The following is a 214,315-nucleotide window of genomic DNA, read 5'->3' on the forward strand; positions in this document are numbered from 1 at the left end:
TCTTGTCTAAAATATTTTGGTAATGAAATATTTGTTTCGTTTTCTGTAATATTAAACTTAGGTATAGTAATATTTTTTCTCTTCATTTTGTAAATTAAATTTAGGCATTGGAATATTAATATCGAAATCTTGTTTGTGATATTTAGGCAATAAAATATCGTTAATTTCTTCATTTATATTAAATTTCGGAATCCTAATGTATTGATCTTTTTGTATAAAATTTAATTTTTGGGAATCGGTAAATTTTTTGATCTCTTCTATTATTTCTATTTTTTGGTACTTGAATATTTTCTTCATATCTTTCAACATTAAATTCTGGGATTGTAATATCATTTTCTTCTGTTGTTTTATTAAAATGTGGTATTATAACATCTTCTGGAAATATTTTAAAGTTTGGGATTCTAATGTTTATATCTTGTGAATTTAAATTGGGATTAGGTCTGTTATTAGGATTATCATTATCACCTGTAATAATTCCTAATGTTGGGAATTTATTGTTTTTGGATAAAAGAAATAGAAAACCATCAAGAAAACAACATTTTCTGAGCATATCACTATAATAAACATCTGAGTTTGCGTGATCCGTGAGATGTAAACCATATTCATCAGAATTATTTAATTGTATTTTATTACAGAATGGACACTTAATATTAAAAATTATTCCTGGTTCCTCACTTTCTTCAATTTCATTATTATTAATGTTAAGTAAATTAACTATGTCTATATCTCTGAATCTCATATATGGCGCTAATTCAATTCTTCTCCCTTTATGAAACTTGTTTAAATGTATAAGTAATTCTTCAACGCTTTCGTTTTGCCAAGTACAAAAAGGAAACCATGGACAAAATAATAATTCTTTTTTCATATTATTTCGTATTGCTATCGGTAAGTTGTAGTATGTGAATCTTATTTCATTCCTCATTAAATTTATTTCATCTCCTGTTAGTGTTCTTGGTCTAAGCATTATATCTTCTACTTCTGTATCTGTACAAGTTTCTTCATCATCTGCATAGTATTCTTGCTCATTAACTATCTTCATATGGTATCTAGTGATACTTGGTACTAATTGTGGATGTGTTTGGTAACTTGGTGTTTGATCTGATCGAAATCTGATTTCGAGATTTTGTTCTTCATTTGGTCCCATATTCTCTCTGAAAGGTTCTGGACTGTTGTATGTCGATTCTGTGTTGCTTGCGGTGTACTTCGTTGAACTTTCTTCTGCATCTAATCGAAATCTGATTTCGGAATTTCGTTCGTCATATGGGCTCAAACTTTCTCTGAATGGTTCTGGGCTAGTGTATATTGATTCTGTGTTGCTTGCGGTGACACACACACACACAGCGCTATTGAAGCTTCGCGTGATACGCTCGCTTCAAGCCGCGCTACATAAAAGAAAGCATTAACGACGAGAGGATGATTGAAAATTAGGATTAACGGTCGAGTTTAAAATAAGCATGTGCGAAAAAATCTAACTATAACCTGTAACGTAACGTTACCGGTTACTTTGACATTTTGGAAAAAAGAAGAAGAATAAAGAACATGAGATGCAAAAACCAAGGTTACGTTACGTTACAGGTTATAAATTAAGTCTAGTTTTAAAGTAGTAATTTGATTTTTTAATGCAACTAAAAAGATGTCAGAAGTTACAATCGACATAAACGACAAATTCTGTTTAATGGACATTAGAAAAAAATAAAAACTATGATTCAAACGGAGACGAAGCAATAAATGATTTAAAGAAATGTTTTTTTAGTATGTGATTCAACACCTGAAGTATTCATGTTTAAAGATTATGACGCAGTGAATGATTATGTTAAAGTAAGTTATACATCAGAAAACGTTGCGAAAACAAAAAGCTAAAGAAAAGAATTATTGGGAGAAGGACCGAAGGAAATACAACAAAAAACGTTTCCGCTTGGGATTTATATTTAGAAAATACAGAAATATTTACGGTAAAAGCATTAAAATTTTATTCCGAAGACCCTCAAATTTTTTCTTACTTTAGAGGTTATGATTATAAAAAGCTTGATAAAGTAAAAACAGAAATTATACAACCATTTTTAGATCACGTCAGAGAAGTAATAGCAAATGGTAATGAAGAAATTTATAGATATATTCTAATTTGGATCGCAAGCATTCTTCAAAAACCAAATTTCAAAACTGGAGTTGCTTTAGTTATATTAGGAAATCAAGGAACAGGAAAAAATACATTCTTTACAGATGTAATATGCAAATTAATGGCGAGATACGCAAATGAAAATGTTACGAATATAGAATCAGTAGTCGGTAAATTTAATGCAACATTAGAAAACAAAAAATTACTGGTTTTAAATGAATTACAAAGTATTGATACTAATAAATTTTTAAATTCTGATGCGTTAAAATCTATTATAACAGATAAAACAATAAATATAAATCAAAAGAATGAACCGATGAGAGAAACAGAAAATGTTGCGAATTTTATAATGGTATCGAATAATGATGTTCCAATAAAGATTGAAAGTTATGATAGAAGATATGTTGTAACAAAAACAAGTGATAAGCATTTACAAGATTTTGATTATTTCTCAAAACTTGCTGATTCATTCACGCCTGAATTTTATGAAAATTTATTTACATTCTTTATGTTAATGGATGTGTCGAAAGTAAATTTAAGAAGAATTCCGAACAGTGAAGCAAAAGAAAATATAAAAGAAGCTTCAATGTCAAGTTATGAAATATTCGCTAGAGACAATTACGAAAAAAATCAAAAACATAACAGGTCCTGATTTATTTAATTTATATTGTGATTTTGTTGAAAAAAATAAATTCAATAGTTGCAGTTCAAGGACTTTTATTGCAAATATGAAAAAAATTCACTGGAAATGCTTCTGCAAAAAGGATTGATGGAAAAGTATTTAAAGTATATAATTTATTGCCAGAAGTTTATGATAGGTTTGAAAAATATCACAAAAAATTAGAAGAACAAATAGTTGATGATGAAGTTGATGATGATGCTTTATGAATATGTTTATTTTTATCAAAAAAGTACCATTAAAATTTCAAGGGTTAAAAAATAACCAAAAAGTGAACCCTTTACGAAACGGAGTAAATGAGCATTTTTTGAATGATTTAACGCAAAAGTTGAATGACAAAAATCAGAATATCTCGTTATATGATAGTTATTTTTATATTATTTACATATCAAACGAATCGCAAAATTATGTACTATTCAATGCTTATAATTTCATGTTTTAAAATTGATGACATCATAAATTTATTTTTAGATTTTTGTAATTAACACTTAAAAAATTGATGTTTCATTCGTGTGTGTGAGTGATTTGTCGATTTTAGCAATCAACGCTGATAAATTCATGTTTTAAAATAATGATATATCATTAATTCCTTTGTCGAATGTTGTAACAAACGCTGATAAATTGAACGAACGTAAACTTGTTTTAATAAATGTTTTATCATTAATCCTTTGTCGAATATAAGCAAGCAAACGCATAAATCTACATCTGATGTTAATGTTTTTCATTGAATCCTTCGTCGAATGTTGCAATAGAGCTGAAAAATTGAACGAACGTAAACTTGTTTTAAAATAATGATATATCATAAATTCCTTTGTCGATATAAGCATAAACGCCTTAAATCAACATAGTCATTAATGTTTTATCATTAATCCTTCGTCGAATGTTGTAACAAATGCTGATAAATTGAACGAACGTAAACTTGTTTTGAAAATAATAATATATCATAACTTCTTTTTTCTATATGAGCATAAACGCCTTAATTTAACATAGTCATTAATGTTTTTCATTGAATCCTTCGTCGAATGTTGCAATAGAGCTGAAAAATTGAACGAACGTAAACTTGTTTTAAAATAATGATATATCATAAATTCCTTTGTGAATGTTGTAACAAACGATGATAAATTGAACAAACGTAAACTTGTTTTAAAATAATGATATATCATTAATCCTCTGTCGAATGTTGTAATAAACGCTGAAAAATTGAACGAACGTAAACTTGTTTCGTTCATCTGAATCGTAAGTGATTTGTGGATTTTGAGCGTTTGATGCTTAAAAATTGTTGTTTGAAAATAATGTTTTATCATTAATCCTTTGTCGAACTTTGCAAAAACACTGATAAATTCAACGAACGTAAACTTGTTTTAAAATAATGTTTTATCATTAATCCTTTGTCGAACTTTGCAAAAACACTGATAAATTCATGTTTTAGTTCACGTGAGTCGTTAATGGTTGTGTCGATTTTAGATTTTTTTTTTAAATAATGAGGTAGCAAAGTAACCGGTAATTTTTATATTAACAGTATAGTGTCGGAGCCTTCCGACATCCGACATGAATTTTGATTTGTGACTTGTTACTGTTACCAGCACATTTTACAGAATTCTGTTTATAAGAATAAATTAACAGAAGAAACAACAGACAAAAACAACTAGATGAAAGAATAACAGAAGAAACAAGAATATAATACTTATAAATGTACTGTTAAATGAAGGTATCAAATGCTGTTAATTTTGTTACCGCTATTGTTACCATCACCTTTAACAGTAATTATAAGAAAACAATGACTCATTCAAATCAAAAACAGCAAAGAAAACTCCGATTCACACATAATCGACTTTGAAAATTGTTACCATCACCTTTAACAGTAATTATAAGAAAACAATGACTCATTCAAATCAAAAACAGCAAAGAAAACTCCGATTCACACATAATTGACTTTGAAAATTGTTACCATCACCTTTAACAGTAATTATAGAAAACAATGACTCATTATTTAGAATCATTAACTTTTATCATTAAATTCAAAAAATAATTACAATATAATTTATCTCTTAACATCAAACTCTCCATTAAATTCTTCATTAAATTCTTCGTCGATTTTCTTTCTATAAAATACACGTGTATTTCTTCCAAATATTTTATACTGCATTTTATAAATTTCTTTTTTTTTTTTTTTTCTTTCAAATGATTTCTTACTTAGTTTAAAACGATCGTATTTTGAGTACTGAACGTATAACCGGTTCATTTCTGATACTGTTATATATTCTATTTCTTCGTCATGATATATTGCATTCTTCCAACATTCTTGAATATCATCAAGGAAATCTTCAAGTGGCGATTCTTTAATGCCTCTAAGTTGATTTTGAACAATCGACGAGTCGTAACGGTCAAATAAATTTCTTTTCACAAAATCATTTAGATCTAAAGACATTAAATAATTATATAAAGATAATGGAAAATTAATGTTGTCAATAACATCTTTATCCTTAACAAATTCTGATTCAAAAATGCTTCTTTCTTTAAATCTAATTATACAAAATCTTGACAGCAAGGCTTGATCTCCTGAATTCAACATACCGTATAAATCCGCGTGATTTGTGTTTAATACGTCGATGGCAAAATCATTTTCTTGGCGTGTATCACGATTCATCGATCGCACCGTTTGTGAATTATTAGTCAATCGTTTGATGATATTATTAGTTGTTTTATTTGAATAATTATCAGTTGAAAACTCATCATAAGAACGATAAAGCTTTTTGGCAAAACCACCGTTGTGCTTCTCACTTAGTTGTAGTTCATTTATTCCGACTAAGGCAAAATTACCATAAAGTTTTTTGAATGAATTGTCGATATATGTTTTTCCAGAATTTCCGGTTGAAGAATATTTAATAAAGAATACTGGAGCTTTTTTACGAAACTTTAAAGTAAAAGCTGCTATTTTAAGTAGATGATGAAAAGCTTTTATTGCTTCATCATCAAAAAGTTGATCTTCAATCAATCTAATCCATTTACTAATAAGATCAGGTTTATCTTCTATTGAGGTATAACTCATTGTGATTGAGGGAGCTCTAAAGAGAGAGAAAATTTTGTCATCATCTCCAATAACTTCAAACCTCACAAAACTTTTGAATCTATCTCTATTCTTAACGTTTCGTAATTCTTTAAACAAAGATATAGTTTTTGTGTCTGAAATCTTTTTATGCCTTTTACGCATCAGTTCTTTTTCTTCGTTTGTTGTTGGCAGTGTGATGTCAAAATTGAAATAATTCTGAAGTGATTTTGAATCTAAAATTTGAAAATCAATTTTTCCATCATTGAAAACTTTCATTATATAATCTCCCCAATCAGTGAACGCCAAACATTTTATAAGGTTATTTATATAGTCATCAACTGTTGAGAAACGAATCATCTCTTTCAAATAATCAGAAAAACAGTATTTAGAATTTAAAAACTCATCTTTAGAAACATTATTTTTTTTAATTAACGGCAATATAAATTTATTATAATAATCATTATTATGAATTTTTAATATCTTTAATAACACGCCATGATGTTTAGATTTTTTATTTCTATTTCTTGCTATTTGTTCAAAGAATTTATTTTTAGCATTAACTGTTAAATCAGCTGTTTCATAAATTTTCATAAACGCATCGTTTATTAAATCGCGATTGATTGTTTCACTTTCAAAAGAATTAAAACCGCAAATTACAGGAAGCAGAGAAATTTCTTGATCTACTGATTTATTGCAGTCGTTGTGGATTTCAAGATTTTTTAAAACCATTAACTAAAGCATTAAATAATTTTAATTCATTCTCTGGATTTCTTTCTTCTGTTTCTTCTTCAAATAATTCTTCATTAAAATTCAATTCTTCATTAAAAACAGTAACTTTTTCGTTTTGTTTCTCAATCAAACTTTCAAAATCAATTCCAATCTCATCAAAAAGTATATTTTTTAAATCGTTGAAAGTCATTAATTCATCATTATTGCAATCGTTTATTAATATATACTCACCAATAACTCCATCGTGATTCTTTGCTTTACTTCCCGGTAATACTACTATCGATCGTTTCTCTCTATCTATCGGAACGAATAAATCAACATCGAACAATTCACAACTGAAGCATTTAATAAATCTATTCTTATTTAAAGACATCGATTGATCCCAAAAACTATAAATATGAATTCCTCCTGACGCAGTTTTTACAATTTTACACTTATTAAAAGCTTTAGAATTAAAAGATTTCAAAACTTCTTCTTGTTCACATTTAACGTCTATATCAACAATTGCGTACGGCGATAAATTAGCAAGTAAAGCTTCTCCGGTTCTTTTTCCGATCTTTACGCCATCGTGTTTTTCATAATTACGCAAAGTTATTTTATCACCAATGAATGTATCGTTATTCATATTCTTTTTAATGCTGCTAAAAAAAGTAATTACAACATTAAAACTAAGCTTAATTACAAAACATATTTTTAATATTTTTACGACTAATAAATGGAAACCATTAATGATATTAATAACACAGAAGATAACAAAAAACATAGATTAACAAAAAATCAAAAAAGATTGTATATTGATTTTCTAATGCGAGATGATATAAAAGAAATTTTAAAAACAATTCCAAAACGTTCACAATTGAATTTTTTAAGAGAAGCTTTTGAAAAAGAAACTGGAATTAAAATATCTCGTCATATAGCTTATTTAATAAAACCCGATAACATACCAACAGTTATTTATGGAGGTCAAACTTATATTGTGTGTTAAATATTATTTTTTGTCAACGCTCAAAAACACATCTTGCATTAACGTTATCATCAGCTTTATCATCATCAGCTTTATCATTCAACGAAAGCATTAATTAAAGAACTCTCGACACATCATTTTTGTTCTTATCATTCAACGAAAGCATTAATTAAAGAACTCTCGACACATCATTTTTGTTCTTATCATTCAACGAAAAGCATTAATTAAAGAACTCTCGACACATCATTTTTGTTCTTATCATTCAACGAAAAGCATTAATTAAAGAACTCTCGACACATCATTTTTGTTCTTATCATTCAACGAAAAGCATTAATTAAAGAACTCTCGACACATCATTTTTTGTTCTTATCATTCAACGAAAAGCATTAATTAAAGAACTCTCGACACATCATTTTTGTTCTTATCATTCAACGAAAAGCATTAATTAAAGAACTCTCGACACATCATTTTTGTTCTTATCATTCAACGAAAAGCATTAATTAAAGAACTCTCGACACATCATTTTTGTTCTTATCATTCAACGAAAAGCATTAATTAAAGAACTCTCGACACATCATTTTTTGTTCTTATCATTCAACGAAAAAGCATTAATTAAAGAACTCTCGACACATCATTTTTGTTCTTATCATTCAACGAAAGCATTAATTAAAGAACTCTCGACACATCATTTTTGTTCTTATCATTCAACGAAAAGCATTAATTAAAGAACTCTCGACACATCATTTTTTGTTCTTATCATTCAACGAAAAGCATTAATTAAAGAACTCTCGACACATCATTTTTGTTCTTATCATTCAACGAAAGCATTAATTAAAGAACTCTCGACACATCATTTTTGTTCTTATCATTCAACGAAAAGCATTAATTAAAGAACTCTCGACACATCATTTATTGTTCTTATCATACACCGAAAAGCATTATTTAAAGAACTCTCGACACATCATTTTTGTTCTTATCATTCAACGAAAAGCATTAATTAAAGAACTCTCGACACATCATTTTTGTTCTTATCATTCAACGAAAGCATTAATTAAAGAACTCTCGACACATCATTTTTGTTCTTATCATTCAACGAAAGCATTAATTAAAGAACTCTCGACACATCATTTTTTGTTCTTATCATTCAACGAAAAGCATTAATTAAAGAACTCTCGACACATCATTTTTGTTCTTATCATTCAACGAAAAGCATTAATTAAAGAACTCTCGACACATCATTTTTGTTCTTATCATTCAACGAAAAGCATTAATTAAAGAACTCTCGACACATCATTTTTGTTCTTATCATTCAACGAAAAGCATTAATTAAAGAACTCTCGACACATCATTTTTTTTTCTTATCATTCAACGAAAAGCATTAATTAAAGAACTCTCGACACATCATTTTTGTTCTTATCATTCAACGAAAGCATTAATTAAAGAACTCTCGACACATCATTTTTTTTTCTTTTCATTCAACGAAAAGCATTAATTAAAGAACTCTCGACACATCATTTTTGTTCTTATCATTCAACGAAAGCATTAATTAAAGAACTCTCGACACATCATTTTTGTTCTTATCATTCAACGAAAGCATTAATTAAAGAACTCTCGACACATCATTTTTGTTCTTATCATTCAACGAAAGCATTAATTAAAGAACTCTCGACACATCATTTTTGTTCTTATCATTCAACGAAAAGCATTAATTAAAGAACTCTCGACACATCATTTTTGTTCTTATCATTCAACGAAAGCATTAATTAAAGAACTCTCGACACATCATTTATGTTCTTATCATTCAACGAAAGCATTAATTAAAGAACTCTCGACACATCATTTTTTGTTCTTATCATTCAACGAAAGCATTAATTAAAGAACTCTCGACACATCATTTTTGTTCTTATCATTCAACGAAAAGCATTAATTAAAGAACTCTCGACACATCATTTTTGTTCTTATCATTCAACGAAAAGCATTAATTAAAGAACTCTCGACACATCATTTTTGTTCTTATCATTCAACGAAAGCATTAATTAAAGAACTCTCGACACATCATTTTTGTTCTTATCATTCAACGAAAGCATTAATTAAAGAACTCTCGACACATCATTTATGTTCTTATCATTCAACGAAAAGCATTAATTAAAGAACTCTCGACACATCATTTTTGTTCTTATCATTCAGCTTTATCATTCAGCTTTACATCAACGCTAAAGTCATTAATTTTAAATTATCAATTTTATAATTTTATTTTTTATATAAATGGAGTTATTAATTCCAGAAGAATTTTTAAGATATAATATATCATTTTGTTTTGAAGATGAAGAATTCACTAACGCAAACACTATTATAGAAAATATATTTAGAATTTACGGCAAACAAAATTTTATAGAGTTTTACTTCGACTTTGACGAATCACAAACGTTTGACAATATAGTATATCGCATTAGAATAAAGAACATAAAATTTGGTGATTCAAGCATAACGTTTGAAATTCCCGTTTATATTTACGTTACTAACACAAAGCATAGAACGCTGACAAAGAACAATAACAAAGTCGTTTATTTTACAAAAAACTATGAGACGTTCAGGAATGAAGATGGAGTCGTCATTAAATATTATTATTATTATTTTAGTTGAAAAATCACTAATTAAAAATCAATAATGAATACGTTGATTTTAGCATCAAACGTATAAAAATACTTCTTCCGTTCGTGTTATATCAATAATGATTATGTTGATTTAAAACAAGTGGATTTAAGTGCGAACGACTTAAAAATACTTCTTCATTCATGTTATATCAATATGATTATGTTGATTTAAAACAAGTGGATTTAAGCGCGAACGACTTAAAAATACTTCTTATGTTTACTTATATGTTAATCCTATGTCGATTTTAGCATCAAACGCTTAAAAAATACTTCTTCTGTTTACTTATATGTTAATCCTCTGTCGATTTTTAGCATCAAACGCTTAAAAAATACTTCTTCCGTTCGTGTTATATCAATAATGATTTCGTCGATTATAGAATTACTGTTAAAACATAAGGCGGTACGATTTGACCACCATCAATTTTTTAAAATTCTTTTGGTAACAAAGTAACGAGTCCCAAGTCCCATTTATGTTTATATATAAGTGGCGGAGAGCTCCGACTCCCGACATGAATTTTAATTTGTAACTTGGGACCGGGACCGATACATTTAACAGTATAATTAAGAAAAACATTGAACAAATCATAATAAATCGTTAATCCTTTGTCGAAACTAATAATTACCTCTTAAAAATACTTCTTCATTTACTGATGAATAACTAATGATACGTCGATTATAAAATTACTGTTAAAACATAAGATGACAGGATCCTGTCGCCATGAATTTTTTAAATTTTATGACACTGTGCAATTTTGCACACCCTTGATTTTAAAGTTAATTTTAAATCATTAATGTAAATTTTTACTGATTATAAAATGAGTAAGTTAACAGTTGACCGCAAAAATAAAATACGAAAGAATCAAGTGATAGATTTTATCGTTTGGTATGATACATTGAAAGATAGTTTAAAAAATATGAGCCGTTCAAAAATTCAAGAGCTTTATTTAAATGACTCTGGCGTCGCTGTCTCAAATAATTTTGTGGCACAAATATTTAAAAACGACTATTTGATAAAAGGGAACAAGGTTTATAGGTTATATGAGCTTGATTAATGACGGCGTTAATGAAAACAAAGACGGAGAGAATGAAGAAGAAGACAAAGAAATACATTAACGAAAAGGATTATTTTGAAACGTGTCAAAACAAGAATTTTTTAGTGTGAATGACAAAATTAATTGAAAAAATAAAACGACAAAATTAATTATAAAATATAAATTAAAAGTCATTCATGAGAAGAGAACGTAATTTATTTTTCTCTTCATTCTCTACAGCAACACAAACTAACGCTCGAAATAAAGCATCCGCCACGTCATCTTTCTTCTCAACCGACTCGAAAGAACTTATACACTCCTTTTTTGTATTTTTCCAAAAAATTACTTATCAATCGCACACTTAGTTTTTTATGATTCTTTATTCTTTGTATTATAACTGATTTTTTAATTTTGAAAATTTACTTTATTTGGATCAAATAATATTATATCTTCAGGTTGAACTGTAATTTAGAGATATAGAAATAATGCTATACATTAAACAGCTCGCGATAATGTTTCTGTATTTACTACTGTCGTTTAATAATTCTTTTATTACTTTTCTTCAAATGAAAAGCATATTTTTCAGCAATAATTTCAAATATATTTTTAATTGTAATGCTCTATCAATCGAAACTTGAAATTTTGACTTCAGTTTTTGTTAAATCAAACAATTTAATATCAACGGATAGCTCATTAAAACCTTTGATGTAATCGGAAAATGATTGCAACATAGCGAGATATTTTAATTCCTAATATCAATTGAAACAATAACTTTTTGTTTTTGCATTTTAATTAAATTAAAAATTATGAAAATGAAAACATAAATAAGAGCTTTTTCAACACAATCATTTAACGACAACGTGAATTTGAAACAAGTATTTTTAAGTGTGAATGACTTAAAATTTGATATTCAGTAATTATAAAAACATAAACATAATCATTATTGATTTCATTAACGACAAAACATTCGTATAATAACGTGATATATATATATTAATCCTATATTTTGATGTAAAAAGTACCTTTTAATTTTCAAAGGTGAAATGCCACCTGAAAAAATCACCTTCTACGAATCCGAGTAAATTAGCGTTTTTCGGATGATCTGACGTGAATATTAAGTGTTTACGTGAGCTGCTGATGATTCATTAACGGCAATGTAAATTTAAAACAAGTTTACTTTCGTTGTTGAAATAAGCATAAATGACTTAAAATTTGATATTCAGTAATTATAAAACAATAATGATTTCATAAATACAATCACATTAACGGCAAACGTGAATTTGAAACAAGTATTTTTAAGTGTGAATGACTTAAAATTTGATATTCAATAATTACAAAAACAATAATGAAAATCATTAACGGCAAACGTGAATTTGAAACAACAATTTTTAAGTAAAATAACAAGAAAATACAAGGACGTTTATGAGTTGTTATTAATTCTATGTTTGCTTTTATATATTATTCCAAATCTACTTAACAACTAACTAACTAACTAACTAACCTAACAAAAAAAAATTCGAGAAAGACTTTTCAGAAATGACAGCTCCTAAGGGTCTGCAAAATTGCAGTACCTTCTATGAACTGAAAAATGCTTAGAAACAGGCTCAAACCTCAGAACAATCAAGAGAAACTTAATGATGTGTCGAAAGTTCTTATTTCTTGTTCTTCAATTAATGATGTGTCGAAAGTTCTTATTAACTGAGGTTTTGATCTTTAAAAAGTACCTTTAAAATTTTGAGGGTTAAAAAAATAAAAAAGTGAACCCTTTTTTTGAACCTCTTACGAATCCGAGTAAATTAGCGTTTTTCGGATGATATGACGTGAATATTAAGAGTTAGCTGGATCTATTGACGAAATCATTAACGGCAAAAGTTGATTTGAAACAAGTTGAAATAAGCATAAATGACTTAAAATTTGTTGTTCAATAATTACAAAAAATAATAATGAAATCACAAACGGCAAAAGCATTGATTAAAATTGAAAATAAAACATCAATATATCATTTCTGAAGACATATTAATTTTGAATAGTTTATTTCAGAAAGTGTCAAGGTCGCGAGTTCAAAATACAAACAGTAGCATTTTTTATAATTTGACGCCAAGGAATATTCAAAATCATTTTGTTTAAAAATATTATTACCATTTTTGTTTTTCGTTTTTGATAACAAATATTTTTGTCATAATTTGAGATCTTTATGAAAAATCAACCGATAAGAATTTATTTGAGATCTTTATGAAAAATCAACCGATAAGAATTTATTTGAGATCTTTATGAAAAATCAACCGATAAGAATTTATTTGAGATCTTTATGAAAAATCAACCGATAAGAATTTATTTGAGATCTTTATGAAAAATCAACCGATAAGAATTTATTTGAGATCTTTATGAAAAATCACCCGATAAGAATTTATTTGAGATCTTTATGAAAAATCAACCGATAAGAATTTATTTGAGATCTTTATGATAAATCAATCGATAAGAATTTATTTGAAAGCTTTACGAAAAATTGACGACAAAGAATTTATTTGAAAGCTTTATGAAAAATCAAACAATGAATTTATTTGAAACGTCAAATTATAAAAAATGCTACTGTTTGTATTTTGAACTCGCGACCTTGACACTTTCTGAAATAAACTATTCAAAATTAATATGTCTTCAGAAATGATATATTGATGTTTTATTTTCAATTTTAATCAATGCTTTTGCCGTTTGTGATTTCATTATTATTTTTGTAATTATTGAACAACAAATTTTAAGTCATTTATGCTTATTTCAACTTGTTTCAAATCAACTTTTGCCGTTAATGATTTCGTCAATAGATCCAGCTAACTCTTAATATTCACGTCATATCATCCGAAAAACGCTAATTTACTCGGATTCGTAAGAGGTTCAGAAAAAGGGTTCACTTTTTTATTTTTTTAACCCTCAAAATTTTAAAGGTACTTTTCGAAGATCAAAACCTCAGTTAATAAGAACTTTCGACACATCATTAATTGAATAACAAGAAATAAGAACTTTCGACACATCATTAAGTTTCTCTTGATTGTTCTGAGGTTTGAGCCTGTTTCTAAGCATTTTTCAGTTCATATAAGGTACTGCAATTTTGCACATCGTCAGAAGCTGCAATTTCTGAAAAGCCTTTCTCGAATTTTTTTTGTTAGGTTAGTTAGTTAGTTAGTTAGTTGTTAAGTAGATTTGGAATAATATATAAAAGCAAACATAGAATTAATAACAACTCATAAACGTCCTTGTATTTTCTTGTTATTTTACTTAAAAATTGTTGTTTCAAATTCACGTTTGCCGTTAATGATTTTCATTATTGTTTTTGTAATTATTGAATATCAAATTTTAAGTCATTCACACTTAAAAATACTTGTTTCAAATTCACGTTTGCCGTTAATGTGATTGTATTTATGAAATCATTATTGTTTTATAATTACTGAATATCAAATTTTTAAGTCATTTATGCTTATTTCAACAACGAAAGTAAACTTGTTTTAAATTTACATTGCCGTTAATGAATCATTAACAGCTCACGTAAACACTCAATATTCACGTCAGATCATCCGAAAAACGCTAATTTACTCGGATTCGTAGAAGGTGAATTTTTTCAGGTGGCATTTCACCTTTGAAAATTAAAAGGTACTTTTTACATCAAAATATAGGATTAATATATATATATCACGTTATTATACGAATGTTTTGTCGTTAATGAAATCAATAATGATTATGTTTATGTTTTTATAATTACTGACTTTGAATTTTTAAGTCATTTATGCTCAAATCCACATGTTTCAAATTCACGTTGTCGTTAAGTGATTGTGTTGAAAAGCTCTTATTTATGTTTTCATTTATAATTTTTAATTTAATTAAAATGCAAAAACAAAAAGTTATTGTTTCAATTGATATTGGAATTAAAAATCTCGCTGTTGCAATCATTTCCGATTACATCAAAGGTTTTAATGAGCTATCCGTTGATATTAAATTGTTTGATTTAACAAAAACGAAGTCAAAATTTCAAGTTTCGATTGATAGAGCATTACAATTAAAAAATATATTTGAAATTATTGCTGAAAAATATGCTTTTCATAAAATAATAATTGAACGACAAGTAAAACAAAACATTATCGCGAGCTGTTTAATGTATAGCATTATTTCTATATCTCTAAATTACGTTCAACCTGAAGATATAATATTATTTGATCCAAAAAGTAAATTTTCAAAATTAAAAATCAGTTATAATACAAAGAATAAAGAACATAAAAAACTAAGTGTGCGATTGATAAGTAATTTTTTGAAAAATACAAAAAATGAGTGTATAAGTTCTTTCGAATCGTTTGATAAGAAAGATGACGTGGCAGATGCTTTATTTCAAGCGTTAGTTTTTGTTGCTGTAGAGAATGAAGAGAAAAATAAATTACGTTCTCTTCTCATGAATGACTTTTAATTTATATTTTATAATTAATTTTGTCGTTTTATTTTTTCAATTAATTTTGTCATTCACACTAAAAAATTCTTGTTTTGACACGTTTCAAAATAATCCTTTTCGTTAATGTATTTCTTTGTCTTCTTCTTCATTCTCTCCGTCTTTGTTTTCATTAACGCCGTCATTAATCAAAGCCATATAACCTATAAACCTTGTTCCCTTTTATCAAATAGTCGTTTTTTAAATATTTGTGCCACAAAATTATTTGAGACAGCGACGCCAGAGTCATTTAAATAAAGCTCTTGAATTTTTGAACGGCTCATATTTTTTAAACTATCTTTCAATGTATCATACCAAACGATAAAATCTATCACTTGATTCTTTCGTATTTTATTTTTTCGGTCAACTGTTAACTTACTCATTTTATAATCAGTAAAAATTTACATTAATGATTTAAAATTAACTTTAAAATCAAGGGTGTGCAAAATTGCACAGTGTCATAAAATTTAAAAAATTCATGGCGACAGGATCCTGTCATCTTATGTTTTAACAGTAATTTTATAATCGACGTATCATTAGTTATTCATCAGTAAATGAAGAAGTATTTTTAAGAGGTAATTATTAGTTTCGACAAAGGATTAACGATTTATTATGATTTGTTCAATGTTTTTCTTAATTATACTGTTAAATGTATCGGTCCCGGTCCCAAGTTACAAATTAAAATTCATGTCGGGAGTCGGAGCTCTCCGCCACTTATATATAAACATAAATGGGACTTGGGACTCGTTACTTTGTTACCAAAAGAATTTTAAAAAATTGATGGTGGTCAAATCGTACCGCCTTATGTTTAACAGTAATTCTATAATCGACGAAATCATTATTGATATAACACGAACGGAAGAAGTATTTTTTAAGCGTTTGATGCTAAAATCGACATAGGATTAACATATAAGTAAACAGAAGAAGTATTTTTTAAGCGTTTGATGCTAAAATCGACATAGGATTAACATATAAGTAAACATAAGAAGTATTTTTAAGTCGTTCGCGCTTAAATCCACTTGTTTTAAATCAACATAATCATATTGATATAACATGAATGAAGAAGTATTTTTAAGTCGTTCGCACTTAAATCCACTTGTTTTAAATCAACATAATCATTATTGATATAACACGAACGGAAGAAGTATTTTTATACGTTTGATGCTAAAATCAACGTATTCATTATTGATTTTTAATTAGTGATTTTTCAACTAAAATAATAATAATAATATTTAATGACGACTCCATCTTCATTCCTGAACGTCTCATAGTTTTTTGTAAAATAAACGACTTTGTTATTGTTCTTTGTCAGCGTTCTATGCTTTGTGTTAGTAACGTAAATATAAACGGGAATTTCAAACGTTATGCTTGAATCACCAAATTTTATGTTCTTTATTCTAATGCGATACACTATATTGTCAAACGTTTGTGATTCGTCAAAGTCGAAGTAAAACTCTATAAAATTTTGTTTGCCGTAAATTCTAAATATATTTTCTATAATAGTGTTTGCGTTAGTGAATTCTTCATCTTCAAAACAAAATGATATATTATATCTTAAAAATTCTTCTGGAATTAATAACTCCATTTATATAAAAATAAAATTATAAATTGATAATTTAAAATTAATGACTTTGGCGTTGATGTAAAGCTGAATGATAAAGCTGAATGATAAGAACAAAAATGATGTGTCGAGAGTTCTTTAATTAATGCTTTTCGTTGAATGATAAGAACAAAAATGATGTGTCGAGAGTTCTTTAATTAATGCTTTCGTTGAATGATAAGAACAAAAAATGATGTGTCGAGAGTTCTTTAATTAATGCTTTCGTTGAATGATAAGAACAAAAATGATGTGTCGAGAGTTCTTTAATTAATGCTTTTCGTTGAATGATAAGAACAAAAATGATGTGTCGAGAGTTCTTTAATTAATGCTTTCGTTGAATGATAAAGCTGATGATGATAAAGCTGATGATAACGTTAATGCAAGATGTGTTTTTGAGCGTTGACAAAAATAATATTTAACACACAATATAAGTTTGACCTCCATAAATAACTGTTGGTATGTTATCAGGTTTTATTAAATAAGCTATATGACGAGATATTTTAATTCCAGTTTCTTTTTCAAAAGCTTCTCTTAAAAAATTCAATTGTGAACGTTTTGGAATTGTTTTTAAAATTTCTTTTATATCATCTCGCATTAGAAAATCAATATACAATCTTTTTTGGTTTTTTGTTAATCTATGTTTTTTGTTATCTTCTGTGTTATTAATATCATTAATGGTTTCCATTTATTAGTCGTAAAAATATTAAAAATATGTTTTGTAATTAAGCTTAGTTTTAATGTTGTAATTACTTTTTTTAGCAGCATTAAAAAGAATATGAATAACGATACATTCATTGGTGATAAAATAACTTTGCGTAATTATGAAAAACACGATGGCGTAAAGATCGGGAAAAAGAACCGGAGAAGCTTTACTTGCTAATTTATCGCCGTACGCGATTGTTGATATAGACGTTAAATGTGAACAAGAAGAAGTTTTGAAATCTTTTAATTCTAAAGCTTTTAATAAGTGTAAAATTGTAAAAACTGCGTCAGGAGGAATTCATATTTATAGTTTTTGGGATCAATCGATGTCTTTAAATAAGAATAGATTTATTAAATGCTTCAGTTGTGAATTGTTCGATGTTGATTTATTCGTTCCGATAGATAGAGAGAAACGATCGATAGTAGTATTACCGGGAAGTAAAGCAAAGAATCACGATGGAGTTATTGGTGAGTATATATTAATAAACGATTGCAATAATGATGAATTAATGACTTTTGATGATTTAAAAAATATACTTTTTGATGAGATTGGAATTGATTTTGAAAGTTTGATTGAGAAACAAAACGAAAAAGTTACTGTTTTTAATGAAGAATTGAATTTTAATGAAGAATTAAATTTTAATGAAGAATTATTTGAAGAAGAAACAGAAGAAAGAAATCCAGAGAATGAATTAAAATTATTTAATGCTTTAGTTAATGGTTTTAAAAATCTTGAAATCCACAACGACTGCAATAAATCAGTAGATCAAGAAATTTCTCTGCTTCCTGTAATTTGCGGTTTTAATTCTTTTGAAAGTGAAACAATCAATCGCGATTTAATAAACGATGCGTTTATGAAAATTTATGAAACAGCTGATTTAACAGTTAATGCTAAAAATAAATTCTTTGAACAAATAACAAGAAATAGAAGTAAGAGATTTAAACATCATGGCGTGTTATTAAAGATATTAAAAATTCATAATAATGATTATTATAATAAATTTATATTGCCGTTAATTAAAAAAAATAATGTTTCTAAAGATGAGTTTTTAAATTCTAAATACTGTTTTTCTGATTATTTGAAAGAAATGATTAGTTTTTCAACAGTTGACGACTATATAAATAACCTTATAAAATGTTTGGCGTTCACTGATTTGGGAGATTATATAATGAAAGTTTTCAATGATGGAAAAATTGATTTTCAAATTTTAGATTCAAAATCACTTCAGAATTATTTCAATTTTGACATCACACTGCCAACAACAAACGAAGAAAAAGAACTGATGCGTAAAAGGCATAAAAAGATTTCAGACACAAAAACTATATCTTTGTTTAAAGAATTACGAAACGTTAAGAATAGAGATAGATTCAAAAGTTTTGTGAGGTTTGAAGTTATTGGAGATGATGACAAAATTTTCTCTCTCTTTAGAGCTCCCTCAATCACAATGAGTTATACCTCAATAGAAGATAAACCTGATCTTATTAGTAAATGGATTCAATTAATTGAAGATCAACTTTTTGATGATGAAGCAATAAAAGCTTTTCATCATCTACTTAAAATAGCAGCTTTTACTTTAAAGTTTCGTAAAAAAGCTCCAGTATTCTTTATTAAATATTCTTCAACCGGAAATTCTGGAAAAACATATATCGACAATTCATTCAAAAAACTTTATCGAGATTTTGCCTTAGTCGGAATAAATGAACTACAACTAAGTGAGAAGCACAACGGTGGTTTTGCCAAAAAGCTTTATCGTTCTTATGATGAGTTTTCAACTGATAATTATTCAAATAAAACAACTAATAATATCATCAAACGATTGACTAATAATTCACAAACGGTGCGATCGATGAATCGTGATACACGCCAAGAAAATGATTTTGCCATCGACGTATTAAACACAAATCACGCGGATTTATACGGTATGTTGAATTCAGGAGATCAAGCCTTGCTGTCAAGATTTTGTATAATTAGATTTAAAGAAAGAAGCATTTTTGAATCTGAATTTGTTAAGGATAAAGATGTTATTGACGATATTAATTTTCCATTATCTTTATATAATTATTTAATGTCTTTAGATCTAAATGATTTTGTGAAAAGAAATTTATTTGACCGATATGATTCATCAATTGTTCAAAATCAATTGAGAGCCATTAAAGAATCTCCGCTTGAAGATTTCCTTGATGATATTCAAGAATGTTGGAAGAATGCAATATATCATGACGAAGAAATAGAATATATAACAGTATCAGAAATGAACCGGTTATACGTTCAATACTCAAAATACGATCGCTTTAAACTAAGTAAGAAATCATTTGAAAGAGAGCTGATGGAAAAAGAAATTTATAAGGAACAAATAAAAATATTCGGTAAAGTCACTCGTGTATTTTATAGAAAGAGAATTGATGAAGAATTTGATGAAGAATTTGATGAAGAATTTGATGTTAAGAGATAAATTATATTGTAATTATTTTTTGAATTTATGATATCATTTATTTTTTGCAGTCGACGAATAAGTTTATGATATATTTTTATGGTTCAAGTTATGATATCAATTTTTTCTTAATTATACTGTTAAAAGTGATGGTCCCAAAAATTAAAGCTAATGGTACTAATCAATATAACATCACTTTTAGGATTATTATCCGTTTGTTTTTTCCGTTAATCATTCAGTTAATTGTATTTTCCTGTTAATTGTATCGGTCCCAGTCCCAAGTCACAAATCAAAATTAATGTCGGGAGTCGGAGCTCTCCGCCACTTATATATAAACATAAATGGGACTTGGGACTTGGGACTCATTAATTTAAAAAAAAATCTAAAATCACACAACCATTAACGACTCACATTATTTTAAAACAAGTTTACGTTCGTTCAATTTATCAGCGTTTATTGCAACATTCGACAAAGGATTAATGATAAAACATTAACATTAGATGTAGATTTATGCGTTTGCTTGCTTATTTCGACAAAGGATTAATGATAAAACATTTATTAAAACAAGTTTACGTTCGTTCAATTTATCAGCGTTTGTTACAACATTCACAAAGGAATTAATGATATATCATTATTTTAAAACAAGTTTACGTTCGTTGAATTTATCAGCGTTGATTGCTAAAATCGACAAATCACTCACACACACGAATGAAACATCAATTTTTAAGTGTTAATTACAAAAATCTAAAAATAAATTTATGATGTCATCAATTTTAAAACATGAAATTATAAGCATTGAGGTCTTAAGACCGAAGAATATTTTAGAAGTAAACCTAACAACCTAACCTAACTTAACTTAACCTAACAAAAAAAATTCGAGAAAGCCTTTTATGAAATTCAGCATTTTGCATAGTATGTGATTTTCTTCTTGTTTCTAACGGTTGACCTTTTATTAAAATGTTCTTTAACGACTTTCAATAATGAAAAGCTTCTTGTTGTTAAATCTGTTCCGAAGTAATTATTATACATATCACACAATTCACCAATCTCTAATTCTCCGTCAGGAACTGAAGCAAGAAATGAATCAAAACTTAATTCAATACTCTGAACTTTTGTTTTTTACTTCTTGTTTCTCTTCTGTATTAATTCCTAAATTCTCCATTAACGTTTGAATATAATCGGAAAATCTACTTTCTAATACTTCCGGTAAGTCTCTAATTAAAATTTGATTTATATCTCTTACGATTGACTGAGCATAAACTTTTATTGCAGTTGAATTTTCAAATGTTATTGAACTTTTAGCTATTGAACCGATGGAGTTTTTTCATAAAATTATAAATGGTCATAAAATGATCAGAAATGAAATTTTTTCAAATGATTTCTTTAAATATTGTTCAATTGTTAAATACTCTTCTGTTTCATTAAATTGTATTTTTGCGATTAGAAATTGTAATCTATTAATTAAAGTTTGATTGTGTTCGGTAAACGCTTTAATTACTTTTTGTGATGACTTAGTATCAAATACGTTTCTTATAGTTTTTTCATATTTATTTCGACTTATTTCATCAAAAGCATTTTTATACATATCGTAATACTCGTCCAACAATTCCGTATAATTCTTATTGACACATTCATGAACAAATTCATTAAGATTTCTTATCACATCTTTGTTTGAATGTGGTATAGATAAATATTCAATCAATCTCTTTCTCTCTTCTTCCTGTTCTTTCTGCAAACATTTTTCTTTCCATTCGCCAAGCTTGAATTTTTGATCATTTATCCAACAATCGCATAAAACAATTTCATCTTGAAGTTCTTGTTCCATTTCTTTGTAAATGTGATTCTCACGATAATATTTATTTATTAATCTATCTTCAATTATTTCGGGAAGGTTCTTTTGCATATTCTTTAAATTTTCAATATCTTCTAAATCATCTTTATCTAATTCATATTTTCCGATAATAGCGTCATATTGTTTTAATTTCTTTTCGATTTTATGATCTAAAGTATCATATGAATCATCAAAATTTTCATTAACGTAAGTTTCAATAACTTCTGGTTCAAAAAGTTTTAATTTCTCTTCGCAGTGCTTCTTGCAATTTTCAAGATGTTCAATATTCCAATTTAACGAAGTGAAATAGTTTGATTGTGGTTTGAAAACCTCAATCGGACAATCATTAATAGTACATTTCATTAAACTTTTGCCGTAAACGTAAACGTAATTTTCAAGAGTTGCTGTTGCAGTAAGTGGAACTAACTTATCACACATTTATATACAAATAAAAAAATTAAATTTAAAAAAAACTAACTTTATTTTTTCTGAGCAAACAAGCGTTTTCTGAACTACAACATCAAGAAACAGCACTAAATACAACATTCAACATAAAAATAAGCCTTTTCCGTCAATTAATCATCATCAGCAGCAGTAAACATGTAAAATTCACGTCATATCATCAAGTTAGAATTCAACCTCAAAAATATATGGACTTTTACGAAAAGGCTTTCTCGAATTTTTAATGGTAGGTTAAGTTAAGTTAGGTTAGGTTGTTAAGTAGCAGTAGAAATATTTTAACAACAACACACAACTTTCCACATAGGATTAACATCAAAACACAACTTTCGACATAGAATTAACAGCAACTTTTCCGTGAACTTATAGTTAGCAGCAGTAAACATGTAAAATTCACGTCAAGTCATCAAGTTAGAATTCAACCTCAAAAATATATGGACTTTTACGAAAAGGCTTTCTCGAATTTTTAATGATAGGTTAAGTTAAGTTAGGTTAGGTTGTTAAGTAGCATATAAAACTTTAAGCTCCAAACACTAAAATCTACATAGGATTAACAACAAAACACTAAAATCCACATAGTATTAACAACAACTCAGCCGGATTCATGCATCACACATTTAAAAAATAAATGTCATCATGAATTTAAATATATTTAATTACTTTCAATCAAAACCAACCGATTTATGAAAATCAATCGCGTTTACACCGTTCATCCTTTAGTTTATGTAGCGCGAGTGGGAGCGAGTGCGTAGCACGAAGCTCACATAGCGCTGTGTGTGTGTGTGGTTTATCAGGTATTTTATGTGAAATAAGTATATTATTAACTTCATTGTTGGTTGATTCATATAGAAATGCATGATACCATCTACCGAAATTACTCTCTAATTGAGTTAAATGAATCTCTAGATAATGAATATTATTAGTAATTGGTGGCTTTTTATTATCAATAATTGGTATTGATACTTTGATATTTCTTTGTTTGAAGAATTCAATCAATTCTTTATGTACAAAATAGAAATCTTGAAAATTTTTATGTTTGATAATCATGCCAATTGGCTTAATTATAAAATTGTTAAAATTGCCAAGTTTGTCATCTTTTGGTTCAAAAAATAAAGCAACCGCTGTAGCATCTGGATCTTTTTCTTTGATAAAATCGGCTAGCTTTGTAACAGAATAGTAGTCTGAATTCATAAAGAGTGAAGTGATTAAGTGACATTTTTATGATTGTGTATTTTGGCCATTCGTTCATTGAAATAAGTTTGCCATGCGACCAAACAATAACCGTCGCTTTTTGACTACTAACCTCCGACCAAATAATAACCGGGGACAATTTGTGCTGGTTATACGAGGTTTTTGATAGGTTTATGCGAAAAGTGGTGCTAAAAGTGCTATCGTCCCTATGAAAAAGTTTCGCGTTCTCTCAAAATTGAATGCTCATTCAAATTTTCTATCGAATTGTATGGCTCACAAAAATCATTTTGATTTTTGTTGCGAGCGGAGCGAGCACACTCGGGGGATTGGAGGGGTCTTCGACCTCCGGAGGGGTCCGAAGGGCACCTCCGGAGGTCGAAGACCCCGGAAATCCCCCAGTGAAAAAGTGAAAACTAAAGGTCGGGAATGATCACGAAAACCCTGGAGGCCGACCGCATTATATACCTACCTTAGTTGCACTGCTCATTTAATTGAATGAAAAACGATCATTCTCCTTTTTTAAACGGTCATTATATATAAAGTGTTGTTTCATTTTTTACAATTGAATTGTTTTTGATCGTCTATATTCAATTTTATATCGCCTATCAATTCAAAAAGTCATAAAACTTCGTTACTAAACATAAAAAGTAGCACGGTGACCAAATGGCACAAAGAAAACTTTCAAATGAGTTCAAAAAGGTTCAAGCATCCACGGAGGGCATTTCAGCAGAACTCGTTGGTGGAGATCTTTTTCATTGGAAAGCACACATAAAAGGGCCAGAAGGTTCTCCTTATGAAGGTGGTGATTTCATTATTGATATGAAATTCCCATTTGATTATCCCCTCAAGCCACCACAGTGCAATTTTGACACTAAAGTTTACCACCCAAATGTTGGCTCGCATGGTGAAATTTGTCTTGACATTTTATCTAAAAGTTGGACCCCAATAGAAAATGCAACAAAGGTTCTTCTGTCTTTGTACTACTTGCTTTCAACTCCAGATCCTGATGATTCATTATCAGCTGAAATAGCTGCTCAATATAAAGATGATCGTGCTGCCTTTACTCAAAAAGCAAAGGAATGGACTGAGATTTATGCTAAACCACAGTAAAATCAAAAAATGCGAAATTTCCATGAGTCATTACAAATTCCGTCAAAAGATTTATAATAAATCTTCATCTATTTATAACCCCATCTCTTTTTGCTGCTTATTAATTTTCTTTATACATCATTTAAATTATTTATAAAAAAGTTTTGAGAAATAATTTAAAGTATTCAAAATTATAAGAATTCTTTAATAAATACGATGCTACACCCTAAACAAACTTTAAAATTTTAAATTTGAACACATTTTAGAAATCAATAATTGATTTCTTCGGATTCTGTTTTTAAACGGAATAACACACAAAACCCAACCAAACGTGATACCAATAAATTACCAGATATATCTTTTCGGTATTTTAATGTTAAATTTCTAAATAATAATAATTTATGTTTTATTAACAATTGGTATGGCTGGCTTTACCTTGCTCTGTATGTTTTGGAAGTAAGGGTCAAATTTTCCAGAAGCAGCATCTGTTGCTAACTTATGTAAAAATTCCCCAAATTTTTCTATAGTTTCAGAAGACATAAGAGAAAAAACAATGCTCAGTGAATCGTCATTGATTTCTATCACTTCGGGCTGGAGAGAAGAAAGAAATGAAAGTGCCCGAAGAATTAATGATGGAGATGTAATTAATTTCATGTAATTTGCTATCTCCTCGTCAATTTTAGGTACTTTATTTAACGCATATGCCACTGGAGAGCGATCTGTATTGTCATTCTGAATTTGAAATGATGGAATGTTTTTCGATATGTATTGATTTAAATTGTACTCTAATAACTCAAATTTTATAATGGTAGGACAAAGTAATGGAGAAAGTTCCCAAAGTAACTGATTTAATTCATCCATTAATTGACGAGCTGCTACAACACGAAGTGGATGCCCTGATTTTTTAGAAACACTACTGGAAAGCAAATCATGCATATCGGAAATCCAATGACTTGCTGATGTATAAAGTCCCCTATGAAGTTTTTCTTCAATAATGGAAAGAGATAATGGTTCATTTAAAGAAACTGTAAATTCATTTATGTCCCAAAATATTTTTGCAATAGGCCTTGAAACTATTTTCTGCAATATAAGGTCGCAGAGTTGAAGTTGGTTTTGGTTCATTAGACATAACGGTCATTATTGTAAACAAAGATAGTCAAACTTGGCACAAAGGGTGATTAAATTGGCAAACTAAAAGTGACGTGGTTTGTGTACGTTTATTTTTTGATAAAACTATAGAAAATTGAATTGAATTTCTTTTCAATTGTTTTTTTCAATGGTTTTTTTTCTTTGATATAACAAAAGGTACGAAAAGATAAAAGGGGATTAACCCAAAGGATTGTAAGTTATGCTTTATTTACAAATGATTTCATATAACCCAAACAATATTTATATAAATGAAAATTACAAATTAATTAGCGTTTTTTATTATGAGCAAAAATCGACAACAAAATGAGCAGGCTGTATCAATTTGATCTATTTTCATTGGAAAGATGGACCGCTTCTGCATTTTCAGGAGAAAAATTATTTGAAGCAGTCAACAAAGAATGAATAGAGGTTTGAATCTATGATAAGATCACAAGATGTTTCATATTTATGTTATAATATTATGTAGACAAAATTGAACCATATAAACTGTTTTGAATGAAAAACAGGTGGTGCAAATTTTGCTCCAGGCTCTTGCATTTAGCGCCAGATGACGTGTTGGTTTAAAAACACCATCTTCCCAATCCGTTGTTCAAAAATTAAGTTGTTCGACTTCATTATATGATATCTGTTTCTTGCATATGTTTACGAGAGGGCCTTGGTAGACATTGTTCACTGTTCCCTAAAAACTGGGTAAGTTGTGTTTTTTAAATCTCTCTTTATACGCATCGGATAATTGAATGGAAACTTCTTGACAAAAAGTGTTGTGTAGGAAAATTCTCAAAATCATTCAATTTATGAGTAAACTATTCAAGCTAAAATTTTCACTCTATCGTACTAGCGACCGTTAGAGGCGGAAGAACGACCCTCGTTGAAGCAGCAAATGCAGATTAAATTTAATTTGGCAATTCAGAGCTGAATCTCATAAATACAATGATGAATATTTTTTATCTATTATAGATGATAATTTTATATAATACAATACAATTTTTAATAAATCAGAATTCTCTCTAGAAAGTTTGTAACAAAATATATAATACAAAGTAAAATTTATGAATTCCTTGAAAAAGTGCAATTCAAAATATTTTAGCAAAAGTTAAAAGCATACAGTGATACAAAAAATGTGAAAATTTAGTGAAAAGAACTGAAGATCCTTGTGGACCACCCCAAAACCGTTAACAATCGGAATACACATGAAACTATTATACAAAGGTGTAAAATAGAATTCAACAATATCTTACACACAAAAAGTTGAAGGGTTCATTAATCAATTTGTTTCACATGAGACAAAACGAGTATACAACTCTACAACAAATTTTTTTATGCGAGCGCCGAAGGCGCGAGCGGTTGTGATCGTATTTCACTGAAAAAGCCCCGGGTTTTCAGTGAAATACGATCACAACCGCAGGGATGGGTTGGAATGTGATTGAATAGTTTACATCGAAATTGAATGATTTTTGAGAATTTCCGTACATAACACTTCTTGACAAAAAGTTTAAACCCCAAAACACTTCTTGTTGATGACAGTTGTTATCTTTGGTATTTATGATATTATTGAAGGTCAAGTGTTCCCATGGTATCAAATATTAGAAGTAATCCCTTTTCTACATTTCATTATCGTCGCTATTTTAATTACTACCAAATCTGGGTCAAATATTTTCTTGAATTATATCATTGCAATGATATTTTTAATCGTACTTGGAGTCGTTGTTTCGATTCTAGTTCTTTTGTTTTTGGAAAAAAAAAAAAATTCGAACGTTTGCACTAGTTCAGCTTTTAATTGGAACACTGATGAAATTTTTTCAAATTGCAGTTTCATCAGCTTTAGTTTCTAACACGAAAAGAAAAGATATTTGTTCCTTTATTTCTCACTGTGAATATGTTGAAAATATATCACGAGGTGCAGGAATTGATTCACTTGTTATCTCATGTCTTTTCTTCTTGGTTGGCTTTTGTTTATTGATGAGACGGATTTATATTAATTATATTAAATCCCCATACCAAAAAACCTGAAATAATAAAACAATATTATAATTTTTTAAAATTTCTATGCATTAATAATTTATGTAAAAATAAAAATAAATATTAAATCAATCAAACAAATGATTAGGCATTAAAATTGATGGATTAGAAGAATTAATACAAATGTCAAAAGAGAATACAATTTTAAATATTAATGAAGATCAACTTTAATTTATTGAAGAATCTGATTCATATATTGAAACTAATCCAATACTTTCAATGAAGAAAATCATTGAAGGATTATGGAACTTTTATTCAGCAAATGAAAATATTTATGAACGTTGTTATCAAATTCTACAAAAAACATATGAAAAATTAGGAAGAATTCCTTTAAATGATTTTATACCAACAACTTATATATATTCAAAACGAAGTCAACTTAATACAATGATATTTGAGCCTTTTTTTGATTGTGATTGTTTTATGATAAAGATCTTAATAATCATTTTTTCATTGATTTATCAACTTATAAATTCTTTAAATCAACTTATGCTAAAATCACTGATGGTTTAATGAGTATAAATGATCTTAAACATGAAATATTAACAAACGAAACAAGTGTAATTCATCCTGCATTTAGAAGCACATTCTTTTTACAAGAAGAACAATGACAAATTTTATCTGATAACAAAAGCATTTATACAATAAATGAAGGAATTAACACAAACTCAAATGAAATATGACGGAAGAAAACATTTATTTATTAAGAAAACAAATCGAATTCTCAAAATTTAGAGGATTTTATAATTATGAAAGTTTCAGTACGGAAAGTACATGTGCAATGATGCACCAATAATTAATGATAGTTATTCACAAGCAGTTCAAAATTTCCAAAATAAATTTAATAAATTTTAAAAAAGAAGATCACCAATTGATAAAGCGAATGAAGTTAAATTCGAAAGTCTTAAATTTCAATTTGATCAAATTTTACCATTAAAATGTATATTAACAAATGTTATTAAATGTAAAGAAGTAGAATGGGTTAACTTATTAAAATTTGGTTCAATTTATATACAATTTATATCACAATGTGACACATTTATTCGAAATATATATACATCAAAAATATTAAACAAAATATTATGATATTATTAAAAGTTTCTTTATACAACAACAAATTGCAATTTTATTAGAAACAGTTAAAGAATTTCATGTAAAATATTCATCAAAAGTCGTTTCTAACGAAGATGCTAAATTCATTATTAATCTTCGAGATTATCAAGGAGCTAATAGAGAATTATTGTACAAAAAATTTATTACACTGCATTATCATATGTTCGAACAATTCATAATAATTTAGGAAAAGAAACACAAAAAATGTTTTATGAAAAGCTTAAAGATGATACTGTTGTAGAAATGTATGGAAAGAAATATGTTAGTAAGCGCATAAATGTTTTATGAAAAGCTTAAAGATGATACTGTTGTAGAAATGTATGGAAAGAAATATGTTAGTAAGCGCATAAATGATTCCGTAAAGTTTAATGCTCGTACGTAGTCAAATATGGTAAGGTACATGATTTGGAAACACATTTCTTCCCTTACATAGCATTAAAACAAAATCTTCGATCCAATGCATTACCAATATTTCAAAGATAAAAATTGTACAAGTAATTGTACAAAGAATTTTACAAGGTATTACACTTATACAATCACTGATTGCAATAAAACATCTGGTTGTGTAAATGGAGGAATCGATTTCTAGGGCAGTCGTGGAGACTTATAATTGTTTAGATGCTTATGAAGCTCAGAATGATGCTGTATCTGAAAGAAAAAGGCTGAAAAGACAAATGAAAAGATTGGAAGAAGAGAGAGAAAGAGAGAAACTTCGTCAAATGCTTTAAGTTCAGGTAAAAAATTTTTTTTCTAATGAAACGATATCACTTAACATTACTTGCAGCACTTTTCGATCAGTTTTTTCTCTGATGATTGGGTAGAACTATGTTCAAAAAGTGAAACCGATACACTTTTTTCTCTCAGTAAAATCTTTAGAAAAAGATTTTGAAATGGTATAATTGTTGATGCTTTCATTTCTGGTATCATTACTTAAATCTCCTGTTGAAATCAAATGTAGTTTTTTTAAACTAACATTAATATTTTTATTTGCTTTTTTTTAGTTTCCATTCGATATAAAAAATTGACCGCCCCAGGATAAAGCCGTTTATTTTTTTTCGGTTTTACTTGAGCGTGTCATGCGTTCTCTTTCTATATCGACAATAAATGATAACCACAATTTACTCATACAGCATTCGGTATGTTACATTATTTTATTATTACAATAAGATTTTATACTACTGAATTGAGATCATAAACAATGCGATCTCATCCATTATCAAAAGTTAAAATACATTTTAAATTTTTTTTTTAACATTTAAATAATCCTAAAACCCAAATTCTTTCCCGAGCGGATCTAATGGCTTCACGTTCATCGGCAATGCCAACTTTGCCCCTTTGCATATTACCCTCCAGTTTTCCACTTCCACCATAATTTCTTCCAATGTCTTCATTCGCTCACTGATGTTTTCTTTCTCCTTTTTACTTATTCTTAGTAACTCGTCGACTTTTTCGTTATCCAACTGTATCATCGACATCACTTTACTTATTTTATCCCATAATTCGATCAAATTTTCGACAGTTTCATTAGAATCAAAAGAACTTTGTGTTATAATTGTGTAATCATTCTTTAGGAAATACGATTGCCGTAAGTTATATGCTTTACCATATTCATTTCTTGCGTTTATAAAGTCATTTACTTTCTGTTTTGTTAATTTAATTGTATCATTTAATAAGTCCTTTTCGATAATATCAGCAATTGTTAACGCTGTTAAAGGAATATCATTAGCTGAATATTGAAGAAATTGTTTTGTTACTTCTGACGTCGGCGGAATGTTTGTGACTTTTTGTACAAAATGATTATATGCCCATGGAAAGTTCTTTTCGCCATTACATATTTCTTCAATTGCATTTTCGACATATTCGCCTTTATATTTCATTGTTTTGAATATTCGTTTTAACCCAAATACATTTGTATAACTTATTAAATTTATTTCATTTGTTTGCTCATAAATAGTTGAAACTTGTCCATCGATAATTCGTTTCATGTTTGGATTAATACCATTTTCAATAAGTAATTCAATATCATTTGTAAAATCAAATGTTAATATTGTAATGTTTGGATGTTCAAATAATTGTTTTGATAAGTTAAAATATGTTGAATCAAATTCATTTGTTTGTTTTGTATAATAAAATGCAATTACTCCTTCTTTATTTCCGATTGATGGAATTGGTTTAAGATTTTTACCAAATAAATCATAATCTTCATCAAAAACTTCTCCAAATTGGATACAAACTGATTCTGTATCATATGATATTGTAATATGTTTACCTTCATTTAATTTATTAAGAAGTGTATTAACATAATCTTTGAAATATTGAACATCTTCTTCGTCATCTGGCCATAATATTCGATTATTAGCATTTGTTATTGAAGATTTAACTTCTTTAAGATTAAATCCAACGTTTGGGTCTTCGCTTGGCATTTTTTCAATAAACATTTCAAAATCTTCTTTAGGTTTCTTAAATGTTATAATTAATTTATTACTATCATCTCTTTGTTGGATTGATATCATTAATGATAGATCTTTACTAAATGATTCTCCAACTTTTTGTTCTATATATTTGAACAAAGAATTCCATTTATCATTTAATGATAATGTAAATCGATCACCAACGATAATTAATCCTCTTTTAGCACGTGTAATTGCTACATTTAATCTTCGCATATCAGATAAAAAGCCAATTTCTCCATCTGAATTAGAACGGACACAACTAATTATTATATAATCTCGTTCACTTCCTTGGAAACTATCAACAGTTGAAATCTTTATTTGATTTTTATAATAATAAACTTCGAATTTCTTTTGTAAACATTGTACTTGTAATGAATAAAATGCAATTATTCCAATTTCTGTTGGTTGAACTTTATCTTTTTTAATCATACGATTAACAATTGATTGTATTAAATTCGCTTCTGTTTCATTTTTATATGATAAAGTTTTTGAATTTCTTGATTCTTCACCTTGAATATTATAAAATGTAATTGGCATTTTAATGTTAGTAATATTACTTCGACGATCTTGTGCAGTAATTCCATTATGAATTTGTCCATAATAAAATTCTTGATTTGGAAACTTACTTATTAATGGATGCATTCGGAATTGGACATCTAACATTGTATAATCCATATTGCGATGAATTAATCGTGTGAATAAACTTGATACATAACGTTTCCGATGTTGAAGTGAAGGTGATAAAACTGGTTCAAGTTGTTTTTGATCACCAACTAAAATAATTTTATTTGGATAATGTACAAATGGAATTATTGCGGACATTTCAATTGCTTGTGTAGCTTCATCTATGATGACAGTATCGAATAATAAATCTTTTATCGATGAATTCATTGATGATTCTAATGTAGTTACTACAACATCAGATTCATATGCAATATTAATTCCAATTTCATCACTTAAATTATTTATAATCTGATTAAATGGTAAATGATAATCCCATGCATTCAGGATTAATTCTTGAAGTTTCTTTCCTTTTTTACTATTCCGCGTTAAACATTGATAAAAAAGTGTTTGTTTTAATATATTATTTGCTCTTTCAAAACTTAATCGATTATTAATTTTATATTTGTCTGATGATACCCAAACAATTTTCTTATTAAGTGCTTTAACAGGTGGAATTAAGAAATCTAAAAGATTCATTAAAGATACATTTGTTTGACTACATACTAAAATTCGCTTTTTATTTTGTGTTTGTTTTCGTAAAAAATTTACGACGATTGAAGCAATTGTTGCTGTTTTACCACATCCAGGAGGCCCTTGAATTAAAGTGATTGTATTTGATAATGCTTTTTTAATAGCTTCTTCTTGTGTATATGTAGGATCAAACTTTAAACGTGAAGGATTATCAATTCCTGTTAAATCTTTATAATCAGAGAAATCAAAACTTGCATCAATATCTTCATATACATCATTTTCGTTTGGGTTTTTATAAATAATAAAATCACGAAGTCTACTTTGCGTATTTAATACCAATTGAGATAACGCTATTATTCTTCGTCTATATATTACTGAGTTTGGTTCAAAATCAATTGTATAAGTTATTCGATCTTTCTTTTCATAATCTGGTGGCGAATTTTTTGTTGATAATTTAAGTGATACTGTTACTATGTTTTTTTCAATATTTATAATTTTACCTTTCATCATGTTGAATTTCCTTTCAGCATTATCCCATGTGATTTTAACAACATCATTTAAAAAAAGATAATTAGTAGCCGAAAATGAATTAACATCAATGTCTGAATTAGGTAAAAAGCCAACTGATGTAGGAAACTTAGTTTGCCAGTTGATATATAATTGGTCATTCTTAGTGTATGCATTTCCTTTATCGAATTCAAGTTGAAGTTTCAATTGAAGTCGCTTCTTGTTCTCTATGGCATCATTCCATTCTGCATATATAATGCCGAGGACTTCATCATAATATTTCTGATATTTGCCTAGATTTCTAAGGGGTTGATAATCCTTAAGACTTTTACATTTGGATCTTTTATCATAGGAAAATTCTTTAAATAAATATTTGGGTTCATCAGGAATTTCTTCGATTTCCTGAAAAAATGTTCCAACGTATTGGATCTCTTCTTTCGGAATTCGGAATTTTTCTTCAAGTAATTGTTGAACATCTTTAGGTTTCTTGGTATAATTAAAGATGACATCTTTCTCAGAAACTTTAATCTCGTTTTTGGGTATTTTCAAATGAAAATGAGTTTTCGTTTTGACGTTGCCAACATTTTGAACGTATAAAAGTAAGTTATGTATTGTAACCTTAACTGATTTACCAATTCCAATGGCTTCAACAGTGATTTGATTACTTTTCTTTTCGATATCTGACGATAAAATGCTTTCGTTGGGAATGTTATATTCGTTTTTAAGAATTTGAACGATTTTTTCTTCAAATTTCCCTCTAATCATAAAGTCATCATCATTAAATGTTGCTTTGGTGGCAAGTCCATTTGAGATTTTAATGGCAAAATTGTTTCTTGTTTCTTTATTTGTGAAAAATGATGAGATATTGTGAACAACTGTAAAATCGTTTTTTCCTTTTTTGATTACTTCGATTTTAATGGGTTGTTTTGGTACATCTTTTTTATTTTTTTGTGAATTAGTTTGGAAAAATTCAACATAACAAAGAGGAACATCAGTTACTGGATCTATTTCTATCTCACGTAATTCAAGTTTTGTTGACTGCATTTTTGGATAAATAATAAAAATGAATTAAAGAATGCCATTATCAAAGTGTCTTAAATGTATTCTGGGCAGCCCAATTTTCAATTTTGGTCAATTTACGGTTGATTTTTGTATGATAAAATCGGGAAAAGTGACAAACCGTAAATTACTCCGAAAAAGTTCGAAAATTGAAATAAAAAATAACCGTAAATTGAAACCGCTCAATTTACGGTTCGATAAATTGAAATCGGTTAATTCAATTCTCAACATTGCCCAAGCCTGATTCAAAAAAAAGTGCTGTATTAAATTATTTATTTAAACACCAAATATAATTTCATAACATAAAATAAATGAAATAAATATTATATAACACAAATATATATCTTTACAACCGAAATCAATACCTTTTTCTTTTATAAGTAACTTAAATATTTCTAAATATCAATATTCTGATGCTACTGAAATTGCTGTTACAAATAAAATGATAAAATTCCAAATGTTATTCAAAAAATTCAAATATTTTCATTAAAATTCAAAAATAATAAACAAAAATTTTTACCATTAATATCAAAACCTTTATGTCCAAGAATGAATTTAACTAGTTCAATATTACATGTTTCTACTACATATGGTAAAATATTAGTTGGTATACAAATTTCTTCAAGAAAATATCTAACAAGTAAAAGATTATTATTTTTTGTTGCTGTGATAATCATAGAATCATTAATTTTCATTCCTTTTTTTATTAAATATAACAAAATTTCATAGTTATTATATAAAATACAATCAACACCTAAATTTGATATAATCAATTTCATTAGTTTTATTTTCATAAAGATATTTAAAAATATCATTTCGATGAAATTTTATTGCTATTCCATATAATGGTGATAATGAGTGATTTTGTTCACATAAATGCATTTTTTCAAGATTTCCACCTGCAATCGAATATATGCTTGTTTGTAAGTCTAATTTAGCGCTATTTATCAATAAATATTTAAAACATTTAATTGAACCAAAAAATGCTGCATAATCAATAAGCAGAACATTACTCCAATTCACAAATGAATAACTTTCATAAAGTGTTGAGTTAACTTCTTGATTAAAATCAAAATTCGAATTGCTTTTAAAAGTTCAGATGGATTAATTCCTTCTTTAATTAATTGTTTATGAAGTTTCCAATCATCTTGCGAAAGGATATCGATGTTCTCAAAAAAATCTTCATATTTTATAAAAAAGTCTTCAAATTAATTTTATCATTAAGTGTTTCTTTTGTAAGATAATGTGCAAAATACTATGAGTTCTCATTTTTTAATATTTCTGATGTGATTATATTTATTCAAACATCTTCTCTAAAAGATAATGCGATTCTTCTTTATAACAATCTTTGCGAAGAAGTTGTACAAAAGTTAGAATTATTTCGGTGTCGTTTTTATGAATTTCTTTTTCTTTGGTTTGAAAATTTTCTTTAGAATTTCAAAATAAACATTAGGTTCTTTTCTTTGTGAATAAGAAGATGAATATATTAATTTACATATAATATTATCAAATGAAATAGGGAAACAAGTAATGAGAAAACAAATTGTTCAACAAATGGTTTTTGAATATTTTCTTCACTTAATTCAAAGCAACGTTTGTAAATTATCAATGTTTACATTATTCTTTGTACAAATTGAATTATTATTAACCTGCGCCGAAACAACTGTCAGAAAACCGGACCAAATAAGCATTCAAAAATATTTATGTTAAATCATTTATGCTCCTCATCCTAAACATCCAAAGCTTCAGTATCAAACATAAAACTTTATATATAACTATGAATACAAGACAAACCTTACCATTTAAATGTTCTTAAATTTAATTTTGTTCGATTCGACCAAATATTTGAAATTGATTTAAAAAATTTTTTACCATTCACAAACTTCTTTAGATCCTAGGCAAATGGATTAAATAATTATCTTTAAAAATAATTAATAGAAAAATGGTTTATGAATAAAAAAATATATTTGATAATCATACAAAAGCTTGGCTCCGAGTCCGCCTTTTCTTTCGTGTTGAGGCCGGAGTATCGCGAGTGTAATTTGGTGGAAGTGTGGGAGTTCCCATTCCATCTTCAATTGAAAATGCATAAGCACTACCTGGAGATAGCATTTCCTTAAGAGTGGGTTCTTTATAGCATACATTTTTAGTGGATTTTCTTCTGGTTCTCCTTGAAGCAATGCTATCGAATGCTTGTGTTTCTTGAATTGATGGTGTTGTAGGAGTGCCCATAATGTCAGCAATGTCTGGAGAATCAAATGGGGCAGGAGTGTCTTGAGCTTGCTTTCGTGTCTTGGAAACTTTTTTAATTTTTGGTGGCGGAACATATTCTTCCTCTTTTTGGAATAATTCCTTTCGATAATTAATAAGAATTGTCCAAATGTTCTCAATTATTTCATTAGCAATTTCCTCATTTTGGATATTCGCTTGGATATTTCGAATTTCTTCAATTTTTTGTTGAAGTAAAGCTGCCTTCTTTCTAGTATTATCAAGTTTCTTCTTTAATTCAGCCATTTGTAAAGATGATTCAGCTCTAACCCTATAATGTTGATTTTGAAGTTTCATTATCTGTTCTTTGAGATGGGCAATTTGTTGATCCTGTTTTTCAATAATTGCTTCCTTTTGCTCATTCGGAGATCTGTTTTCGTCGTTGCGCATTGTTCGCTTCATTTGATTATTAAAGATCTTTATGCATCAGAACTACATCAAAATGAAAAAGTGCGCGTTCAAAAAGTTATGACGTTTTAGTAGTACGATAGGATCGAATGAATGAAAAACCATCGTATTTATATTCAAAAACTTTTAATACTTCAAATATATATATTTCCATTAATTCCTTTGATATTTTGATTTCATTAATACAAACATAAATTTATTGGTTCAGTTAATTATCTCCTAAAAATAATATATTATAAATGCTTAAATTTTATTATAAATTCGAATTATTAATTGGCAATGTGGTTTTTGTATCATTATAACAAAGATAGTCAATTCAATGAGCTGATCAGATATTAACGTCCCTCCGATAACGATTTTTTTCATCGTTCAAACTACAGTTTCTTTGAATTTCTGAAAATGAAGCGAAACAAGAACATAAAACACAGACAAAACGAAATCAGAGAAGCAGAAAGGAAAAGGAAAGAACGATTAGAAGAGAAGAATGCAAAAAAATTGAAACCAGATTTATTTCATTTAAACCTTTATTTTACTCGAAATTATCCATCACATTTTACTTTTAAACTTATTGATTATCTCTTTTTAACATTGGTTACATTTATATCGTTTGTTACTCATTTAATCAAAAATGGTTCTCCAAGTTCTGTTGTTTTTGATGAGGTTTATTTTGGTAATTTTACCCAATACTATCATAAAGGCATTTATTATTTCGATATACATCCCCCACTTGGCAAAGAGTTACTATATCTTGGCTCATTAATTAGTGGTTACCAACCCAACCAAACATATTCTTATATTGGCGCACCTCTTGACAAGTCGCAAATAGCTCGCCTCCGTTTATGGCCATGTTTAACCGGATCTTTAATTGCCCCTGTCATATATCTTACACTTCGTATCCTAGATGTTAATCCACAGTGGTCTCTAACTGTTGGTCTCTTTCTGAGCACGGACAATGCGTTAATAGTTGAAACCCGTTTGGTTTTAATTGATGCATATCTCTCATTTTTTGCTTCACTAACATTATTATTCTGTTCCATTATCACTCGCAAGCCGAAGCATATCAAGTACATCTCCATTCTTGCAGGTATTTTTGCTGGCTCATGTGTTAGCATTAAATTCACTGGATGTGGCATCGCTGTAACACTCGTAGTTGTATACTTAATGACATATCCATTGATAGAAGCCATGTTATATTCGTTCATTAGTGCCATTTCGGGATTTTCCATATTTTTCCTATCGTTCATCATACACTTCATGATGCTTCCGCATCCAGGACCTGGCTGTAGGTATCATACGCCTGACTTCTGCCAAAAACTAAGTAAGCATAAGCATGACAACTACATTGTTTCGACAATTAATTTGATATCGATTATGCTTCGTAGTAATTTCGCAATTAGCGCTACACATAGTTATTCATCTAAGTGGTGGCAATGGCCTTTCATGCTTGGGAAAGGTACATATCTATGGGTGGAAGACATGTCACAACTTTGGTGCGTGGGATCGCCTGTAGTATGGCTCTCCGGAGTCGTCGGAATTATTGCGTTTTTGTGTTTCTTGTGTTTGAGATGGGATTTGAGTAGGAAATTGTTGTGGCTATTGTTTGGTTATTTGATTTCTTATTTGCCTTTCGCTTGTATAAAAAGAGTAATGTATAACTATCACTATTTCATTCCGTTGATTGTGTCGTTGATTATGGGCGCTGTGGCATTGAGCCATTTCTTCCCAAATGCTTTCGTAACACCTGCTTTGTTGTGTTTGGCCGCATTGGTGGCTTATATGGTGTGGTTCCCGATTACATATGGAACACCAATTTCGAATAAATTATTCAGTAAGATTATGTTCCATAAATGGATTTATGAATAAATAAAAAAAACACATTTTATTAGTCTATTTCTTTAATTTTGATGTTTTTATTTAAATGTGAATTCGTTTTTCATTTGGTTCTTCTTAAAGAATAATTCTTTCATGAAATATGATGGTGGAATACTGTCTGATTGTTATGAATTTCTTGTTCCAATATTTTTCTGTTTTCCGATATTTTGGTTTCCGTCTAAACGGCCAACAACGATAAAAGCATACAGGGGTTTTTCGGGGTTGCAAGGCCTCATAGAAAATATTGAATGCATTCAATACCATACAAAAATGAAATCTTGATGTGCTTTTATCATCGTAGGTGTAGCCGCAGTACTTGGGGGAAAAACATTAAGGGGGTTGAGGCAGAAGGCCTTCGGGCTTTTCTCTAAATTGCGAATAAGGTACTCACATCCTGGAATAAATATCTAGGATTTCTCACCCCCAAAATTATCGATTTTTTTTAAAGGTTTATTCTCACAATACTCTTCACTTTTTGAATATAGAGCCTCAGGAAAAGTTGCAACATTTTCATTCAATATTTTCTACGAGATCTCGTAGATTTTGAACTTTACTTAAATTTTTTAAAGTTAATAGAAACAAAAGAAGGATCCATTGAGAGCAAATATAATATATTTTATGTTTTTACACAATTTCTTCTCAGCTTAAATTCACAAGAATCATGTTATATTCTTAATCAATTAATACAACAAAAATTAATTAGCACAAATGTAGCAAATGAAACAAAATCGATATTTTTTGTTCAATATCTTTCTCAAGATGAAATAAAAAAATAAAAATAAATGGTAAAAAGTATAAATATGATCATATAGAATATAAATTTTTAAGGTTTGTAAAACAAAATTATCACAAACTTTCAAAGAATAATTGGGAACTTCATAAGCAATATGTTAAAGAAGGAGTTAATAAAAACGAAGTAGCCGAAATAATTCGGAATGATGAAATAGAAAAACTTCAAGAAATGTCATCACAAAATGATTTTGATATGAATAAAAAAATTGAACCATCACTTTATGAAAGATGTTCATTTATTAATCAAGAAAATGTTACATTAATTGATTATGCAGCATTTTTTTCTTCTATTAAATGTTTTAAATTTTTACTTATGAATGGAGCAAATGTAATAAACACAGGTAAATATGCAATTGCAGGTGGAAATGAAGAAATCATTCATTTATGTGAACAAAATCATTCTTCATTTAAAGATGCATATGAAACAGCAATTGAGTTTCATCGAAATGATATATTTAAATATTTGTATGACAACAAAATTGGAAAGATTAATGATAAAACAGAATTAGGAAAAATTTGTGTTTCATTTCAAAATTATGAAATTTTTTCATTTTTAATAGGAGAAGGTATGGAAATTAATGAAGATATTATTAACAAATCAGCAAAAATTGGAAATTTATTTCTTGTTAAACATTTTATTGAAGAAAATCAACTTCCAAAAAATATTTTACTTTATTCAACAGAATCAGGAAATATTGAACTTGTTAAATATATCTTAAATCAAGATGGAATTATTGTCAATTCAAGATATATTTGTTTGTTTTATTTGATATTAATTTTAAGTTTTTGACATTTCAAAATAATATTTGGATATTATCCAAATCATTTAGAACAGCACTTATTATTGCAGCTGAAAAAGGTCATATTGAAATATTTAAATTACTTCTTGAACAAAGAAAAATTGCTGTTAATGCAAAAGATAAAATTTATTTTAATAATTTTATATTTCAAAATAATATTTGGAAATTATTTAAATTATTTAGTACAGCACTTATGTTAGCATCTAAAAATGGTTATATAGAAATATTTAAATTACTTCTTGAACAAGAAGGAATTGACATTAATGCTAAAGATATTTATTTGTTTTATTTGAAATTTATTTTAATAATTTTATATTTCAAAATAATATTTGGAAATTATTTATATTATTTAATACAGCACTTATATATGCAGCTGCATATTATCATATAGAAATAATCAAGTTACTTCTTAATCAAGAAGGAATTGATGTGAATATCAAAAATAATTCTGTTATTTTTTCTTATTTGATGATATTTAAAATTATTTGAAACAGTACTTGTGTATGCTGCTAGAATTGACAATGTAGAAATATTTAAATCAATTCTTGAGCGAAAACGAATTGATGTTAATGCAAAAGATATTTGTTTGTATTGTTTTTTATATATTTTTGTTATTTGAAATTTTAAAATAATATTTTGGAATAATTTAGATCATTTAAAACAGAACTTATTAATGCTGCTCGTAGTAATAACACAGAAATAATTAAATTGTTACTTAAGCAAAAAGGAATTGATGTATACGCTAACATAATTTTATTTATTTATTTTTAATTTATTATAAAAATTTTGGGATATATCAAAACAATATTTGGAAATTATTCAAACTATTTAGAACTGCACTTATGTATGCATCCAAAAATGGTAACAAAGAAATAGTCAAATTACTTCTTGAACAAGAAGGAATTGATGTGAATGCTCTAACTTTTTATTTGTTTCTTATGACGCGTATCTTAATTATTTTTATGTACATAATATTATATTTCAAAATTATTCAAATTTTTTGAATCAGCACTTACATATGCAATCAGATATGATCATACAGAAATAGTTAAATTACTACTTGAACAAAAAAATATTTATATCGATTCAACAAATACATGTATATTTTGTATCATGTTTATTATAATAATTTCTAATTTCAAAATAATATTTGGAAATTTTTGTGAGTATTTGAATCACCTTTTTCCATTGCAAAAGCAAACAATAATATGGAAATAGTTAAATTACTTCTTGAACATAAAGGGATCAATGATAATGTTAATGTTGAAAATATTTTTTTAATTAATATAATATTTTAAAATAATATTTAAGAAGCATAAAAAGAAAAAAGATAAATGCGTCCATTTTTAAACAAAAAATAAAACATAATATTAAATGAGAATTAAAAAAAACAAATTGTGCAAACATTTTATAATTAAAAAACTGTAGTCAAGTATTATAATGCTCTTTTGATTTATAGTTCAGTTTAATGATTGTTATGCAAATAAAAAATTTAAAAAGTATATTAAAAAGTGCATTAAACTAACTATGATTTTGTTGATAAAAAGTGACATAATAAACAGCTCTTTATCGCCCGTTTATTAAGCAATAACAACTTGATGCAGCAAACTGAGCAAAAGCCTCCGATAAAAACAGATAAAACCTCAACAATTTCACTTTCCCTCAACCAAAGACCTCTTCCTACAACATCGGTTCCACTTTCATTTCGGCCAATCAAAGATAATTATGGTGTTGATTATTTTCCAAGCCATGCATTTGATGCAAATAACCTGAAACCAATTTCTCCTTTAATTGCTTCCCAAGTTCATAGAATTGATCTTCCTTATTCCAAAGCCTTTGCACATTCAAGTTATCATTTACCTATTTCTCAAAAACCACTTGCATTTTCCAAGCTCCTTAAAAAGAATGCTATTCTTGAGTACTTTAAAAGGATAGCCGATGAGAATAATGCAACATTTTCAGTTGATGCCATCAAAGTTATCACTCAAAATGTATCTGTTTTACTTTGTAAAATTGTTTTAGCTGCTGGTCAATCATCACGTCAACGTACCAATTATTATGTCCCACCAGTAAGCGAAAGACAAATCACACTTTCACCGAAAATTTCGCAATACTTCCTTTCCCTTGAATTGTGCTATTCTAACACGCTCAGGAAGCACGCTTTCGTCCCAAACACTGATGCGGATGAAGACGACCGTTACGAACCGTTGTTTTTATCGATCGACTTAAAGAAGAACCAACCGTTTCTACCTAGCGAGAATTCGAACGAAGCTCTTGAGACAAGGCACCAAATATATAAAATAACAAACCAATTAAAGCAGATAGGAACAATGAATAAGAACTTTGCCCATGAAAATGAAGGATATACATATCTAAAAGAAGTTGAAAATGTAAGCAGTAAGTTTAAGAGCCAACCTCAGCCAAAGGTAGGACAGTTTAGTGCACACGCTGCAGAGGTTTTCGGTGGAAAAGCTGAAGAAGATCAAAAATTGAATAACAGAAGAATCGAGCCAAGAGATGTGTTTTATTCTCTTAACTTCTTTCCAAAGTGCATAAGGGCAATGGAACAAAAGTTGCGACAATCTTATTTTGCAGAAGATGAAATTGTAAATAAACAATAAACGACTTTTATTTGAAATTTTTACGCAATTACCGCAGTGGTATTACTGCTCATTGAGTCAGCTCCATGTTTGAAATAGATAATTAGGATACAACCAAAAGATCAGTCGTAATTTTGGATTTAGCAAAAACTAATGGTTAACCATTCGGTGAAAAATTCAGAGATTTTATTTATTTAGCTTTATTAAATGCAATTCCGATCCGATCTGTTTGTTAAATACAGAAAATTTAAGGTTCATAACTGATCTCTTTTTTGTTCTTTCTTCTAACAACAAGGACAATAATAACAACAACAACTGCAATTACGACAATAGCAACAGGAACTGCTATCGCCACTGCTGTGTTGGTGTTATCTTTGGAGTCGTCTCCTCCATTTGATTACATTTCTTTGTTTTTGGCAATCGCTTCTTGTAATATCTGATTAAACTCTTGTTCTGATTGGGCATTGTTTAACTTATCAATGTACTCTTGCTGCAAATCGCCCAAATTTTCCAACTTTCCGATGTCTTGTTTAACTGTTTCTTTTTTATTTGATTTTATTTCTTCATTTTGTGATTGCGCTTTTGCAACAATTTCATTTAATTCTGCAATTGAGTTTGCATTTGAAATTTGTGCTGTATAATTCAATTTGTTTTCTTCTTCCAAAAACAAATTATTAATTTTGTTCTTTGCTGATTCCTTTTGCGCTTTTTCATTTTCATTTGCTGCAGATTCTGCACTTGAAATAATTTCACTTAATTCTGCTTGCGATTTTGCATTTGATATTTGTTTAATGTAATTTGCTTTATTTTCTTCTTCTAAAAACTTTAATTCGTTAATTTTATTATTTGCTGTTGCTTTTTGTGCTTTTTCATTTTCATTTGCTGCAGCTTTTGCATCAGCAACAATTTTGTCTGTATCTTCTTTTGATTCTGCATTTGAAATTTGTTTAATGTAATTTGCTTTATTTTCTTCATCTAAAAACTTTAACTCATTAATTATTCTTAATGCATCATCTTTAAAGATCCTTCATAATCTGAAAATGCCTTATTTCCAATTGATTGTACTGATCCCAATTTATCTTTGCATTTTTCATATGTCAGTTACTTTACATTATAAAATGCATAAGCACCAATAGATGTAACACCTTCTTCAAATTTAAGATTTGTAATGTCATTAAAGAAGTTCTTCCATGGAACAAGTGTTTCGTTTTCGAAATCGCGCATTTGTCCATTTCCTTTAATCGTAAGAAGCCCATTTTTCACTGTCCACCTAAGATTTGATCCAATTAATCCAGAGTCTGTTGCTTCCATTTGATATAATATTGGTTTATCTATAGGTTCCATATAAACATGTTTCTTATACTGATAATCATAATCGGTAATTGGGAATCCCCATTCTAATTCACTATAAATATATTTATATTCCTTCCTATGATAAGAAGCATTGATTCCCCTTAAGAACAATCCTTCTAGAGAACTTGTGCTGTCGAATGCATACCATTCTTCGCCAAGATGAACCCAATTCCATGCGTGTTTACTTGACGTCACTCCAACTACAGAAAAGCCTTCAATACCTGCGCGATTGAAGAAGAGTGTCGATATAGCTGAGTAGCCTTGGCATACAGTTTTATGTAAGAACAGTGCCGTATACCTGAATTTCCATTTTGAGGTATACCGGCATATTCAACATTATCACTAATCCACCACCAAATAACAACTAGTTTTTCGTAATCCGTGTGTAGATCATTGTTAGCACCATACCCGGTAAAATTACCTGTTGCTTGCTTACTTCTTGACGAGAAATACGTTCATGTTCTACACTGGTCATGAGAGAAGATGTATAGTCCATGATAATTGTGTAGTAACCTTTATATTGATTATAATTATGATTAGGTTGGAGCCACTGACTTTTAAGTGTCAAACCATTATTAGATATTTTTAAATATCTATAATATGACAAGTCAACTTGTATCATATATTCGAGTGAATCATTATATGCTTGCGTGAAATATCCTTTCCAGTAATCTCCAGCATCACCAAAATTTACATCTTCAGGAAGGCCTGTCATTTTATAATGTTCTTCAGGAGTCATAGTGAGAGTTATTTTTACACTCATCCTCCATGTCACAAGTTTTTTAGGAGAAATTCTATAATTTCATCATATCGGTCATGCGTGTAGTTTAGAATGGTGAGATCATCGACTTCTTCGGGCCTAAGATGTCGATTGACCATAAATCTTCAATAGTATAATTAAGATTTATAACAGCATGAGCATGCGTTGGAAAAATTATAGATGCGGATAATATTATCATCAGAATCTTCGTAATTAGAGTCATTAATGACAAATACTTTTATTAGAAAATATAAAAATGATAAAATTTGAACGATATTTATTGAATTGTTGTAAAAACGTTTGATGAGGTTTTTGTAAGGGTTTTTGTTAGGTCAAAATTATTAAAATAAATATCTGCCTCTATAAGTGCTGTATTAAATAATATAAATAATTTCCAAATATTATTTTGAAATATTAAATTATTATAATAAATTTTAAATATAACAAATAAATACTTTTAGCATTAACATCAATTCCTTCTTGTTCAAAAAGTAATTTAACTATTTCTGTACGACTATAACCAGATGCTAAAATAAGTGCCGTATTAAACAATTTAAATAATTTCCAAATATTATTTTGAAATATAAAATTATTAATATAAATTTTTTATATAACAAATAAATATCTTTAGCATTAATATCAATTCCTTTTTGTTCAAGAAGTAATTTAACCATTCCGATGTGATTTTTTTCTGTTTCAAAATATAATATCGATTTAAATAATGAAAATAATTACCTAATACATATTTAAAATATCAGTTAATGTTTGTATGTTACTTATATAATATCCAAAGTTTTTAAATGGAATTTTGTTTGTAATTACATATGTTAATAAATGTTGTTGATTGTTTTGATCTAATTTTTCGATTTTGTTTTCATAAATATATTTAAAGATATCATTTCGATGAAATTTAATTGCTATTTCATAAACATCGTCAAATGTTGAATGATTTTGTTCACATAAATAAATAATTTCAAGATTTCCACCTGCAATTGCATACTTACATGTGTTTTCGACTTATGCATTAATCATTAATAAATATTTAAAACATTGAATTGCTCCAAAAAATGCTGCAAAATCAATTAATGTGACATTTTCTTTGTTAATAAATGAATATCTTTCATAAAGTGATGGTTTAATGATTTGATTAAAATCGAAATCTTCTTGTGTTGATATTTCTTGAAGTTTCTCATTTTTCATAATTATTTTTAAATTCTTTATTTAATGGATCTTTAGAATCGTTTTTCTTGTTTTCCTCTTCAGTTTTATAATGTGCAAAATAATTGGTATTAAAGTTTTTGGTAATATTTATATTAATTAATTCTTTCTCAATCAGTTTTTCAATGATATAATATGTCTCTTGTGTATTAAATTCTGATATATAATTAGTAAAAATTTCAATAATTTTTGGATTGTTGTGAATAATTTCTTCTTCTTGTGTTTGAATTTCTTGTAAATAATTGAAATATGTTCGGATTGATTCTCTTTGAGATGAAAATGCAGAATAAACTAAAACAATTATACAATAATTAAATGTACAAGGAAAATCTTTATCAAATAAATTCATTGTTTTTGCAACAGAAATTTCAAAGTTTTTTTCTGTAAGATTAAATATGATCTGTTCTAAAGAAATCAACTTTTGCATATACATAGATTGGCTTTTGATTGATGCATTATTTGCTTCATTTTCTGATTCAAGTGTTTGTGCGCTTTCAGTCATTAAAATGTAACTTTTTTTGATTTCAAATGAACGATATGTATCGTACTCCTGAAAGATCTTTTTGGAGCAGTTTACATTTTTCATATTCTGATTTTGGTTTTATTTTTCTTCAAAACAAAATCAAATCCAAAGATTTCAACAAAATTTCAGAGAACACATTTAGTCAAAAAACAAAAACATACAAATATATAAAATCTTTCAAGATAAAAATTCATCAAATTTCACAAAAACATCTGGAATAATGACAAGCAAAGATAATTTAATTCTCACCGTAGTAACTATTGGAACACTACTTATAGCTTTAATTATTTTTAGTGAGTTTGTTATAATGTATTGTCGAAGAATAAATTGAGAAAGAAAGAGATAAAAACGTAAAGTCAGATAAGTACTCATGAGTTTGGTTTTTAAAAAGTGATCCTATTAATTCTTTGAGGTAATTGCATTTCATAGATTATTTACATATAAAATAAATTTCTATACATAATATATCCTCTAATATAAATAAAATTTGTTACAAAGCTTTATCAGAGATCATTTAAATAACATATTAAATATTTTTAGCTTTAACACCAATTCCTTCTTTTTCAAGAAGCAATTTAATTATTTCTGTTATGACCATATTGAGATGCTAGCATAAGTGCTGTTTCAAATAATTTTCAAATATTATTTTGAAATCCAAAATTATTAAAATAAACGCAAAAATAAAACAAATAAATATTTTTAGTATTAATATCAATTTCTTTTTGTTTAAGTAAAAAGTTAAATATTTCAGTATTTAAAAATTTATTAGTTAAAAATAATACTACAAACTCATTGGAATTTTTAATTTTTTCAATTTTATTTTCATAAAGATAATGAAAGATATCATTTCGATGAAATTTAATTGCTGTAGCAGCTTTTAAAAGACGAATGATTTTGTTCGCATAAATGAATGATTTCTTCATTTCCACCAGCAGCTGCATATTTACCTGTGTTATTTACATTTGAATTATTCATAAGTAAATATTTAAAACATTTAACTGAAGAAAAAAATGCTGCATAATCAATTAATGTAACATTTTCTTGATTAATAAAAGAACATCTTTCATAGAGTGATGGTTCAATAGTTTGGCTAAAGTCAAAGTTTGTTTGTGATGACATTTATTGAAGTTTATCGATTTAGATCCAATTATTTTTGAAATTTCATTTGGATTATGTCCTTCTTTAACATATTGCTTATGAAGTTCCCAATCATTCTTTGATAATTCTTCATAACTTTTATTATGATATTTATAATATTTGTAGTGATTTCTTAAAATGCTTGTTGGTTTGTTTGGAAAATGATGTGAAAAATAAAAATTGTTTTTATTTTCAACTTGTTTTTGATAAAACGATCAAATGTCATTCATTTAAAATTGTTATGAATGGCACCTTACCCACAGTGAACACGAATTAGGCGCGCCTACAAAAAAAGTTCTGTTTGACCTCATCCAACCACTCTCTAGTTGGCACCATTTTATCTTCATTATGATTATTCAATGAAAAAGCAAAACAAATATTCTGTGTTAAAACACATTGCTTTCAATGCTACTTATTCACAAACTAACCAAAAACCATAAAAAAATTTTTTTTATTTTTCTTCACATATTTCGAAACTTAATCACCAACATTATTAACTATCATTCACACAATTTGATCCTGCATACGTGTTCATCAAGCTGGTAAAAAGGAATAAATTCCGTTGTCGGTGCATTTTCAAATATATTGTCACAGAAAAATGTTTTATATATTTTTTATCTTTTTTAGTTTTGTATGTATTGGATTGTGTTCTTTTTCGAATAAAAATCTCATTTTCGCATGTTACATAATCGTTGCGCTATGTGATGAAGGCACAGGAACTTTCATGCGTGCGCTTCGTAATGCTTACCCTGCGGCCATTCTTGGGGTTGATGATGTTATGCTGATGTGATAATACTGTTTAAGGTTTCAAATGTGTTCATTTCCTTGGTTACTTTATTGACATTGATTTTGTTGTTGTTGAAGGAAAAAGAAACAAAAAAAGTTTTAAATATAAATTTATTCTTTATAGTTTTACTCGAACAATTTATATAAATTTTAGTCCAACGATTCATTATTGTGATTCTATTTACAAAAATTAATGTCACTAAATATTTAGAAAAAAGAATTAGTATACAATTATTTAAATTAATTTGCCGATGAATCCATCATTGCTTGTAAAAAATGATGCGACTTTATGGTTTTTCGATATCATTTTAATATGCTTGCATTCAGTAAGTTTGAAATAATTTTGATAATCGTATCATTTTTTTTTTTGATTTCTTAAAAATATATATTTAAATGTGACATAGTTTCTAAAGGTTCTTGTATGTTTCCAGCTATTAAAAAATAAACTAATTCCTACATTTTTTTTAAGATTTTGCCATGAAATTGGACGTTAAATGAGGACAAATAACCGTTTTAACGGTTATGGCCTTCCTTTTGTTCAATGTCTGAAGCTCCAAAACAGCAGCAAGGCGAACAACGCCGTGGCGGAATGCGCGGTCGTCAACAGCGTGAACGATCACCACGAAATGCACAAAACAGAGGTGGAAAAGATAAATGGCAACCAAAGACAAAATTAGGACGTTTAGTTGCTAGTGGTCGTATTACTTCTATCGAACAAATTTATCTTCATGCTATGCCAATTAAAGAACCAGAAATTATTGATGCACTCTTAGGTGATAACTTAAAGGATGAAGTCATGAAGATCATGCCAGTTCAGAAACAAACACGTGCAGGTCAACGTACACGCTTTAAGGCTGTTGTTGCAGTAGGTGACTATGATGGACATGTTGGTCTTGGTATCAAAACATCTGCAGAAGTTGCAAATGCCATCAAAGGTGCTTTAATCTATGCCAAGCTTTCTATCCTTCCAGTTCGTCGTGGATATTGGGGTAACAAGATCGGTCAACCTCACACTGTTCCAAATACAGTTACAGGAAAATGTGGATCAGTTCGTGTTAGGCTTATTCCAGCTCCACGTGGTTCAGGCATTGTTGCAGGTTCTGTCGCAAAGAAACTTTTAGCTATGGCTGGTTTCGAAGATCTCTTCACATCATCAATTGGTAACACAAAGACATCAGCTAACTTCCTCGTTGCAACATATAAAGCAATTGAGGCAACTTACTCATTCTTAACCCCAGATCAATGGGAGCAGAAGGAACCAGAAGCTCATCCATTTGTTCAATACAGTGACATCCTTGCAAAGGACAATGAATTCAAAGTTACAAAAGTTAACATCAACTTGGAGTAAACCAAAGCATTTTTTATCAAATTGATTTTTTTTAATTTCAAGCTCGTCAATGTAAACCATATAAAAAGTGGATATTGTGTGATACATCCAAAGCAAGAAACAAGAGCTATTTTTATATAAAAAAATTTTTACAATAATTTCTCATAAGTTGTGCAGGAAAACATTAATTCCCCCAAAAAAAAATGGAAACAATGGATTAATTAAGAGAAAAGTAACTTTTATTAATAAAGAAATTAATCACTTTTTTTTAATTTTTGATAGAGATGATTAAATGAAAGATTTTTGTTGAAAAAAGTTACATTAGTTTTTTCTTTATGATAAATCATAAGGCCAAGTTGATATACCAATTTAATGTATCCATTAACGAAATACATTACAATACAGCTTGAAACCAAATGTAATTTAATAATTAAAAACAAACATTACAAATCACATAAAAACGATGCAATTGCAATTGCAAACACTCTCATCTTATCTATACATGTTCTAGCCTCGACTTCGAGTACATTTTTTGCAGTTTTCCTTACATACGCATACAACATATGGTTTTCATCCTCAAGCCGCGAGTTTTTAATGCTAGAAAGCGCTTCATCTGTTCCAAGGTCGACAAACCATTCCTCTGTTTGAGGGTTGTATTGTGGCTTTGCACTCATCAGCTTTGGTGGTAAAGAATCGGATCCAAAGAAATATACTGTAATTGATCGTGGCTCTTCTTCCGTAATATCTTTACGCAATAAGATAGAAAGAAGCTCCTCGCCAAACTTGGTTGACTTACGGAGAGAAAAGTCAGACATTTGATTAGTAAAAAGAAGTGCGCCATCAAGAGTTTCAGATTTGAAATGGACCTTCTCACCTGAAGAAATTGGAATATAGTCAGTAGATTTTGAAGATTTATATTTGGCTGAATATAGGGCATGACCGTTTTGAACAAGTTGGAAAAAAATTCGTGTTCCACGAATATTTGTATTCTTCTTTTTAATGCATTGACAGGTTTCCATAACAGGCATAGGCTCAACAAAAGAGCTACTGGATGAATCATCTGAGTCATCGTCTTGTGCGGAATTAAGTCGTTTCATAAAAATTGTCATTGGAAGCCTGGGAATTTGGCGACGTGAATAACTGGTACTTCGAGACTGAAGATGTGTTATATCTCGAAAAGATTTTAATTTAGAACGATCGACTGGTTTTTGCTTGTTTTTGTTGTCAGGTTCCATTGTTGATAAACGTTTAACAACAAACGTACAATGCAAATGAGAAAGAACAAATCATTTTATTCCTGTAACGAATCTCCAATTTAAAAGTGTTTTGTAAGTGCCTTTTGATTTTTAATTAGTTCACAATCAAATTTCTTCAATGATTTAAAAATATCTTTTGAAATGTTTAGTCAAAATTTACTCCAAGTGAAACATTTTGATTCATGACATTTACAATATAACAGGAAAGTTTATTTTACATGTTAATAGTTACGATAATTGTTCCTTCACTTCAGATACAACACTATCCCACCACGACCGCTTATATTCATGCGCTAAAACTTCTGCGTTTCGCCCAAGATCGTCTTTCAAGTCAATTTTTGCACCTTTCGAAAGCAATATTTTGCAAACATCTTTCTGTCCATATGCTATTGCAAAATGTAATGGGGTCCATTTAAACATTGCTGGGTGATCAATGTGAGCACAGTTTTCAATTAGAAGGAGTACTGTTGATTCGTGTCCACAAACACATGCGATATGTAAAGCAGTTTGCTTGTTGTTATCAGCTGCATCTACTGATAGATTTTTACCTATCAAATAGTAAATAACATCGTCCCAACCACCAAAAGCTGCCCAATGAAGAAGAGTATATCCATTTCTGGAAATGCAATTAAGATCACCACCATTGTCTGCTAAAAATTGCAGACATTCTAAAGATCCATAAGCAGCAGCTGCACTTAAAAGATTTCGAATATCACACTTTCGATCTGGAATTGACGAATTTGGATCAACTTCTCGAGGAACAATTTCCATTAGATACTCAATGTCACCGGTTTTTACAAGATTCCAAGCTTTTATTATGGAATTTCCATCCTGCATATGCTTTGCTACTTGCAGATAATTAACGGTCTCCGTTATCGACCGTTAAGATATACGTTTTAAATAAAAATGGATGATTTTTCTTTTCGTCGTTTACGCGAGCAGGATCGATTAGTTTTTACACAAGAATCAGACCGTAGAAGAGCACATCAAAATATAACTCGAAATATACATTCTATTAAAACCAGGGCATCACCAAAAACAATCAAAAAATCATCAAATTTAATTTCATATAATCCAAGTTTACAACCATCAAGTACAATTAGAGCGTCTCCTCAAAAAACAGAATATTATGAATATGAAACATTAAGAATGCAAAAATTATCAATCCAAAATGAAATTGCAAGTTTACTATCAGAATTACATCCTCTTCGAGAAGCATATAAAAAACTTGATGAAGAACAAAAAAAGCAAAATGAAGTAGATAGATATTTTGTAACAAAAAATCGAGGTGAATCAAAAGAAATAATTTTATCACTAAATCAACGAGAATTAGAAGAATCAATATCCCAACTTCAACAAGAAAGTGATAAGTTGTCAGATCAAATTTCCAAACTTAAACGGGATTTTTCTCCAAAAGGCATATCAGATCTTGAGACTGAAATTCATGAAGCTAAAACAGAAATTCATAATATTTCTGAGGAATGTTATGAAATGGAGCAACAAATACAAGCGAATCAAAATTACATTGATTCATTTGAAAAAACGTCAAATTACAAAAAATTCAATGAAAATGAGAAAACGATAGGGAAATTGAATGCTGAAATCAAGAAAGCAATTCAAAAAAACAATGAATTAAGTGAAGAGCTTTCTAAAGCAACAGAAAAGAAGAAGCCTTTAGATGTTGATTCTTCACCTGAAATACAGAAACTTAAAGAAAAACTTAAACGCGAAACAGAAAAATATAAAGTGTCTGAGGATGATTTGAACACACAAAAGAGGAAATACGTAAGTGAAATATCAAAAATTAATAATGAAAGAGATAAAATGCTTGAAAAAGAAAGAGAAGAAAATGAACGAAAGAAAAGAGAACAAAAATATCGAACACAAAGATCATTTTCAAAAAGTGGAAAAAACAAAGCAAAAAGTTCTAATAAAAAGCAAAAAGAAGAAAGTGAATTACAAAAGACAAATTCATCATCAAATGAAATTGAATTTAATTCTTCTAAATATTCACAAAAAGAAAGTGAAATTCAAATTGAAAATTCATTTTCATCAATAAATACTAAAGAAAATGAGTCAACAATTGTTACTCCAAGTATTGATTCAATTGTAGAGGATATTTCAAGTTCTTCCAAAGAAGAAATTAAATCAGAAACACAAAATGATGAAAGTATAAGTGCAAAATCATATTCTGAATCATCAATTGATAAAGAAAAGCTTTCATCACCAAAGATTGAAACAAAGGAATCATCAGAAAGAAGTGATAAAAATGATAATTTTGATGAGTTAACTTTCCCAAGTTCAAGTTTATTAAAGGAAGAAACAAAATCGGAAATACCAAATGAGGAAACGAAAAGTGAGAAATCAAGTTCAGATTCGTCGAGTAAAAAAGAACAAAATACAAAACTTTCATCACCAAAGATTGAAACAAAGGAATCATCAGAAAGAAGTGATAAAAATGATAATTTTGATGAGTTAACTTTCCCAAGTTCAAGTTTATTAAAGGAAGAAACAAAATCGGAAATACCAAATGAGGAAACGAAAAGTGGAAAATCAAGTTCAGATTTGTCAAGTAAAAAAGAAGAACAAAATGCAAAACTTTCATCACCAAAGATTGAAACTAAAGAAAACAAGTCATCAAGCTCAAGTGATAAAAATGATAATTTTGATGAATTAGGCTTCCCAAGCATAAATTCAACAGAAGAAGAAACAAAATCAGAAAAGCAAGATGATCAAATAAAGAATGAAAAATCAAGTTCAGATTCATCTATTAACAAAGAAGAAACAAAATTAGAAGTACCAAATATAGAACAAAAGAGTGAAAAGTCTGAAGAAAGTAAATCGAACTCAGATTCATCGAACAAAAAGGAAACGATTTCATTACCAAAGATTGAGACTAAAGAAGAAGAAAAAATTGAAAGAAAAGAAAACAAGTCAACAAGTTCAAGTGATAAAAATGATAATTTTGATGAATTGAGTTTTCCAAGTATGAACTCAATAGAAGAAGAAAAATCAGAAAAACAAAATGAAAAAACCGATAGCACAAAATCAAGTTCAGATTCATCAAGCAAAAAAGAAAACAATGCAATTATTTCACCACCAAATATAGAAGCAAAAGAAAACAAATCGTCAGATTCAAGTTCTAATGATAGAAATAAGTCAATTTCAAGCTCATCAAAAGAAAAAGAAATTAAAGAAGAAACGCAAAATGAAAAATCTGATGGAAATAAATCAAGTGAAAAAGATGAAAATAAGGCCATTCTTTCGCTACCAAATATTGAAACGAAAGAAAATGATGCTAAATCTAAATCATCAGAATCAAGTGTTAAAGACATTAGCGTTGACAAATCAAATTCAAGTTCAAGCTCATCAGAAGAAGAAAAAGAAATTAAAGAAGAAACGCAAAATGAAAAATCTGATGGAAATAAATCAAGAGAAAAAGATGAAAATAAGGCCATTCTTTCGCTACCAAATATTGAAACGAAAGAAAATGATGCTAAATCCAAATCATCAGAATCAAGCGATAAAGACATTAGCGCTGATAAATCAAATTCAAGTTCAAGTATATCAGAAGAAAAGGAAATTAAAGAAGAAGCTCAAATTGAAGAAAAGATTAATGATATATCTGATAAAAATAAATCAGATACAGATTCGTCAAGGAAAGAAGGTGAACAAAAGTCAATACTTTCATTACCAAAAATTGAAACTAAGGAAAATTCCAATAAATCAAAATCATCAGATTCAAGTGATAAAAATGATAATTCGGATGGAATCAGTTTTCCAAGTTCATCAAATGAAGAAAATAAATCAGAAGCACAAAATGAAGAAAAGAATTATAAAATATCAGATAAAAATTCGGATTCATCAGGTAAAATCGTTACAAATATTGAAACTAAAGAAATCAAATCGTCAGATTCAAGTTCTAATGATAGAAATAAGTCAAGTTCAAGTTCATCAAAAGAAAAAGAAATTAAAGAAGAAACGCAAAATGAAATATCTGATGGAAATAAGGCCATTCTTTCGCTACCAAATATTGAAACGAAAGAAAATGATGCTAAATCTAAATCATCAGAATCAAGTGTTAAAGACATTAGCGTTGATAAATCAAACTCAAGTTTAAGATCAGCAGAAGAAGAAAAAGAAATTAAAGAAAAATCACAAAATGAAATATCTGATGGAAGTAAATCAAGTGAAAAAGATCAGCAAAAAGCCATTCTTTCGCCACTAAATATCGAAATAAAAGAAAATGATGCTAAATCCAAATCATCAGAATCAAGTGTTGAAGATATTGGTATTGATAAATCAAGCTCAAGCTCATCAGAAGAAAAAGAAATTAAAGAAAAAGCACAAAATGAAATATCTAATGAAAACGTATCAAATTCAGATTCTTCAAGCGCCAAAAAAGATCAAAAGTCAATACTTTCTTTACCAAATATTGAAACAAAGGGAAATGATAATGAAATTAAATCAGAATCAAATGTTGAAGATATTAGTGTTGACAAATCAAGCACAAGTTCATCAGATGAAAAAGAAATTAAACAAGAAGCCCAAAATGATGGAAACGTTGAAACAAATGAAAGTAAATCATCAGAATCAAGTGACAAAGAAATTATTATTGATGAATCAAGTTCTAACTCTTCAAGAAAAGAAAAAAACAAAATATCTGATGGAAATAAATCAAGTGAAAATGGTGACAAAGAAATTAGTATTGATGAATCAAGTTCTAACTCATCAGATAAAGAAAAAGCACAAAATGAAATATCTAATGAAAACAAATCAAATTCAGATTCAGATAAATCAAATAAAAATGAAAATCTTTTATCAATTGAGAAAACAAACATCGAAACAAAAGATGAAGATGAAAAAGTCAAATCAAGTTCGAGTTTTGGCGATAAAGAAGAAGAAAAGATTGAAGTGGTTAAATTGTCAAGTTCAAGCACAAGTGACAAAGAAGATATTAATCATATTCCACAAATATCACTAAATATTGAAGCAAAAGAAGAAAAAATTGATAAATCAAATTCATCAAGTTCGAGTTCTATTAGTGATAAAGAAGAAAAAATTGAAGATGTTAAAATTTCTAGTTCATCAAATGATAAAGAAGAAAATCATTTATCATCTAATATTGATGTAAAAGAAGAAGAAAAAATAGAAGAAGTTAAATCGTCAAGTTCAAGTGATAACGAAAAAATAAAAAGTTCTGATTCAATAACTGATAAAAACCAAAATCAATTACAACATGAGAAACTAAATGTTTCCAATAAAAGTTCAAATTCATCAAGTGATAATGAAGATAAACACTCATCACAAAATATAGAAACAAAAGAAGAAATTAATTCATCAAGTTCAAGCGATAAAAATGAAATACCTAAACTGCAAATAAAACCAAACATTGAAATTAAAGAAGAAGAAAAAGTTAAATCATCAGAATCGAGTTCCAGCGATAAAGAAGAAAAATTTGAAGAAATTAAAATCTCTTCATCAAGTGATAAAGATGATAAACATTTAACATCAAATACCGAAGCAAAAGAAGAAGTCAAATCAAAATCTAGTTTTAGTAGTAAAAAAGATAAAAGTTTTAGTTCATCAAGTGAAAAAGAAGGGAAACATTTAACATCAAATACTGAAGCAAAAGATGATGATGTCAAAGAAGGCAAATCATCAATTTCGAGTGATAAAGAAGAAAAGTTCGAAGAAATCAAAATTTCTAGTTCATCAAGTGAAAAAGAAGATAAACATTTAGCATCAAATACTGAAGCAAAAGATGACAAATCAAAAACGAGTTCTGATAAAGTAAATAAGAGTTCAAATTCAACGAGTGAAAAAGATGATAAACATTTCGCATCAAATACCGAAGCAAAAGAAGAGAAAAAAATCGAAGAAGTTAAATCATCAGAATCGAGTTCCAGCGATAAAGAAGAAAAATTTGAAGAAATTAAAATCTCTTCATCAAGTGATAAAGAAGACAAACATTTAACATCAAACACCGAAGCAAAAGAAGAAGTCAAATCAAAATCTAGTTTTAGTAGTAAAAAAGATAAAACATCGAGTTCATCAAGCGATAAAGAAGACAAACATTTAGCATCAAACACCGAAACAAAAGAAGATGATAATGTCAAAGAGGATAAATCATCAATTTCGAGTGACAAAGAAGAAAAGTTCGAAGAAATCAAAATTTCTAATTCATCAAGTGACAAAGATACAAATCGCACATCACAAACATCAACAAATACCGAAGCAAAATTAGAAAATGTTTTTGTTGCTAATTCGTCAAGTAGTAAAAAAGAAAAACATTTATCACAAAGTAATGAAACAAAAGACGAAAGCGTTAATAAATCCAAATCATTAAGTGATAAAGGAGAGCCACAACATTTAGTTGCAACACCTACCATACAAACAAAAGAAAAAAACAAATCTGATGCATTTAGTAACATAAGTAATGAAAGGAATTCAATAAGTGAAGACGAATTTGAAGAGATTCAAATTTCGAGTTCCAGCTCAGAATCACTGAGTAAGAAATCTGTTCAAAGTACAACCAACTCTTCGAAAGAAAATAAGATTCAAGAAGTTAATAATTTAAGCTCGAGCGCTTCTTCTGATTCGGAAGATAAAGTTATATATGTGAGTAATAATGCAAAATCAGCTTCAAAAAATGAAACGGAAAATTTAAAGCAAAAAAATGATGTTTCAAATGAAAGCTCTGACATTGTTGACATTGACGTTTCCAATAGTTTAAGCTCAGGAATGGAAAACTTTCCATCATCTAGTGAAATGGCGGATTATTCAGATCAATAAATATGTAATTTTTTTTTTTTTCATTTCTGATCAAGTTTTTAATTTATTCATCTCGATTTACATCTTGTTGACCTTGATTCTAATCAAAATGGAATGGGATTAATACATTAGGCATGTATGTCAAACAACCCCGAAATTATCCGTATTGTGCTCACCAAAACATAAATGTTAATAGATTCGATAAAGATGGAAAGTTAGGACCCACAAATTTAGTATATTGTCCAGATGAAAAAGTGGTTATACAAATCATGGAAATGTTAGTTGAGAAGGGCTAAGGATCAAAAGCAAACGATCGTTGAATACGTACAATCCAGAAGCGATAAGAAGATGAAGTATTCGCGAAGCACGTTAAGATGACTAAGTAAGGCTTCAAATACACAAACGTTTTTCATTCAAATTTTACGGGTGGTCCATTAAAAGTGATGTGACTTATTAAGGAAATTTTAAAAAACTTTCGGCCAGTGATGTGGCATAAATATATATAAAAATTTTTGCCGCGTTGGTGAAATTAGGTGACAGTGCATGTGCATTAGAATTAGACGACTAAGGTCACTTCATACAGTTATTTATGCTTGATCATTTCATACAAATTATTCCTTACATTTATATATATAGATATAAGAACGGTAACCTTTACCAAAAATTCTCTTATTCGCCTTGAAGATTCATAATTCCAATTACTTTAGTTCATAGTTGACAAAATTAGATTCATAGCAGCAAATGTTCTTTCTTTTGGTATCATATAATTATTTTGCTTCATGATGTACTTAATCGGGAAATTCCAAATACGATTTTTTTTCATTGATAATTAAGCGTTTCTTATGAAAATTTTAACTTGAAATGATCTAATTTCACTAAATCCTTATTACAACTTTTCTATATCAGTTATAAGCAAACTTTCTTTCATGTCACATTCTTTAGCCTTTATCCTTCGTAAAGCTCAAAAAAACATAAAAATGTGAAGTGATTTCACATTTAAATTATTGAACTAATTCAAATTTCAGCCCAGAATTTTAGAAACTTCTGACCATTTTACGGTTTTTTGATGACTTATTAAGAAAAAGTTATAAATCTTTTGATCAAAAGTCATGTGACCAACGAAAGATATTTTAAATAATTTCTCCTATATTATTCAGTAACGAGCAGGAAAATTGAAATTTTTAACAAAACAATATGCGATATTTAACATATATTATAATATTGATTCAATATGAAGTAATATGAATTAATAATTTCCGAAATTATTTTAAGATTTATATTTCATTTTTGGATTTCTTGTCTTTTAATTTATATTGATATATCATATTTCCAAGATCAGATGATCAACTATATAATATTAATGATAACATAATTTAAAATGTTTTCTTTAATAATTGGATAATTGCAATCATACTAATGAACGAGTTGACGCTTGATTTCGAATAACCTCATCTTAGATCGACATTTTTTGCAAAAATAACGAAGTCAGAATCTTCTTTTATTGAGTTATCTGAAATAATTGATTAGCCGACGCCTTGGGTTTTGACAGTGCGTCAAAAGATTTGGACCAGATTTTTTTGACATGTCAAATTTAATGCTATAATGAAAGGAAATATTCTGTGTATCAGTATTTTGCTCTGCAATTTGCCAAAAAATGGTACTGTCAAAATATAAATTTTTAAATGCGATCTTTGACAAAATAAAAATATGATCTCACTTTCTGCATACATGGGAAGAAGATTTCAAAATTATGTAAAACCATCCACTCTTACATTCCAAGTTAATGATAAAACCTATGTGATGAAAATAAAACATGAAAGTTTCACAAAAGAAGCTTACGAAGTCTTGGAAGAGATATCAAGGATAATTGAAACAGATCAACCATACAACGTCAGGAGAGCTAAGGTGATAAGAAAAAGAAGACAAAATAAGAAAAGTGAGATATCATTAATTAATGAGCCTGTCAACAACAATATAAACATATTTGATATGTTATCCGAGCCTGAATATGCAAAAACTCCAAGTATGAATGATGCTCTTTCATTTGATGAAAAAGATGACACCCAGAATCATTATGACGAAAATGATGCAGATTATGTTGATTGGTCAGAGTTCCCGGATTTTGCGTTTGATTTTGAAGAACCATCACCATGGCCAGATTTTTGAATTTTATAATTATAATTATAACTAAGTTTTGTTTTAAAATGAATAAAAAGAATGTATTGTAATCAGCTCCTATTTAATAGCCATTCGTACAAGTGTAAGATTGTTGAAATTAATTTTTATGTTACAAATGAAATTCAAATTGATAGATATTTCGAACATTTTAGAAACAAATAGCAAAAGCAATTGGTTCACATTTTTCACAAGAAACAAGAATAATACAATTATGCTTAAAAAAACAATTTACATCATGATTAGGGAACATAATTGAATTTATTTTAACACATTTCAATTCAATGCATGTAAACAATCCACTTTTAAACGTTAAATTTTACAACAATGGGAGGCATTCAGAGTCAAATAAAATCTGGGAGTCAAGATATACAAACATTACAATGCCTTAGGCAAAACATTTTTTCTTTAAATCATGATAATATCATACAATCAGTTGATTTTTCTTTTATATATTTTGATCAAGATCATCCATATTCATTTAACATCATAATATGTCGGCTTGTATATTCATATTTTATAACAATGAAACACAAAAATGCATGTTTCGAATATTTAAAAATACTTGAATCAAAAGAAATGGAAAATGAATCCAAAGATAATTCAAATAAAAAATTAATTGATATATTTACACAATTTCTTCTAGAGATTTCTACACAAGAATCTAACTATCTTATCCAAAAAATGGTAGAAAAAAATTGGTCAAACCAAAAATTTGCAAACTCAAATCAATATCATATTTTGCGCATTATATGTCGAATAAAGAAATTAATAAAATTAAATATGATGAGTTTTATGATGCCTTCTTTAAAAACATTAAGGAGCTTTCAAAGAATAATTGGGAACTTCATAAGCAATTAATTAAAGAAGGACATAATCCAAATAAAATAGCAAAAATTTCGAAATGATGAAATAGAAAAACTTCAAGAAATAACATCACAAACAAACTTTGACTTTAACCAAATGATTGAACCATCACTTTATGAAAGATGTTCTTTTATTAATCAAGAAAATGTTACATTATTTGATTATGCAGCATTTTTTTCTTCAGTTAAATGTTTTAAATATTTACTTATGAATAATTCAAATGTAAATAACACAGGTAAATATGCAGTTGCTGGTGGAAATGAAGAAATCATTCATTTATGTGAACAAAATCATTCATCATTTGAAGGTGCATATGAAACAGCAAATATGTTTCATCGAAATGATATCTTTAAATATATTTGTGATAACAAATTAGAGGGAATTAATAAATTGGAATTAGGAAAGAAATGTATATTATATGACAATTATGAACTTTATACATTTTTCAAAAATAAGAAAATAAAAATCAGAAGTTCACTTATAAACACATCAATTGAAACTGGTAATTTATATATTGCACAATATTTACTCAAAATAAAACCAATTCAAATAGATTTTTATAAAATTTCAACGATTTGTGGAAACAAAGAACTTTTTGATTTTCTTCTTAATAACAAATATATTAATATCACACCTCAAAATGTTAATTAATTTTGTTTATGTTTTTTTAATTTAATTGAATATATTAAAATAATATTTGAAACTTCTCTTATTAAAGCATCTGAAAAAGGTGGTAAAGCACTTGTAAATTTTCTTCTTGAACAAAAATCTATTAATATAAATGCTAAAGATAATTTCTATTGAAATAATTTAAAATTTTAAAAGAATATTTGGAATTTATTTATATGATTTCGATCTGCGCTCTTATTGGCACTTCAAAAGGAACATTTTGATGTAGCAGAATTACTTCTTGCGCAAAAAAGAATTGATATAAATGATAGAGATAATTTTTTTAAGTTTTACATTATATTTGTTTGAATTAATTTGGATTTCATAATAACTTTTGGTGATATTTTAAAATATTTCAAACCGCATTAATTTTTGCATCTCAAAATGGTTATACAAGAATAGTTAAAATTCTTTTGAATCTAGAAAAAGTAAAAATTAATACTAAAGATATCTAATTATTTTATATAAAAATTTGTTTAATAATTTTATATTTTAAAATAATATTTGAAAATTATTCAAAAAATATAATACTGCTTTAATGTTAGCCACTAAATATGGACACACTGTAATAGTTAAATTGCTTCTTGATTAAGTCAATTCTAGAAATGTTTAATTGTTTTATTATGTATATGATTGAATAATTTATAATTTAAAAATAATATTCAATATTATTTTGTAACATTTAAAACAGCATTTTTCATTGCTTGTGAGGAAGGTTACACAGAAATTGTAAAAATGTTTCTTGAACATAAAGGAGTTGATATCAATAAAAATGATATTATATTATTGAATTTGTAATTTATTTTAATATTTTTATGTTTTAAAACAATATTTGAAAATTGCTCAAATTATATTGGGTTCCTCTTATGGTTGCATCTCAATGTGGTCATACAGAAGTTGTCAGATTATTGCTTGAACAAAAAGAAATTGATATTAATGCAGAAGATATTTATTCAATTTATTTAATATTTATTTTAATCAAATTATTTTTCAATTTAATATTTGGTAAATATTTTGATTATTTGAAAATTCACTTATGCTTGCAGCTGAAAATGGCCATTTAGAAGTAGTTCAATTACTTATAGATAATGGAATTTGGATTAATGCTGATACTGTTTTGTTTTTCTTATTTTGTTTTTATTTTAATAATTTTATGTTTTAAAATAATATTTGGAATTTACATCAAACATTTTATACAGCTCTTATGCTTGCAGCTCAAAATGGTCGTTTAGAAATAGTTAAACTACTTCTTAAGCAAAATAGAATTGATATTAATGCACAAAATATTTTTCAGTTTTATTTTGTGTTTAATTTAATAATTTGACATTTTAAAATTATATTTGGTGATTATGTATATCATTTTATACAGCACTTATGCTTGCAGAACAAAATGGACATACGGAAATTGCAAAATTACTACGAAAGAAAAAAGATAATAATTTTGAAGAATAAGATCTTATTTTCAATATTTGGTGTTACTTTTAATGAATTGATGTTTTAAAACAAAATTTGGTACTTCATTACTTTATTTAATATAGCGCTTATGATAACAACATGAAAAGGTTACAATAAATTGTCAAATTATTTCATGATATAAAGGGGTAAATATTGACCCTATCCTGAATTCTAGTGAATAAAATCAATTTTAAAAATATTGTTTTATTATATAAGATGTGTGTACTAATAAACTTTATCTAAAGTTAACTCATTTTTGGTAAAGAGAAAAAATTGTTTGAAATTTTGACAGTACCCTAAAAATAAAAGTAAAATCCCGTTTATTGATTGAAATTGGAGTGAATCAAGCTTTTTCTAACCCATATAGTAAGCATTTGTAATTATAAAAAGAAAGACCTATTAGTTAAAATTATTTTGATAAAATTTCATAACAAACATGAAAATATTATTTACATATGTATCCACTAAATTAAAGATATTATTATACACTTTCTATTAAATTATGAGAACTATTCAACTTCATAACCAAGAAAACACATGAAATTAATGAAAGATTATGCAAATATCTCTTATCAAAAGATAGTATTTAGTATTAATTTAAATCATAACGAATAAATATATTATGAATGATTACTTTCTAATTTTAATTGTCTATTTTCATGTTATCTTAAAAACAAAAACTAATTATATAAAAATATATAATTTAATGAAACAAATTTGATGTAGTTTAGCAAATCATTCAACTGATTGCAAAATATATTTTTGATGTTTCTTCATCTTCTGGTAGTTTTGGAGGTGGTGTTCGTGGCTTAGAAGGCTCTTTTTTCATTTTATCAAAGCAATAATGCATTGCCAAAGGGAGAAATGGTGATGCTACAGTTATTAATTTTTTAACAGTTACTGAGCTTGATGATGTGCTTGCTGCTAAATAGTCATTTAGAGCAACAAAAGCACTTTCTAATTTTGTATTTGTGTCACATAATTGTTCGATTAAACTTTTATCACGATTTTCATTAAACCCATCACTCAAAGCAATGAATCTATTTGCTGTTGAATGCAAAGAAGATGCTGCTTCAAGTAATAATTGACTTTCATTCATTTTTTCTTCTTTCATATTAATCAAACGATTTCCATGTTCTATTGCTTGGGAAAAGATGTCTTTTGTAGCATCGAGTGATTTTTTGAAAGAGGATGTAATTAAATCGTCATCGCTTTCCCCAATCATCCCTAAGCTCAACAAGGGCACCCCAAAAACATAACGTTCTCCTTGTGATCAAAAGGTATTTAAAAATTGACCGACTTTGTCTCACTCAACAGTAGTGAAAAAAGTTCACAAAATAATGAAATATTAATGCTTTTTGATTGTAGTTCTAATGGAGGACTTGATAATATATCAAAATTAGTTATTAAATTATTCTTTTATTTAAACAAGAATTGTTTAAATTTACATAAAGTTGCGAAATTATTTTCACAAGGGAAAAGTAAATATCAAACGATTCTTCGCAAATTATATACAGTTGTGATGAAACCATATTTAATCAAGCGGACTTGTGAATTAATATGTACATATTAATTCTAATATTGCTAATTTAAATTTTTGGGAATAGACATTGTGTTTTTGTTCAAATTCAAAATTACATATTTTTAATCTCTTTTAATTCCCTTCAAATCAAAACATTATCCAAAAGGAATTTTTTATTATAAATGCAAATATTACACTGAAAGTCATTTGCTCAGTTAATTAAAAAACAATTTAATTATTAATAATCGCTTACACTCAAAACTGATATGGGTTATCGTAGTGCGCCTCTTCTACCTCGACTGCTTGTTGTGGCATATACTCATTTGCTGGCACGTATTGCGGCTGTTGTTGGTACGTGTAATTTTGTGCTGGTTCCGTATAATTATTTTGTTGGATGTAAAGGTCTTTCTTCTTCTTCTTTGACGAAGCCTTTTGCGATCTATTTCCGTATCTTCTTCTTCTTCTTCTCGCCAACACCATGCACACGATGATTGTAATGAATACGATAAACACTGCCGCAACCACAATCACTATGATAAGTGCCAAAGGTATTGCGAGTTCCTTTGACACACTGCATTCCGAGTCCTTCTTCACAGACATTCCGCAGAATTCGTCGTCATCATAATCATCCGAAACATATACCTTCTTAGTGTCAATGCTATAGAACGCCTTAGATTCATATTCTGGTGATTCTTCGCCATAATAATAAATGCATTCCAGCTTATTGCAATAAGCAAATGCTTGATCTTTAATCCAGCTAACTCCTTTACCGATTCGAACTGTGACTAAATTGGTGCATAATTGGAATGCATATGCGCCAATGGTTTGAACAGTGTCAGGGATGGTAAACTCGCTAAGATCGCACCTATTAAATGTGGACTCTGGAATAATTGTGATCGAGGTATCATATTCAACTTCTTCAAGACTATAACATTGTTCAAAGACATGTGTGCCTAACTCAGTGACTGTGGATGGTATTGTTATCTTTGTTAAGCTTTCGCAACAATAAAATGCTTTGTATTCAATGATTTGGAGGTTTTCACTGAACGTAATGTCGTCGAGTTTATAACAACTATCAAATGCATGCTCTTGAATCCTGATAACTGTTTTGGGTATTTCGATGTTCTCTAAGTTCTTGCAATTGTCAAAACAAAACGATGGAATGGATTCAAGATTTTGACTGAGCGTGACTGACTGTAAATTATCACAATCTTGAAAGAGATTTCGACCAAATGTCTTGAGGGAATTTGGAAATGTAATGGTCTTTAATGAGGAACATTTTAAAAAAACTGATGGTCCAAGTTCTTCAACAGAATCTGGAAGGGATATTTTTTCTATGTTTGTTTGAGTAAATGCACCGTATAATATCCCTTTAATACTATCACCTAATTGAACATTCTTTAAATTTTTACATTCAGAAAATGCATATTCATCAATATAAAGAACTGAATCCCCAATTTTTACTTCTTCAAGAGATGGCCATTCAGTAAAAGCCTTCTTTGAGATGTTTTTAACACCTTTTCCGATAGTCAAATATTTGGTCGTTAATTTATAGGAAGAGTAATCATTAGCTTCAATAACTTCATCATCTTCGATGGTAAGTTCTTCGGAACATACAATGTTATTAATTAAAAATAAGAAAAGAAACATGTTTTTTGCACCGGTGCTAAGATTTTGATTATATTGAAAACGTTTTCAAAAATTGAAATCAAATTCTAGCGTTTTTTTAACGATGGGTACAGCACCGGAAATTGTTCAATTGTGTGGTTAGCGGCTATGATGGATACAAATATCAAATTTTGAATCGCCGATTTTTTGCTGATACAACTTTTTCCGAAGATTTCGTCAAAAAATGAGCGGAAGCTTTTCAAAGGAATTTTGGAGAATGATCATCACCTGTTGTTATAGTTTTTCATAAACAAAATCAACAATGATTATTTGTGTTCTATAACTATTTTATTGGTCGATTATTAAATAATCTTCAACTTTGATATATTTATATTTGGAATTAAAATATTTTATTTTGACCATAATTATTATTTGAATTCATTTAGTGGTTTTTTGCATTTGTTTATTGAACCACGAAATGAAAATATGTATGAAATAAACATATTTTGAAGTGAAGTTTTCGTTGGAAAAAGAAACGATAGGACGAGATTTCTGGAATTGATAAGTTTACAAACAACGAAAATGGTCGGCTCTGCAAATATTTCACATTCAACATATATTTTTAAATAAAAATATATTCACATGATAGGAAGATTCAATGGTGTGCGTTTTATATAATTTATGTAACAAAAGAATGAACTTTCAGATATTTACCAATTTGTAAAACAAGTTCAAATTAAAATTTTATTTGGTTATTTAATAACTTAATCTTTTTCGATGATTCCGAAAAACATATCTAAATTATCCCAATCATAGATACGATAATCACAAGTATCACACTGGTTGTGTTCTGCATCAAAAGCAATGTATTTCCATGTTGGCGGTAAAATCCCTCGTGCTTTTTTTGGAGAATCATCAACAAGAAAATCTCCTCTTACCATTGTTTTATCATGTGCAAAAATCACCCTGTTCATCCACTTCTCACCAAACCACTTTCCAATCCATTGAACTCTGTCACGAAGTGTATCTGAGTGATCTGTTACTAGTGACGTACAAAAGAAAACATTATGACCACGGGCTTCCATTTCATGAAGCGCTTTCACTGCACCTCTTAATGGCGTCATGCCTTCTGTAAAGTGTGGTTCTTGAAGTAAAGCAAGTCCTTTTTGTCTATCAATATTCATTATATCAATATGACTTTTTGGAGGATTTGAAGGATCAATAAGTTCAGGGTATCGCTTTTGAAACTCAGAAATAAAATATTCTTGAAAGTTATTGAGAGTTCCATCAATATCAAGGAGAATGACCTTTTTCTTCATTTTTTTATCGGTTCACATGAATATAAAGTTCAGAAATTCACGCGGACGTTTAAGCTGACGTAGCGGCGTGTAATTTCACTTCTCAAAAAAAAAGTTCATTTTTTCGGTTTTTTACAATTATGATGAGGTTAAAAACGTTTATATTCATTTGTTTTGGAATTCAATTGTTGAAAAAATAATTGATATAAATTATTTTTTTACTTATAGAAGTAGGTTTTAAAACCACCAATCTTGGTGTTTATTTTTCGAAGTCAACAGCAAATGGATCAACTTCACCTTTACTATCATATAAAGGATTAAAATAATTTTGAGTTACTTGCTCTCTTCTTTGTTTTGATTGGAATTCAATTTGTTGGTCTAAAACATCATCTGCTTTCTTGAAATATCTATAAAGCACAAAACCACCAATAATTGATCCAATTATTGCTATACATCCACAAGCAATTAACATATATTGAGTGGTTGGAGATAAATTTGAAATGAGTTCCCGATTATCGATAATGCCAATTTCTTGCGTTCGTAGTGGTGACATTGATGGAGTTGGGAGTGGCTGTATATAGCAATGTTCTGTTTTTCCAAGGTTTCCTGCATTATCTTTTGCAGCAATATGAAAATATTTCTGTTCTTCGAAATTTTCTATTTTATGTGATGTTTCTTTCGTAAAAATTTCGATCTTTTCGTTTCCAATAATATTGGTGTTTTTATGTCCATCAATACAATAATAAAATCCATTTATTCCTGTTTTTACTTCGCCTATTTCAGTATCTGATTCCCCAATTGGATCTTTTTCATTATTGTTATTAAATGCTTGAACTTTATACCGATATTTAGTGCCTATATCAACACCTTCCCAAGTTAAATGATAAATATTACTTTTACAGTGTAAATTCACGATTGGTGCATCATCATCATTTGATGAGTGATCAGTAAAACTTGTTTTTTCCGTCTTTTTCTTTAGATAATATATTAAATTTGCAATAATTTTTTGTTCTTCATCTGTTGATTCACCATTTGAATGTCCTGTTTGTATTGTTGCTGTATTATTATATACTGAAAGATAAAATCGTTGTCTATCCCAATCTTCATTTACAGATGGTCCTAAAACAAGCCATACATCACCTATTGAATATTGATAATAAGCATGAGTTGTAGGTATATTTAGAATTTTACCAACGTCTCCAATATACCAAGGATAACTTGTAAGAATTCCACTCTTTCTTATTGTTGCAAAACCTATCCTTGTTGCATCAAGATCTCTATTCGTATCTTTTGGATAAACTTCTATACCAAAATGCGATTTTGATAGTGCAAGTAATGATTCTGGTTTTGAAAAGAGTTCCATAAATACTTTACTTAGGATATCATGTCCAATAATTACACCACCTCCTTTTTCAATAAAAGGTTTAACATAATTTTCCACTGAATCAGTTGAAATTGAAACGCACCCATTAGAATCCCATGAACCAAACATTACAACATCATAATCATCAATTATTGAAGGATCTGAACCAAATTCAGTCACAGAAACATATGTAACACTTATTAGTTGTTTCCCAGTTTCAGGATCTTTTCCAAAAGCCTTGAAATTTCTTTTGGGAACGCCGAAACATTTCATTGTTCCTCCTTCCATCCAAACTTTTAAAGATGCTGATTTAGATAATACAATTTTTTTAGTGTCTGAACCAAACTGAAAAATACATAAGGAAGGATAATAAAAATGACATCCTCTATAAAATGGACCATTTGATGTAATGTGAGGGTAAATATTTAATACTTTTACTGTATCTCCTTTTGTATATGTGCTTATTTGTTCCCAGTCTTGATCATTCTTTTGTTGAAATACCTTATAAAAAACATTTGTTGCAGAAACTTGAGACCAATTGAGAAATGCGCCACCTTTCCCATTAGATGCATTTGGATCTATTTGGATGGATAACTTAATTTTTTCTATGTCATATATCAAAAGATATATCAGCATATTGTACCAGAAAAAATATATTTTTTTAACGAAATGATTTTATCACAAAGTTATAACATAAAAACACAATTCACACTTTAGTTTTTTGGATATTTTTTATAAATGGATGTGTTTTTTATGTAATGTTCAAAAATAAAACTTAATTTAAATAAATTATCAAAGGTAATAACATTTTAGATACATTATTAAAATATTGTTTAATGTGCTCATTCATTCCATTAATAATCTTTTGAAATCATAATTAAATTTTAAACTTTCTATCGATAAATTGTTTTAAAGTCATTAAAATTTGATAATATATGATGCATTTGATACTTAACTTTAATTTCATATTAACGATGCTTGTGTAAAAATTGAAGGTTCCAAAAAATGATAATTTTTATATTATCATCCATTTTTGATATTTTCTAAAGTTTTTTCACATTTTGAATTGTTTGTATATGTATCATTTTATTTTCTTCATTATCTTCTTTCATGAATCATATATTTCTTTTTTCTATTCTAATGTGTGCAAGAAAAATAAATTATGTTTATTCATTAGAAGGGAAAGATAATGAAGCTTTTCAACCTGATGATGAGCATGAAATTACTACAAACTCAACATTAATCATTTCTCAATCTGTAATCAATGAGGGAATGTATCAACAAAGCACTTACACTAAAGTTATACTAACAGAAGGTGTTACTCATATTATGCATAGAGCATTTTATTGTTGGAATAAAATCACTAAATTGGATATGTCTTTGTCACAAGTTCTTTTCATAGGAACTGAGGCTTTTCGTCATTGTATTAATCTTAAAGAATTTATTGGTAACGACATTTTAACTGAAATTGGTCAAAATGCGTTTGATTCATGTTACAATTTAGAAACAATTCAAGGACTTAATCATTTAAAAATTTTAGAACAATATTCTTTTTCAAAAGCAAAAATAAGAGAGATCAACCTAGGTAATTTTATAATCAAAGTTGGATATACAGCGTTTTATAAATGTTATTTTCTGATGAAGATATTTGCTTCAAGTACACATATTTATAACATTGAAAATGATGGAATTCTTCATTATAAGGGATTTAGAGGAATATATATATTTCCACCAGGAAGAATTGGAGATTTTACTTCACACAAAAAAGATATTACAATTATGGCATATTCATTTTATAAATGTACTGGAATCACTCAATTATGTTTACCAAAAATTCGGTTTATTTATCATAATGCATTTTTTGGATGTACAAATTTAGAATCAGTTCATTTTGGACCTAATCTTAATGAAATCCAAAACAATGCTTTCATTGGTATAAGTAACTTAAATGTGTTTTATACAGGAGTTCGAAGTCCAAAAATTGGAGCTAATGCTTTTGATATTAATACAAAGGTATTCACATATAAAAATTATAAAAAAGAATTATTTGGATTTTTCCCTGTTCTTAAAGTTAAAAAAGTTAATTTTATGAAAAAGATACTCCACCATAAAAATTTAAAATTTTGTCACTGTGGACTGAAGTATATAACAGCTGAAGAAGGTAGACACAGAAAATATTTGTTTCACGTTTCACAAGCAAAGGAAAATGAAAAAGAGCCACTACTATTTGATGAATGACATGTGAGTCTATGTCATAGACCATATAACTAATTTACTAAATTATATATATAAAACATTTTGCTATGTTTTCCATTCTTGTGTTTCATGTATAAAATAAACCATAACCTCCATAATAAACGTTCTCATAATTATTACTTGCCAATTTACCTAAAGAAGAGATGAACACCTTTAATTCAACGCAACAAAATTCAACACAACAAAACATTAATACACAAAAAGAACAAAATTCAAGTAATAATTTTGATATTCCAAGTAAGCCACATTTTGTTTCACATGTAACAGCACCTATTTATCCTGTTTATATACCAGATAATACACAACCAACTAAGTCTATATATGTTCCTGGGAGAAATTCTATACCTAAAAATAATTCTCCAACACAACAAAACACTAACAATAAAAGACAAGCAAATAAATACGAAAAAAATCTTCAAATATTGCAATGCATTGAACAAATTATTTTTGAATTAAATGAAGATAATATCAAAAAATCAGCTGACTCTACTTTAATTTATATTAATGAAGAATATTTGTTATCATACAACTTAATTATTTGTAGATTAATATATTCTTTTTTTGTTTGTAAAGGTCTTGATGATATATGTATAAAGTATTTAAAAGAACTTGAAATTAATGAAATGGAATATAAATCAAATGATAAAATAATTAATCTTTTTGTTCAAATGTTAATATGTGATTCCAATCAAGAATCAAATTATCTTCTTTATAAAATGGTTGAAGAAAATATCATTGATCCATTGATATTAAAAAATCAGTGCACATTATATTTTGCGCATTATATAGAAGACTTAAACTTAATAATTGCACATGATCCGTTCAGAAAGAAATTTATTGATAATTATGAAGAACTATCAAAGAATAATTGGGAACTTCATAAGCAATTAATTAAAGAGGGATATAATCCAAATGAAATTGCACAAATAATTCGAAATGATGAAATAGAAAAACTTCAAGAAATAACATCACAAACAAATTTTGACTTTAACCAAATGATTGAACCATCACTCTATGAAAGATGTTCTTTTATTAATCAAGAAAATGTTACATTAATTGATTATGCAGCATTTTTTTCTTCAGTTAAATGTTTTAAATATTTACTTATGAATGGCGCAAGTTTAGAAAATACAGGTAAATATGCAATTGCAGGTGGAAATGAAGAAATCATTCATTTATGTGAACAAAATCATTCATCATTTGAAGGTGCATATGAAACAGCAATTATGTTTCATCGAAATGATATCTTTCATTATATATATGAAAATAATTTAGAAAAAATCGAAAGTTTGCATCCAAAGTTTTGATGTATGCTCATGTATTATGGTATCGATCAATTAGGAAACTATTGTATTTTCTATGATAATTATGAAATTTTCTCTTTTTTGCGTGATAAATTCCAAAGAAGTCTTTTTTATACTTCTTTAAATGTTGGTAATTTGTTAATTTCACAATTTTTTATTGAACAACATAATTACAAATTAAATTTTTTGGGTTTAAGGGGAGTATCATATAGTCATTGGAATAAAGAAATTTTTAAGTTCCTTGTTAAAAATGAATATTTTGATCTGAACTTTAAAACTGTTTATAATTTTTTTTATACTATTTACTTAAATATTTTGATATTTTTAAAATATTTCTGGAAATCATTTAAATTATTTTATACCGCACTTATGGATGCATCTATGAAAGGTAGTACTGAAGTTGTTAAATTTCTTCTTGAACTAGAAGGAATTGAAATTAATCATAAAAATATTTTTTTATTTTGTTTAATATTTGGTATAATAATTTCGAAATTCAAAATAATTTTTGGAAATTATTCAAATTATTTGAAACAGCACTTGGAATTGCAGCTTCTAAGGGATTCGTAGAAATTGTTAAATTACTTATTGAACAAAAAAGTATTGATATTAATGCAAAAAATATTTATTTGTTTAATTTAATATTTGTAGAAATAATTTTGGATAATTTTATAATACTTGGAAATTATTTAAATTATTTCAAACAGAAGTTATGATTGCATCGATAAACGATAACAAAGAAGTAGTGAAATTACTTCTTGAACATAAAGAAATAGATATTAATGCTAAAGATATATATGTATTTTATTTAATGTTTATATTATTAACTTAAAATTAATAAATAATATTTGGAAATTATTTTAAATATTTAAATCAGCACTTATTTTAGCAAATGAAAACAATCATTATGATATAGTTAATCAAATTATTGAACAAAAAGGAACTGAAATTAATTATGATATTTATTCATATTATTTGATTTTTATTTTTGCAATTTGATATTTCAAAATGATTTTCGGAAATTATTTTATAAACTTGAAACACAACTTATTTTTGCATCTTATAGAAATCGCACAGAAGAAAAAGCGAACTTTAAATTGGGAAACTGTTTTACTTCATAAAGTTTTAACGTACAAAATTTATATTCAATTGGAAGCCGTTAAGTGCTCGACCAGAATGGAAAATGTTTTTGCGATTTTAAGGGAAAATTCGAATCTTGAAGATTTGTACGATGTTGGCCCATGGGCAGAAGAAACATGCTATTTCGAACCAGAGATAACAACTCGATTACATCATGAAATACTTGACATAGCAAAATGGCTCGAGCCAACAGAATTTGAAGAACGAGTTAGGCTTCTAGTAATCACTCGCTTCACAAAGCTCATACAGGATTATTTTCCAGAATGCGTTTGTATTCCTCAAGGTTCTTCTTCAAATGGTACATATCTTCCTGTGAGTGATATCGACCTTATCGTATTAAACGTCCTCTCGAATATTCCGATAAGCACAATTTTGAGAACTCTTACAAAAATCTTCTTAAAATCAAGAATGATCTCAAATTTCTTAGTCCTTGATCATGCAACCGTTCCTATCGTTAAGTTAACTGAGCGACCGTTTGGATTCAAAATCGATATTTGCATTTCGAACATAAATGGTGCACTAAATGTTCCTAGAGTCAGATCAATATTAAAGTCAAACCCATTATTCAAACCAATGCTTATGTTTATCAAATTGTTTATTTATGCTAATAAAATAGACGATCCATCAACAGGTGGGTTTGGATCAAACCAACTTATCAACTTAGTTTTATTTGCATTTCAATCTTGTCCAGATGCTTCAAATTTAGGGGAGCTTCTAATTTATTTGTTTGATATATTAGCTAATAAAATCAATTATTTCTTAACAGGCATATCAACAATTGATGGTGGCAAGTTGTTCTCCAAAGAAAAGACAAATATGGTGACTGAGCGTTCACCTGAAGCTTTTTTATTTGAAGATCCTCAATTTCATGACAGATTTTTCGGATGTCGAACATCACATTCCATAACCCTCAGAACAATTTGCAAGAAGGCATTACACTCTTTTGCTGTTTATGATTATTCCAAAAGATCTGCCATTTCATCAATTCTTCCTGATATTTCAGAGTTAATCGACAGAAGAAAAGAGATGGAAAAGTATGGGCGGATGTTAAAACTCTCACCAGCAGATTTTGGGAGGGTAATGGAGACAACATCAGGAATGATAGGAATCAAAAAGAAACCAAAAACCTTCAAAATACAAGAGCCAAAGTTCATTCAAGAACAAAAGAAGAAGTCAAAAACACAGATAAGGAAGGAGAAAGCTGCTGCAAAAAAGATGAATAAACAACAGAAGCGCATAATGAAGAAACAGAATGAAATAGAAAAGAAAAATGCTAAACGGAGATCAAAGTCACCGCCTCGGTTTTACAGAAAATAATTATTGTTTAGTAAATAAAATTAGATCGATAAAAAAAATTTTTTTTTCAAATTTATCAAAAAAAGGGGCAAATCGGGAATTGAACCCGAGACCTCACGCACCCGAAGCGCGAATCATACCACTAGACCATTTACCCACTTGAAGAAAAAGAAATTATTACATCTTGTAATTATTTTCCTGAATAAAAACATTTCATCCAAAAACACTTATAGAAAATGTTTAAATAACAAATAATAATTTATTAATTATATACATGTTTATTATATATTCTCTATTTCGATTGTATAATATTCTATATTCTTTTCTGTTAAAGAATTCGAAATCATGTCCAATGTTTTTCCATAATCATTTTTATCTGTTATTTTCAACTTCAAAGAAACTACATCAGTTTCTTCATCAAGTTTCCATATGTTTAAAGAATTATCTAAATTTTCATCGGATTCATTTATTAAAAAATCCAAAGAAATATCATTTGAAGTCTTCAAATTTAATATTGAAACAACTTCTTTCATTTCCTTCAAAGTCATTACTAAAATTAGCAACGAAGAAAACAATGAAAGATAAGGGTCCAAAAACTTTATATTATGGTAAACAATCAGATAATTATTAAGCACAATGGAACCAGCTGAAATTAGATCGGAAATAATTGTAATTAAACCTCCGCTTAATTCACATTTTTCGACTTTTTTATCATTTTTTTCAGATCCGCCAACGAACACTAAACCAAAAGTATTAACCAACAAACTTATTAAAGCCAAATTTATTATATCAGAAGGGACATTTTCACTTTCGTCATTTTCTTCTGATATTAATGATTCTATTGCTGTTCCAATAAGATTAATAGAAACCAAAATTAACAAAATCGAAAGGCCGAGCGTACATATGACTGTTGCTCTTTTAAATCCATATGAAAATTGTTTTGTTGGAGATTTATGTGTTATGATATCAGCAATGACTAAGAAATACATAGAAATGGAATTAAATGTAGACATAACGCCATCACTAATAACACTGATAATTTTGTATTTGAAGCCAGATTTGATCATAAAAACATTTACTATGATACAAATGGTCGAATATATAACAGAAATAACATTGTCTTTACTAAGTGTATAGTCACGAAACAAAGAAATCGAAAACCTTGGCACAGAGAGAATGATTGAGATGCCGAAAATTATTAAATTGATTTTCTGATTTTTTGTTAATTGAAGAAGACCTGTAAAAAATATAATAGTAAAATTAAATGGATGTGAAAAATCAATTTTGGGAAGAAAGAACTGAATCGCAATAATGGAAATAAAGGAAAATCCAATCATTAAAATTTGATATTTATTTAATTCGCCAAATATGAAGAAAAAAGTGGTTTCTGCAATAGCGCAAATTAATGAAAATGGAGAGTTGGCACGGATACTCGAAATTAAATCAAAATGAAGATAGCAAATAAAAAATTGTTCATAAATTGTGAAACCCGAGAGTGACAGAGAAGTAACTAGAAGTGAAACAGCAGGGAGAAGAAAAATATTTAAAAGAAATGATTTTGGTTGTATCAGAAATAAAAAAATAATTGAAAAAATTAAAGATAAATAAATTGGGCCGCCAATGTCTCTAAGTGAATTCCATGAATAAATGAGAAGGGAGAAAAGTATTTTCCGATTTTTAGCAAATCCATGGGGAAAAAAACGGATTCTTTCGCTCCCCATAGGTCTAAACGTGCACGTAAGATTATCGTTCTTTCTTCGGGTTGATTTAAAAAATTAAAAAAAAAAAAAGCATTTATACACTTTCCATAATTGTTGAGCTTCACTAAATTGCATTGAGTGGTTTTTAAAATTCTAAGGTTTTAGAACAAAAGACATCTTTTATTTGCCTCAATCAGAAGGGGAAATCGATAAAATAAACTTATCAAATTTCAATGGCAGTTAAGGAACCGTGGCTGCTTTGTGAGGTAAAAGTCAAGATCGTTTTGAATGCAAAACCGATAATTTCAATAAAACCGTGTTCCCCAAAAATGGGTTGTTCTTCGTCTAAAGAAGCTTCGAAACCTCAAAATATGCCATTAGCCCCAGCATCTAATACATCCGCTCCTCCCAAAGCACCAGCAGCCGCACCCACAGCTGCACCATCTGCTGCTCCAACTGCCCCATCTGCAGCTCCTGCTCCTGCCCCAGCTCCTGCACCTGCGCCGGCGCCAACACCTACACCTACCCAAGCACCTCCACCAGCTCAAGCAACCCCACCAGCTCCTGCAGCACAAGCGCCCAGAGCAATTCTTGATAATGAAACAGAAGCCTTTGGACTTCTCCTTTGCGGTGCTGGTGAATCAGGTAAAACCACATTTACTCGTCAGTTGAAGATCAAGTTCCTTGGTGGTATCAACCAAGATGATCGTTCTAGCTTTGTTTCAACAATAAGAGGAAATCTTGTTGAAGCAATGCAAACCTTACTTGTTTGGGTTGAACGTAACGATCGCGAAATCAACGAAGACTTAGAACAAGATGCCCAATCCATAATGTCATTAAATGCCTTCAACTGTGAGTTCACACCAGAATTAGCCGAATCATTGAAGCAGCTTTGGGAAGATCCAGCCATCCAAGAAGCATTTGAGCACAAAGACGAAACAATTATTCCAGATCACATGGATTACTTCTTCGAGAAAATCGATGAACTTCAAGATGATGACTACATCCCAAGTGATGATGATGTTCTTCGTGCTCGTATCCGTTCAATTGGTATCGATCAAGTTACATTTGATATCAATGGAGCTATCATCCGTATCTATGATGTCGGTGGTCAAAAGAACGAACGTTCTAAGTGGGAGAAAGTTATGGACGAAGTTGCTGGCTGTATCTTTGTTGTTTCATTTGCCGAATATGATAAACCAATGTTTGAAGATCCATCAATGCTTCGTATCAATGATGCCCTTGATATTTTCGATGAAATCACACACAAAGAAAAGTTCATTGATGCACCAATTTTCCTTATCTGCAATAAGTTTGATGTGTTCACAGAAAAGGTCAAGAACACCGACTCGTTCATCAAAGTATTCCCAGAATATGTTGGTGATCCACATAACCCAGACGATTGTGCAAAATTCCTTGTAAGCAAATTCATTGAAAAGGCTGGTGGTGATGTCAGCAGAATTAAGGAATACCGCCAAAGTGCATTAGATAGCAATCAAGTTGCAGAAAACGCAAGCGCCATCTGCAAATTCATCAGCGACGAATTCTACGAGTAAAGTCCTCAAAACCTTTGAATTATTAACCGTTAATTTTTTTGAGTGAACACTGAAAATATTTTCTTCCATCAACGATTATTTTCCATTCAAAAAGTTTATAACCGTAGAATATTTGAATAACAAATCACGGTTTTGAACAAAATATTTTACTACTTTTTCTCAAAATTCAGCAGAAGAAATCTAAATATTTCAAATTAAGAAAATATATTTTCTCAAGTCTTGATGATCTTTTGGTATGTAAAAATGTACTTTTTCTCAAAATCGATAATATTTATTTTAGAAAAAACCTAATAGCATATTTATCAATGTTATTGTGTATATTAATTTGTATAAATATTGAAAAAATGATGAAATAATTTTTTGATCAAATTTCCAAATATTCAATTTATATAAATATAAGTCATATATTCGAATAATCCGAATCTAGTTAAATAATTTTTATGATAAATAAAAGATTACAAATTTTCTGAAGGGGCACCCCCAAGAGCGGCTATCTGCTTATTACGCCAAGTCAGAACAAAATTTTGGCTAACGCTATGAACACTTCAAAAAGCGATAATGAAAAATCTGAGATTGATGATAAATATTTAGAAATACTTATTTCACTTGAACGTGTTATATTTAATTTAAATCCAACAAATCTCGAATTCTCAATTGAACAAACAATGAAAATATTTGATATAAATTATCCGAATACATTTAATTTTATTATAATCAAGATGGTTTATGATTCATTTTGTACACGTAAAACTATAAAAGATATTGATTTGTTTATAATGTATTTGTTATCAATTCAGAAAAAAGAAAAAGAGATACTCAAAAATAAAGCAACAAAATTCCCATATTTTATTATTTTATTAAATCATCATGGAATTCAAGATGCAAAATTTTTTATTGAGAAGTTGATTGATAAAAAAATTTTAGGTACGAAAATCATAAAAAAATTTCCTTCTAAACTTTTTGCACATTACCAAACAGAAAAAGAGAACAAGTTTGATGATTTTCATGATTTATTCAGTCGATATTTTCTTCAAAATTATGAAAAACTCTCAAAAAATAATTTCGAACTTCATAAAAAATTAATTAAAGAAGGAACTAATCCAAATGAAATTTCAAGAATAATACGGAATGATGAAATAGAAAAACTTCAAGAAATAGTATCAAGACCAGGTTTTAATATATCATCAGTGATATTTCCATCTCTTTATGAAAAATGTTATTTTATTAATGGTTATAATTCTACATTAATTGATTATGCAGCATTTTTTTCTTCAGTTAAATGTTTTAAATTTTTACTTATGAATGGTGCAAGTTTAGAAAATACAGGTAAATATGCAGTTGCTGGTGGAAATGAAGAAATCATTCATTTATGTGAACAAAATCATTCATCATTTGAAGGTGCATATGAAGCAGCAATTAAATTCCATCGAAATGATATTTTTTATTATATTTATGATAAAAAATCACAAGAAGATATGGTTCAAATAATAGCAAATGAATATAATATACCTAGTGATGAATCAGATGAATCAGATGAATTTAATCTAGAAAATCAATTCAGAAATACCACACTTTATGATAATTATAATTATTATAGTGATGAAGAAGAGGATTACAGTCCCCATGAACTTATTCTAACTACTAATGATGTTCAAACAAAATTTCTCAATTACTTACAAAAAAAGTGTATACTATATAGTAATTATGAAATTTTATCATATTTACAAAAAGAAGAAAAGAAATGTGATTATGATTTAATCAAAATGGCAGTAAAATTTGGAAATTTATTGATTGTTAAATATTACCTTCAAATTAATCCAATAATTCCAAGCGATATTTTGATTCATTCATCAAAATCAGGAAACATTGAACTTGTTCAATATGCTTTGGAACAAGAAGAAATTTATATTAATACTAAAGATTATATATATTTTAATATATTAATATTTTAAAATAATATTTGGAAATTATTTAAATTACTTAAAACAGCACTTATGAAAGCATCTAAAAATGGTCATACAGAAATTGTTAAATTACTTCTTGAAAAAGAAGGAATTGATATTAATACTAAAGATATTGATTTGTTGAATTTAATATTAATATTTGAAATTTAAAATTTCTAAATAACATTTGGAAATTATTTAAATTATTTAAAATAGCACTTATTATAGCATCTGAATTTAATAATAAAAAAATAGTTAAAATACTTCTTGAAAGAAAAGAAAACGATGTTAATACCAAAGACATCCAAATGTTTTATTTTATATTTATTTTAATAATTTTATATTTCAAAACAATAATTGGAAATTTTTAAAATTATTTCATACTGCACTTATGATAGCATCTTTTAATGGTCATACAGAAATAGTTAAATTACTTCTTGAACAAGAAGGAATTGATATTAATGCGAAAGATATTTATTTGTTTTATTTAATATTTATTTCAATAATTTTGGGTTTCAAAATAATATTTGGAAATTATTTAAATTGTTTAATACGGCACTTATTTTAGCATCTCAAAATGATCATATAGAAATAATTAAATTACTTCTTGAACAAGAAGGAATTGATATTAATGCTAAAGATATTTATTTGTTTTATTTAATATTTATTATAATAATTTAATATTTCAAAATAATGTTTGGAAATTATTTTTTACATTTGATACAGCACTTGTTCTCACAACTCAAAAAGATAACATGGTAATATTCAAAATGCTTCTTGCACAAAAAGGAATTGATATTAATATTAAAAATGATATTTATTTTAATCGTATAAAATTTTATAAAAATATTTGGAAATTAATTAAAATATTTATTACAGTATTTATGATTGCTTCTGAAAAAAGTTATATAGAAATAGTTAAACTATTACTTGAACAAGAAAATATAGATATAAATGCTAAAGATAATATTCGTTTTAATAATTTAATATTTCAAAATGATTTCTGAGAATTATTAAATTTATTTGAAACAGCGTTTATGAAGGCATCTGAACATGGTAACATCGAAATAGTTAAATTACTTCTTGAACAAAAAGGAATTGTAACTAATAATCAAAATATTTATTAGTTTTATTTAAGATTTATTTTAATGATTTGATATTCCAAAATAATATTTGGAAATTAATTAAATTATTTAACACAGCACTTATTTTGGCAGCTCAAAATGGTCATACAGAAATATTCAAATTACTTTATGAACAAAAAGTATTTGATCTAAATACTAAAAATATTTCTTTAATTTTTATGCCTTTTGTAATTATAATTTTATGTATTAAAATATTATATGGAATTCATTTATAATATTTCAAACAGTTTTTATACAGGCATGTAGATATGGTCATATAGATATAGTTAAATTTCTACTCGAACATAAAGAAATTGATATTGATGAAAAAGATATCAATTTGTTTTATTTAATATTCATTTTAATATTTTGATATTTAAAAATATAATTTGGAATTTATATAAATTAATTGTTTCAGCACTCCTTTATGCAAAATTAAAATGTTATACTGAAATTGCAAATTTAATCGAGGAAAAAAAGAAGGAATTAATGTAATCATTAAAGGTGATTAATATAAAAATTTAATAAATAAACCAACATTTGAACATTATAAATGGATTCAAAAACTTTCTTCTTTCACTTTATTCTAATGAATCACATTACATATTATATAAGATGTGGTTATGTTCAATATGACATATTTGCAAATTTTTCCTGATAATCGGATATATTATTATCAGGATGATCAAGTCGTTAAACAACTTATTTGAAGAAGAAAAGATGTAAATGAATTTCAAATGAATTATCGAAAAGAATGAAAGAAATTAGAAAAAGTCATTAGTTACTGTATTTTACAATCTTTTTTCCTTTCGTTATTTTGATGATTTTCATTTGTTGGGCGTTGTTGTTCTGGAACTGAACCAAATTTAATTATGCCGCCATTAGCTTCATTGTACCATGTGATCATTTTCCACATAAGATCTTTTATACCTTCTCCAGTTGCACAATTTGTTTCAGTGAAATAAGCGCCAATGCTGATTGCCATTTTTTTCTCCTTCTTCGTATGAGACTTGACGATTTGGAATTGCATGAAGTGCATTTCCAATTAAAACTTTGATACAATCACCTGTTAAAATCTTCAATAAAGGGATATTCCCGCGAGACAATATTGTATCTATATGATGAAATGTTTCTTCATTTTCATAGTTATACATGATCATAAGAATTCTGGCTTTTTTGGCATAATTATTTATAAGATTGGAGTATATCTCATTTCCGGAAGTGTCCCATAAAAGACCTTTTAGCGGAACTGGACCTTTGCTACCTATCACATAGATTTCTTGAAGGTTTATAGGCAAGAAACAGACTGCAACTGTTAGATCAAAAGAAATTTACAAGGCATATGATTTGCAGCAATTCTTACAAATTTATTATAATAATGTTATTTATTCAAAAAATAAATAAATAAATAAATAAATAAATAAATAAATAAATAAATAAATAAATAAATAAATAAATAAATAAATAAATAAATAAATAAATAAATAAATAAATAAATAAATAAATAAATAAATAAATAAATAAATAAATAAATAAATAAATAAATAAATAAATAAATAAATAAATAAATAAATAAATAAATAAATAAATAAATAAATAAATAAATAAATAAATAAATAAATAAATAAATAAATAAATAAATAAATAAATAAATAAATAAATAAATGAATAAATAAATAAATAAATAAATAAATAAATAAATAAATAAATAAATAAATAAATAAATAAATAAATAAATAAATAAATAAATAAATAAATAAATAAATAAATAAATAAATAAATAAATAAATAAATAAATAAATAAATAAATAAATAAATAAATAAATAAATAAATAAATAAATAAATAAATAAATAAATAAATAAATAAATAAATAAATAAATAAATAAATAAATAAATAAATAAATAAATAAATAAATAAATAAATAAATAAATAAATAAATAAATAAATAAATAAATAAATAAATAAATAAATAAATAAATAAATAAATAAATAAATAAATAAATAAATAAATAAATAAATAAATAAATAAATAAAATTATTAGATACTGTAAAATAACACTTGTAGAGGTTCTATATGGTACATTAAAGAGTATTTGAATAAACTTATACTATAGCAAATATTTTTTTCCAAAAAATAATCGTAGTTTCATTTGTTAATGATTTACTTTGTTAAATTACATAGAAAATGAGATGATGTTAAAATTTAAAATTCATTTATTACCATATAAAATTAATAATTTTTATAATTAATACAACTTATGTCAGAAAACTTTTTTATTTGATTTTAGAAAAGAATTATAAGATCAAATTCTCACGAATTTTTTATCATTCTAGTGGACACATTAAAAATATTGACTGTATTTGATATAATTTACTTAACCTGAGGTATAACATGCATTTTATTAGAAATGCTTAACCCCCACGAATTTGAACAAAAGATTTTTACAGGCACATCCAGAATGGTGATCTGCGTACTTTACATGAAATTTGAATATTATCGGAATTGGTCTGTAGTTGTGCAATTGACCCATTAATAATTTCCAAATATTATTTTGAAATATTAAATTATTAAAATAGATTTTAAATAAAGTAAAAAAATATCTTTAGTATTAATATCAATTCCTTCTTGTTCAAGAAGTAATTTAACTATTTCTGTATGACCATTTGAAGATGCTTTGATAAGTGCTGTTTGAAATAATTTAAATAATTTCCAAATATTATTTTGAAATATAAAATTATTAAAATAAATATCATATAATATGTATAAGTACCTTTAGTATTAATGTCAATTCCTTCTTGTTTTAAAACGTATTCAACAAGTTCAATATTTCCTGATCCAGATGGAAATAACAATGTGTCATGCGGAATTGCATGCTCTTTAAGAAAATATTCAACTAAAAAAATATTTCCAATAATTGCTGCTTCATTAATAAAATCATCATTGGTTTTCATTCCTTCTTTAACTAAAAATGAAAATATTTCAAAATTATGATATAAAATACAATGTTTTCCTAATTCTTCTAAATTATTAATTTCCTTTAATTTATTTTCATAAATATAATGAAAGATATCATTTCGATGAAACATAATTGCTATTTCATATGCACCTTCAAATGATGAATGATTTTGTTCACATAAATGAATGATTTCTTCATTTCCACCTGCAATTGCATATTTACCTGTATTTTCTAAACTTGTACCATTCATAAGTAAATATTTAAAACATTTAACTGAAGAAAAAAATGCTGCATAATTAATTAATGTAACATTTTCTTCATTAACTAAAGAACATCTTTCATAAAGTGATGGTTCAATCATTTGGTTAAAGTCAAAATTTGTTTGTGATGTTATTTCTTGAAGTTTTTCTATTTCATCATTTCGAATGATTTGTGCAATTTCATTTGGATTATGTCCTTCTCTGATTAATTTCTTATGTAATTCCCAATCATTCTTTGAAAGTTCTTCATAATTTGGTATAAATGTTCAAATGAATGGAATGAAGGTTTCCTTAAACTGATTGATTCGTTATCTTTAGACATATAATGCGCAAAATAAACGGAGTGCAAAACACTCTGATTGTTTTTTACAATGTTTGGTTCAAGAAAATTATGTTCAATCATGGCTTCAAGAAGAAAATTTGATTCATGTGATGCTTATTATAAAGAAATCGCCCAAATATATCAAATATATTCGATTTAATTTTATTATTCTCTTCAAATGTTCTTATTTCTTTTATAATATTTAAAAATAAATCTACTTTATTATTTTTAATCACAAAGGAATAATATATCATTTGAATAATAATTAAATCATAAGATAAAGGATGGATTTCATCAAATTTGTTGACTATTAAATATAGAGATTTCGCGAAATTCTCTTCATTCAAACTAAAAATTGATTGATTTATTGATAGAAATGTTTCCCAGTTGCAAAGTTCATTTGGCCTCATGTGGAAAATATCAATAACGGATATATCAATTCAAATTTGAATCAAAATTTGAGAGTATAAACAAATGAAAAAGTTGAATTTTTCAAGCAAAAATAAAAATGCCATATTTACCATAAAATAAAAAAATAAAAGCAGGCCTATTATAATCGCCAATTAAAAGTACATTTCAAATTATTTAAACATTTTATGAAATATCAAAATAATAAATTTTGCATTAATATCAATTCCTTCTTGTTCAAGAAGTAATTTAACTATTTCTGTATGACCATTTGAAGATGCTTTGATAAGTGCTGTTTGAAATAATTTAAATAATTTCCAAATATTATTTTGAAATATTAAATTCTTAAAATAAATATCATATAATATGTATAAGTACCTTTAGTATTAATGTCAATTCCTTCTTGTTTTCAAACGTATTCAACAAGTTCAATATTTCCTCTCCTCAGATGAAAATACCAATGTGTCTATAATAAATATTTAATTCTATCCATTTTCATTAAGATATTTAATTGCAAATATTCAATAATATCAATTATAATTCTAATCTTTCATCAAGCTGATTTTTTATTCCCAATTTGCAAGTGTGTGTTTGGAGAAACAATAACGGCCACCACGTAAAGTTATGAAAAAATGGTACGATAGAACATCACAGAAAAGTATTTGAAACTGCTAATCTAATTTCTTTGATGATAAACAATCCAACTCATCTTCAAATAGTAGACACTGAATTCTTGCAAAATGAAATTGAAAGACAACAATCTTTTTTGTTATATAAAACAATATTTTCATTAAATGAAACGAATATAAAAACTTCAGTCAAAACGACGATTTCTTTAATTGATTCAGAATATACATTTTCTTTTAATAAAATGATTTGTAGATTAATATATTCTGCTTTTTTATCAAGAATGAATCAAGAAGAAATATATTTTCAATATTTAAATCTTCTTCAAGATCAAATAAAACAAATAAAACGAAATGACAAAGGAATTTTTGAAATATTATCAGAAATACTTCTAAATATACATTCGAATGAATCTTATTATCTTCTTGAAAAGATGATTCAACAAAAATACATTAAAACAAAAATGATTCAAGAACAAGATTTTCCTATTTATAAAGAAGTTTCAAATAATGATAATGAAATTCATAAGCAATTAATTTTAGAAGGAGTTAATCCGAATGAAATCTCAAAAATTATTCGAAATGATGAAATAGAAAAACTTCAAGAAATAACATCACAAAATAATTTTAATTTTAATCAAATGATTAAACCATCAGTTTATGAAAGATTTTCATTTATTAACAAAGAAAATATTCCATTAATTAATTATGCAGCATTTTTTGGCTCAATTGAATGTTTTAAATATTTATTATTGAATGGTGCAAACTTAAAAAAACACAGGAAAATATGCAATTGCAGGTGGAAATCTTGAAATCATTCATTTATGTGAACAAAATCATTCATCATTTGAAGATGCATATGAAACATCAATTGAGTTTCATCGAAATGATATTTTTAAATATCTTTATGATAATAACATTTTAAGTCAATATAATTTAAATGAAATGAGTTATAAAAGTATTTTCTATAATAATTATGAAATTTTACTATTTCTTGAAAGAGAAGGGATCAAAATAAACAATCGAATAATTCGAAAGTTAATCATGAATGATAATATAATTTTGATTAAGTTATATCTTAAAAGAAAAAACAAATTCAATTTCATGAAATTATATCAATATCAAAAACTTGAAATCATGAACTTAATTCTATCACAAGAAGGAATTGATATTAATTCACAAGATATTTCTTATATTATTTTAAAATTTCATTGAATAATATAAAATTTCAAAATAAACATTGGGGATTAAGTTTAATATTTAATACATCACTTATGCAAATAATTAAAGATAATTAAAGGAATATTTAACTTTCTTGTTGAACAAAATAAAATTGATTTTAATATTCAAAACATGAATTTCTTTTATATAATTTTTCTTTTAATGTAATAATATTTCTTCATAATAATTGGAAATTCTTATAAATATTTGAAACAGCATTAATGATAGCGTCACAAAAAGGAAATATTCAATTTTTGAAAAAAATTCTTGAATATAAAACAATTGATATTAATATTAAAAAATATGAAATTCTTTTATTTAAAATTTGTTTGAATAAAAATGATGTTTCAAAACAATATTTGGAAATTAATATAAAAAATTTGAGACAGCATTTATGATCGGATGTAAATATAATCAATATAATATTGTTAAAGAACTTCTTGAACAAGATAAAATTGATATTAATTCTAAGAATATTTATTTGTTATAAATAACATTTATTTAAATAAAACATTTTTTCATTTTTATATTTGGAAATTATATGAATTATTTACGACAGCATTAATGATTGCATGTGACTATAATCATTATAATATTGTTAAACTACTTCTTGATCAAAAACAAATAGATATTAATGCCAAAGATGTTTCTTTATTATAATAAAATGATATTTCAAAATAATATTTGAAAGTTAAGCAAATTATTTGAAACAGCACTTATTTATGCAGTATTTAAAGGAAATACAGAAATTGTTAAAATTCTTCTTGAACAAAAAGGAATTGATATCAATAATAAAAATGATATTTTTTTATTATTTAATATTTATTTCAATAAATTTATAATATAAAATTTTATTTGGAGATTAACTAAATCATTTGAAACAGCATTAATGATTTCATGTAAGTATAATCATTATGATATAGTGAAAATGCTTATTGAGCAAAAAGAAATTGATATTAATGCTAAAGATATTTATTAATTATATATAAAATTTAAATATACTAAATGATATTTCAAAATAATATTTGGAAATAATTAAATTTATTTGAAACAGCACTTATTTATGCAGTACTTAAAGGGAATATAGAAATTGTTAAAATTCTTCTTCAGCAAAAAGGAATTGATATCAATTGTAAAAATAATAATTTGTATTATTTAATATTTGTTTTAATCATATTATTTTTAAAAATAATTTTGGAATTTAATTAAAATATATAAAACAGTACTTTTTATAGCATCATGGAAATGTTTTGATAAAATATTTAAATTACTTCTTGAACAAAAAAATATTGATATCAATTCACAAAATATTTCAACATTATCATTAAAATATCATTTAATAATTACGAATTTCAAAATGAATTCTGGTGATTCTAATAAATATTTAATACACCACTTATGGTTGCATGTAAAAATGGTCATTTATCGATTGTACAAATTCTTCTTAAACAAAAAGTAATTGATATCAATGCAAAAAATATTTCTTTTTTGATCACAAAACATGTTTTAAATATTTAATACTTAAAATTAATATTTGGGAATTATAAAAAATATTTGTAACAGCGCTTATGATTGCATGTAATAATAGTAAAATATCAATAGTACGGTTACTTCTTGCGCAAAAAGAAATTGATATCAATGCAAAAAATATATAATTTTTATACTTAAAATATGTTTCATTGATTTGATAATTCAAAATAATATTTGAAATTTTATCAAATTAATTATGACTGTTCTTATGTTAACATCTCAAAATGGTCTTGCTGAAATAGTAAAAATTCTTCTTGAACATGAATCAATTGATATAAATGCTAAAAATATACAATTATACTATTGATAATTTATTTGAAAAATTTTATTTTTCTCAACAATTTTTGGAAATTATCTCAATTACTTAATACAGCACTAATTTTATCAGCACAAAATGGTAATAAAGATATAATCAAAATGCTTCTCGACAAAAAAGTAATTGATTTGAATGTCAAAAATGTATTTTTTCGTTATTTAAATTTTCTTTCTATAATTTTATCTTTCTAAATAATATTTGGTAATTATTCTAATCATTTTTCACCTCATTAATGTATGCATCTACAAGAGGTTATACAGAAATAGTTAAATTACTTCTTGAGAAAAAAGGAATTGATATAAATGCTAAAAATATTCAAATGTTTTATATGTAATTTGATTCAATAGCTTTATATTACAAAATAATATTAGGAAATAAATCATATTATTTAAAACTTCACTAATGTATGCCTCTGCAAAAAATCATCAAGATATAGTGAAATTACTCATTGAACAAGAAGTTATTATTACCAATGAATAAAATCGAGGATTTGGACTACTGAATTTTTTTTATGTGCAATTCTTTTTGGGGTGTTTCTTTAAAAAAATATATTGGAGTAAAGATTACAAAACATCACCGGAAGCTGTTTGAATCGTTTACTATATCAATTTTTTTATCGAAAAAATCAAGAAAAGCATTGCAATTGGCGAGATAGAGACAAAAGCGCATTAAGGCAGAAAGACAAGCACGTATTTATAGACAACTTTATGAAGCTAAAAGTGTCAAATTCGTTCAAATATATAGAGAAATGGAGATATTGATTCATAAAATGAAGAATAGGATGAAATCATTAATTGAGAAATTTTGGAGTTCACCCAAATACAAGAAGATATGATAAAAAAAAATATCAATTAGCATCTAATATTAATTCGATCTCGCCACAAGCTTTACATTATAAGAGATCTTTTATTCCATTACCTTCTTATACATCAATACATAATCATTTAGCAAATTAATCAATGAACGTTTTAAGTCTTTGGTTGATATTAATCAAATAGATGAATTAATAAATGATTATAAAGATAATCAAATTAATATTTTTCGTTCAGCTCCAATGGATTTTATTTTAAGTATTGACGCAATAGAATTTTCGCCCGATGTGACTATAACCAAAGATAATGGAATTATTGGTTTAAAAAAAGAAGCTTTACAAAATATTGAAAATCCTTATCAAATTTTCTGCGAAAATGCACAACAATGGATAAATTTTTTAATGATAAATTGGAATCAAATAGAAAATTATGTCTTTGTTTATTACATTCAACCTATAAATCCAGGTTATTAGTGCTCAATAAATTTTTCTCCTTCACCCCAGGGGAAAGCAACAAATATTCAATGTGAAACACTATAAACATTACTGAACAAATTAAAAAATGAAGATATTCAAAAAGTGGTATCGGTGAATGTTTTTTGGGGTGTCCTGTTGTATGGATCGTTCAAAAAGTTGGGCAGGCGAGGTTTTTGTATTAGCTCATATAATAAATTGTATAAGTCTATTCAAAAGTGAATTCTTAATGATTTTTCTATAGACTAACCGTTTTCCCAAATGGGCGAAGAGCCACCAATAATAAATGTAGCTCTCGTTGGAAATTCTGGGGTTGGAAAAACTGCTGTTGGCACGCGTTTTGTTAAAGGAGCGTTTGATTTTCGGGCTATAAAACCAAATGCTGGTTGTGATTATATGATGAAAGAAATTGTTTTTAACGGGCTAAACGTTATCATGAAAATCTGTGACACCGCTGGGCAAGAGGCTTATAGATCTCTTGCACCAATATATTATCAAAAAGCTGACATTATTATAATTGTTTTTGCCCTCGGAGACCATAACCCAAAAATACAAAACAGCCGTGAATCGTTTGATTCTGTTAGAGAGTGGTTTGAACAAGTCAATGGATATAATTGTGATGCGTTAATAGCGTTATGCGGAAGCATGCATGATCTTCAAAAGCGTGAAATATCATACGATGAAGCAGAAGAGAAAGCTCGTGGACTTTCTGAAAATGGTGTCGACTATTTTGAAACAAGTTCAGTAACAGGTGATGGAATTGATGGAATGTTTTATTCTCTTGCAGAAAAATTTTTCGCCACAAGGACTGTAAACAGTAAGTCAAATACTGTAACATTGGAAAAACAAAATGTCGATTCAAATCAAAAAAAGAAAATTTTTGATTGTTGCGATTAATGTAATTGTTAATTAAAGATTTTTGTAACTCTTTTCTTTTTATTTGATAGTACAACACTTTTAAAGATTTTCAGTTGATTCGTATCAAAAAATTGGAAATTATCAGATCGAAAACATATAACGGGGAAAAATTAATCTTAATGTATCTTTAAATTGCGATGTGCCATGTTATTTATTTACACATGCATATAATAATTTGGGTAAAATCCGAATAAAATTGAGTTTGCGGCCGTTTACTATGAATTTCGACATTTTAAAATCTAAAATCAAAATGGCATGGACGTGTCACGGACAATCTAACAAAGATATGGTTAAGAAACTTAAGGACAACAGACTCATAAAGAACAGTCTTGCAATAAGCGTGATGGAAGAAGTCGATCGAAAAGAATTCGTTCTTGAAGAATCAATGGCATATGTCGATAGCCCATTAAGTATTGGATACGACGTTACAATAAGTGCCCCTCATATGCACGCAATGATGCTTGATTTAATTGCTCCATATGCTGGCCCTGGAAAAGTTGCTCTTGATATTGGATCTGGTTCTGGATATATTGTCGCATGCATGGGAAAAATGTTTGATATGGTCTATGGAATTGATCACATTGAGCCATTAGTTCGGAGATCCATAGAAGCTGTACAAAAATTTTTGCCAAAATCGAAATTCGAAATTGTTTGTGGTGACGGCAGACTTGGATATGAAAAGGGAGCTCCCTATGATGTTATTCACATTGGTGCCGCTGCAAAAATATCTGATGTTATGACAGTATTGAAACAACTCAAAAAAACAGGAATGCTTATTGCACCCGTTGATGAAGGTGCAAATCAAGCACTTGTTAAGTTCACGTACAACGAAGAAGGAAAACTTAATTCTGAGTTTATTTGCGGCGTTATTTTTGTTCCCTTGACCGATTGAAAAAATTGAATGCATTTTTCGGTTATATCGACAATTTAAATAGTTTACTACGAACCCAGATAACCTTGTTAAATCAATAAAAAAATTATTTCACATACTATTGGTTGAAAAATCCACAATGATTTCTTTTTTAGAAGTTTTTGGGAGCTATTTGGTTTTATAATTTCAATCATTGAATTCCATTTTATTACAATTTTAGGTGAATATATGCTTTTAAAAGAAAAGTGATCCTTTAAAGACAGATTAAAAATAAATTAATTACTTTGTGGCTTTTTTAATAAAAAGAATATTCTTTATATTACAAAATGGCATCTAGGATAATCAAATTTAAAAGAATAACATGATGATTTAAAAAAATAAAAATTAACTTTCCTACAGATAATAGTATCACTCAGGATACTATTATCACTCAAGATGTGATTGCGGTGTAGAAATGTTTTATTGGAAATGATTTATTTTGCATATTTTGTGAAATCACGATAGATCTTCATTGAGAGAGTAATGATCGGTATGCATTGAAAAAAATTAACTGACGACACTTTTTAAATTCATTTTAGTTCCATGGAAAAAAAGGTAAGTCAAAACATTAGCAATGAATGGGAAACATTAATGTCAATCAAAAAAATTATTTTTAGTTTGAATAAAGAAAACGTATCTCAATCAGCAAGATCACTAATTAACAAAATTAATGATAATTATCCATTATCATTTAATATAATACTATGTCATATGTCATACTCTTTGCTTGCCAATAGTACGGAAGATCCTGAAATATATATGAATTTTTTAAATGAGATTGAATCATTATATATGGAACGTTTTATTTTCGAAGATAAAAACAAAATAGAATCAATTTTTGATATATTTGGGCAACTTCTTCTTCGAAAGAATAATATTTGGAAATCATGTTATCTTCTTGAGCAAATGATTGAACATGGTTTTCTTGATCAAAAAATTATCCAAAATCTAATGATACCAAATTTTGTTCATTATATGTCACGAAAAAATCTTGAAAAAACACTTTGTCTGAAGAGTTCATCAAGTGTCTTAGAAATTATTAATAATATTGAAGAACTATCAAAGAATGATTGGGAACTCCATAAAAAATACTTAAGAGAAGGTGTTAATCCGAATGAATTAGCAAAAATAATTCGAAATGATGAAATAGAAAAACTTCAAGAAATATCATCACAAACAAATTTTAATTTTAAGCAGCGTATTGATTCATCAATTTATGAAAGATGCGAATATATAAGCGATGATAACCTTCCATTAATTGATTATGCAGCATTTTTTGGATCTGTTAAATGTTTTAAATATTTGCTTATAAATAATGCAAATGTGGGTAACACAGCCAAATGTGCAATTGCTGGTGGAAACTTAGAGATAATTCATTTATACAAACAAAATCATAATTCATTTATAGGTTCATATAACACAGCAATTAAATTTCATCGAAATGATATCTTTAAATATATATTTGAAAATAAATTTGAGGAAAATTATAACTTAGAAAAATTAGGGAAGAAATGCGTTTTACATGATAACTATGAAATTTTATCATATTTACAAGAAAATGGAATGAAAATTAATGATGATATTTTCAATGAAGCTGCAAAAATTGGAAATTTATATCTTGTTAAACATTTTCTTAAATTTAATCAAATCCCAACAAATATTTTAGCTTATGCAACATTATCATATAATATTGAACTTGTTAAAAATATTTTAGAATATAAAGAAATTGATATTAATGCTAAAAATGTTTTTTTGTTTTGTTTGATTTTTGTTATAATAGTTTTATATTTTAATATAATATTTGGTAATTAATTAAATTGTTTTTTACTGCAATTATTTGGGCATCATGGAAAGGTTATATTAAAATTGTAAATATGCTTCTTCAACAAGAAGGAATTGATGTAAATGCTCAAAATGTTATAATCTTTTGTTTGATTTTTGTTATAATAGTTTTATATTTCAATATAATATTTGGAAATGATTAAATTTGTTTGAAACAGCTCTTATTTGCGCAACTATCATGGGATATACAGAAATAGTTAAATTGCTTCTTGAAAAAGAAGGAATTGATATCAATCATAAAGTTATTGATGCATTTTATTTAAAATTAATTTCAATAATTTTATATTTCAAAATAATATTTGGAAATTATACAAAATATTTTATACAGCACTTATATTTGCATCTCAAGAAGGTCATACAGAAATAGTTAGATTGCTTCTTGAACAAAAAGGAATTGATGTAAATGCTCAGATATGTAATATTGTATTCAATAATTTGATGTTTCAAAGTATTATTTGGAATTTCCTTCAAATATTTGAAACAGCGCTTATGATAGCATCTGAAAATGGTAATATAGAAATAGTTAAATTACTTCTTGAAAAAGAAGGAATTAATATTGATATCAAAGATGTTTGTTTGTTTTGTTTAAAATTAATTTTAATAATTTTTTATTTCAAAATATTATTTGGAAATTATTTGAGTTATTTAAAACAGCACTTGATTATGCAATTGATAAAAATTATGTAGAAATACCTATAATGCTTTCAGAACATAAAAGAATTGACAATAAACCCAAAGAATTAAAATTTGACCCATTTGCAATTGTATCATCAAACACAAATGAAAATAATAATGATGTGTTTGACCCATTTGCAATTGTATCATCAATTACGAATTGATACTTCAATTTAGAATTTTAAATTGTACTTCTTATTTTCTCAATATGAATTTTCTTGTATTATTTGATACAAAAATATATATGTTTCATGTAATATTTTTATATAATTGCGTCTTTTGATCAAATGATTTCAAGTATTTTTAATAATTAGTAAACTTTATTCTTTACATGCAAAGAAACATTGTAACTCATGGAGTACATTCGAAAAAACTATGTACTATGTCGTTATTATATGATGGTAAACATGTTTAATAAACCTTTATGACAAAGATTTTTATAAAAATTTTTGATTTGTAAGTTTATATCATGCAAAGAAGAAATTAAGACTTTCAAAAGAGATTCTTACTCAAATTTATGATTTACTTACATTTCTTTTTATTTGTAAAATTAAATTTCTTATTCGCTTTAGAATGGAAATGATGTTTCAACGAATATTCTGAAGATTATTCCAAAACTGAGTTCCACTTTTTTCAATTTAAATTGAACCAAAATGTGATGTGAAAAAATCAAGCATTAAATTGTTTCGAAAGAACTACCTAATAAAGGGCAAAGAAACTATGGAGGAGGCGGCTCACGAACAGATACTTTTGGTGGTGGAACTAGCGGTGGTGGAGGTGCTTCAAGGAGTTTTTAATACATTATAAAGTAAAAAATTTTCTTTATAAATCCATTTCTTTCAATATACAAACAATTAAATGGTTCCGTTGCTCAAAATTTTAATTTTAAATTTACAATTATAATTTCTGAATGATTTGGAACTCTTTCTATGTTAACTTTCTTTCGCTTCAAAGCATTTTAAAATTTGTAGTTTGTGTAGTTTTATAGTAAGAACAATGATATTTGAAGATAAGAAACTATTTAAATGTTTTTTACAAATTATCAATCATTTGCTTAGGATCTAAAGAAGTCCATGTGTGAATGCAAGATGAATATCCGCAGGCTACGATTGCATGTTTTGATACCGCCACTGATTTGATTCCACTTTTCTTTGAATTCGAAGGGAGAACATTTACGAACTGTTTCTTGCATAGTATTGTGCTTTTCTCGACAATACTAATTGAGTTATCTATTCCACCCATCACCAAGAAAGTTCCTGAAGGGTCGAACTTTACAGACGTCACTTTTCCCTCGTGTAAAGGAAAGTGCGCAACTGTATAACCTCTTCTTGTATCAAAAAGTAGGCCAGAACCGTCATCGAAACCGCAGGCAATGTAGGAACCGTTAACCGCCAAGTTTGATGTTCCTCTGATTTTGCTCTTGAGTTGAAATGTCGCAATCGGATGATTTCCGCAGAGCAAGTCGTAGATGTTTAGCGCGGACTCATCATAATCAATGACGACGAGTTGCGCATCATTGTTTAACCATTGAACAGATGAGTTCTTTGGTACTTGTAATGAATTCGCGTGTTGAAAATCACTTATCAAAACAAGTCCCTCAGAATTAACACAACAGATTTTGTCCCCGGTTCCATTGAAAAAGAGGGATTTCAATGGGCGGTTGGTGTATTTGGCAACCGATAGACAGTGACCGGGGTTGTTGAAGTCCCAAAGGTGCAAACTTCCCGTGACATCGCCTGTGACAAATAAGTCTTGCGTGGGATGCGATGTTATACACTTGGCATCAACTTCTTTCGAGCTCATACGAACTTTCTTCCAATTACAAGAAAAACTTTTATATGATGCGCGTAAAATCTGTGTTAACTTAATCTGTCTAACTTCTCGAGTAGGATTAAAGGGTGACTCAAACTCGTCATAAGCTTTTTCAGCAGCAGAAGAGTCACTTTCTGGATTTGTAATAATTCTATCCCATTCATCAATAGTTTCGGTAACAGTTTCTTCAAGGGTAGAACTATGTTGGAAGATCAAAGATGTGAAAACTCCTTTTGATGCATAAGCTATTTGTTGGTTGTTGTTATTATTAATACAAATATCTCTAACATCTGAAGAAAATGTCCGTATATCATACGTTGAAGTATAATTAAATTCATCATCAACAATGAATGGTGAAAAGTTTGAGTTTGTAGTAGAAATTAAGAATTTTTCATTTTCTTTTGTTTGAGCCATTCGTTGAATTGTGGATTCAATGGATTTGAATGGCTCCGCAACTTTTTCTGAAGAAAACGAAAATTTTGAAATTTTTCCGTACATTAATTGGTGTGTGTGATGAAGAAAAGCAGTGAGAATTGACTTTTGCTTTGGTTCGAGCTTTGTAGACAATTCTCTTGTTATTTGATCGTAAATAATGAAGTTACAAAGTTTTTTATCGTTTTTTGTCAGACGAATTTCTTCATCATTAATTATATTTGTTAAAATATCATTTTTTTCATTTGGAATTTCGATTCTTTGGAGTTCATTTATAATATATTCGATTTCTAAGTTGGAATTAATTGGTAATTTTATATTAGCTAATGCATATTTAATGAATAAGTAAATGCAATTAATTATTCCTTGTTCATTCATTTCGGTATTTTTCGATAACTTTTCGATAATTAAATTTAATACTTTAATTGTATCACTTGTATAATGTTGATTAATTAATTGTGATATTAATAAAACAATAATTTCTTCTGTCGTCAAAACAAAGTCAAATTCCATTGATTCAAATAAATCGGATTTGAATGCATCCGAAAAATTGGATTCAAAAAGTTTAACGTGCTGTTGAATCATTGGCACATTTTCGTCAACCTTTGAAACCTCCACTTTTCCAGACTCATCGTCATCACTTTCATCATCAGAATCGTCATCATAATCATCGAAGTCATCCCAATTATTTTGGCCAAATGAAAAATCGAATTCATTTTTCTGAATTTCCTTTTCACTTTTATGTTCTTCTTCCTCATTTTCATTTTCTTCTTCATCTTCTTTATCAACAATTTCTTCTTCATTTTCATTACTTATTAAATGCGGCTCCAAAAGTCGAATAATGAAATTTGGAACATTTTGTATGTTTAAAAGAAGCGATTTATCACATTCATTCAATTTCTCTAATATTAAATAACGATGCATTTCAATTGACATTTCGTCGCAATTCAAATTCATTTCTTTTAATGTATTTATTGCATCGTTTTTCTTGTCATTCCAAATGTTATAATAAACCATATCAGAGATGTTATCCTTCCACGAATCTTCATCAATAAGTCGCGAAATTAATATCATTAACATCGGAGTATTCTTTAATACGACTGACGCTTGATGCTTCATGTTTATTATGAGGAAAAACATCGAAGAAAGTGAATAACGATGTTGCTGTTGTGCGATGTATGCGTTCTTCTCGATTTTGTTTGTTTTTAATGTTTCTCTTGACTTAATGAAATTGGATAATCGAATATTACCAAACTTTTTTGCTAATTGGATCGCAATATTAAATTTATTTATTGTAATACATAATAATATAAATGTATCAAATTCGTCTTCATTTGGTATTGACGTTGTAACAAGTCTTGTGATTGTATATATAATTGTTTCTTTATCTTTGGCCCATAATGGAAAATAGATTTCACATAATTCATTCACTGTTTTAATGTTTAAATAATCAATTAATAATTTTTGATCTCGTGATAAATATGCCCATAATGAAAAGATTGGTATATAATTCAATACTTTTGGATTAATTTTGGTGATAATATATGAAAATAAAAATTTCATTCCATTATCATCAATATTCTGCCACTTTTCTGGTAAATGCTTTAAAAAGTTGTTTACGATCAAATTTTTTGAGTTCGTCTGAAAATTGAATTGCTCTGCTTGAATTTCAGTTACAAATGAATTTAACGAAGGAATTTTATTATAAATGAATTCTTGGATGATCGAAAACATACATAATGAAATAGCTGTATAAAGTATATAGTTTGAGTCATTTGGAATCGGTTTCTTAAAAGTCGATTGAGGTATAAATATTCGATAAATGCAATTATTTGTTGCACATATTAAACTTTTATTTATATATTCCATCGAAATGTTTTTTAATGTAATAATTTGATTATTTAATACGAATGAGTTTTGTGTTATATAATAAAATGAAATATTTGTATTATAACTAACAGCAATTAATATTTGAGGATTAGGTAAAAATGTTATTAATTCATTTCGGATATTTGATGAAGCAAATTTTCGATATTTATTTTGTTGATATAAAAACGAAGTGATAACATCCGATGAAGACAACAAAAACAAATCTGTTGAATGAATTGTTATATTATTTATATCATAATTTAATTCTTCTGTTTGTATTACATTAAAACTTTTTTGATAAAATATTACAATTGATTTGCCTTTATTCGCAAAGACAAACATTACTTCATCATCAAATATTTTATACTTCATTTTAGTTGGCACAAATTCTATTTTATGTTTTGACATAATTTTATTATTTTTGACATATGATATATCATCATTTTCAATATTAAAATATCCATTTTCAAATAGAATTTTATCTTCATTTTCTTCAACCCTCCCATTATTACTCCAATTTATGATTTTATTATCACTCATTTTCGTCAATAAATTTTGATTCTGATTTGTCAAAATCTGGGTGACATGTGATGTGAAAAATGGAATTTTAAATGGAATCGAAACAGAAATGTTTCCTTCGAGAATCTCGATTTTGTAAAATGTTAATGATTCCTCAGAGAAGTATGTCGCTGTTATTGTTTTGCAGATTGATTTTTGTGAATATGAATAATCTAAATCACAACATGAGCCAATTGATGACGAACTTAAATGTAATGTAATCGACGCAATTTTGTCCATTCGTGGCTGCTGGATCTCTGAGAGTATTAACGTGTTGTTTGTTTCACTCTTAGTCCCAACAAAGATCATATATTTGGGCTTTTCAATCTGTGGTAATATGCAATGCTTTTGTGATGAGGCCGGATGAAACTCATAGATTTGTGACCATTTCTGTTTAGGAATACATATGTTAACATATGATATGGGGTTGTCACAATAAAACCATGAAGAACACCGTAAATGAAGAGAATCAGTGGCTTCGACCCAAACTCTAACCGTCCCATCGGCGTTGGCGGTTACGCACGTTAAGGATTCCGATAGTCCCCATTTAAAGTCAACGACATTCGAGTTTTGGGGAATTGTAAAACGCTTTTTTTTATTAAAGGGCGAAAACCAGATTAATGGTGGTGGGCCATTTTTTGTAAATGATGCAATTGCTCGACTACATGGAGAAACAGCAAGCTCGGAATGAATATGCGTGTCTGTCATTAAAAAAGGTGTTGCTGAATCATTTAGATAATCTTCAATTTGAACATAATATAAGGAATATTCATGGGTATAAAATATTTCATTGGGAGTCGCTGCAATTGATGTAGGAAAACAACATAAGTGTCCTGTATGTATTGGTTCAGCTTCAAGAGATTTTTGAGAATATGTATAAATTACTCCATTTGAATTACAACAGAATAAATATTTGCCCCCTGAAAATGCTATGGATGTAATGCACGCCGTTTGGTCTGGTGTTTGTATCATTTTGTAGTCAAAATTTGATCTATCAAAAATAAAAATCAAATGATTACACGCAAAAGCAAAATAATTTGGTTGTTCTTTTATGTGTACTGTGCTTGCATATATCCTTGGGGAATTCGGAGATAAGCCAATAATATGGGAAAAGTTGATTTGGCAACTCATCAAATTTCCCTTTGTATTCAAACACTTTTAACCGATTTACTTTGAACTAACGATAGAAATTTTAACGATCGAATCTTTCAAAAAGTTTATTTTACGATGAAATATTCTTGATTAAATATGAAAGAATTTTTCTTTTCACTTATCTAATAAATATAACAATAAATTTTCCTTTGTTTTTTATACTAAGATAAAGGTGTTCTTTTTTTGTAATTCACCATTTAGAAAGATAAAATTACTTTGTTTTCGTTATGCAATTTAATAAAAATATTTTTTTAAATATAATTCATAATTTATAAAATATTAAAATAAAAAATTAATTTATATAAACATTACCTAACTAACTTCAATACCTTGTGTTAAATAAATTTAATATTAATTTCTTTTTTTAGTAAGTAGGTTAACGATTCCTCCATAACCTTTAAATAAAGCCTTCATAAGTGCTGTTTGAAATATTTCAAATAATTCCCAAATATTATTTTTAAATCCAAATTTAAAAAGAGAAGCATTAAATAATATAAATAAACATCTTTAATATTAACATCTATTCCGCATTTCTCAAGAAGCAATTTAACAATTTCCGTGTGACCTTTTTCAGATGCCATCATGAGGACTGATTTAAATAATTTCCAAACATAATTGTGAGATATAAAGTTTTTAAATTATTCCCAAATAAAATTTTTAAATATTTTTCGCATTAACATCAATTCCTTCTTGTTCAAGAAGTAATTTTACTATTTCTGTATTATCATTTTCATATGCCGTTATAAGCGCTGTTTGAAATATTTTAATTAATCAATAAATATCATAATAAAATACGAAATTGTAAAAATAAAGACCATATAAAATATACAAATATCTTTAGCATTAATATTAATATCTTCTTGTTCAAGAAGTAAGTTGACTATTTTTTTATATCCTTTAAACTATTCATTGATAAGTGCAGTTACAAATATTTTATACAATTTCTAAATATTGTTTTAAAATATAAAGTTATAAAAATAAAAATTAAACAAATGAAATAAATATTCTGAATATTAATGTCAATAACTTTCTTATCTAAGATATATTTTACTAATTCAATATTTCCTGATTTTGCGGAAAAAACTTAAATATCTTTTGGAATTTGACAAAACTGAAGTAAGTATTTAATAAGAAATAAATTACCAGTTTTTGCTGACACATTAATAATACTATTATTAATTTTCATTTCTTCTTATTTTAAAAATGCAAAAATCTCATAGTTATTATATGAAATACATTTTTTTTTCCTAATTCTTCTAAGTTATTATTTTTCTCAATTTTCTTTTCAAAAAGATATTTAAAGATATCATTTTGGTGAAATTTAATTGCTGTTTCATATGAACCTTCAAATGATGCATGATTTTGTTCACATAAATGAATGATTTCTTCATTTCCGCCTGCAATTGCATATTTACCTGCATTTTCTACTTTTGCGCCATTCATAAGTAAATATTTAAAACATTTAACTGATGAAAAAAATGCTGCATAATCATTTAATGTAACATTTTCTTCATTAATATACTCACATCTTTCATAAATTGATGGTTCAATTGTTTGATTAAAATCAAAATTTGTTTGTGATGATATTTCTTGAAGTTTTTCTATTTCATCATTTCGAATTATTTTTACTAATTCATTTGGATTATGTACTTCTTTAATGTATTGGATTATGTAGTTCCCGATAATTCTTTGAAAGTTTATTTAAATTTTTTTAAAAAATAATCTTTACCAAATTGACAAACATTCGACATTTTTTTGATTTCTCATTTTTTTTTATATTGAGCGAAATAATATCAATTTATGCTTTTGGCAATAAATGAATCAATTTTCCAATTATATAATATGAATTAGGATGATTTTTAAATATGTATTTAATAAAAAACTTAATGATTTTTGTATTATTTTTTCATTTCTCCTACTGTTTGAATTGATTCTAAATAATTAATATATATTTTTTAAAAATGACATACAATGTATTGATTAATTTTTAAATCCTATAAATTTCTAGAAATTTCATTAGATTTAATCAACAAAATTTGATTTCCTTCTGGAATTAAGCTGATTTTTGAAATTAAGTAATTTTTTTAAAAAAGAAAAAGTCGACAAATTAATAATATATTTGTTTACATAAACTTATTAAAAGAACCAAATCCGAAACTTATAGCAAATATTTGGATATTTTAATTCTAGTATTTGAACATATAACAAATTTTTATTTCAAATTTTTGAAATTAATCAGTTTTGTTCTTCTATTTCCTGATTAATTTCTTCGTCCATTGTTTCCACCTTTCTCAAAAGAGAAGCGCAGCATGGACAAAACCAACTACTCTCAGGAAGCGCCCGCAATCCAACGCATTCAATATGAAACCATTGGAATGGACATGATGGATTATCACAACTAACCATATCTCCAACTTGCTGACCGCGGCAAATACAGAAGTGATCATCTGGAGTTGTATTTGCAGGAATTGGAAATGGAGTTTCGCCAATAAGTGAACCGTCCTTAAGTTTATGGGTTTCAATAAGGGACGATTCTGTAAGCCGTATTTCCTTCATGATTTCTTCTTCTGCATTGTTTAATATCTCAACAAGTGATCGAGCTGCTTCAACACGTTGTGCTGCAAAATCTAAAATAATTTGTGACTCAGCATCTAGATCTCCTGTGGATATAAATCCTTTGGTACGTTCCAAGTGTGTGGTAGGTGGTTTGATAATTGATGGATCCGATAAAGTTTTTGTGATTAACTTTTTGGCAGCTTCGCTTTTGGACTCCATTCTTGAAATGGCGCTGTACCGACGCTCAATAAGCGTATGAAGTCTTTCAAGTCCTGTTTGTTAGAATAAAAAAAAACGTCTTAGAAGCATTCGAGCAAATTGACTAACTTTGTTATAATTGGAAACAAACGGGCTTCAATGGTGGCCATCTGTATTTTGTAATTTTAAAAAAAAATTCTAAAATATTTTTTTTATGAAGTATTTCGATATATTATGATTTGCTATATTATTTTTTTGAATTCATTTTAATATTTTCATTATTTTATTAATTAATTATATTTTTTTTTTCAGATTCCCCATGCATGTATTTTCTCAAATTTCGAATATGTTTCTACGTTGGAGCGTATAATAAACGATTTCTTTATTTTGTTTGATGAGATCAATTATTTTTTATGACATGATAAGCTTCGACCTGAATTAATAGCCAAACAAGCTTGTTAGTTAATCAGGTATTTTATCAGGAAAATTCATTTATTTTAAAATTCTTGGTCGATGTTTCATTTAAAGATTTACCTTTACGATTATTAGAATATTTTAATGATGCAACCACACACAACCCAAAATCATCATTATATTGTTCATCTTTAATACCTACATTTATAAATTATAATATACATTTTTGTTCGAAACAATTTTTTTTAAAGTTTTGACATTTTTTTTAACATTCATCATCGAATAATCAATTACATTCAACTATAAAAAATATTGGTGTTAATGAATAAACCTTATCTTGTTTAATAAAAATTATAGCAAGAGGAAGTTGAACTATTCATTCATCTTCCATGTTTTTTATACATGTTCATTCATTAATTTTATTAATATTAAGTGTAATTGAAAGTGAAGAAAACACATAAAAATATTTAAATTGATTCTGCATTTTGTGTAATTATTCGATTTATAATTGTATTCAATGTAATGAAAGTTATTTTGATGTATTATTACTGAAAATTTCACAATATATTTCTTCACCACCAATAATATCAAATATGAAATCAATGATTATCCACAAAAAAATAATGAAAAATTCTGAAGAGAAATATGAAATTTGTTAACAAGACAGAAATTTCCGGCCGATGGATAGATTTTCGTGTCCGGTATTTATCAATAATTAATAAATTTACTTCCTGAAAAGAACGGGTTTTATTCTAATTTTCTTATGAATTTTATATATTTTATTCATAATTAAATAACATATGATATATTTTATTATATATATCTTTTTTTACACTATAATCAATTCTAAATAGAGATATTTATATTTATATTTTCATTTTTTTGTATTAAAAATGATCGGTACAATTAGATTTCAGTTTCTAAATCAAATAAACTACTCAAAAATATATACATCTGGTTAAGCTTTATTTATATGATGGGAGTCCCAGTCTGGGACCCAAAGTAATCACGAATTAACGTTAGATTGGAAGATCATAAAAAACAAGTCAATTTACTTAGAGCCTTTTGTGTGAAATGATTTTATATTTAGTTCAATAAAGCATAATTTTTTATCAACTATGATAAATAAATAATTAAATATTTTAATATATATAAATATATGCATATATATTATATTTTCATAAAAATATTTTTATTTTATGTCAAGTTTATAACTGCAAATTGAATACAAGGGGGGTAAAGTGACCCTTCAACGTATAATTTTAGTGAAAAAGTCAACCCTGTCTCAGAAATCAGTAAAAAATTTCCTGATTGGCTACAGGTCTCATTTTTTTAGATATCAAATAAATATACATATTTGTAGAAATGCCATAAAAAACTAATTTTCTAGAAGACAGAATTTTGATATCTATTATCATTATCGAAATAGTCGCAAAATAATTTTCTGACTTTTCAATTTTAACTAGAAAGTCAATAATTCTCTTATAAAAATTTGATTTTTAATATGCAAAATAATATATAATGAAATATATAAAACACCTATTATCATTTGCGTAAACCAATTTTATATGAAGATATATTTATTTGATTTTTGAGTGTCAAATCTTTAAATATAAGTTTTTGTCTTTTAAAGATATAAGAATATTATCTACTGTTATTATTAATTTTTGATATATATTTTTTAATAATTAAAATAATGAGAACTACGAGATAATTTTATTTGGTGTCAAACGACCATTTAGAGAATAGGACCCGTTCTTCCTGAAATTCCATTAGTTTATTCTTTATGTATTTTATATTATATTTAATAAAAATGAATTTGATTTAGTAATTAATGAAAATTTAAGTAAAATAATCGTAAATGATTCATTTTAATCATGCGGAGCTTTTTATTTGAATATTTATGATCCAAGAATTTCATTACAATCAGTAATAACAAATATAATTTATATTAAAAAACATAAATCATTAATGATAATAACAAAGATAGGTAATGTGAAAATTTTTCCTGAAACAATAATTTCGAAAAAATCATAATGAAAAGTTATAGAGTTTGTTTTTATTTTTAAATGCTATTTTTAATATTCAAAATTTTGTAAATATTAGTTCACTATTACGATTTTATTTTTCTAATTTCTTTCATTTTAATATAGGGTGTCCAACCCTAAGTGTAGCATCTCCATATGTGAGCATATTTAATTATTAATAAATATATATAAATAATATATGAATATAACATTTTATTTTTTATAAATATGAAGTTTCATAAAAAATTAGATATAATGAGATATTTGAACTTTTTTGATAGTAAATTGGAAAAAATATACGTTTAAAATTATCAAAAAGTTCAAAATGGAACTCGACCAGAAATCAATTGCGATTTTCTTACACTCACAAGGGAAAAATAAAAAATCAATATATACAGAAATGAAGTTGACTCTTCAAGATCAATGTATTTCATATTCAACAATTACAAAATATAATAGAAATTGCAAAACATCAAAAACCGTTAACAAGGAAACTCCAAATGCAAATTTCGATGAACACAGAATCATTAATGAAAAAATTTTGTATGTACTTGATGAAGAGCCATTTGCATCTGTTCGTTATATAGCTAACACTACGGGGATTCCAAAAAGTACGGTATATTATCATTTAACAAATATGCTCTTTTATGTAAGCTTGCATTTAAAGTGGGTTCCCCACAGTATCTCAGAAAAACAAAAAATTCAAAGGGTAACAATCTCAAAGACACTTATTAAGATTCTGAATTCAGCCATACATAACAATTATATATATTTCGTTACAGGAGACGAGTCTTGGTTTGAATATTCATATTATCCTTCTCAACAATAAATACCCATCGGAAGTCAGCCTCAAACACGTCCAAATAAGGTTTTAACAGATAAAAAAATTATGCTGACGGCTTTTTGGAATCCAAGCGGAATAAAGGTTATTAACTTTCTTCCAAAAGGCGAAACATTTAATTCGAAGTATTATGCAAATAATATTATTAAGGAACTTTCAAAATTAAATGGGGAATATTTAGATAATGAAGGAAGAAGATTAACCGTCCATGCCGATAATGCACATCCTCACATATCGAAGCACACAACTAATATAATAATGAATATTAAAGGTCTTAAAAGAGCACCTCATCCTCCTTATTCACCAGATATAGCACCATCAGATTTCTTCCTATTTGGCTATATCAAAAATAAAATGGAAAATCAATCATACGAATCAAGAAAGGAGGTAAAAAAATGTATAACTGATATTTTACAACAAATACCAACCGATATGTTAAAACGGGTTTTTGAAAATGGGAAAGGAGATTGGAACAATTAATACATACCAAAGGAGAGTATATCAAGTAAACATTCTAATCATTATTTTAGTTCATTTAAATTTTATTTGTATAATGAGATGCTACACTTGGGGTTGGACACCCTATATATATCGGAAGTGCAAAAAGTCCTGACCCCACCCCCCCCCCTTTTCTCGACATCCTCTCGATCAAGAAAAATGATGTATGAACTCTATGTGCGTTTTATTATTTTTCAAAATTTTGTTCACTTGTTGAAATATGAGTGATTGATTTTTTTCTCTCACTCAAAATTGCCACTTTTTTGATTTTCAAATGGAATTATATAAAATTCGAAATTCTCGCTTTTTGAAGTAATTGTGTAGAAAAATCTTATCACATTTTTGTGAGCATAGAAAATCGAAAGTACTTACGTTTTTGCAATTGAATTTCAAATAATTCTGAGAGTTTTTGGTTGCAAATGAATACATAAATTTAATTATTCATGATTGAATTCTTTTTATCCAATTTTGATCAATGCGAAACGACAATTATCACATTCTAATTTTTCTAATTTAATTTTATATGATACAAAACGGCACTTATTTCATTCAATTTTATTGATTTAATTTTACTTGGCGTAAAGCGTCACTTATCGAAAAAAATTTGAAAGCATAAACTATACAATAATTCAATGGAAACGACCGTTATGCTCTGGAAATACAATTTATCACAAATATTTTGTATTATGGGACTAAAAATAATAAGGTGTATATAATAGATTTCTATCAAACTTCAAGAGTAAATAATACTATGAATAATAATTAATTTTTTGTTGTTATGAATTTTTCATCATTTTTTTCACAAAAATTATCATCAAATTATATGAAAATCATACAATGAAATATGATATAAAATATTCTATTTATCAAATTTTGATTCATATAATAATAATATTAATCAAATTTAATGTGTTAATAATAATATATGAAAACAAAGTGAATTTAGGAAATGTTTATTTCAATATTTAAATATTACCTCTTTTATCCTTGAGAATCTTTTAATTTTATTATGTCGTCACATTTATGATGTTGAATTTTGTCTGCAAATAATCGAATAATTTCTGCATTTTTCTTTTCTGATGCTATCATAAGCGCTGTTTTATATGTTTATAAGTAATTCCAAATGTTTATATGAAATTTCATATTATTTCAAAATATTTTAAATAAAACAAAAAAATATCTTTAGCATTAATATCAATTCCTTATTGTTCAAGAAGTAATTTAACTATTTCTGTATGACCATTTTTAGATGCCCAAATAAGTGCTGTATTAAATAATTTAAATAATTTCCAAATATTATTTTGAAATCCAAAATTATGAAAATAAATATAAAATAAAACAAAAAAATCTCAAATAAAACAAATAAATATCTTTAGCATTAATATCAATTCCTTCATGTTCAAGAATTAATTTAACTATTTCTGTACAATCATTTTTTGAAGCATTTGTTAGTGCTAAAAATATTTAAAAAAAAATTTAAAAACGATGGAATATTATAATAAAAATCTAATGAAATAAGCAAACAATCTTGCTAAAATCAATGTATCTATTGTTAATTAAATAGTTATAAAGTTCTACATTTCCAGAAAACCCCGAAATTTTCAAAAAATCAATAGGAATATTATGATTACTTTCGAGAAAATATTGAGTAATATATAAATTCCCTGTTATGATTGAAGCAATGAGAATATTTTCATTTATTTTCATTCCTTCTTTAAGTAAAAATGATAAAAGTTCATAATTATCATGTAAAACACATTTTGCTCCTAATTCTTCTAAATTCTTAATTTCTTTTAACTTATTATCATAAAAATATTTAAAGATATCATTTCGATGAAATTCTATTGCTGCTTCACATGCATTATCAAATGTTGAATGATTTTGTTCACATAAATGAATGATTTCTTCATTCCCACCTGCAATTGCATATTTACCTGTGTTTATTACATTTGCTCCATTCATAAGTAAATATTTAAAACATTTAACTGAAGAAAAAAATGCTGCATAATCAATTAATGTAACATTTGGTTTGTTAATAAACGAATATCTTTCATAAAGTGATGGCTCAATTGTTTGATTAAAATTAAAATTTGTTTGTGATGATATTTCTTGAAGTTTTTCGACTTCATCATTACGAATTATTGTTGCGATTTCATTCTGATTTATTCCTTCTTTAACATATGTCTGATGAAGGTCCCAATTATTCGCTTTAAGTTTTTCAAGGTTATTGGAGAAATATTCAGAAAATTGATAACAATGGTTTAAAACGAAATGTGCTTTAAAATGTGAAAAAAATAAATTTTTCATATTTTTAGTGATCGATGAGTTAATTAAACCTATTTCAATCAACTTTTCGATAAGATAATTAGATTCTTGTGAGTTATTTTTCCGAGGGAATTGAGAAAAGATGTCAATTATTTTAACTTGATTTTTATTTACATCTCGTTCAATTAAATTCAAAAACTCAATAATTATATAGTTTGTATCAAGATATTTCAAGAATGGATTTATACAGAAACTATTTTATCGATTACAAATTATTAATCAGGTTAAATAAGTACACCATTAAGGTATCAAAAAAATTATCACATCATTCATTTTTTTCGATGAATTCATAAATTCAAGAAAATCAAGATTTTATAAAATCTATGGAATAAATAACAAATCACGATTCTATGATAAAATATCAATATTTTTATTATTTTAACAAATCAAAAATCATTTAATTTGGCTGTTGACAATGATGTAAATAAATAACGTATCTTTTCGAGGAAAAAGTAAAATTTTGATTATATTTACTGTCATTCAAATTCGCTTCTATCGTCACTTATCGTTGCTTCTATCGTTTGATATAAACCATGCAAAAGTCGATTATTGTCACTTTTTGGAATGAGAGGACAGATTTATTTCGTGATAATTATGATATTATTCTTAGATATATATTAATCATAGATGTAATAATGTATATATATTATATATTAATGATATCAAGATCGTAAGATGATCGCTATATACGATGGGTGGAAATCGCAAGTCGAGTTTAATATTTAGTATTAAATGTATTAGAGTACTTAATAATATCGTTGCAAATTATCGAATGCAAGTTATACGTCCCTTATGGATGTCTGAAGAGCAATAGCAAATAGTTAACACTAGAAAAATGGGTGCAAGCCATGATTATATAATTTCACAATATCAGCTGAGCAACAGATAAGCCCTATGCAGATGTTTAACATAATCAGCTCTTGGACTCCCTTGGTGCCGAAATTATGCAGGAGGAAGTGACTCATATTAATGCTTTGAAGAACAAAGCATTTTAATTCAAGATATTATGGATGGAATCGCAAATTTAAATTGTTTGTCGAACTCAAGAGGCTTTTCTAAGATCACACCTATTTTAGTATCCCGAACAAGTTGTTTCAGATTTAATATGAGAATCTGAAGAAGATTTCTCTGAAGATTGGATCAACAGTAAATATTTTGAAAACATTGAAACATTAAACGAAGCCCAATTAATGTATAATAGAGTAGTACATCCAATTGTGGCACTTTCACCTCTAGAAGTAAGTCTTGCTATTTTGGGGCAAAGAAGTTGAATTCTTACGCCTTTGGCTCGGTATTTTTCATAAAATATTCTCTTTCGAAAATCTTTGATAATTTCGATATATGAGATTTTATTTTATCGAAATTCGAAATAACATATTTGAAATTTCTACTTTTTCATATGCCTAATGAAATTAGTTATCATATAATCGAATGAGTCTTTGGCTATATAACAGCTAGTAATTTCCTCCAAAGAATATGGTATCAATTAATTTAGAGAAAAACAAAAACTTCTTTTCTGTGTAATATAATGCTTCTTTTTTTTGACTTTAATCTCACTTTTACAAGTTATAAATAATATTATAGAATTTTTAGATTATTTAGATAGCTTAATTCGCGATGTGTGTGTGTGTGTGTGTGTGTGTGTGTGTGTGTGTGTGTGTGTGTGTGTGTGTGCGCGTGGTAAAATGCTTAAATTTGATTAAACTAACAAAATCATTTTAGTATTTAATGAACAGTCATTTCTATCCATAAAATATATTGAATCAAAAATAGAAGTGGATCAATTACACAACCGCAGACCAAACCTCTATATTCTCTCAATCGATTTTTAAAGGGTTCTAAAGCTTGATCAAAAACGATACGTCACCTAATTGAATGGATACCGTTTATAATTAATTATTCCATGGAATCTGGGTTTAAGATGAGTCAATCTATGATTCAGAGGCGCCTAGAAGTGATACAGCTCATCTCACAGGGAAAAAATAACTCTGAGATCGAGAGAGAAACAGGTCATTGCAGAAAACTTGTTCGAATGGTTCGCAATGATTTATTGAATAATTCTGTTTTTCACCAAAATTCTTATATTGGAAGACCTTCCATCATTAACTCGGAATTAACAAATAAGGTCAACAATATGACTATTAATAACAGGAGAATGGGAACCCGAACAATAGCTGATCTGTTATCAGAAGAAAATAAAATTAGTTATGGCACAGTGTACAAAGTAAGAAATAGCCTTGGGTGTAATTATTCGCCTCCAAAGGAAACATTCTTGCTTACCAATGATCAAAAACAAAAGCGAATCAGTTTTTCTCAATATCACATTCAACAAAATACAAACTGGAAAAATGTTTTATTTGTTGATGAATCCTGTTATTACTTAGACAACAACCATCGCTGGTTGTGGAGAAGAAGAGGCGAAATCTGTTCGGATGTTTTTCGGAAAAAAACTAAGTTCACCCCAAAGGTTATGATCTTTGGTGGAATAAGTTAAAATTATAAAACACCACTTATTGCAATCAGAGGGAACATTGATTCTGAAGTATACATTCACGAATGCATCGTACGTTCTGACTTGATACGAGGAATCAATAACGTTTATGGTGAAGGATGCTGGACCCTACTCCAAGATGGAGCAAGTTCACACACAAGCAAAAAAACTATGGAATATTTGAAAAGTCGATGCAATGTTCTTGAGAACTGGCCAGCAAATTCTCCTGACTTGAATGTCATAGAGAACTTGTACTCAATACATAAGAAAAGAGTGGAAGAGTTACAGCCCCAATCTATTGATGAATTGATTAATGTAATATTCGAGGTTTGGAATTCAATTGATGAAAACTTGATTAAGAACCTTGTCGATTCGATGCCAAATAGGCTGAACGAAATAATTAAGCGCCAAGGAGAGCCCAACGGATACTAAGAGTCTGCAATTCATATATTCATATATGTGACATGATCGTAAGTAAACATCTCAAATAAGTGTGGATAAAAGAAGTACCACTTCCTATTCAATATTTGTATGATTTGATTTGAAATGGTGGGTTATCGTTTTTGATCATACTTTAAATTCAGAACGATAGAAAACGATCCCACTTTTATAAAGAAATTATCATACTTCCAATTCGATCGACAATAAATGACACATATTTTATATGAAAATAATAAATGAAAAACGGTTTGGCAAAATACAGTCCGATTAAAATACATTAAAAAAGTAATGCGTGTCACAATAATTCATTGAATACTATATGGACGTGTAAACTATTCATTGATTTTACACTAATCACAGCGAGTGTGTTAATGAGATATGGTTCTTCACATAATGTGAGAAGAAATTTTGATCAATAAAAAAATTTATTAAATTCCATATCATAATTCTAATATTAGAATTCGGATGCTTCTTAAAGTACTAATGAATATTTACTGTGTAATATTTATTGTAATTTATTTGAAATTAATGAAACAGCACCTCATTGTGCAATACGACAAGGTCATTATGCAATTGCAAATATCCTTTTTATACAAAACGGAATTGATATAAATGCTAGAGATATTCATTCGTTTTTTACAAAAAACATTTTAGTAATTATTCCTAAAATATTATAAGCAGCACTGTGGGCATCTTTAAGTGGCCATGCATAAATAGTTAAATTACTTATGGAACAAAAATAATATGATATTAATACTAAAAATATTTATTTGTTTTATTATGTATTTATTTTAATCATTTTATAACAGCAACAAGATTTATGCTATACAATGGGTGATCTCTCGCTGGAGGCTTGTTTGGTATCTTCCAAAATAAAATGCTTAATAGATTCGCGATACACGTGGAAAAACAATTGCTCAAGTTGTACTATAATATAGGAAACACAGAGAACTTTAGCATTTGGTACTTCAAAATCACTGAGAACAAATGAACGAAATTGTTAAATTAGATAAAATACATATGGAAATTTGGAATTGAAGTGATTTTAGAATTATGCTCAACCATGTTGAGGAGATATCTAAGCCATGTTTTTTGCGAACATTTGATCTTCGAGTTGATTTTAATTTGTTAACAATATATGCTTTATTTCCATTTCTTATTGAAAATGAAGATTTGATGTTTGTAGAAGAGGAATCTGATTTAAAATTTTCGTTTGTACTTTATTCACGAAGTACATTTACTATTTCTGTGTAACCTTTTTGGTGTGCAATTTGAGTTGCAGTAAAATATTGTTAAAACATATTCCAAACTATTAAAACATATTTCAAATTATTAAAACATATTCTAAATTATTCAAATGAATAGTTTTTGCATTAAAATCAATTCCTTTATCTAAAAGTAATTTTACTATTTCTATATTATTATTTTTAACTGCTATATGAAGTGCTGTTTCAAATTATTAAAACATATTTCAAATTATTAAAACATATTTCAAATTATTAAAACATATTCTAAATTATTAAAACATATTCTAAATTATTAAAACATATTTTAAATTATTCAAATGAATAGTTTTTGCATTAAAATCAATTCCTTTATCTAAAAGTAATTTTACTATTTCTATATTATTATTTTTAACTGCTATATGAAGTGCTGTTTCAAATTATTAATACATATTTCAAATTATTAAAAAAATATATAAAATTATTAAATCATATTTTAAATTATTCAAATGAATAGTTTTTGCATTAAAATCAATTCCTTCTTTATCTAAAAGTAATTTTACTATTTCTATATTATTATTTTTAACTGCTATATGAAGTGCTGTTTCAAATTATTAAAACATATTTCAAATTATTAAAACATATTTCAAATTATTAAAACATATTCTAAATTATTAAAACATATTTCAAATTATTAAAACATATTCTAAATTATTAAAACATATTCTAAATTATTAAAACATATTTTAAATTATTCAAATGAATAGTTTTTGCATTAAAATCAATTCCTTTATCTAAAAGTAATTTTACTATTTCTATATTATTATTTTTAACTGCTATATGAAGTGCTGTTTCAAATTATTAATACATATTTCAAATTATTAAAAAATATATAAAATTATTAAAACATATTTTAAATTATTCAAATGAATAGTTTTTGCATTAAAATCAATTCCTTCTTTATCTAAAAGTAATTTTACTATTTCTATATTATTATTTTTAACTGCTATATGAAGTGCTGTTTCAAATTATTAATACATATTTCAAATTATTAAAAAATATATAAAATTATTAAAACATATATAAAATTATTAAAACATATATAAAATTATTAAAACATATTCTAAATTATTAAAAAATATATAAAATTATTAAAAAATATATAAAATTATTAAAACATATTTCAAATTATTAAAAAATATATAAAATTATTAAAACATATTTCAAATTATTAAAAAATATATAAAATTATTAAAACATATTTCAAATTATTAAAAAATATATAAAATTATTAAAACATATTCTAAATTATTAAAACATATTCTAAATTATTAAAGCATATTTCAAATTATTAAAGCATATATAAAATTATTAAAACATATTCTAAATTATTAAAACATATTTCAAATTATTAAAACATATTTCAAATTATTAAAACATATTTCAAATTATTAAAACATATTTCAAATTATTAAAACATATTTCAAATTATTAAAAAATATATAAAATTATTAAAAAATATATAAAATTATTAAAACATATTTCAAATTATTAAAACATATTTCAAATTATTAAAACATATTCTAAATTATTAAAACATATTCTAAATTATTAAAGCATATATAAAATTATTAAAACATATTCTAAATTATTAAAACATATTCTAAATTATTAAAACATATTCTAAATTATTAAAACATATTCTAAATTATTAAAACATATTTCAAATTATTAAAACATATTCTAAATTATTAATACATATTTCAAATTATTAAAAAATATATAAAATTATTAAAACATATTCTAAATTATTCAAATGAATAGTTTTTGCATTAATATTAATTCCTTTATCTAAAAGTAATTTTACTATTTCTATATTATTATTTCTAACTGCTATATGAAGTGTTGTTTCAAATTATTAAAACATATTTCAAATTATTAAAACATATTCTAAATTATTAAAACATATTTCAAATTATTAAAACATATTCTAAATTATTAAAACATATTCTAAATTATTAAAACATATTCTAAATTATTCAAATGAATAGTTTTTGCATTAATATTAATTCCTTTATCTAAAAGTAATTTTACTATTTCTATATTATTATTTCTAACTGCTATATGAAGTGCTGTTTCAAATTATTAAAACATATTTCAAATTATTAAAACATATTCTAAATTATTAAAAAATATATAAAATTATTAAAACATATTTCAAATTATTAAAACATATTTCAAATTATTAAAACATATTCTAAATTATTAATACATATTTCAAATTATTAAAAAATATATAAAATTATTAAAACATATTCTAAATTATTCAAATGAATAGTTTTTGCATTAATATTAATTCCTTTATCTAAAAGTAATTTTACTATTTCTATATTATTATTTCTAACTGCTATATGAAGTGCTGTTTCAAATTATTAAAACATATTTCAAATTATTAAAACATATTTCAAATTATTAAAACATATTCCAAATTATTCAAATGAATATTTTTTGCATTAACATCAATTCCTTTTTGTTGAAGAAGTATTTTAACAATTTCTGTATGACCTTTTTCAGATGCTAAAATAAGTGCTGTATTAAATTTTATAATAAAAATTTAAATCAAATTTTAAAATATCAAATCGTTTTAATAAAATTTCAATAAAATTTTCAAACACTTCTCTTTAAATTAATATATTTGTGTTTAATAAGGTAGTCAAAAAATTCTTCCTTGATAGAAATCTCTGAAATCTCTAAAAAATTTAATGAAATTTCATTATTTCCGAGGAAATCTAAAAAAATAAAAATATTTCCTGTTCTAATAGAATTGATGATATGATTCTTATTGATATTCATTCCTTCTTCTTTTAAAAATGAAAGAAGATCAAAATTATCATGTAAAATACATTCTTTTCCTAATTCTTCTAAATTATTATCAGGATTAATTTTATTTTCATAAAGGTATTTAAAGATATCATTTCGATGAAACATAATTGCTGTTTCATATGCGCTATCAAATGATGAATGATTTTGCTCACATAAATGAATGATTTCTTCATTCCCACCTGCAATTGCATATTTACCTGTGTTTATTACATTTGCTCCATTCATAAGTAAATATTTAAAACATTTAACTGAAGAAAAAAATGCTGCATAATCAATTAATGTAACATTTGGTTTGTTAATAAACGAATATCTTTCATAAAGTGATGGCTCAATTGTTTGATTAAAATTAAAATTTGTTTGTGATGATATTTCTTGAAGTTTTTCGACTTCATCATTACGAATTATTGTTGCGATTTTATTTGGATTGTGCCCGTTCTTAACATATTTCTTATGAAGTTCAAAATTTTCAGAAAGATCTTTGAAATTATTTTTATTTTTGAATTTAATCCTTTGAGATTGCAGTTTTATGAATTCTTCTTCTGAAACATAATGTATATAAAAAGGATTATTTTTATTTTGAATAATTTTTGGTTCTATTAATTTACTTTCAATCATTTTTTCAAGAAGATAATTTGATTCTTCGTTATTAATTGTTAATAAAAATTGAGTAACAACATTAATTAAGGTATTGTTCGATTTTATTTCTGCTTTCTGTAAATACTTGATGCATAATTTTTCAAATCCTTTGAAAACAAAATATGAATAAATAATTCTGCTAATAATGTGAAGGAATGAAATTGGAAATTCTTGAGAAAAGTATTGAAAAGAAGATTCGACTGATTGATCAATATTTTCCTCATTTAAATCGAAAATAATTCTCTCAACAGCTTGCAATATTTGAAGGTTTTCGTTGGATTTGAGAATTGCTTTACTTTGGTTTCCCCCCATTTGGAATAAATTAAATAAATTTTCACAAAATTGAATACCAATTCGAATCCGAAACGATGAAAATTTATGTCACTCGTATTTTGAATGAAAATAAAATAAGCCAATCCAATTTTCCAATTTTATCGTTTGATTTATGTCTATCATCACAACCTAAATAATGCTGTATTCAACTCTTCGCTGAAACCTTAATAAAATTACTTACGGTTTTCTGGAAAATTTTTGTTACATCTAACCGATAAAATTCTATTGTTTACGAGATTGAAACGACATTGACAGCAACCGTTATTAACTTTACGACAAGCTATCGGGTAGCATTTTTCGAATAAACAATTGAAAAAATTATCGTATACTTCATTTTTGGTGTCTCAAAAGGTGAAACGTTGTTGACTTCACTTATATAATTGACATGAGAGCATCAATCGACGATTTCAATGCAGTTCAAGAAGCAGCTCAAAAGTTTGCAGATGCAGTTGGTAGTGGTAAACCAGAAATATGCCAACCAGTCTTCCTTGATAACGCAGTTATGTTTGGTTTCCTCGATGGAAAACTCGAACAAGGATCTATCCAAAACTTATACAACAATATTAATGAAGTAGGTGCACCTGAAGGTTACAGATCACGCGTTGATGTTGTTTTTATTGATGGAACTGTTGCACTTGCACGCGTTCTTGAAGATAATTGGGCAGGTCATGATTTCTCCGATTATTTAATGCTTGTTAAAATGAACAATGAATGGAGAATAGTTGCAAAGGTTTATAACCAAGTTCCTAAGTAAAAAAAATCAAATATTTTCAAAAAAAAATATTATTGAATTTTAAAACAGATATCATTGCATAACTTTTACTCAGTTAATACTAAGTTTGCTTATAAATTTGATTTCATTATTTTTCAAAATAATTTTTTATAAATTTCAATATTTAATATTTACATATTCGATAAACACTGTTATAAAATTGGCTTCGTTGGTTGATGTCCGCGTTTCTTTTTTCGTATTATTGTGAAATTTTCAAAATTTAATTTTTTTCAGAAAAATTATTGCTGCCTGTCTAGAACTTGTTTCGGGTAGAGGCATTGATATGCTTATTAATCATTAGTGATAGTTTTCCTGAAAAGAGATAACAGATCAAATTTTGACAATTTGCAAGAAATTGATTTTTTTGTAAACTACAGAATTCAAATTTTTGGAGAAAGGGTTTGTTGAATGCAACCCTCCAGCTCTGTTGAAGAATTAGGCAAAAGATACCCAAATTTTGTTGTTCAATTAGATGATTTTTATATTGGAGAAACAATAGGTTCTGGTGGTTTTAGTATTGTTCGTCTTGGTATGCAATATTCAACAGGTACCCTTTGTGCTATGAAAGAATTAAAATGTGAAGACTTAAATGGTAATAGAATTATTCCGTATGAAAAAGAAATATCAATCTTATCCCGATGTTCTGATTTATTCATATTAAAATTTATTGGGTTTACAATCAAATATCCCTTTGTAATTATTACTGAATATATTCCAGGTGGTTCTCTTCATAGTGCTTTACGACTCGCCAATGATTTTGCAATAAATTTAACAGGAACCCAAAAAACAATAATTTCTCTTGGTGTTGCCAAAGGTTTTATGGTTTTACACAAGAGTGGCGTTATTCACCATGATCTCAAATCTGCTAATATTCTACTTGATTCAGAAATGTTACCTATTATTTGCGATTTTGGAATTTCTATAGATAAGCATTTCAGTTCAAAAAAGCGTCATGAAATGATTGGGACACCAAATTGGCTTGCTCCAGAGGTTTTTGAGCACAAAGATTACGATTTCAAAATTGATGTATATGCATATGGAATGCTACTTTGGGAGATACTTACCGGTAGTGTACCATTCAAGGGAAAGACAAACGAAGAAATTGAGCATGCTGTTGCACAAAAAGGACAAAGGCCATCAATTCCTATTATGACACCGACACCACTAAAGAACTTAATCAACAACTGCTGGGTGCAAGATCCAAAGGCACGTCCAACATTTAAGGAGATATATCAAATGTTTGCTGAACATCAAGTGAAATTTCCTGATACAGATGATAAAGCGATTAACAGAGTTATTGGGTACATTAAGAAAGTCGAGATGTTACAGAACAAAAACAGAAAGAAAATTGTAAATAATTAGTTTTCCCTTCGGATTTTGATTTTTTAGTTCACATTTCGCTATCGTTTAAATATTTTTTAACTGAATTTGTCGGCAGAAAATATTACGTTAGATGGCAACTCTTTTAGAAAAGAAACTCCAAGAACAAAAAAAATTTGAAGAAGAAGAGGAATTTGATGATGACCTTATACCGATCGATGCTATAACACTTGTGTCAAATGATGGTTATGAATTTGTAGTCGATAAGAAAACAGCATTAATAAGTCAAACAATTCGTAATATTTTATACGGAGGTGGAAACTTCCAAGAAGCACAAACTAAAGTAATTTACCTTCCAAAAATTAGAGCTATTATTCTTGAAAGAATTATCGAATACTGGCATTACAAAACTCAATATTCTGATCATTTAGATTTGATCCCACCATTTGATGTTGACCCAAAAATGGCTGTAGAGCTTCTTCAAGCAGCAGATTACTTACAGACTTAAATATATGTAAAATATTTTTTATTTTGTTATTTAATGACAACAATCGCAATCAAATGGACACAATGGAGTTGTTCCTGCCTTTGGGTTGTTCATACCAAGCTCTTCCTCAGTATAAATTGGAAGACCATCTGATGTATACTTCCTTTTCTTTGGCTGACCAAGCTTCTCTGCATTTAAAGCCTGCTGTTTAGCTTTTTCTTTTTTGTTTTTTTTAATATTACTAAAAATTTCATCAAGTTCATTTTCTGTAAAATCTTCTTTTTTGTTTGGTTCAACTGGGTTTTCTTTTGCCTCTCTTTCTGCCTTTATTGCCCTTATTTTACGAAGTGCAAAAGATGTTGAAATTTTTGCTTTCTTTTGTGTTGTTTTTACTTTGTTCATTAGATTTTAACGGACCATTAAAAACGTCACTTTTTTACGATTTCGAACAAAGAAAAATGATACAATTAAATTTTACTTCCAAAAAAATAAGATGTACATGAATTTTGTTGTGTGTCTCTATTAAAAATGTGCAAAAAAATTGGCTCATGAAATAAACATTGAGAATATTGATAATGCTATTCCCATTATAAAATGTGGAATTGCATATATGATTTTAAGCTCCTGAGGGATCATGTCTGTTGACAATTCTATGGAAATTAGTCTGAAGTTAGAATCAAAAAATACCCTTGAAAAACTGTAGGTGGTAAAAAAACAGATGCCTTAGCCACATATAAAGTTATTGACTTACCAATTATTGTATCTAATATTCTTCCAATAATTCCAAAAGGAATAAAATAAATTAATGAGTATGATAATATCGAAATTATCTGCGCAACAGAAAGATGTACTAGATTAAAAATTAATATGAAATAGAGACATGCCACTACTAAAATTAAAGTAATAACATATAATGCATATCCTTTTGGAACTGCTTGATCAGTCTTGAAGCCCAACATCAAAAGAGATACCAAATAATTTATGATTATTGGTCCAAACATCTCTGTTTCTCTGATTGTTTGATTATGAGCCAAAAATTTAATTGATTGAATAAGTTTATTTTTCATTATCATAACTTCTTCAAGCTTTTGTTAAAAAATAAACATACTAAAATATTTTTCATGTGTTTTTCACTGATTTCTTTGTTATTTTCCCCCATTTAAAGAGTAAAAAAATTGCTTCTTCTGAAAGGGTAAATTTACCCTTTGGTTTTTTGTATACTTTACAATATTAATTAATTAATTCCAATAAATGAAACGTTCCGGGCCAGCAGCTTACGCGTGGGAAAAAAATGAACAGATTCAACTTCAACACGAAGGCACTGGAACTCCTGATACTTCAAAACATGTATGGAGAACAAATCAATGTCAAGATTCGTTATCATCAATAATATTACTTCCAGGTTTATTAACATATCAATCCATGGGTTTGGGAGAGCCGGAAGCTCTTCTTAGGCTTCAGTTGCTCGAAAAAATGGTTCAGCCATGTGGGCCGGAACCAGAATCAGCCATTGAAAGGATGACAAAAATTGTAAAAGAAAAGATAGAGAGAGGAGAACTTCCTAATTATAGTTGATTCTTCGATATTAAAATATATGTAAATCATCATAATATGTATTTTCTATAATTATTGTTAAACTGGCATTATCTGTCATGCAAACTTTTATGAAAGCATTGCAGATTCGCGAATATCTAATTGAAAAAGCAGATTTCAAGATTTAATCTTATTAACAATTATTGAATTTTGAAATATTTCTTAGTGAAATGGAATCTAAGCTGATTCCATTTTCCCAATTTTTAAGACATAGCTTAATTTTTGCTGAAGAAAGTCTGAAGATTTAATGCAACCAAACTGTGTCAATTTATTGCTGTCATCATAATTATGGAATCACAAAAGAATAATTTGAAACCAGAAAATTTTGTAGAACTCAATGCAAAAATTGATTATGAATCCAAAAAAATCCGTGATGTTCTCATTCAGATGCAATCATTGAAAGAATTGCCAACTGAAGAAAGACAAAAAAAGTTGCAGCAAATTATCACCACTCTTCATGCGGATAAAACTAACAGAAAAATTGATGATTTTTTAAATCTAATTGATGATTCTTTGGATGAATTTATTGGAGATCCAAGAAAATTCGTTTACTGTATCACCAAAATTCTAGAAAGCATTAAAACAGATCCCGACAAAACGCACAACATAATCACACGGTTTCTTCAAGAAAAAAAAATCGAACATCTATCATCAACAGATCATTTTGATTGTTCATTAGTTGACATTCTTCTCACCCAACTAATAAGTTTGTATGGTGGCGATGCTAAAATGACAAAGGAAATGTGCGATTCGATTGACACTGCGTTGTTTTCATCTTCCGAAGAAAATCATTATCTGCGTCAGCTTATTTCACAGTTTTTGCTACTTTCTGTTGGGGAAAAGCTAACGACTGTAAAGCATCGAATGTATGCTCTTTCTGTTGCTCCTCTTTCCAAAGTTTCTATGCTCGCAAATGCGATGGTTGAAATTTATGAAAAATACGAAACCAGGATTTTGGATATGTACGCATCTTGTGAAGAAGAATGCTCACCAAAAGAAACAAACGAAAGTAATATTTAAATTTTTGTATAAAGAATTGTTTATGCAGAAATCTTTGAACGACATTCAACGTTCTCTGCAAGCTTGATGCGACCGCCTGTTGGGTATGCAAGGGTTGTGTTGCATTCCTCACAATAGACTGGGATGTGGGAGTGTGAAAATGCTGTTGTGACATTCATGCATGATGGGCAACGAAGAGAGACAAATTCTGAACGTGGGTTTGGAATAAGGGTCTTCTTCTTGCATGTGTGCTTTTCCTTTTCGATTGATGGATGAAGGATATCACAGTCGAGAGTACTCATTTGAAAAAAGGAAGACCACGAATTAGCGGTTCCTGTGAAATTTTGAGGTTTTGACAATTTCTGATAATAAACGGTCGTTTTAAAAACAAGTTTTGCAATCCTTTCTAATATTTTCAAATTACTACAACTTTGAATAACAATTTATTATAATAAATTGCATTAATGCTTTAATTGTGAAAGCAAAATAAAACCAATAGGAAAAATTTATTTTTTATTTTTTAATGATATGTATCTTTTTTAAAATATTGCTAATATCTAAAAAAATTTATTAAAATCTTGAACACTTACTGATAAATTTAAATACAAACTCATAATAATTTATCAAAGTTGTACCCAAATTTAATTTTTATTTAAATAGGATCACCTATGATCTTAGCATATCATGTAGCACGTTGAATTCTCTTTGGGCATTTATTATAAAATGTGTGAAATTGGTGAATGAAGACTTTTATGTTTAATCACATATTTTTTGACCGTTAATTTTAATGCCACTGAAGTTCCTCCAAACAACAATTCAAAAATCACAGAAAATACTCCAATGCATCTCTCTTGAATCCGAGAAAAGTGAAGAATGTAACATTCTATTAATTTTCCGCAATTATGCTCAATTATTATCAGTAGATAATTCTCATCAATCAGTTAATGTATCTACCAATGCCACGTATCCACTTCTTAATCCTATTGTTTGGTGTTGTATTATCGGGGAACGAATTGCAGCTGTTACATCTGATGCAATCCTTTTAATGCTTGATAAGACACCACCTTTTCCACAAGTCTCACGTCACGTTCTTACCACAGATTTATCACCATCCACTATACCCACAGCTTTTTTTGCTGTCTCTCGTTATGGTGAATACATTGTATTTTCAGGCTTTACAGAGAAAGTTATAATTGTTCAATTTGATTCGGAAGATAATCCAAGTGGCCTAAAGTTATTAAAGCTCCCTAATGTTTTAATCCATGGGGTTGTTGCCACACAAAATCCACGAGATTTTGTTTTTCTTATCTCCACACCACAGAACGCCAAATATTTAATTAGTTTTGATGTTGAAATCGGACAAGAGACAAGGCGCATTTTATTAGCTGACAACTATACTACAATCTGTTCAGTCTTTAATGATGAAGGCTATAGTAAGATTGCCATTTTTTCAGCTACATCAATGTTAATTACATGGGCTGATCCAAACGAAGAAGGTGATCAACCCATCGAACAAAGTATTATCTCGTTACCGACTTCAGTCCATTCATATTTCACCACGATTGCAGGCGAATTAATTATCCAATTAGTTGATGGCGAATGTTATGCCATTTCAGAGGATTATCGAAAAGTGGTCTCGAAAGGTTCATTACCATTAATCTCATCATTTTGTTGTTTACCTAATAATTTACTTTTATGTGTGTCTGAAACAAGTGATAGTTTTTTCTTACCGATCAATTTTTCATCTGTTCCAATGTTAGCGAGTGAAGCGACTGTTGGTTTTTATTTATTGCCACGTACATCTATACCATTAACGCCACGAATTACGTCAGCAATTTTATATGATGGCTCGATGATAGTTGCATCTGGTGGCAATGAGAAACGATATATTGTTTCTAAATATAAAAATAGTGTATCTTATAGTTATAACGTTGATCAAAAAGCTACAGAATCATTAAATAATAATGGGTTTGATATCAATGAAGAAATCTCATTATTTTATATCGATGGAATTTCATTAATTGTTTCATCAGCAACGAAAAACATTACGAAATGTTTATATGATAATGATAATATAAAAATATTAACAAATGTTAAAACATTAGCATTTGGACAATTTATTAATGGTGACATTGTCCAAATATATAATGAAGGGATTATAACAATAAAGAATGAGAACATATGGAAATCTCCATCAATCATTCGAACAGCTTCAATTAATGAGAATTATTGTATTATATCATTAGAAGATAACAACGTCATCTTATTTGATATTGGGTTAAATATAATTCGAACAAAACAAATATATGATGTACATGGATTAACATTTTGTGATAACAATTATATAGCTATAGCATCATGTCCAATTGAAGGAGGTAATCCTACAATTACATTATATACAATAGATTTAGAACCTACTGATTATGTTGGGCAATTAACATCACGAGCGAAATCAATTGTGTTTCAGAAAGAAGTTATGGAAATTTATGTGTCAACTGAACAAGGATCAGTCATTAAGTGGACACTTGGTAATGATTTCTCTAATTCATGCGCGAATATATTCGTCGATGATATCCCATCTGAGTTATATGCTTTAAATGATTATGTCATGATAGTTTCCAACAAAATTTACTTGTTTAATGGTATGTCAATATTATCATTTGATTTAATGAAGCCAAAAGCAATTTGTTTGACAAATAAAGAAAATGACTTCTTTATGATCGATAATAAGAATGTTATTTCATTCATACAAATACCAGATTCAAATGTTGAATTATCATCGAAATGCGTTTTAACAAAATATTTACCAAGAAAAGTTGTAACTACTGATTCATTTATTATAGCCATAATTAGAAGTATGAAAAATAATGAATTAACTTCAAAACTATTGGTGATGAATGATAATGATACAAATAATTCATTAAATAAATTCTCAATAAAAATACCTAATGGTATGGCTGCAATTTCAATATTAACAATTGTCGAAGATTTGGTTTTGGTTGGTTTAGTTACTCAAAATAATACAGGATTAGTGAAGTTCTTAGACGTAAAACAAATCGATTTGCCAATCGCTGAAATATATTTAAATATGCCACCATACGCACTTCAAAAAGTTACAAATGAATTGATCCTCATCGGAGCAGGTCAATTTTTGTATACGCTAAGAAAAATTGAAAACGATCGTTGGTGCCTCTCTGAAAAGTTCCTGGCAATTGCACCCACCCAAATCGCCTTCATTGAAATTTCTGATAAGTTCGTTTGGATTGGGGATAGGACTCAATCAATCATGTGCTTCGGCTATACTATGAATGATGAACAATTTCGAATAATTAGGCCTTGCGCAATTGATCCTGAACCAAGACAATTAACAGCAATGTGTTTATTAAACGATGAACTGGTGGCGGTTGGCGATAAATTCGGTCAAATTTCTATACTCAGAATTCCTGACGAATTGAAAACGCCTGAATTTCAATGGAGGTTTTCGGTGCCCCCCAACAGGGGAGTGGAATTCCCTCAACATGTTTCCCAACTTGAAAAAATCGCTTCTTGCTCTGTGTCAGAAGCGATAACTTCTTTCATGAAATCACCAAATGAAAACGTTTTGTTTTATACAACGTTGTTGGGGCAAATTGGTGCAATATTATTGGTTGAAAACGAAGATGATTTCGCTTTGTTGGAAAAAACAGAGTTAATAACTAGACAGATGTGTTGCGTAGAGTTTGGATTGACAGTACCAAGGAAATTTGAACTTGAAAAGTTTTGCTTCGTAAGTAGCGACTTCTTGGATGCAATTGGCTGCTTGCAAAGAAATTCAATAGCTCAAATAGAGTCGTTTGTGGAACATCATTGGCAAAATGTGCTCGGATTACTTTGTCGAATTAGACAAAAGGCAAAATTTTAATTTAGAATATGTTTATAAAGTATAAAGTTTTATTTGTTTTTTAAACTATCTAAGATCAAATTAGAAGCAGAAAGAAAAAGAAAAATTTTTTTGAATTAAAATATTTTTGTCAGTTTTTTGACTTTCAATTATTTTGTGTCTTCTGAAGATGTTCTTTTGTTTTCTCTTTTTTGGAAATGCCATTAATTTCCAAAGAATGATTTCATTAATAAAATTTAAAAATGCATCAATTGAATTTCATAAAACTTATTCTTTTATTTATCAAAAATCACCATTGATTCTTTCACTTCCAAAATTTTCAATTTCAACACTAAAACTTAAAAATCTCAATATTAAAGATTCAAGTGTCCCTTTACTATACGGCGAAAAATTAAATCTTCAATTACTTTCATCAAATTTCCAACATTTTCAATCAAGTGTTATTGTTAACAAAGAATTTTCTAAAAAAATAATAATTGACGATGCAAAAGTTGAGATTGAAAACTGTACATTTTTCGATATTTCTTCAAAATCACCAGGCGGAGCAATATTTGCTCATAATTCAACATTTGTCATTACAAAATCAGCATTTGAAAACTGTAACTCACATAATGCTGGAAGCATTGCATCATATTTTTCTCAATTCTTTATTTATCAATCAAATTTCACAGGTAATGCTGCCGAATATGCTGGAGCAATCCAAGCCCAAAACTCTGAAATGATCATCCAGAAATGTATATTTGCATTTAACTGGGTCATAGACCAAACTTCTGCCATATGTTCGATAAATTCTACTTTAAATATACACGAAAGTGCTTTTATTGGAAACAGAGCAGAAAACGGTAAATGCATCGAAACGTTTGACAGTGATGTTAAGATTCGAAATACAGAATTCATTAACAATAATTGTGATCAAATTGATAACGAAACAGGATTAATTACCATCACAAGTGAATCTCAACCTGCAGCCATAATTTCGTCTAAATTCCCTAGCAATAGGGATGATAACCAAGTAATAGTCCCCGCTTTAGTATTTTTCGGAAGTTTAAACGCATCAGTAAAAATTTGCACTTTTGAGGAAGACGTTAACAAAGCGGTTGTAAAAGTGCCGTCCGAATTTGGTACTCCAAATGTGATCACTACAAATTGCAAGAAAAGCATGGATATAAGCACTAGATATCAAGAAATTCTTGATGAGATCTTACCACTGTTTGAAACATTCAAGCTAACGCCAAATGATTTCGAATCATCTGGTTTCTTGTTTCTGATTATTTTTGCATTTATTATTCTCCTTATTTTAGTTATGATATTTTTCACATGTGTTTGTACTAAAATTATTTAAAATGAAAAATGAAATAATATTATGTTAACGGTCGCATTATACTTTTTCGGGATTTTGCGGAGTGATTATGTGTTAAAAATGCAAATTTTTAGGAAATGTTATTAATAAAATATGTTTATTTTGAAAAATAATTAATAAAAAAATGGTTTTATGAATTAAAAATATATTTGTTAATCATGCAAAAGCTTGGCTCCGAGTCCGCCTTTTCTTTCGTGTTGAGACTGGAGTATCGCGAGTGTAATTTGGTGGAAGTGTGGGAGTTCCCATTCCATCTTCAATTGAAAATGCATAAGCACTACCTGGAGATAGCATTTCCTTAAGAGTGGGTTCTTTATAGTATACATTTTTAGTGGATTTTCTTCTGGTTCTCCTTGAAGCAATGCTATCGAATGCTTGTGTTTCTTGAATTGATGGTGTTGTAGGAGTGTCCATAATGTCAGTAATGTCTGGAGAATCAAATGGGGCAGGGGTGTCTTGAACTTGCTTTCGTGTCTTGGAAACTTTTTTAATTTTTGGTGGCGGAACATATTCTTCCTCTTTTTGGAATAATTCCTTTCGATAATTAATAAGAATTGTCCAAATGTTCTCAATTATTTCGTTAGCAATTTCCTCATTTTGGATATTCGTTTGGATATTCCGAATTTCTTCAATTTTTTGTTGAAATAAAGCTGCCTTCTTTCTAGTATTATCAAGTTTCTTCTTTAATTCAGCCATTTGTAAAGATGACTCAGCTCTAACCCTGTAATGTTGATTTTGAAGTTTCATTATTTGTTCTTTAAGATGGGCAATTTGTTGATCCTGTTTTTCAATAATTGCTTCCTTTTGCTCATTCGGAGATCTGTTTTCGTCGTTGCGCATTGTTCGCTTCATTTGATTATGAAAGATCTTTATGCATCAAAATAAAAAACCACATCATGATAAAAAAGTGCGCGTTCAAAAAGTTATAACGTTTTAGTATAACGATAGGATCAAATGAATGAAAAATCATCAGATTTATATTCAAAAACTGGAGTATTGACAAAAATATGGAAAGAATGGAATAATAAGAAAAATCCATGATATATGAATTGGTCATAATAAAGCTTGAAATTCATTAACGTTGATTTGGTGAATTCGAACATGTAAACACTATTGTGACACTTTTTACTGCATATATTTTTCCATATAGAAATATTTTAATTTTTTACTCAGAAATTGTTATGAATAATTTGAACTGACTTCATTTTATATACATATATATACTATGAAAAACAACAGAGCTAAAATTTGAAATAGGAAATATATTTTATCAAGATCATTTATGCATGGATGAACTAAAGCAGTAACGAATTGGGAAACACACAAGTTTTGTATGATGAGAAAAGAAATGAATTGATCAATGATATTTTGATTTTGGTTTGTTAAAAATTATTTGATAAATTAATAAAATATTTTCTTTCTTTACCTTTATCCTAAAATTCTTTCATATTAATCGATTATAACATAATTCACATCTCCATTCTATTAAGAAATTTGTTTGATCTGAAAGATTTTCTTTTGAATCGAATAACCCAATAAACAGCAACTATTTCATTAAATAAAACCTCTAAAAAATATCGATTATATATTTATTTATATAATATTAAACAAATTTTGTTAATTAATTGAACTATCAATTTTGGAGCAGGTGAAGAACTTTTTCAAATTAAATTATCAATGGTTACATTATTATAAATAAAATGAATTAAAAAAAATATAAATATCATCATGATATTAATTAAGGCTTTTCAAATATCAGAGATTAATCATCTCGTGAATTTTATTTTTCATTTCTGTATTTGTATATCATAGGCCAATGGATTCATACATCAAGGAGTTAGTAAGAGACTTATCCTCATAAAAATGTTGTGAAAAACTGTCTACGATGAATTGCTTGAAAGAATTATATAATGAACTTTGTTCCAGATAATTATATCCAAAAACACATAAGATTTCAACTTTTACAATTGGAATAGATAGGAAATTGTTGAAAATGAAAATCTCTTCAAAAAAGCATTTCAATGATATTATTTCACATTAATTCATAAACATAAACAAATTCCAAAACGATTAAATATTTCACAATATTCCACTTTTTGATCGTTGTTTAATCGTATTAACTCATTATGTCATAATCATCCCGCTGTAGCAAACACGTAATCACTTCGTTATCATTTACATATTTTGTCACATATTGAACGCATTGCTCATAAATTAATTCCCAACTTCCACTTATGCAATTTAAACACGTGTAAAAATTCCAATTCTTTTCTTTGTTTCTCATCAACAAACCAAAAATGATTAAACACATTGCGTTATTTTGGAATTCGTAACAGCACAACTCTAAGCCATCTTTTCCATCCGACAATAAAATTTGTCCAACACTGGTCAAACCCGACATATAATCATACCAATTGGTAGGCCTTGCAAAAACGGAAACAACATTTATTTTGTTTGGGATTTCATTTAATTTAATCGAAAGCATTGTCACATCAGAACGCCACCATGAAACTTTTGAAGATTTAATTACGTTATCTATTTTCCCAAAAAATGGAACTAATTTTCCTTGTTTTTCTTCATAAAGAACACAACATAATTCTATATTAGAAAATTTACGAGTTATTCGAATGTTTAATATTTCGGGGATTTCGACTCGATGATATCGACATAGAGAATATAATGTCATCGGAGAATTCCTGTTAATGTAATATCGAAAATTAAATCTTTTGTTCGGTTGTGAAACGATTGTTGCAACATATTGAACTGCTTCTTTAAATGATGTAAATGAATTTGGGTTATTAATATTAATTGTTTCAAATGATCGTTTTTTGTTTCTGACATGTAAATATTTGGGAAATATTACAAAGTGTTCCGGTGTAATTTCGACTGTGGATGTTGATATGATTTTATATTTACTGAGTTTACCAACTTGTTTGAGTTCGGATTCATGAACCCCATCATAAGGAGCACCTAAAAAGTTAAGAGTAACATCTCCGGTGTAACTACTGGAGGAAGATGCAAAGAAAAATATCATGAAATCTTGTGAAATGTGTGAAATGCTACTCGTTGTAAATTTGAAGAGATTAGTAGGACCTGATGGACCAAGAAATATGTTTTTATTTGAGCGCGGTGGGTCACAAAAAACATTGTATCTTGGTGGATAGCATGTTATAGACATAGGTGAATTTAAATCAAGTACATAAGAAAGTAAGGTAACTGGTTGAACTATGGAAGCTGGGAAATACGTAAGATAAGAAAAAATATAATCGTAACTTTTGTATTTTGGATCAATGGGGAAATTTGCTGATGGACGACAATACCTTAATGTGAATTGATACGGATGGTTGCAATAAGTAAATTCATAAGTTAGAATTTTATTACATTTTTCTAGTTAATTCAAGATTAACCTTAACAATATCTGAAAAATAACTAAAGATATATAATTCCAAGTTGTTAGTATAAACAAATGGTATACGATATGAAGATTTAAATCTATCATAATTTTGAAGAGGAATCGTTTCTCCCCATGTGAAAGATTTTAGAGTCAAATTTACCCGTGGTAACTCCCGCAAACCTTCATCATCTGAGGAATAAGAAAAGTAAACTTCCAACATGTTGGATTTTATAAGTTCAGCAAAACAAAATATCCGAAATTGACAAGTTTACAAACCGTCTGCAAAACCGATTACTTCAAATGCAAAAGTAAATCCATTGATTTCAAAACAAAGTATCGGAAAAGTGACGCGTGCAAACAAAATACCTCTGAGACAAAAGTAAATACCCAAAATTGAAATGTTTACAAACAGGCAGAAAAACAGGGTATCCCGCTAGCAAAATTAAATATTTATATTTTAAAAAGTTTACAACACAAAATGAGGACATATGGATTTTGATGAATAAATAAATTGTTTTTTAATTATTTATCTAAAGTTTGTAGGAATGTGACTCAATTTTAACTGAGTATTGTGAAACAGTCATCAATTGAAATATTTTCACTTCTTTCTGCTTTATTTGTGATGAAATATTTCTCGTCACTTTTTATTATCATTCAAAAATAAATCGCATGAATTATGCATTATATATATTTAAATATATATTTACAGAGTTTACATGTGTAATGTACATCAAACGTTATATTATACATATTTTACAATTTATTTGTAGGGGTGAAGTAGTCTAATTGATTAGGCTACTTGGGTGGGAAATAGGGAACATTATTCGTCCCCTATTTGGCCATCTTTGATTCGAGTCACGGCGTTTTTGTTTTTTCATTTTTAGTTGAATTGATCTGAATTTTTTTTTTTTTCATTTTTTAGATTCGTGAAAATTGACATTATTAGCATAAATTTTTTTCATAATGATATAGAATTCTATTAAAAATTTTGATAGTAATTTCAATTCAAAAATATGGAATAATGAAGTAAAAACATCAATAAAATTTTCCCCTAGCAATTGTTTATTCAATATTCATTTAATAATCTTATCTCTCCCCTCCCAATAGTTATTTATTTTTTTTTTATTAATTTGTTTATTTTTTTATTTTTATTTTATTTTATTTTTTTTTTTAATTTTTTTATTTTATATAATTTTTTTAATTATTTTTTTTATATAATATGTTTCTATTACAGGTCTTCTACATTTTGAACTTTATGAAATGCATCATATCTAACATGTTCCATTGCTACTCGTATATCTGCGACATGAACTTGCCCGAATGTTTTTGCAATTAACTCTATGATTTCTGATTCATCATCGAATTTAATTACTGTTTTTCGAACTAATTCTTTTCATATTCCTATTACATTTTCGATTGGATTTAAATCTGAAGAATAAGCAGCATTATAAACTACTTTGTGATTTGTTCCACTTAACATTTCTTCAGCATGTTTGTGAATTGATGCATTGTTTATCCAAAACACATGATTTTCTTTAAAATGTATTTATTTGAGTAGATATATAAGGGAAGTGTCAAATATCTCACCTGTTACAAATCCTCTAATAAATAAACAATATTGCATACCAGTCGAACTAATTGCGAATAGAGCAGTACCATGAAATCCTTTGATAGTTTTAGAATTCTTATATCTTAATGATCCTTCACCCCAACCTCTTACATCGATGTAATCCACCTCGAATGATGTTTCATTAACACACACCCTATCATATCCTGATTGAATGTAGGGCATAGATTTTTTACATGCCTTTTTTCTTATTTGTTGATTTTCCAGTGTGTTCGCGGCAAGTGTTCTTTTCTGTGCCTTTTTGAAAGAAATAATCGGTAAATTATCATCTATTGTTTTCTTTTTAATGTATCGCTGAATAGTAGAAGGACAAATATCTTCATTTTTAGCTTTTTTATAGTCAGCACCCATTTCTTTTAAATTCATAAACAGATTTTTTCTGAGAGAAAAAGTTAATATTTTTCCATATTCGTAATCAATTTTTCTCTTTCTTCCACCCTTATGAACTTGAGTTATTATATCCTCTCCTAGTCGAATTTTTCTCAATAATCTCATACAATTATTAATTCTTATCCATGTATTAGCAGAATATCATAAAGCAGTTTGATCATCATGATAAGTATCGAATAGATCCAATAATTTCTTTCTTTGTTCAATTGTAGTTCTTTTTTCCCCTTTCATTTCCATTTGTATTTACTTTTTTCGTTTTATTTGTATCTGAACTTTTTTTTGTTTTTCTGAATGGTGTAGGATTGAATTGTACTGCTTTAATTTCTCTGGTTGGAACTGCTAAACTTCTTAATGAAGGCGCATTTTCAATATATCTTTGAATATTTTCTTTAACTACAGCATTCAATACTTCAAGACTTCCATGTGGAAATGAATATATCTTCATTTTTTGAATTATTAATATCTATTGGTTGAATTGAATTAGTACATTCTTCTAACTCCCAAACCATTGGATAAAAATCATCCAAATTTTTTGATTTAACGTGAATTAAACCAACAATACATATTTTATCGAACTTGGTAATGTTAGTTCATCATCATCAATGTCATTTAAAGAATTGATATGTTTTACACTCGCATCATTAAAATAGTACCATTTGTGATTAATAAGGAGTAAAATTGTATAATGCCCTATGTTAATATTATTTGAATGATATATAACTCCACGTAAAACAAATTTTATTGTTTTCAAATTATATAAACTAAATTTAGACATTTTAAGTATTATATAAATTTTAAAAGGATCATTATCAAAATTACAATTTTGATATAAAGGTGCAATAGAAAGTAATTGAATTATTGAATAAGTTGTGATTAATTTCGTTTCATAAATTTTTTTTCTGCTGTTATGTTTTTTGTGTGAAAATATTCTTTCAATAATGATTTCACACTTTTTTTGCTTTTTCCATTCGGGCATAATGGAATTTCTAAAATATCATTTTTTGTTGTATTTGTTTTTAATTTTTTTGTTCTTTCAACAGAATAAAGTGAAGTGATGAATAAATTTTTGATTCATTTGAAGAGTTTTTCAATAATTAAATCCAAAATTTCAAAGAAATCTGCTGACTATTTAATTTAATCGAAAACTCTTCTGACATTGTGTTAATAATATCGGATAATTCAGTTGAATGATCTTTTTCATTGTTCAATGTTTCAAATAATTTTTTGAATTTTATTGAAAATGTAGAACTAAAATCTGATGCAGGTATTTTTTTGATAGTTTCTGAAATTGGAGGACGATGTAATATCATCTGTAAAAAACAATTAAGATAACATGTGTTTCCAAAATTAATAATACCATTAGGAACATTTTCCAAATTATCATTGGGTCCCCAAGTCGATTCTGCAGACGAATTCATTTGTGACATAAAATTTCAGATAAAATAAAAATACATTAATATTTATTCACAAATATTGGATATTTATTTTTTTTTTTTTTTTTTTTGCAAGCTATTTTGTTATGCACGCGTCACTTTTTTGGATATTTACTTTTGCAAACGTCACTTTTTGGGTATTCTGTTTGTCTGGTTAGCTACTTTGTTTTGAGTGGAGGAGATTTACTTTTGCACGAGTCACTTTTTGAGATATTTAGCCCCGCACACTACAAAACCAACCGCAACGAGCTGTATTGAATTTTAATTCTCCGGATAAAACATTAAAAATATGAATGTTTTTATTAATGGTCATTGCTATGCAATTTAAAAATACTGAATTGACAAAAAAAAAGATCAAAAAAGATTTGATATCGTAGCTCAAAATGTTAGAACTATTTAATTATAGAATTTCATCAGAAATACAATGTCAATAGCTTTCTTCTCTCTTATAGAATATTTTGAAAATAGATTTTCAATAATTTTTTAGTATAAAATGATATGCTTTCGAATATATAACCCAAATTTATAATGAAATATACATGTTTTATTTAAAGATTTTCCCATTGAATTTTTAAATGGCTACGCTAGCTAGCGTATGATATCATAATACATTCAAATTTGTGAAGTGATTCATCTGTTCTAAACGTTTTTCGTAGCTTATTTTCTAGTTTCCAAAGTTACTATTTATCCATAAAATCGATAAACACGAATTTTTTTTAGTTTTATATATGAATTCAACATTTTTATAATATTTCAGGTGATAAAAACGACTTTAATATTAAATCTTTATGTAGTTAGTTTTAATGGCAAACCTTGCAAGGATATCGAATAAAGCCATATAAACCTGATCGGGTCAAAAATGAATCAGGGTCAGGAAGTTTCATGATGGCGGGGGGGACTAATTTTTTTTTTTGATTTACATGCACGATAGGTGTTAGACCTCCAACCGCAATATGTAAAGTATATAAATAATTAGCTTTTTCTGTTAAAATCGACTTTTTAATAATAATACGACAGAATTGAACGTGCTCGAGTCGAATTTTTTCGATATTCGTTGTGAAGACACTCTATCGTTCATAAAGTATACAAAAAGTTTATTTCGCGCCAAAAAATGATTAAAAATTAAAGCTTTCTCAGAGAAATCAATATTAATTTTTTAAAGACAAATTTTCTCATTTAAATAGTTAAACATATTTCCTAAATTTTCAAAAGACAGATTTTTAAGTTAGGGATTAGTTATCGAGATATGAATTAATAATTTTTCGATAAATAGAAGAAAAAAAATAATATTTAATGAAATTCTATAATTTGAATATTATTTATAGTACATAAAATGTAGTGATTGTTTATTATGATTTGATGACTTAAACCCAATTTATTAACGAGTTATTAGCGATCAAAATTCAGAAGAAATTTTTTTGTATAATCAAATTACATATAATTGACGTATAAAATTATATTGGAATATAGCATGTGAATATAACATTATTAGTTTTTTGATTATATTTCTGAAGTATAACTAAAACAATCGAAGAAAAAATGGCTCTCTAGCGACCGTTTATAAATTGACAGTATCCTCATCAGATTCGATGATCATTGTTTAAAAGTCTTAAAGAACTACCAACAAACTCAGAGAATTTGCTTGAAAGCAAAAGTGAAAATTTATTCTTCAATTAAAAAAATTGATAAGTTTTGTTTAGCAGAAAGAGGACTGTTCCAAAGAGCCCATTACACTGAGCTAAACTCCAAAATAACGTATTGTGAACCCTTTTTTTCATCATATGATTTGCTTATATCAAATTTCCCAAACTTTAATCTTGATGATCTTAAATATATAATTCATTCACAAAATATTTAATTAAATTTGGGTTCAATATAAGGTTGGGCTCAAATAAATTTCTTGTATCGTAATTGACGATCGCATTCAAATAAAAATTAATAAAACTAAAATATCTCATGAATAATTATGAATATCCAAACTGTTTTCGTTATAAATAATATAGAACATAGTTATGCAAAATATTAAATTTAAATTTAGTTAGAATGATAATAAACATGGAAATGCTATATGAAATAGATGTGGTGGAAACGTTACTTTGGCAGTCCGCTTGGGATTGAGTCAATTGACCGACAAAAATTAGAAGAGCTTTACGTACTATCAAAAGAACAAATCGAACTGCTTCAAAAAAAAGAATCTGCTTTAAATTCAGAAATTCATAACATATCAGTTGAAACCACAAGACAACTTACAATAAGTCAAAACCAAATAGGAAAAACAGATTTAAATTCTAGAGACACAATGCCTTCAAATTTTACTGCTTCAGAACGGAGATGTACTCAACTTCAAGCAACAATTTCTCAAATGTCAGCAGATCGTGACCAACTTGAAATGGAGATTGAAGAAAAACAAGAAACCCTTAATAAGTTTATACGGTTTTATGTAATAGATCCACCAATTCCTAAAGATTCTTTATTGGTTGGTCCTTTTAACAACACAGATCTTCGAAAAATATACACCAATCTTCGTATTATGGCTGATACTGCCTATGATTCCAAAGAAAGGGAAAATTTTTCTTTATGTCTCGATATATTAAGTGGCGATTCACAAATTTTAGCTCGACGAATTGTTAGAATGAGGGAAAAACTTGATCAAGAATGCATTGAGAAGCAAGAATACATTGAACAACTCATTTCAACTACAGCTAAATCTCAAAAAGCTGTTCAAAAACTTCGATCAAAACTTGAATCATTTCATAAGAAGATTCAATTTGTTTCCCCCGTGCTTCCAAATGCGCGAAATGCACTGAAAGCCGAAGTTGAAGAGATTGGTGACACGGAAGCAGTGATTCAAAAACTCGAAGAAGAAACCAAAAATTTGGAAAAACGAAAAGAGTCACTTCACCTCACAATTTCCGATTTCAATTCAAAACCGTTTGTACGACCGTTAAGCGAGTATGCGAGTGAAGAAGAGATTGAAGAATCAAAATTCCTAAAAAAACGCAAAACAGAACTTGACTTGGATTTAGAAAAGAGTCAACAAAGGAATTTAAGACTTAAAAGTGCAATTAAAACAATGAAAGAAACGATAATTGAAAATAAACAAAAAACTAAAGAAATGAAAGAACAAAGTAAAGCAATCAAGAACACAACAAATGAGCAAAGATGGAAGTATGAAAAAATGACAGAAGCAAAAATCACAAATAATGATCTTGTATTTGTTGGAATGTGTGCCGCAAAAACAACACCAAATGAAATGGAAGAATCTATACAACAAATGAAAGAACAGATAAAAGCAATGAGGAAAAAAAGAAGCGAACTGAAAAAAAAGATTACTCAAATGGTTGAGCAAGATAAACAATATAAGGAGCAAGTGGTGAAGCTAGAAGAGCTTCTGAAAGTTGGAACAAATAATGGGAGCAAGCAAAAGAAAAATCGACAAATTGAAAATGAATGAACTTTCTTTTTTATAATGTGCAATATAATTGCATTATGATATCAATAGGTTCTTAATTTATATTGCGTAATAAAATGTATGTGTTTTTTAACCAATTCTAGTTTTCATCTTTGTTGTATTTTCGCCATGATTCCGGTGTCAAAATTCCGCTTTCAAATTTGAATGTCACGCTTTTAACAACAGTTTTGGCAATCAAAAAAGTGGATTGAATGCAGCAGGTTATTTTATTATTGTAGGACGTTAAGGTTAGTTTTTCATATAAACCGTCAATCATCGATCAAATGACAACAGAATCCTTCCAAATTTCCGTACTCGGCTCTGGAGGTGTTGGGAAAACATGCCTAATTCTTCGCCTTACGCGCGCGACATTCGACCCTGAGTACATTCCTACAATTCAAGATTACTTCGACAAAGATATGACCCTTGATGGGAAGGACTACACATTAAAGATCATCGATACTGCGGGCCAAGATGAGATGCAAGGAATCACAGATATTGGTATTAAGGACTCTCAAGCTGCTATTATCATATATTCTATTACTTCACAAATCTCCTTCAATGAAGCTGAAAAGTACCGCGACAAGGTTATGCAGTTTTCACAAAATGGAAAAGCAAAGGTTGTTTTAGTCGGTAATAAATGTGATATCGAACCTGAAAGAGTTGTTCCATTTGCTAAAGGACAAGAGCTTGCTAAGCAATGGGGTTGCCCATTCTTCGAAACTTCTGCAAAGAAGGACATTAATGTTACGAGTGCATTTGAAGCAGCTCTCAAACTTTTAATTTCTGATAACAAAGAAACTACCGAAGGAGAGAAAGGTGAAGGTGGGTGTTGCAACATTTCATAAAATCAGTTTGCATTTATCTTTTTTTTTGAATTTCATATCTCATATTTGTATATAGACGAACACAATAGCAAAACAAACAAGCAATTTAAGAAAAACATGACCGAAAAAAACATTCATGAAGGAGAAAAAGACTTATCGATGCTTTACAACACCAAATACTTAATCAGATTTTTGACTGGTTGTAAAAAGCCGATATTTTGATTTCGCTGGTTTGTGAGCACCCGATAAAAAACCGATTTATGTACGATAATTTCTGTGGTCACATTTTAAATGTCTCAACCAATCGTTTCCGGAATTGGACATGTTGGAATTGTTGTTCCTGACATGGATGCAGCACGTGAGCTTTACACTAAAAAGCTTGGAGTTCCAACAACAGAACCAGTTGAACTTAGCGGATTATCAGTGAAGATTTCTTTTGCTGAACTGCCAAATGCTAAAATTGAAATTATTTGCCCACTTAACATGGAATGTGAACACGGACAATTCTTGAAAGAACATCCAAAAGGTGGAATTCATCATATTTGCTTCACAACACCAGATCTTAAAGCATCTACTGATGCCCTTGCCAACCAAGGAATTGAAACAGCAATGAACGATCCTCTTGTCTTATGGAACGGAGATCAAGTCAAATTTTACAATCCTGATCAAACATTAGGAGCTCTTTTCGAGTTATGCGAAGCCGCTAAGCAATAAAATACATTTAGATCCATTATTTTTTTCTCATAACGAAAATTCGTTTTGATTTCTTTGTAACTTCGTTTTCAGATTAACGTATTAGGGCACACCAAATAAATACGTTAATTCGAAATGCACAATAAGAAGTCACTTACAATTTCTCCAGATAAATTTGGAAAGACTAAGAGCTCATCATTGAAATTTCCTCAAACAGTTCGTGGTAAAACATATAGAAAAAAAATTAATACAAACATTTCATTTCCAACACAACCACCAAGGTTTTATATAAATGAAAAAGATGAATCTGTTCTCTCAAGTTCAAGGAGTCAAAATAATAATTATCAGTATGCTTTTAATTTTTCTTCACGAGCGCCATTTTTTCAAGAATATGATAAGCTCTCATTTACGTTTGAAATTCTAAAAACTATGTCTCCCAACAAATGTATTTCATATTTAAAGCAAAATCCCATTTTTTTAAAAACTCTTATTTCAGATAATCAGTTAAATCCTGATTTACTTTGTTCTATTTCACTTTCACTTTCTCAGCCTGAGCTCCAGCAATTTATTTTTAACATGACAACTGAAGTTAATATTCATTCAATTATTAGTTCATGTTCTACTATTCAACAAATAGAAGATACTCTCCCTCATATTATTCCAATAACCAAAGCTATCATTTGGACCCGAACTGAAGGCTCTTATTTTATTTTATCGCAAAGTTTAAAAATCACATTAAGTTTGGAAAACACAATTTTATCTGTTCCTTTTACTAATAAAAAGACACTTATCACAAATGATCCAAGTGATCATCCCAATTTTAATGTTAATTATGATCTTCCATTAGTTAGTGGGTGTAAATCGATGGTATTATTACCAATCATTGATTCCAATTCTGATGTAATTTCAGTGTTACAATGTATCATTGATACTGAACCACTTTCTATTTATTATATTAATATCCTTGAAATGGTTCGTGACATTATTCAAAAACGTATATTTACTCAACAGACCGAAACATATAATAATTTAAATATTATTCCAATGTTTAATGGAATTAAAAAATGTTCAATTTCCGAAGCAATTAATGAAATTGAAACATTTCTTAAAGATACAATCGAATGTAAATGCATCGAAATCTTTGAATTAGATGATCGACAGAAACAACTTTTACGACTTAATGATAATAAAACATTTGATGCAAAAAATGGTGGTATAACATTTAATGCTGCGACATCTTCAACACCAATACAATATGTACATAATCGAAATACCGAATTTAAATCCGAAATAGATACAATCCAAACAAATCATTCGATATTTTCCAAATCTTATTTTTATAATCGGAATCATTATGTTATTACACTGAGAGCTAAAACTTTTTTACCTTTTTTTACTAACAATGATATAAAATTAATCGATAAATTAGCGCCAATAATTTTCGATATAATAAAACTTACAAAATATTTCGAAAAACAAAATAATGAAAATAATGAAATTAAACAAGAATTAAACATGTTGAACATATTAAATCAAACTATTAATGATTTCGTTGATGGTAAAATTAATCCACAAAATGCTATAAAAAAAGCTGCAAAAAGTCTTTTTGATTGCGATGAGTTTTTCATTGCAGATTTCGATGGGCGATTTATGAAATATGAAAATACTGACGTAAAATGTAAATTCGAAAATTGTACTTCAGGGGTTGCTTATAATTATAGAGAAGCAATAATTGGTTCACCAACAAATCCTAAAAGTATGTTTAATTTGGACCTGTACAAAAGTTTAAATGTGGATTGTAATTGTTCTTTTGCATTCCCTTATAGAAAAAATGGAAAAGTTTGGGGCGCACTGGAATTAATTAATCCAAAGGATTTATGTATAAATAAGGGAAAACAAAAAATTATTTGTAATTTATGTACTATTTTGTTGTAAATCATAATAAAATAAAAATGCGTGAAAAAATTTTCTTCATTTAAATTAATTTTCACAATAAAAATAAACAGAGCTTAAAGAAGTTAGCTAGTACACTAAAACATGAAAAGTTATCAAATCATAAAGAAGAGGATTGAAATTACTCAGTATAAGCTGAAAGAATGTTGGGAGCCTCAGAATCAAAAATCTCACAATTTTAGTAAGAACTGGCTACGATGTGATTCCAATTTTATCATCACATGTGTACTACATGTTTCATATGACAAAAAATAAAGGTTACTCACCATCTAAATTGCACATATCGCACTCACCATCCTGGAATAAATTCCAAGGATTTCGCCCAAAAATTCTCATTTTATGACGACGGCTGCTTTCAAAACATTAACCATGAAATGCCAAATGGGCGTCAAAATAAGTAGACCCTTTGGATTTGAAGGAATTCCAGAGAATCTTATTCCTTATATTCAAACTAATGATTTTCTTGATAATTTATCAACAGGTAACTTTAGGTCAGCAATACATTTTTTTCAAGAACTCACTATGAAAAAAACAGACGAAAACAAATTTGATGAGAGTTATATAAACTGTGGATATAGACATATTCTCTTTCTTGCAAGAACCAAAGAATACTCCATGCAAATTTCTATGTTGATCTATGCAACAAACTTGTTTCCACATTTGGTCATGGCCTAGGCAAGAAGCTCGAAAACAAGTTTTTCAAACATATCAATAAAAATAAGGAAAAAAGGTCACATCGCAAGAATACAAAACAAGTTGAAAATGAAAATCGTGAAGAGTTTGATAATTTTTCATTACTTACACCAATTTTTAATGATGATTTACGACAGCTGATTTGGATATCACAAAGAATACCACCTGAAGACAGTAGAAAGTGTATTGTTGTCCACAGAGAACATGTATGGGCTGCTAAAGCTGGGTCATTGCTTTGTTTAAAGTATTTTGTCGAACAAAAGAATGCAGATCTTAAAATACTCGAGGGCTTTTCTACTTTAAATCGAAATTCAATGGCATTCGCATTGTTAAATAATGATTTAATGATGGTAAAATACCTTTTGGAAAGAGGTGATAAGTAATTTTTATACATTATTCGGGTGTTATCAAAGCGAATATGCATATAAATATGCAATAAAAGACGCAGACCAAGAATTCGTTGATTATGTAGAAGAGTATACGAGAGCACACCCATATTCACGTGAATAAAAATATGTTATAACGCGAATTATAAAGAATCTAATCATTGATTTTATTAAAATAAAAATTGAAAAATTATAATTATGGAATAGGAAATACTGCATATGACTTAAAGGCATATAAAACTTATCAAAAATCAACATTGGAACTTAAATCAACATTTTTGTTTCAAATTATTTTTGTTCTACACTTTAAACAAATAAAGCAAACTGTATAAATAAATAAAACATATAAAAATATTTACATAATCAAAACAAACAAGAACTGTTACCATCATTACCTTCTTCAATCAGAGTATCCTTTTCATTTCCTTCATCCTCGTTCACGCCCAAATTTTCTTCGTCATCGCCGAACACCAAATCATCCCAATCTATACAAACATTCATTTTTACCAAAAATCTCAATTGCTCAGCCATCACATTTCTTGCCGAAGCTTCTTCTTTATTTTCCTCGATAATTTTTTTCGGTTGAATTTGTATTTGATTTTTTTGTTTTTTATTATTAATATTCGACATCAATTCATTATTATTATTAATATTCCCATTCATACTCACGAAAATTATTTCATCAAACACAACATTTGATTCACACATTGGACATTTAGCATAACCTTTTGCTATGATCTGCTCGACGGCATCAATTAATCTAAAAGCACAATCTTTACAATGTACAGTTTTCACATATGGATCATGTCCATCTATTATTGTATTTCTTTTCTTTGCAATATCACTCACAATTTCTTCCGATGTTTTCAACTCAACGAATCTAATCACAAACCATGTTAAAAAATTATTCATCTTAAAATTAGTGAATTGTATATTAATTTGTTGTTGTGTATTACTCCCATCCGTTAACATGAAATAATGTTCATTCGTTCCATATTGATGACAATGTATTTCCATATTATCAAATAACAACTTACATATCGGATATTGCTCCGGCATTTCTTCATTAGCACATATAAATGTACCAATAGCAATATATTTCTTTTCTTTGACACTTAATGAGTACTCAAATCCATTGTAATTGAGTGCAACATTTCGATAAACAAGTTTGCAGCCTTTTGCGGGATTGAAAATGGGAGGATATGGGACTTCTTTAAGTTTTTGGCACATCGCTGGCGATTGAAGTTGTTCTGCAAAATATAACACATAACTAAGACTGTTTGGTATTGTGGAATATAATTGGACTACAAATTTAATAAATTGCTTTTGACGCTCTTCGCGCTTCTTACTATGAGGACACCCAAATAATCGAAAAAGAAGATCAACTTTGTCTTCCCCAAGATAAGATAAAATGGCATTAAGCTTTTGTATGCTCTCTGGAAATAAAGTTGACGCTGCATTGTTTGGTGCTACATTAGGTGGTTGAGTTGGGTTGGGAGGTGGTTGCTGCTGTTGCTGTGGTTGTTGTTGTGATTGCATCATCATTTGAGATGATGCTTGTTGTGGTGAAATCATGGGAATACTTGCAACTTTGGGGGCAGCTTTGGACCACTTTTTGTTCTGTGGAATTTGTGAATGCATAAATGAATACATTGGATATTGATTTTGTGAAATAGGACGCGAGTGACGTTGTTGTCCCTGATATTGATACTGTTGCTGAAGGACATTGACTGGAATTTGGTTAGGTGGTACTGTAGCATAAGCAATACGTTGAGGATTTATTGAGGCTTGACGATTTTGCATATTCATCTGATTTGGATATTGCATCTGTAGTGGGACTGCATTTGGGCTCATTTGGACAGGTTGGGAATTTGGTGGATACCCAATATACCCCGAATTCATTCCAATGTTATTGCACTTTTATTTAACGTATTATATATATATATATATTTAGGGCACCCTCAAAATACATAGTCAGCAATTCAATTGAACTCTTCATAAATGATCATTTTAAAACTTAATTTTAATATTGTTCATCAATTTTTATTTTTATTTTTATTTTTTTAAATTTAATGCAACAAAAGAATAATTACAGAAAATTAATTTTAATCTAAAAAATTAAGCAAAGTATTTCGATTGAAGTTCTTCAGGTATGACTCTCTTATCGTCTGGTACAGCGTCGAATATTACAAATTCTCTTTCCTTCTTATCATTAATTTTCAAAACAGATGCGACGTTCCCAGAACGATAGGAATAATTTGGGGCGGACCAAACCGTTACGAGCTTTTCCTCGTTGAAATGGTATTGATAACCTTTCATAACAAGTTGATGTGCACGACAAATAAGTTGAAGGTTATTAATGTGACAAAATTGATTTGTTATTTCTTGCCCAAATAAGTATCCAGCTCCACGTGAGTTTGGAGCCCATTCTTTGACATTTTCGGGATCACTCCATGTAAGATCACAAAGTGGACCTTTCATTGGAAGCTCAGCTCGACGGTTTAATAAAGGAATTTGTTCAACAAATTTGATATCGGGTGATAATCCTCCATGTGTACAAAATATGTCGGTGTCAACCATGGCTGATATTGGAAGAAGATCAAAGATTTCGTTGAATCGCTTCCATGGTCCTTCATGGCCAAATCTTGATTGACATTCAATGTTAAAGCCATACTCATGATTAACATCACGACATTCATGATTTCCACGGAGAAGATATATATTGTTGGGATATTTGATCTTCAATATAGCAAGATAGCAAAATGTTTCAACAGAGAAAAATCCTCGATCAACATAATCTCCAAGGAATAAATATCTATTTCCTGAACCAATTCCACCAGATACACGGAACAACTCGAAGAGATCAAATAATTGCCCATGAATATCACCACAAATAACAATCGGGAGTGGAAGCATTAATAAAGTTGGTTCTTGATATAATATTTCAGCTACCTTGTCAAGAAGCAAGAGTACTTCGTTTTCCTTTAGGAATTCGCCTTTTTCAATTGTTTCCATCCATTTATCTAATTCCATATTGCAACAGATTTGCTGTATAAATGTTTCAAAAAGTGGGAAATTGAGTAAAACCGAAAATGAATATTTTTTTCCAATCATCCAAAACAATAACATGCTAAGATCACAACATTTTAGTATATCAAATTGCTCAATGATCGCAATCAATTGAATTATCTTGGTAATTTTTATTGAATATTCATATTCACAATTAATAATACATGTATTTATTGATTCAAAAAATTAAGTTTAAACATAAATACCATCAAGGTGTAATGACAAACATAATGCTATAACTCAAAATCATCGTTAAGTTTGTTTAGAAAATTGTTCTTTATTTAAACGGTCACATTGATGCTGTTTTGTTTGATGTAATTTCATATTGCTATGCAAATTGGATACAAAGCGAAAGCTAAAAAGAACAGAGGGGAGCAACTTCGATGCGTTGATACTGAGACAATTTTTCAAGAAAATGAAGCATCAATCAATATCTTACAAAATTTAGATTCTTGTTTTTCGAATCAAATAATTGATGCATTAATGAAAATAAGTGAGTTAAAAGAGCAAAATGAAATGTTATGTGATCTAATTGATTTTCAAAAATTACTTATCAAAATTTTAAATTTTTCAACTGATGAAGTGCCAAACGACTTAAAAATGTTTTGCATTTATCAAATAATGCAAATCATATATCCAAAGTTGGACATATTTTTTAAAGAATCCATTGATAACTTTATTGAAATTAATTTAGAAAACAATTGTAACTATATATTTCTCATTAATTCCATAAAAATTTTGATATTAATCATACCTAAGATCACAGGAATTAATTCACAATTCAAACATGTTATCTCATTAATTAACAAACAAATTAATTTACAAACTAAAACACTATCAATTGAAGAAACGTATACATTAAATGAATCATTTCTTCGTCTTATTCATAACTATATATTAATTCTCCACAACAATGACGAAATGAAAAAGATAACAATTTATGTATTCCATAAGTTCAAACAATCGAAGAACATGACTATCATCAAACAATGTTTAAATATATTCCATAACATATCATTAATATCATTTCCAATCTTTTATGAGTTATGTACTGAAATAAATTTAATTGAAGTTATAATGTCGTTTTGGAACATATACATTCCATACTACAAAAAGATTATTCCAATCATCAAAAACATTATCTTAACCATAAATGACATTAACTTCATACGGAGATACAAATTCATGGAAAATTTAATAGGAATAACAAACAAAGAAATACCTGAAAACGTTTTTATCGAAGTATTACAAATTATAATTATTATGTGCGAAAAGTTCCCGAAGTTGATTAACGTGTTAATGAACTTCAGAGACTTTTTGGTGAATGTCGAATCTTTAGTGACATTAAATTCGTTCTCTTTCGCACAAAACGTTTGTAAATTGTTTGTGCTGATCATAAATTCGTCGGCCGCTAATGGCCAAGTTGTTGTGAATGAATTTAATGCAATTAAACATTTGATGAATATGCTATGGAACGGAAACTTAGAAATGATAAAAAACGTTTTTAACGTTTTCATAGAGATATTAAATTACGATAACTATCATTTGTACTGCCAAACAATGCTGAGCGAGGGGATAATGGAGCTGCTGGACGATGACGACCTGATACCGTTAACTGACGAAACGTTTGAATTGAATTTGAGGCTGCTCCAAATCGTTGAGGAAAACCGTTAACGTTTTTCATATAACATTTCGTATCTTCATCAATAAAAACTGATTTAATTTTTGTTGTCTTTCAAAGAAGAAGACAAGCGACGGCCGCTGCGGGAATTGAAGTGCAGTGCTTAGCAAGGGAAAAGTTCCGATTTCATATGAAATAATCGAAAACCGCAGAACTACAGACCAAACATATTCTCAGTTTCGACGCCGATCAAATTGTATTGAAAAATTCGGTTTTTAAAGATTGAAAGAAACTTCATTTAAATGCAATCAACATAGCTTATATGCCTCTATGTAGTGCACCTACCTGTTTGTGACTATTTTTCCACTTGAGGAAATTTAGCAAACCGGTTTTCGTCGCTCGTTTGGAGTAAAACTGATGAATGCTGATGATCGTTACGGTTTAATAATCGATATTTCATGAAATATCGTTTTCAGTGAAAAGAATTTCAACATGATGAGTTCTAACAAAAGTTGCATTTCTCTGGAGAAATCGTTGAAAAAAGGTCAAATCGTTGAAAAAAGGTGGTTTTCAATATCTGACTTCAGAAAAAGTTCAATTCAGTATAACACAAAACTTTTCCAAAATGCTAGCAAGCAAGCTTGATCGGCAACACAAGCATTTGAAAAAATTCATCACACTCGGTTGCGTTTAATCTTTTTTATTTGTTTTGTCAGTGCAAATGAAACTCCTGACTTTGTTGTTAAATGTGAAGACAACCATATTGTTCTCAATTAGACTGGAACATTAACACCACCAAATTCAACATATACAGCTTATTCAAGTCCGAATGGATTGAATTGGAGACCTCTTAGTGCATTTGATTATAATACAACAACAAGTATTCGAGTATATCCATATGACGAATCGTCTTGTTATGAATTTCATTTTGATACAGAGGACATTGATAAAAGCTGTTTTCCTTCATATGCAATGCTGAAAGCTTGGATTGAAGGTGCCACATATTACAGTTCTAATGTTGGAAATAGAGTTGATGGTTTAGGTTATAACCCTTATACTAACGAATCAATCATTCATGTTGATCCAATTCCTGTAGTTGATTTCAAAAAACTCACATTCGAACAACTGAAAGAATATGATACCATTGTTATTGGATTCATGGATATTAACGGAGGTGTTGAAGCTGTTCCAAGTGCTGAAATGCTTCAATACCTATCAGAATACATCGATCTTGGCAATGGTGTTTAACTTGGGCATAACACTGCTGGATATTATTTTGGAAATGATAATAGTTATGGAAAATTTCTCAAAAATTTGGTATATTATTAGGAACTGATGAATGTTGATTCATCATATTGTTCAAGTGGAACATTATCAACACGATGGTATCGATATTATAGCGATGAAATGCGAGTAATACAACGTGGCTTATTAACTAATTATCCATAAAAATTCCAGATGGAAATTTAACAATTAACATAACACATTCAAATAGTAATGTCGCGGTTGGTGATGTATGGATGGAATTAGGTGAACCAATTTATTTTAACATTGAAGTGAGCTCCGATTATACTGAATCGAAGAATTATGTATTAAATCTTAGTGGATATGATGAATTAAGATATGGAAATCCTTTTTATTATTCAACAACTTATATGAATACAGCTATGATTCAAATTGGTCATCTTGGCGGTGTTGCCCAATTATATGAACGAAAATTACTTGCAAACACAATATATTATTTATATTAAAGGACTCCATTACTTTATATGTATGATAATTCTGTTATTACTCCTATATTAAATTCTTCTTATGTACAACGTATTGATAATCAAAGAAGTGTTGAATTATTTACTAATAGTATTGTAGACACAATATATTATAAAGTAATTGGTAGAAATTCAGATTGAATTAAAGAATATGAGAAAAATATTAATGAATTTATATTAAAAACATATGCAGAAGAATATTATTATATAATTTATAAAAATGAAAATACAATAATTACAAATGAAAATTTAAACAAATGTTTGAAAACTAATAAAGTTATATCAAAAATTATGAATGAAGTTTACATTCATGCTGCACCAATTGATAATTTTGGAAAAATTGGTGAAACAGTACATTATTTCATGGAAATAAATCCAACAAATACATATACTATAAGTAATACATATACTGAAACAAATGCATTCATACAAAGTAATACATTTACTGCGTCATATGATTTAATATCAAGTTTATCTGAAGTTACAGTTTTAACCAATGTTATATTATCACATTCATATATTTTAACTTCTTTTGAGTCAATAACATTAACACTTTCTTATCACAGTTATTATATCAATTCATTCACACAAACATTAATAGATTCACAAGAGACTTATCTTATAATGAGTTACATTTATTATGAATACACAGCATTTGCATATACTACGGAATTCCGATTTTATTCGAATTTCTTTACAATTTCAAATGAAAGTATTCACAACAATAGTAACAACAATATTATTATAATTATCGTTTGTGTTGTTATCGTATTATTATAATAATAATTTCGATATTTGTTTATGTTGTAGATGATCCTCTTGCAAATGACTTCAATGACGATGATTTTGTTCATCTTTGATGAGAAAAGTGTCGGAATTGTATGCTTTATATCATAAGAAAAATATTTTATCGTATTGGCAACATAACGTGTTTTAGTTTTGTGTGATTATCTGGTCGATACGAACCATCCATTTTCAATTATAACGTTGTATCTTAAGTTTTATTTAATTTTCCTTGTCAACGACTTTAATAGAACTCATTTAATATTTGTTTAAAAATGTTTTAAGGGAATTCCAAAATTGGTGGTTAAAAAACAATTTTCTCACCAAACTTAGAATTATAATACTATCGAAAGAAAAAAAGGTGTTTATTTTATCTAATATAAGTATATATGAAAAATGCTTAAATATTGTTTGAGAAGTTCTTTTCATTTCATTCACAAAAACAATCCCATCTTATGATTTAGTTGCTTGAGTTTTTTGTGCAAGTTTGATATCACGCACCATAATTGTAACACGGTTTGCATGAATAACGCAAAGATTTGTATCTTCAAAGAAGCCAATGATTTCACGAAGAGAAAAAGTGCCTTGTTACAATAACTGGTGTTGGATTACATATCTCATTAGGACAGAGTGATTTACGAGGAGTCTAACCACAGTAGATTTACTGGCTGTTTGTTTTGTACGTACTCAGGTAAAAAAAAACTTCCCGCCGTATCATATTGTAAATTTAAATAATATTAGGAATTAACATTTAATATTTATTGGAATAAATCGCGATTTCTAGTAAATATAAAAACTGACCGTTTTTCATCATTTTTTTGAGCATCTGTTTTGCTGAATCTTTTCATTGATCAATGACACTACATATTTTAATTGCTGTTAAACGACTTATGAAAAAAATTCCAAATTTTTTTTGAAATTTTACATTATTAAATGTTATATAAAACAAATAAATATTTTTAACATTAATATCAATTCCTTCTTGTTTAAGAAGTAATTTAACAATTTCTATATAACCTTTTGAAGAAGATTTAATAAGTGCTTTTTCATATAATTTAAATCAATTCCAAATATTATTTAGAAACATCAAATTATTAAAAAATATTTTAAATAAAACAAATAAATAGTATTAGCATTAATATCAATTTTCTTGCTCAAGAAGTTCTTTAACTATTTCTGTATGACCATATTCAGATGCATACACAAGTGCTGTATCAAATAATTTAAATAATTTCCAAACATTATTTTGAAATATAAAATTAGATAAAAAAATAATAAATTAAACAAATGAATATTTTTAGCATTAATATCAATTCCTTTATGTTCAAGAAGTAATTTAACTATTTCTGTACAACCAGTTGAAGATGCCCAAATAAGTGCTGTATCAAATAATTCAAATAATTTCCAAATATTATTTTGAAATCTGAAATTATCAAAATAAATATCAAATAAAACAAACGAATATTTTTAGCATTAATATCAATTCCTTCTTGCTCAAGAAGTAATTTAACTATTTCTGTATGACCATTTTCAGATGCCATCATAAGTGCTGTCCAAAATAATTTAAATAATTTCCAAATATTATTTTGAAATAGAAAATTATTAAAATAAATATTAAATAAAACAAATAAATATCTTTAACATTAATATCAACTCCTTTATGTTCAAGAAGTAATTTAACTATATATATATTCCCTTTCCAAGATGCATACATAAGTGCTGTCCAAAATAATTCAAATAATTTCCAAATAATATTATGAAATATCCCAAAATTATTATAATAAATATTAAATAAAACAAATAAATAGTTTTAGCATTAATATCAATTCCTTCTTGTTCAAGAAGTAATTTAGCTATTTTTGTATAACCTTTACAAGATGCTTTCATAAGTGCTGTTTTAAATATTTTAAATAATTTCCAAATATTATTTAGAAACATTAAATTATTAAAATAAATTTTAAATAAAACAAATAAATAGTTTTAGCATTAATATCAATTCCTTTTTGTTCAAGAAGTAATTTAACTATTTCTATGCTGTCATTTAAAGATGCATAGATAAGTGCTGTTTCAAATGATCCATAATTGCAGTATAAAAATATCAAAATGAAATCTAATTCATTCAGATAAACAGTAAAAAAGTTTGGTAAATATCGCTTGTGTTAACATAAATATCATTTTGTTCAATAAGCATTTTGAATATCTCAATATTATTATGTTGTGATGCCCAAATAAGTGCTGTTTTAAATGATCTCAATTAATTCCATACATCATTAAAATACACCAAATTTTAGAAAGATATTTTAAACATAACTAAAAAACATTTCTTGCATTAACATTAATTTCTTCTTGCTCGAGAAGAAATTTAACTAATTCAATATTCCCATATTCAGATGCAACTATAAGTGCTGTATTAAACAATAACAATAAAAATCAATTATTTTAAATAAATCCATTTTCCACGGAATTAACATTAAATATAAATATTTAATATCTTTAACATTTACATTGATTTTCTTTTGTGTTATAAGATATTTAACTAATTCTAAATTACCTGATTTTGAAGCTGACACTAAAGCTTCATTTGGTATTTGAACTTCTTCATTAAAGTATTGAACAAGAAATATATTTCCATTCTTTGCTGCTTCATTAATAAAAGAATCATCGCTTTCCATTCCTTTATCTTTGAAATATGTGAAAAGTTCATAGTTATTATGGATGATACATTCTCTTCCAGTATATACACAAGATCTTGTGTCTAAAATTTCGTTTTCATGAACATATTGCATAATATCATAGCGATGGAATTCAATTGCTGGTAAATCTGCATATTCAAATGATGAATGATTTTGTTCACATATATGAACTATCTCTATGTTTCCTCCAGCAATTGCATATTTACCTGTATTATCTATTTTAGCACCATTCATAAGTAAATATTTAAAACATTTAACTGATCCAAAAAATGCTGCATAATTAATTAATGCAACATTTTCTTGGTTAACGAATGAACATCGTTCATAAAGTGATGGTTCAATTATTTGATTAAAATTAAAATTATCTCGTGATGATATTTCTTGAAGTTTTTCTTAATCATCATTTTCGCAATTTCATTTGGATTAACACCTTCTTTAATTAGTTGCTTATGAAGTTCAAAATTATTCTTTGATAGTTCTTCATATTTTTCAAAAAACCGTTTTGAATAAGGTTGAACAAGACAATTTTTGAGCTCATCTAAAGTTTTGTATTGTGCAAAATAAAATGACATTTTGCCTTTAAGAATTTCATCACTAATAATATTTTTCTCATAGAGTTTTTCTAAAAGATAATCTGCTTCTTGCGTTGTTTTGATAAGAAGAATATGTGAAAAAATATCAAAAATATTGTAATCATTTTTAAATAATTCTTTTTCTTTTGCTTCAACTGCCTGCAAAAATTCAAAATAAATATTGAAGTCTTTCATCCTAGAAACAAAAGATGAATAAACAGAATGACAAAGACAAAATTAAAAGAAATTGGTAAATTAGTATTAAAAAGATCTAAGGTCATTTGAAGATCACTCAACTTGCTTCTTTCGTTCATGTTTAATGTGATATTTTGGAGAGTTTTTAACATATGCAAAGGTTCGTTTTCTTGGTTTCCATTGGTGATCATTTGATTTAATGATTTACATAAAAAGTGCTATGATTTAAATTAAGCCTCAATTTTATATAGTTTACATTGGAAATCGTTCCGCATCAGGATACGAAATGATTAATTTTTCTTCACTGAAAATCGACCTTTTTTAATCTTATTATACATTAATTGTTGAATTATATTTAAATAATTTAACATTTTCTCGAATGCATCATATGGTAAAAATGTTTGCTTCGAAATTTCAGATTTATTTTAGCAGTATTAAAGTGCAATTAATAATATTCCAAATTTTGCATTACATTTAATATTATTTAAAATTTTGATATGAAATTTTAATGTACATTAAGATAAAGTAAAATCCCAATACAAAACAAAATTTACACGAATTTTTCTGTGGTTTCCTTCTCAAAGCCTTTATTGATTTTCAGTAATAAAACACAAAAACGTTTTAAATTTGAAGTACCAATGTCATTTTGATGTCAAACACATAAAAATAAAACATGTTCTGTATAAATTAATAATAATAGCATTATATAATAATTATTCTAACCCTTATTGTGAGGTATAATTCAACACTATTTTTAATAAATTTATGTATTTTGTCCACATAAAAACAAATAAAACACCGTGAAATAACCCTTGTAATGAAAGTTTTCAAATTATATATAATATTTTGAAGCATTTGAAATTATTGGATAAGCTCCTCACCTTTTGCTTACGTTTTGAACTTTCTTTGTTTTCTATTTCTTGAGCTTTTTCCATAATGAATTCCAATGGTTGCTAACCTACGATAGAAAAGTGCGTTTTTGACACAATTTTTTTCATTCAATTTTTTTGCCATTTATGAAATAAGAAATGACTTCTTTTAAATCTGCTCACGAAGATTATTCCAAAGCATTATTTTATATTAGTAACCCTTACTCTTCGGCTATGTGTCAGGTTCGTAACTCTGCTGTTACAGAACTTGATGAATTAAAATCCTTATTTAATATTAAAAAGACACATAATCCTAAACATATTTCAAACACTGTTGATAGCATACGCAACATGACAACACTTTCTCTTTCATCTCATCAACATCTAACTGAATGCAACAATTTGATTGAATCATTTTTAATATCTCATCAAAGCACTTAGCATAGCAAGAAAAATGTAGTAAATAAAATTTTTATTTATTGACTAGCTGTCCATTTTATCAAACTTGCTATTATTGTCGAAGATGGCAAAGCAGTTCTTGCAGGCTTCAACACATTCAGCTGCCCTTCCTCTGTAAAGTTAATGACGTGTAAAAATCCCAAAGCGTTTTGTTTCCACATTTCATTTTTTGTTGAATTCCCCACCAAAGCCAAAATACAGTTTTCTAACCTAGAGCCGAAGGCTACTGGGGACGGGTTTTTAGGGTCTGGTGTTTCCATTTTCATCAATATTTGATCATGTCGATTAACCAATGGACCTAAACTAAATAACCCAACATTTTCTTTTGATATCAAATGGTTCGTTGGTAGTAATTCAGGTGAACCATCTCCATAAAAATATTGTTTTATCATATTATCGCGTATTACATTTTTCATTTCTTTGCTTAGAGGTATACACCCAGAAATCATTGGAAGATTTTCGATAGGAATTTGTGGGTATTTGCGTCGAATTTGATGATGTAATTTGTCATTTGCTAATACGACAATTAATGATACTCCAAAAGATTCAATAACAGAATCAAGACTACTACTAATACACGGGGACGTAACAGATGGAAAATCGATAATTACCCCACCATCAAAACCTATTGAATTTTGCCGACGTTTTTGAATATGTATTGAAAGCTCAGCCATTTGATCTACATAAAGCTTTTGACGATCTTCTTGAATTACAGTGTTTCCAAAAAAGTATACAAGTGGATCAGTAAAAGTAAAACCTTTGTTACTGATCAAATCAGTAACTGGCAAGGCACCAATGCAGCCTGGAGGAGAAAAAAGAGCTTGATCGGGATCAGCGTTTACGTAAATTGGATACTTACCGGTGTTTCGCAAAATGAAATTACAGATGCTTTTGCATAGTGATGTTTTTCCAACACCTGGAACACCCACCACACAAATGACTGGCGGAGAGTTTCGGTCAACTTCTGCTTTGACGTTTTCAAGAAATTGAGGTATTTGAAGTGGAGAAATATAGTATGAAATATATGTACCAGATATTTTGACTTTACACCCTGTTTCAAATGAAGTTATTGGAAATGGTTGTTGTTGAAATGTAATAGGGCGGTATGGTAATTCCCAATAAAAGGAATAGGCAAGGCCATCAGAAATTTCGACTGTAACACTATCTTTAACATTCATAAGAAAGCGTAGTTCTGTGTAAGGGGGCAGTGATACGATTTCTATTTCTTCTGTTTCTGTCTTCATCATTGGGATTTGTTTTGGGCGGCCTGAAAACGTTTAATATTAATTTGGACAAATGACTTAACGTCTTCTTAAAATTTACCAAACGATATTACGGTTAACTGCTTTGAATTCTCTATCGGCTGTCCACAAAATTTGCATTAACTCATATAATAAATTCTATGAGTATCATTCAAAAAGTAAAGAATGAAATGGATGAAGTTTGTTGGGATTTGAACAACGAAACTCAAAAATATTAAACCTAAAAACTCATATTTTATTTAATTTCTTCAACAAGTCATATAACAATCAGAAAAGTCATAACTTTGTGTATTCATTTCGGCTTCTAATTTATGTACTGCTCCTCTCATAAAATACGTTGCAGATGCCAACTTGTAGATAAAGGCTGCAGGTGCCCAAAATATTGACAAAGCAACTCTTGAAGCTGTTGATAAGAATCCTTCTAATTCATTTTCTGAAATAACTGAAGTAGCAACGTAATCAGGTACACTACTTACATCTGATACTGGATCCCACCTTTCTACTTGTGAGTACCATTTGTCTTTCATTGCTTGTAAGAATTGTGCTTTAAGTTTGTCAATATTCCGTTTTGCTGTATCTGTCCATTCAACGACTTGATCTAATTGAACATAAATTAGTTCTTCATTGACATTACTTATATTTGGAAAGTCTGAATTATCAACAGATGATTCACTATTAAATGTAACTTTGTTGGAATGACAGTAATATGTATTTCGTTCAAGGTGGTATTTGCCGTTAGAATCTTTTACATATTCCAATTTAGTATATGATCCTGAAACTTGGAGTGTTACTTGTGGATTATTATTTCTTATTTTTTCGTTTAACTCATAATACGCGTTGGGTTTCATGTTGTTTTGCGCTGCTTTGTAAATGCCTGTTTGACTTGCAACAACACTATTAGCAATCCAAAATGCTGCAAACACAACGCATGCTGCAACTGAAAATCCCCAATGGATTGGGCCATTTGCTAAAATTAAGGTAATACCTAATACAAGAGCAACAATCCAAAGGCACCAATGAAGTGCAGGAACTGAAGCTGGCACATCAACGATTGACTTTGTCTCATCATCTTTAGCACTTAGATACTCTTGATGATAAATTCCAAATAAACATATCATATAAAAGAAAAAGAATATTGTGACAATTAAACCAACAATTCGATACCATTTAAAGAAGTACTTAAATACTTTGCCTACAGATGAAAATGCGGATCCAGACTTGCTACTTGAAGAATCTTCATTAATATAATCATTTTGATTTTCAATATTTTGTTCGGGATTATATGTTGGCGCACTATCAGCTGCATAGTCAGGTGTTAGATCGCCAAGAGGCATGCCGTATTCAGTTGGCTTATAATCAGTGTTGCATTGTTCATTCATATAAAAAAATGAAGAAACAATTGGTATTCAAAGGGGTTCTGAAATTGAACAAGAATTTCAAAAGTTAAACACCCATAGACCCTTTCAAAACCCAGGCAACGTTTCTGAAATTAGTTAAACACCCTTTCAATTTTTGGGGAATCCCGGTTAAATGCCATGTAAAGTATTTGAATAACAGCCAGAAATTTAACCCCATTTATGTGAATAACGTACTAAACTGCTGGGAAAAAATCGGCAGTATCGGAAAGTGATGCTTTTTTGTATTGCTTTTTCTTAAATTTTAGTTTAAAACGAGATAATTACTGTTCTTCAAAATGCGACCTGATTATCATACATTATTATGAGATTACACTTTTAATGAATATTCATTTAAAACATTTATCGAGGTGATTACAATCTTCAGACGATCAAAATCTATTCATTTATGCACGATAAAAAAAATTGAATCGGACAATGTTTAAAGGTATGATGGAAGACCTATTGAATATAATCCTTATCCATTCAGTTCCAGTTCATTATTTTTATTAAAAAGGCATTTTGAATGATTTTTGTTATTTTGTAGCAGATAAAAAGTGACAAAAATTGATTCGTTTATTCAAATGGAATATTCCATTCAAATCCGATTGTCACTCCACATTAATGAATAGAAAGGTGTTCAAATCAGTACACACATCTGATAATCAAATTCGTGAGTAAAAAATTTTTTTTACTGAATGCCAATTGGTCAAATTACATTCGCTATTTGCAAATAGTTGCAACTAAATTATTTTTGAACAAAAAGCCGTTTATTGAATTTTACCATTCGATTTGGCTTTGATGTCAAATTATTTTAATTGAACAATGCTTTGATTTTGGGATCAGCACTTTCATCGCCCAAGTGCTTTGATGAGTATTTGATAGCATTGATCAATTCAATTTGCTTTGGTTGATATTCAACCAATAGTGTCATTGCATCTTTAACATGAAACGTTGGCTTCACACCAAATGCACCATTAGGAGAAATGTGATCATATATCAATGTTGCGCCTACAATGCAACGTAAACATAATCTTGTTGGTTCAGAATCAGGGTGATGATTTGTTAAAATACTTGTACAAATATCACACACAGTGCCTAAAAGTTCTAACAATTTTGTATACCCATCTGGCTTGTCTCTATATGTTGATTGAAGCGAATTGATCACTTCGGTTAGCATCGGCGTTGGGGCGGCCCAAAAAACCGTTGACATGTTTGACTTTTCTGTCAAACCGTCCATATCTCCGTCTGAGTTATGAGAAGGCGCATTTCTCCGAAAGAATGCTAAATCATTGATAAGCTTTGGGAGCTTGATTTTAATTTCGTCCATTTTCAATATGATATCAAAGCAACTAACAAAACATTTGATTGTAATCGGCATAGTTTCAAAACCGCCAGTTGCTTTTTCATTCGAAAGTTTAATAACAACATCAACGAGATGACAAAACTTGTTTGATATCTCTTTGGCAAAATCATAAACTTCCATTTGTAATTTGACATTGGGAAGTATTGCATTCCATGCTGCTTCTTTGGTTTCTGGTGATGGGTTGGTAAGGGCGGTAGCAGCTTCCTTTTGACCATCATGATATTGCGAAAATCTTTCTAATATATCTGTTGAAGGAGTAAAAATTGTTTCCTGAAATTCATTATAAAGAGATTCTTCCTGCTCGGTGGTTGGCTTTGCATTTTCGAGATCAATATAAATTTCAGGAAGGGACTTTTTGCCCATAGAGCTGAACAATCCTCCCATATCCAATGTCCACAGTTGTATTCAAAAACATGAACTTTTTCATTTGCCTGAAATTCGGTTTGTTGTTACAACAAAATAAAATAACGATATTGTTTTTTCTGTGGAATATACGGTTTTGGCAAAAATTACCATCAAAACGTGAAAGAAAATACACATAATAATCTACAATTATAATATTTAAACATTGTTAAACATTACGTTAATGTTTCTTAATTTTCTATATTTCGTGGTTTATATAATTAATGGTAATTTTTCTTGAAGATATGGGCTCGGAAAATTCATTGTATATGATTTTTAGATTCGATATATAATTAAATTGTCGTCTATATCTCGTATAAATTAAAATAAATTTTGATTAACATTAATTTCATCTTAAAGATTTTCCTGGAAAATAGAAATTTCTATATTATTAATTGTTCATTAAATGTATTTACTTTAACGTAGACATATTTTTCCAGGCGCGATCATAATCTTGTTGAGACGCTCATTCCGAAGCATACCTCGCTCTCAACCAACAAACACAAACACTATAATTCAATGCTTTATTTCGACTTTTTAACGATTGACAACCCGAAAAATCTCTAAAATCATTGAATTTCTTTTGGGTATAATGAAATTGAAAAGTTTACAAATCTACCTGAAATGTAATCAAAAGTGACTTCCCGAGTGTTCCGTTTGAACGCGGTTTCTTCCGTTTGGAGTTCCGTGTGTGGAAACTTGATGCATTCCTCTGAAAAAGTGATTTTTCAATGGTGCGTTTGATGTTAAAATTTCATTTTTATGGAGTGCATTTCACCAGGCACCACCATAAACCACAGCTATCAAGTCATCAAGAGGATCGGATCTGGCGTCTCAGGGACGGTGTATCAAGCGCACGATATATATTCGCAAAAAGATGTTGCAATCAAAGTTTACTCAGTTGAACACCAGGAAACGTTCAATAACGAGATGAACGTCATCATGAACTTATACAACGACTTCATCATCCGATGCTATGGTTCATTCACAGAAGAGGGCGTTGGTGAATGTTTAGTTATGGAATATGCCGACGGCGGCTCATTACTTGACACGCTCAAAACGTTTCACTCATTACCTGAAGAAGTCGTCAAGAAGTACATAATGTCAATACTCATAGCACTCTCAGAAATTCACTCAAAGAATTACATTCACAGTGACATCAAAGCTGCGAACATACTTATCAAAGATGGAGTTCCAAAGCTAAGTGATTTCGGAGTTTCAAGTACCATCAATGATAACACATTAAAAGGTTCACCGTATTGGATGTCACCCGAAACTGTTTTAGGCCTTCCACAAACAGACAAATCGGACATATGGTCAATTGGCGCATTAATGATTGAGTTACTCACAGGCAAACCACCATTTGCATCACATCCAACGTCAGTAGCGTTAATGTTATTACAAGGTTTGGAAGTACCTGAAATTCCGGAGCACGTATCCATTAATTGTCAATCGTTTATGATGATATGTTTGAATCCGAAAGCAGAGAATAGGCCAACAGTAAGAGAATTGTTATGTCATCAATGGCTTAATGATGACAAAGACGAATATTGTGTTAAGTTTCCAGAAGAATATTTATATGACCTTGAAAGGGATTCATATTTTAATAATAGTTCGTTTGAACTTTCGGAATTATTTTTGAGTTCTGAGATACATCGAAATATATTTGTTGAGTTAAATGGTATTGAGATTGTTCTAAAGAAATTAAATGATGAGAGATTCATAAGTTGTGGAACATTATTATTAAAGACATTAATTTTATTTACGAATGAAATTCCATTTATTAATTTACTAAATTCATTAAATGAAATTATATGTAAATATAAAAATAAATTAATAATTCGAATTAATATTTTGATTTTAATTGATTTATTAGTTATAAATTATAAGAAAATAAATGATGAAATTGATTTTGATGTATATAAAGAAGTTATTCCATTTCATATTATAATTTTATATAAATATTATCATTTAAAAGAAATAGAAAAACATTTGTTCGATATTTGTTATTATGTAAAAGATTATAATAAAGATTTGATACTAAAAAATGTTTTGGAGATTGACGTAAATGTGAAAAGATCCAATGCATTGTTCGACTTTTTTACTATAAAATTCGGTGATTACATTGATGAATCATTAATTGCCGCATTAAATATTATAAATGTTTCCGCACAAAATGGAATTATAATTCCGCAAATGATTTATATATTTATGAATTATAATTTGTTTAATGTTTCAAATGAAATTAATGTTTTACTTATTGAAATATTTAAAAATGTTTCAAATTCAAAAATTATTATTTATAATAAGGAAACAATTGAACAAATTTGGAATAACATTAAAAATATTAAAATGTTCGTAAATGAATTCATTAATTTCCTTAATGTAAAGTCAAATGACGTTTCATTTCGAAATGAATTTATCAAAATTAAATGTTTCAATGAAATTTTTTCCTATTTGCAAATTAACGAAAATTTTCCAATTAATTTGTATTTAACTAATAATAAAAACGTTTTAATGGACTTAATACCAAAAGTTAACTCTTCTAATTCCAAAATTTTCTCTGATTTCTTAAATGACAATAATGGAAATATTCTAATTTTGAAATGCTTTTCGAAAGTCTTCCATAAAATTACTTACAGCAACCACGAAACAGCCGACTTCATGTGCGGATTCCATTTGATTTTCACTGGTGACGCATCAATTTCTTGTTACTACATCACATCAAAATATTTTCGGTTATATATTCAAAACTTAACGAACAAAAGTGACACGTCAATTCTCAAATTTCATTTGTTGATAATATTACAATTCATTTTAATAAGACCAAACACTAATACATTTACTCAACTACTTCAACCAATGCTTAAACTTAAACGACAATATAATGAACATAATAAATTAATATCACAAATCATATCACTCATTTGTAAATAATAAAAAATTTGTTTTTTTACACACCATTTCGTTTGTTTATTGCTTTAATTGTTTGTGAATTGTTTCGTAGTCAATGTTAAACTTAATATTATTAAGTGGTAATAGTGCATGTGAAATTCGCAAACATGCTAATGAGTCTTGATAATACATTGGACTTGGTATACTTTTAATGTTTTTAATACCTGGACAAAACAAAAGGAAATATGGAAGAATTCCGTCATTAAGCATTTGAATTGTGGCTTTCCACGCTTTAACGGCGTCCTTGAATCCTTGGTTAACGGTCGACGACTTGACAATCGATACAAATTTGGGGTACTCCGGATGCGCCGATGGAGTTTTGGCGACCGTTTCGTAAACGGTCCACATTGATTCGGTTGATGATTTGCTCCCATTGGAATTAGTAAGGATTATATCAGCAAATAATAATAAGACTTTCGATACAATAATGGTGTTTTTCTCATGTACATTAAATCCTTGTAAGATATTATCTCTATTTTGGGTAATGTAATCATTGACATTTCCTGCAACTCGAATTGCCATCTTTTCGGAACTAATGGGTGGTAAGTTCATCGGCAATGTTTCATATTTCAATATTCCATTTAGTTCAACGCAATCAATTTTTTCAATTATATCACAAAATCTTTTACAGAGATAACCATCTTGAATCGGAGCATCGGCATAGTAATACTTTGCCTTTAGCTCTGGGTTTCTAGAAATATATTTCAAAAAGGCAGAACATTGTGAATCTTGAATAAGATTAATTACAAAATCAATAAAATATGGGAAGCCTCCTCTTTCTATCATCTGTGACCTGTTAATTGACGACTGAAGTGATGCCGTGTTAAGTTTTGTCTGTTTACTATTTGTCATATAAATAAAGATTTCATCTAACATCTTCTTAGGGCTGCAGCTGACTCCGAAGGCAAAGAACTCTGCAATTAGTGAAATCATTTTTGCAACTTCTGGTTGTGAAAGATTGATTATTTGATCTGAAAATGAAACGTGTTGAACAGAATGTTCAAAAAGATTGGACACTTCTGCACAGTAATCAATGGCCGAAGTGTTTTCGCTTTTTGTTTCTTGAATTTTTAGATAAGATGCATTGAGATCAGATTTCATTTGATCGATTGTAACTTCTGCGGTCTTTCCAGCAAGAGACATAAGAAGGCCATCAGCAGTGTTGAGAAAAACGTTTTCCATGCCAGTAAGATCTGGTTGATAAAGAGGAGCAGATATTTGTACCTCATTAAAGTTACATTGACTGATGTCAAAAGATTCTGCATTTGATTGAATGGATTCTCTGATAGTGGATAGTTTTTCTTGAAGTGTTTTTTGATCATTTGTATCAAATATTTCTTGTTTTTGTTCAGGTTTTGTATAATTTGCTTGAAACTCCTTTTCTCTTTTTTCCAGGTATTCCTTAACACCTGTGCGAATGTTTGAATGCTCGCTTTGTGTAAAGAAGGTATTTGTTTTTGGAATTTGTGAAATTGAAATTAAACCAGATTTCGATTGTTCAGAATCAACATGAACAATACTTTGGGTGCTTTCTGTTATGTCAATAACTGGAATTTCAGATGATTCCTTTGTCTTATGCTTCCTCTTACGTTTTTTTGTCTTTCCTTCTTGTACAATTTGATCTACAGGTTCTGTTTTAGAGGTTTCTTCAGTGTGTTTATGTTTTGAATGATGGTGCTCTTGCGTTTGACTCATCCAAATTGCTCCAGTTAAACTTTTGTCAAACCCACTTTTTGAATATTTTACACGCACACTTTTGAATAAAGATTCCAATTCATCCCAATGTTTCCAAAGAACTCAAAACAATTTAAGTTATAGTGTTAATAAGTCTAAAATTATTTTACACCTTCTAATGAAGGAGAATGTATTTGCGATTTTGTAAGTGAAACATTATTTTTGTACTTTGGATAATTCAAACTTGGAAAATAACAATTCAAATAAGAACAAATCCAATTGAGCCACAGACAATGCCAATTAAAGTTTTTGATGAAAGGCCTTGGTTTTGTTCAGTGGAATGACTTTTTATTGTAACGTAAAGAGTAAAGTCGTAATAACATGTGGAAGAGAAATGTATCGAATATTCATAATAAATATAGAGTGTCTAATAACAAATATTAATTGAATTAGTCATAGGAAGTAAGATTGTGCTGGGTAATAACGTGTTATTTATGATTAATAACAATAATTAAAGAGTTAAAGAATATGAATGTTTATTCATGTGAATGAATTCAAATTTGAATGTATGTGTTGAACAAGGAGATGAATTGCATTCTTTCTGCTGATGTACCTTTGTTAAAATGAAAAGAAAATCAGATCTTTTAGTGAAAATAGATAAAAAATTTCAAACATTAAAGATACAATTTTAGGACATAAAATACCTTAATGAATGTTATGCAAAGTATTCACAAAATCTCCCAAGAAGTATTCCAATTTTGGATTATGAAGATGGTTGAATGTCAATGATGACCAACGATTAATCGCTTAATTAAGCGTTTATCAATTCGGCTGGAATAGAGATGATCTAATACTTAAAAATGTACCTAATGATAAACAAAACTTAGAAAAGAAGGACATTATAAATAGATTTAATCGATTATTAGAAATGATTAACCCAATAAGAATTTGGAGAATTAAGAATTCATAAAAAATCGAAAAGATCATAAACACTTAAAAAGATTATCAAGAAAAAAGAAGATGAAACTCCAAAAGAATTTCAAATTTCGCCTCGAAAATCAAATACTAAAAATATTAAATATTTAGGTATTCCTAAATCAGAAGAAAATTGCAATCTTTCAACCATAAATTTATTTTTTTTTTTTTCATTTTTCATTAAAAAACTTATTTTATTAATATTTTATTTGTTAACATATTAAAGAAATGGAATTCAAAGTGCTATTATACTATTAAGAATTTGTATTTTGATTTGCTTATTTCATTATTAAATACTTTCAATAATATTATCTTCATTAAAATCTTTAGCAAATGGATCTTCTTCAATATGCGAAAGTTTATGACATGATGAAATATGACCCATACTTTCAATCTCTTCAATATTTGAACTTTCAGTGTATTTGGAGTTTTCTTTAGATTTTTGATGACGAATTAAAAATATTATAAGTAAAGAAATAATAATTAATATTAATATTACTATAACACAAACAATTATGATAACGATGTTATTTGTTTTATTATTATCATTGTTATTACTATTAATATTAAAATAATATAATGAATAATATGAATAATAAAATGTGTATTGAACAATTGTATATTCATAATAAATATAATTAATATTCGTATATACATTTGTTGAATTTAAAAAAGTTAAGGAATATGTATTTGTTATAAATGAATTGTTGACAATATATGTTTGTGTGATAATGTAACTATAAGTTAAGGTATTGGAACATGTTAAATTTCTATAAAATGTATTTGAGTTAGTAAATTCGTTACTTTGTGAAAATGGATTTGATTTAGTATACGAATCCGAATGTGTAAATGTTATTGTGCTAATGTTAGCATAAAATTCATAAAAATATGAATAACCTGATTCGAGTTCTTCATGTTGAATTGTATCATTATACATGAATTCATCACTCAAAATTGAAACTTCAATGTCATTATTTAACATTTGTGGAAATAATATCATTTTACATTCAATAGTTTCAGAGTTATTCATATTGCAAAGATTTGTAATATTCCAATTATTAAGTGGAAGTGAATCATTATTTATATTTGCTGTTCCATTTAATATATTAAAAGTTCCATTATGCTTTAGCCCATTAAAAAATATTGAAATATTTGAATAATTTCTTTTAGTATTTTGATGTACAGTCAAATAGAAATGAGACATTTTATGCATAAAAAAGAATTCTTCATATTGAATATCACCATAAATTGGAAGTGAAACATTTACCTTGGTTGCAAACATAATATCCATTTCTCTTTGAGTCGACAAATTTTGTTTACTTGTGTCTTTATATAAAATATTATTCGAGGAGTTATAAGGATAATAAGATATCATATCAAATTCTATAAAATCTGTTGGCATCCAAAAACTTGGTATAAATATACCAGTGGATTGAAGAGTATAAGGAACGTTTGAATAGTCGAGTAGGAAAGTATTATTATAAAATACTAATAAACCAATTGTGTCATTTAGCTCCCATGATTCGACAGATGAATATAATGAATTTTGATATATAGGCATTGTTGATTTCGTTGATATGGGTGATTTGCTTTGTAATATTGATTCTCCCTTTAATACTTTATGTGCTTCATTCATGATATTGGCCCAGCCTTTACAGCTGTTCATGCTTTTGAATGAATGTTCTTTTGGTATTGATAAATCTATTTCAATTATAGGTCGACGTCTCAAAATGCCTATCTGAAGATTTGCATGCAATCCAGGTAGTGGGTCGATTTTAATACCTTTCATATATATAACTGCAGCGAACAAAAAGGAAAGCATATTAATAATTTGGTTCAAACAGATTTAGAAAATTGAATTGATACACAATTTTTTGTGAAATCATTCAACTTACCTCACAAATAGTAGATCTACTTTTTGACTAATTTACAACTCTTTTGGAAAAAAGTGACAAATCCACGAAGGGAACATGTACGTGAATAACCCCTAGAATAATGAAAAGCAATGGAATTCCTAACAACGCTACCAACTAGTCTATGAGAATTAGATTGCTGTGGTTGTAGATGATAAATATTTTAGTTTTTTGAAATTATTTGATATCAAAAATATCAAAAAGGATCAAAAAAACTCATCGAGCCTATCTTCATAAACTGGACCCTAGTGAATAATTTATTAATTTTACCCTTTATAAATAAGCATTGGTGGAAAAAGTTCTGAAAATTATTAGCAATTTTAAATGCATTTTAAATAGATTTTTTTTCAACGCATTTTAATCGTTTTTGTTGTTCCACTTTAAACGGTCTACATAATGGGTGAACGTTTACTCTATTTCGCTGCTCTATCAACAAATGTTTCCCAGTATTAAAGAAGCAGTCGAAAATCTTTACAATTCAGATGAGCTTATAAGAGCTCAAGCAATCGAAGTATGCAAAAAATTTCAAACTCCGGAATATTTTAATTGGAATATTTTTCTACAATTCTCAAATTTTTCCATGCACCCTGCATACAGGATTTTTTCATATAAATCATTGATGGAAATCATCAAAAAAAATTGGAATTTTTTAGGAATTGATTTGAAAAATATGATTTCTTCCAATTTTCCTTTTTTAAATGATTCACCAATTAATGGAGATCAGCTCCTTCCCACAATTATTGATTGTGCTTCATGTTATTTAACTTATGCTTCTTCACCAGAAAACATTATAAATTTTTTTAATCAATTTCAAAACTTTCATATCCTTTTCTGTGCCCCGTTACTTGCAACTTTCTTAGAGTCACTAAACACAAGCATTTTACCAAAAGAACGAAATAAACTTTTTACAAATTCCTTTATCACAAAAATTACATCATTTGTAAAAATAATTATTATTGAGCCGCTTTTTAGATGTAATGCTGATAGTCAAGAGTTTCTGTATCTCTTAAATTTAGTTTCAATTATTTTTCAATCATCAGCAGAATTTATTAAAATCGTTCTATCTGATCCTCAAACCCAGGATTTTTTTGCAGGAATTTCTTCATTTCTTTGGCAATTTACAAATAACAATTCAATATGTAAAATCTATGATTCAATTCTTGAAACAGGAATCCCATTTGTTCCTATAATAGGACAATTAATATCTACATCAAAGTTCTTTCTCGAGAATTATTCTGCTTTATTTGTTCCATCGATTCCTTCTGACATTAATTATTCACAATGTCTGTTTTCATTTCTTGAACGTTTACCAATTTTTTTTCAGTTACTAAATTACGTTAACCCGGAGACCGTTTTTCTCTTTGAAATCGTATCGCACTTTTTACATTCAAATTCGCCATCGGTTATTTCCGAAACTGCTTCTTTAGCAGGTGCTTTTTTTCAACGCTATTTGGATTCAGCTGAGTTTCGCTCCGCTTTTATGAATCAAATTTTGCTTTTTTTTCAAGAGTGTATCAATTTGATATCGACACAACTTGACCAAATCCCTGGAGCTTCTTTTGATGAGCTTTGGAATCAACAAGTCGTTCGTTCCAATCTTTTTTCATTTGTAAAAACCCTTTCAATGTATAATTTACCATTAATTGTACAAAAGATAATTGAACTTATACTTCAACAAACGCAAGAATCCCCACTCCTTGATGGCCTTATTCGAATATTATCTTCCATACTTCATCCACAACTTCCAATTCAAAATGAATCCAAGCAGCTTTCCATGTTTTTACTATCAATTGTTATTCATCTTTCACCAAAACTACAGAACCATGCCATAGTTTTACTTACCAAACTCCTTCCATATCTTATATTTGATCAAAATGATTTAAACATATATTTCAATCATCTTTTAACCCTATACATATCAGGTCAATGTACAGCCTTTGATCTTCTCAATGATTATTTCCTTAAATTCTATGGAAATTTTTCACATATTGGTATCAATATTCCACATGATCAACTTGCACAAATTCCATCCAACAACGTAAGTTATTACACCATCTCTAAGCTCTTTTTTTCCGACACGTTTTCTCTTGCGAATGCGATAGAAGAACTTCAATGGTTTACAACGTCATTTAATTTTCATGATCCTGAACATCAAATCCGACTCAACCAAACTATTTCTCGAGCATTTGATTTTATATCGACCATTCAGACAGTTCTTGATCCGAACATTATTACATTGTTATTTGAGAGTAATAATGTCATCATTCGAATCATTAATAACATTGACAATGAAAATCAATCATCGAAACTTATTACGCCATTACAGAACTTATCTAAATCGATTTTATATATTACAAGTAATAACATTTATATAAGTTATATAATAAATGAAATTAATCGAATCGAATTTCCAAACACATTTTTTAATTGCACATTTATATGGCTGAAAACATTAATAATTCCGTTGCTACAAATGTTACATCAATACGTTCCAAATGATGTTTCTGTTTTTTCGTACAAAATTTGTTTGCATTTCGTTCCTTTAATTACACAAATAGAAAATAACGTGTCAAAGAAAATCACAATTTTGATTTGCGATGTTACAAAGTTTTTGGACTCGAATAACACAATCGAAGTGTTGCTGCACTGTCTGAGGGCGAACTTGGACGACTTCAGAGTCTTCGTTTCCATATTTAAGGCAGCGTGCTGTAAAGATTTAAATGTTTTGCCTTTCCTGTGGAACGACATCATTACGATAATTAAGGACCAGCAGCAGCAGCAGTACACTGACTTCGTCGCAGAGGAATTAATGGAAATGTGCAAAAGGTTCGGAAATGATATTAATGTGCTGAAGGCGCTGCAGGGAGTTAGCGAGGAAAAAGTCGAGTGGCTGAGGGAAAGAATAGCAAACGTGTCAACGATGAAAGGCGTCAAAAGGTGTTTTAAGTTGTTTATAAATATTCAATAAATAGAAATTTTATGTTTTAGTAAGTAATGAGATGAAATTGAGAATGAAAGAAATTGAAGGAGAAATTAGAAAATAATTACTTGAATAATATTTACAATACGAAAGTCTCCGTAGTCTAATGGTTAGAATAGGAGTTTAACACGCTCTTGACGGCAGTTCGATCCTGCCCGGAGACAATTTTTTGTTTTTTTAATGTTCTTTTTTGAAATTCATAAAAAATTCAATCATTATATCTAAAATGGAAAATATTAGACACAAAAATAGTTTTTTATCATTTGGGATATTGAATTCGTAAAAACAGTACACAAATTAAAGATGCAGTTAGATGAAATGATTATGTGCGATTTCTATAAGATATGAGTATGATACCAAGAATAAACAGCCTCTCCTATAAGAATATATTTTGGAACTTTTTTATTATAAAATAAATATGAGTAAAGTGCAGATGCTATTCCTCTCACGTGAGAGGAAAAAGTGATGATGTATCATTATCAGTCACTTTTTTATGCTATTGAATTGTAATTGATCGGTCACTAATATATTTTAAAACTTAATTTTCTCAAAGTGCATTATGCATTTAGAGCTAGAAACATTTATATCTATATGAATAAAATGATTTTAGAAGCATAAATCATAAAAACATTTTCAAAAATTTGTCAATGATTCGATGTTATCGTTTGCATACGCTTTCATTTGCAGTTATGCAAAATCTTTTATTTAACAGAACATTTATTTATTTGTTTTGAATCCGCTAATTTGGACAATTTCGTTTTCCAAAGAGAACTTTCCTTCGCATGCCTCGTCTACAATTTCGTCGATCACATCCCTTAAGAATGACTGCACATCGTCAGCTATTTTTGTCTCATTCACTTTCACGTTTTCCACTGAAACGTTTTCGTCTTCTTTATATAACTGTTGGAAGTATGGAATGTTTTTCTGTCTAATCTCTGCATTTTTCATTGCGTACTTTCTTAACTGTTCGTCAGCTAATGCTTCATTAAACACGTTCATGAGCAGGCCTCCGATTTCATCTTTATATTTCTCGTTGACATTTTTCGGATTTTGTACATCAAAGTAAAAAGTGTCAACTGAACCGAACTCATTTCTATAGTCATTTTCGGTTATTGCGTCAAAAACGACGTCGATGAACTGACAGAACTGGCAAATGACATTTTGATTTTCATCTTCTAAAACGTTTTCTTCTCGTTTTCCGATATGAGAAGAGAACAAATTTGCTTCTCTCGAAGTGTTATTCTTCAAGTTCTTGAAGGTCCTATCGATTACACTCTCCCAATTTTCACTTTTTTGCTTTAACATTTTTAAGTTATTAATCCGATTATTACTATTAATTGGAGGGTCAATCGCGATAATTTCGTCAACAAATTCTTCTTCTTCTTCTTCATTGACAACTTCTTCGTTATTAACATTTTCATCTATTTCATTTTCATTGTTTATTTCAGTAAATATTATTGGAATAGTGTTGAAACTAATTAAAGGAACATTTGGCGAATTAACTTTCAAAATTAATTTCAACTTTTCGCCAGCTTCAATTATACCATTTTTAGGTTCCAATTTTAACATATTTGAATTTTGTTTGTTGTTGTTGATGATAAATTCATACGATTTATCACTAATGTTTTGCATATAAATAATTTTATTTGTGCTCACAAAAATTGGTATATCACCGAAATTTATAAATTGTTCACTTAAAATTATTGGAGAAACGTTTTGTATACTTAAAGAATTCGGAGGGAAAATTGGCCAATTAATGATATATTCATCATAATCGGTATGAATACCTTTTCCTTTTAAGTTTACAGTAAAGTTATTACCATTTTCACATGTAACTAATATTGGCGCTTCATATTCTTTCGCTTCTAAAGGCTTAAAAATCCATTTAATTAAAATCGACGTTTTCCTTTTGATGATACCGAAAGGATTTAAACATTTAATTATTTCGAAGTTATGATTATTTTCATTTAATTCATTAACTTGTGTTAAATCTATTTGATAATTTGCATCTAAGTTTGAAAAGTTATTAATTTTTAATGTTTGTATTGGAGGTGATAAAGATCCAATAGGCATTTGTTGGAATTCGAAGTATTTATATTGTGGAATTAAATAAGGATTTGTTTTATTTAAAGTTTTCCCTTTAAGTAATAACTTTATAATTCTTCCGTTTTGTATTGATAATATTATTGGTAATTGATGACATTCGATATATTTATGATAATAAGTTAATTGTAAAGTAATTGTTTCATTTGGATTTAAAAAGAATTTCTTCATATTCACTTTAAATAACTTCGCTTGAATGATTTGATCTTGTTTAAGTTTGTCATTATCAATCTCATCAGGTAACGCCCAATATTCCGGATCAATATTAATATCATTTGGGAAATTAATTGAGAAATTAAATGAAATATGACCGACATTTTTAAAACAGATATAATATGTTGTTGGCTTTGAGTTTATTATATATGAACCGAAGTCGATTTCAAATGTTTTTAATTTATTGACTAATGAATCACATTTTAATATATTTAATTCTTCATTAATCAAATTAATGTTACAATTAATCCATGAATTATTACGTGAATATTTCGTCGAAAAAATATCAATGATAGATAAATGTGGAAAACATCCAATACCTTTTACAAGACATATTTCATTTGCTTTCGATTGCATTTGTTCTGTTTCTTGATAAAGTGATTCATATATTAATGAACACATAATAGAATCAGTAATTAATCCGGAACTATTTGGTTGGAATCGAATTTCTATTTCTCGTGATGAACGTGCTGGTAATATATCTTTCGAAGGATTAAACATAACAATTTTCGAATTTCTGGATTTAGTCCTTAATACGAATTTCATTTGTGAATCACTATGATTTGTAATGATTAAAGTAGAAGAAGAAATAGAATTAATTCGAACATAACCAAAATCAATTTCTTTAGGTTTGGAATCAATGATACAATCAGTGACTAATGTTGAAATCGTTAATGGATAATGTTGAACACTTTTTAATGTATTCATTAATGAATTCTCAATATGAATATTCTCTTTACCAATGATAAATGGTAAAAAGTCTTTTGATATATATGTATTCGATGAATTAACTAATGATTGAACATTACATATTACTTCTGCTTTAAATTCACCAATTGTATTCGGATGAAAGATCCATTCACAATCAATGACTTCTTTAGAACGAACCTCAATCGAATTTGGTTTGACCATTAATAATCGATTATATATTGTTGGTATTTTCCATTCGATTTTAATTGGTATTGTTGACTCATTAAATATTTGGATGATTTGATTAGAAAATGATCCTAATGATATCGGATGTAAAAATAATGTCCCGTTGACTGAATATTTGATGGTTGGAATTGATGAATCACCTTTTAAGTTTAAGTTAAAGAAATTTAATGGTGAATCATTTATCGTTGCAAATATCTGTGAATGATAATGTCCTTTTTGTGTTGGATTAAACTTGACAACAAAGATTTGGAATGACCCTTTGTCGATTGTGCCTATTCGTGGATATACATTAAACGCTGTTGAAGATGAATTCAACGAATCTTTATCTGGTTTCTCTGGATCTATAATACGGATATCAAATTTAAACGCACAATCGCCGCGATTCTCGACATAAAATGTTTGGTATTTGGAGTCGCCAATTATTGCGCCTGAAAATATTAATGTTTTATGTGATGTATACATTGTCGGTATGAATGAGGTAACATCATCCATTGTATGGCCATTACAAAACGGTGTTAATACAAATGGTAATGTTATGAAATTGACAATATTTGAATTCCGCATTTCCTTAAATTGGGCAAAACCTTCTAACATAGTACCCATGAATTGAAACTCTAGCAATGGATTAAACTTAACAATGATATCAACTTTTTGATTCTTTGGGATTTCTGAGATTTCAGGCTCGACATTTACAAAACCGTCGCTGTTCTTTTCCCAAAAAAGTGTCAGCGCGCTATCGGTGTTGTTCTTAACGGTCAACGTCTTTGGCTCAGGTGAAATATCTCTTTGACAAGCGCCGAAGTCGAAATGGTTTGGTGAGATTGTGACCAAATCTTTCTGGATGAAAAGCTCATCAAAAATATGTACTCCAGAGTTTAAGGTACATAAGTTTCTTTTCAAGTCATTTGATATGTAATCAATTTCAGGGATTTGAATTGGAGTAAATTCTTTTATAGCTCTTGGAGGTTTAGACCCAAGCCCTTGTGCAATCGCTTGGTAATATTTTTCAACACTTGAAGTTTTAATTTTTGGAGGATGATTAAATGTATCAAATGCACTACCAAAAACATCAATAGCCATTGGATGATGTTGATGTATAACAAGAATAACACGCCTATGATAAACTATTGGATGTTGTGGCGAAAAAGTAACACGAATAGCTTTGGAATAATTAGGTGGAAGAATTCCTTGAATTGGATCAAATCGGAACACTGACGTTGGCTCTATTAAGAATTGGAACAATATTCGTCGATCAGAATGATTTGAGATGTTGAATATATTTGATGATGTTGATTTCAAATGAACACTCCCTAATGATAATGTAGTTCGATCAATTGTAACTGTTGGCCCTGTTACATACGCCCTACATCGAGTCGTAGCTGAGTTACCACCAGCAGTACTAAAAGTAATGTTCGCAAAGGCGAAGAAATCAAAGTTTGTCGGATGAAATAAGATTTTGACGAGCGAACTTCCCTCTGGCTTCAAATGGATAACTGTGGGCTGGACTATGAACTGAGGGAAATCGGATGTTATTGTCACTGTAGCTGGGACAGGTGCTGAGTTATGAACTGTGATAGTTTGTATAGATTTAGCTGAGCTTGGAATTCGTCCAAAATCAATAAAATTGGTACTAAGTGTTATGTGTGGAATTTTGGAGATCCCATTTACTTCGATAATGGACTTTTCAAGTAATTCAGTTCCATAACGACATACTAGAGTACCGTTAAATCGTGTGGCAATATCAGGTAAAAAATCAACTCGAAATTGTTGTTGCTTTTTCCCTAAAATTGTTCCATGTTGTGGACTGATTTTAAATGGATCTTTCGATAGCCAAATAAATGTTGTCGAATCACGACTTAAATTTGTGACCGTAATCTCCTGGGAAGTGGTTTCGCCAACAGGACAAAATCCAAAATCAATCTGTTGTGGAATTTTTAGAGTTGAATGTTTCATCTTCCCAGTGTGTGAACGTTTATTCCAAAAAAAACGGACGAATTCACATCACATTACATTCAACCAGATAAATACTCAATTTATTATTGATTCGATGAATTCATATTATAAAATTTTTTTGTATGATTTCAACTATAGCTTAGATTTAGTGTACACACTTTTGCCGATAGTGTACATGGGAGCAAAAGGAAGAAAAACAAAAGAAGCAAAATAAATTCATTTCATGATCAATTTAGAGGAGTTTTATGTAGCAAGAAATAATACCTGCGATGAAATTTCAAATCAGAGTTTACTGATAAAAATAGTTTGGTTAACTTTAAATGAGGTAATAATAATTATAAAGAAAAAGAGTTAAACAATCTAAATTATTATATAACCATTATTTTATATTTGTTAATGCTAAGTTTTAAAATTAAGATGATTAAATAACAACTGAATATCAAACAGGAATAAAGCAAAAAATTGAATTAAAAACGATTTTATTTCATTCAATTCCAAAAAAAATAAAATTTAAAAAGAATATAGAGAAACGAATATAACAGACAAAGTGAAATAAATTGCATTTAACTTAACAACAAAACAATAGAAATAAAGTAATAGAGAGATATTGGAAATATAATCATAAAAATTTAAAATCATTTTCAGAAATATTCATATTTAATTCATTTTTTATATGATACACATATATGTAATTAATTTTATTATTTGTAAATTGAAATACATTAATATAATTAAAAGATAAATATATTTCAAAAACCGATTTTCTTGCTTCAAGGTTTTTTCTATACATTTTGATCGTAAATTTAGCATGTTTAAACATATCTCGAAAAATAAGATTAATCAATTGTGTAAACATTGGAAATTATTCAGATATTAAATGTTAAATATAATATTAAAATATTTAAAAACTCATTTTATTATCTTCAAACGAATAGAATCATGAACAAACAAATATTAAATCAATTTTCTTTATAATCATGATGCCAGTTTATTTGAAAATTTGGGTTATTTGAATTCATTTGAAGTTGACCAGCTTCAAATATTCTATACATATAAATGGGGCTCGGTCCTTTCCCACTTACGAAAATCGTCTTATCCATAGCTTCTGCCTGCCTCACCGCTTCATTGCTAGGATTCTTGATTTCATCAGTGTTTGAATGGACCAAAATTCGATATGATTATTCTGATACCGAAAATAACAATGATTATGCTCATAGATTGTATGTTTGTACCATGATATTGTGGGTCGGTTCTATCGTTCTGCTTATTGTTTCTTTATTTACCATTGCTTTTTACTATCTACAGTTGTTTAGATGTATTAATCGAGAAATAACTGTATCCTCAATTGGTGTAATCGCTTTTTTTGTTATTTCTTTGTTTTGCATGATCGTTGCAGGTCTTTGTATTTCTTATTCATCATCATCAAACTGTCAATTAATAAGAGAAATTGGAACAGAGCATGGACAAAATTCAACAGAATATCGGGAATATATCTCCAATCAGCTAAAAAATGTCCCTTTAAATAGAGTAGAAGAATGGATGAATGATTTTGACAAAGGTCGATGCGAAGGATACCATCTTTTGGTTTCAATATTTTTAGGTATTTTCTGTTTTATGACACTTATCTTTTATTACTGTATCTTCATTTATGAGATTTCCTCGAGATGTCTCACTCAAGATTCATTGGAGGATTTAGGCTGGTTTTAAATGTTCACAATAAAGTGACAATTGTACAAGTCGAATAAATATTGAAGAATAAAAACAAATTATTATATAAATTTATGTGGTTGATAAGGTCATTGAGGAAAATCAAATTTCAAAACGAATTTGATATTAAATAAATGTATTTTGTTCCATTTAATTATTCTAAAATAAAAAATTAAAAAAGAAAATTAAAAAGGAGCAGAGAGAAGAAAAGAGAAAAAAAACTTTATAATTAAAAATCATATTGAGAAACAAATTGGGAAATCTTGAGTAATTTTTTTTAACATGTTTTAAGGGTGCTGATTCCAATCCGACATTAGAAGTATTTCATTGTGCATTACAATTTTCATAAACATTAATTTCTCAACCGAAATTTGTTTAATCTTCTCAAGTTGGTAATATGATAATACTTTGGAATTAGCTTTAGTAAAAAATCAAATTAGGAAATTAAAGTCAAAGAAAATAAATTAAATACATGTATATGAATGTTTTACAATATAGAAAGTTACAGAATGTTTTCCACTTAATGAAGAGAAACTTTTACGTAATGCACGTAAATAAGTTAATGAGAATTTAAGATATAGAAATAATAAAACAGATGAAACACAAAGTTTCGATGATAATGAAATCAAATTGGATAATATATATGATGAAGATGGACATGGTCTAAATGATTGACGTGAAATTGTACAGCAAATAATGAGACAAATTCAGAATTTAGATGACGAAGGAATAGAATTCGACAAAAGATGTAACATGTATTGAAAGAAGTGCTGAAGAAAAATCAAATAAGAAAAATGATGACGACTAAAGTGATGAATCAGATTGCCTGAATGAAATAGCAAAACATTTCAGAAGAGAAAATTGAAATGTATCAAAAACGCATTCGTTTTGTTTAGAACAATCCATCCACACATCCACCTAATAAATCAATTATTTAACATTATTATGTTTAAAGAATCAACACATAATTATTATTTAATTTTTTGCATTCGTTAATAAGATGCATCTTTGCTTTCACTCATTTCCATCAAAATTAATAACGATATATATCTATTTTATACAAATGTTCAAATTATCGAAAAACAAATTGCTTTAATTCTACGAATAAATTTGATATAGAAAAAGCAAAATGTTTAAAATATTTTAAATAAAGAATAAAATGAAAATTCAGTTTTATTTGTTATTTGTTATGATATTCGCCTTCAAATATCTTATTATTGATTTTGGAGATCTCTTAAAAGTTATAACTCTTTGATCTGGATTCACCTTCAACTCCTTATCGAATGCCTCCAGGTAGTCCAACATTACACACGCGTAATAACTATCCATATCAGGCGACATTAACGTAAACATTGCCATTCTTTGGAATAGTTTCGGATTCTTTTTGATTTTATCTTTGTTCAATTCGATGAAATCGAAAATTAATTTCCGTAACTTCACGGAGCCGAATATTAACGACGCGCAAATAACATTAAACATTTCGTCGAAGTTTTGGTAGCTATCTAACTCGAATTTATCTTTTTTGATGAGTGATATCCAAAATCGGACTGAATCAGGTTGTTTACTATTATAAATTGTGTTATCAATGAATTCGGTGACTAAATTGAAGAAATTCTCATGGAATATAATTAAGTTAACAATGACTTCAAATAATTCATCAGGAACATATTCTAATTTACTGATAATGATTTTAATGCATTGAAATATCGAATTCGATATCTCATTATTATCTATATATAAACATAAAACTCCGCATTGGATACAATCAAGATAAATTTGTTCATGGAAATCATCGTTTTGAAATAGCATAGCTAAGTTATTAAAGAATATTGGTACTAATTTTTCAAAATATTCGATATTAATCATAGATAATACATGTCCAATTAACCCGAATTTGTGAAGTTTATATCGCAACGATAGGCTCTGATTATTATTAACGTCATTTAATAGAATATTTTCCATGACCTTAAACAAAATTGGATATTCTTCAATGGACTTACAATTTTCTATGCATTCGATCAGCTCCTTGACGATAGAATTCATATCGTAAAACTTAATTAAATTGATTTTAATCGGCGTGTCGAAAATTTGTCTAAAATAAATTGTTAAAAGTATTCTTGAAAAGTTATGAAGTTTTAATGTTTTAAAGATATGATAAAATCCGAAAATCAAGTTGTTTCTTTTTCTAGCAATTAAGTTTAATACATATGAGCGTATATCTTGGTTAGAAATGAATTTCGAAAATATTTTAATTAGTTGTGGTAACTCTAAATAATCATTACGCCAATTGTTTAAGAACAAATTTATGTTTTGTAACATTAATTCTTCTTCTTTATATAATATATTAAAGAACTTTTGATATGACTGACAATTTAATGGTATTAACTTTGTTATATCAATAAACATTTCCAACAATTCATTATAATTATTACGTAACAATTCATTGTTATTTTCTAATATTAATGTTAATACATTTAACAAATTAATGATATTTCGCATATATTTAAACATTTGTATTACTAATCCATATAACGCAAACTTCTGATGTTCATTCATTCGTTTAATAACTTCATTATTACTTATTGGCTTCTCTAATGTTATATCTTTAGCTTTACATATGCTTTGGAACTTAGTGAAACATTTTTCTTTGTTCTCTTCTAACATATAACATAAAACGCACATCGAAAAGTCAAATGTTTCATCTAAAATTACATTTAAGGTAAAGCTCGGCGATATAATCGCAGACATTTTATAGATGTCGATTTTAATTTTCGGGTTTTTATCGATTATAACTTTAGCTATTTGATTAAATGAATATATTATATGTGAATTAATTGGCGTTTGTTGTGGCTGTGGCTTCTTGATTAACTTCTTTAATATTAATTTTGGTAATTTATATATAAATGGAGTAGGCTCATAATCTGTTTTGAGTTGGATTTCATCAGCAATGTCATTAATGATTTGCGTAAGTTGTGTTAAGTCATTGTTCTTAAAGATATATTCGAATGTTTCAATTTGTAAGTTGATTATTTCTGTTGATATAGTTTTAATGTTATTTAAAATTCCAATTGTTAAGTTCTCGAATATCGAAATCGTTTTAATATATTCTTTGCCGAAGTAATACTTAAGAAGTTCTTCTGATAAAAATTGTAATGAACTTAAATTACCAGAAGATTTGATATAATCAAAAATGGAATCTAATGTTTGCTTAGATTTGGTAACAAGCTTCTCATCAAGGATACTAGCAAGTAATGGCATTAAATATGGACATCGTTTTCCATATTGTATACATTCTTTGATGATATGCAATGCAAATTTTTGTCGTTTAACTGGAAGTTTCTTGCCTAAAAATGATATGGCTTTTAATAATGTTGAATTAGTTTGAAGAAGTTCTTCAATAGAATAGATTTTGGTGGAATTTGATTTGATGAAAAAATTACAATCAGAATCAAATTGTTGTATAAATGGTTGTGCTGATGGTTCATAGTTATTCCAATCTGGATTTTCGATTTTAAATAAGTCGCCAAGCGATGTAAGAGTTTGATACCCATTTAAACGGGTGCTCGGTGATGCGTTTAAAAAAGAATACAAACAGAGCCTCTCAATTTTGCTGTATGGAACAAATGGCTCATCTTCAGCTGTTGGGCTTGATAGAAAGGCAACTAGAGCTTTGGCATCATTTTCTTCGGCTGGCTTAGCATCGGATTTTATAAATATGAGACATTCATTAAGATATCGGAAAAATGGAGATAGATTATTATGATGTAAATTAGAAATTAAAAGTTTTGTAAGAGTTTGAACAACAAGAATGGCTTTGTTATTTTCTTGTGGAATAAGTTTACTGTGATCATTAAATTTATTTAGATAGAAAAGAATGATATTTAGATCAAGTTTCTTGCCAACAATATATTTTACAAAGAAATTTGGGTCATCAATGAGATCAAGAGTTGCTTGAATTGTCTTGATTTCAGAAACATTTGTCGGTGAAATTATTGTGAAAAATTGAATGAGCTCAGAAAGACATTTTTCCTTATTTTGAGCATAAAGCTTTTGAAAGTAAGCGTTAGAAAGTAAAAGACATGGTCCTTTAGCATTTAGATCTGAAACATGTGTCATAATATATTCTGAGTCAAATTCATTTTTATGTAATTTATAGATAAATTTGCACAGTGGAATTTCGGATTGACTAAGGTATGGGCTAAGTGATGGGTTTATGAAAGATTTAATGAAAAATATTGATATTGTGGGAGAAATAAGTTTATTTGACATGTTCTTCTCAAAGAGTTCAATAAGGAGCTTTGCATCAGCTTCAGTAATATTTTTAGGTAAGGATAAATTTGAAATTAATGTTAAAAATGATTTAACTAAAGATGTCTTAATGAAAAATCCTAATATATGACTGACTGTTTTTGGGAAAGTGCACATAAATTCAGATAGTGTATCAGAAAATTCAAAAATTGTATCATTTGATATTTTTGATTGGATTTCATCAACAACTAAAAAGCTAAGAACTTCATTTAAAAATTTCTTTTTCCCTTTTATGTTAACTTTTTTTGGGTTTAGAGCTGAAAAACGTTTTATATATTGACATACAAGTAATAAATATAAATTTTGGTTTTTCTGTTTAAATCCACTATCTACTACTTCATTAAAAACTTGGCCGATGTTAATAGGTGTTCCAGAAAAATTTGAAATAATGTATGCAATCCCATTTGAAAAAGGATGAGCATATTTTTCTTTAAATGTAATGGGTGAGCAGATTGGATGTATTTTTGAGCAAAATGTTTTGAGTGATGAAATTGCATTAGTTACTGCCCCATTACCTTGCATCTTGTTGGCAGTTTAACTTGAAATTGTGGTGTTTACTTCAGTGAATTGCTTCAGTGTTAAAAATGGGTAAGCAAAAATAAACCATTTAAATACACTATCCATATTCAAAAAGCTGTGTCTGTTGAACAGCAGGAAAATTTTTGCCAAGCAGTTTCTGATATTTCAATGAAACCATTAATGATAATTGAGAAGTTTTTTTTGGTAAGCATTTTAAACGTCAAATAAACCTTGTCAATTCGATTAGTCAAACCGAAACTTTAGAACTTTGGGGGACTGATTTGCAAACGAACAAAATAAATATTATAAAATACTGGGTTTTACTAAGTTTATCATTGATTTCAGAAAAAAAGTTTTAAATATTTTCTATCAAAATAAAAATTTGTCAATCAATGATCATAATCATATATCATATAATTGAACTTAATTGAAATTATTTGATAAGGCCATTATTGAGTTTATAAAATTTCATTTTCCTTATGTATTTGAGCAAGAAGATAACAATAAAATCATTTTAATATTTAAACGGTCTCTATATTCAAAATGTTTATACAATTCAATCCAATTGTATGGCTATTCAAAAACTGGAATGGTCAAACCAAAATATGATCCGAGTTTTATTCGTGTGTCATGGGAACATTTGTCGAAGCACAATGTGTGAAAGTGTTTTCACTCATATGGTAAAACAAAGAGGACTGGAATCTAAATTTAAAATAGCTTCTGCTGCCACCAGTAGAGAAGAAATTGGAAATCCACCACATTATGGAACAGTAAACAAATTACGCCAAGTTGGTATTCCTGTGGTACCTCACACATCTGTACAGATGACCAAAAAAGACTATGAAAAGTATGATTATCTTATAGGAATGGATAGTCTTAATATTAGAAATATGCAAAAGATTACTGGTGGTGATCCAAAACACAAAATACACAAGTTGCTAGAATTTGCTGGAAGTTCTAGAGACATTTCTGATCCGTGGTACAGTGGAAATTTCGATGCAACATATAATGATATTGTTGAAGGATGTGAAGCTTTTTTACGCGGTCTGAACATTAGCAACGAATAAATTTTTTTTCTTAATATTTTCAAATTTGATTTTTGAATTCAATTATAATTTTAAAAAAAAAAGTTTTAGTGATGATGATTCAGGTTTTACATATTCAGCCAAATTTTTCTACATGTTTAAAGGCAAAATAAATCTTGCACATCATTAACGGTCAAGAAGAATAAATCTTATTAACGGTCCACATTAAATTGGAACGAAATGTTCTCAACAGACTTGGAATTTGTTACTAACTACATCAATAACAGTGGAAACATAGACAAAGCCGTTCATTTTATTGTTTTTTTGTTTATATATTTTTTTTAATGTTCAATTATTATTTTTAAAGTTTATTTTTTTCATTTAAAACTCTTGCAAGGCATTGCGTAGAAAATGGAAGTATTGATTCTCTTTCACTTCTTCTTGAAAAAGGGTGTCAAAAACAATATCTCATTCATTCAGCCGTTACTTTTCAACAACTAGAATCACTTAAAACGTTAATCAAGTATGGCTGCGACGTGAATGAGCTTTCGAAAAAAGGTCAAACACCTCTTTTACTTGCAATTCGGAAAAATCTTTTAGAATTTGGAAAAGTATTACTTGAAAACAAAGCCAATGTCCAAATGTTTGTTGAAGGGGTTTTTTAAATATATTTCAACTTCATTTATATCATGCCGCATCACTTGGGCATCTTGAATTTGTGAAATTACTAATTGAATATAACTCACCACTCACTGCTATTCAACCACATCTTCCACCATTATATGCCTCTATTGAGTATTGTCATTTTGATGTGACATCTTTTCTTCTAAGCAAAGGTGCTGATCCTAATCTCATTGTCAACCTCTCAGAACCCGCCAAAGATGTTAAAGACAAATTCCTGAGCATTCTCGAGATTGCTCTTTTAAAGAAAGATAGTCGTACTGTCTCTCTCCTTATCATGTGTGGCGCAAACGTTGATGATGTCGACACATCACAAGTCCCCCCATCAACTCTATCGTCACTTTTTCAGTACAAGTGTTCAAATCCACCTTTTGATAACGAAGACGATCAACTCCAACTTCAAATTTCGGATTTATCTGATTCTGTCTCTGAGGTTAAAGAGAAGACAAGTTATTTACTTCGAGAAAGAATAAACTCGAAAGAAATTGTTTTCAAGAAAAACTCATTAACAAACGTCGTTAATGAAATTCGTTTACAATATGTTTCGTTTGCGAAAGCTGTATCATTAGCCAAGCGCATTGTAGAAACAATTAAATCTAAACGAATGAAATTACTTGACTTATTATTTAAGACACTAATCGCAGAAGACAAAGAAATGTTTAGCAAAGCACTTGATAAAGATAATGAAGAATGGAAAATATTTTGCAACATGGCAATTGAAAGGTTACAAAAACGATTAAGCGAAAGTTCGGAAGAAAATCAGAAAAAGTTTGCTAACTTCTGCATTGATAGAATCCTTGAAGAACAACAAAAGTTAGAAAATGAGAAGAATCAAATAATGAATGTTTTCCCAGAGGTCGAAAACATTGAAATTAATGACGACAAAAAACGAACGCTTTTACTCGCACAGAACTTAATATATACTAAAGTTAAACCAATGATTGAGACATTAATTAGATTACTGAATGAATTTCATGAAGAATCTGTGAAAGCAATCGAACTTCGAATTAATTTCTTTGAAAATAGCATCGAAACTATTGACATGTTTTCGAAATCGCATCACTCCCTCGAAAGAATTGGTTTGTCAGATATAATAATTGCGCAGTTGGAATCAAATAATCAGCCAAAAGAAGAAATATTCGAGAAAAGTAAGGAACAGTTGAAGGAACATCTGGTGTTGACAAAGGGATTAGCAAAGGCAATGCAGGATACGCTGCTGTACTTGTTACAGTGATTTTGGTTGTTTCTTGATTTGTCAAAAATAAAAAATACGAAATTTGAAATCTTTAATGAAAATGGTTTTGATTTACCGTAAATATTCGCGAATAAAATTTTTGAATTGTATATCAATATGTTATTCTATCAGATGAACATGAATGCGTTCTTCAAAAAATGATTTAAATGATGTTGCATGAGAACAAAAAAATCATTTTAGATTTTCTGTTTAGGTGAATATGTTGTATCGAAAATTCATTTTTATTTAATGATTTATTAAATGTTAAGTATAGGCTTTCTTTGAATTTCTTCATTGATCAAATAAAACCAATACTTCATAGAAAATTTTTTATTTGTTCTACCAAGAAATAAAAATTATTTTTCATCATTATAAAATATGCTACATAATAAAGAAAGTATTAAAATGATTTTTTAGAGAATCATGCGTAAGAAAAAATAACAACTGTTACTAAAAGGATAATATATTAATCACATGAAAACATTTTAATGATTAGAATAATTCCTCATACACTATTGACCCATATTTAATATTTAATATGTCATAACATGATAATATATAAAAAATATTTTGAAATAAGTTTATTAGTTTTCTGGGAAATAAGAAATCAAATTTTCTAACTTATTTTGCAAAAAATCTGTGCTTTCATCCATCAATTCCAGTAACACATCGTACAGCTCTATTGACCCCGGTATGCTTGCGACATCAATGTTTGCTGCTTCAATCAGAGGAAACATTTTCAACAAAATATCCAAACATTCGGTAACGTAAGATGGATCTTTAACTTCAAGAATTTCAGCAATCTTTACCAAAATTCCTGCTCCGAGTAATTCCGATATGCATTCAGGTTTCTCAACAATCACAGTATGAATATACTTCATACATGATATCTTTGTTTGAAAATTTCCATTTTGGAGTGTCATCATAATCAACTCAAGGATTGGATTGATCTGGTCAGGAACAAACGGGAGAGCATTCAGAAGCTTAAATACATAACACCCGATTTCTGGTTCGTTGGCAGTTCGATTTAACAAACGATAGAAGAAACCGTTATCAAAAAGCCAGTTGAAAACGGTTTCCCTTTCGGAAAGACTGCAAAGGAATGAAAACATAAAATCAAGAACTTTTCCTGGTGAATCGGTAAGCAACAAAATTAGGTTAGCTAGCCCCTCATCTATACATGGTTTGAAACCATGCCGAACAAGACGTTGCATCACAGTAAATTCATGTCGAATGTATTTGTTCAAAGGATTTGATTGAATTATTGCAAGAGATAAATTCCAAAATATAGCCATTTGTTCTGGAGAAAATAAAAGCGGTTCGAGTTTGATCAATGAATAAGATATTGTTAAAATGTTCTTTTGGATAATATTTTCATCATATAAAGAATTGTTTTGGATTAATACATCAGGAATATGTTCAACAAATCCAAGTTCAGATGCTCGCCGGAAAAAAACTCTGTAATCGTCAATAAAATTTGTTAATGTATTTAATGATACTTGAGCAAGTTCTTTAATGGGATTTGACATAAGTGTAATACAACGCATAAAAAACATGTCGTTCCCGATAAAGCTTAGATCTAATTTTGGAAAAGAAAAGAGACGATCAAAAACACATAAGGATTGATAAGTAAGTTGTAAATCTTCAGGATTATAAAACAATGCAAGAACAAATTGAAAAAGCTGTTCAATAGATTGGCAACGTGATAAAGATCGATTTTCTGGTAAGAAGAAGAATTGATCAAAATATGGTATTTGTGATGAATCTCCTTGTAAAAGAAGTTTCAAACGTGTTCTCAGCTCGTCTTCATTATATTCATCTTCAAATATTTCGGGAATTCTCCGAAAAAAAATTGATTTTTCTGTTTCCAATTGTTGTTGGCTCCAGCCTGAAACCGTTTATTTCATATATTTAAACGGCCATTGCATCCATCTAGTTCAAAAACGCGTATTGATCGACTTATAAGAAGTCGGAATGTATAAAATGTTATTCTTCATTGAATTTTATGTCATTCGTTTTATGTAGGTAATAAAAATTTAGATCAACATGAAAGATAATTTATTAAATACACTGCTTCTTACAGAGAATGCAGTGATCTAACTCAAAAACCAAAGAGTTCTTCATCTTCTGCCGCACGTAGACCATTTTGAATGAATTCGACAATTGATTTTTTGTCGCATTTCATCTTTAAAAAGTTATGTTTTAACAATTCTGTTGCGCTTGGTCTATCATTAGGATCTGTTTGAGTACATTTTCCAACGAAATCACGGAATTCTGAGGAGTATCCTCTAAGTTTAGGAATTCCATATTTCTTTATGTACTTCATGACTTTCTTCGGCGGAATCTGTGAGTAAGGAGGCTTTCCTGTTGTCATCTCTATGCACATTATGCCAATAGACCAAATGTCAGAACTAAATGAATATGCAGTTCTATCTGATAATTCGGGCGCCATCCAATATGGCGATCCAACAATATAATCAGATCTGGTCTCCGTTTTGAGCGGATTTAACTGAGTGGAGAACCCAAAATCACCAATTTTGATTGATCCTGCTTTTGATAAAAATATATTTCCGCATTTCAAATCTCTGTGAACAATTCCCTTTTCATGCATACGCTTAAGGCCTCGGAGTACTTTCTTGATTATAAATGCAACTTGAGATTCATCGCATTGAACATATCTGAGGATGTCAGCTAGTGATCCTGCATCCATGTATTGCATTAAAATCCACGCAGTTTCATTGTAAACATGCGCTGAGATCATTCGAACTAAATTTCTTGAGTGCAATTCATGCATCGTTTTTATCTCGTCAAAAACAAATTTCCTTTGGTCTTTGGTTAATTTAATTTCTTTGACTGCAATTTCTTTTGATTTATATGTAGTTAAATATACTTCAGATGTTAATCCAGATCCAATTGGTTCAATATTTGTGAAAAAAGGTGTTGGATCAGTTTCACGAATCAATCTGACTCCTGAGTATGAACCATATTTTTGATTTATGGAAATGCTTGGTTCACTTTCTTCTTCGATAGACATTTTCCTCGATGTTTTCCTTCGATGACGAACTTTTACACATACCTTCTTTGTACCTGTTGTTTTACTATACTGTGGCTTCTTTGAAATTGGCTTTAAATCAGCTGTAGATAAAGCAGAGCTATCGAGCATGACCGAAAACTATAGACAACGATAGAGTGATATTTTACTTTTGATAAGGATTTGAATGAATGATTTTGGCCTGTAGTTTACAAATTTGACTGCTGTAAAGGTAAATTTTTGGTATCATATTATTCAATTTTGCATCATCAGAAATGTTTTCGTTTAGTGTTTTGAACAGGTTCTTCCGGAAATAACCGTTTACAAAAAAAAACGTTTAGATTTTTCTTGAATGTACGTTTAGAAATTTTATTATCAGATGGAAAATTACATTTTAAAGAACAGACTTGGACATGGAAGCTTTGGATCTGTTTGGGAAGCAACAAGGAAAGCAGATGGTAAAACAGTAGCAGTCAAAGAAATTTATTACGGAACAATGGATTCATCTGCTAGAAAAATGATAGTTAATGAAGTCAACATCCTTCGTAAACTCAAAAATCCACATATTGTCAGATATATTGATCGTGTTGTTGATCGTCCAAATCAAAAAATATACATTATCATGGAGTTTTGTCCTGGAGGTGATCTCCAATCTCTTATAACTAAAACACGAGCCAACTCTACATATATTCGTGAAGAACAAATCTGGCTTGTTTTAACTGAAATGGCTCTTGCATTACAAGAATGTCATTGTGGAACAGACAAAATTCTTCATAGAGATATCAAACCAGGCAATATATTTATTGATTCAGGTGGCCACATAAAGCTTGGGGATTTTGGTCTAGCTCGTCATTTAGTTGATTATGCTCGTACAATGGTTGGTACACCTTATTATATGTCACCAGAACTCAACGCTGGTAAACGCTATGATGAAAAAAGCGACATATGGGCACTTGGATGTACTATATACGAGATGGCTGCTCTTAGACCACCATTTACATGTATGGGTGAAGGCGATCTAAAGCTTCATATAAGAAATGATATTGTTCCTAGATTTAGCTCAAGGTACAGCGATTCACTATGGAAAATAGTATCTGCAATGCTGGAGAAAAATCCAGAAAGGAGACCAAATGTCCAACAGATTCTGGAATGTCGTAATGTGGCAATGTGCATAAAAATAGATAATGCAAGAAAAGAACTCGAAGCAATTAGAGAAAAAACAGCAATCCTAAAGAAGAATTATGAAGTATTAGCAAAAAGAGATGCGGAACTGTCAAGGGAGAAAAGAAAAGGCGGAAAAGTTTCGGAGAATGTGAACTTTAACTAATAAATTTGTTTTATGAAAAATTTTAGAAATTTAATATCATCATGTTACAACTTTATCATTTTAATAAATCATGTATAAATTAGTTGATATTTTGAAACTCAATTAAAACAAGAGACATAATTTTTGTGAGTGTTCTCTTGAATGAGTCTATCTGCAATATTTTATTCAGCAAAGAATAAAAAAAGAAATTATTTATATTTCCATTTTTCTTGTTAAAAAAAATAACTCCAAATTATAAAATGTAGAACGTTAAAATATTTTACTCAATTTTTTGAGATGGTTATTGAATTGTTTGATAAATCTATTCAAAAGTTTATTGAATTATTTCAAATGGAAACCGTTTGCAAATAATGGCTGAAATTATTAAAATTGTTTTCCTTGGAGATAGTGGTGTTGGAAAGACAAGCATTGTCTCAAAGTATGGAACAGGTGCACTTCCAGATACGGTTTCGCCAACAATTGGTGCCGCATTTATCACAAAGGATATAACCTTCAATGATAAAGCATACCAACTCCTTATTTGGGATACAGCTGGGCAAGAAGTTTACCGCGGTCTTGCACCAATGTATTACCGCAGTGCCTTGATTGCAATAATTGTATTTGATGTAACAAGTGCAAATTCATTTAGATCAGTTGATTATTGGGTAAATGAGCTTCACGAAAACACAGAGGAAAAAATAATTATAGTTATTTGCGGAAATAAAGTCGATGTTGCTGAAAGGGAAATAGGAAATTCTTATGCTGTTGAAATGGCAGAAAAATATCATGCTCTTTATGCAGAAACTAGTGCTGTAACTGGTGTTGGTATTGATGCTATGTTTCAAACAGCATTATCAAAATTACTCAAAGACTTTCCAAAGAAGGATGTACCTCCTCCGATGAAATTGAACTCAAATCCAAATGATAACTCTTCAAAATGTTGCTAAAAGATAAATTTATGTTTTATTGATATTTCCATTTAAGTCATGTATAAGCTTCTGTGAAAATTGAATAGTTTATTAATAGAATTTGTTATTCCCATTAATGAAGCAGTATATCAAATAAATTTGAATCACTTTCAGTTCCTAACATCCATTGGAGAATGCGTTCAATATATTTTTCTAACACATCATCACAGTTAAATACGTTTTGTTAATTTCATATCAATATACATATATACACTATTCATATTTTTACGATTTTTAATCAAAATGAAAATGATACAAATGAAAAATGCATTATAAATATTTATTGATTAGGAATAATAAAAAAAACGTGAATACAAACAACGATAGAGTTTTCAATGAAAAACGATATTTTGCCATTGAATTTTATATCGTTCATAACGAATTTTTCTAATTTCTGATTTCTTTTGGAGTTTCAATTAGTTTTGTTGGATCAAATTTGAACGGCTGTGCCATTTGTACTAAAAACTGTCTGCTCTTTTCTACTGCCTCATCTATTGTTGTTGAAATTTGACTTTCATTCATGAATTGTGTAATCCAATTTGGTAATTCCGCCATTAAAGCAGGTCTTGCGTATCTTCTATCAGCCAGTATTACAATTCCATAGTCATTTTTAGATCTTAATAATCTTCCGACACATTGAGATGCTGCTCTCATTGCGTCAAATAAAAGGAAATCTTTTCTATTAAACTGATACTTCGCTTCCACGAATGAAGCTCTAGTTTGGACGATCATTGATTGTGTGTTTCTCACAGGTAATCCGAACAATATTACGCATCTCCCGTATTGGTCTGCGAAGTCGACACCTTCTGAAACGCGGCCACGGGCCACCCCCAAAAAAACGGCTCCTCTGCCACATTCGATAGCTTTTCTATAGTTTGCAAAAGCTGTTGAAGTCTCTTCACCCGAATTTGCCTCTATAAAAATTAATTTATATTTTAAAATTTCTTGTATCAAACCATCATCATTCCAAATGCTAAAGACAAGCTTAAGATATACGTAAGAAGGGAAAAAGCAAGCAATTCCATCTGGAACGATTTTACAAAAGTTCAACAAAAGTTGATAATAATTATGCGCGATTTGTTCATCTGAACGATATTTAAATGAAGATGAAAGATTAACATTTCCGTAACCCTTACTACATATAATTGGTAACAAACACCTTCGCGAAAAGCTCATCGTGAAATTGACCATAGAGACAGGCTCAAAACCTAAAAGTAGTGGGTAAACGGATAATGGCGAAAGTGTTCCAGATGTAATAACAACGCGTTTAAATCGATCAACAACTCGTTTAAATGCAATAGTGGAATCAACACATGTTAAATGTAAAAACGTTTCATCAAGGGAAATGTTTTGGTCAACAAATACCCAATAACTATCATTAACATTCTCAGCTAATAATTGCGCATATTGTAATACTTCAAGTAATGGATCAAAGACAATAATGTTTGGTACTTTTTGTTGGATTAAAAACTTGGAAAAGCGGATTGCCAAAAAAAGAAGTTCATCTCGACTAATGTCACATTTTTTCTTGATTAAATTTAACACTTGTTGAACAGTATACTTCTCAACTTTTTGTTCGACAACATCAACAATATTATCAGAAGGATCTTGAAATTCAGGCGGTAACACGAAATCTTGTTGATCAGTTATGGATTCATTAATCTGATCGTCGCTAACGGTCTCGTCATCGGTTTCCGGCGGTTTTTCTATTCCTTGAATAAATGCTGCGAAAAATTGAACAAGTTTTCTTGCCTTTTCGAGGACATCATTAAAGGTTCTAAGAGAAGAAGGCATAGCTCTCTTAAGTATATATTCAGGTATTTTTGAATTTTTCAAAATACTTAAAGTGTCATCAGCCACGACTTCATTTTCATCATTTCCTAAATCAACTTTAAGTTTATCGAAAACATTTTGTAAATTTTCTTGTTCTTTTTCTCTTATTCCATTATATATTTCTTGTCCTGAATTTAAAGATATTATTGATTTATCAAGGATTTTCTTCCCGACAAAGCTACTCAAAAATTCACAGCAAACATCATCAATGTTATGCGCCTCATCAAAGACAATTATAGCGTTTGTTGAGATGAATGGGATTAAGACTTCAGCAGAAGAAGGATCAAGGATATAAGCATAACTACACATAATGACTTGGGCTTCCATCGTTAATCGTCGCATAAGAAAATATGGACAAATACCATTGGACATGCTGAATTCTTTCATCTCGGGAATCCCATAAACCCCTGGGCGAGGTCTCATAAGCATGTGATCATAATAATCACATCGTGTTTCAGCCCATGGAAAAGTTCGGTTTCGACACTCTGAATCAACATCAGAACGATTCGTGAATTTGGATACTTCTGGATTTATACAGACATTGACACGTGATGCAAGTGCAATGCCTAAAAAATTCTTGTCATAGTCAAGATCAGCAGTTTCGATACGTGTTCTATTGACATTTGCAAGTTCAGCTATGCCTTGATCAAGTTCTGGAACAGTTCGAGTACAATAAATAAGTGGACCCGAATCTTCGACAGCACTCATATAAGCGATAATTAAGGAAAGAATACAAACAGTTTTTCCTGTTCCGGAAGGCATTTCTAAAACGCAAGGCCCTCCTGCATCAAGTGATAATTTGAGCTGTGTCATATATTTAATTTGTTCTGGATATGGTACAGGGTATGGAAATATTACTTCTAGCCCATCAATGTCAATTACAGCAGATGAAGCACTCATGAGTTGGTAGCGCCCAACTTTAACATGTCATAAAATTGATTTACTCAAATTTGAGTTTTATTCTTAAGAAAAAAATTGGCAGAAAAAGGAAAGTGAAGACGAGATTTGACCAAATAAATAGTTAAAAAGTTTTGGCTCATCCAAGGCAAATTTCCATATACAATGATTTAATGGTCATTAAAATATTCATTTTGTTGAAAGTAAAATGATACTTTTACAAAACAATATTTTTAATGTTTTCTTGTGTGTTTTTCTTCGTGTTTCAAAAAAGTGCTTTGTTTATATTTTACGTTTAAATATTTACAAACAACAAAAAACGTTTTGAAATTGAAATCGACATAAAAGTGTTTTGTATCGTACTGACACTTTTATAAATTCATAGATTTAAGATTGCAGTCCGACCAGATATAAGCTGAATCTAAAATAGAAATCTCGAAAATAAAATAACAATTTTTAATATAACTAAATAAATATTTAATATATCTCAATGTGTTTATTTTAAAAATTTCTTATTGTTTGCGGAGCAAAGCGAAGCAAATAGCGCATCATTCTTGCATAATTTAAAAATTCATTTTTAACATTAACACTTTATTTTCAAACGTAAAAAACGTTTTTTGACATGTTTTTTTACCAGCAATTTTTTGTTGAAATTTTTCTTGTAATGTACTTCATAATATTAAAGTATTGATGTATTTTCGTTTTGCTTTGTGAATATATTTGTTATAATGTATATTGTGATTTTGATGATTTTCATATGTTTGAGTGTTTACATCAACACTTTTGATACTTTTCTTTTTATTGTTTTCTGTGAACATTTGATCTTCGAGTTGATTTTGATCATTCGTAATATATGCTTTATTTCCATATCTTATTGAAAATGAAGATTTGATGTTTATAGAAGAAGAGTCTGAATTGGAATTTTCGTTTGTACTTTTTCCAAGAAGTAAAATTACTATTTCTGTGTAACCTTTTTGTTGTGCAATTTGAATTGCAGTCAAATATTGTTAAAACATATTTCAGATTATTAAAACATATTCCAAATTATTTAAACATATTTCAAATTATTTAAACATATTCCAAATTATTAAAACATATATAAAATTATTAAAACATATTCTAAATTATTCGAATAAATACTTTTTGCATTGACATCAATTCCTTTTTGTTCTAAAAGTAATTTTACTATTTCAATATTATGATTTCTAACTGCTATATGAAGTGATGTTTCAAATTATTAAAACATATTTCAAATTATTAAAACATATTCCAAATTATTAAAAAATATCCAAAATTATTAAAACATAAATAATATTATTAAAACATATTTCAAATTATTAAAACATATTCCAAATTATTAAAAAATATCCAAAATTATTAAAACATAAATAATATTATTAAAACATATTCCAAATTATTAAAACATATATAAAATTAATCAAATGAATATTTTTTGCATTAACATCAATTCCTTCTTTATCTAAAAGTAATTTTACTATTTCAATATTATTATTTCTAACTGCTATATGAAGTGCTGTTTCAAATTATTAAAACATATTTCAAATTATTAAAACATATTTCAAATTATTAAAACATATTCCAAATTATTAAAACATATATAAAATTAATCAAATGAATATTTTTTGCATTAACATCAATTCCTTCTTTATCTAAAAGTAATTTTACTATTTCAATATTATTATTTCTAACTGCTATATGAAGTGCTGTTTCAAATGATTAAAACATATTTCAAATTATTAAAACATATATAAAATTATTAAAACATATTTCAAATTATAAAAATGAATATTTTTTGCATTAACATCAATTTCTTTATCTAAAAGTAATTTTACTATTTCTATATTATTATTTCTAACTGCTATATGAAGTGCTGTTTCAGGTTATTTAAACATATTTCAAATTATTAAAACATATATAAAATTATTAAAACATATTCTAAATTATTAAAACATATCCAAAATTATTCAAATGAATAGTTTTTGCATTAACATCAATTCCTTTATCTAAAAGTAATTTTACTATTTCTATATTATTATTTTTAACTGCTATATGAAGTGCTGTTTCAAATTATTAAAACATATTCCAAATCATTAAAACTTATTATAAATTATTAAAACATATTCCAAAATATTTAAATGAATATATTTTGCATTAACATCAATTCCTTCTTGTTCTAAAACATATTTCACAAGTTCGATATTTCCTGATTCTGAAGCATATGGCAAAATATTTTTTGGAATTTGACTATTTTTAAGGAAATATTTAACGAGATATAAATTTCCATTTCTTGATGATTGGTTTATATTATTAGCATTAACATTAATTCCTTTTTCTTCCAAAAATGTTAAAATTTTATAATTATCTTTCTCAATACAAAAACTTACTAAATCATTAGTTTTATCTTCAGACATTTTCGGTATTGATTGTATTTTTTCTAATTTATTTTCATAAAGATAGATAAAGATATCATTTTGATGGAACTTAATTGCTGTTTCATATGCATCTTCAAATGATGAATTGTTTTGTTCACACAAATGAATAATTTCAAGATTTCCACCTGCAACTGCATATTTACCTGTATTTATTACATTTGCACCATTCATAAGTAAATATTTAAAACATTTAACAGATCCAAAAAATGCTGCATAATCAATTAATGTAACATTCTTTTGATTAATAAATGAACACCTTTCATAAAGTGATGGTTCAATTATTTGATTAAAATCAAAATTTGTTAGTGATGATATTTCTTGAAGTTTTTCAATTTCATCATTTCGAATTATTTTCGAAATTTCATTAGGATTAACTCCTTCTTTAATTAATTGCTTATGAAGTTTCCAATCATTCTTTGATAGCTCTTCATAATGATCCATAAAGTATTTTACGATTGGACCAAATGCTCTGTGTGTTTGATTTTGGTTTTCTTCTTCTATTTTATAATGAGCAAAATATTTTGAATTAATATTTTTTGTGATATTTTTATCAATTAAATTTTGTTCAATTAGTTTCTCGATTAAATAATATGATTCTTGTGCGTTCTTTGTAGATATACGTTTGACAAAAATTGAAATTAGTTTAACGTCACTTTGATTAATTTCTTCTTCTTTAGATTGAAGTGTTTTTAAAAAATTTAAGTAAATATCAAATAAATGCTTTGGTGATGAAAATGCATTATAAACGATGCTACTTATAATCGTATTAAATGTATAGGGATTATTTGAATCAAATAATTTTAATACTTTTTTAATGGAAGGCTGAATGTTTTCTTCGGTTAAACTGAATATAGTTTTCTCAAGCTCGATTAAGAATTTCAAGCTGGTTGATAGATTATTCGAATTTTTATCTTCTGTATTTGTGGTAGCATCATTATTAGGCATATGAAAAATGAGTTTTAACGGTTATAAAAACCACCCTGTTGGAAATACAGTAAAAGTGGAGAAACACGTTGGACAGCTTTTTGTTGCAGATGGCCAAAATTACTGGCTTATAGACGCTTAATAATTATGGCCGATGGACATTACTTGCTGTCCGGGTGAAAAGAGAGTCATCATAATTTTTTCAATCCATGGATTTCGTTTGTAAGTTATATTTATTGTGAATATATGTTGTTAAACTTATTTTGTTATTTATACTCTATATTATACACACAAAATAAAAATATTTCCATTTTTATTCATTTCCCATTTTTTCTTTTGTTGTTTGGTCTTTGATTACACCAAAAATGACTTTGGTTTTCCAAACGATTATTTTTGATTCAAAAAGTTGTATACCAATTTGAATTTATTTCGATTTTAAAATGGATTAACCGTTAAAACTCATTCTAATAAAAAGAAGCTTTTTTTGTTTTTTGGATACGTTATCGTGATTAAAATTTCAATTTATTGTATTATTAACGAATGCAAAAAATTAAATAATAATTATGTGTTGATTCTTTAAACATAATAATGTTAAATAATTGATTTATTAGGTGGATGTGTGGATGGATTGTTCTAAACAAAACGAATGCGTTTTTGATACATTTCAATTTTCTCTTCTGAAATGTTCTGCTATTTCATTCAGGCCATCTGATTCATCACTTTAGTCGTCATCATTTTTCTTATTTGATTTTTCTTCAGCACTTCTTTCAATACATGTTACATATTTTGTCGAATTTGAGTCCTTCGTCATCTAAATTCTGCATTTGTCTCATTATTTGCTGTACAATTTCACGTCAATCATTTAGACCATGTCCATCTTCATCATATATATTATCCAATTTGATATCATTATCATCGAAACTTTGTGTTTCATCTGTTTTATTATTTCTATATCTTAAATTCTCATTAACTTATTTACGTGCATTACGTAAAAAGTTTCTCTTCATTAAGTGGAAAACATTCTGTAACTTTCTATATGCAAAACATTAATATACATTTATTAATTAATTTATTTTCTTTGACTTTAATTTCCTAATTTGTTTTTTTACTAAAGCTAATTCCAAAGTTATATTACCAACTTGGGAAGATTAAACAAATTTCGGTTGAGAAATTAATGTTTATGAAAATTGTAATGCACAATGAAATACTTCTAAAGTCGGATTGGAATCAGCACCCTTAAAACATATTAAACAAAATTGCTCAAGATCTTCAGAGTTAACATTTTATGCAAATTTGTTGATGAAATCACTTGCAATAGTATTAAAATACATTCATCAACTGGTCCATGTGTTTTAAGTTCATGTTCTTTTAATGCTTCAACAACTTCTGGTAAGAAAATTTATCATAATTTTCTGTGTTTAGTATTTATAATAATGTTAACATTAATAATAACCGATAACATACTGTTGGTGCGATTGAGTTTCTGTTGTATTTAACGTTAATTAATACAGATGTAAGGTATAAATGCAAAAGGGTGCCAAATTAACTTTTTGTGAGAAAAATTTGAATTTAAAAAAACAGTTTCATGATGAAAATGAATATGTTTTGAAAGGTATTTCACTGGGCTTGTTGCTATATTTGATGGCTATCGTTGCCACATTTGAATGATATACAATTTTATTGACTAAGTTTGTTGCGACGGACTTAGTGAAATTTATTTCAAAACCCATTCAAATTTGATTTTTTAAAAAATAGCACTTTTGCATTTCTGAATTAATTGTGATATGAAAAATACACTGAAAGCTTAATTTATAATTTTTTAAAAACTGTTCTTTCAATTTGGAGAAAATCGGTTTTTAGAAGCCCTGTGCTGAAAAATGTTGAACGAAACATAAAAATCCCACAGTCATCTCCTTTAAACAAAAATTGTTTCAACTAAATTATGCGCACTCTATTCTCTTTAACCACAAAAGTATTTTCAAATTTAATTTGAAAATGATATTGTTTTTCTAATACGCCAAAACAACAAACATGTATTCGATGAAAACCCAATAAAAAAGCTTTTCTTTAAATTTTTTTGATCCAAACCAGCTCTTCAGCACTCCCATTTCTTTAAAAAATCTATTCTTGAAAAAAACAGTTTCAATACTTTATTTTTCGATACACAAATTACGGTTTATATCGGTCTAAAGCTGATATATACACAAATCATATAATTCAAATCGATAAATTCATTAAAGAAACAAATATAAGTTAATACAAAAATTCAATTCGAATATTTCATTATTTGCCTTTTGTTTGTTTTTATTTTTTTTATTATCAAAACAATGAATGTTTGTTTGTTTTTGGTTTTTATGGTTCATTCATTTGAAGTGTTTGACAATCAAACAAAAACGCTCACAATAACAAGCGAAGAGGAATTCAAAACGGATGAAGAATTTATTCATCAGGCTTTGCACACCATAATAGGAGATGAAATCCGTGAAATTCAAGTTAATTTCTATTTTCTGAATGCAATCACACTTAAAATTGGCAATTCAATAAGTTCAATTCCTGGTGATTGTTTTAGAGAAAGTAGTTATAGGAAATTATTTTTGGTTCGAATGTTAGCTCAATTGGAGAAGGTGCATTCAATCTTTGTTATTCCCTTAAGCAACTTGTTTTTCCAAATTCGTTAATTTCTATTGGTAGAAATGGATTTTCAAGATGTACTTCATTGACGAACATAGTTTTCAGAGAATGCCTCGAATCAATTGGTGAAAATTGTTTTACGGAATGTAGTTCACTTCTAAATGTTAAATTCCCAGACTCATTATCTATTATTAATTCACAGGCATTTTTCACTTGTACAAATTTAACAAAAATAATATTTGGGAAATATATAACAACTATTAATGAAGCTGTGTTTGCTGTATGTATTTCACTCAAAAGAATAGAAATTTCAGATTCTTTAACGACAATCGCATCAATTTTATTTGCATTCTTAAGAACATTGTTTTTATTGATTGCATTCTTCCAAAATTATGTGTTGTCACTAGAATTTTGATGTTCATCAGGTTAGAAGCTTAATTGAAGATAACTGGAACTAGTGTTGAAGATCTTCTGTGATATTAAAGAAGATGCCCAGAAGTCAAAACTAAAATTTGTGAATTTCTATGATTAAAAGAGACTTATCGAATGTGTGAAAGAGGGCCAATGATTTTAGTTACATCAATTTTCATTCCACTTCCAAATTAAGCAATTTGACCAGATATTTGTTTTACAAATTCATGCATTGAAGTTGAGTAATAAGTTCCATGTTGGTCTTTTGGTAATAATGAAATTATGGGTAATACATATGCAGTTTTATGCCACTACCAGTAGGTGAAATCGAAACTATATTATATAATAACATAATCTCTGTGTATTTATTGACAATTGTACAACAATAGAGTTCGATAATTCGATTTATTGGCATGATTTGTAAATAAAATCTGAGGTTTCGACTCGTTGTTGTAAAATTAAACTTTATTCGGTAAAAATGAATAGTCTATTTTGATACCCATTTAATTATTGTGCGGAAATCGAAATTTCTGTGTTGAAAATATGCGGTGTTTGCTTCCAATTCAATTTTTTTTTACTTTTTGTGTTATATTTTACGTTTTATCGTGCATTAATGGATGGATTTTGATCGTCTGACGTGATTGTGACCCCCTTTATTTTTTATTAACTCATTTTTTTTTCCTTTTTTCGGAAACAACATAATAAACTTAAAGTTGATGTAGTAATGAAAAATATTTCGAAACCAAGGACTACATATAAATTTTTTCCAATCTTCTCTATTGATAAAAAAGTGGCAACCATAACCGTTAACATTTCGTAATGCCGCCAAAGACGAAAGCACAAAAAGCAAAAATACAAAACTTTCAAACAGGAAACGAAAAAATTCACAATAGAAACCAATCTTTACTTAATTATCTACAGTTTGCTTATTTTATTTTGATTTATGGTCTTTCTTATAAACCAGTTGCTCTATGCAAAATAATATTAATCCTACTTCACATTCTACTTATTATAGGTATGTAGATATAGTTATCGATAAAATCATAGAATTGGCGAGAGAGTGTGCTGAATTTTGGGAAAATTTAATGCGACCGAACACAATAATTAGCCTAGAAAGTAGTTGGGACCACCGACGTAACGGTCGTCATTGTATCGTTGCCTCAATTGAACAAAAAAATAAAAAAATTATAGATTTTGAAGTACTTCAACGATCAATTAATGCTAATCCAACAAATTACAATGGAAGCTCACAAAATATAAAGGTCATTTGCATAAAAAATCTGGCAGAATGTTTCAAGGACGATACAAGAATTGTCGGTTATTGCCATGACAACGATAGCGCTGTGAGAAGCTTAATGAAAAAAATATGGCCAATTGAAGAAATGTTGGAGCTTAATCACACCATTAAATATTTTGAGCGACATTTCATTAATTTTGACAAAAAATCTGATGGAAAACTATCAGATTTACAAATTCATCTATCTTGACTCATTGATAAGATTTTCATCATCACCTTTCGAAAAAGTTCGGTTGTGGATGAATGCTCTTGAACACTACAAAAAGAATCATGAAAAATGCATTCAACACAAACAATCAACATTTGAATGGAAATATAATGACGATTCGAATGCTTTTAAATGTTTACATGAGCTTTTAGGAAAGACTTCATTTATTTTGAAAAATTGCCAGCTATCGGTTTCTACACAATTGAATGACCGTTATCGTTCAATTAAATCACACATGATGAACAAAGAATTTGCATTGAGGAAAACAGCTTTGTGCCGATTATGTTGTGCTTTACTTGATTTTAACGAGATGAGTAATTGGAGATTGATTTTGAGTCAATCTCCAAACATTTATCACAGAATTATTCAAATCGAAAATCAAAGGAAATTGTTAAATATAGGAGATTTGTGGATTTTGAAAAAAAAATAAGAGAGCGAAGATCACAATACAAAAGAAGAAATGAGAAACTAGATACATCTGATTATTTGGGGAAACCAGATGAATCAACTTGATTCCAATAAAAAATTGAATATTATCAATTTTCACCACTTTTTGAATTGATAAAAAAAAGAGGATTGGAAAAAATTCATATGTAGTTTTCAATTTCGAAATATTTTTCAATATGATTTTGATATAATAGATCAAAAATGATTTGCTAAAATTCCTAGAGGATGGAATGTCAATTTTGTTATTCAGAGTTAAGATATTTTAATCCGTAAAAAAGTCGATTTATCGAAGATTCATATTACAATATATATAATAAATATTTTAACAAAAAGAAATGATATTCATTTACATCATGAATATGTTCATTTACGATATTTATGATGATATTAGATATTAATCATGCGAAGCTGGAAGAAAAGATCCAAAATTTGTGGGAAATTGAATTCATCACAATGTGATCGACTTTTTGAATTCGAATTCTAAGTTTTCGATTATATAGTGGTCGACACGTCGGTTGAACTCTTTTTTTTTCTAAAAGCTATTATTCGAAATGTTTACATATATTTTCACAACTTTACATTCCTTTCAAAAGTTCGAATGATATGTTTCATTCAAATCGAAATGGTTTAATTGAAAATCATTGAAAAAGTTATTCTGGATCTCATAAAGTCTAAAAATCGTTCGATCTGGGGTGGCATAAACAATTCTCAGCCTCTTTGGAATACTCATGACAAGTCCGTTTATCGTTCGCCATTGGAGGGCTTCCCAAACATTTTTTACAATTTTTTAAAATCATCAATGGTTTTATGCTGAAGTGCTTCTACTCTGGTTTCCATAAATGCCCAGACTACTTCAATAATGTTCAAGTCTGGGCTATATGGAGGCCAATCTTTCAAAATATTTATCTCCAATTCATTTAAAACGCACATTGTTTCTTTGGGAATATGAGGACGAGCATTGTCCTGCATGAATGTCCATTCGCCGATCCCGTACTTTTTATCTGCTTCTTCAATTAAATTAGAACCGAAAATTATTTGTTCAATATAATTCTCCGAGTTCAGTGTTCCTTCAATGATTACCAAGTCCGTTTTAAATTGATATCCAATGCCACCCCATATCATAATTTTTGGTGAATGCGATTTTTGATTCGATAAAACTTCATTGGTTATTCGAGTTTTGTCAACCCAAACCCAGCGTTTATTTCGTCCCAAAATAAACCACGATTCATCAGTAAACACAGTTTTCAAAAAATTTGTATTATATTCAATATGAAATTTTGTAAATTCATATCTTTTCTGAGCTGCAGCTGGTGTGATATATACAGATCGAATTGGTGGTCTGTAAAATAGACCATTTTCCCTTCTATGCCTATTTACAAATCTACCTGAAATTTTCAATCCAAAAAATTCATATAATTCATGAGCTAATTTTTCACCTGATATATGAGGATCTTCAATTGTTCTGCAGTGAATGTACACCGAATGAACATCTTTGATTTTTTTCTCATAAATTCTTTGCGTTGGCATTAGATTTGATAATGAATTATATATTGTATTTTTGGAAATATCTAAAACTTTTTGACTCAGGTTTATATTCCCACCCAGCGTAATGTAAACGTGTCTGATGTATGCGTATCTTTGCGCAATAGGAATAGATTTTAAAAAACTTTTCATTTGACAAATACCGTTTATTAATTTGTTTCATACAAACAGTGATTTTGTGAGGTTCAACCTCAATGTCTTCCACTATAAATTATCTCGGATTGAATGCCTCTCAATTTTGATATGAGGCATAAATTTATGATTTTACTATTTGATTTTCCGGTTATTCGAAGAAATAGTCGAAAAAAATTAATTTCCTTTATTTTTCATAATTATATACAATATATTTTTTCTGAATTGTCAAATGAATAAAATCTGCAAATCCTTCATATTCACATTTTAAAAATTTAATTTTGAATTGATATCTAGCCTTAAAGAAAGATGATTTATAAAATACGTTATTTTGCCTTAACGTACAAAAATGAGTACAGGGTCGTATTTTTCGAACAAAACAAAGTGTTTTTACCATGTACTCTTTTTCCTTGTTTCAAAGCAATGTCAATTTGATACAGTCACTGTAATTCATAATGCGCAGCAACCTCTGGTTTCGTTAAATGACTTTTGAATGGATATTTGATTACGAATTTTTTGGGGGTGGTTTATTTTTTGCCAATAAAAAACCGTACCGAATTACAGTTTATTTCAAATTCAAGTAATTTCAATCAAATTCAATGTTGACAACTCAATTGTTGTTCAAACAAAAATTGATTTCACAATGGGGAATAGTCCATCTCACTCTTCATCTTTAGTGTCTCCACCCGAAGCTAGTAATGATCCTGAACAGCTTCTATCTTTTAAGATGCTTTCAAAATTATTAAAAGAAAACGACAACATTGTTATTTCACCTTATTCTTCTTATGTCACTCTTATAATGGTAGCTTCTATATGTCCAGAATCCCCTCGAAAGCAAATCTTAGAAGCGCTCAATATGCAACCGAATTTAACATCCGAAGATATTCTTAATTCTCTACAAAATTTATCCAAAAAAATTGAAAAATCAACTGAAATTGTTATCCGAAGTTGCAACAATATTTGGCCACGAAAAGATAGTAACATAAATATTTTTCAACCACTAAAAGATTTTCTTGGTATTGAAGTTACTCCTGTTGAATTTCCTCAACCAGGATGTGATCAAATCAATCAAAAAGTATTCGAACTAACAGAAGGATGTATCAAAGATCTTCTTCAGCCTTCAGATCTAATTGATTGTAAATATGTAATTACAAATGCACTTTACTTCAATTCTGATTGGTTTCGTCAATTTGATTGTGATTGTACTAAAGAGCGAACATTTTATTTTTTTAAAGGCAAGCAACAAACTGAATTTATTACCCAAACCAGAGATTTTATGCATTACCAAAATACTGACTTCCAAATTCTTTGTATGGATTATTCTGATGATGATTACTGTATGTATATATTTCTTCCTAAAAGTAAAAGCATTAATTCCTTTATTAAATTAAAAGATACACTTATATTATATTGTGGATATTATATCAAGCAACTTAAATGTGAAAAAGTTATTGTGAACTTGCCAAAGTTTAAATACGAATGGGGAACACAATCTCTGAAAGACGTATTAATCGACTTAGGAATTAGTGAAGTTTTTACACCTAAAGAAGGACAATTTTACATATCCAATATATTACAAAAGGTATTTATTGAAGTAAATGAAAAAGGGACAACAGCAGCAGCAGCAACTGCTGTAGTTACAATGGAAACTGCATCAATGATTTCGAGTGAACCTGTTTCATTCAATGCTGACCATCCTTTCATTTTTACAATAGCAAATAAGAATGGTACAATATTATTCGCTGGTTCATTTCAAAAACCTTAAACCATGTAATTGGTAAACATTTAATCTAATGATTTTAGAATAATTACATACGATTTAAAAAAACTTTTATTTGATTATTAATTTTATCAAGAACTGAGAGGATTATAAACTTTTTTTCTGTTATTTTATGATACGAGAAAAAATGGATTTGTCTAAAAGCATTTTCAAATTCACAATATTATTAGACTGCAATGAAAAAGGTGTTGGCCAACACCTCAGCATAACCCAAGCCCACACTGTAGTATTACTCATAGAGAACATATTTAGTAAGATATATTTACCAAATTTTTTTCAATTTAATTTTGTAATTTTTGCAATACTCCTGTTTTCACTAACTTCACTGAGGAGAACGTTAACATGAAACAATATAATTTCTTGATTCTCTTTGCATATTTTAATTAATTCATATTCTTAGGATTGAACATATGTCAATATTTCAATCTGCTAACAAAATATATTAACATATAGATTTATCTATATTTCTATTCTCTGTCTACAGGTTTCACGGCAGTCTAAGTATTTTATATTGATATAAAAATAAAGAATGAAAGAGTTTACCATTGGTTATTATAATCTTGCGATCTAACCTTGAAAACCTTTGGTAATGAAGAAACAGTTCGTTGAAAAAAGTGAAGTAAGCAAAATCATCGTCTAGTCAAATTTTGTTGTAATATATTCAAAGGGATTATTCATATTCAATTATTTGAATTGTGATTTAATTTTCTGAGAAGTTCATGGCCATGGTTTAAAACCAAATTCAATGACCATACCAGATTTTTCATGTCTATATATGAACAAGCTGCTCATACATATTCCTCAGAGTTTAGTTCAATAGACACAACCATCATTTCAAAAAAAGTTAGTGGAGACTTAGATCCAAAGAAAGAAATGAAAGCAAGACTTAAATTATATGGAATGTTAATGAAATACAGGAAAGCTGTCATTGGTATATTTCCTTCCTTTATATTTGGTGCTGCTCCAATCATTACTTTTACATTTTTGGGTAAAGTTATTACATGTTTAGGAATTCATATTTCATCAAATGGAGAAATTGATGTATTTGGTGATATAGAAAACTATTCCTTAGGTTTATTAGGTGTAGCTGTTATTCTTTGTGTATGTAAATTTTTTGATAGTTTTTTATGGATTCGGGTGGGATCTGAATTTACCACAGATTTAAAGGCAAAAGTATTTGACAAGTTGATGAGAAGCGAAGTAACATATTTTGATGTTACATCGATTGGAACTATATTAACATTATTAGGAGAAGAATCACAATCAGTTCAAGATAATTTTGGCATTACGAAAGGAAATCAGTTTCAATATATCGGACAAATGCTTTCAGGTTTTATCCTTACATATGTTTTTGCATGGAAACTTGGACTAATTATCACATGCATTATTCCGTACACAGTATTTTTCATTTTTATATTCAGTAAATTTATTGATCGCCATATTAACTTACGGTTTATATATGTTTCAGATTCAATGACAATCGCAGAAGAAACGTTATCAACAATTCGAACTGTCCGAGGGTTTAATCGTGAAGATTCCGAATATAAGCGATTTTCTGATAAAACTGATTTATCAACACGCGAATATAAAAAGTTTGGATTCTTTTTAGACAGTATGTTCAGTGTTGTATTAATTGGATTATGGGTTATCTTATTAGGTAATTTATATTACGGCGCATTATTAGTCGATAAAGGCGAATTAGATTCAGGCACATTAATGTCTGTGTTTGGCTATATGACATTTGGCTCATTTTCAATCATTAATTTACAAACATCATTACAAGGAGAACAAAAGGCGATTCATGCAGGCTCAAGACTGTTAGAAATGATTGAACATGAATCATCGATTCCATTTGATGGAGGAGAAACTTTAGAAAACTTTAAAGGTCGAATTGAGTTTCGAAATGTTTCATTTAAATATCCAACACGCGATTCATATGTATTAAAGAATGTATCATTTGTTATTAAGCCTGGTCAAATGGGTGCTTTAGTTGGGCATTCAGGATCTGGTAAGTCGACATGTGTACAATTACTTGAACGATTTTATGATGTAACTGATGGACAAATATTATTAGATGGGCATGACATTAAAACTTTAGATCCGCATTGGTTACATCAAAAAATTGGATTAGTATCACAAGAACCGATTTTGTTCCAATTAAGTATCAAGAATAACATTAAATATGGAATTAGAGATGCAACTGATGAAATGATTCGAGAAGCTGCTGAAAAAGCAAATGCATTAAAATTCATCGAGAAATTGGATGGAAAATTCGATTATTTCGTTGGTGAAAAAGGCGATACACTGAGTGGTGGACAAAGACAAAGAATTGCAATCGCAAGAGCTTTGATTAAGGATCCGGTGATACTGATTACTGATGAAGCAACTTCTGCTTTGGACGCTGCAAGCGAAAAGAAGGTCCAAGCTGCTTTGGACAAAGTAATGATGAATCGAACTGCTGTTGTCGTGGCGCATAGATTAAGTACTATACGAAACGCAAATATAATTTATGTGTTCGATGCAGGCGAAATCGTCGAAGTTGGTAATCATCAGTCGCTGATTGAGAAGAAAGGACATTACTATGATTTGGTGAAAAGACAACTTGAAGAAGGAACAAAAGAACAAAATGATGATGATAACAATCATAAAGTTAAAGTTAAAGCTAAAGAATTAAGTTCAAGTTCATCTTCATCAAGTGAATCATCAGATAGTTAAAATTATAATAGAAATAAAAATTTAATATAAATAAAGTCTAAATAGAAATAATCATTGTCAATGTGATCATTGTTAACAAAGTAATTCAAATAATTTCCAATAAGTAAAAGCACTATCAATACCTCTATTTCTGAATAAACGCCGATTTCGAATCAAGTTTATATTCTCTTCAAAAGATAGAAGAACAATTGTTAACAAACTCAAATTTGCGGGATATCCCACTGAAAGATTTTTACACTAATTTATTGAATGATTAACAATTTGAGTTTTGGGATTTACTGGATTATTGAACAATACATAAGATAATCATACACAACTGATCGGATTATGTGATTTTGTGAATAATTCTTGTTAAACACTGATAAAAAATGGAGATTTAATATATTTTATTAAAATGTTTCTGCTGGGTATGGTTAAAGGGGTTTTCGTTAAATTTCTTCATATTCAAAATAATTTAATTTCAACGTTCATTTTCATTTTTAATAACTTTTCTTCTTTTTGAATATTATCACAATCATGATCACAATAGCCACAAATATTAAACACCCGATCACTATTCCAGCTATAGTTCCGTTGCTTAATCCTTTACTTTCTGGCACATATTTCACTAGTCCTATTTCGTTAATATCGATAATCGGGAATCCGTCTTTTGCCGCATCGCTCTCAGCTTTCAGTGTATAAATTCCGTTTTGGAAATCTACGAAGTCATCTTCTGTAACGTTATACATTTTCCCGAATGTCCATTCTTGGGAAACGCCTTTCGATATCACTCCTCCATCCAACGATACCCAATTGCCGACAGTTCCTGATGAGTTAAGCATCATATCGATTCCAGATTCCTTAAATTTGCTATCGACGATTCTCAAGCCCGGATAAGTCTTGAACCAAAGCGATGAATTCGCATAGCCTAAATCGACGTATCTTTGGTATAATGTTTCTTTATTTGTTTTCGAACGTCCACATCGATCATCATACCAAAACGAGCGCGTGTTATTAATAAATATATTATTATTAAGTACAAAATCTCGGCCGCCACCCATTTGCGTCGAATATACATTATTAACAAAAATGTTCTCATGAATATACGTCTCTGAAAGACAATCATCATTATATACTGCAACATTAGCACGTCCTTTAACACCATTATCATGGAAATAATTCCGACGAATTGTGGTGCCACGAACAGTATAATCTCGTCCACTATAGATGACACCAGCATCATTCGTGTCCATAAGAATATTAGCAAATTCATTGTACTCAATTAGATGATTATTACCACTAAATGCAAATGCTTCATGATGACAATGTGTGATCTTACAATGTGTAACATTAATCCCAACGCCACTAATAGAGACAGCAGGCTTGTATACACGTGACCAATTACCAAACCAATCAAAAGAACAATTATAAATCCTATTATTATAAGATGTGAGCGTTTCTCGATCACCGCCGGAAAGAGTTACGCAACCGTCGAAAACCGTCTCAAAAGTGCTCGATTCAAGAGATATGTCATGTCCTGAAAGTGACATACAAGTAGTGCCAAGGTATTTCATGTGGACATCCTTAATTGTGATATTGTTTCCCGTAATAGAGATTGGCTGGCCAATTGTTGATTCAATGTTAAATCCTTCGATTGTGACATTTTCAACATTGGTTCCATAAAACATATTGTCAGTAAAAGTGGACAAGAGAACTTCATTGAAACTTTGGGATGGTGGTATAAAGTAAACCATGAGTGAATTATAATCAAGATAAAATTCACCAGGACTTGTCATCTCTTCAAGAATGTGGTAGAAAAAGAAACGCTGGCCTTGTGTACCTTGGACATTATATGGTACTTTGGCAGTGTCATTGGTAATTGTAACAGGCATGTGATTTGCAGCCCAGTCATAATTCCACATTCCAAATGCCCAAATATCATCTAGAGATGCCCAATTTTGTAAGTGTGTGTTGTTGAAGCGAAAACCGACATTTTGTACTGATGTAGTCGTATTTAATATTCTAAGATACTCACCAAATTTGGGGTATTGTGGTACATTCATTTGTACACCATCAATATATAATTGAGCATGTGACCCTTTTTCATTTCCACCAAATCCACGCTTTTTGAAATACTCAGGATTTTGAATTAAATTTTGACGCAAATCACATTCCCAAACTTGGCCGCGGACAGATTCATCAATTCTTTCTCGTACCGTTCCATCAGTGAGCTTCCTACAAAATCGAAGTTTTTTAGCGCCAATAAAACGACTTCCTTTTTCTGCTATATAATGTGTATTGCTTTCAACTGTATACCTACTGGTAAAGAAATAATCGCCTGCAGGGAATCTTACAATTTGTTCCGAAACCAAAAAAAGCAAAAACATTTTCTGGAAACGTTTCAGAATTCTGAATTTATCTCAATTTCTGAGCTATTGAAATTTCACTGCGAGGTGACATTCGATTTGGGTTTGACTGTTAACATGGTGTCACTTGGATATTTCAAATTACTATTTTGAACCTCAAAATCTTTGGTTCAACATCATTCTTTGATAATTCTTGGATGGGTTCATAATTTGGTAAATCAAATTTTCAGTGAAATTGTGTTAATATTTAAAATATGTGGATGATTTAGATAGGGTAAATTTTTTGCTTCTTTCAAATTATATTCAATCATATTCACAAGAAGATAACAAGATGCTTGCTTTTTCTTATTTCGAAATTGTTCAAAAACATTAAATATTTTTGACTTAGTATTATGCTTCAATCACCTTTACAAAATTTAAATATGTTTCTAGAAACACTAGTGATTTCATTTTTACTGGAAAAAAAAATAATATCATCGCTAAAATGAAATTTCTATGTTAGAGAATATTTTTCATTAAGTTGGTAAATTATTTACTGATTGAGTAACAATATTTTTGTTCATGTCAAATATAATATGTTCAAACTCTATAAATAATTTCCATTTTGGGATTTTTGATTTTTAGATACTGGTTTTTTTTTATTTTTTGTTTTATCCTTTTTATTTCATATGCTTTGTTTGATGTAATTTTTTTTTTATATCTTGTATTGAGAATTCACAACATAATTCATTAAATAACAGTGTTTTTTCATCTTTTGATTAGAAATTTTTTAACATTGTTATGTATTCTAATTCTTTTAGTAAGGATTTTTTATTTTTGATATTGAATGATTAATTCCCTTTATAAGAATCAATTCTTACAGGAAAATATTATATTCATTAATTATACAAAGTTGATTTAATAAGATCAAAATACATTAAAAATGGTTGGGAATAAAAAAATATGAATTTTTTATTTACTCAAAAATGCTTGATGAAAAAAGTGATAGAAATATATGTAATTTTAAAATTCAACCTAATGAAAGAAGAATCAAACGTTTAATCTAAATGATTGAAATTATATTCTATTAATAATAATAATAATGTTAACATTTTATTCTAAACTTATTACTTATCATAAATCGATTTATATTACATTTCACTTATATTTTTATCATGATCAATAAAAAAATAAAAATACAAAACAAAATCACACTTAGGAGCGGATAAACAGAACATACTCATAATCATAGTGTTGGGTGAATCTTTTTATGTAAACAAGAATAAACAATCATTCATACATGCACAGAAATATTAAAATAGGGAAAGTGCACATGTAAAAAATAGTATAAAAAACAATGAAAAGAATGTTCTATCTGAGCATATCAATATTTATCAAAAGAAATAAAGAGTTCATTATAATGCATTATCTCAATTAAGTCAAAAGCATTTTTTATTTATTATTTTGTGATCTCATTAGATTTCTCATGACTTAAAAAAATGGCCATGGTAAAATAACTTTAATGAATATTATACAATTCTTCAACCTTTTGTCTATACTTTTGATCAAGATTGCTTTTGTCCATCCAATTGATAATTATTTGAACTATCTCATCATCCGTTGGTTCCCTTATTTGGACGTACTCAATATCTGATGGCATTGGAAGGGATCTGACCATTTCAACAACTTCTGGTTGCTGAATGAAATTAATATTTTGATACAAAATCAAAATATTTTGAGCAATTATTGGTGCTGCTTTATCTTTGGAAAAAATAGTCCAACTGTCAAGAATGGTTGATAAGGAGTCTTTAACTTTTTCAAGAGATTGTATTCTTATATCAATGTTGTATTTCCTTTTAGCATATTTAGTAATTTTATACTTGTCTCCTTGAAGTAGTGAATTGTGCAGAAGATTATTTATTGATTCAGAAGTTCTGATTAAGGATCCCAGATCTGATCTTACATAACTTACCATAATACGGAATTCATTCTTTTTCTTTTCGTTTCTTTGGCTGTCAGTAAATGAGAACAACCATGCAAGTACTCTTTCAATGAAGTTCGTCATGAGGATTAAAAAAATTTATGAATCGACCTTTTGATAAGTTTACAACATAATATAAACGGCCTCGAGTTAAAGGCGTATTCAATTTCCGGTGAAGAAAATTTTTGCGTGAAAACTAAAACTCTTTTTTCAAAAGTGAATGGTATTTATTGATTATCATTACTGCCGTGCACTTTTGTCCTTACTGCAGTGGAAGTAGCGTATGATCAAATTTCTTGATGAAAATCAATTGGTATTTGGTCGGAAGTTAGGACGATAGTTATAAGAACATGTGTCATATTACGCGTAATCGCATCATACAAAATATTGCAACGCAATTTTTAAATAAATTTTTATTATTCAAATATATTTTCCAAAGTATTTTAAGTATTTTCAGCGTGATTCATGACCTAATGAATAATTGTCGTACAATCGCTTGATAGCATCAGTCGACTCCACTAATTGCCAAACGAATATGTTCTGAAATCAGTATCAATTATAATGCAAAAATCAGGAAATGTAAATACATGCAGAAGCTCATCATCAAAGATTGGAATGGATGACCTTTTTTGATGTTATTCGCCAAGAGTTCCAAAGATATAAACCTCTTTTTGCATTGTGGAGTCACAACTTTTAACTTCATTAAATAAATTACCGCCTTTAAGTGCAATTGATGGTACTATGATGGGGAAAATATTTCTGTCTTCTTTGCTGATAAAAGCAGTGTGGTTTTCAAGTAAAACCGATAGAAACCGTTTTTAGCTCAGAATCAAAATGCTGAGTAATGGGAGAAAAGCTACTTAAATCAGGCCAATAAATGACTAAACTATCATCAGAAATAATTGCAAAAGATTTGTTATATGATGCTATAGGTTTTGCTGTCAGATTCTCTATTTGGGTTGGAATATTATTCTGTGTGAATAAAAGACCTGAGCCAAAAAGCTTATTTTCTGTTGTTAACCAAACAGTAAAATCTTTGCCACATGCAACAGATTTGAAATTTTGCTCCAATTTAATAGGATAAATTCATTTACAGTACTTTCGGTACTTTCTATACCTAACTGGAGTTTGCTGTTATTCCCGATTGCAAGACTCATATTTTTTTAAGAATAATTACTGAATGTGATTATGAAGAAGATCCAGAAATAATCGATCCATACTCTTTTTTGAGGTTTATTACTTGTGGCTCCTTTGAGTTTCCATATTGAGTGAATGAGTTTGGGATTGATCCATTATTTTGGATAAAAAGCAATTTTACGTAAAATAGCTATTTAGACATAAGCAAACCATGTGATATTGTTTGACAAGGTCTGTTCCATTTTTCATGAAGCCGATAGTATCGTAGGATTTAAACGTTCAAAAAAAAATCTTTTGTTCAGCAAAAGACACCAAATTACTTATACCGCCGATTATTTATTCATGTTGCACAAACGTAAAACCATTACTTTTGAATATGTCAAGTGCATGATTCGAAAAATATTTTTCAAAATCACATGATCTCAATATGGGCTTAATCCAATCTATACGTTTCTAAAATGTTCAACAACTTGAAGAATTTTGTATGTAACAACACATTTGTTCCTTTATGTTTGTAATGTACAATTGACATACATTTTTTCAAAGTATGATGTATTCATTTTGATCCATTTTCTAGCAACAACTATAGTTAGAAACAGTATCGTTTTCATTATTTTATATTTTTTCACTCCAAAACTATTCTAATCTATTTATTTTTTTGAACACGTAAAACAATCTAAACCCTGAAGAAATGCATCTCATTAATTAAAACTTTATTTTATATTAAAATACATCAAGTTAAATCTTTTAAGAAACACAAATTCATGATGACGAAAAAATACAAAATCTTTTTTTGTTCAAGAAATTAAAGATAAAGAAAATAATTTATCGAACAATTGTTCTAATTCTTTGTTAACATATTGTAGATGACTATTTTGATTCATTCGTTCACTTCAGTCATAAAAAATTGTTGTCAAAATGGAGCGATTTGTTTAACTTTTATAAAACTTCCATTTTTATACAAACAGTAAAATGGAACGACATGAATTACAAAACAAATTGAAGCTCTAATTCAGCTCTATAGCACGTATTCATTATGTTATTTAAAAGTGGACGTGCTGCATTATGTGCATTTCTTTTCTTGTTATCATTATATGTTGCTTAAAAAGGTTTTAAGGGCAAATTGAAAAACTCCGATAAAACAACAATTTTTTAATGTTTAACCGTGAAATTTTTAACTTTTGTATTGGCCGATGCGTATTTGGTACGAGTCTTCAGCTATATTTCAGCTCGAAGCATGAAAATCCTTCATTTACTTGTCGTTTCGAATCTCGCAAGGCAATATAAAACTGACACAATGTTAAAGGCATCATTTTTCCCCCAAATAGAAATATTAAAAATATCAAACAATAACAACAGCAAAGAGCTGACTCATCTACACTATGAAGAAGTTCCAATTTTTGAAATTATGAGAAAAAACTTTAATATATTTATCAATAATTACAAAGTTTTGATAAACCATTTGTTTTTAACCCACATGACTAACAGCAAATGTGCATCATTAGGACATGATAATTATGGTGACAAGCTTAAATTTTCAAAATCAGATTTTCCAATTGTTACAAAAAGATACATTAAAACCAGCATAATTGTTAAAAAAGATATACCCCTGCAAACCCTGGACAAATCTCACGGTTATACATCCGTAATACGTTGGGGATTTTCATGCTTTTCCTTTATTCAAGAAGAAGGACCAAATATTTTCAATGTTTTACTTCATTTAACCGTCATTTTTTCAATGATATTTCCAGTTATTTATAAATAACATCAAATTTTATCAGAAAAATACAATTTCAGTTCAGAAATGTTAACGACC

At 28.2% G+C, this 214,315-nt stretch overlaps 47 protein-coding genes across 47 annotated transcripts; 22 read left to right on the forward strand and 25 right to left on the reverse strand.

Annotated features, from left to right (window-relative positions):
* Nucleotides 1-24,565: 24,565 nt before the first annotated feature.
* GO595_004822 (ubiquitin-conjugating enzyme E2 5B-like) lies at nucleotides 24,566-25,012 on the forward strand (the record flags this gene model as incomplete). The annotated part of the gene is made up of 1 exon (XM_067917996.1): nucleotides 24,566-25,012. The coding sequence occupies one exon, from the start codon at nucleotides 24,566-24,568 to the stop codon at nucleotides 25,010-25,012; it is 447 nt and encodes a 148-aa protein (XP_067774840.1).
* Nucleotides 25,013-25,390: 378 nt separating this feature from the next.
* On the reverse strand, nucleotides 25,391-25,927 carry GO595_004823 (uncharacterized protein; the record flags this gene model as incomplete). The annotated part of the gene is made up of 1 exon (XM_067917997.1): nucleotides 25,391-25,927. One exon carries the CDS (start codon nucleotides 25,925-25,927, stop codon nucleotides 25,391-25,393), a length of 537 nt encoding a protein of 178 aa, XP_067774841.1.
* Nucleotides 25,928-30,537: 4,610 nt separating this feature from the next.
* GO595_004824 (regulator of nonsense transcripts 1) lies at nucleotides 30,538-34,470 on the reverse strand (the record flags this gene model as incomplete). Its single annotated transcript, XM_067917998.1, has 1 exon — nucleotides 30,538-34,470. One exon carries the CDS (start codon nucleotides 34,468-34,470, stop codon nucleotides 30,538-30,540), a length of 3,933 nt encoding a protein of 1,310 aa, XP_067774842.1.
* Nucleotides 34,471-36,459: 1,989 nt separating this feature from the next.
* GO595_004825 (uncharacterized protein) lies at nucleotides 36,460-37,143 on the reverse strand (the record flags this gene model as incomplete). The annotated part of the gene is made up of 1 exon (XM_067918000.1): nucleotides 36,460-37,143. The coding sequence occupies one exon, from the start codon at nucleotides 37,141-37,143 to the stop codon at nucleotides 36,460-36,462; it is 684 nt and encodes a 227-aa protein (XP_067774843.1).
* A 417-nt stretch (nucleotides 37,144-37,560) lies between these two features.
* On the forward strand, nucleotides 37,561-39,024 carry GO595_004826 (dolichyl-phosphate-mannose-protein mannosyltransferase; the record flags this gene model as incomplete). Its single annotated transcript, XM_067918001.1, has 1 exon — nucleotides 37,561-39,024. One exon carries the CDS (start codon nucleotides 37,561-37,563, stop codon nucleotides 39,022-39,024), a length of 1,464 nt encoding a protein of 487 aa, XP_067774844.1.
* A 3,199-nt stretch (nucleotides 39,025-42,223) lies between these two features.
* GO595_004827 (uncharacterized protein) lies at nucleotides 42,224-43,246 on the forward strand (the record flags this gene model as incomplete). The annotated part of the gene is made up of 1 exon (XM_067918002.1): nucleotides 42,224-43,246. The coding sequence occupies one exon, from the start codon at nucleotides 42,224-42,226 to the stop codon at nucleotides 43,244-43,246; it is 1,023 nt and encodes a 340-aa protein (XP_067774845.1).
* Nucleotides 43,247-44,942: 1,696 nt separating this feature from the next.
* Nucleotides 44,943-45,317, reverse strand: GO595_004828 (uncharacterized protein; the record flags this gene model as incomplete). The annotated part of the gene is made up of 1 exon (XM_067918003.1): nucleotides 44,943-45,317. One exon carries the CDS (start codon nucleotides 45,315-45,317, stop codon nucleotides 44,943-44,945), a length of 375 nt encoding a protein of 124 aa, XP_067774846.1.
* Nucleotides 45,318-49,543: 4,226 nt separating this feature from the next.
* On the forward strand, nucleotides 49,544-50,350 carry GO595_004829 (40S ribosomal protein S2-4; the record flags this gene model as incomplete). Its single annotated transcript, XM_067918004.1, has 1 exon — nucleotides 49,544-50,350. The coding sequence occupies one exon, from the start codon at nucleotides 49,544-49,546 to the stop codon at nucleotides 50,348-50,350; it is 807 nt and encodes a 268-aa protein (XP_067774847.1).
* A 422-nt stretch (nucleotides 50,351-50,772) lies between these two features.
* GO595_004830 (uncharacterized protein) lies at nucleotides 50,773-51,564 on the reverse strand (the record flags this gene model as incomplete). The annotated part of the gene is made up of 1 exon (XM_067918005.1): nucleotides 50,773-51,564. One exon carries the CDS (start codon nucleotides 51,562-51,564, stop codon nucleotides 50,773-50,775), a length of 792 nt encoding a protein of 263 aa, XP_067774848.1.
* A 249-nt stretch (nucleotides 51,565-51,813) lies between these two features.
* Nucleotides 51,814-52,356, reverse strand: GO595_004831 (ankyrin repeat domain-containing protein; the record flags this gene model as incomplete). The annotated part of the gene is made up of 1 exon (XM_067918006.1): nucleotides 51,814-52,356. The coding sequence occupies one exon, from the start codon at nucleotides 52,354-52,356 to the stop codon at nucleotides 51,814-51,816; it is 543 nt and encodes a 180-aa protein (XP_067774849.1).
* Nucleotides 52,357-52,491: 135 nt separating this feature from the next.
* On the forward strand, nucleotides 52,492-58,380 carry GO595_004832 (heavy neurofilament protein; the record flags this gene model as incomplete). The annotated part of the gene is made up of 1 exon (XM_067918007.1): nucleotides 52,492-58,380. The coding sequence occupies one exon, from the start codon at nucleotides 52,492-52,494 to the stop codon at nucleotides 58,378-58,380; it is 5,889 nt and encodes a 1,962-aa protein (XP_067774850.1).
* A 6,922-nt stretch (nucleotides 58,381-65,302) lies between these two features.
* GO595_004833 (leucine-rich repeat domain-containing protein) lies at nucleotides 65,303-66,697 on the reverse strand (the record flags this gene model as incomplete). Its single annotated transcript, XM_067918008.1, has 1 exon — nucleotides 65,303-66,697. The coding sequence occupies one exon, from the start codon at nucleotides 66,695-66,697 to the stop codon at nucleotides 65,303-65,305; it is 1,395 nt and encodes a 464-aa protein (XP_067774851.1).
* Nucleotides 66,698-67,419: 722 nt separating this feature from the next.
* GO595_004834 (5'-3'-deoxyribonucleotidase) lies at nucleotides 67,420-67,974 on the reverse strand (the record flags this gene model as incomplete). Its single annotated transcript, XM_067918009.1, has 1 exon — nucleotides 67,420-67,974. The coding sequence occupies one exon, from the start codon at nucleotides 67,972-67,974 to the stop codon at nucleotides 67,420-67,422; it is 555 nt and encodes a 184-aa protein (XP_067774852.1).
* Nucleotides 67,975-68,212: 238 nt separating this feature from the next.
* On the reverse strand, nucleotides 68,213-69,604 carry GO595_004835 (Ig domain-containing protein; the record flags this gene model as incomplete). The annotated part of the gene is made up of 1 exon (XM_067918011.1): nucleotides 68,213-69,604. The coding sequence occupies one exon, from the start codon at nucleotides 69,602-69,604 to the stop codon at nucleotides 68,213-68,215; it is 1,392 nt and encodes a 463-aa protein (XP_067774853.1).
* Nucleotides 69,605-74,049: 4,445 nt separating this feature from the next.
* GO595_004836 (Nucleotidyltransferase domain containing protein) lies at nucleotides 74,050-75,330 on the forward strand (the record flags this gene model as incomplete). The annotated part of the gene is made up of 1 exon (XM_067918012.1): nucleotides 74,050-75,330. One exon carries the CDS (start codon nucleotides 74,050-74,052, stop codon nucleotides 75,328-75,330), a length of 1,281 nt encoding a protein of 426 aa, XP_067774854.1.
* Nucleotides 75,331-77,338: 2,008 nt separating this feature from the next.
* GO595_004837 (Guanine nucleotide-binding protein alpha-1 subunit) lies at nucleotides 77,339-78,565 on the forward strand (the record flags this gene model as incomplete). The annotated part of the gene is made up of 1 exon (XM_067918013.1): nucleotides 77,339-78,565. One exon carries the CDS (start codon nucleotides 77,339-77,341, stop codon nucleotides 78,563-78,565), a length of 1,227 nt encoding a protein of 408 aa, XP_067774855.1.
* Nucleotides 78,566-90,821: 12,256 nt separating this feature from the next.
* On the forward strand, nucleotides 90,822-91,457 carry GO595_004838 (small GTP-binding protein; the record flags this gene model as incomplete). Its single annotated transcript, XM_067918014.1, has 1 exon — nucleotides 90,822-91,457. The coding sequence occupies one exon, from the start codon at nucleotides 90,822-90,824 to the stop codon at nucleotides 91,455-91,457; it is 636 nt and encodes a 211-aa protein (XP_067774856.1).
* A 238-nt stretch (nucleotides 91,458-91,695) lies between these two features.
* GO595_004839 (protein-L-isoaspartate(D-aspartate) O-methyltransferase-like) lies at nucleotides 91,696-92,370 on the forward strand (the record flags this gene model as incomplete). Its single annotated transcript, XM_067918015.1, has 1 exon — nucleotides 91,696-92,370. One exon carries the CDS (start codon nucleotides 91,696-91,698, stop codon nucleotides 92,368-92,370), a length of 675 nt encoding a protein of 224 aa, XP_067774857.1.
* Nucleotides 92,371-95,937: 3,567 nt separating this feature from the next.
* On the reverse strand, nucleotides 95,938-97,131 carry GO595_004840 (WD-40 repeat-containing protein; the record flags this gene model as incomplete). The annotated part of the gene is made up of 1 exon (XM_067918016.1): nucleotides 95,938-97,131. One exon carries the CDS (start codon nucleotides 97,129-97,131, stop codon nucleotides 95,938-95,940), a length of 1,194 nt encoding a protein of 397 aa, XP_067774858.1.
* A 5,832-nt stretch (nucleotides 97,132-102,963) lies between these two features.
* Nucleotides 102,964-103,503, reverse strand: GO595_004841 (PHD-finger family protein; the record flags this gene model as incomplete). Its single annotated transcript, XM_067918017.1, has 1 exon — nucleotides 102,964-103,503. One exon carries the CDS (start codon nucleotides 103,501-103,503, stop codon nucleotides 102,964-102,966), a length of 540 nt encoding a protein of 179 aa, XP_067774859.1.
* Nucleotides 103,504-117,979: 14,476 nt separating this feature from the next.
* Nucleotides 117,980-118,348, forward strand: GO595_004842 (nuclear transport factor 2 family protein; the record flags this gene model as incomplete). The annotated part of the gene is made up of 1 exon (XM_067918018.1): nucleotides 117,980-118,348. One exon carries the CDS (start codon nucleotides 117,980-117,982, stop codon nucleotides 118,346-118,348), a length of 369 nt encoding a protein of 122 aa, XP_067774860.1.
* A 426-nt stretch (nucleotides 118,349-118,774) lies between these two features.
* GO595_004843 (TKL family protein kinase) lies at nucleotides 118,775-119,728 on the forward strand (the record flags this gene model as incomplete). Its single annotated transcript, XM_067918019.1, has 1 exon — nucleotides 118,775-119,728. The coding sequence occupies one exon, from the start codon at nucleotides 118,775-118,777 to the stop codon at nucleotides 119,726-119,728; it is 954 nt and encodes a 317-aa protein (XP_067774861.1).
* Nucleotides 119,729-119,819: 91 nt separating this feature from the next.
* On the forward strand, nucleotides 119,820-120,194 carry GO595_004844 (elongin-C-like; the record flags this gene model as incomplete). The annotated part of the gene is made up of 1 exon (XM_067918020.1): nucleotides 119,820-120,194. One exon carries the CDS (start codon nucleotides 119,820-119,822, stop codon nucleotides 120,192-120,194), a length of 375 nt encoding a protein of 124 aa, XP_067774862.1.
* A 30-nt stretch (nucleotides 120,195-120,224) lies between these two features.
* Nucleotides 120,225-120,575, reverse strand: GO595_004845 (growth factor; the record flags this gene model as incomplete). Its single annotated transcript, XM_067918022.1, has 1 exon — nucleotides 120,225-120,575. The coding sequence occupies one exon, from the start codon at nucleotides 120,573-120,575 to the stop codon at nucleotides 120,225-120,227; it is 351 nt and encodes a 116-aa protein (XP_067774863.1).
* Nucleotides 120,576-122,806: 2,231 nt separating this feature from the next.
* Nucleotides 122,807-123,067, reverse strand: GO595_004846 (Rps27bp; the record flags this gene model as incomplete). Its single annotated transcript, XM_067918023.1, has 1 exon — nucleotides 122,807-123,067. One exon carries the CDS (start codon nucleotides 123,065-123,067, stop codon nucleotides 122,807-122,809), a length of 261 nt encoding a protein of 86 aa, XP_067774864.1.
* A 485-nt stretch (nucleotides 123,068-123,552) lies between these two features.
* On the forward strand, nucleotides 123,553-126,666 carry GO595_004847 (Splicing factor 3B subunit 3; the record flags this gene model as incomplete). The annotated part of the gene is made up of 1 exon (XM_067918024.1): nucleotides 123,553-126,666. The coding sequence occupies one exon, from the start codon at nucleotides 123,553-123,555 to the stop codon at nucleotides 126,664-126,666; it is 3,114 nt and encodes a 1,037-aa protein (XP_067774865.1).
* Nucleotides 126,667-128,161: 1,495 nt separating this feature from the next.
* GO595_004848 (uncharacterized protein) lies at nucleotides 128,162-128,845 on the reverse strand (the record flags this gene model as incomplete). Its single annotated transcript, XM_067918025.1, has 1 exon — nucleotides 128,162-128,845. The coding sequence occupies one exon, from the start codon at nucleotides 128,843-128,845 to the stop codon at nucleotides 128,162-128,164; it is 684 nt and encodes a 227-aa protein (XP_067774866.1).
* An 8,303-nt stretch (nucleotides 128,846-137,148) lies between these two features.
* Nucleotides 137,149-138,303, forward strand: GO595_004849 (uncharacterized protein; the record flags this gene model as incomplete). The annotated part of the gene is made up of 1 exon (XM_067918026.1): nucleotides 137,149-138,303. The coding sequence occupies one exon, from the start codon at nucleotides 137,149-137,151 to the stop codon at nucleotides 138,301-138,303; it is 1,155 nt and encodes a 384-aa protein (XP_067774867.1).
* A 281-nt stretch (nucleotides 138,304-138,584) lies between these two features.
* GO595_004850 (ras-related protein Rap-1b) lies at nucleotides 138,585-139,148 on the forward strand (the record flags this gene model as incomplete). The annotated part of the gene is made up of 1 exon (XM_067918027.1): nucleotides 138,585-139,148. The coding sequence occupies one exon, from the start codon at nucleotides 138,585-138,587 to the stop codon at nucleotides 139,146-139,148; it is 564 nt and encodes a 187-aa protein (XP_067774868.1).
* A 270-nt stretch (nucleotides 139,149-139,418) lies between these two features.
* On the forward strand, nucleotides 139,419-139,841 carry GO595_004851 (methylmalonyl-CoA epimerase; the record flags this gene model as incomplete). Its single annotated transcript, XM_067918028.1, has 1 exon — nucleotides 139,419-139,841. One exon carries the CDS (start codon nucleotides 139,419-139,421, stop codon nucleotides 139,839-139,841), a length of 423 nt encoding a protein of 140 aa, XP_067774869.1.
* Nucleotides 139,842-143,215: 3,374 nt separating this feature from the next.
* GO595_004852 (uncharacterized protein) lies at nucleotides 143,216-144,679 on the reverse strand (the record flags this gene model as incomplete). The annotated part of the gene is made up of 1 exon (XM_067918029.1): nucleotides 143,216-144,679. One exon carries the CDS (start codon nucleotides 144,677-144,679, stop codon nucleotides 143,216-143,218), a length of 1,464 nt encoding a protein of 487 aa, XP_067774870.1.
* A 291-nt stretch (nucleotides 144,680-144,970) lies between these two features.
* On the reverse strand, nucleotides 144,971-145,867 carry GO595_004853 (Serine/threonine-protein phosphatase ppe1; the record flags this gene model as incomplete). The annotated part of the gene is made up of 1 exon (XM_067918030.1): nucleotides 144,971-145,867. One exon carries the CDS (start codon nucleotides 145,865-145,867, stop codon nucleotides 144,971-144,973), a length of 897 nt encoding a protein of 298 aa, XP_067774871.1.
* Nucleotides 145,868-148,514: 2,647 nt separating this feature from the next.
* On the forward strand, nucleotides 148,515-148,790 carry GO595_004854 (uncharacterized protein; the record flags this gene model as incomplete). Its single annotated transcript, XM_067918031.1, has 1 exon — nucleotides 148,515-148,790. The coding sequence occupies one exon, from the start codon at nucleotides 148,515-148,517 to the stop codon at nucleotides 148,788-148,790; it is 276 nt and encodes a 91-aa protein (XP_067774872.1).
* Nucleotides 148,791-154,899: 6,109 nt separating this feature from the next.
* Nucleotides 154,900-156,126, reverse strand: GO595_004855 (protein CLP1-like; the record flags this gene model as incomplete). Its single annotated transcript, XM_067918033.1, has 1 exon — nucleotides 154,900-156,126. One exon carries the CDS (start codon nucleotides 156,124-156,126, stop codon nucleotides 154,900-154,902), a length of 1,227 nt encoding a protein of 408 aa, XP_067774873.1.
* A 266-nt stretch (nucleotides 156,127-156,392) lies between these two features.
* Nucleotides 156,393-157,523, reverse strand: GO595_004856 (uncharacterized protein; the record flags this gene model as incomplete). The annotated part of the gene is made up of 1 exon (XM_067918034.1): nucleotides 156,393-157,523. One exon carries the CDS (start codon nucleotides 157,521-157,523, stop codon nucleotides 156,393-156,395), a length of 1,131 nt encoding a protein of 376 aa, XP_067774874.1.
* Nucleotides 157,524-158,352: 829 nt separating this feature from the next.
* On the reverse strand, nucleotides 158,353-159,267 carry GO595_004857 (protein FAM49B; the record flags this gene model as incomplete). Its single annotated transcript, XM_067918035.1, has 1 exon — nucleotides 158,353-159,267. One exon carries the CDS (start codon nucleotides 159,265-159,267, stop codon nucleotides 158,353-158,355), a length of 915 nt encoding a protein of 304 aa, XP_067774875.1.
* An 801-nt stretch (nucleotides 159,268-160,068) lies between these two features.
* GO595_004858 (Pkinase-domain-containing protein) lies at nucleotides 160,069-160,838 on the forward strand (the record flags this gene model as incomplete). Its single annotated transcript, XM_067918036.1, has 2 exons — nucleotides 160,069-160,740; nucleotides 160,812-160,838. The coding sequence occupies 2 exons, from the start codon at nucleotides 160,069-160,071 to the stop codon at nucleotides 160,836-160,838; spliced, it is 699 nt and encodes a 232-aa protein (XP_067774876.1).
* Nucleotides 160,839-162,279: 1,441 nt separating this feature from the next.
* On the reverse strand, nucleotides 162,280-163,956 carry GO595_004859 (uncharacterized protein; the record flags this gene model as incomplete). The annotated part of the gene is made up of 1 exon (XM_067918037.1): nucleotides 162,280-163,956. One exon carries the CDS (start codon nucleotides 163,954-163,956, stop codon nucleotides 162,280-162,282), a length of 1,677 nt encoding a protein of 558 aa, XP_067774877.1.
* Nucleotides 163,957-170,520: 6,564 nt separating this feature from the next.
* Nucleotides 170,521-175,008, reverse strand: GO595_004860 (uncharacterized protein; the record flags this gene model as incomplete). The annotated part of the gene is made up of 2 exons (XM_067918038.1): nucleotides 170,521-171,031; nucleotides 172,520-175,008. The coding sequence occupies 2 exons, from the start codon at nucleotides 175,006-175,008 to the stop codon at nucleotides 170,521-170,523; spliced, it is 3,000 nt and encodes a 999-aa protein (XP_067774878.1).
* A 7,211-nt stretch (nucleotides 175,009-182,219) lies between these two features.
* On the forward strand, nucleotides 182,220-184,482 carry GO595_004861 (low molecular weight phosphotyrosine protein phosphatase; the record flags this gene model as incomplete). Its single annotated transcript, XM_067918039.1, has 2 exons — nucleotides 182,220-182,586; nucleotides 183,404-184,482. The coding sequence occupies 2 exons, from the start codon at nucleotides 182,220-182,222 to the stop codon at nucleotides 184,480-184,482; spliced, it is 1,446 nt and encodes a 481-aa protein (XP_067774879.1).
* A 584-nt stretch (nucleotides 184,483-185,066) lies between these two features.
* On the reverse strand, nucleotides 185,067-185,777 carry GO595_004862 (uncharacterized protein; the record flags this gene model as incomplete). Its single annotated transcript, XM_067918040.1, has 1 exon — nucleotides 185,067-185,777. One exon carries the CDS (start codon nucleotides 185,775-185,777, stop codon nucleotides 185,067-185,069), a length of 711 nt encoding a protein of 236 aa, XP_067774880.1.
* Nucleotides 185,778-186,583: 806 nt separating this feature from the next.
* On the reverse strand, nucleotides 186,584-187,645 carry GO595_004863 (STE family protein kinase; the record flags this gene model as incomplete). The annotated part of the gene is made up of 1 exon (XM_067918041.1): nucleotides 186,584-187,645. The coding sequence occupies one exon, from the start codon at nucleotides 187,643-187,645 to the stop codon at nucleotides 186,584-186,586; it is 1,062 nt and encodes a 353-aa protein (XP_067774881.1).
* Nucleotides 187,646-187,892: 247 nt separating this feature from the next.
* Nucleotides 187,893-188,840, forward strand: GO595_004864 (AGC family protein kinase; the record flags this gene model as incomplete). Its single annotated transcript, XM_067918042.1, has 1 exon — nucleotides 187,893-188,840. The coding sequence occupies one exon, from the start codon at nucleotides 187,893-187,895 to the stop codon at nucleotides 188,838-188,840; it is 948 nt and encodes a 315-aa protein (XP_067774882.1).
* A 350-nt stretch (nucleotides 188,841-189,190) lies between these two features.
* GO595_004865 (small GTP-binding protein) lies at nucleotides 189,191-189,766 on the forward strand (the record flags this gene model as incomplete). Its single annotated transcript, XM_067918044.1, has 1 exon — nucleotides 189,191-189,766. One exon carries the CDS (start codon nucleotides 189,191-189,193, stop codon nucleotides 189,764-189,766), a length of 576 nt encoding a protein of 191 aa, XP_067774883.1.
* A 408-nt stretch (nucleotides 189,767-190,174) lies between these two features.
* Nucleotides 190,175-192,520, reverse strand: GO595_004866 (DNA repair helicase rad15; the record flags this gene model as incomplete). The annotated part of the gene is made up of 1 exon (XM_067918045.1): nucleotides 190,175-192,520. The coding sequence occupies one exon, from the start codon at nucleotides 192,518-192,520 to the stop codon at nucleotides 190,175-190,177; it is 2,346 nt and encodes a 781-aa protein (XP_067774884.1).
* A 12,587-nt stretch (nucleotides 192,521-205,107) lies between these two features.
* Nucleotides 205,108-207,057, forward strand: GO595_004867 (ABC transporter family protein; the record flags this gene model as incomplete). The annotated part of the gene is made up of 1 exon (XM_067918046.1): nucleotides 205,108-207,057. One exon carries the CDS (start codon nucleotides 205,108-205,110, stop codon nucleotides 207,055-207,057), a length of 1,950 nt encoding a protein of 649 aa, XP_067774885.1.
* Nucleotides 207,058-207,536: 479 nt separating this feature from the next.
* Nucleotides 207,537-209,423, reverse strand: GO595_004868 (Right handed beta helix region; the record flags this gene model as incomplete). The annotated part of the gene is made up of 1 exon (XM_067918047.1): nucleotides 207,537-209,423. The coding sequence occupies one exon, from the start codon at nucleotides 209,421-209,423 to the stop codon at nucleotides 207,537-207,539; it is 1,887 nt and encodes a 628-aa protein (XP_067774886.1).
* Between the last annotated feature and the right edge of the window lie 4,892 nt (nucleotides 209,424-214,315).

This window comes from Histomonas meleagridis (genome assembly GCF_020186115.1).
Source record: "Histomonas meleagridis strain 2922-C6/04-10x chromosome Unknown contig_30, whole genome shotgun sequence".
In the NCBI taxonomy this organism is placed as follows: domain Eukaryota; phylum Parabasalia; order Tritrichomonadida; family Dientamoebidae; genus Histomonas; species Histomonas meleagridis.